Here is a 228,932-nt window from a genome sequence, read left to right on the forward strand (position 1 = left end):
CTGCACCGGCCGAGATCCTGGATAGACTGCCAACTTGTGGCACATTAGCTTGGGGTCTATGCCTGGCATGTCTACGGCTTTCCATGCGAAGAGATCGACATTATCTCGTAAGAATTGTATCAGTAATTCTTTTGAGTCTCCTCTTAGGATCATTCCGATGTTAGTTGTTTTGTCCGGGGTGTCTCCGATCTGAACCTTCTCTATCTCGCCTGCTGGCTGTGGACGGAGTTCTTCTCGTCGCTGAACTCCGCCAAGCTCAATTGTATGAAACTCTTCTCCTCTGCCTCTGAGGTTTAGACTTTTGTTATAACAGCGGCGTACCATCTTTTGATCTGCTTTTATCGCGGCTATCCCCTCTGTAGTTGGGAATTTCATGCATAGATGTGGAGTCGAGACTATTGCGTCGAGTTGATTGAGAGTTGTCCGACCTATTAGAGCATTGTAGGCTGAACTTACGTCGACCACAATGTAGTCTATTTTGAGGGTCCTGGATTGATTCCCTTTCCCGAAGGTTGTGTGTAGCGATACGTATCCCAGTGGTTGTACCGGGGTATCTCCTAGTCCGAACAGACTGTTTGGGTATGCTCTAAGTTCCTTTTCTTCTAAGCCAAGTTTGTCGAAGGCTGTTTTGAATAAGATGTCGGCAGAACACCCTTGGTCTATTAATGTCCAGTGTAGATTGGCGTTTGCCAGTATGATAGTGATGACCATGGGATCGTCGTGTCCCGAGATGATGCCGGATGCGTCCTCTTTAGTGAATGTTATTGCAGGGATGTCGGGTGCTTCCTCCTTTCCCTTGACATGATATACTTCTTTGAGATGTCTTTTGCGAGATGATTTGGAGATCCCACCTCCTTCGAATCTCCCGTGTATCATGTGGACGTGTCTTTCTGGTGTCTGAGGTGATCATTCAGTTCGTCCGGCATCTTCGTCCCTTCGTCTCTTTCTTTGGTCCTCATCTCGGGTGGCCAGAAATCGATCTAATTTTCCTTCTCTCACCAATTTTTCTATGATGTTTTTTAAGTCAAAGCACTCGTTGGTGGAGTGCCCTCGGACTCGATGGTATTCACAGTATTCATTCCGGTTTCCTCTTCCCCTTTTGCCTTTGAGTGGCCACGCTGGGGGATTTTCTCTGTATGACAGACTTCTTTGTATACGTCGACCAGGGATGCCCTGAGAGGAGTGTAATTATGGTGTTTTTTTATTTTCTCCCCTTGTCGATCTTCTTTCCTTTTGGATTCCTTGTCTTTATCTCGGTAAGGGGCCCCAGATTTTGAGGTTTCTCCCAACCGAGCATTTCTTCAATGTTGATGTATTTTTCTGCTCGCTCCTGTACTTCGTTTAGGGAGGTAGGGTACTTCTTTGATATAGATTGGCTAAAAGGTCCCTCTCGTAGGCCATTGATGAGTCCCATGATGGCAGCCTCTGTTGGTAAGCTTTGTATGTCCATGCATATTTTGTTGAATCTTTCCATGTAGTTGCGGAGGCTCTCCCGATCTCCTTGCTTGATCCCTAGTAAACTGGGGGCGTGCTTGGCCTTATCTTTCTGGATGGAGAATCTGGATAGGAATTTTTTGGCCAGGTCGTTAAAGTTTGAGATGGACTTTGGAGGTAGGTTGTCGAACCATCTGATCGCTGTCTTCGTGAGAGTTGTTGGAAAGGCTTTACAGCGAATGGCATCTGAGGCGTCGGTGAGGTACATTCTGCTTCTGAAATTGCTGAGATGGTGGTTGGGATCTGTGGTGCCATCATACAAAGTCATATCCGGGAGTTTGAAGTCTTTTGGAATTTTGGTTTTCATAATTTCCCTGGTGAATGGGTCTTGCTCTTTGCGTGAGTATTTGTCTGGGGTGGTCCGAGGAGCTTTTGATTTGATATCGGCTTCTAATTGCTGTAGTTTTTCTTCCAATTCTTGACGTCGCCGTACCTCTCTTTGTAGATCCTTTCCGATCTCTCGTTGTTGTTGGGTTTCTTTTTCAAGTTGCTTTAAGCGATCTTGAAGCACTTCTATTGCTCCTGGATTTGGTGAGTTTTTGTCCCCGTTGGATTTCGGGGTATCTTTCAGTGTAGTGTCTGCGTTTTTGTGCGGCGTTCTATCTTCTAGATCTGAACCGTGGTCATTGTCATGGTCGTCCGCCATGGTTATGGGATGACTTCCAGGTTCTCCGGCAACGGCGCCAATGTTCCGAGGGATACCTGAAACTGGAGGTCGATCTCGGACGAGATCTTCTGTACTGGTCGGAGATGACGTGTCCGGCTGGCTGGTGGCGGCCGGAGCTGTTGTGTCCGACTTGTTGGACTGGCTGTACTGCTGATGCTTGGTCACCAGAGGGTGGGGGGTACCTGCAAGAGACTCCGATGCTTAAGTTAGCATGGGTATTAAGCAGGTTTTATGTAGAATCAGAGTATGAGTTATACCTGGGTGCTCCAGTGTATTTATAGTGGTTGTAGAGTGACCTTTCTAGATAAGATAAGTTGGTTATCTTATCTTATCTTATCTTCTGGTGAGGTCAGCTTATCTTCAATGGAACCGCCTTTATCTCTATATGCTTGGATTGCCTTTGGATTTGGGTCGTGTTCCTCTATTTGGGCCCTTTATTGGGCTCTCCTGTTGATTTGGCCGACCTTTTTGAGAAGAGGTTGGGTAGCCTGACCTGAAGAGGTCGGTCGCTTTGTCACCAATCATCCCAGGTCGGGTAGTTCGACCCAGGGTATGAACACGTACATTGTCCTATTTTTCAATAAAAGCCTCGTTTTTAACCATTTTACCTTTCCGGCAAGCTTGTAAACTTCCGTAATGCTTATCTAGGTTTTCTTAACTTGTTTTTAGGCTTTAAACACAGAGAGTGCTATAAGTGAGTTCAATTAGATATTTTCTGGTAAAAATTTTAGAAAACGGATCCTTAGGTTTCTGGAGTATTGAGGATGGATTAGTTGAGTGAGATGGCGGAGTACTGTAATGACGATTGAAAGAATGAATTTGTGTATTTCGGATTAATGATGTTGAGATGAGTCTAGGACTCGGAGTGGACTGAGTACTGAAAATGATTTCTGAAAAACCACTGATACACTATTTTATACTGAGATTGTTGAGACGCTATGCGTCTGGCAAGGACGTAGTTAATCCCGCTTGTCGAGGCCGCGGCGGCGGCGTTAGGACGGTGGTTAATCCCGCTTACGTTGAGATTGAGGTATGTGGCAGAGGATGCCGCTCGCATCCTTTCGGATCACAAGAGTATGCCCAACACTATATCCGTGGGTAGTGTGCCCGGCACTATATCTGTGGAGGGATCCCACTTTTATTCATGACCGAAAGGCGACATTCCCATGGGAATGTGTCGGATTGGCAGTTGAACCGATAATGTGATATCACAGCCAAATAGGTCAGGTATTCATCATGTGCATATTCTATATGTTTGCTTGCTTTTCCGACTTGCATTGTTTGCCTAATTGTATGACATGCTTAATTGCTTCTTGAATTACTTGATATACATGATTATACTTGTGTCTTACTTGCATTGCTATTACTTGTGTTTTTTATTGGGATTGAGGAGGTTCGGAAGGCGGTAGCGATGGGATCGCATGGAGTTTAGGCTGCAAAGGCTGTGGGACAGCGGATTAAATGTTAGAGTAGAAAATCCCTAAGTTAGATTCCCTTATTTCATTATGGTTTTAAAGTGATGGTTTTAAATTTAGTTATACTTTAAGTTGAATCTCATGATTGATATGAAGCTCTAGGATTGCCTCTGGCGTCCCGGAGTCTTATATCTTACATTATTGGGTACTATTACCATATTGAGAACCCTCGGTTCTCATATCATATTCTGTTGTTATTTTTCAGATGCAGGTCATAACCCACCTCGGTGAGTTACGTGATGGTGACAGAACGGAGGATCCTTATCATATTTTGGAGTCTTTTAGATATTTTGTTTAGTACTCTCACTTTTGTATTTATATTTGCCTTATAGGCTTACTTTGGGAGAGGTATATTGTATATGCTGGTTTTACTTTCAAAACTCTGTATGTCTATATATAACTAGTTGGCCTAAATTCCGCGGGCTGAGATTTGTTCCTTATGACTATTATACTCATATATCTATTTATGCTTTCTTATCTTGTATCTATATCTTGTGCCTTAAGTTTGTAGCTTCGTGTGAACATTTCGCGCTTTTATAACTCTGTTTTTGAGCTTATTCCTTCATCGGGCTTCTAGAATTACTATTTCTTTCTATATATTATTGTACAAGCCTTAAAATTGTCGTAACTTTTTATTAACATTTGCTTTATGACATGAGGTAAGGCTTAGGGTAATTAGGGTGTTACACATAAACTGTTCAAACAGAGCAAGTAGATGGAGCCACCGAGCATGCTTCACTGAACGTAGGAAAGAACTCAGTACATACAACTAGTGAAAGTCCTTTTGAGAATGTCAAACAAGAGGTAAATAATTGCCAATCTGGTAATTTACTCTCTATTTTTAATGAGGCCACTAACAATAACAGTATAACACTGGAACATGAAGAATCAGAGTCCAATACCTTTATTCTTCCTCCAAGAAGAAATAGAGAAATGCCTCCTAATCGGTACTCACCAGAACATGTTCCCCGTAACTCAAGATACCCGATAAGGGTGGTTAGAGAAGGAATAGCAAATGTTGCAATGGCTTTTTCCACCACACTCTTAACAGAAGACATTCCAAGAACTGTCCGAGAAGCCAATGAGAAAGCTGAATGGCAAAAAGCCATGCATACAGAAATGGAAGCTCTAGAGAAGAACGGAACTTGGGAGAAGTGTATCCTACCGATAGAAAAAAAAGCTAGTAGAGTGCAAATGAATTTTTACCATTAAACACAAGGCAGATGGCACCATCGAACGGTACAAGGCGAGGTTGGTGGCCAAAGGTTATACTGAGACCTATGGTATTGACTACACTGAAACTTTTTTACCGGTTGCAAAGATTAACACTATCAGGGTGTTGTTTTCAATAGCAGTAAATGAAGATTGGCCACTCCATCAATTTGACATCAAGAACGCTTTCTTGCATGGAGAGTTGAAAGAAGAAGTGTACATGGATGCTTCTCCAGGTTTCTTAACGGAATTTAGAAAATATGAAGTTTTTCGGTTAAAGAAGGCTCGTTATGGGCTTAAATAATCTCTACATGCCTGGTTTGGAGGATTCATAGTGGCCATGAAAATGTATGGGTACAAGCAAAGCAATTCTAATCATACAATTTTTTTGAAAAAACGGAGAGATTTAATCACTTGCCTAATAATCTATGTGGATAATATGATCACAATGGGAAGTGATGCTGAAGAAATTGCAAAATTGAGAAGGAACCTATTTACAGACTTTGAAATAAAGTATTTGGAAAGACTAAAATATTTCTTAGAAATAAAGGTTCTACGATCCAGCAAATGAATCTTTATCTCCTAAAGAAAGTACATTTTGGACCTTCTGGCAAAAACAGGAATGGTCGATTGCAAACCAATAGATACGCCCATGCAAGTTAATCACAAGTTGAAGATAGTAGAAGGTGCCACCCTAGCAGATAAGGAAAGGTACCATCGACTTGGGAAACTAATTAACTTATCACATACTCGGCCTGACATAGCTTATGCTGTGGGAATAGTAAGTCCGTTTATGCATAAGCCATAAGAAGAACATATGGAAGCCGCTATGAGGATAGTTCGATATTTGAAGGGAGCTCTAGGAAGTGGAATCATATTCAAAAGGAATGGCCATTTGAAGGTTGAGGCATACACTGATGCAGATTGGGCAGACAACCCAAACTATAGAAGATCAACAGCTGGTTACTTTACACTTGTTGGAAGGAACCTGGTAACTTGGAAAAGCAAGAAGTAAAAAATTGTAGCAATTTCAAGTGCAGAAGCAAAATTTTGAGGGATTGTTAAAGGCATAACTGAAGTATTGTGGATAAGAAAATTGATGACTGAGATTGGATTTCCACCACAATTGCCAAGTCAGTTAAAATGTGACAACAACGCCGCAATTGACATTTCAGAGAATCCCGTACAACATGATAGAATAAAACATGTTGAAGTGGATCGATACTTTATCAAAGAAAAAATTGAGAATGGTACTATTGAGCTTCCATTTGTGAGATCAAAAGATCAATTGGCTGAAATTCTTAGTAAAGCAGTTTTAAGACAAGTGCTTGCTAAAGTTCTAACTAAGTTGAATATTGGTGATCCCACTACTCATCTTGAAGGGAATATTAGAATATCATAATTAAGAAGCAAAGTTAGAAAAATATTAAAGAAAATAAAAAATTAATATAATTTATTAGGATATTATTCTATAATTAGTGTACTTATTGGCGTTCTCTTAATCTATATATTAGTAAAAATTTTATAATAAAAAAAGGGATGAATATGATATTTTTTTTTAAATTATTCTTCTTTTTTTCTTCTTAATCGCTTTGTACTAAGGTAACATACATGACTTAGGTCTAAGATATAAAAAGATGTACATGAATGGTTTAGGTTTGGGGGGTTAATTAAATTAGTTAAAGAAATCAAATAATAATGTTTTTGAAATTGTTGATTATGATGGATGAACGACCACCAGACCCAGCTATAATTAAAGCAACCCCTTATTAATACTATATAGGTGCTATTAGTAGAATACATATATATATACCACATCCTTATCTTTAAGAACCATTCTGATTTTAATTTTAGGTTAGCTTATTAGTTGCTCTAATTTCAATATACTGTAGTGGGACACAGCTAGCTATAGCTCCTTTCCTATCTTTCTGCTGCTTCCTAAAGTTTGTTTTTTCTGGTTTACCTAATATTTCTTTTTAGAGTATATTTTAAATTTATGATTAGTAGAAGTTTTTAATTTTTAATTTAAAAGTACCTAATATATTTAATAATGTATATGTTAAAGAGTTTAATGTAATAGTAGTTAGTATACCAAGATTATGAACTAACATGAGTTATAAATATTAAATTGGAGATCAAATTGGATAAAACAAATTTAAATACCAAAAATAAAGTGGCTGTGTCTCCTTTTTTCTTTTTACACACACTCACTCCCTTTTTTTTTTTTGGGGTGATACACACTCTCTCTCTTGGATCGTTCCAAATTATAGTTTCTTTTTTGCCATGAGTGAAACACTTTTCCGACACTGATTCAATTAATAACGGGCTAAATTTCATTTAAGAAATATGAGCCCATCCTAAAAAGGACCTGAGCCCAGAATAAATGTGTGTTAGGACTTAGGACTACTCTGAAATGGTTCCTCGTGGCCCAAAAAAAAACAGAACGTTCTAAATATCTCAAAAAATAAAGAATAATATAATAATATAAAGTGAGAAGTGTTCAATTTCAACTAGTATACTGATTAGGACTATAATATAGTTTTGAATAATAAACAAAAGGACCGGTGGTATTCCGTGCAGGACTTTGCCATTATGTGAGCACAAACTCAAGTATCTTACAACTTCTCATCACAAAAAAAAAAGTGAAATGAGGTCATATTACCTAAATGATATTGTCATATTTATTCAAGAGTTCAGCTTAGCCACATTCACAAACAAGAGTTATTACTTATTTGATTTCTCCTCTGCCAATGCATGTTAAAGTTATAAAATTATCTTTAAAAAATTTAAATTAAACCAATTTGAGTTAGCCGTCAAACAAGTGTTAAGAATTAAAACCTAATTTTATATATGTAATAATTTAATAATTAACAATAAATTTTTAAATAAAAATTATTTTTATAATAAATTAATTCTTGATTTGTTTAATAAAAAAAATACCTAAGCAACCAAAAATAAAATTTAATTAGTATATTAAAATAAATAATTTAATAAATTTTTATTAATTATTTTATATTCTCACACTTAGCATTATTTTGTATGTATTTTTTTTTAAGTGTGAGAGGCAAATTAAAAAATATTATTTATATATTAAAATTAATTATTAATATATTTATGTATAAATATATATATTTAAATTTATTTTTTATATATATTTATATTTTAATATGTATTTTATACTAATTTTAGTAATTAATTTTAACCTAGATTTAGGTTCAGTTTGGGTAAATAGTTTAATTAAACTCCTTTTAAAAAAATAGTTTAAATAATAAACAACTATATTAAAAGTAGCTTATAAATAAGTTATTTTGTCTTTGAATTTTTAATTCTAAAAATATTTATTTTATAAAAATATGATAAAAAATAGTAATATTATAAAGAAATTATTTTTTTAACTTTTTTAAAAATTCTTAAATAACTTTTAAAAAAATTGTAATTTAATTTTAAAAATCTAGACATTAATACTATTATTTTTCATAAGTCAAAAACTCAAAAAAAAAAAAAAGTTATTTTTGAAGTTTCCAAACTAGCCCTTTAACATCTTGAGAGGCCATATAAAATAAGAAAGTGATGAGAGAAATGATGAAGATTGGTTATGGGTTGGAGAGGGTTACTTGGTTTTGAATATGGCATAGTTCAGGCGCCATTAGGCCCTGATATCTCTGGCCCTGAGCTTGTTGCTGCTGTTGCCAATGCCGGCGGTCTTGGTCTTCTCCGGGCCCCCGACTGGGAATGCCCTGATTATGTGAGGGGCCTCATAAACAAGACCAGGTCCTTAACCGATAAACCCTTCGGGATCGGTGTAGTCCTTGCTTTTCCTCATCAACAGAATCTGAAGGTCATTTTGGACGAGAAAGTTGCAATCTTGCAGGTCTACTGGGGAGATTGTACCCCTGATTTAGTTGCCATGGCTCATTCAGCTGGTGTCAAGATTGTTCCGCAAGTTGGGGATTTGAGAGGTGCGAAACAGGCAATCAATGCTGGTGTTGATGGAATCATTGTTCAAGGACGCGAAGCCGGTGGTCATGTCATTGGTCAGGTATTCATTATCCATGCTGCCTTCACTTTTCTTATGTACTATTCCAAATTCAGTTACTCACTTGATGAATTTCGTTTAGGATGGTCTGATATCGTTAGTGCCAACGGTGGTTGATCTTGTTGGTAATCGGAACATTCCGGTTATTGCAGCCGGTGGAATCGTCGATGCTCGAGGTTATGTTGCTGCTCTGGCTCTTGGTGCTCAGGGTGTATGTCTAGGGACAAGGTATCAACATGTTTTTATTTTTCATGTGATGAATTTCATAGCCAAGAACCGTGAGATAATTTGATATATTTAGCTAAATAAAAATGCTATTCTTACACCACCAATGTATTTGTGTATAAATATAGTGGCTGACTTTGGTAGCTGATTTTGGTGTACACGTAGCATAGTGGCTAACTAAATTGGTATCTAACAGTTTCTATCTATCAACTTTTAAGTGAAGACATCTGCACGCGAGTTTTTACCCTGGTCAAAGTGTTCTCTATTAACATAATCTACCAATTTTGCAGGTTTGTGGCAACTGAGGAAAGCTATGCTCATCCAACATACAAGAGGAAGTTGATTGAAATGGATGAAACCGAGTACACAGATGTATTTGGGAGGGCAAGGTGGCCCGGCGCGCCGCAGCGTGTTCTCAAGACACCCTTCTACAAGGATTGGAGATCACTTCCATCCCATGAGAATGAAACCAACCAGCCACTCATTGGCCATTCAACAATCCATGGCATGGTAAAGTTTCAAATCTTCATTGTGTCTGTCTTTGATCTTTGTATGCTATTGCAGACCACTTGAAACTTTTGTGTTTTCTATCCAACAGGATAGAGAGATTCGCCGTTTCGCAGGTACTGTCCCAAACATGACAACCACAGGAGATATTGAGAGCATGGCTATGTATGCCGGCCAAGGCGTCGGTCTCATCAAGGAAATTCTACCTGCTGGTGAAGTTGTGAAGAGGCTAGTTGAAGGTGCTCAGATTCTGATTAAGCAGCACTTCAATTAGCTTGCTCAGTTAAGGGTTGGCTTAAACATTGGATACCCTACCATAATACCTTGTTACCTCTATTAAATTTGTTCTCAATTTAGCCAATCTTGCAAACAAAGAATGAAATTTGTATATAGACAAATAAGTACAGGGTGGAGATATCAATAGAGAGAAAGGTTCAGGGGTATTACTTTGTGTTACATCATATGGTCATGTATTTTAAAGGGTTTAAATTTGGTTTTCATTATGCTTCATCTTAGTGACATTTAACATTTTCATATTACTAAAAGATAGATTGAACAAAAAGTCAAAAGAACTATATTCACAGTTACTTAGTAGTTATTATGCATTAGCATCACAGGGAGAAAGGAAAAACTAGTATCAATAAGTTTAACAACACTTCTTTAATCATTATTTTATGAATTGAAGACTTCTTACTCAAAATGCAGAAGCATATATTATTTTTTAATGGAATAAATTGTCTTTACTCTCTGGAACTTATGCATTCAACTTGTAGTTATTAGTAACATAAACTAATCATCAATTCCTAAACTAGCCGGCAAACAATTAATCTTAATCATTAAAAAATCACACAGCTTGATGAGGACTTCACATTCCACTACATGGAGCACAAACAGATGCCACCATTTCTTTACTACACAAGGCTGCATATTCAACAGGAGAAAGATAAAATTGAATGATCACAATACTGCATTTCATTATTAAGAAAGAAAAAATATGGCAGTAATTTAATCTAGTTTTCTTTCAGTAAGACCTCCTTAATCACTTTGTCCAAGTTCATGTATGAAGAACCACCGGGTCTAGTCACCTCCTCTGCCTTCTTCTTGAGCTCCGTGACCTTTTGTCTCATCTTCTTTCCCTTCTCTCCCACCATCAATTCATTGACAAGATTCTCCAGATCCTTTCTCTTCACATCGTTATTAATTTCAATCCCAATGCCCCATTCATTACATATATTTCTACAGTTTGTTGGTTGGTCTGCGAAAAACGGCCAACACAACATTGGCACTCCGGCACACACGCTTTCAGTGGTCGAGTTCCATCCACAGTGAGTCAAGAATCCACCAACTGAAGGGTGGTTCAGCACCTGCTCTTGGTTGCACCAACTAGCTATTAGGCCTCTACCTCGAGTCTCATCAACAAACTCCGGGGACAGAACCACCGAGCCACCAATAACAAGGTCAGGCCTAATGATCCATAAGAACGGCTTCTTGCTGTTGGCCAAACCCCACGCAAACTCTGATAGTTTCTCGGGCGAAATAACTGTTATGCTGCCGAAATTCACATAAATAACAGATCTCGGCTCCTTGGAGTCGAGCCATTCAAGACACACAGTATCTTCTTTCCAAAGATTAGAACCCAAAATTTCCAGTTGTTGATCCTCTGGATTGTGATAGGAAAATGAAGGGAAAGGGCCAATGGTGTAAACAGCAGGTAACATAGAGGAGAGAGCATTGACTACCTCACCCTCGAGTTCATCAAAAGTATTCAAAACAACACCATTAGCATTGTGAGCTTTATCTGTCAATTCCATGAGAAATTGCAACATGGGATCATTTGGATCTGTTGTCCTTATAAAGTCAGGCAGGTCCTTGAGTCTAAAATTTTTCATTCCTGGAATCCAATCAACTTTTGTCTCCAAATATCCATTTGTCAGACAACTCTCATCTGCATATATATCACATAGATAAATTACATGACTTTAGGAGTATGTTCAGTGTCACATACTCACATTTTATGAACTATTATGAATATTGGACATGAAGGATAGTAGTGAAGGTACTTACCTTTGAGTGGTATGAGACCTTTATGAATGAGAGTGCGAAAGTGCATAGCAGACAAGAATGAAGAAGCAGCAGATGGAAAAAGGAGAAGGATAGGGAGTCCAAGATCTTGAGCAGCTTGTATAGTAAAAGGCATGGTTCCATCAGAAACAAGACAAGTAACTGGAGGGACAGCACCAGCTGAGGCCAACTCTATAAGTTTAGCAAGAAGGCTTCGAAACGGGGCGAGGAATTTGTTCCTGACTGAGTCCAAAAGAGCATGAAGATCTTGATTATGATTATTGCCATTATCATCAGGATGGGGAAGACCATCAGGGATGGTTTCAAAACAAAAGTGCGGAATGGAATGAATAAGGTGGTTGTTGTTGTTGGGAGACATAGCCATTGATTTGAGGAAGCGTTTGTAGTTGTATTCAGTGTGGACAAAGGTTATATGAAAGCCTCTTAGGTGAAGAAGCTTTGCTAGTTTGAACACTGCATTGATATGGCCTTGAAGTGGATAAGGTGTTAGCACTGCATGCGGTTTTCTATTACTTTCAATGATGGAATTCATTTTCCTAATTAAAGACTAAGAAACTTTTCTTGTAAGGTTGATGATAATGATGATGATGAAGAGCTATGCCTGCATGCTTATTTATTTTCAGATTCCTGTCAATAAGCCTGCATATTTATTCATATATATATATCAATATCATTGTTGTTGATGATGTCATTCAAAAGATGCATAGCAAATTAAAGAGAAAATTGAAACATCATGGGATATACGACACCAAGAAAAAATAAGATAGCATTTTCAACTAAATAACCTTCTAGATTAGAGTTATATGCCAAAATGGTTTCTGAGATTGGACACTTGCATCGAAAAAGTCTAAAATCTTAATTGTACTATAAAAGTTTCTGAAATTACGTTATTAGGAAATTATCAGGCATGCCATGTATTTTTTTGGAACTTTAATGTTCCTTGTACGATCAAGTTGTTAATAAAATTTTTGTCTTGTAGTCCCTTATTAAATGACGAATACAACCCTTTAGTAAGAAAGAAAAAGATAAGATTGGCTAACTTTAGAAATGGCGCTCAGTAATTGTTGACATGAAAGGACATACCAAACAAGCAAGCGAGCTTGATGAAAAGCCGTTTGATAGGTGTTTATATATATATATATATACATTGGATAATTAAAGAAAAATACTGTACAAAAAATTTTAGTAGTTAACATTATTTTTATCTTATTTTAAAATTAATTTTAGCTAATTCTTTTATAATAAAAATGTTAGCAACTATCATGCTTCATAAGATATTAATGGATCATTTTTTTTAGTGAATGGATTAGGTGTAAAAATATTTTTTTAGGATGAAAACTTTTTAAAATGAAAAAATTGATAAAGTGACCAACTAAAGAATTAATCACTCTTAAATTAAAATAGTAAGATATATTTTATAGAAATTATAAATTTAATAGTGATTAATTTTTTACTTTATTAATTTTATAACTTAAAAAAAATATTTTTTTTATTATATATCATATTGTTTAAGAAATCTCATAAAAAAATAATTCTTATTCGTTGAAATACTTTTATTCGCTAGTACATGCTAAAGAGGTAAAAAGTAAAAACATATACAGACTTTGAATATTAATTTTTAATACTTCAAGTCAACTATTAATTTATAATTTGATAAATATATCAATTAATTTATTTTAAAAGATGAACAAATTAAAATGATTGGTAAAAAAATAAAAAAAAATCATATTTACAATAATGTCAGTAACATTTGCAAGAAAACTCCCTAATCTTTTTTCTTTTATGTATTTCTCTTAATGTAGATAATATATTTACTAATTTATAATTATTAATATTATTAATACTTAATATAAGTGCAAAACACATTAATATATATTATAAAAATATTATATGTATATAAAAAATTAGTTATTATATATTTATGTATAAATATATATATTATTTTATATATTTTTAATATATGTTTTGAATAGAGTTAATTTAGTGACTAATTTTAAATATGTATATAGTATAATTGTATAGTTTATTCATGATTATTAATACAGGTTTAAAAATTACATGGAAACAATAATTTATAAGGAGGTATATATTGTTGTCAATAATTTATATATATAAAATAAATTTTTCTTAAAATTATCTAATTATAATTTTTTGAAAATAGTTACATTTTGGTTTTAAACTAATTCTATATAAATTGTGGGAGACTCTATTGATTTCAAAAAATACACATAAAATACAAGAGATTAGCATAATTTACTAGTAAAAAAATTTTAACCTAAAGAAAATAGTAAAATTTACATACAATAGAAACAACACATAAATCTTGAAGCATAGAGGTAAATATAGAAAAAATAATTTCTATAACACATAAATCTTATTAGGAAGACATAGTGGTTTACATGCAATTCCTATTTCCTAAAATACATAAACTTTCTGAGGGTATAATAATTTGCATGTAATTTAATAATGTAAAAAATTCAATAAGTATAATTCACTTCTCTACTTTTTTAATTAACATGAAATTGCTAATAAGCAGGTAAGCACTAACTCAAGTACTCAACACAAATAATTAATTAAGTCCAAAATTAATTACTAAAAAATTAATTATTAAAAATACTAAATAAAGATTACTTTGTTAAAAATTAATTATTAATTTAATTATTCTAATAAAATATTATTAATTCTAGTGTGTTAAAAGAAAAATAATTAAAAATTCTAACTCATCTTTTTAGTTATCTTCCTATTTTTTAAATAAAATAAGTTTTGAATTGTTTATCTTTTGTATTCTTTAAAAAACACATATATTTGAATTTATTATTTTTTTAAGTATTATGAGAATAATTAGAACTTTCAATTATAAAAACATTATGTCATTTGAACTATTGTCTGAAAATATTTTATTATATAATTTATATACACCATCATTTTCAATAATAACAAAAATATATATTTTTATGGTTGTATCTAAAATGTTTCGATAAAAAATTTAAATATTAATATTTTTGTAGATATAATCCATTGAGATTATTAGATAATAAATCTAAAGGTTCATATTAAAATGAATATTATAAAATAAACTTATAAAAAAATACTTTAAAATATAAAGATATAACAAATTACTAAATTATTAAATATGTATGTATATATTATGAATAGATTGTATAATAATTAAGTAATATATAAAAATAAGTTGAGTAAATATTAATTGTTCGGTAAATCGGGTACCGGACGGTTCGGGTTAGGATCCTGAGGTCAACGCTTCGGATGGTGGAGAAGCTCGTCTGGTTGTGGTTTTCTGGTTCCGGGTGGGCGAGGTCCCGAGCACTTCTGATGGAGAAGGGGGGTGTCACCTGCAAAGACACTCCGACGCCCTTGTCAGAATATGTGCAGGCGGAGAGGGAATGATGTGTCAATGTGACGTACCTTGGGGGGAGAGCCAGTCTCCCCTTATATACATGTCAGTTGTGGGCCCTTCCAATGGGCAGGCCCATATTCTCAAAGGTGTTGTCCCACGGCTGTGTGCAAGCCGTACGGGACGCGTGTCCGGGTCGGGCGGAGGGTGCACCATTGGGCCGGCGGGAACTCGGGTCGGGTTGACCCGTGTGAGTTTTGGGCCAGGCCGTAACAGTGCCCCCGACGCGTCAGCGATGGTCGTGGGGGCCATGGGTGGCGCGTGACGTTTACCTTCGTGCGTTGTCATTGGGTCGGCGGATCGTGGGAGGGACGCGTCTCTTGTGCGCGTGTCTCTTGATCTGCTGTGGTATCTGTTTGCCGTTTCGTTCTCCGCGCTGGGTATTTAATGCTCATAATGATTCGAAAAAACCCGTGTGCAAAGACTATCTTACCCCTGCTTCCTTTCGCGCTTTTTTGGGGGTGGTTTTTAAACAGTTTTCTCCCTATCCACCTCCCACTCTTATCATTTCTAACTTCTTCTCTCCCTAACATCCAAAGCTTCCTGCGTGAACTCCTTCCTGCTTCAACTTCCAGCCCAGATTTCCTTCATCGCTCCAGGTAATCTTCTGGTTTCTTTCTTCTGGTATCTGGGTTATGCTCTGTTATTGTGTGATTTGTTGTTTGCATCTACTGCATGGCTGGTTTTATTTTTGTCAAGAGGTTTTTCCAGTGTTGGGATAGGTGGGTTAGGAAAGGGGTACCATTCCAGGATAGGCTTTTTTGGGTGGTTTGTGAGGTAGGCGTAGTTTTTAGCCGTATCTGGTCATGATTGAGTTGAAAAGGCGTGGTTCTGAGTTTTTTCGGGCTCCCGACCTCATAGACTAACGGAGTGGTACCCCGCTGTAGGTATGCCTCGCGTTGTCTCCCGGTCTTCCGGATCCGCTGCGGCTTACGACCCGTATGCTTGGGTGACAGACGATATAAGGAGTTCTCCCAACCAGATGGACTTGGAGGAATTGACGGAGTTCCGGCAAGCCGGTTACCTGTGTGGGGGTACTGACGAGAAGGCCAACTACGAGGCCATTGTCCCGCTTCCTCGTGAGCGTATTTATGAGCTCAATTTTCATTCTCCTCGCGTCCCCGATTGGATTTGGTTTTACAAGTCCATGTTCACACAAGTCGGTGTTCGGATACCGTTCTCCGATTTTCAAATGGCGCTGCTGAACCGGATATCCGTCTGTCCGTCTCAGCTTCATCCGAACAGCTGGGCTTCGATCCGCTGCTTCGAGATGGTCTGCGAGTACTTGGAGCTACCGGCGTCGGTGGACGTTTTTCTCTTTTATTTCAACCTTACCAACCCCTCCAAATAGGGGAAAGCAAGAAAAGGGTTTCTTTCTTTCCGTGCTGCCCAGGGTAGGAAGATTTTTAGCCTTTTTGAGGATTCTTACCATGGTTTCAAAGATAAGTATTTCAAGGTTCGTCCCGTCAAGGGTCGCCATCCCTTCTGGTTGTCGTTAGAGGGGGAGCGCCTTATCCAGACTTACTGGAGCTTTGGCGCGGGGTCGAATCCTTTTGTGAAAGTGTCGTACAAGAGGTTGTCGGCTGTAGATAAACAGATAGTGGACGTTCTTCTAGCTATCTTTGAAAAGAATCCCGTGAACCCCCACCTTCTCATGGGTGAACGGGAGGCCGGCCGGAGCTATATTCGTGAGTTCCTTTTCTTGTTTGCATATGTTTCTTGCTTTTTATGTTTGTCGGTTTGACGGCTAACGTTCTTGTTGTTTATCGCAGTGGAAATGTCTGCTACCGTGACTGGTCTTGAGAACCTGATGAAGACCTTTTTTGATGCTAGTGATGATGAGAATGCCGGAGAGAAGGACGCCGGCAAGTCGGAGGGCCAATCAGGGGAAAAGACGGGCCAAGCTTCCCCTGCTCATGATACCGAAGCGTCGGGAAAGCAGGGCTCGGGGGGTCAGGCTTCCCCTTTTCATGAGGAGGGACCTGCTGACGGGCAGGCGACTCACACCCCTCAACCGGATAGTGACGTGGAGCTTATCCACACTCCTAAGAAGCGAAAGATGTCTTCTAGCCCGGAAGGGGTCCTTACCGTAATGGAGAGGAATTTTGATGCTTCTAAGTTCATTGATTCCCAACTGATACCGGGGACAGAAGAGCATTTTCATGCAACCGAGCTGTCTGGGCAGGCGAGGTGGATGTATCGCACCTTGCTTCGTGGGGCCGTGATAGCTCGGAAGGCCGAGTTTGAGTTATCCGGTATGGAGGCGCTTCGGAGGAAGCTTGAGTCTTCTGTTAAGGCGAACAATGATTTTAAGGCTCAAGTTGAACTCCTCCAGGGTCAACTGTCCGAAATGGGGGGGAAGCTTACTGCTGCTGAAGAGAAGTCCTCGTTTGTTGCGGAGAGGTTGAAGGCGTCCGACGAGACCGTGGCCCGGCTTCTTGAGCGTGAGATGACATTGGAGGGTCAACTGAACGCCGCTCAGGGTCGGGTTGTCGCGTTGGAGAGGGAACGGGAGCAGGCTATCTCGGAGGCGAAGGCCGCTAAGGCAGAGGCCGTTGAGCTTAAAAAGAAGCTTAAGGTGGCCAAGGAACAAGGGAAGAATGCCATCTTGATGACCGAGGACGCCCTGAAAGCTCAGCTGAAGATTGCTGCTCCTGATTTCGAGACGTCGTCAATTGGTGTTTTCAAAACTATCCAGGACGGAAAAATTGTTGATATGCCGAGGAAATGAAGTTTCGTAACTTAGGATATTTTGTAGCGCATTTGCTGAGCGCCCTGTTGACATTTTGTCGTTTTATTTGTCTTGAACAATTTACTTGTCCGTTCCGTATGTTGACGCTTTATGAGTTATCGTCGTTTGATTGTTATGATTCTTGCTAGTCTCATTATTTTGTCGTGTTGCCGTTACCGTGTTACCGTTTACTCTGGCCGGGCTTATTTCTTGTGCCCGTCTTGCCGTTTTCGCATTTGGCAGTAATTCGGACCGTTTCGGTCGCGTAGTCGTCGAGTTGGTTAAGGCGTATGAGCCGTCTGGCTCCCGGGGTGATCAGTCCCGGGGTGCCGTTTTAAGTTTTGGTCGTGAGAAACAGACGTGGAGTAAAAAAGTTTTAACAATTAAGAAATTTGAACAAGTGAAAACTATTCGTCAGTTGGGCAAGTATTTGACAAAGTAAGCAAACAAGATGAATTAACTATGTGGACAGGGCAAATATTAACTATTTGGCTAGACTCCCTGGTCGGTGAGCCGGTGGATCAGGAGTAGAACCTCTTTAGGTTACCTGCGTTCCATGTTCTGGGTACTTCCTTGCCGTCAAGTTTTTCGAGTTTGTAAGCGCCCTTACCGAGTACCTCCCTAACCCTGTAGGGACCTTCCCAGTTTGCCGCCAGCTTGCCTTCCCCTGGGGTCGAGACGCCGATATCGTTGCGTCGCAGGACGAGGTCCCTTTCTTCGAAGTCTCGTTTGAGGACTCTTGCGTTGTAACGCAGGGCTATTCTTTGCTTCAGCGCCGTTTCTGTTAGGTGAGCGATCTCCCTTGTTTCTTCGATCAGGTCTTTCTCGACCCCTTCGCTCATGCCCGCGAGTTAGGGATGGCAAAATTCCCCGAGACGCGGGGATCCCTGCGGGGACTGCCCCGAATGGGGATCCGATTGTGGGGAATTTTCCCCGTGGGGATGGGGATGGGGGACAAAATTCCCCCGAAGCAGGCGCGGGGACCCGAGCGGGGATCCCCGCCCCGTCCCCGCTATTCCCCGAAATTTATGAATTCCTTGAATTATCCTTAATAGTTTATTTCTCATATATGTTTTTTAGACTTTTCTCACACACACATATATATAGAAACCCAAAACTCCTAATCTTTATTTGCATAACTCTTCTTCAATTCAGAGATTCCTAAGGCAGTCCATACTTCATCCAACCTCTCTGCAGCCACCCCCTCGTCACCCTTCTCACCGCATCGTCACACCTCACCGTGCCATCACCCTTACCGCGTCGTAATTTCTTTTTGCGGCGTTCCTTTTCGTAACTCTGCCATCGTGTCCATTCTCCTCTCTGTTGCCACGTCTCCCACCTCGTCTACTACTTTGTCCTTTGGCTCGTCGTTGCGTCCCCATTGCGTTATTTCGAAAGAAGTCACCATTGTGTCATTTAGACTTTTTGTATAAAATCTTGCAATTTTTGTATAAGATAGATACTTGCAGCTCTATTCATATGAAAATTAATAATTAGTTAGAACTATTATGTACATGGGGAATGGGGTCCCCGCGGGGAATGGGGCCCCGTGGGGAATGGGGATGGGGAGCAATATTCCCCCACGGCAGGGAATGGGGCGGGGATGGGGAGCAAATCTGAGGGCGGGGATGGGGAGCAGGGAGGCATCCCCCGCCCCCGCCCTGCCCCATTGACATCCCTACCGCGAGTAGTAGTCGGGGGCTTGGTTCGCCGATTTCAACTGGTATTACCGCGTCGACCCCGTACGTTAGGCGAAAGGGGGTTTCCCCCGTGGCGCTTTGCTCGGTTGTCCTGTACGACCATAAGACGGAGGGGAGTTCGTCGGCCCAGTTTCCCTTCTTACTGTCTAGGCGCTTCTTTAGACCAAGAAGAATGACTTTGTTTGCGGCTTCTACCTGCCCGTTTGTTTGAGGGTGTTCTATTGAGGAGAACTTTTGTTTTATTCCCAAGCCGGAGAGGAATTCCATGAACTTCTTGTCGGTAAACTGGGTCCCATTGTCCGAGATAACGACCTCCGGGATGCCGAAACGGGTTATCACCTGCTTCCACATGAACTTCCGGCAGTTGGAGGACGATATCGTGGCTAGCGGTTCAGCCTCTACCCATTTTGTATAGTAGTCAATGGCTACAATGAGATATTTGACTTGTCCTGGGCCGACCGGGAAGGGTCCCAAGAGGTCGACTCCCCATTGTGCAAAAGGTCGTGTAGTCGTTAGCGAGCTTAGCTCGGAGGCTGGTGCTTTGTGGAAGTTGGCGTTTTGTTGACACTTCGTGCATTTTCTGACAAATTCCTTCGAGTCCTTCATCATTGTTGGCCAGTAATATCCTGCTCGGATGAGCTTCCTTGCTAGGGCTTTGCCCCCGATGTGGTGTCCGCAACACCCTTCGTGGACTTCTCTGAGCACGTAGTCCGTTTGGTCAGGGTGTAAGCACTTCAATAGGGGCTGGCTGAGTCCCTTTTTGAATAGTTGTCCTTGTATGATTGCGTATCTGGCCGCCTCCCTTCTTAAAGCTTTGGCTGCCTTCTCATCCTCGGGCAACTTGCCGAGTTCCAAGAAGTTGGTAATGGGGTCTAGCCATGAGGGGCTCGACTCCGTCAGGTGGAGGGCGACCGTTGGTTCCTTCACCATGCCCTGGATGAGCGACCGGTTACCCGATCCTGGCTTTGTGCTCGCAAGCTTCGACAAAAGGTCTGCTCGTGTGTTCTTTTCTCTCGGAACGTGCTGGATAATGACCTCCTGGAACTGGCTTGTCATTTGCTTAACCTTTTCCAAGTACTTTTGGAGGAGGGGGTCCCGGGCTTGGTAGCTTCCGTTTATCTGCGATGTGACGACTTGGGAGTCGCTGCATACTTCGACCCTTGTCGCCCCGACTTCCCGAGCCAGCATTAGTCCGCCTAGGAGAGCCTCATATTCTGCTTGGTTGTTCGACACTGGGAACTCGAACTTGGTCGATTGCTCATAGATGACCCCTGCTGGGCTTTCCAAGATAACCCCTGCTCCTCCGGACGTTTGGTTGGAGGCTCCGTCCACATGAAGCCTCCACCGTGTGCCCGTTTCCTCGGGAGGATCGCCCGTTACCTCCACCAAGAAGTCTGCCATTGCCTGGGCCTTGATTGCGTGTCGAGGCTCATACTGTAGGTCATATTGTGAGAGCTCGATGGCCCAGGTCATCATCCTACCAGCTAAATCAGGTTTTTGCAGTATTTGCCGAATCGCCTGATCTGTCCTCACAACTATACGGTGACTCTGGAAGTATTGTCTTAACCTTCGGGAGGATACTAGGAGCGCCAGCGCCAGTCTTTCCAGTTTACTGTACCTCAGCTCTGGTCCCTGGAGTGCCCTGCTCACGAAGTAGACAGGCTGTTGCGTCCTTGCTTCTTCTGTAACGAGGACCGCGGCAAGCGCTTCCTCGGTTACTGATAGATAGAGGTAGAGCGGTTCTCCGGCTTTGGGTTTCCCGAGGACTGGTGGTGCCGCCAAGATTTGCTTGAAGTGGTTGAACGCTTCTTCGCACGCTGGTGTCCATTCGAACGCCATTCCCTTTCTCATTAAGTTGAAGAAAGGTATGGCCCTTGCCGCCGATGCGCCGAGGAAACGGGACAAAGCTGTTAATCTCCCAGCAAGTCTCTGGACGTCTTTGATGCAACTCGGACTCTTCATTTGAAGGACCGCTTGGCATTTTTCGGGATTGGCTTCCACTCCTCTTTGAGTGATCATGAAGCCTAGGAATTTTCCGGCCTCCATGGCGAACGCGCATTTGAGTGGATTAAGCCTCATGCCGTGTTGTCGTAGGGACGAGAAAACGTCGTTAAGGTCACTCAGGAGATCGTCAGGTCGGGCGGTCTTTGCGAGTATGTCATCTACATAGACTTCCACTGTTTTGCCCAGGAGTTCACTGAATATCTTATTCATCAACCTTTGGTATGTGGCTCCTGCGTTTTTTAGGCCAAATGGCATTACCTTGTAATAATAGATGCCCCCTGGCGTTATGAACGCCGTTTTTTCCTCGTCGGGTCGGTGCATCGGTATCTGGTTGTACCCTGAGTAGGCATCCATGAAGCTCAGGTATCTGTATCCTGCCGCCGCGTCGACAAGCGCATCAATATTAGGTAGGGGGTAGCAGTCCTTGGGACAAGCCTTGTTGAGGTCAGAGTAGTCTACGCACATTCTCCACCTCCCGTTGTGTTTTTTAACCAGAACCACATTCGACAACCAAGTCAAGTAATCCAATTCCCGGATGAATCCCGCTTCTAAGAGGCTGGCCGTTTGCTTGGCTACCTTGTCTGCCCTTTCCTGCGACATTTTCCTCCTTCTCTGGGCCACCGGTTTGGCTCCTGCCTTTACGGCCAGGTGATGCGACATGAGCTGGGGGTCTATCCCTGGCATGTCGGCAGGCGTCCAGGCGAATAGGTCGGCGTTAGCCCTGATCATTTCCATCAAAGACTCCTTTATTTCGTGTGGGAGGTTTCTGTTTATGAATGTGAACTTATCGTGCTCCTCGCCGACTCTGAACTTTTCCAAATCTCCTTCTGGCTCTGGTCTGGGTTTGTCGTCTACCCTGGCGTCCAGGTCGGCCAGGAAAACCCCTGACGCCTCCTTGGATTTTTTCCTGAGAGAAAGGCTGGCATGGTCGCAAGCGACCGCCGTTTCCAAGTCGCCCCGGAGGGATCCCACGGATCCGTCATCGGTGATGAACTTCATCACCAGTAGTTTCGTGCTGATGGCTGCCCCCAGGTCGTTAATGGTCTTTCTCCCCAAGATGATGTTATAGGCCGTCGAATCTCGTAATATTACAAAGTCTGCCATGATTGTCCTTCGTCTTTGCCCTTGTCCCACAGAGGTCGGGAGTGTGATGATTCCGTCTGGCTTGATGAAGTGGTCTCCTAACCCTACCACACCGTGCTGGTGGGTTGTTAGGTCGGAATCTCTTAATCCCAGGGCATCGAAAACGTTTCGGAACATGATGTTTGAGTCTGCCCCCGTGTCTATCAGGATTCGTTTGATGAGGCCAGTTCCGATCCTAGCCGTGATGACCATGGGCGGACTTTCCGGCACTTCGTCAAACCATTGGTCCTCCGGGCCGAAAGAGATAGGTGGGAGACCCTTAAGACCTCTAACAGGTGGGGTGGAGACCGCTAAGACCTTGGCATCTTTCTTCTGCGCCGATTTCGACCTCGGGGCGGTATTCCTGGCCGTCACCACGTTTATCACCGTGAGACCGTGGTCGTCACCCTCCGGCTCCTGTCGTCGTCTTGTTGGTCGGGATCTGTCCTCGTTGTCGTTGTCCCGGTTGCGTCTCCTTGGTTCCCTTATGAGGTGGGAGAAGTCAGCGAGTTTGCCGTCCCTGATAGCTTGCTCGAGGGCATCCTTTAGGTCAAAGCAGTCTTGGGTCTTGTGCCCGTAACCCTTGTGGTACTCGCAGTAGAGGTTCTTGTTTCCTCCCGTCCTGTCCTTAAGCGGTCGGGGCCTCGACAGTATCCCCTTTTCTGCTATCTGTTGGTAAACTTCAGTGATCGATGCCGTGAGGGGGGTGTAGTTGGTGAACTTCCCGACTCGGGGGAACGGTTTGGATGGTTTACTCGGACCGCCGTCCTTGGCGTGTTCCTTTGGTCTTTCTCTGGTTTCGAAGTGACGGGGTTGGTTGTAGGCGGGCTGCCGTTTATTGGCAGCCACGACCCGGCTGACTTCCTCGTCATTAATGTATTCTTTGGCCACGCACTGGATCTCTTGCATCGTCCAGACGGGCTTCGTGGTGAGGTGTTTCCTGAAATCCTCATTCGACAGCCCGTTCGTTAAGCACAAACTTGCCACTGAGTCCGTCAGACCGTCAATTTCCAAGCACTCGTCGTTAAAACGGTCCAGGTACTTCCTGGTCGGCTCTCCGGGTCTCTGCGTCACCCCCAGCAAATTGATTGGGTGTTTGGCTTTGATAATCTTGGTTGTGAACTGAGCCAAGAAGGCGCGGCTGATGTCGGTAAATTGGGTCACCGAGCCTTGCGGGAGGTTGTTAAACCACCGTATTGCCGGGCCCGCTAAGGTGACCGGGAAAGCGCGACATCTGACCTCGTCTCCCACCCCTTCTAGGTTCATCCTGGCCTCGAAGGCCGTCAAGTGTTCCAGGGGGTCTTGTGTTCCGTCATACTTCATGTCTATCGGCTTGTCGAAATGTTTTGGTAATCGGACCTCGAGTACAGAGCGGTGGAAAAGGGTCGCTCCTATTATGACGGGTCCTCGGGCAGTTCTTCTCGACTCATTGTTCTCGCGGTGGGCTTCCTCGTTGCCTCTGTTCGACGCGCGCCGTCTTTCGTGTCGGGCGTAGATAATGGGGTCGCGACTTCTTCTTCTGGGGCGTATCCGTTCCCCAGTGCTCTCCGACTCCCATTGGGGGCTCGGCGTGCGCCTCGAGCGGCTTCTCGAACGGGAACGGGTGGGGCTCCGCTCTGGGGAGCGTCGGTCGCGCTCTCTTTCTGCTAGCCTGCGCTCTAAGTCCTGCATTCTGTGGCGTAGTTCTTGCATTATCCTGGCGTGGTTGTCACCCGTCCCCTCGAAGGGGCGTCTCTCGTGAGTCTGCGTCGCATCCCTCGGGGGGGACCGTTGCTGCTGCCGGGATTCCGTCGCGACGGCGCCTCCCCCGAGTATGGGAGGCGCTACCTCGGAACCAGTCCCGGTCTGGACCAGCACGAAATCCATGAACGTTCCCCACAGACGGCGCCAATGTTCGGTAAATCGGGTACCGGACGGTTCGGGTTAGGATCCTGAGGTCAACGCTTCGGATGGTGGAGAAGCTCGTCTGGTTGTGGTTTCCTGGTTCCGGGTGGGCGAGGTCCCGAGCACTTCTGATGGAGAAGGGGGGTGCCACCTGCAAAGACACTCCGACGCCCTTGTCAGAATATGTGCAGGCGGAGAGGGAATGATGTGTCAATGTGACGTACCTTGGGGGGAGAGCCAGTCTCCCCTTATATACATGTCAGTTGTGGGCCCTTCCAGTGGGCAGGCCCATATTCTCAAAGGTGTTGTCCCACGGCTGTGTGCAAGCCGTACGGGACGCGTGTCCGGGTCGGGCGGAGGGTGCACCATTGGGCCGGCGGGAACTCGGGTCGGGTTGACCCGTGTGAGTTTTGGGCCAGGCCGTAACATTAATAAAGTTTAAATATTAAAGCATGTATATATATAACATTTTTTTGAATAATTATTAAATAATATTACTAAAATAATAATTATTTTATCGTAAAATTAATGCTTGTTCAAAAGGAACTTATTCATGGCATATGCTAGTCTATCACAATCGTTAGCTCTTCCCAATATAAGCTGGTTGAAGCTGCACATTGTTATAGGACTAGACTGTAATTTTATCTTTCACTTTATGGGTGAAAGAAAGAATTAGTTGCAGCTTCACCATGCTCTCTAGACAAAATATTTCACATACAAAATTTTCACTTTCATCTTATCCTTCTATATAATTTTATTATAAATCTTAATGGTCGAAACGATGGGAACAAAAATATTCTAATAAAGTACGGTGGTATACGTGAACAGCTTCCTATCCTTTTTCCATACTTGTGTTAACATAATTCTAACATGATCCATTAAACGTGGTTTGGATGAAAATTTAAGACCAACCAAAATTAAATAAGACAGCTACAGCTAGTCAAACTTCCAAGTTCGAAGTCAAATCTTCACTCTTCAGCCTCGCTCAGCTAACAAAACAAAAGCGGATCTCATCGCCGCCGTGCCGTAAAATGGCCACCGCCACTGCAGCTACCTCGCAGCTGCCGGCGCCGCCACCGCAGCAGCAATTTCTCAACTTAGAATCCCTGGCTCGGATAGACACTACAACTCTCTCACAGTCGGAGCTCCATGCCCTGTCTCTCTCCTCCCTCTCCGCCTTCGATCTCCACTCCACTCGTCGCCACCTCGTTACTCCCAAAATCGATCCGTCTCTCTTCAACGAGAGCGCCGGATCTCGCCGCCAGACATACTCCCGTCCTCGCCGCCCCGAGTCCTCTCCCACCGGCCGCCGACGCCGTGTTGCCGGCCTCCTCCCCGCCGCTAAGCTACCTTCTCTCCCTTCCGATGACCTTGGAAATGCCGAGAACCGTGTAATAATCGATTATCTGAAACAGTTTATCAGGGAAGATCCCAAATTCGACCAAGTCGTGTTCGCTCCGCCTTCATCCGCTTCCGCGCTGGTCGCCTACCACGGAGGTGGTGCTGGCGAAGGGAGAGGAGAGCTCGCTATGGTGAAATTCGGAGAGAGGAAAAGGAAGAGAGGGCGGAAGCCGAAGGTGAAGGTGAACTTGGAGGAATCCTACAGCGGGATGGAGATTGTGAACAAGAACGGAGTGGTGATCAATCTGATGGATCTAGCGAAGGCGGAGGATCCTTTTGCGGAGGAGCTGAGGAGGCGGACTGACGGACTGCAGGGAGAGGAGGAGCTGTTAGGGTTTCTGAGGGATTTAGAGGGACAGTGGGGAAGCAGGAGGAGGAAGAGGAGGATTGTGGACGCTGCCAATTTCGGTGACGCATTGCCGCTTGGTTGGAAGCTTATTCTCGGGTTGAAGAGAAAGGATGGTCGCGCATGGATCTATTGTCGCAGATACATAAGGTTCAATACAATGAAGTTAATCCTTTTCATACATGTTAATTTTCATTTGCAATTTGAATTTTCTGTTATAAGCTTGCGAAATTCTTGACATAGTTAAGAGTTAAGACACACCTAACTTTGTTCTTTGCTATAAAATTGAAAATTAGTTATGTCCTTTGGTATGCATAATTTGCGATTTGTTGATGCTAAGAAATTTTCTATGTTCAGTACTGTTAAATTTCTAGGGCTTATGTTTACTATTTTTTTCTTCTGTGATGTTCTCCAGCCCTAGTGGACAGCAATTTATGTCTTGTAGAGAAGTTGCTTCCTATTTGCAGTCTCTTATTGGCCATAGTGATGCACCGTTGCAAATCGGTCATAGGAGTGAGAATTTGCCGCAGGAACAAAGAGCAATCACTGAACACGTAAGTAATCCATGCTGCAGCTGTTGATCTATTATGATTTTATGACGTGTGATTTATCCATTATAATGCAGTCTGCAGGTGTTGCCCATGAGGATCAACGTGAATGGCAGATTGTTGTAGCTAACTCAGATGTACCTAGTTTTTCTGTTTCTAATGAACGTGGGATGGAATTGGCCTTGTTGGGTTTGGAAAATCTTGCAGACGTGGAAATACATGACCTATTTGAATGTCACAAATGCAATGTGACCTTTGACGAGAAGGATTCATACTTGCAGCACTTATTGTCATTTCACCAGAGAACAACAAGACGATATCGGCTTGGATCTTCTCTTGGAGATGGAGTTATAATTAAAGATGGAAAGTTTGAGTGCCAGTTCTGTCACAAGGTGTTTTCAGAAAGGCGTCGCTACAGTTCTCATGTGGGGATCCATGTTAGGAGTAATGTGAGGCAGGCTGAAGATTCGTCAGGTCTGGAAAATGTTCAACGGACAGACAAGTCTCCTGTGAGGGAGGACATGCTGCTTTCAAGAATCTCCAGGATGGATGCCCTTATTGAAATTGCTCAGAGCTCTATCATGGAGGATTGTGACATGGAGCCTGCTTCGAAAGTTGCTGCTTGTAGCTTGGATCAAGATATAAACTTTGAGTCAGAACAGCAAATGGAAGATAGCTTAAATGGAACAAATGTTGTTCAAGTTTTAAATCAGCAGGATAGTCCAGAGTTACACATGGATGTGGAAGAAGAGGAAACTGATGATGATAGCCAAGTTATTGATGCAAAGATGGTTACTTGTCTAGATCACACGGGTTTGTTATGTGTAAATGAGAAAAATGGTAATCCATCTGTTGAAGTGTTTGATAAGTCTGGGATTGATATGGGAGGAGCTTCTCAAGACCCTTTGCTTATTTTATCTTGCAAGGACAAAATATCAGATTCTGGGGAGAATGAAAATTTTTGTTGCTCTAATATCAAAGAAAAGTTTAAGTTTAATGAAGATAACAATAATAAGAATGAATTGGAAATTGGTTCAGATGGTTGCAAGGATGTTCCTGTTAGGACCAATGTTCAAGAGATGCTAATGCCAGCTTCTGAAGAAAATGTGATCGACTCTAGGGTTTCTAAATCTCCTATATCCCAAATGCAATCTTTGTATTGCTCTCCTGCTTTCAGCTCTGATAAGGTATAAGGCATAACCTGTGGGATGCCTTTTCTGTAGGGGATCTTATATGTTGAAAAACTAAGGAGTACCCTATTAGATCAAGGTCACCCTAGAAAGTGATTGATTTGAGGTCTTTCATATGACATGCATGCATGGCATGTGGGATATTATTGTTAGCTCCAGCTGTTTTTCTCTATTGAGGTTTATTTTGTATTGAACCATTGTATTTCATATACAGCTTTTGAGTATAGCTTTTCTGGATCCATAACCATTGGTTTTTTTGGCCAAACATGGTACATAGTCCTCTGGAGATTTAGCATGCAGGCCTTTTGTAGTGGACAAGGAATAATACACTTCCTTTGTTTTTTCCTGGTTGATTAACAAGTCCATTGTTTGTGATTCTATTGGATCATTTGGATGTCCCAGGAATAGAAATTCTTTACTGATTGGGCAGATATGCTTGCATGATGTCTTCTTGCCCTTTACTAGCTAGCATATGTTTCCAGCTCCTTGTGTGTCTTGGAGTAGCTACCATGTGCACCCCTGCTATGACATGTCTCACCCTAGTCAGTAGTGCTGATGTGTAACCTTGAAAATTATTGTTTCCATTGCTTCTTGACAGGTAGGAAAACAATCTTGTACTGAAGATCATGAGTATAAAAATGTGGAGCGGTTCCAGGAATTGGATGAAATCAGTACTACTGAGCATGATGCTACAAGTATTCAAGATTCCTTTTCACTGCCTGATGTGCAAACTGATATGGTAAACAAAACAGTGATGGAAACAACATATCCCTCCTCAGTTCAGGTTGAATCACAAGAAGTTATGCAGCTTACAACTGTGTGTGTTTGGTGTGGAATAGAGTTCAACCATGATGCCCTTAATTCTGAAATACAACCTGATTCTGTTGGATTCATGTGTCCAGCTTGTAAGGCGAAAATCTCTGGTCAAATTAATGTGTTGGACAGTTGATCACCAAATGGTAACCATATTAGACTGGTAATTACTGATTCACAGTTGCGGTAATGGCTGCAGTTGTAGGGAAGTGTATTTAATTTCCTGTTAACTTCAAACTAGTAGCCTCTTAGTTTGGAAGCTATGATCCATGAGAGATCAGTAGAAGATGACCCAGAAGAAACTTTTCAACATTTGGTGCCGATGGTATCGTTAATTGTGGCAATGATCAATTTATCCCTGTTTGTAATCACACATGGTCCTGTATATATCTCTATATATATACTCGGGAACTGATGATACTCTGTCGTAAACTTGTAATATTTTCTGCTGCAGTCTATGTTATGTTTAGTACAGTACTAAGGCCTGTGAATTTGAACTTCCTAACATAGCTAATCACTAGGTGTATCCGATAATTACACCCGGTGAAACATCACTGAGGTAATGAAACCAACCATAATTGTATAATACCGTAGGAGGAAAAACTAATGTAGAATTTACGTCTTTTGGGCAGCTATTAAAAAAGAAGACTATGGAATCCGTTTCTTGATTATTTATTGCGAGAATAATAAACAGAAGCATAGTCATAGACACGTGGGATGCATTATTAGTAGCACGTTTTCTGGGTTGAAACTGAAGCTACTCGATTCTTCGTTGATCAAATACAAGGTATAGGGAAAGGAACGAACTAACAATGTGTGTTTGTGAAATGAACCACGGTTTTCCTTCAACTATGAATGAAGAGACAAAACTACTCTTCAAAGCATGTACGGTCCACTACAATGTGAGAGAGCTTGTAGTCAATTTGTTAGAACTTCATGAAAAGACTATGATAATCGTTACGTCCCAGAAAAGTTCTCTAAGTCCATGTACAGGGTTGGTAATGATGTATCTCTCTCTACACAAAGAATTCCTTGTTCTAATATGAATGCTATTTGAAATTAAACTGGTGAATTGGGCTGTAGCAATGTTTCCCTTCTTAGTCATCATTATAAAATGAAAACTTAATAAGTGTGCATGGATTATTCTGCTCAAACAGCACAATTTGAAAGTAGGCTTCTTTTCCTGTGGTGCAAATCCATTGAACCCTCCCAATGGATTTTTCATTTTGGGCCATCCATTGTCACAAAGACTTTGATCAAACAGGAAAAGATATATCCTATGTATTTACTTATCATTGTGCAAAGGAAAGTCCACGCAAGCAATTAGACTTGATTCTCTCTTCAAATTATATTCATATTGATGTGTTGATACATTCGCATTCCACTGGAGAAAAAAATGGCAAGCAGAATCTGATTCTAGATATGTCTCATCCCAACCGAAAGGAATAGAATATTACAATACAATATATACAACAACAAACTGAATTTAATTTAATAATGTTTTCCTTCTCAAGTTCTTAACATTGTTCAAAGCTCAAAATCATCATCATGTTGGCATGTAGAAGAGAAAGATGCATGCAATGTGGAAGGCCTGTGTTGGTGCCAGTGCAAGCCTATTATGTTTCCGTTCTGTGTTATGGCTGCCAAGACTATTCACAACCACAACCTAACTACCCTTTACCAAATAGAACTTCTCCCTACATCGATTTGGCTCCTGGCTTTCCGAGGCCTTGCCCGCCCCGGCCACCGCCACCTCCTGCTTCTCCATATGGTAAGAAGAGGGCTGTGTTGTTTGGTATTAGCTATGGTAAGCGAGTTAACAAGATCAAAGGTGCTGTGAATGATGCTCACTGCATGAAGTACTTTCTCATTGACAAGTTGGGTTTCCCTACCGATTCCATTCGCTTGCTCACAGGTACCTAATTATATATGAGGAGTGTTAGGGGCAGCAGAATTTGTGATGTGTAGCCATTAATTAGCCATCATCAATATTTTTAATGGAATGAGATGACATCTAATGATGTAGAATTACTTATTTTTTTTATGGTTAAGCGCTACCCAAATTTCAATAAAACTGCTGCCTCCTAGACTTTCTCAATTTTATATATATATATTATAGACTAGATAAATGCACCTTAGACATGTCAAATGTTTCATATCTTAAAAAGCTGTTATTCTTGTTAGTTTGTTATAATTTACATGTTTCATTGTTATGTCCTATGGTTTGATGATTATAGTTCAAATTAGGCAATGAAATAAGGCCTATATTTCACTTGCTGAAATCAAATAGAAAGGGGTGGGTCCCACTTTAACCAACTCACATTTTGGCCACTTGGGCACAATTTCTGTAGGGACTTGAGAATTCCTCAATTAACAATTGAGCCTAATTTTAAAGTTGAAGCTTGAGTAAGTTTAACTTAAGTAGTTATTAAGGAATGATCTCGTTTATTTGGTGGCTTCTATGTTTATAATACTAAGAAATGTTGTGCATGTGGAGATGATCCGGAGGAGAGAAACCCACTAAGGATCCCAACAAAGCACAACATGAGAATGGCGATGAGGTGGTTGGTAGAAGGTTGCCGGCCAGGGGATTCATTGCTGTTCTACTACTCCGGTCACGGATCCAGAGAAGTGGACCATGACATGGATGAGCTTGATGGCTACGACGAAGCAATCTGCCCTGTTGATTATGAGCATGAGGGCAAGATAATTGATGATGAGATCAACGCAACCATCGTCCGCCCTCTGCCACGTGGCGCCAAGCTCCACGCCCTTGTTGATACATGCTTTAGCGGCACTGTTCTTGATTTACCCTTCATGTGCAGAATGAACCGGTTAGTTAGTTAGTTACACTTTTACATCAGCAAAAAAAAAAAAAGTTGATTAATTTGTATTATTTAAACAGAAAAGGTTATTATGGATGGGAAGATCACAGAACCCGGAGAGGTGCATTCAAAGGCACAAATGGAGGAGTAGCTGTTTGCATTTCAGCTTGTGATGATGATGGAAGTGCGGCAGATACATCGGTTAGTCATGAAACCACTTTTTTTTCAAAAACTGTAATTTTTTTTTTATGAGTCTGATACCAAATTATAAAACGAATTCTTTCCAAAATTAAGCTGATAAGAAAAGGAACATGAATGACTATATTTCTAACAAAACAAAAAGCCTGAGGATTATGTTTTGGTTGATTAGGCATTTAGCGGCATGGAAAGTGCAGGAGCTTTGACTTACAATTTCATTCAAGCCATGCAAGGTGAAGCTAAAATGACTTATGGGCGCTTGCTGAATGCCATGAGGTCCACAATCCGCAATGCTAAGGAAGGACATTTTGGTCATCAAGCTGAAGAGTATGGCTATGGCAGAATGGACTCTCGCCTGCACTATGCTCATGTAATTTTCCTCTTAGCTTGTTCATAAGTATAACAACATGAAACTTGATCCTAATTTTGAAATGCCTTATGCATGCATGCAGGAGCCACAATTATCGTCATCTCACATGTTTGAAATCTATTCAAAGCCCATTTTACTGTGACAAAAGAAACAGGGCAACTACTATATTATTACCATAACCGAAATAACCGTTGCCTCACTGTGTTAGCTAACCAATAAGCTAGCAAGTTTTTTATGATGAAGTTTCTAATGCAGTTGTAATTTAAGCAAAACCCTTATATATATAGTACGGTCTGTGGTGGCTAAGTGTTGTCCGTAGCTATGGTGGCTAAAATGTTTCATGTAGGAACGACATGTGTGACCTTTGAATCTATGGAAATAGTGTTTGACTATGCTAATGACATGTAACTCGACTAATGAAGAGCCGTAAATCATTTGGTACACAAAATTAGATTAAGTAAAGTGCAAAAATTTCATAATGCAATTGGGTGGAAAATTTGGTAACGGCCTTTGAAAAAAATTGAAAGATCTCCAAACCATGTGTTGAAAGCTTAGTTCTGTGTTGAGGGAATGAAGAACTAGGGTTCGAGCTGTGACGGGTGTCTACTATTAGAAGGGTGGGTTCTGCAAGCCGCCGCAAGCAGTGAATCGTTGGAATTCAGCGAGGAAAAGAGCGTTTGTCGTGGCCGGTGGGGCTCTACACGGAGCGTGTGCGTGCAGCGCGTCAGTGAGGGCAAGAAGTGAATCGTTGGGATTCGGTGAGGAGAATTGGAGATACTATAAGTAAAACGTTGAGTATAGTTGAATTTAGCGTCGATCGTTAATGGTGAGTTTGTCGTCGAATTTACCGTAAGATTTGGCTATAAACTCGTAACTGTCAAATATTATTGTTGAAATTGATGTTCTGACAATAATATTTGACGGAAAAAAAATTATGGTACTCCCACTACTGTCAAATTTACTGGCGGATAAATCCAATGATAATATTATTTAGTAAAACATTGCATTTTGGACATGCGGAATCGACGGTGACCGTGCTCTAGATGATAGCGCGAACTTTTGTCTCTCCCATTTTGAATTTTCCCTTCTCTTTTTTCATCACCACCCTCTCTCTCATTATTGTCTCCACCTTCGCTGCTGGTTCTCTGCCGCCTCCCGTTGCCTCCGCCGCCGCTCCACTGTTCTCAGCGAGCCAAAACTTCTGCTGCCGGCTGCGCTCAACGTGGATTTGGGGAAGCAGAACCTCCACTGCAATCCAAGCCTCCACCACCGCAACGTTCGTCACTCTCCCCACCGAGGCGCACTCCAGTGAGCCATTTCACCGCCGCAACTTCCACCGTTGCTCCACTCTTCTTACTCTGAGGTTGGTTTTGAGATTTTGTTAATTTCCAATTTAATCTTCTCTATTTTAAATTTATTATGGTTTAATTAGATTTTAATTTTTCGTTAGTAATTTGGTTTAGTTAAACTACTTTTTGTTGTTAGGTTGATTTAGAGTAAAATTAGAAATTTTTTTATTAAGATTTCTCTTGGTTCATAGATAATTAAGCATGCTATTGTGATTTTTGGATTTGTAATTTGAATTTGTTTAGAGTTTATAATTTAGTTTGATTAATTTAGATTAGATTCAATACATTACGTTTTGAATTGTTGAAGTGTTTGGAATTCATTAATTTTATTATTTCCTGCGTTAATGACTATTTTGTTGAGAAATTGTTGCTGAGATTGTTTGCTAATTGTTTTTAGTTTAATTTAATTTAGGTTTGGTTAGAATTTCAATTTCAATTTTCAATCAGTTTCAAAGTTAGTTTAGGATTAGTTTTCTAATCTTAATGGATTTAGGTTGATTAAGTTAAATTAGATTCAATACATTAGGTCTTGAATTGTTGAAGTGTTTGGAATTATCTAATTGTGTTAATTGCTGCGTTGATGACTGTTTTGCTAAAAAATTGTTGTTGAGATTGTTTGATAATTGTTTAATTTTAGTTCTATTTAGTTTAAGTTTGATTAAAATTTCACTTTCAATTTTGAATCAGTTCAGTGTTAGTTTTCTAATCTTAATAGATTTGGGTTGATTAAGTTAGGTTAAATTAAATACATTAGGTCTTGAATTGTTGAAGTGTTTGAAATTGTCTAACTGTGTTAATTGTGCGTTGATGATTGTTATTTGCAGACATGTCGACAGGCAGAGATGCTGCGGATCAAGTTGCTGGTCGTGGTCATAGACGTAGTTGGGTGTTTTACTCAAATTTTTGTTCCATTGTTAACAACAAATAAATCAACAATTTTCGAGTTTTGTTTCACAATCTTAATTCAAGGAGCGGAAACGACTCCTTTTATGGGTGTCTCAAAGTCTCAATTGTAGTTTCGAAAGTAAGATTAAAGATAAAAAGGAAAACATACAAGGTGTCGGAGGCAAAGTAAAATGCAGAAATTAAAAGAAATAGGAAATTAAAAAGAAGATAAAGGAAGAAACATGAACGTAACAGAGAAAAAGACGTAAAAGTAAAGAAATTTTATTAATAAAAACTGGAAAAAAGCAAAGTACAAGTGTTTGAGTTTAGAGGAATTACTTAAGATTCCCAATTTTACTCTGTGATGCCAAGGGGCTGAGAGCGTTTTGGGTCTCTAAGTGTTTTCCAAGAAGAACTGAACTCATTATAACGTGTTCCTAAAGCTCTATTTATAGACTAGCCTAATCTCAATGGGCAGTTACTCTTTGTACACCACTTGCAGGAAATTTGAATTTCTTGTAGCTGTTCCCGCACTTCTTGCTTGCTGTTAATTTCAAAATTTAAATAAATAACCAACTATCAAATGATCTAACTTAATTTAAAATAGATATAAATATTATATATAGGAATATTACCAAACAACTAATTATTTCTTTTTATAATTTTCCTATAAAAATTATATTTTGTCTAACATTGGGGTAGAGAGAAGATTTCTTCGGGTACCCCCGGAACTTCTGGATCCTCTCCCTCTACTCCGACCACGCCGGTGACGCCACAGGTTACGGGTTTAGCGGAGCAGGCATTCATCATGGTCCTTAACCCCAACTACGTGCCTCTGTCCATCGCCGCCTCCGATCGCTCAGCAGCTTGCATCCATGGTGACGCCAACTCGAGCAACAAATGTCGCGGCCTCGGAGTCCAGTCACAGAAGTGAGGTGGCAGATGTTTCCCCTCTATCACCTGCCCATACAGTACCAGGGAGGAAGCAAAAAAAAAAAAAAAAAACGTTAAGTTAATATTCCAGCGGAGATGAAGACCATCAGACATCGATTCTGAGGATTCAAGACACAATACAAGAGAGAGATGGAGTCATCTGGTTGCAACACGACTTGGGAAACCTTTTTGATGAGCAGCCCTACTAATGTACGATAAAGACTATGAAGCGCTGGAAGAAGACTTCAGGTCTCTCTGGTATGACTCTTGGCTGCCTATAGGTTCTATAGTGAAAAGTTATGTATGGTGAGCAGATCATGGGGGAGTCTTTTGTTCCCCAAAATAAATGTAAAAGTTGCGCCCAAATGAGTGAGTTCAAGGTAGTCATAACCCTTCCTTTATAACCTGAAGTCAGTCCGGCGAAGCTAGCTAATAAGGAAGAAGCCCTCTTCTAAGTCCCTGCCTGTAAGCCTTCTTTCTTCCTTACTCTAACAAGTAAGCAAGTCAACTACCTTCTGTCTTCTTTTCACCACACGGTTGCGCATTTGGCCAGATAACGACATAGGATAAGTAACACGTTCAATGCTCATGTATTTTTTATTTATAGTTATCGCTGAAAGTGCCTGAGTTGTTTCTAGTTTAGTTAATTTAAGTGTTAATTGTTATTTATTGTTTTTTAGTTTTCATGATTATGATTTCTGTTATTGCTGAAAGTTCCTGAAACCTGATTTCTGTTTTGTAGATTTAGGTTGATTTGGATTGCTGATTATTATTTTCTAGTTTTCATAATTATGATTCCTCATTCCTGTTTTCTAGATTTAATGATTAGGGTTGATTCTTATTTGTGGGTTGTTGTTAGATTTTTGTCGAACTCGAACGCGTGTACTCAGGAGATGTCATCAAGTTGATCTACGACCAGTCCTGGCCCAGCTACACGAAGATCCCCGCTGAGACCAGGCAACGCTGGTTTGAGAAATGAGCGGTAATTAGTTTCATTGTTTCTATTTTAAACCTTTTTAGGTAGTTTATATCATCTATCTTGTTTACTTAAATTTAAAATTTCTTTGTTGTAGCTGCACTTCATTTGGTGTACTTGATTTTTATTTAATTTGCACATTGTATTATTTATGAATTATCAACTAATCGTGTGAAAAAATTTAAATTTAAAATTAAAATTAACTATTTATTTCAAATTCAAAAAAAAATTGACATTACTGTCGGAATTATCGTAGAAATAATCCAACGATAACATGGTGCAAAACAACATGTTTTGGCGCCAACATTATCGTCGAAAAAATTCGCTAGGAACCAATTGATTTTTTGAGCTGGTAGTCGGTTGCCGACGATAATTACCATCGGACAGAATAAATCTAATAGTAAATTCAACAGTACTCAACATTTTTTTTGTAATGAGAAGAACAATTACGATGGGACTCTGCGCAGAACGCGTGTCAATAAGAGGTGCAACGACTGACCATTGTCGTAGATAGAGATGTGTGATCGCCATAGGAACAGCGGCCGGCCAACCATCATCACTTATCTTTTGGTGTCACTTTCCAATTTTGCTCTCACATAACAATGGATGACTTACCACAAGTTGTACATATTTAGCGTTAATTAAGTATTGTATGATTCATAACTTCATTTGTCAGGTGTCATACATTTACTGGTGGGTTAACAATTGACCACCCTTAACCATTAAAATTCATGCTACCATCCTCTATATATATATATATATATATATATATATATATATATATATATCCGTTTAAAAATTATGTAGATGTGTATATAATCAAATAGGAGACGAATAGCTGAATGATTATATATATATATAGATCATGGTGACATTGAAAAAAAAATTATTTAATATTTTTAAAGTATGAAATAAAAGCAGATACTTTCAAAATATAAAAACCAAAAGATAACTAGTGACTAATGTAACTTTTTATTTTGTTATTATGACTATTGTATATTAACATTTTATTATTTTAGATTAATGTTTTATCCCTCTTTAATGATTCTTGTAACTTCCTATTTGTTGAGGAAATCACTTGTTAAATTATCCATGAATGTGGATCAATAATATCTCATTCTAAACAGAGGAACCAAGCTACGAGAGTCTCGTACTCCAAACTTGGGGGAACTAAGTACCAAGCATTGATACTCAAATATCATTAACTATTAATCTATTATAGATTTCACTAACAATCTGGGTAAACCAAAAGATGATATGTTAAACTTGTATATATTACTTAAGTTGATGCTAAGCCAAAATTCCAATGATCGCCTTCATTGAGAACATGATAGAATCAACATAAATAAACAACCAAGAGCTTCCAGTCATTTGGTTACCACTTCATGTTAGACTGTGAAATTAGGCTCCTTTTTTCCTGTGGAGCAAATACATTGAATCCCAAAATCGAATTTTCATTTTGGACCGTCCATTGTCACAGAGACTTTGGTCAAAAAGGAATATATATATCCTACGCATTTACTTATCGTTGTGCAAAGGAAAGTCCACACAAGCAATTAGACTTGATTCTTGAAATTATATCCATAGATTTCATTTTATGGATTTATTAATATGTTGGTGTGTTGATATATTCGTAGTCCACTAGAGATTAAAAAAAAATTGAAAGTAGAATCTGATTCTAGATATGTCTCATCCCATAAAAGGAATACAATGCAATACATATAGCACCACACTGCATTTAATTTAACAATGTCACATCCAATTTGAGGTCATATTGTATGTCTTCTTTCTTGTCAAGTTCTTAACATTGTGCAAATCTCAAAATCATTATCATCTCGATGGCAAGTAGAAGAGCAAGATGCATGCAGTGTGGAAGGCCTGTGGTGGTGCCAATGCAAGCCTATAATGTTTACATTCTGTGTTCTGGCTGCCAAGGCTATCCACAAGTCCAACCCAACTACCCTTTACTCAACAGCACTCCTTCCTTCATCAATTTTGCTCCTGGATTTTCGAGGCCTTACCCGCTGCCGCCTTCTCCTGCTTCTGCATATGGTAACAAGAGAGCTGTGTTGTTTGGTATTAGCTATGCTAAGCAAAATAACAGGATCAAAGGCGCTGTGAATGATGCTCACTGCATGAAGTACTTTCTCATTGACAAGTTGGGTTTCCCTACTGATTCCATTCGCATGCTCACAGGTACCTACTACAATAATAGCATGCCACTGTTGTAAACTAGATAAATGCACTTTAGACATGTCAAATGTTTCATATCTTAAAAGGCTGCTGCTGATCTTGTTAATTTGTTATGATTTTTACATGTTTTATGTTATGTCCTCTGGTTTGATGATTATAGTTCAAACTAGGCAATATAAATAAGGCCTAAATCCAATAAGCATGATATATGGTTGGATGTGAAATCGGCTTATTAACAATTGAGCCTAGCTTTTTAGGGATCAAGCTTAATTTACTAAACACTTACAAGAAGGGTGATTTGAACTTAGTAAGCTTATTTATTGTTAGAGATATAATTATTCATGTGCTGTTGTGCAGATGATCCAGAAGAGAGAAACCCTCTAAGAATTCCAACAATGCACAACATGAGAATGGCGATGAGGTGGTTGGTGGAAGGCTGCCGGGCAGGGGACTCATTGGTGTTCTACTACTCCGGACACGGATCGAGGGTAGTGGACCGTAACATGGATGAGGTTGATGGGTATGATGAAGCAATCTGCCCTGTTGATTATGAGCATGAGGGCAAGATAATTGATGATGAGATCAATGCAACAATCGTCCGCCCTCTGCCACGTGGCGCCAAGCTCCACGCCCTTGTTGATACATGCTTTAGCGGCACTGTTCTTGATTTACCCTTCATGTGCAGGATGAACCGGTTAGTTAGTAAGTTACACTTTTACATCAGCATAAAAAAAAAAAAAAAAAAAAAAAAACAGAAAGTTGAGATTAATTTGTATTATTTAAACAGAAAAGGTTATTATGGATGGGAAGATCACAGAAGCCGGAGAGGTGCATACAAAGGCACAAATGGAGGAGTAGCTGTTTGCATTTCGGCTTGTGATGATGATGGAAGTGCGGCAGATACATCGGTTAGTATGTAATAAACAAGATAAATAGTCACATGCAGTTGTTTTTGTCTTTACATAAAGTTGATAGTTTAGAGATTGTTAGATAACAATTTAGTCAAACATATTAAACTATCTAATGATTCTCGACTAGTAACTTTATGCGAAGATATCTGCATGTGAGTTTTAACAGTTGTTCACTTTTTAATTACCGTTAAAAACTAAAAGAGAAGTTGATTAGGCATTTAGCGGCATGGAAAGTAGTGGAGCGTTGACTTACAGTTTCATTCAAGCCATGCAAGATGAAGCTAAACTCACTTATGGCCGCTTGCTGAATGCTATGCGCTCCACCATCCGTGACGCTAAGGAAGGACAGTTTGGTCCTAACTACCAAGATTATGCCGCCATGGAATCTCGCCTGCAATATGCTCATGTAATATAATCAACTCTCATCTACCTATTTATTTATGCCTTTCTCTTGTAGTTAACAACTTGAATCTTGATCCTATGCAGGAGCCACAGATATCGTCATCTGAAAAGTTTGATATTTATTCGAAGCCTATTTTAATGTGAAGGTGGCTGCTTTGTTACTTGTTACTTGTTACTTATGCCTTCAAACAGAAACAGGGCAACTATACTATAACCGTAATAACCGTTGCCTCACTCCACGTGTATACTCATTAATAAGGATATTGTACTCTTCAACTATGTGGCTTCTCTAATCCTCAATAACTTGCTAATCCAATTCCTTGGGAGCATAGGAACAAAGTATCAACATTTATATTAGAGTAAACGTTAAATAGCTTCTGATTCTTTATACAAATAAGTGTTCGATTAATTAAAAATATAAAATATTTTTTATTTTTTAAAACACGAGATATTTAAGTTTTTTTTGGAGAATCGATTTATTCTTATATATTTTGGACAAAAAGACTTAAATATCTTATATTTTAAAAAATTAAGGATATTTTTATATTTTTAATGATAAGAGACTTATATTTTTTCGAATTAAAATGTTAGGAATCTTTTTTTTTTAATTAATGAGGCTTATGTATTTTTTTTTCCTTTTTACGGATAAATTAGTATTTTTATCTGTAACAACATTACGAAAATATAGATCTTTTAAATTATGTCAGTTTTGTCATGACATTATAGATTATGGCACAAAAAATTTATAAAATCAAATTATTTTTACAAAAATTTATCGTAAAGGACAAAAGTTTCCATCGGTTAAGAAGACCAGAGTCTTCGTATAGATAAAAAAAAATCAAATAATGAGATTTTAAGTTATTATTTTTATGTAAAAGAGTTTGATTTTTTATTAATAATTAATTTTAAGATTCATTATCTAAAATTTAAAAGAATTTAATATGTATATTTTTACATTTGATTAAGTGTTAAGTCTGTTGTATAAATAGAAATAATTAATTTTTATATTTGCTATTTAAAAATAATATTTTTTCTCTGTATGTATATAAAAATATAATTAGATATTAGCATAAAAAAATTTATATTGATAGTTATAAAATTAACTTAAAAATTATTTTTTTAAAAATAATTAAATCTTGATTCTAACTTTTAATCACAATATTAGTATTCTTTTTAAATTATATGTAATAAATATTTAAAAGAAGAGAAGTGAAAATATAGATTAAAAAGCTAAGTAGTAAAAATTTAAAACTAAATAAAATATACATATAATAATAATATTTTTAATTTGAATTATATTATCTTATTAATTTTATTTTTTGTAGAACAGAAATATAGAGAAAATAGAGAATAAGAGAAAAGCAAGAGAAAGATAAATAAGAAGAATAAGAGAGGAAGTTTGTTAATTTTGGAAAGAAGAATTTTATTTTAATTGTAATAAAAAATATCTAATGACACATTTTGGTTTATCAAATTATTAATATAAAATATAAATTATAAATTATATATAGAGTAGAAAGAGTAGAGAGAAATAGGAAAAAAGAAAGAGGTAGATAAAAGACTGTAAAAAGAGAGTTTATTAATTGTGGAGGAAAATATTTTTTTTAATTTTAATAAAAAAGTGTCATATAACACATTTTGTTTATTAAATTAGTTAGTAATATATAAGATATAATATAGTTATATTTTAATTTCAATTTTAATATTTTAATTTAATTTAAATGTAATTAAAAAACGTCATAATATATATTTTGATGGTCAAATTTATAATTACTCATTGATAATGATATTTACGAACGATAGAGTGGGTGAAGGAATAAGAGAGATAGAAAAAGGAAAAGGAAAGAAGGGAGAATCTTGCCAATGAATTATAGCTCAAATGACATAATCTCTCCATACTCATTTAAGAGGTTGCGGGTTCGAGTATCCTATCTTTGGTAAAAAAAAAAGGGAGAACTTTTTAATTTTGAGAAAAAAAATTAATTTCAAATGTAATAAAAAATAACATGTGAGACATTTTAATTGTAAAATTAATAATTTATAATAGATTAATTTAAGTGAAACTTACATAATCATACTTTTATTTGAAACTTAACGCTAAGTAGTTGAGAATTGACACAAGAGTAATAAGACAAGTAGTTAAAAAAATTTACTACGGATTTATAGGGTCTTAAGAAAAAATAGTATTAAGTTGTTAAAAAAAATTTATAATTAAAATATAAATCCTAAGAAAAAAAGATGCCATATAAATTCCTAAAAATTTGAAATATTGTATTTTTTAGACCAATGGAAAGTTGTAATATTATACATAATTAATTCTATTATTACAATTTTAAAAACTTATTTGATAATATTATTTTTTCGTTCAAAATATATGTAAAATTGTAAAAGCAAAATAATTTGGTTATGAGTTTAAATTTAGTGTTTGAGTTTAAAATGGGTGCAGTGTGTATTTACAGATTGGTGGGTATCAGAATGCACTTTCAACATGCGGGGGACGTGTTGCATGCAGACTGCAACACATGGGGAGCGTGCTGAGTCAGCACATGGGTGGACGTGAATACCACTTGATGAAGTCTGGTTGCACGAGACTGCAACACATGAGGGGGCGTGCTGAGTTAGCATATGGGTGGGCGTGAAGTCTGGTTGCATGAGTCTGCAACACATGGGGGCGTGCTGAGTCAGCACGGGGGGAGGGCGTGTTATACGTGTCGAAGGCTGGTTGGTTGGTGATGCAACACGGGGGTGGGTGTGCTGAGTGCTTCATCTATATAAGGCAAAGTCAGGTACCATTTTCATTGCGAGGAAGAGTGTTCTTTGAGTGTGTTGCTAGTGTAATGGAGGGTACCGCAAACGTGATAGTGTATCGCAATGGCGAGATTATACGAAATACTCATGAAGGAGTGAGGTTTGTGTGTCAGAATCCATTTTCGTTTGTGGTTCCATGCACCATGATGTTCATCGAGCTTCAAAACGGTCTCTGTCAAAGCATGGAGAACAGTATATTGATGAGAGTGAGCAGTATATTGTACCGGAATCCGATTATAATTTTTGGTGGTCTAATACAGTTTGATATCATGCCGATCATTGATGAAGAGAGTATGCAGAATATATTCCAAATTCACCGGCAGACTCAAATGCGACAGCCACAGATTGAGCTGTATGTTGAGTTTGAAGACGTAGAGACAGATGAGATTCAAAATGATTTAGATATAGAGGATGATAGAGCTACAGTGTACGAAGGAATGAACAGTGACATCGAAGAGGACTTCGAAGTAGGGATGTCAACGGGGCAGGGCGGCGGCGGGGGATGCCTCCCTGCTCCCCATCCCCGCCCTCAGATTTGCTCTCCATCCCTGTCTCCATTCCCTGCTGTGGGGGAATATTGCTCTCCATCCCCATTCCCCACAGGGCTCCATTCTCCGCGGGGACCCCATTCCCTATCTACATAATAGTTCTAACTAATTATTAATTTTCATATGAATAGAGTTGCAAGTATCTATCTTATACAAAAACTGCAAGATTTTATACAAAAAGTCTAAATGACACGATGGTGACTTCTTTCGAAATGACACAATGGGGGGACGCAACGACGAGACTACAAGAAAAAGTAATAGTTGTAACAAAAAAAATTGTTACAAAAAATCGAAATTTTGAAACAAAAAGATTTTGTAACAAAAAAAGGGGGCCGTTGCAGTATGTCCCGTTACAAAAAGTTTTTGTAACAAAAAATGAAACTGTTACAATTCAAAGTGATATTTCGTAACAAATTTTTCTAATACAAAAAAACCAGAAGTCGTTACAAAAGTGGTAACAAATTTTGATATTCAAGCTATTTTTGGTGACAATCTATTTTTTCCTATCATAAAATTTTGTTACAAAACGTAACTTGATTTTGTAACATTTTTTTCTTTAGTTACAAAAGTAAAATAATTATTTTGTAATAATTTTTTTAATACAAATTGCATGCATAATTTACTAAATTATTTTTTTAATTAACTAATATATTAACTATTTTACTAAGCAAGTCTACATTTATATAATATGTAAAAACATACATAATTCAAACATGCCTTATTTATCTAACATTGTTTTAAAACAAAATAACATTAGTGAGTATATTGATTAGTTCTACAAGTTATATGTCTTGCACAAGTTCAACCAAAAGTTAAAAGTTCTAACGTAGATTAGTGTCTCTATGAATCAAAATATTCTTAAGCCCTCAAGGTAGCATATGGTCACCATTTCAGCACTCTTATAAATAAGAAAAACCGAAACAAAAAGTTAGGTGCATAGTCAAAAGTTCCTTAAGTTCAAAAAGTTTCCAAATTTTTAAAACAAGCAAGTTTGTATTTACTTCTCAACAATTCAAAATGCCAAAATAAGTGATACACATGTATGTATAGAGCACATAACTAAGTAAATATCAATCACAAGTAAATGGAATAAATTAAAACAATTTGGTGTTGACTAAGTTAAAAACATAAAGAAACATGTAAGCCAAAGAACATTCAAACACCAAATTCCAATGAAGCATAAAAGCCATAAGGTTGAGACAAGACTTGAAAAATTCATGCCCTATATAACTTAAGGTAAGTTAGGCATGAATAAAATAAATCAAATTAGCCACATTAGTAGAAAGAAATCTTCAACCTTGTGAGAGCATGCAAAAGAGGCTCTTTTTTAAAAAGAATTTTAAGTTCGTGGTCAATTTGAAAATTCACTTAAACTATTCAATGCATAGGAGTAATTTAGTATGAAAAAAATGTTAAAGGCATGACCACAACTTGCAAAGAAATCAGAAATTATGTAGCAAACAAGGGTCTATTTTGACACAGAAATTCGTCAAATAGAACTTGTTTGCTCAAACAACACAATGCAGTTTAATTGATCAACCAAATAGGACAACAACCAAATAGTAAATAACAAAACTCGAAACTTCTAGCTTCCAACAACCAAAACAGTGAAGCACTTAGCCGGATAATCAATCAATTGAGCTTAGCAACAGTTGAAAACTAAAAACAATTAAATATCAACTCAATCAATTAATTGAATCAAAGATGAATATTGAAAATAGATTAAAATAAATTTTGGCAGCATTTCAGCAGTAAATTTACCTATTTCCCAATTTCAATCAATCAATTCAAATTTCATATGAATTCTTTGACAGTTAAAAATACAAAAAATCATAATGAATTCATAAGAAGCAAGTAAATAAGCAAATTCCAGCAAGAAAACATGAGGAAACAATTAAAACCAATCCAACCAGCAAGAAGCAGAGCAGCACTCAGCAGAACAGCAATCAATGGCCCATCATACAGTACCCAAAACATTAAAATGAACAAAGGTAATGGATTCAGGCAACATTCTATTCATTGAAGTCAATAACCATTACACTTGCAAGCAGCAGGGGCACAGCAGTTTATCCATTAATTCAACAAAAAATCAATCAAGCCAAACTAAACGATTTCAGCAACAGATTTATCAATAAAACCAATCTCGATTCAGCAACCATCATCTATTCCAACACAAACAACAATAACTCAGCAACATTTCCTTTCTCATTGAATTTAAGAATCATTTAACAAGCAAACAATGAGGGGAGAAAATCAACAACAACCAACAGCAAGTATAGAGCAGTAATAACAAATTAATGTGAGAAATTATTCAACAACAAATGCACACATAATGCAATCACTATAAACACAAGTAACTATTCGAAAGGTATTTATGTCATTTCCAACAACATATTACATCAATTGAAACTATAATAACATTAAATGAATTCAAGGACTGAAGCCATAAACAATTAACTTTAGAATCAGAAGTTCAGATCTTAACACCATAATTAAATTATTTACCCTAAAAACAGGCACTATTGAGAAGGATTTGCAGCTGCGTTTGACACAATCACATCTATATTTCCACACTTATGTAATGTTCAACAGCATATTCAACAGCATTCAAACAAATTTTAATAAAGGATAATGCATTCGATAAAAATGAATAAAAAAGGGTGACCTGTGCGGTTTTTTGAATCAAATCCTTTCTCTGTTGATCGTTGGAGACATGGCAAATAAGGGCCAAAACTTCAGTTCCTTTAGCCCTAAGTTTCTCTGCAGCCTCTTCAACATTTTGCTGTATAAACAAGAAAATTGAGTAATGAATATAATTAATTGGAGACAAAGAGGAAGAGAAAGGGAAAAGGACCTGCTTTCGAGAAGAGATGACGACGGAAGCACCTTTCAAGCCCAGCCTTTCAGCTATGGCGAAGCCGGTTCCAGACGGCAGAGGCGATATGGAGCACTGGGGGGTTCAGCCAGCAGCGGCGGTGGCTCCTCGTCTTCCCCTCTGTTCGCATTCCCTCACCCTCAGACCATATCGGCGGCGACTGGGTTCATCAACGACGGCGTCAACGAAGGGAATCGGCGATGACGAAGACGGCCCGGACCGCGGCAGTGACGCGACGCTTCTCCTCACGACGGCTTCCTCCTCGCGCGATTCTGACAGCAGCTCGTGGACGGACCGAACGGCGGCGGCACAGGGATGGCGGCAACAGCGCGGCCTTCTCCTCCTTCTCCTTCCTTGGCTTGAACCTCTCTCTTCTCTGCGCGACACGACGGCGCGGCGGCAGTGACGCCCGCCGGCGCCGTCCTCACTCTCCCTTCCCCTTCTTCCTGTGAATCCCTCTCCTCTCTACCCTTTCTGTTTCTTGAGTTCGGTGCTATTGTGTGTGAATGTTTCAAGCTTGATGAGTTTGTTGAGGGCGTTTAAGTTTGGGAGATGAGTGAGGGTGGATTAGGGTTTGGAGTAAAAATAGGTCAGGGGTAGTTTTGTAATTTCAAATAAAAGTGGGGATAATATAGTAATTAAGAATAAACTTTACTCCAACAATAATAATGTATAAAAATACTATTTGTTCATCAATTTAACAAATTACTTTCAATAAAATATTCAAATCCAAAAATTAAAAATAAATAATTAATTTTTCTATTTTCCAAAGCAGCAATATTAATATTTTAAATATTAATTATTTAGTCCAAATCATATAAAATTCTTATTATTTCATAATTATCAAATTTATAATTTAAATATAGAAAATAATCCAATAATTGTAAAATTGGATAATAATTCTAATTTATTTTAAATTCAATTAATCAAAACTTGCTCTAATTATCTTTAAGAAAATAATTTCTGAAATTAAGACTATAAATAACTATATGATTTGAGACTTGATCATAATAAGATTTTTCAAAAGTTCCGGGTCTTACAGATATGGTGGTGGTGATGGCGGCGGCGATGGAGGCAGCGACGGCTACGAGTTTTAGGGTTGAAGCTAGTCTCTTGCATATTCCCACGAGATCTTTTCTCTCACACTGCAACAGCTGAGAGCTTTAGAATTTGTTTGGAGGGGGTTGACAATTTTAATTATGTGTAATAGTGAGGGAATTTTTAAAATTATGCAGGTAAGTTTTATAATTTGCCATAAATAAAATATTTTGTGTAAGTTTTTAAAAATTTTTACTAAAAAATCTCCACTAATTATTAAAAATTTGTAGTGTAAAAATCTAATTATTAATAAAAATTATATATTAATTATTTAGAAGAATATAAAATAATATTTATAATTTTTAAAAATTAATGAATACATACATTATATAAAAAATTTTAATTTTTTAAAATAAAATAGAATTATTTTGAAAAAAATATATACACAATTTTTTTTACTCTTAAAGTGTTTAACATTTTGAAAAAAAATGTTATAAAATATGCTTATATTTTGTGATAAATAATTAACTTATTACAAACAATATTAAATTTTGTGACAAATTAACTTTTTGTTACAAAACAACTGGAGTTTTTGAAACAAAAGTTATTTTGTTACAAAACAATTGGAGTTTTTGAAACAAAAAAAATTGTTACAAAATATTTTGAATTTTTACAACTTATTTTTTTTGTTACAAAATATTACAATATTTTGTAACAAAACACTATATCGTTACAAAAACTAACATAATTTATAACAAAATAAAACAGGCTGTTACAAAATATTATCATGTTTTGTAACAACTTGTAATGTTGTTACAAAATATTATTCTTTTGTAACAATAAAAAATTATTATTACAAAATATTATTTTTTTGTAACAATTTTAAATTTGATACAAATTTTTTGTTACAAATTTCCATTTTCTTGTAGCGAGCCAAAGGACAAAGCAGTGGACGAGGTGGGAAACGCGGCAACAGCAGTGGACGAGGTGGGAGATGTGGCAATAGAGAGGAGAATGGATACGACGACAGAGTTACGAAAAGGAACGCCTCAAATAGAAATTACGACACGGTAAGGGTGGTGGCACGGTGAGGTGTGACGATGCGGTGAGAAGGGTGGCAAGGGGGTGGTTACAGAGGGGTTGGATGGAGTATGGACAACGTTAGGGATCTCTGAATTGAAGAAGGGTTATGCAAATAAAGATTAGGAGTTTTCAGTTTCTATATACATGTGTGTGTGAGAAATGACTAAAAAACATATATGAGAAATAAACTATTAAGGATAATTCAGGAAATTCATAAATTTCGGGGAATAGCAGGGACGGGGCGAGGATCCCCGCTCGGGTCCCCGCGCCTGCTTCGGGGGAATTTTGTCCCTCATCCCCATCCCCGCGGGGAAAATTCCCCACAATCGGATCTCCATTCGGGGTAGTCCCCACAAGGATCCCCACGTCTCGGAGAGTTTTGCCATCCCTACTTCGAAGCCACTTATGAAGCTGGCGATGAAAACAAGGATGGTGATGTGGGAGTCGAAGCAACAGCGGAAAATGTAGTGGTTCTAGGGATGGCAAAACTCCTCGAGACGTGAGAATCCCTGCGGGGACTGCCCCGAATGGAGATCCGATTGTGGGGAATTTTTTCCGCGGGGATGGGGATGGGGGACAAAATTCCCCCGAAGCAGGCGCGGGGACCCGAGCGGGGATCCTCGCCCCGTCCCCGCTATTCCTCGAAATTTATGAATTTCCTGAATTATCCTTAATAGTTTATTTCTCATATATATTTTTTAGTCATTTCTCACACACACATATATATATAGAAACTCAAAACTCCTAATCTTTATTTGCATAACCCTTTTTCAATTCAGAGATCCCTAACGTTGTCCATACTCCATCCAACCCCTCTGTAACCACCCCCTCGCCACCCTTCTCACCGCATCGTCACACCTCACCGTGCCATCACCCTTACCGTGTCGTAATTTCTATTTGCGGCGTTCCTTTTCGTAACTCTGCCGTCGTATCCATTCTCCTCTCTATTGCCGCGTCTCCCACCTCGTCCACTGCCGTTGCCGCGTTTCCACCTCGTCCACTGCTTTGTCCTTTGGCTCGCTACAAGAAAATGGAACATTTATAACAAAAAATTTGTATCAAATTTAAAATTGTTACAAAAAAATAATATTTTGTAATAATAATTTTTTATTGTTACAAATTATGTTAGTTTTTGTGACGATATAGTATTTTGTTACAAAATATTGTAATATTTTGTAACAAAAAAAAATAAGTTGTAAAAATTCAAAATATTTTGTAACATTTTTTTTTTGTTTCAAAAACTCCAATTGTTTTGTAACAAAATCACTTTTTGTTTCAAAAACTCCAGTTGTTTTGTAACAAAAAATTTATTTGTCACAAAATTCAATATTATTTGTAACAAGTTAATTATTTGTCACAAAATATAAGCATATTTTATAACATTTTTTTTCAAAATGTTAAACACTTTAAGAGTAAAAAAATTGTGTATATATTTTTTTCAAAATAATTCTAATTTATTTCAAAAATGAAAATTTTTATATAATGTATGTATTTATTAATTTTTAAAAATTATAAATATTATTTTATATTCTTCTAAATAATTAATATATAATTTTTATTAATAATTAGATTTTTACACTACAAATTTTTTAATAATTAGTGGAGATTTTCTAGTGGAAATATTTAAAAACTTACACAAAATATTTTATTTGTGGCAAATTATAAAACTTCCCTGCATAATTTTAAAAATACCCCACTATTACACATAATTAAAATTCTCAACCCCCTCCAAACAAATCTTAAAGCTCTCAGCTGTTGCAGTGTGAGAGAAAAGATCTCGTGAAAATGTGCAAGAGGCTAGCTTCAACCCTAAAGCTCGCAGCCGTCGCTGCCTCCATCTCCGCCCCCATCACCACCACCATATCTGTAAGACCCAGAACTTTTGAAAAATCTTATTATGATCAAGTCTCAAATCATATAGTTATTTATAGTCTTAATTTCAGAAATTATATTATTAAAGATAATTAGAGCAAGTTTTGATTAATTGAATTTAAAATAAATTAGAATTATTATCCAATTTTATAATTATTGGATTATTTTCTATATTTAAATTATAAAGTTGATAATTATAAAATAATAAGAATTTTATATGATTTGGACTAAATAATTAATATTTAAAATATTAATATTACTGCTTTGGAAAATAGAAAAATTAATTATTTATTTCTAATTTTTGGATTTGAATATTTTATTGAAAGTAATTTGTTAAATTGATGAACAAATAGTATTTTTATACATTATTATTGTTGGAGTAAAATTTATTCTTAATTACTATATTATCCCCACTTTTATTTGAAATTACAAAACTACCCCTAGACCTATTTTTACTCAAAACCCTAATCTACCCTCACTCATCTCCCAAACCTAAACGCCTTCAGCAAACTCATCAAGCTTGAAACATTCACACACAACAGCACCGAACTCAAGAAACAGAAAGGGTAGAGAGGAGAGGGATTCACAGGAAGAAGGGGAGGGGAGAGTGAGGACGGCGCCGACGGACGTCACTGCCGCCGCGCCGTCGTGTCGCGCAGAGAAGAGAGAGGTTCAAGTCGAGGAAGGAGAAGGAGGAGAAGGCCGTACTGTTGCTGCCGCCGTTCGGTCTGTCCACGAGCTGCTGTCAGAACCGCGCGAGGAGGAAGCCGTCGTGAGGAGAAGCGTCGCGTCGCTGCCGTTGTCCAGGCCATCTTCGTTGTCGCCGATTCCCTTCGTTGCCGCCATCATTGATGAGCCCAGTCACCGCCGATCTGGTCTGAGGGTGAGGGAATGAGAACAGAAGGGAAGACGGGGAGCCACCGCTGCTGCTGGTTGAACCCCCCAGTGCTCCATATCGCCTCTGCCCTCTGGAACCGGCTTCGCCATAGCTGAAAGGCTGGGCTTGGAAGGTGCTTCCATCGTCATATCTTCTCGCAAGCAGGTCCTTTTCCCTTTCTCTTCCTCTTTGCCTCCAATTAATTATATTCGTTACTCAATTTCCTTGTTTCTTCAGCAAAATGTTGAAGAGGCTGCAGAGAAACTTAGGGCTAAAGGAATTGAAGTTTTGGCCCTTGTTTGCCATGTCTCCAACGATCAACAGAGAAAGAATTTGATTCAAAAAATCGCACAGGGCACCCTTTTCTATTCATTTTTATCGAGTGCATTATCCTTTATTAAAATTTGTTTAAATGCTGTTGAATATGCTGTTGAACATTACATAAGTGTGGAAATATAGATGTGATTGTGTCAAACACAGCTGCAAATCCTTCTCAATAGTGCCTGTTTTTGGGGTAAATAATTTGATTATGGTGTTAAGATCTGAACTTCTGATTCTAAAGTTAATTGTTTATGGCTTCAGTCGTTGAATTCATTTAATGTTATCATAGTTTCAATTGGTGTAATATGTTGTTGGAAATGACATAAATACCTTTCGAATAGTTACTTGTGTTTATAGTGATTGCATTGTGTGTGCATTTGTTGTTGAATAATTTCTCACATTAAGTTGTTATTGCTGCTCTATACTTGCTGTTGGTTGTTGTTGATTTTCCCCCCTCATTGTTTGCTTGTTAAATGATTCTTAAATTCAATGAGAAAGAAAATGCTGCTGAGTTATTGTTGTTTGTGTTGGAATAGATGATGGTTGCTAAACCGAGATTGGTTTTATTGATAAATCTATTGCTGAAATCGTTTAGTTTGGTTTGATTGATTTTTTGTTGAATTAATGGATAAACTGCTGTGTCCCTACTGCTTGCAAGTGTAATGGTTATTGACTTCAATGAATAAAATGTTGCCTGAATCCATTACCTTTGTTCATTTTACTGTTTTGGGTGCTGTATGATGGGCCATTGGTTGCTGTTCTGCTGAGTGCTGCTCTGCTTCTTGCTGGTTGGATTGATTTTAATTGTTTCCTCATGTTTTCTTGCTGGAATTTGCTTATTTACTTGCTTCTTATGAATTCATTATGATTTTTTGTGTTTTTAACTGTCAAAGAATTCATATGAAATTTGAATTGATTGATTGAAATTGTGAAATAGGTAAATTTACTGCTGAAATGCCGCCAGAATTTATCTTAATCTATTTTCAATATTCATCTTTGATTCAATTAATTGATTGAGTTGATATTTAATTGCTTTTAGTTTTCAACTGTTGCTAAGCTCAATTGATTGATTATCCGGCTAAGTGCTTCACTGTTTTGGTTGTTGGAAGCTAGAAGTTTCGAGTTTTGTTATTTACTATTTGGTTGTTGTCCTATTTGATTGATCAATTAAACTGCATTGTGTTGTTTGAGCAAACAAGTTCTATTTGACGAATTTCTGTGTCAAAATAGACCCTTGTTTGCTACATAATTTCTGATTTCTTTGCAAGTTGTGGTCATGCCTTTAACATTCTTTGCCATTTTTTTCATACTAAATTACTCCTATGCATTGAATAGTTTAAGTGAATTTTCAAATTGACCACGAACTTAAAATTCTTTTAAAAAAAGAGTCTCTTTTGCATGCTCTCACAAGGTTGAAGATTTCTTTCTACCAATGTGGCTAATTTGATTTATTTTATTCATGCCTAACTTACCTTAAGTTATATAGGGCATGAATTTTTCAAGTCTTGTCTCAACCTTGTGACTTTTATGCTTCATTGGAATTTGGTGTTTGAATGTTCTTTGACTTACATGTTTCTTTATGTTTCTAACTTAGTCAATACCAAATTGTTTTAATTTATGCCACTTACTTGTAATTGATATTTACTTAATTATGTGCTCTACACATACATGTGTATCACTTGTTGTGGCATTTTGAATTGTTGAGAAGTAAATACAAACTTGCTTGTTTTGAAAATTTAGAAACTTTTTGAACTTAAGGAACTTTTGACTATGCACCTAACTTTTTGTTTCGGTTTTTCTTATTTACAAGAGTGCTGAAATGGTGACCACATGCTACCTTGAGGGCTCAAGAATATTTTGATTCATAGAGACACTAATCTATGTTAGAACTTTTAACTTTTGGTTGAACTTGTGCAAGACATCTAACTTGTAGAACTAATCAATGTACTCACTAATGTTATTTTGTTTTAAAACAATGTTAGATAAATAAGGCATGTTTGAATTATGTATGTTTTACATATTATATAAATGTAGACTTGTTTAGTAAAATAGTTAATATATTAGTTAATTAAAAAAATGAGTAAAGTATCTTTTTTGTTCCCAACGTTTGGGGTAAATCCTATTTGTGTCCCTAACGTTTAAATCGTCCTATTTGTATCCCTAACATTTGTAAAAGTGATTCAATGTTATCCTGCCATCAATTACACATCATGAGTGCTTTAGTTTGAGTTTTAAAAATCTCTTCTTGAAGTTAGAATACAAATGTCTGGGATAAAATCGATGATCTACTCCGAAAACTAGCTCATCAAATGTTGAAACTAATTCCTACAATATTTACATAATTCACTTTTTTAGGGACATAATTGAATCTAAACACAAATAGTGGATATAATATTAAAATCAAACACATCCAAGTGAGACCTGATTGAGAATGAATACATCCAAGTGAGAATAATTGAAAAATATAATCTGATTTGTTAGTATAATTCATAGTAGGATAACATTGAATCACTTTTATAAACGTAAAGGATACAAATAGGACGAGTTAAACGTTAGGGACACAAATAGGACTTACCCCAAACGTTGGGGACAAAATCGATACTTTACTCTAAAAAAATTGTTACAAAATAATTATTTTACTTTTGTAACTAAAAAAAAAATGTTACAAAATCAAGTTACATTTTGTAACAAAATTTTATGATAGGAAAAAATAGATTGTCACCAAAAATAGCTTGAATATCAAAATTTGTTACCACTTTTGTAACGACTTCTGGTTTTTTGTATCAGAAAAATTTGTTACAAAATATCACTTTGAATTGTAACAGTTCTGTTTTTTATTACAAAAACTTTTTGTAACGGGACATACTGCAACGGCCCCCTTTTTTTGTTACAAAATCTTTTTGTTTCAAAATTTCAATTTTTGTAACAATTTTTTTGTTACAAATATTGCTTTTTTTGTAGTCTCGTTGTTGCATTCCCCATTGCGTCATTTCGAAAGAAGTCACCATCGTGTCATTTAGACTTTTTGTATAAAATCTTGCAGTTTTTGTATAAGATAGATACTTGCAACTCTATTCATATGGAAATTAATAATTAGTTAGAACTATTATGTAGATGGAGAATGTGGTCCCCGCGGGGAATAGTGTGGAGAATGGTGATGGAGAGCAATATTCCCCACGGCGGGAAATGGGGACGGGGATGAGGAGCAAATCTGAGGGCGGGGATGGGGACCAGGGAGGCATCCCTCGCCCCCGTCCTGTCCCGTTGACATCCCTAAGTGGTTCACCCCGCAGTCAGCCAATCGATGAACGTCCCACCTTTTATGTGTAATTTGGATCTTGACGCCATGAATGCACCGAAATTTCCGGAATATCCAAACATAGGTACGTGATGAGTGAATAATATATTTTTGTAAATTTATATTTCGGATGGATTAAAATGAATGATGATTTCTGCTTTTTATAGGTGTTGCTGATCCTGAGGATGGAGAGTTCATGATAGGAATGGAGTATAGTTCTAGAAAGTCTGTCGTCGCAGTAATCAGAAGTTACACTATCTCTAGAAGAGTCGACTACAATCAGAAGTTATGAGAGTGCCGGCTGGATTGATCCTGCTGGCTGTGCTGAGAGTGCCGGCTGGACTGACACTACTGGCTGTGCTGAGAGTGCCGACTAGACTGACCCTACTAAGAGTGTCGACTGTGCTGACTGTGCCCGCTATGCTGGCTATGCCGACTGTGATGACTGGCCTCGCCATGGTCGCTGGACTTACTATAGTGGTTGTACTGGCTGTGGTGACTGTCATGGCTACCATGACTGTGGTCTGGTGGCTGTGGTATACAATAAAGAAACGGCTCAAACACTGCATACTAAGGTGGTCCCTAAGGTGCTGGCTATGGTGCTGGTGGCTGTGGACTGGTGGCTGGTATGGATGCTGAGGAACGTGCTCTGACAATCTCAGCAGATGTCCGTACGAACCCACGTACCAATCTCGGTACTCCACCAACGGTCTAAAGTCCAAAGTCGGAAGGGGGTGCAGATCCCGCAACCGAGTGTTACGGCGGTTGCCCCATTCCTCTATCCATCCCCATGTAAAGCTGTCCAGTCATAAAGCTGCACTCAGTAAAGAGTGATGCAATGCTCTCTCAGTGGAATTTCTCTTACTACTACCGGGGGAGGGGTTGTGCATACCCAAACTGACGCATCATTCGGTTCCCAGGGTGCCATTCGACACACTCGAACAACAATAATGGAGCAATGATGTCACACACCTCAAGGTGTTCATGTAACTCGTCGGGTATGATCAATTCTTCGTACGGCCGCCATATAAACTGCCAGATAATATTAGAATATTAAAACTCTAATATTAATGTTTGGATACGATAATTATACGAACCATAAATATTTACTTCGTCCATGTTGTCTATCTCCTGCCTAAATACCTCTACGGTCTTCGATAACTAAGCTTTGCTCCGATATGAATGACTCCACCTGAAACATGGTTCATCAAAAAAATTAAAAAACATCTCCCGTCAATCAAATATGCATTCTCAATATAATGCAGGACTAAAATAGAAACTCTTACCTCATGTCAACTGGTATCTCAGCCGGTGGAAGGGACTGTCTGGGTACGGGCGCAATACACGGCAGTCGCTCCCATGCCCAAACAAAAAACAAATTGAGAGGGTCATCAATCTCCTTAGTATCATACCGTTATGCACAACATAGTGCTCTGTAAAGATGCGCGAGACATGTTGACCCCAACTATAAGTATGGATTCGCTCGAAATTGCGTAGCAATGGTAGATACTTCATGTGGGCATATGCGGTCGACTTATCCGTGAGTAGGATCGAACCCAACAACGAAAATTCTGGCATCTGACATATCTCTTAATAGACTCCTCGGTGTCCAATGGCTCTGCGTCTTTAATAGTCTGAACACAACCCAACTTTATATAAGATTTCGAAGAACTACTGACAGCCGGTTCGCGACCGAATATTACAATGCTCTGGCTCTGTAGGAAGTCGCTACTACTATCTGTCTATCTGCTCACAGGCTCTCCATCAATGGGTAAGCCAAATATATGAGCGACATCTTCCAATATCACAGTAACCTCACCGACCGGCAATACAAACGAATGAGTTTATGGCCTCCACCTTTCCACCAAAACAGCTAATAAGAGGTAAAATCCTCTTATCAATCCAATCCTAGAAACGTGGTAGAATCGTAAGTAATTTTCGACCATCGGATTCCACGTCAGCAACGGATCCAGTTTACAAACCATCAAATTCCTGTTTGGCTGGTTCAACAAAAACATATTTATTCACTAAATATTAGTTTAAATAAATAAAAATTATTAAAAATAAATAATTATAATTATAATTTACATCAATATAAAATATTATTATTTCTATTCATCCATAAAAAATATTTACTTATTTAAATATTATACATAAATATAATTAGTACACATAATATTTATTTTCAAAAATACATAAATATCAATAATAATATTTATATTAAAAAATAAACGAATATAAATGTTATTTATATTCGAAAAAAATTAAATAATATTTATATTTATATAAAACAAAATATATAATTATAATAGACAACTAAAAATATTATTTGTAAATATTATTAAAAAAATAATACTAATATAATAATATTATATTTTTATATAATACTAACAATAACAAAAAGTTAAAAAAATTAATTTAAATACATAAAATAATAAAATTTATGAACTTACATAAACTGGATGGTCCAAATAAGGTGTCGTATAATTACGTATCATTTTTAATCACTACAAATTAGTAATTTTTTTCTTCAAACAACCCTAACTCTAACACTCTTTTTCGGCCTCTCAACTTTTTCTCTTCTCACGGTAAAATTGTGAAGCATTCAACAACACCACCAAAAAACTTAACTCTAACACTCTTCTTCAACCTCTCAACTTCTCCTCTCAGGGTAAAATTGTGAAGCATTCATGCATGACAAATGTTGTCCAGAAACTCAATTTATAGAGTTTCTTTGAACGTTGCTATTACCGGAGTGAGGGGATATCCCCTGCATGCAAACCACCTGCAACATGCCCCCTTGTTGTTCCAGAATCTTCGAAAAGGAGCGAAGATCTTGCTGACTAAGATTCAGAGGCAACACGACACGCAGGCCCTGCTGCACTGTCAAGATTCGCAGGTTGTCAAGACTATGCCACCCGTCACTCCAAGTTACCTCACCACGCCCCCATGCATGTTTCCATCCACACCTCTGGGTCCTGTCACCACGTTCCCACAGCGTGTTAAAACTGAATCCCGTTACCCAGCCAAACACCTACATTCTTAATATTTAGCTAATACACCAATGTAACTTCTATAAAAAAAAAATAATTTCTGCCATGACAACATTCCTAACATTTTTCAGTCAAAAATAGCCAGATTTATTGACAAAATGTGTGAAACGCTTATAACTATCAGAGAAGTCATAATAACAAGGAACCGACTTTAACAAATCTCATAACATAACGTTATACCATAAACCTATGAAGTTACACAAGTGTAGATAATAATCGCATCAGAAGATACACAACTAATTAACTAGAAATCTAGTATCAGGTGATGAACTTGTCAAAGATTTCATATTCTAACACCATGGACACTATTTACTGCAAGTTGTTCAATAAGTACCTGTCTCTAGACATATAGGTAGCGTTTATTTTGAGGTATTGAGACAGAGACTGAAAGACTGAGACTCAGTATCATGTTTGTTGGTTTAGAGACTGGTACTAAAATTTCTGTTTCTGTCTCTAAAATTTCGGTATTTCAGTACCTCCAAAAAGTAGGGACACAAGGGACTAAAATTTTTAGAGATGAAGACTGAAACTTTGATAACATTTTATACCTAAAATATTCTCATTTCAATTAATTAATTCCAATTTTACCCTTTGTACAAATTAAATTAGAGCTTCATTCTTGTTTCAATTTTTGTCTCCTACTTTGCACCAAACAGAATACTGAGATTTATTTCAATCTCTATCTCTTAGGCTGCGTTTGTTTTTAAGAACAGGAGAGGACAAGACATGAGAACAGGACAGCACAAGACACTGATGGACAGAGACACAAAATTGTGTTCTTGTATTCTGTTTGGTGATAAACTAGAACAAATTATGAAAATTCAATTTATTCTCATTTTTTTTTCATTCAAAAAATTTGAGATGAAAAATATAACAATAAAAAATATAATTATGAAAAAATTAACAATAATAATGAAAGAAAAAATAAAAAATAAGTTGTGTCCCTTGTTAGTATCTCCGTGTCCTTCCTGTCAGAATGGACACAAAATACACTAATTCAGTGTCTCTGGACACATTGTCTCTGTCCATGTCTCCTCTGCCAAACACGATTTTGTGTCTCAATGTCCCTGTCTCAGTGTCCTGTCTCTATAAACAAGCGCAGCCTTAGTCTTTGTCTCTCAGTCTCAGTCTTTCCGTCTCTGTCTCTCTACCAAACGCTACCATAGGGCTTATTTGTATAAACTTCTAAAAAAGATCTTTTTTTTAGTTTTCTTTTTTTAAAAGATCTTATAGAAAAGTAAAAGTAATTTTATATTTGGATATTCATACAAAAAGATCTTTTTATCTATCAAGTATGTTTGGATATAACAATATAAAAGTACTTTTTTGTTTATTTATTACATGAAAAACGTTTTTTTTTTAAGAAAAAAATCTTTTAAAAAAATATAAATTACAACTTTTCAAAAAAGATGTTTTTTTTTTTATTTTTCTAGTGCTTTTACTTTTATTACTAAAAATTTGTCAAACACACTAAAAAAAATCTTTTTTCATTAAAAAAAATATTTTTTTATCAAAATAATAGCGCTCAAACAAGCACATATAATCATGGAATTTAGATCTTTTAAAATGATGAAATTAGTAAAATAATAAAATAAAAAATTAATCACTATTAATTTTATAATTTTTATAATATATATATCTTTATTATTTTAATTTAAAAATAATTAAGTATTTTACTATTTTATAAAATTTTTCATTTTAAAAAGTATTGATCCATAATCAGGCTACCTCAGTACCTCTTAATACAAAGGCACGTTAAAAGTTAAAAAGATGTATTTTTAAAGGAGAAAGTCTAAAAGATCAGTATTTTTGTTGAAATTTGGTCAGTACTTAACCATAAAAAAAAATAATTAATTTTATATCATTAGATCTTATCTCACACCATTAAAAATATTGATAATGACTAATTAATAGCTAAATATCACAAATTCAGTTGGCCCCTAGTACTTCTTTTTTAAAGCGTCTGATTAATTGGTACTGAAGAACATTGTAGCATATATATTACGCATTATTGAACCTTATCATATAAATATTCCTATGGCACGTGATTGGCGTGATTATATATATAGTTTTTTTTTTTTCTTTTATAAGAAATTTTCAGCTTTAGTTTTGAAGATATATATATAATTTAAAATTTTTATTGTATATTTTATATTTTGATATAAATTTAATATCGATAATTGATTTTGCTGTACGAATTTTTCCTAGTCATATACGTAATTAACACGCTGGAATCAGATGGATCCCCATCAGGGGCAATTGAGGCACGACCGCACGAAACCATTGGCCATTTACTACCAAACCACGCCTAACCTCTCTCTTTCCCCAACTTCCCTTTACAACCAAGTAATAAATAATTTTTGGTGACTGAAATAAATTAAACAAAGAAAAACAAAAGAAACAAAACAAGGAACTGCTTAAATAGAGGGACAGTCCCGTTTAAGACTATTCTTAAACTCCTTCCAAGGTGAAAGAAGCTCCACATGCGAAAGTTGTAACTTCATCGCCATCTTTGCCATAGTATCTGCCACCATGTTTGCATCTCTCATAATCAAACGAAAGTCAACACGCCAATTCCAATGCATGATATCTCTTATTTTGAGCACCAGTGGATCAATAAACCCAAAACCATCTTGAGTAACAAGATTAAATGCTTCCACACAATCCGTCTCACAAATAACATCTCGTTGACCCACATCCCAAGCTAAGAGATATCCTCTCCAAATAGCAAACAATTCTCCTTGAAGAATACTATTACTCTCAATCATTCCCAAACACCCCCTTTGCCAGCTCCCATTACAATCTCTAATAACACAAGCAAAACCAACACTATCACCCGAACCAAAATAACTAGCATCACAATTAATCTTAAAAGTACCAATGGATGGGGGATTCCAAAAACCATTTAGAGTAGAGGGAAGGGACATACGTTGTAATTCAAAAATATTTCTAAGCTCCTTTTCTGAAGTTAATGCCAAACAAATGACTTTTTCCGGAGGCCAAGTTTCATGGGGATTAAAGATGTCGTTATTCCTTGCTCGCCATATCCACCAAAGTCCCGAAAAGAACTTGAACGGGTGCTCTCTGCTATGATACAAGAACCAGTTCTTCAAATCTAAAGGATGACAAGGAATATCCAACCTTTGCCAGACAAGCTGAGCTTTTGGACAATCCCGAATACAATGTATAACCGATTCCTGGCTAGAAAGACATCTTGGACACCTATCCGATGACGACATCCCTCTTCTAAAGCGAAAACTTGCAGTAGGAAGAGCCTCCTTAAGACACAACCAAGCCAAAAACTTATGCTTTTCCGGAACAAGCTGACGCCAAAGCCAAAGCCAATTCTCCCTCTCCTCCCAACCAAACAGCTGCTTACACAACCACAAGTAACCATTGCGTGAGTCATAGACTTTGGCAGCAGACCCACTCCAATACCAACCCACTTCCGGACCTGCTTGTTCATCTGGATTGTAAGAGAGAATATTATCTTTCAGATTTTGAGATAAAGGAGAATAAAGAGTATCCAAATGCCACCTACCAACCGACCAAATATCCTGTATCCGGAGATTCGAATCAGAAATGTGGACATAATCAATCTCATTAGATAACCGTCCTTCTCTCCTCCAGCTAAAAAACCAAAAATTCTGGTTCAAATCTCCAATACACCAAGCAAACCCATCCTTCAACACTTTCCAAGCCTTGCAAAGACACCTCCAAATGGGAGAGTCCTTGTTCTTATGATAACTAAAACAGTCATATAGAGATGATCGGTATTTGGCATCCAATAATTGGACCCATAGCTTGTTTGGCTGCTGGAAAAAAGTCCAAACTAGCTTCCCAAGAAGAGCAATATTTACACAATAAGGATCTCTAATCCCCAAACCTCCATATTTTTTTGGAGTAACCAGTACCTTCCAACTAACAAGATTCAATCCTCTTCCATCAACTTGTCCTTTCCAAAGAAAATTCCTCATCATAGACTCCAATTTACTAATGATTCCTTTCGGAAAAATAAAGACCTGCATCTGGTACGTGGGAATAGCAGCGGCAACAGAATTAACCAAGCAGAGTCTACCAGCCCGATTGAGTAAACTCCCTTTCCAGCTTGCTAGCCTACTCCGAATCTTATCCAGGACACCATTGAAAGCTGAACGAGTCACTCTAGAATGGCTAAGGGTAACTCCAAGATACTTGCCCAAATCCTGGACAAATCTGATAGAGGATACCCCAGTGAAAACCTCTTTCCTTGTTGCAGAGACATTCTTGGAGCAAAGCGCTTTAGACTTCTCCACATTAATCTTCATCCCAGATGCTTTGCAAAAAGTCTCTAAAACCAACATCACATTTTGCACTTGTCTCTTTGTAGCTTTACAGAATAGAAGCAAGTCATCCGCAAACATTAAATGGGATATTCTTGGTCCCCCTCTAGAAATAGCAACCGGCTCCCACAAGCCCAAATCAACCTGATGACTAATAAAGCATGCCAGTCGCTCCATACACAACACAAAAAGATAGGGTGACATAGGGTCTCCTTGTCTAAGACCTCGGCTAGGAGTAAAGCCATTCAGACGACTCCCATTCCAAAGAATAGATAAGGAAGAAGCAGTGACACAATTCATAATCAAATTAAGTGTAGGAATAGGAAAACCAAAGCTCTTAAGGGTATGAGCTAAAAACCTCCAGTCAACTCTGTCATAAGCTTTCTCCAGATCAATCTTAAAGGCCAGTGTGCCTTTCTTTGATTTAGTCTTCTTCATAAAGTGGAGGACTTCTTGAGCAATAATGATGTTGTCAGGATTTCCTCGTCCCGGAATAAATCCTCCTTGAAGCGGGCCAACAATCTCCGCAAGATGAGGACGAAGCCTATTAACAAGGACCTTCGTGATGATCTTGTAAACTACATTGCAGAGACTAATCGGCCTGAAATCTTTCATAGATACCGGTGATTCAACCTTTGGAATGAGAACCAGTAAAGTCTCCAACATTCTCGGATCAAGCGTAACACCGGAGAATGCCTGCTTAACCATCTTCCAAACATCAAGACCAATGATCTCCCAATATTCTTTGAAGAAGAAAGCTTGAAACCCATCTGGACCTGGAGCTTTAAAAGAGTTCATGTGAAAAACAGCTGTTTTGACTTCCTCCATAGTAACTGGTGCCGTAAGATTATTGCAAGCTTCCTCATTCAGAGAAGGAAGAGGCACATCACCAAGGCAACCCAAATCAACATCATCCAAATGACAGAATAAGCTTTTATAGAAAGACTCTGCTTCTTGACTCAGAACTTCTGGATCAGTTTCCCACACTCCATCCTTGAGAAAAAGGCCATGAATCTTATTATGCTTCCTTCGCGCAAGAGTTTGAATATGAAAGAATCTTGTATTCCTATCCCCGAACCTTACCCACTGCTCTCTGGACTTTTGGAACCATAGGAGCTCTTCTTGCACTAGAGTATTATTATAATCATCAAGCAACTGTTGCTCTTTCTGACGCAAATAAATACTATCCACCACTTCCAAACGCTTTTGTAAATAATTAATCTGCTGCTCTAATTCACATTTCTTAACAAAAATGTTACCAAATACCTTCGAGTTAAACTCTAGTGAATTCTTCTGTACTTCTGAAAGCTTGCCATGAATTCCTCTATTACCAGACCACCATGACTGGTTCACAATATCTTTATACCTAGGATGAGTAGCCCAAGCAGCAACAAATCGGAAAGGTCGATTCCCTTTAGGCTGAGGACGACCTTTACAACGCACCAGAATAGGGCAATGATCAGACTGAAGCCTATTTAAAACTTCTGCATAAGCCTCTGGAAAGATAGATAACCAACTACTATTTATACAGACTCGATCAAGTTTTTTTGCCACGTCAACATAATTTTTCACCCTCCTGTACCAAGAAAACTGCCTCCCGATAGTCTTCAGATCAAACAAACCACTATCCCCTAATGAAGTAGCAAACATGTCTGCTCTTTGATGAGAAAATTGACAGCCCTTAGATTCATGAGAAAATTTGACTTCATTAAAATCACCAAGAACAATCCAAGGTCCTTGAAAAACCATGGATTGTGCAACAAGATAATCCCAAAGGAGAACCCTTTTATTAAATTGAGGACTGCCATAAATACCACTACACCTCCAAATTAAATTATCAAAGTGAACCTCAACAGTAACACCCTGATCAAAAGCATCAATGAACTTACAACAGACACCCTTCATAGAGGATAGAAACCAAATACCTCCCTTATGCCCCTGTGCCTCTACTATACCAACAGAGTGATACCCCAACCTTTCCCAAAATAATTTTAAATGCTGAAAAGGGGAGTGAGTTTCAACCACAATAAAGAAAACAGGTCTAAATTTCCTAACAAGTTCCTTACAATGCACCCGGGCTAACTTATTAGAAGCACCCCTAATATTCCAAACAATCATATTTAAACTATCCATAAATAATAGGGACAGAATAAATAAGAACATAAACTCTAAACAGAATCACCAACCTCAATAGGTGGTTTGTCCTGCGGTACTGGCACACTCTGATCCTCAATAATTGCCACCTTTGGACCCCCTGACACTGCGCTTGCCATGCTTCCATCTACTAAGGTTTCCTCCGTTGTGCCACCATTTTTATCAACTGGCGAGTTCTGCAAGGAGGAAGGCCGAGGACGCTTCCGTAGAGAAATTCCACGACGTGCAGGAGTTCTGCGCGATGGAGATGGCGCAATTTCATGTTTTTCTTGCTTCCCCATCCTAATGCCAGTTGATTTGCCTCCATCACCATGCAAATTGGGCCTTGGAACCCTTCTCGAACCAAACTTGTGCTGCTTTCCATCTTGGTCCTTCAAACCTGATGACTGGCCCATTGTAAATTTTTTCTTACGCAGCACTTGTTGCCAGCCCTCTCCATCATCCATGCATGCCTCATTAACAAGACCATCAGGCACGTGAGGAGCCAATGATTCCGTAACCACATCCTTCCCTTTAACAACTCCTAATTTCTCACCCAAATCACGAGCTTCTGATTCAGCCTCTTTTTGAATCTCATGATTGTTGTGTGGCACTAGTGTTGGGGCTTCATTATTTTTTCCATCACCAAAGGAATTTATGTTTCCTTCCAAGGACTCCTTCTCCATGCACAACGATTTATCATGCCCATACCGTGCACAAGTAGCACAAATCAACTGTAAACTCTCGTACTCCACTTCATAAGTCACACCCTCCACTATAATATGTTTGATTACAGGCAACTCAAGATTAATTTGAACACAAGCTCGGGCATATTTTCCTCTTTCTGCGAGCTTAGTAGCCAAATCTACTTTCACCGGAATCCCAATTGCAGAAGCAATTCGCAGCATTGCTTGTTCCTGGTAGCACCAAATTGGAAGTCCCGAGACTCGAATCCATACCAGCGTTGATCCAAAGGATTTTTCGCATGGCCTAAAATCCACATCCCATGGCTTTACTGCAACATAGTGACCGTCTATCAACCACGGGCCACCAAGAATGACTTTCTCACGATCCCCAGCAATATCAAATTTAACCAAAAAATATCCAAATCCCACATCCAACAAATCAAACCCTCCTTTGATGCGCCATACTATTCGGAGCTTATGCATGAGAGCTGTGTAGCCATAATACTTATCCAACACCTTGATCACGATGGCTTCCTTATAAGGTTTAGCTAGACAGCTCTTTGCCTCCTTGGTAAAACTGACACTTGGTGGACGAGAATCACCCTGCTTACCTGTCACCGTCGCGATACCATCCCCAGATAAAGACCCTACTAATGCAAAGGCCTTAGACTTTTCTGCACCAATGACTTTATCTCTAAAAGAGACCTTGGATGGCTTTCCTAACCCCTCTCGAGAAGAACCCTCCTTAACACCGGATACACACCCACCCACGCTCTCCCCCTTATCTCTTCCGATGGCATGGCCATCTTCCTCACCGTGTTTCACCCTCAACCGCTCGCTCCCGCTTTCTCCTTCTCTCATTCTCTTTGAGTATCCTCAAACTTTTTGGTTCTTACCAAGTAATAAATAATAAAACAATATAGATCCTCCTATGCAAATATGAAATTATCTTCATCAGGATATATAGTATGTAGCGTTTTTATAAATATATTAGGTGTTTGTTACGGTACGATGATAAATTTATACGTACCGATACAATAAAAATAAAAACAAATAACAAAACATCATGTAGATTACATCAGCATTTATTTTTAAAAAAAAAAATATATATCATATCCATATTTTTACTAAAATATCCTTATAATTTAGAAAAAATAAAAAATATTTTTTTATTTAATTTTACAAAAAGATCCAAATACCCCTTTTTTTTATGTTAGAACAAAATTTATCTCCTAAAATTAATCAAATCTTAAAATTGAGCTAATTTATATTTATAAATTTTAAACAATTTAAAAAATAAAACAACATCTGCTATCAATTTCGTGGATACTATTCCATAAACCATAATTTCTACACATCTGAAAAACAAAAATTCAAAAGAACTGTTCTTCATTTTGTTTGGGTTTTCTTACATCTTTCTCAAAGAACGTCTCTCTCTCTCTCTCTCACACTAGCCCACTACAGTCTCTCTCAGTCTCACTCGAGCCTCATCTCAGTCACACTCGCCGGCGTCTCCATGTGTCGCGGCCTTCCCTGAGCTCCTCGTTGCTGGCGACAGGAGCAACTCGTCGGATCGTCGTCGCTCGTTGTCTTCTGGTTTCGGACCTCGCCGTCGCCGTGGACCGTAGTCCGTTGGTGAGTCCCTGCATCGTCGCTTCCCCTATTCTGTCTTTTCCAGATTTCCCTTCTCCTTGTATTTTGAGATGATGTTGAATTGCTAATCAATTAATTTACTTTGTTTCTGATCTAAATGTTGCTGTAAATCATGAATGATGTAGGATTTTCTGAATTTGGTGCTAACAACATGAGCTAACTTTTGGGTTGATGAAAATCATCACTGAGTTAAATTTGGAGCTAAATTTTTTGTTAATGAAAATTATCAATGAGTTGAATTTGTTGCTTTAATAATAAATTTGATTCTTAGTATTGATTGATTTGATTCTTACATAGGCAGTATTGGTCAAACTCCAAATTTGTCTGGGAAAGATATAGATGTTGACTTTGAGATCACTCCATGGACTAGATTTACTTGTTCGGTTATGTTTTGCTGTATGTTTCTATTCTATTTTATCTTTTCATGTGCAATTGTGCATGCATTAGTTAATCTTTTTGCTGACTAGTATTCTAAGATTAGCTTTTAACAAATTAAAGTAGATAGCGCTAATGAGCCCTTATTTAATTGAGTGCTCTTAGAATACTTGCCAGTAAAATTATTGTAATAATTCTCTTAAAATTGTTCATTTTATAATAATTGAATCAAAGAAGTTGTACCAACTTGATCTTGAAGAAGAAACGAATTATCTTTTGGGAAAGAGGAAGAAGAAGAAATTCTGACATCATCCAACTCTGCAACCAAAATAGATCATATGCGCTTGGAAAATTTCAATGATTTCTTATATATGTGCAATGACACAATTTTATTAATTTGTTTGTTATAGCCTTTAGTCTCATTGACCACAACAGAAATAGAAGGCCATCTGCATGTCCACACACATAGGATCTCAAGCAATAACGTCAAAAAATATTCAAAATCAGTCTCCAAAAATTACTACAGCTGCAAATATGATCCAAAAGCAATAACGTGAAATTAGTGATCCAAGTAAATATTAGAATCATCGATCAACAAAGGGCTTATTCAAATCAACTACAAAGTTCTGTGCCATCATCTTGGTATTGAACATGGACCAAGGATTTGGGTTGAAATTCAGACGAGGGTTGAAATTTGGGGGGATTTGGTTTTGAAACTAAGAAAAACTAGAAATTTGGGGGGATTTGGTTTTGAAACTAAGAGAAACTAAGGCACTTCGGAAAAAAAATTAAGAAAAACACAGAGAATTGAAAAAGAGAGTGAAAGCAGACTTTCTCTTCTTCCTCCAAACCTCAAACCTTCTTCTTTCCACCAGTGGTGCGCCTCTTGTGCAAAGAATTCCTAAAAATACCTGAAACACAACAAACAAACGCATTAGATACGGTATTACAATTGGATTCTGTGAAAGCATCAGAAAATTTGGCAGGTGCCGTGGAGGCTCTACTGGGAAAGGGCTTCTTCTTCTTCTTCCTCTTTCCCAAAAGATAATTCGTTTCTTCTTCAAGATCAAGTTGGTACAACTTCTTTGATTCAATTATTATAAAATGAACAATTTTAAGAGAATTATTACAATAATTTTACTGGCCTAAGAGCACTCAATTAAATAAGGGCTCATTAGCGCTATCTACCTTAATTTGTTAAAAGCTAATCTTAGAATACTAGTCAGCAAAAAGATTAACTAATGCACGCACAATTGCACATGAAAAGATAAAACAGAATAGAAACATACAGCAAAACATAACCGAACAAGTAAATCTAGTCCATGGAGTGATCTCAAAGTCAACATCTATATCTTTCCCAGACAAATTTGGAGTTTGACCAATACTGCCTATGTAAGAATAAAATCAATCAATACTAAGAATCAAATTTATTATTAAAGCAACAAATTCAACTCATTGATAATTTTCATTAACAAAAAATTTAGCTCCAAATTTAACTCAGTGATGATTTTCATCAACCCAAAAGTTAGCTCATGTTATTAGCACCAAATTCAGAAAATCCTACATCATTCATGATTTACAGCAACATTTAGATCAGAAACAAAGTAAATTAATTGATTAGCAATTCAACATCATCTCAAAATACAAGGAGAAGGGAAATCTGGAAAAGACAGAATAGGGGAAGCGACGATGTAGGGACTCACCAACGGACTACGGTCCACGGCGACGGCGAGGTCCGAAACCAGAAGACGACGAGCGACGACGATCCGACGAGTTGCTCCTGTCGCCAGCAACGAGGAGCCCAGGGAAGGCCGCGACACATGGAGACGCCGGCGAGTGTGACTGAGATGAGGCTCGAGTGAGACTGAGAGACTGTAGTGGGCTAGTGTGTGAGAGAGAGAGAGAGACGTTCTTTGAGAAAGATGTAAGAAAACCCAGGCAAGATGAAGAACAGTTCTTTTGAATTTTTGTTTTTCAGATGTGTAGAAATTATGGTTTATGGAATAGTATCCACGAAATTGATAGCAGATGTTGTTTTATTTTTTAAATTGTTTAAAATTTATAAATATAAATTAGCTCAATTTTAAGATTTGATTAATTTTAGGAGATAAATTTTGTTCTAACATAAAAAAAAGGGGTATTTGGGTCTTTTTGTAAAATTAAATAAAAAAACATTTTTTATTTTTTCTAAATTATAAGGATATTTTAATAAAAATATGGATATGATATATATTTTTTTAAAAAAAATAAATGCTGATGTAGATAATATAATCCACATGGCATTTTGTTATTTGTCTTTATTTTTATTGTATCGGTACGTATAAATTTAGGAAAAGTATATGGAACCAAAATGTAACCGGCCAAAAAGTAAACAAAATCGTTTAATTAAAATCACTTTTTGAATAATATGTTTGAAAATCGCCCCTGAGATCACGGAACACAAACTAAAACCCGATTTTTTATGGAACCCAAACACATTTTGGCTGATATACTTTTGGTTCCGTAGTTGTTCTCATAAATTTATCATCATACCGTAGCAAACACCAATATATTATTCTTTGATTGATACCTATCTATCTTGATGCACCGGCAATGTAGACTTGATTAGATTCTCTCTTGAAACTTTATCCAAACATGGTAGTGAATAGTGATAAGTATATGTATATAGCCGGGGGCCGGGGTTGATGATGAGTAAGTTCCAGGTCCACTAGAAATAAAAGAAAGTGATATAGAATCCGATTCTAGACATGTTCCAAAAGCATAATATAATATATGACTAAAAGAGATTGAACTTGTTTTCCAGTTTCTTCTTAAGTAGTTGCATTGAGGTTTATGTAGTCAACATTATAATGGAAAGTACTAAACGACTGGCGATAGGGAAATGCATTGGGTGTGGGAAGCAAGTTCCTATGTTAGTTCCATTAGGAGCTCTTAATTCTGCCACACTGTGTTGTGATTGCAAAAGCGCTAATAATAACAATCCAAACCGACCACAGTATTGGGTGAATAACGCACCAGCCATTATATATGTAAATCATCACCCTAACCATGCAGCAGTACCAATATCTCATCAAAACTCACTTATTAGGCCACCGCCACCTCCTTTTTCTCCCTATGGCAACAAGAGGGCTCTCTTAATTGGAATCAGTTATGCCAAACGCTCTAACAGGATTAACGGTTCTTTGAACGATGTCAACTCCATCAAGTACTTCCTCATTCACAATTTGGATTTCCCTATTCATTCCATTCGCATGCTCACCGGTATCTTTATCTCCTAATAGATTAAGGTGCAGTAAACTTCAGGTAAAGTTGATAGTTGAGAATTTTTAGATGATTTAACAGATTTGACTAAATTGTCATCTAACGACTCTTAGCTATCAATTTCAAACGAAATTAACTGCATATTGAGTTTCTAACTCTTTATTATATTTGATGGTGATTATATGTTAATACGGTATGCATAACTTGGTGCGTGCATGGATACATATGCAGATGACAGAGAAGAGAAGGATCCGATGCGAATCCCAACAAAACGGAACATCGTACAGGCGATGAAGTGGTTGGTGGAAGGTTCCCAGGCAGGGGATTCACTGGTCTTCTATTTCTCTGGCCACGGAGCCAGGGAAGTGGACCGTAGCGGCGATGAGATCGACGGCTATGATGAAGCCATATGCCCTCTCGATTACGACAGAGAGGGAAACATAATCGACGACCAGATCAACGCCACAATTGTTAGGCCTTTGCCTCATGGTGCCAAACTCCATGCCATCGTTGATGCAAGCTTTAGCGGCACCGTTCTTGATCTCCCATTTATTTGCACAACCAACCGGTCAGTTAAGTTAGTTAGGTAGGTATTTGTTTCTATTATTATTTCGCTAACGATTTGAATTTAAACAGAAAAGGAAATTATGTATGGACGAATAAGAAAAGGCGGAGAGGTGGTTACAGAGGCACAAAGGGAGGACTAGCAGTTTGCATCTCAGCTTGTGGTGACGACGGAAAAGCTGCCGAAACGTCGGCGTTTAGCGGCATGGAAAGCAGCGGTGTCTTCACCTACAGTTTCATCAGAGCCATGCAAGAGGAGCCTCCTCACTTGACTTATGCTGCCTTGCTCAACGCCATGCGCTCTACAATCCGTGAAGCTAGTAAGGGGCAATTTGGTCTTATTGGTCGACACAATGGCATCGACACTCCCCTGCAATATGCTCATGTAAGTATTGTAACTCTACTACTCTTTATGCTGATAATAACATATGTGTAGTGTAATTTGAATCACGAAGCTGCTTCTAATTGCAAGATGCTTTGTTGTTGCAGGAGCCACAATTGTCGTCATCTGACAAATTTGACGTTTATTATAAGCCGGTTTTAATGTAGCAGTAATATAAGACTCATAAAAGGGTCGTTAGATAGCATACAAGCACATACTATTCCATTGTGGCAGCAACACATGTAGACAAACCCCTTTATTTTTAACAATGAACTCTCTTCGTATACATGCTTATCCCTCTCTGATTTATGTACTTACTAACGTTATCAAAGACGATAGGATATGCATCTCAAGCTTAGCTAATGTTTGATCAGATTCTGTTCCTTTATTAGCATAATAATTGCGTGATGTAATAAATCTGTAGTTTGAAATTTATGGACGTTTTAATCCCTCAAAAAATAATAATAGAGTTCTTTTTACATCAAAAATGAAAAAAAAAAATGATAACGATAAGAGAATTGTATGCTTCCTTTTTACATTAGAGGTGTGTGCAACAATAAATAGAATAAAATAGAAGACCTGGTGATTGAACCTCAGAAACCTACAGGCTAGTAATGTACATTAATAGTAGATAGTGTAGCCCAAAAAATTCAATCTCCAGTTGCAAATTTTCAATTAAGGAGCAACTGCTTGCGAGATGCATTGCACCAACGAGCAAAGCAATTTTGGAGGTTTGGCCAATCAGAAGATGGAGAATGTGTGAAATAGTGCAGCCAAAGAGAGAGAATCTGCTCTTGCTGATCTGCTTCTAATCTCTCTATGATGTACTCCAACACGCTCTCCAACTCTGTCCTCTCACTAACACTTAGAACTGGGGCATCAGTTCCATTGCTGGCTCTACACAACAGTGGCAGCCATGACTGTAGCAACCTGAACTTCACTTGCATGTATACCTTCACTTTGCCTTCATCTATTTCGTCTTGCCCCATGTCTTTGGCTTCCTTGAACAAGAATGCTGCAACCATGCAAATTCAACCCCCAAATCAATTATATGTATACGTTCATAAAATTATTAACATCATCTTCTTATCTACATTTTTGTGAGAGCATAAAAACCACATATGGACATTCCCCTCGAGGAAAAAAGCCAACTAGATGCCATTTGTGGCCACTATGGTTGAAATTCCAATGACATATAGTTACAAGAAAACTTATCAAAACGGAGACTTTATGCACTAATGTTGAGTCATCTTAGTTAAGTGAATCATTTCTATATTGTCTTGCTTAACTTACTATTATGCTTACAAAACAATTTTTAAGGTATTATAGGTTTTTCTCCTTGAATAATACTAGATTGTCATATAATATATTAACAATGCGACTAGTTGTGAGGCAAAAACGAAATTACGTACGCCAATATGCAGATTAATTTTTGAAGATGAGAACAATACACGTGGCATTGCTAGAATAACAAGTTGGAATTGGATATGTTGCCCTGTTCAGAAGAAAACTAGATACGTCTCCTAAAGGCTATTATGCATTCACACACGATTCACGCCCATTGTCTTGCTACTTCTCTGTTCCATGCTTTTTTGGACTCCAATATTGTTCCTAACCTATTTTGATATGCCAAAAATTCAGGTGAAGTCGACTTCCCGTGAAGTGTGAAGTTGATATATGAGAGTCATCTGAGAGCCGTCGGATAAAAATTTAGTCAAATCAGTAATCATTTAACGGGTCAAATTCACGTGAAGTCGACTTGAGTTTCCATCTATATACTATATTTTCTGAAACCGAGTCATAATTATTTGAGTAACACTCAGAATAGTCCTAAAAAATGTTTAATTAAATACTTTAATCAAATTCTACTATTAGAGTATAAATTGTAGTGATTAACATTTATTAAAGACTAAAATATGCTATTATTACAAATTTTTCTTAAAAACTTATATTGAGATATTCCTCTAAATATTCTTTTTCCACGTAAGAAAAATAATTGAATGTATTTTATTTTCGTTCTTAATTAATTTATTTAGTGGTTGATATTTGATGGTGAGAAGAAAAATCTAATTAGGAAAAGCGAAAGAAATAGAAGAAAATACCTGTCAGTTTGACCAGAGAACACTGCAAACGCGAGTCCGCCGTCAGCGCCAGCCAACCCAAATTACGCGCCGCCGCCCACCGCCACACAGCTTCCTCAGGGAATCCATACGCCGCCAGCTTCTGACCCATCCACAAAACCTCCGCCGCCAGCTTCTCCACGGGAATCCCAACCAAATTCCCCGTCTCTCCGCTTCCCGCTGCGGCTCCTGCTCCCGCAACCCTCATGCCCACCGTCTTCACCGCCTTGAGAACCTTCCTCATGCGGTGAAAATCCCCGTCGTCGTAACCGTCCCCTAGCTCGGCCACCGCCGCCTCCAACTGCCTGAGCGCCCTCTCAAACGCTGCCGAAAGCACGACGCGGTTAACCTCACGCAGCGAGGGGGCTCCGTCGGAGTGGTTATCGTCGATGATCCTATCCGCAAGGGAGCGAACAACCTCGTACTTTCTGGAACTGACGGGAATATCATTGACGCTGATGAGAAGCTGAGAGAGAGCGCGGCCGATTGGAGTGTCGTTTCCCGGGGCGCGTGAATCGCACGCAAGCTGGTTGCTGTGGACGGGGTCGTAGGCGAGGAGCTTCTTGTTATCGGGGTTGGTAAGGCCGTTGAGTGAAACGACGTCGTATTTGCGTTGTTGATGTGGAGGGTAGAGTAAGTTGATGAAGAATGAAGGGACGAAACGAATGAAGAAAAGGTAGAAGCCTACGATGATAAAACGCAGCGTTTCGAGGAGCTTGTATTTTTGGGCGTAGTGTATGAGAGACTTGTCGGCGTTGTTTACGAATGAGACAATTAGGTTACGAATTAGGAGGGGTGGAAGTGGAAACGTTTCTTCTGAGGAATCCATCTTCTTATTGTTGTTGCTGCTTCCCATCTTCATTTGGAATTTGGAATTGCAACCAACAGGCACAAGGCCTATGCTATCATTCTCTTCATTTTAACCTATTTTGTGATCCCTGCTTTTAATGTTGCGAAACCGTGTGGTTTGAGCTTCATCCTTTTTTTAACACGTATTATATATTATTATTCATTGTTCACATAATGGAAATATCTCTTTTAATACCTTATAGGAAATTTTTTATTTCTATAAATGTAATCAAATAATCTGTCGTGATTATTACAGGTTAAGTTTGGACATGGATGGAGCGATCATATGGACCGTGCAATATGCTTTTACTTTTATTTATTTATTTATTTATTTTGAAAAAAAAAGACAAATAGGACCATATTTTTTAATTTGAAGACAAATTTATTTTTTAGGATTGAAAAATATAAAATTATTCCTCACCTTAGAAAATACATGATATTTAGATCTTTTCGTGCAATTGTCTAATCAAAACATAACTGAGTAAGTTGATGTGTCATCTATGTATTCGTTAGGGTACTTACGTAATCTGTTGTAAAAAGGTTCGAGAACAAATAAGTTCTTAGACTTCAAAACAATATCGTTTTATGATGAGTTCTCCTCGTTTGGCTTCTTCATTTTTCCTTTTATCTAGAGCATTTTCTTTACCATTGAGATTTTGTTCCTAGATAAACTAAGAAGTTAAAGACACAAGACAGGGACCGACAGTGTCGCCCCCATTTCGAGAAGTCCTAGATTGGAATCTCCATCCACCGCCACCAACAAGACAGGGAGGTCGTTGTCGTCTCGTCAACGGTGCTGTTAGTCGAAAAGCCACGGGAGGGAATGTTGTTGAAAAAGAAGAAGAGAGTAGTGGAGGCCGTCAACGGAAAAGTAAAAAACAGTGGCGGCTCACCAGAGAACAAGGTGAACGTGTGTTCCGACGATGTCAACAACGGTAGTGCACAAGAAATTTCTTGCTAGCGGTGGCGGCAAAGGGTGGTTGCGTGGCCAATGATCACATCGGCAGAAAACGAAGCATATATGGAAGAAGCAGGTTTAGGTGGTTCTACTTTATTTATTCATTTATGTGTTAGTTGCCGACTAAGAATCGCGGCAAGGGGAAGGACCCAACTTGAGTCTTGTTGAATGAATGAATGAATCTTCTTCCTTCATCACATTCCCATTCAATTATGTACCTTCTGCTTCCTCGTCTCCACCGCTGCTGCCACCCACATTCATTTTCAGATCCTCTTTTTTAACATGTTCTATCTCTCCTCCTTAGGTCCAGCTTCTCTCGTAGCTTATTCATTCTCATATATCTTTCTCTTTTAATTTTCACTTACCTAGTGTGGGATAATCTATTAGAAGAGATTTTGCAATTATCAATTTGATGACAAAATCTTTAAAGTTTATTCTTGCTCTCAATTGGTTAAGATTGGATGAAAGTGTTCAACAGTTTGTAGTTTTATGTTGTCTCAAGTTGACCTTGCAAGGAAAGCTGCTTATTTGAGTCATAAATGGAAGGATGTCTCTTTTTCTAAGCCTGTCTATCCACTTGTGCATCCTGCAGTCTTGGTGGAAACCTATGAAAATGAAAAAAGTATGTCATATTATGTTCATGAACTTCAAAGGCATGAGAGGATTAAAAATGCTCTTGCTCATATTGGGACTTACAGTCACATGAACGTGCTTTGTTGTATCTGGTGATTTTGGTGGTGGGGTAGGTTCTATTTGATTTAATTTGGTTCTTGAATCTTTTTTATTTTTGAAAATTTACTTTTTTTTTTAATGGGAATTGAGATATGAAAAAAAGATCCCATTGATTCAAGTTGTTCGTCAATAAAGAATTTGAGATATGGAAGTTTATCATTTTTTTTCATTTATGAATAAAACTTCAGCGACAAGGAGGCTTCATAAATGCTTTAGATAAGGAAAAAATGAAAAGATCAAGCAAGGAGGACTCATCACAAAATGACATTGTTTTGAAGTCTTGGGACTTATCCGTCCTCAAACTTTTTTACAACAGACTACGTAAGCACCATAACAGACATATGGATGACACATCAGTTCATTCCGTTACGTTTTGGTTAAGCAATTGCACGAAAGCATCTAAATGTCACGCATTTTCTAAGGTAAAGGATGATTTTGTATTTTTCAATCTTGAGAGACGAATTTATCTTCGAATTAAAAAGCCAGGAACCTATTTGTCATTTTTTCTATTTTTAAATAAAAAGGGATTAATTTTTTTCACTAATATTTTATTATTTTCTATACAATCTAATCATATTTGTTTTTTTTTTTATTTTAAGATTAGGAGAAATGAATATAAAATATGGTTATTTTTATCAAATAAATATTATTTATTTGTTTATATGTATATCTATTGATTTATATATTATTTTAATTAAATAAATAATTATTAAAATAACTAAATTTATAATAAATTAATAATTAAATTTATTTATAGTAATATAATTTTTTTTACAATAACAATATATTAGATTAAATTAAAAAGCTTTATTTAAAAGTTAATTTATATATATATATATATATATATATATGTTATTTTTTAAAGTTCAAATAAAAAACTATTTATTAAAAAAAGGGATAAATGTCATTTACTAATGTCATATTTATCATTCCATTATCATCTGCTTCGTTGCTAATTTACCTAGACGGATTATCCAATTTGCTAGGACGGGCTAATGGGCTATCAATAACATGTAAGGAACTTTGGACTGATTGGGTAATTTTTTACAAAAAATAGTTTTTAAATAATTTTTTTTATAAAATTTTTAGAAAAATAAAAAAATTATATTTAAATATTTTTTATAAAATTATTTATTTATTTATAATGTTAAAATATTTTAAATAAAAAGATTTTTTAAATATAAATTATAGCTTATAAAATTTTTTTAAATTTTTTTATTTTTACTACAATATTTTTGCCAAACACACTAAAGATTGATTTGGTAAAGTTTTTAATTTTTAAATATATTTTATAAAAATTAATTTTTAAAAATAATTTTTTAAATGTTGTAACATCTATATTTGATAAATTAAATTAAAAATAATTTTAATAAACACAAATAACAATAATGCTTGGTTTGGTAATAGTTTTTAAATATTAAAAATTTAAAAATATTATAATAAATATTAATGTAAGAATTAATTTTAAATATTAATTAATGTATAAAATTATATTAAATTTTTTTATTTTAATAATTATAAATTATTTTTAAAAAATTCCACTTTAGATAATTTTAAAAGTATTTTTATTTTTTAAAAATTATCAGTACAAACACATAGTTTTTACTTATTTATCAATTATAAAATAAAAAATTTGTGCTTATAAAAAATATAAATACCTCTTTAAAAAATTTTACCAAATTAAATGACATCTAAATAAGTCCTTTATCAGATGGATTACATTCAAGTTTACCGGTTACTATTCTCTTGATGCTTGCGGATAATGTTTTCAGAGACTTCTGAGTAAGATTGTCATCCTCTTTTTTTTGGTGACTGAACATAACACAAAGAAAAAACACCTAAGAGAAAGAGTAACACTCCTCTCTAATAATAATGTCTAAATTATTAGGGGGTTGTAACCACTCTAGGTACACCTGCTTGTTTAAAGCAGCAGTCTTAGCCATTAAATCAGCCGCTCTGTTTGCTGTACGCTGGATGAGCACTAAAGTAGCTGTCCAATTGCGCTGAAGCATCTCTTTGATTTTGCCAAGCAGATCAGAGTCATTCGTAATCATGCTGGTTGTGCCTCGCGAAACAAGAAGAAATGCATCAAGATTATCAGTTTCACATATGACCTCTTTACACTCGCAATCCCAAGCCATAACAAGCCCTCTCCAAATAGCATGAAGTTCACAAGAGAGAACACTAGAAAGAGGTATACTGGCAGAACAACCTTTCATCCAAATTCCCATGCTGTCTCTAATAATACATCCAAAGCCCGCTAATTGCCCATTTTCAAAAACGCTTGCATCGCAGTTCACTTTACAGACATTCATTGGAGGTGGTTCCCAGTTATATTGCAAAGAGGAAGGAATAATATGTTTTTGGTTGGTAACAACCTTAGAGAAATCGCGAGCAGCATGTTGAACTAAGTGAACAATTTTCTCCTTACTCCATGGATCATCTTGATGGAAGATGTCATTGTTCCTATCCCTCCAAATCCACCAAAAGGCCGCTGCAAAGAGAAACTCATTTTTGTTGAGGTTAGAACGAATCCAAGATACAAAATCCAAACTAGAGTCCTCAGCAGTCATTCCCAAATTTAAGCTAATCCAAATCTGACGAGCTTTTTGGCAAGTCCTAAAGCAGTGGTTAATATCCTCTAGAGCAAGATAACATCGCTGACAAAAATCAGAAGTAGCAAGACCTCTTTGAAACCGGTAACTAGCTGTGGGAACTCCGTTGTTGAGACAAAGCCAGAGCAGACACTTTATCTTCTCCGGTATTCTCAAGCGCCAAAGCCAAAGCCAATTTTCATTATCGTTCCAGCCAAATTTCTTCTTCAATAGCCATTCATACCCGCTTTTAGTCGAGTAGGTGAGAGTATTTGAGTTTGTCCAAAACCAACCTGTTTTATCTCCTGCCTGCTTGATAGGATCAAAGAGCATCAAATCAAGTTTAACTTCTTCCGGAATCATTGTGCAAAGAATATCCCACCGCCAATGTCCATGGTACCAGACATCTTCTAGCTTCAAGTGAGAATCAGAGATGTGCACAAAAGGAACCAAAGGAGCTAGTGTTCCACATGGTCGCCAAGCATGATACCAAAAGGATTGGGACATCCTGCCTGTACACCAATCAAAACCATCACGAAGCTTTTCTATTGTCTTATAAATCGCTCGCCAAGTGCTTGAAACATTATTAGAAAAACTGGATGAAAAGCAAGACCTCCCAGATAAATATTTTGCCAACATAATTCTTACCCAAAGCTTATCATTATTATGCAGTAATTGCCAAACAAGCTTTCCTAATAAAGCAAAATTTACACACTGGGTATCTCTAATTCCCAAGCCTCCATATTTTCTTGGAGTGACAACTTTGCTCCACTTGACATAATTTAAGCATCGCTCCCCCACCTTTCCCTTCCACAAGAATTGTCTAAGCACAGAATCAATCTTTTGACAAATCGAAGTAGGAAAAAGAGTCACTTGCATCTGATAAATAGGAAGAGAAGAAGCAACAGATTTAATTAAGCAAAGCCTGCCTGCTCTGTTAAGGAGCCGACCTTTCCAACTAGCCAGCCTATTCTTGATCTTCTCTAAAGAGTCCGAAAAAATAGACCTAGTAGCTCGAGGATGGTTAAGGTTCACCCCCAAGTATTTGCCTAAGTCACTAGTAAAAGGAATATGAGAAACACCAGACAACATTTCCTTCCTTCTATTAGAGATATTTCTAGAACAAATAGCTTTAGATTTTTCAATGTTAACCTTCATACCTGAAGCTTTGCAGAACAACTCCAAGGTGTGCACAACATTCTGAACTTGATTTTTCTTCGCTTTACAAAAAAGGAGGAGGTCATCTGCAAACATCAAGTGAGAAACTCTAGGTCCTCCTCTAGAAACAGCCACACCATCCCAAATACCCTCGTCAACTTGTTTGGAAATGAAGCACGCCAATCTCTCCATGCACAAAACAAATAAATAAGGAGAAATTGGATCTCCTTGCCTGAGCCCTCTGCGAGGTTGGAAGCTGTCTAATCTATTCCCATTCCAAAGGATGGAAAGATTTGAAGCCTGAACACAATTCATTACAAGCCGAATAATTAGAGAAGGAAAGCCAAAAGATTCAAGAGTGTGCTCAAGAAAATTCCAATCAACTCTATCATAAGCCTTTTCTAAATCAATCTTAAAAGCCATAGCTCCTTTTCTAGACTTTGTCCGCTTAAGAAAGTGAAGAACTTCTTGGGCCACAATAATATTATCAGGCGCTCCTCTACCATGTATAAACCCTCCCTGAGTTGGGCTAACAATCTCATCCAAAAAAGGTCGTAATCTATTAACCAGCACTTTAGTCACTAGCTTATAAATTACATTACAAAGGCTTATTGGCCGAAAATCCTTCAATCTAGTTGGAGGGTCGCATTTAGGGATAAGAACAATCAAAGTTTCCAACAAAGAATGGCTTAAAGTCTCCCCTAAGAATGCTTTCTGAACAGTACGCCACACCTCATGACCCACCACATCCCAATATTCCTTGAAGAAAAAAACTTGAAAACCATCCGGCCCAGGAGCTTTGAACGAGCTCATATTATCCAGAGCTTCTTTAACCTCCAACATTGTTACTGGTTTAGACAAATTATCACAAGCATCCTGGCTAAGAGATGGCATAGGAATTTCTCCCATGCAATTAACCTCAACAGGCTCAGTAGAGCAAAAAATATTTTTGAAAAAATGAACGACCTCTCTTTGCAAAACTTCCGGATCATTAGACCAGGACCCATCACTGACCAGCAACCCATGAACCTTGTTAGATTTTCTTCTAATGATGGTTTGCATATGGAAAAAGCTAGTATTTCTATCACCATACCGAACCCATTGATCTCTTGACTTCTGGTACCAAAGCAATTCTTCCTGGGCCAAAACTAGATTATACTCAGCTCTCAATTCTTCCTCTTTGTGCTTCAAAATCGGATCATCGTCAGCCTCCATTTTTTGTTGAATACAATTCAAATAAGCCTCCAATTCCCTCTTTTTAATAAAAATATTGCCGAAGATCGTAGAGTTGAATTCCAACGAAGCTTCTTGAACCCCCAACAACTTCCTATGGATGCCAAAGTCTGTACTATTCCAAGATTTCTGAACAATGGCCTTGTAATCAGGATGCGTTGCCCATGCCGCTTGGAATCTAAAAGGCCGGTTTCCTTTCTTGATAGGAACTCCTTGACATCGGATAAGTAGGGGACAATGATCAGAGTGGGAACGGCTGAGAACTTCAACAAAAGCTTCTGGAAAAAGAAGACGCCATTCTGCAGTACAGCAAGCTCTATCTAATCTCTTTGCAATTTCTCTGTTTCCTTGAATTTTACGGAACCAAGTAAACCGTCTTCCAGAGGTTGTCAGATCAAAAAGACCACAAGAATCTAGAGTACTTGCAAAGACACTACTGCGAGTCGAATAGTAATTACCCCCCTTCACCTCATGAACACTCAAAATATCATTAAAATCCCCAACCACCACCCATGGGTCCTGAATGCACAAACCAATATCAAGCAGATGACTCCATAATTCTACTCTATTAGTGGCTTGAGGGCTGCCATAAACCGCACTGCAAATCCATCTTCGCCCACCACCATCAATTTCCAAAGTTACACATTGATTCATAGCCCAAAGAATTTTACAAGAAAATTTTAAATTAGCAGAGAGGAACCAAATTCCTCCCTTATGTCCAACAGCATCTACAATCCCTACAGGATAATAGCCTAATCTCCCCCAAAATTCTTTCATAGTTTCAAACCCAATATGAGTTTCCACCAAAATAAAAAAAGTTGGTTGAAATTTTCGTACTAACTCCTTACAGTGCACCCGAGACATCTTATTTGACGCTCCCCTTACATTCCAACTAATAATATTTAAATGGTCACAATCCATAAAAATAAATTAAATAATTGGAATTTATAATCATTCTACCTCACGTTGATGGACCCCTGTCTCCAATTGTCTTCTGGTGGACTTGCGTCGCAGAACCATCATTCTTCTGTTGAGGTTGGTTCTCCAAGTTTGTTGTTGCACTAGCTTTATCAAGCTCTTTTTGTACTCGAGAATCCGTTGACAATGCTTCAATAGGTGAGTTTTGAAGCGAAATAGGACGCTGCCTTTTGTGCCCTGCTTTAAAAAAAGGAGTACTCTGATCCTTGAAAGCCACCTGAGTTGTTCCCAAAGAGCCAAGCGTGGATGGAGGATCTTTCTTTTCCTTAGGCTCCACCTTTGCATTTGATAAAGACTTCACCTTTGCATTTGATGAGGATCCAGCATGCATTTTATTAGACCCAAAAGAAAATTTCTTACTCACCAAATTGGAGCATATTGCTACATTGGCTTTTTTTGGCACTACATTGGGGCCTTTACCCACTTTTTCCTTGCCTTTTCTACTAACTGTAACCCATTCATCCTCTTTTGCTTGAGTATCCCTATCCATGCGTGATTCTTGTAAATTATCATGCACAAGACCCACTGCTCCAAGCTTCTCCATAATTGGAATTGATTTGGCATTAATTCCAAATTCAAAAGTTGAATTTTGATTTTTTACTGGGATTTGACTACCTTCTGCCGTTTTCTCATTGTTATCCACCGAAAACAGTGACGGCAAATTTTTCTCCTTCACCATGGTGTCCTTCCCAATGTCATTGTTGTTCTCTTTCGCACATTCTCTTGTTACATGCCCAAAGCAGCTACATTTTTCACAAATTAAATTCAAGTGCTCATATTCTATGTCATACATATGACCATCAACTTGAATCTTTTTTATGACTGGAAGTCCCAAGTTAATTTGCACACATGCTCTTGCATACTTTCCCCTTTCTGCAGATTTGGTGGCTAAATCGATGCGGATCGGTTTACCAACAGCTGACGCAATCATTTTCATGGCTTTCTCTTGATAATAGTTAATGTTTAAACCTGTGATTCTTATCCAAACCATGGTAGATCCAAAAGTGTTTTCACAAGGTCTGAATGAAGAACTCCAAGGTTTAACCGCAACATAACTACCAGTAATCATCCACGGTCCTCCAAGGAGAACTTTTTCTCTATCCTCCAAGAGATCAAATTTAACTAAGAAATAGCCAAAACCGACATCTAGTACCTCATATCCTCCTTTGGTTCTCCAGACTCCTTTAAGCCTGTGCGTGATCGCCGTATAGCTAAAGTTTTTTCCAAGAACTTTGATTACGATGGCATCTTTGTAGGGCTCTGCCAATATCTCCTTTGCTTCTTCAGTGAACGTCACAGTTGGTATCTCCGAATCGCCTTGCTTACCAACTACTGTAGCCATCTTATCCCCATCAAGAGAATCAGCAACCTCCAAAGCTCTCCTTGTTGAGGCACCCACAACTTTATCTCTGAACGATATCCGCTGACCTTGAATCTTGTTATTGTCTCCTTTAATTCCCTCCTTTTCACCTGATGCATGCCCACCTCCACTCTCCCCCTTATTGCTCTCGCCGGCATGGCCGGCTGCCTCGCTATGTGCCACCCTCGAAGACTCTCCCCCGCTCTCTCCACTCTCCATTTCAAAATTCAAAATTTAAAAATTAGATGTTGGCTCATTGTCATCCTCTTTTGCATGAGAATGTTATTTTTCTGAATTTGTTTTGAGAATTCCATTGCTGTATTGCCATAGTCCTTGGATAGGTTTCTCTTGTGATTCATTTATTAATTATATTAATGTACTAGCTTTGAAGGAAAAAAAAATATTTTTTATTATTGATTACTTTTTTAATCACTACTTGTTTAATATATCTTTGTATTGAATATTTGATAATATATAGAAATTGAATCTGAAAAGAAAGGACATGTTGTTAACTACACATACAATAACACTCCTCTCAATCTGTCTCTTGTCTCTCAATATGAGAAAGTTTGTAAGACTCATTTTTTGTTATTTCATATCCATCTCCGATGATAATGATGAAGAATCCAATATAATAGTCTCTTTAGCCACACTTTCTTTAACTACTTTAGGCATGTCCACGTCGTATTTAAAATAGATGTACAGCTTATCAATTTTCTTGTATCTCAACTTATCTTTCTTTATCTGATTAATCTTCATATCTCTTTTAATTACACGAAGTTCATATTTTATATTAAGTGCTCCCATATCAAGTTAGAACATTTGCTTATACTTTCGGTAACTCAATTCTTTAAAGAAAAAAACTTCTTTACTTTACTATCCAAATAGCAGAGAACTCTCTTAAAGTCTTTGACAAATCTTCCTCCATAATAAAACACAAGAATGACCATATATTCAGGCATTTGCAATTATATTTATTCAAATTTTAATAACATATCCTAACAATAAAAATGTTTAAACAAACAGTTAACGATGACTGCATTATTTAACGAGTTAAATCTCAAAGTGGTTCCTGAACTTGCACTTGAGTCTCAAAGTAATCCCAAATGACTTCTAGATAGGTGTGGGTGTGGTAGCCAACCCATCCTCAAATGGTCAGGAACAGAGGCGAATCTAGGGAGAACATTTTATGGTTGTCCTAACTACAATGTAAGTGATTTGTGTTAATGTATACAGCTCTTGTCATTGATCATTCAATTTGTAATATTTCTTCTTCATGGGCGTGAAATGTGGTTGCAAAGTGTTGACAAGAGATGGTGTGGTCTCTTTATGTGGGCTGACAAAGTTTCGGAAGAAGAAGAAGTAAATGACAGAGATAATCTGGGATTTGAAATAGAGGAGTGAAGAATGAAATTTGCTTGGAAGATTGGAAGGTGTTGGAGTCTGAAGTTAGAGCTCTAAAACTGGAATTTTGTGTGTTGTTGATTATTGTTATGTTAGTAAATGTGATTGCTATTTGTGTAGTATAAAAGTAGTGAAGGGCATTTGGTTACTGTGTAACAAAAAAGTGTAAACATGATGGTTGTGATTGTTGTACCCTATAAACAAATGAATAGAAATGATAACACAATGTTCAATTCTATTTTGTCATTGTTGTGCTAATTGTAATTTAGAAATGAAGAAATATGAAGTTAAGGAACAACAATAAGATTTTAAACATTCGAGGATAATATGCAGCTTATGTTAATTATTTCTAAATTTGTCTGTGTCAAACTAGACACTATAAAAAAATAACATAGAGTATTTAACTCAAACCAAAAGACATACACCCTGAAACATGGAACTCGAAAATTACAATGTTCAATATTTAAAACCAAAATGTCTCAACAGAAAACATCTAAATGTTCATTTCTTGGATTTTCTTGGTGGATTGAAGCTCAGGGTTGGAACAAATTGCAGGACGTTACGCAACCTTAAAGTTGTAGCTGCAGATGCACCAACCATTGGATCGATACGAGCAGTTGTTGGTGGTGGAGTATTTGAAATTGGAACAGTGAGTAGTAGAGGAGCATTTGAAACATTTGTCCAATGGCTGCCAAGATTTGTCCACCAAATCTTGTTTTCAGAAATGCTCCATCAAGTCCTATTAGAGGTCTATAGCCCGTAATAAATCCCTTCTTGCATCCATCCAGACAAATATACATCTTGTCAAAAGTGGACTCTTCTTCAGAGTTGGGATGAGGAATTGTTGAGATGCGCACAGTTGATCCAGGGTTGCACTTCAGCAGAGTCTTACCACAGTCTCTGACAATCCCGTATTGTGCAGCAGCATCACCATACACAATGTGCCTTGCATCTCCAAGAGCTCTTGTCAAAGAAGACTTGTTCAAGTCCAAGTCACATTTGATTTTGAAGTATGTTAAAGCTTCAGAGTGCTTCAGATTTGGAAAATTTTTAAGCTTTTTTACCAACTTGCTTGCCAACCACTCTCTGTTAGCTAATCTATTCTTTGTCTCCCTTGGGCAGGTATGATCATCATTAAATATTTTAACTTGCCAGCAAACACCCTCATTATCCTTAGAGGCATAAATAACCCAAGGACATTCCTCACCTTTACATAAAGCCCAGCACCTTAAGTTATCATTTTTCTTGAACCAAACTCTTCTACCTTCCTGTATGCAGTACTCCCTCACAACCTCCTTAAAATCCAGCTTTGTGTTGAATTTCATCCCTATCTCTAGGTAGAGTTCTTCAAATCTTGTACCTTCTCAGAAAACAGGGAATGCTTCATCATCATCAACTTCACCGAGTTCATCCTCTGAGTTAGGAGGTGTCTTCATTTCTTCCGAATGCTAAGAGTCTCTCCCATCTGAATAATCTTGATATTCATCATGAGCATCATAAACACCAACATTAAGACTAGGGTCTGCCATGGGTCTAAAAAATAACTCATCATATTCACCCGAATCATCCTCAGGCACCAAACCATCATTAGGTTGGAGTATCTCCTTCCTCAATTTACTAAGTTTAACATTCTTCACATGTTTCTTGTTAACCTCTTTCCTTTTAGCTATTAGTTTTGATAAACCACTATTTTATGGTTTTATCTTATGCTCATTTGAGTGGTTTCATCAAGTCTTTACCCACTTATTCATATGATTTTCATGATTTTACAATCCCTTCATAGTTTTGTTCTATGGTTGAAAACTTGCTTCCTACAGATCTTTAATTTGTGTATTTTAATTCTCCTTTATACCATTCGATGCCGTGATCCGTGTGTTAAGTGTTCCAGGCTTCATAGGGTAGGAATGACTTAGAAAATGGAGGGGAAGCTTGCAAAAATGGAAGGAACACAAGAAACTAAGGAGATAATCAGCGAGCATCAACGCGTGTGCATGGCTCACGCGAGCGCGCGATATGAAGAAATTTGCAGCGACGCGTGCGCGTGCCTGACGCGAACGCGTGGATTGGAGTTCTGCAAGACGACACGTGCGCGTGACTGACGCGTATGCGTAACAAGGAAATTCGCCAAATGACGCGCACGCGTGACTGACGCATACGCGTGACATGCGTGATCTGCAGAAATAACAGAAAACGCTGGGGGCAATTCGGACTGAGTTTTGACCCAGTTTTTGGCACAGAAACACAGACTAGAGCCAGAAAACGTGCAGAGACTCAACACACATTCTCATTAGCATAGTTTTTAGTTTTTAGATCTGAATCTAGAGAGAATTTACTCCTCCTCTAGGTTTTCTTTACATTCATAGTTCTATAGTTTTATGCTTTTGCTTTTGGATATTGAAGAGTCATCACCTCCGTTGAAGATACTATTCTAGTTTGTTTTCTTATTCCCTATTTATTTATTCCATATTCTTAATTCTTGTTTAGAGTTACAATTGGATTATCTTGGATTTATTAATGCAAATGATTACTTTTATTTTTAATTAATTTTCAATCTCTATTTTATTTAAATTATTATGTCTCTTTTCTATTCCAAACTCCCAATAACGAAGATGGTATCCATGTTGATGGAGTAGACTCCCAACTTGGCATGGGAGTTGATTAGGAGGAGACACTTGAGTTGGAATGCTCAAGTGGTTAGTTACATTGGAAGTTGTTGGCTAATTTTATATTTACTAACGCTAGACCTTCCTAAGGGAGATGACTAGGATTTGTGAATAAGAGTTAGCTTAATTACTTGACTTTCTTTTATTTAGTAAGGGTTAACTAAGTGAAAATAACAACCTCTTTATACTGCACTTGAGAGAATTCCAACAAGGATAGAACTTCCAATTAATCATTCCCCCAGTCAAGGCTTTTTATTTTGAATAATATAAATCTCTTTTAATTCTCATTACTTTAATTTACAATTATATGCTTGTGCTCATTGCCCAAACTCAAAATCTCTTGGAAAACTCCTGATTAATAAATTAGCACCCTTTTTAGTAGCTCGTTGGGAGACGACCTGGGACTCATAACCCTAGAATTTTTATTCTAATTTTATGACAACCTTTTTAAATTGATGAGGCAGATTTTTGCTGGTTGAGAGTTATACTCGCAACGTATCTCCTATATTGAATTATTAATTGGCCGACTTACGCCCCACTCGTCAATTTTTGGCGTTGTTGCCGGGGAGTTGCAATAGCGTGCTAAATTATTAATTAGTGTACATATTTTTATTTTATTTGCATATTTTATTTTTATTTTGTTACCATGAGCTATATGTTTCTCTCATTGAATGACGCGTTCACTGCCTAATCCGAGCTTAGCCGCATTTGATCCTGAAATTGAAAGAACTATTTCACGTATTAGGCGAGCTCGGCGTCGGTTAGCCTTTGAGGGTGGTGAAGTGATTGTAGTCTCATCTGAGGGTGAATCTGAACTGCCATCTGAGAGCAAAACAAGCTCCTTTACTACTGATTCAGTTGATTCACGTGCAGATAGAATGACAGCACCTAGGAAGATTACTCTCCAGGAAGCTAGAGCCCCAGATTTTACACTGCAACCGTATCAAGTGCGTCATCCAAATCTGGCTGAAGATTTTGAACTGAAGACTGCACTAATCAACTTGATGCCCAAGTTTCATGGTTTACCTGCTCAGGAGCCTATCAAGCACCTTAGGGATTTCCAGATAGCCTGTTCTACTGTTAGGCGTCATGGTGCAAATGAAACTTCTATTCTGTTAACCGCCTTCCCGTTTTCTCTTGAGGAAAAGGCGAGGGAGTGGTACTAGTCGCAACCTGAAACAACTGTTACCAACTAGGATACGCTCAGGAGAGAATTCTTGGAAAAATACTTTCCAGCTGAAGTCACAGATAGATTGAGGAAAGAGATCTCCTGCATTGTTCAAGGTAAATCAGAGACTCTCTATGAGTACTGGGAGCGCTTTAAGAACCTTCTGGACGCATGCCCCCATCACATGATTGACAGGCTAGTGTTGATCAGCTACTTCACTCAAGGCATGAAGCCTCGGGATAAAACTACACTCGATGGTGCTAGTAATGGATCTCTGAAAAAGTACAAGACCGCAGATGAAGCATGACAACTGATCAGCGACTTAGCTGAGTTCACTCGGAATCACAGGCACAGGAGCAGCCACTCAAAGACTGTTACAGAGGTTTCCTCTAGCAGTGAGACTACTGCCGTCACATAAGCTATATGTGAAATGACCAACCTACTGAAGCAGATACAATTGAATTAGTAACAAGCTCAGCCTCCCCCACCACAACAAAGCCAACAATTGGTCCCCCAAAGAGTATACGGTATCTGTGCTGATTATAGTCATTATACTGATGAGTGTCCGCAGCTCCAACAAGAAGACAACACTGTGGCAGCTACTCATAACTTCTATGACCGCCCGAATCAAGGATACAATCAACAAGGCGGCAACTACAACCAAGGTGGGAACTACAACCAAGGGTGGCAGGACAACTCCAACCAGGGATGGAGAGATAATTCCAACCATGGCTGGAGGGACAACTATAACAGAGGAGGCAGAGACAACAATGGAAATCAGAGGTGGAATAACAACAACAGACAACAAAATCAGAACCAGCCTTACAGAGCTCCTCACCTAAGACAGTCACAAGGATCCCAGCACAACCAACAACAGGCCCCTCAGATCACTTATCCTCCTTCCTCATCAAATGACGAGATGCTTCGTTCTCTTGCACAAGGACAACAAGACATGCAGACTACACTGAACTCTACTTTAAATGGTTTGAACGCCACTTTACAAGCTCTCGTCTCCCGGATAGATTCATTACCTACTCCCACCAACCAACCTTCATGCTCCAATGGAATTCCTTCTCAACCCTTACCTAACCCCAAGGGTAGCATCAATGCCATCACTTTGAGGTCCGGAACCACACTGCAAGAGAGAAATCAGGAGGAGCCAAACCCACAAGAACACACCCCATTTGAGGATATGGTAGAAGTGGAAGATGCTGAAGAGGAAGAGGAAGTACAAGACATGGTTGAAGAAGAAGCAGCTCAGCCAAGGAATGGAGCACCAAAGGAAGCAGAAGATGCAAGTGGCGCCATTCCTATTCCATTTCCACACCTTGCAAGGAAGTCCAGAAAGCAGATGGAACTAGATCCCAAAATGGTAGAAATTTTCAAAAAGGTTAAGGTAATTGTTCCCCTTTTTTATGTTATTTAGCAGGTACCTAAATATGCAAAGTTTCTGAAATATTTATACATACATAAAAATAAAATTAATGAATTAGAAACTATTCCTTTAGGTGGTTCTATATCTGCTTTAATGGGAGGTATACCTGAAAAATGTAGTGATCCAGGTCCATGCATGGTTAACTGTACCATTGGAGGTGTGATATTTTCTGACTGCATGTGTGATTTAGGAGCGTGTGTTAGTATAATGCCATTGTCTATATGATGCTTTGAGGCTCCCTCCCTTAAAAAGGTCGGCAGCTCGTTTTGTGTTAGCAGATAAAAGCATTATTACAGTAGTTGGAATTGCTGAAGATGTATTAGTGAGCATTAAGGGGCTCACATTTTCCATTGACTTCTATATCCTGGAAATGCCCCCTAATGACTCAGGAAGACCATCATCAATCCTGCTTGGAAGACCATTCCTGAAGACTTCAAAGTTCAAGCTGGATGCATTCTCAGGAACTTACTCCTTTGAGATAGATGGCAGAGCAGTGAGTTTCAGTTTAAATAAAGCTATGAAGCACCCTCCGAAAGATCACTCTATCTTCTAGTGCGACAATATTGATGAAACTGTAGCTGAAGTTCACCAAGAAGAAGTAGAAGAGAAGCACATGGAGCAAGGTCCAAGTGTGGGGACACCCTCTGAACACAATGAGGACACTTTGCCATTACCACTAGCCCCGGATGATCCAGAACCTAGCCATGAGCAGAAATTGGAATTGAAACCCCTTCCTCCACACCTCAAGTATGCTTACCTTGAGGATAATCAGAAGTTTTCAGTTATCATTGCAAGGGAACTCACTTCCCAACAGAAGGAGCAACTGCTTAGTGTGCTGAGAAAACATAAGAAAGCAATTGGGTGGAGCTTGGCGGATATAGTAGGCATCAGCCCTCAAGTTTGTGAGCACAGAATATTCTTAAAAGAGGAATCAAAGCCTGCCCGTCAACTCCAAAGAAGATTGAATCCCACTATCTTAGAAGTTGTTAAGAAAGAAGTGACCAGGCTGCTTGAAGCAGATATCATTTACCCCATCCCAGACAGTGAATGGATCAGTCCAATACAAGTGGTGCCCAAGAAGTCTGGAGTCACAACAGTAAAGAATGAGCATGGAGAGCTCTTGATAACTAGAGTGCAGAATTCATGGAGAGTTTGCATTGAATACAGGCGTCTCAACCAAGCTACTCGCAAGGATCATTACCCCTTGCCATTTATTGATCAGATGCTTGATTGAGCCTATCAGGTAAATCCCATTACTGCTTTTTAGATGGTTATACAGGCTATTTTCAAATTCATATAACTCCTGAAGATCAGGAGAAGACTACTTTTACATGTCCTTTTGGAACGTATGCATAAAAAAGGATGCCTTTTGGCTTATGTAATGCACCTGCTACTTTCCAAAGATGCATGATGAGTATCTTTTCAGATCTTATTGAGAACTGTATGGAAGTATTTATGGATGATTTTGGCGTTTATGGTGATTCATTTAACCTTTGCTTGGATAGTTTAGCTAGATTATTAGACAGGTGTGTTAGTTCAAACCTTGTATTGAATTTTGAAAAATGTCACTTTATGGTAAAACAAGGGATTATTCTAGGACATGTTGTGTATAATACTGGTATTTCTGTAGATCCAGCAAAGGTAGATGTCATTTCTAGTTTACTTTACCCCTCCTCTGTGAGGGAAGTCCGTTCATTCCTTGGCCATGTAGGTTTCTACAGGAGATTCATTAAGGACTTCAGTAAGGTAGCATTACATTTATCCATACTGCTGTAGAAAGATATTGAGTTCGAGTTCAGTGAGGATTGCATGCAAGCATTTGATAAGCTGAAGATCGCCCTGACTCAAGCTTTGATTGTGAGAGGACCAGGCTGGAGCCAGCCTTTTGAGATTATGTGTGATGCCTCCAACCATGCAGTAGGAGCGGCGCTGGCTCAGAGCGAAGGTTAGGATCCTTTCGTAATTGCTTATGCGTCTAAGACCTTAGACGCTGCTCAGTCTAATTACACTACTACTGAAAAAGAGCTTCTTGCTATTGTTTTTGCTCTGGATAAATTCTGAGCCTATTTACTTGGTACTAAGGTAGTAGTGTACTCGGACCATGCAGCTCTAAAATATTTATTAGGTAAAAAAGAGTCCAAACTAAGGTTGATACGTTGGATACTGTTGCTGCAAGAATTTGATTTAGAAATTAAGGATAGGAGTGGTAACCAGAATTTAGTGGCAGACCACTTGAGTCGCCTTGAGCACATTAAGGATGACTCCACTCCTATCAATGATGCTTTTTCATTTGATAGCTTGCATGCAGTATCTGAAGTAGTTCCTTGGTATGCACCTGTAGCTAATTATCTAGTTAGCCATACTTTCCCTCCCAATTTTACTAAGCATCAAAGAGACAAGCTGAAAAGCGAGTCCAAATATTATATATGGGATGACCCATATTTATGGAGGTGTGGTGCTGACCAGGTAATTAGAAGGTGTGTGCCCCAATCAGAATTTCAGTCCATTTTAGAGGCCTGCCACTCTTCTGAGAGTGGAGGACATTTTGGCCCTCAAAGAACAGTTAGAAAAATCTTAGACTGTGGATTTTGGTGGCCTACTCTTTTTAAAGATGCTGCTGCTTTTTGTAAATCTTGTTCCCCATGCCAAATGTTTGGTAATATATCTAAAAGAGATGAGATGCCTCAACAGATTATGCTATTCTATGAAATTTTGATGTTTGGGGTATTGTCTTCATGGGACTATTTCCAAATGGGTGAAAACAATTCCTACCCGTACTAATGATGCTAATACTGTTGTTTTCTTTGTTAGAAACCATATTATCTGTCACTTTGGATCACCACGAGCAATCGTGAGTGATAAAGGCACTCACTTTTGTAACAGGAGATTAGCAGGATTATTGAAGAAGCATGGGATTGTTCACAAAGTAGTAACAGCATATCATCCCCAAACCAATGGGCAAGCATAAGTATCTAATAGAGAAATAAAGCGTATTCTGGAGCATAGTAAAGCCTCATAGGAAGGACTGGAGTGCCAGGCTATGATGAGCGGCTAATTTATACCATTTTGGCATTGTTTTTAGGTAGTTTTTAGTATGATTTAATTATTTTTTATATTTTTATTAGTTTTTATTCAAAAATCACATTTCTAGACTTTACTATAAGTTTGTGTATTTTTCTGTGATTTTATGTATTTTTTGGCTGAAATTGAGGGACCTGAGCAAAAATCTGATTCAGAGGCTAAAAAAGGACTGCAGATGTTGTTAGATTCTGACCCTCCTGCACTCGAAGTGGATTTTCTGGAGCTATATAAGCCCAATTGGCGCGCTCTCAATTGCGTTGGAAAGTAGACATCTTGGAATTTCCAGCAATATATAATAGTCCATCCTTTGCCCGAGATTTGATGGCCCAAACTGGCGTGCAAAGCCAGCTTAAAACTTTATGGCGTAAAACGCCAGAACTGGCACCAGAATTGAAGTTAAACGCTCAAACTGGCACCCAAGCTGGCGTTTAACTCCAAGAACAGCCTATGCACGTAAAAGCTTCAATGCTCAACCCAAGCACACACCAAGTGGGCCCCGAAAGTGGATTTCTGCACTATCTGCACTTAGTTACTCATTTTCTGTAAACCTAAGTTACTAGTTTAGTATAAATAGCACTTTTTACTATTGTATTCGGATCATATATCATACTTTGGATGCCATTGTTGGTCTCACGGCTACGCCTAGACCTTTTTCACTTATGTATTTTCTACGGTGGAGTTTCTACACCTCATAGATTAAGGTATGGAGCTCTGCTGTTCTTCATGAATTAATGCAATTACTACTGTTTTCTATTCAATCACGTTTGATTCTATTCTAAGATACTCTCTCGTACTTCAATATGGAGAATGATATGATCCGTGACACTCATCATTATTCTCAATTCTATGAACGCGTGCCTGACAACCACTTCCGTTCTATCTGAGCTCAACGTAGTCATTGGGCGACAGCTTGAGTGCGTATCTCTTGGATATCTAATACACGGACCGAGTTCGTGAGATTAGTATCTTCGTGGTATAGGCTAGAATTATTGGCAGCATTCCTGAGATCCGGAAAGTCTAAACCTTATCTGTGGTATTCTGAGTAGGATCTGGAAAGGGATGACTGTGACGAGCTTCAAATCTGCGAATGTTGGGCGCAGTGACAGTATGCAAAAGGACAAGGGTCCTATTGTAAGACCCAGAATTTTTAAATAAATCTTATTATGAGTTAGTTTCAATTTATTTGTTCATTAGAAATTTTATTTTCAGAAATTATTTTATCAAAGCTAATTAAATCAGGTTTTGATAATTAAATAATATTTTAAAAAATAATCTTAAAGGTTTAAATTATATTTAATTAACACTCTATACCCCTAATTTTATTAAAATTTCCTAAACTATCCTAATCCTAATCCTCTACCCCACCACCTTCCTTTCCCCAAACCTAACCTAACCTAAACCCATTGCTTCACCCACTGCTTCAGAAAAAACAAAGAGAAAAGAATAGATAAAAACAAAAAGAAAGAAAAGGAGAAGGAGATCTGAGAGGGAGAGGGGTGCCGGTGGAAGGGAGAAACTATCTGTGCCACCACCGTCCCGCCGTTAGCACATCGCCGGAGCAGAGGAGCGCGAGTGAGGAAGGCGCCGTGAGGGGTATCGTGCCGTCACAGCTGTCCATGCCGTCTTCATCATCGCCGAGGGAAGTCAGCGCCGCCAGCATCACCGTCACCAATCCTCTTCATCGCCACCGTTGTGCTCGTAGGCGTGGAAGAAACACGCCGCCGCCAGATTCATCGGATCTCCGCCGCCGTCAGCGGTATCGTCGTCGCCGCGTTCTGTTCCACCGTCACCTTCACGGAGGTCCAAGTCACCGGAGCTCCACGCTGCCTCTGCCGCCCGAAACCCCACTACCGCCATCGCACGAACCAGAGGAGGAGAAGAGCCATCATGTTGCGTGCAAAAGGGAGATCGAAGCTGTTGCATGTGGAGGAGAGGAACGGTGTCGCGGTTGGGGCTGGGATCTTCTGCCACCGCTGGGTCACCCACTGCCATCGCTGTTCTGAAGTTGTCAGGCCACCACGAGGATCCGATGCAAGGAGAGGGAAACAGAAACGCAGATGGAAGAGAGAAAAGGGAGTCACCGCTGCTGCTGAACCGACATAGCCACTTTTGAGCTGCCGCAGCCATTGTCGGAGTTCTTAGCTGCCGCCATTGCCGTTGGTAAATAGTATTCTTGCTTTCGATTCCCATCCTTTCAATTTCTAGGGATATGGTTATCACTGCGATGTTATTGTAGCTGCCACTGAGGTTTTCCACCATCACCGGAGCCGCTGTGGGGAGAGTTTGGAGTTGCTGCCATTGCTTCGTCTCCATGTTTCTCTTTTGTTAAGTAAGCATATCTTTTTCAAAACCTTCACCACTAGTGTATGTCTACTCTGTTATGAATTTGATAAAGATTTTAAGATGTTGGTAAAGTAGGTTCCAGTTTCGGTTGTTGTGTGTCACGCTTATAGTTGTGGTTGCTGCTACGGATAGTGGATAAAGCTGAGATTACGGCTACTGCTGTTGCTGGTCGAGGAAAAGGGGTTTTTGACGCATTTTGGTTTTGCGAGTTTCGACTTTGAGGTAGGGGTTTTCTTAAAATCTATTTTATATTACGGAGTTGTGATAAATAGATATTGATGCAAAGAGATTTACTTCTGTGATTATATTTGTCTTATGGATGTGATGGTTTGTTGGACTGAATTATTGGGTGCTTGATTGCGTGAGTGGTGTGTGGTTGTGGATAAAAACTGGTTTGAAATGTCATTTACTTGATTATTAAGAAAGGTGGATTTTCTTGGTTTTAGAGTTTACTTAGTAATATAAATGAAACGATTTTGGAAATAATTTGAGATATGAAAATAAATTGATTCTGGGAGCGGTTTGATTGTGAGTTGGTTTGATTTTATGAATGATTTAATATTTGAGCTGATTCGATTTTAAAAAGAGTTTTATTGTTAGAATTGGTTGATTTGAAAATAATTTGACATTGGAACTGGTTCAATTCTGGAAAATATTTGAGATTTGGAAATGGTTGAGAAAAGATTTGAGAAATATTTGGATGGGATCCGAAAAGGGTGGCAGTGTCCGAGTTTTAGAGGAGATGCTGCCGAAATTTTATAAAAATGAAAGTTTTATTTAAAGTAATTAATTAAAAAGATTTGTTTTTAAGCATTATACGTTTTAAGATTGATTTTTCTATCAAAGAAAGAATTTTGTTTTGGAATTGAGATTGTTAACGAACAGAATGAAAAAGAGGATGATGAAGATTTTCTTTGAAATATGGCTTTGAAATGAACTTGGAAATGAGATTTGGATTGATGAATGATTATGATGTTGAGAATGTTGAGATGTGAACTTTGAATTATTCACATGGCTTATGAATTTGAAATATCTGAGATACGAGGTTCCCTGGATTAAGTACCGTAGCTTGCCATCACGTGTACCAGGTTGAAAACTCGATACTCTGTTGGCCCTACGACATAAGTGTGTGACCGGGCACTATATAAATTCCCGGGAATGTTACCCACATTGAGTAATATTGATTATTTGAGAAAAAGCTATGCATAGACTCTTGGGGATGCACGTCGGTGGACAGTCTAAGTACAATTCAGACTTGTCGGGTTGGCTGGATAACCGACAGATGAGCCTCATCAGCCATAGGACAGGCATGCATCATATGCATTTGTATGCTTTGCTTGAGTTTGAACTTGTTTTGGTTTGCCTAAATGCTCAACTGTTCGTAACTGCTACTTGAACTATTTGCTGTAACTGCTGCCTACTTGTGCTTTCCTTGTCTGCCTTGCCTGTGTTTGTCCTGGCGTGCTACATTTGAGATTGAACTTTGGTGCTGAATTAATGATTGTGTTGTTTGATTGCGTGGTTGGTTTCTTATTGAGATTTTCTTATAAGAAAGGAAAGGTTTTGGATTTCTGAAAGATTAAACATTGTTTCTTTGAAAAGGTTTGAACGATTATCTATTGGTTTTTAAAAGATTCATAAGGCAATGATAATCACTGAGCTTGAAAACAGTTTTCTTATTAAATATCTTCTTAAACAACTTTGAAACTCCGTGGTAAGACCATGTGGTTAGGTTCTCACCCTCCTACAGCTTTACCTTTTCAGGAACCGGATGAAGAAGCATTAAGAAGAATTATACTGCGTTTGGTTTATATGTTGTTGTATTAATTAGATTATTTTCTTCCCTCGTCTTTGTTATTACAAGTTTGTAAGAGGGATAGGAATTGTATGTTTTATATATATAATATATTGAGTTATTATGTAAGGAGTCTTGTATATGAATCTATGCCTACTTGTATTTTTCTTAAGATAAAGTATTTATTTCTGGTTTTCAAAGAAATCAGCGATACAGTGACGAGTCACAGGCTCCTATTTTAGTATTTAGTATGTGTAGTAGTCGTAATACTTCTTGCTATCAGAGTAGCGCAGCCGGAAGCGTGACTTCTGATAGTGAGGGTGTTACACCTATTCCGACGCTAGTGGGAACCGACAGATGATTAGTCGTGTAGAGATCGTACCTGGTATTTTTCATTCGAGAGGATCATACAGCTTGCCATGGAAGGGAGCACGCATGATTGGAAGAAGGCAATAGAAAAGCAGAGGTTCAGAAGCAACAAAGCATCTCCAGACGCTTATCTAAAATTTCCACCAATGAATTACATATGTAACTTTATTTTATTTTATGTTTATTTATCTTTTAATTATCAATACTCATAACCATTTGAATCTGCCTGACTGAGATTTACAAGGATGACCATAGCTTGCTTCAAGCCGACAATCTCCGTGGGATCGACCCTTACTCACGTAAGGTATTACTTGGACGACCCAGTGCACTTGCTGGTTAGTTGTGCGGAGTTGTGAAAAGTGTGAATCACGATTTTCCACACCAAGATTTTGGCGCCGTTGCCGGGGATTGTTCGAGTTTGGACAACTAACGGTTCATCTTGTTGCTTAGATTAGGTAACCTTTATTTTCTTTTCAAAAAGTTTTTTTTTTAAATCATTCAAAAAAATTTTTCTTTTTCATTTTCAAAATTTATTTTCGAAAAATATACAAAAAAATTAATAAAATCATAAAACCAAAAAAAAAATTTGTGTCTCTTGTTTGAGTCTTGTGTCAAATTTTAAGTTTGGTGTCAATTGCATATTTTTAATTTTTCTTGAATTTTCGAAAATTCATCATGTGTTCTTCTTTGATCTTCAAGTTGTTCTTGATATTTTTCTTGTTTGATCTTTAATTTTTCTTGTTTGATATTTTTTGTTGTTTTTCATATGCATTTTCAAATTATTAGTGTCTAAACATTAAAAATTTCTAAGTTTGGTGTCTTGCATGTCTTTCTTTTCTTAAAAATTTTCAAAAACATACTTTTGATGTTCATCTTGATCTTCAAAGTGTTCTTGGTGTTCATCTTGACATTCAAAGTGTTCTTGCATGCATTATTTATTTTGATCTTAAATTCTTATGCCTTGTGTCTTTTTGTTGTTTTTCTCTTTCTTCAAAAAATTCAAAAATAAAAAATAATATCTTTTTCTTATTTTACTCATAAATTTTGAAAGTTTTGGTTGATTTAGTCAAAAGTTTTAAATTTTAATTGTTTCTTGTTAGTCAAGTCAAAATTTCAATTTAAAAATTCTATCTTTTCAAATCTTTTTCAAAATCAAATCTTTTTCATTTCTCTTTCATGTTTTTCGAAAATTCTCCAAAATTAATTTTCAAAATTTTTTTCTTATTTTTATTTCATATTTTCGAAATTATTGCTAACATTTAATGTTTTGAGTAAAAAATTTTCAAGTTGTTATTTGACTATTAAGAAAGGATCAATCTTTAAATTCTAGAATCATATCTTTTAGTTTCTTGTTAGTCAAGTACTTAACTTTAATTTCAAAAATCAAATCTTTTTAATTTTCTTTTCAAAATTTAATTTCAAAATCTTTTTCTAACTTCTTATCTTTTCAAATCTTTTTCAATTAACCACTTGATTTGTTTGTTTTAATTTTAAAAAGTTTACTATTTTTTATCTTTTTCAAAACCACCTAACTACCTTTCTCTCTCTCTAATTTTCGAAAAATCTCTCACCACTTTTTCAAAATTCTTTTTAATTAATTAATTGTTTTAAATTCTAATTTTATTTTATTTCTTTTAATACTTTCGATTTCTCACTAATAATTAAAATAAAAACAAAAATATTTTTCTTTTCTTTTTAATTAATAATCGAATACTCTCTCTCTCATCTCTTTCTATTTATTTTATTTATTTACTAACACTTCTCTTCTTCTTATAATTCGAATCCTCCCCCTCTCTCTGTGTTCGAATTCTTCTCATTCTATCTCTATCTCATTCTTCTATTCTTCTACTTACATAAAGAAATCTCTATACTGTGACACAGAGGATTCCTCTTCTTTTCTATTCTCTTCTTTTTCATATGAGCAGGAACAAGGATAAGAACATTCTTGTTGAAGCTGATCCTGAACCTGAAAGGACTCTGAAGAGGAAGTTAAGAGAAGCTAAAGCACAACACTCTGGAGAAGACCTGACAGAAATTTTCGAAAAAGAAGAAGACATGGCAGCCGAAAATAAAAACAATGGTGGAGATGCAAGGAAGGTGCTTGGTGACTTTACTGCACCAACTTCCGACTTCTATGGAAGAAGCATCTCAATTCCTGCAATTGGAGCAAACAACTTTGAGCTTAAGCCTCAATTAGTTTCTCTAATGCAGCAGAATTGCAAGTTTCATGGACTTCCATTGGAAGATCCTCATCAATTCTTAGCTGAATTCTTGTAAATTTATGACACTGTTAAGACCAATGGGGTTAATCATGAGGTCTACAGACTTATGATTTTCTCTTTTGCTGTAAGAGACAGAGCTAGGACATGGTTGGACTCACAACCTAAAGAAAGCCTGAACTCTTGGGTAAAGTTGGTCAATGCTTTCTTTGCCAAATTCTTTCTACCTCAAAAGTTGAGCAAGCTTAGAGTGGAAGTCCAAACCTTCAGACAGAAGGAAGGTGAATCCTTCTATGAAGTTTGGAAAAGATACAAGCAATTGATCAGAAGGTGTCCTTCTAACATGCTTTCAGAATGGAGCATCCTATGTATATTCTATGATGGTCTGTCTGAATTGTCCAAGATGTCATTGGACCACTCTGCTGGTGGATCTCTTCATCTGAAGAAAACGTCTGCAGAAGCCCAGGAACTCATTGAAATGGTTGCAAATAACCAGTTTATGTACACTTCTGAAAGAAATCCTGTGAATAATGGGATGGCTCAGAAGAAAGGAGTTCTTGATATTGATACTCTGAATGCCATATTGGCTCAGAACAAAATACTGACTCAGCAAGTCAATATAATTTCTTAGAGTCTGACTGAAATGCAAGCTACATCAGGCAGTACTAAAGAAGCCTCCCCTGAAGGAGAAGCTTATGACCCTGAGAATCCTGCAATGAAAGAGGTGAATTACATGGGAGAATCCTATGGAAACACCTATAATCCTTCATGGAGGAATCATCCTAATCTCTCATGGAAGGATCAGCAGAAGCCTAATCAAGGCTTCAATAATAATAATGGTGGGAGAAATAGGTTTGGCAATAGCAAGCCCTTTCCATCATCTTCTGAGCAACAGACAGAGAATTTTAAGCAGAGCCTCTCTGACTTAGCAACCATAGTCTCTGATCTATCTAAGATCACTCTCAGTTTCATGACTGAAACAAGGTCCTCCATTAGAAATTTGGAGGTACAAGTGGGTCAGTTGAGTAGAAGAGTTACTGAAATCTCTCCTAGTACTCTCCCAAGCAATACAAAAGAGAATCCAAAGAGAGAGTGCAAGGCCATCAATAAGTCCAACATGGCCGAACCTGTAGAGGAGGAAGGGCAGTGATTTCCAGTGAGGAAGACCTCAATGGACGTCCACTGGCCACTAAGGAGTTTCCTAATGAGGAACCAAAGGAATCTGAGGCTCATACAGAGACCATAGAGATTCAACTGAACTTACTATTTCCATTCAAGAGCTCTGATGAGTATTCTTTCTCTGAAGAGGATGAAGATATTGTTCAAGAGCAAGTTGCTCAGTATCTAGGAGCAATCATGAAGCTGAATGCCAAGTTATTTGGTAATGAGACTTGGGAGGATGAACCTCCATTGCTCATCAATGAACTAAATGTCTGGTTCAACTGAAATTACCTCAGAAGAAACCAGATCCCAGAAAGTTCTTAATCCCTTGTACCATAGGCACCATGACCTTTAAGAAGGCTCTGTGTGACCTGGGGTCAGGTATAAACATCATGCCACTCTCTGTAATGGAGAAACTAGAGATCTTTGAGGTACAAGCTGCTAAATTCTCACTAGAATTGGCAGATAAATCAAGGAAACAGGCTTATGGACTTGTAGAGGATGTCTTAGTTGAAGATGAATCCATTATCGTTGGAAGACCCTTCCTAGCCACAGCAATAGTTGTGATTGATGTGGACAGAGGAGAGTTGGTCCTTCAATTGAATGAGGACTACCTTGTGTTTAAGGCTCAAGGATCTTCTTCTGTAACCATGGAGAGGAAGCATGAAAAGCTTCTCTCAATACAGAGTCAAATAGATCCCCCACACTCAACTTCTAAGTTTGGTATTGGGAGGCCCACCATTAAGCTCTGAGTCTTTGTGAAGCTCTCTAAGAGCTCACTGTCAAGCTATTGACATTAAAGAAGCGCTTATTGGGAGGCAACCTAATGTTATTTAATTATATTTATTTGTTTTCCATTGTTATTTTATGTTTTCTTTAGGTTGATGATCATGTGAAGTCATAAAAATAACTACAGAATTAAATCGGAATCAAAAACAGCATAAAAAATAACATACCCTGGAGGACAGGCTTACTGGCGTTTAAACGCCTAAACGCCAGTAAGGATAGCAGAATGGGCGTTTAACGCTCAGCCTGGCAGCATTCTGGGTGTTTAATGCCAGAAAAGGATGTCTGGTGTCTGGCTGGCGTTAAATGCCAGAAAGGGGCAATAGACTGGCGTTTAACGCAAGGAAAGGTAGCAGAGCTGGCGTTAAACGCCAGAATTGGCACATAGAGGGCATTTACACTCCAGAATGGTGCAGGGAGCAGAATTCCTTGACACTTCAGGATCTGTGGACCCCACAGGATCCCCACCTACCCCACCTCTTCTTCTCTCCTCTTCACACCTTTCCATATCACTCTTTCCCAAATACCCTTGACCAATCCCATCAATAACTCTTTCCCAAATACCCTTCACCTATCAAATCTTACCCTCTTCTCCATAATCTCTTCACCACTCACATCCATCCATCATAAAACCCCACCTACCTCACCATTCAAATTCAAACAATTTCCCTTCCAAACCCACCCCTTCATAACTGAATTCCCTCTCTCCCTTACCCTATAAATACCTCTCCTTACCACCTTCCATTTCATACGTCTTACACACCTCAACCCCCTTGGCCGAACCTACTCCTCCCCTCCATCTCCTCTATTTCTTCTCCTTCTCCTTATTTCTTCCTTCTTTTTGCTCGAGGACGAGCAAACATTCTAAGTTTGGTGTGGAAAAAGCTCTACTTTTTGTTTTTTTCATAACCATTAATGGCACCTAAGGCCGGAGAAACCTCTAGAAAGAGAAAAGGGAAGGCAATTGCTTCCAACTCCGAGTCATGGGAGATGGAGAAATTCATCTCAAAAGCCCATCACTAGAAAGAGGATGGAGCAAACAAGAGAGCCCACTCATGGATCTCAACAAGAGTATGAGGAAATTCCTCATCAAAAAATCCTTGAGATGCCTCAAGAGATGCACTTTCCTCCACACAATTAATGGGAGAAAATCAACACCTCCTTAGGAGAATTGAGTTCCAACATGGGGCAACTAAGGATGGAGCACCAAGAGCATTCCATCATCCTCCATGAAATTAGAGAGGACCAAAAGGCCATGAGAGAGGAGAAACAAAGGCAAGGAAGAGATATAAAGGAGCTCAAGCACTCCATAAGATCTTCAAGAGGAAGAACTAGCTGCCATCACTAAGGTGGACCCGTTCTTTAATTTCCTTGTTCTTATTTTTCTGTTTTTCGATTTCTATACTTTATGTTTTATCTATGTTTGTGTATTTATTACATGATCATTAGTGTTTAGTGTCTATGTCTTAAAGCTATGAATGTCCTATGAATCCTTCACCTTTCTTAAATGAAAAATGTTTTTAATTGCAAAAGAAAAAGAAGTACATGGGTTTCGAATTCTATCTTGAAATTAGTTTAATTATTTTGATGTGGTGGCAATACTTTTTGTTTTCTGAATGAATGCTTAAACAGTGCATATTTTTGATATTGTTGTTTATGAATGTTAAAATTGTTGGCTTTTGAAAGAATAATGAAAAAGGAGAAATGTTATTGATAATCTGAAAAATCATAAAATTGATTCTTGAAGCAAGAAAAAGCAGTGAACACAAAGCTTGCAAAAAAAATGGCAAAAAAAATAATAAAGAAAAAAAAAGAAAGAAAAAGAAAAAGCAAGCAGAAAAAGCCAATAGCCCATTTAAACCAAAAGGCAAGGGTAAAAAGGATATAAGGCTTTGAGCATTAATGGATAGGAGGGCCCAAAGGAATAAAATTCTGGCCTAAGCGGCTAAACCAAGCTGTCCCTAACCATGTGCTTGTGGCGTGAAGGTGTCAAGTGAAAAGCTTGAGATTGAGCGGTTAAAGTCGTGGTCCAAAGCAAAAAGAGTGTGCTTAAGAGCTCTGGGCACCTCTAACTGGGGAGCAAAGCTGAGTCACAATCTGAAAAAGTTCACTCAGTTATGTGTCTGTGGCATTTATGTATCCGGTGGTAATACTGGAAAACAAAATGCTTAGGGTCATGGCCAAGACTCATAAAGTAGATGTGTTCAAGAATCAACATACTGAAATAGGAGAATCAATAACACTATCTGAATTCTGAGTTCCTATAGATGCCAATCATTCTGAACTTCAAAGGATAAAGTGAGATGCCAAAACTGTTCAGAAGCAAAAAGCTACTAGCCTCGCTCATCTAATTAAAACTAATCTTCATTGATAATTTTGGAATTTATTGTATTTTCTCTTCTTTTTATCCTATTTTGTTTTTAATTGCTTGGGGACAAGGAACAATTTAAGTTTGGTGTTGTGATGAGCGGATAATTTATACCCTTTTTGGCATTATTTTTAGGTAGTTTTTAGTATGATTTAATTACTTTTTATTATATTTTTATTAGTTTTATTCAAAAATCATATTTCTGGACTTTACTATGAGTTTGTGTATTTTTCTATGATTTCAGGTATTTTCTGGATGAAATTGAGGGACCTGAGCAAAAATCTGATTCAGAGGCTGAAAAATAACTGCAGATGCTGTTGGATTCTAACCCTCCTGCACTCGAAGTGAATTTTCTAGAGCTACAGAAGACCAATTGGCGCGCTCTCAATTGCCTTGGAAAGTAGACATCTTGGGCTTTCCAGCAATATATAATAGTTCATACTTTGCTCGAGATTTGATGGCCCAAACTGGCATATAAAGCCAGCCTAAAACTTTCTGGCGTAAAACGCCAGAACTGGCACCAAAATTGGAGTTAAACGCCCAAACTGGCACCCAAGCTGGCGTTTAACTCCAAGAACAGCCTATGCACGTAAAAGCTTCAATGCTCAGCCCAAGCACACACCAAGTGGGCCCCGAAAGTCCGAGCACTCACGAGTCCTCCTTCACTGCAGACATGGTTGTTCTACTCTGGTGTATCCTTACTGACCAGCCTCTCAATTTACCAAGACACCTTTGGCATGCTATGGGACACGTACAGATTACGGGCAATCTACCTTTTTCCGCCTTGATTTCAGATCTAGTCTCAGCAGCCAGAGTCTCCTACAGAGCTGGGGACACCAAGGCCATGATCCCACGGGATGATCAGTACGTCCCTAACGGGAAGTATATCAGACCTCCAGCAGCCACTATTAGCCGGCCTGCAGAACCGGCTGGAGATATTCCTTCTCCTTCCACATCACAAGCACCTTCAACAAACCAACTGCTCCATTAGATACTTGAGAAGTTGGACCGGCTTGACCGGCAAGGAAAGCGAAGAGAGCGTCGTAACAAGCGTCGATTTACATACCTTAAGGAGCTGCTTGTTGGTAACCACCCACCTGAAGAAAACCCAGACACCCCGGACTCCACTTCATTTACCAGCACAGGGAGCCATGACGGTCCCGATTGTGGAGATGCTACTACCAGCCCCCCTTTGTTCCTGACTGATGGCACCGAGGACGGTGCCAAGCTTTAAGTGTGGGGAGGCCGGTCAGTACCTGACTTCCGGAGGTAATTTCTCTTTCTTAACACCAATAAATTATTTTTTTTTTGTTTAGGATAGGATTAATTGCATAGTAATAGGTGTTTGCATGCATGTTCTATTTGGTTGAAAAATAATAAGTTTCTTTTTAAGACCCTATCTTTGAAAATTTTCACTAATTTAAATAAAAAGTTGTGTTAAAACTTGTTTGAAGATTGTAAATTGGAACATAGTTTAAAGCTAGAACACACAACCTGTGAGATTTGAGCTTAATTACATGGTTACATTATTTAACCATAATATTTTATTCTTGCGTATTTTTCTTCTCTATGATTGTAATATATATTTTGTTCCATTCTATATGTCCAATGTTTAATGTGTTTATATGCATGCATATGATTGAGGCCATTATTTGATTATTAGCTCACTTATCCCAAATAGCCTACCCTTCCATTCACCTTTGTTAGCCACTTTGAGCCTTTTAATCACATTTGTTCTATATTTTACCACATCACTAGCCTTAAGCGAAAAAATAATTAAATACCCCAATTGAATCTTTGGTTAGCTTAAGATAGAAATTGTGTGTCAATCAAGTATGGAAAAACTGTGGGAACATGGGTTAATAAGGGAATCTGTTATGTTTTTACTTTGAACAAATATTGAAAATTTGGATACCTACTCATGTGAAACTAGAAAAATTAAAAATCCATGTGCATTGATAAGTTGTGTTTATTTCCAAAAAAAATCCAAAAACATTCAATGATTAAATAAATAAATAAGGGGACAAAATTATCCCAAGGTAAAGTTAATAAAAAATCAATGCATATGTGATGAAAATTAAAAAAAAAATTGATGCATGAGTATGTTAAATATGCAAAAGTGAGAATTTTGGATAGCTAGACATGATTTTAAATGTGTAAAGAGTGTATGTATAGGTAAGAGCTTAAGTTAATCAAAGATTCAATTTATAGCTCACTTAGCCATATATATATATATATATATATATATATATATATATATATATATATATATATATATATATATATATATACCCTCACCTTTACCTTAGCCCCATTACAACCTTGAAAAGACCTCATGATGTTTGCATTAGTACATTAAATACTTGTTGATTGGTTAGGTGAAGAACAAAGTTTAGAAAGCATGACTAGGGAAGAGTAGAGTGATTACCCTATACACTTGAGTGATTAGAGTGCACATACTATCAGTGAGGGTTCAATGCTTGATTCTATGTTCCCTGCTTTCATGAGCTGTCTTCTTACAAGTTTACTTGTTTTTATTGTATGATTTTAATTAGTGGAATTTTAGTTATTTTTTTTGTCTTGAAGAACTTATTTACTTTTAACCAAGTAGACAGAACCATATTAGCATATAGTTGCATTCATATACATAGGTTGCATTGCATTGCATGAGTCTTACTTTTCCTTACTCATTTATTTTATCTCCTTAAGCTAAGCATGAGGACATGCTAATGTTTAAGTGTGGGGAGGTTGATAAACCACTATTTTATGGTTTATCTTGTGCTCATTTGAGTGGTTTTATCAAGTCTTTACCCACTTATTCATATAATTTGCATGATTTTACAATCCCTTCCTAGTTTTGTTCTATGGTTGAAAACTTGCTTCCTAGAGATCTTTAATTTGTGTATTTTAATTCTCCTTTATACAATTCGATGCCGTGATCCGTGTGTTAAGTGTTTCAGGCTTCATAGGGCAGGAATGACTTAGAAAATGGAAAGGAAGCTTGCAAAAATGGAATGAACACAAGAAACTAAGGAGATAACCAGCGAGCATCGACGTGCGCGCATGGATCACGCGAGCGCGCGATATGAAGAAATTTGCAGCGACGCGTGCGCGTGCCTGACGCGAACGCGTGGATTGGAGTTCTGCAAGATGACGCGTGCGCGTGACTGACGCATACGCGTGACAAGGAAATTCGCCAAATGACGCGCACGCGTGACTAACGCGTACGCGTGACATGCGCGATCTGCAGAAATAACAGAAAATGCTGGAGGCGATTTCGAGCCGAGTTTTGACCCAGTTTTCGGCCCAGAAACACAGACTAGATCCAGGGAACGTGCAGAGACTCAACACATATTCTCATTAGCATAGTTTTTAGTTTTTAGATCTGAATCTAGAGAGAATTTACTCCTCCTCTAGGTTTTCTTTACATTCATAGTTCTATAGTTTTATGCTTTTGCTTTTGGATATTGAAGAGTCATCACCTCCGTTGAAGATACTATTCTAGTTTGTTTTCTTATTCCCTATTTATTTATTCCATATTCTTAATTCTTATTTAGAGTTACAATTGGATTATCTTGGATTTATTAATGCAAATGATTACTTTTATTTTTAATTAATTTTCAATCCCTATTTTATTTAAATTATTATGTCTCTTTTCTATTCCAAACTCCCAATAACGAAGATGGTATCCATGTTGATGGAGTAGACTCCCAACTTGGCATGTGGGTTGATTAGGAGGAGACACTTGAGTTGGAATGCTCAAGTGGTTAGTTAAATTGGAAGTTGTTGGCTAATTCTGTATTTACTAACGCTAGACCTTCCTAAGGGAGAGGACTAGGATTTGCAAATAAGAGTTAGCTTAATTACTTGACTTTCCTTTATTTAGTAAGGGTTAACTAAGTGAAAATAACAACCTCTTTATACTACACTTGAAAGAATTCCAACAAGGATAGAACTTCCAATTAATCATTCCCCCAGTCAAGGCTTTTTATTTTGAATAATATAAATCTCTTTTAATTCTCATTGCTTTAATTTACAATTATATGCTTGTGCTCATTGTCCAAACTCAAAATCTCTTGGAAAACTCCTGATTAATAAATTAGCACCCTTTTTAGCAGCTCGTTGGGAGACGACCTGGGACTCATACCCCCAGTATTTTTATTCTAATTTTGTGACAACCTTTTTAAATTGATGAGGCGAATTTTTGCTGGTTGAGAGCTATACTCGCAACGTATATCCTATATTGAATTCTTAATTGGCCGACTTACGCCCCAGTCGTCAGTATTGTATTGGTAACCTCCTCATCACTGGAACTCTCTTCAGCCCCGGGCTTATAAGCACTATCCTCTGTACTTTCATAACTGTCCGAAGATTCAGATTCTGATAACACAACCGTCTCAACCTGCTTTCCTTTCTCTTTAGTTGTATGTCTTGTCACATGACCTTTAGCTAATGCCTAGTTATATATCTCCTATTCAATGTTGTTCTTGCAACACCTTTCTTTTTGTTTTTTTTTCAATGCAACACCTTTTTTCTCTGTCCCATTCTTTGATGGCAATTTGGGTTGAAAAATTTTACTAGGCTTTAACTTAGGCACTGGTGTTGGAGTACATTTGGGAATTTGGGTTCGATTGGTGGTTGGAGGTGGTACTTGAATATGGTTCATATCTTGGTTGGGTGGAGCAGGGGTAGTAGCCATAGAAATTGGGTTTGAAATGGTAGATGTTGGCTGCTGGGTGGGTTTTAAAATTTCAGTAGTCTTAGGTTGGTTGATACATGGGTTTGGAACTGGGTGAGGAGGAATGGCCCTGGAGGTTGGTCCTGTTCTCAGTAAAACTGATTCAGTAGGTACTTCAACCACCACCTCCATGTCCTTTTTGGATGGTGGTTCTTCCAAATATGTTGAACAGATACCCCATGCTCATAGTACACGTGCACCTCTTCGTAGTTTCTTTCAGCATGAAAGCACATCTCCAGGAGCTCACCATCAGAATTTAGTTTCCTTAGACCAGTCTCTAAGGGTCTGTTTGGAACCAGCCACCAACAGTGTTCCACCTTATCATACCCAAGCTATTTGTAGTAATTCCTGATGAAAAACACATCTAGCCGATCTAGGTCAAGTTTCGGAATCTCTGAAATATGTTCCCTGGTATGAGACGACACTGTTTTCACTCGTCACAAAGGATCCTCCATGGTGACACACAATAGTAATGAGAGCCATCTGCAGGTAACACATGATCATCAAAATTGCCATCAACTAGGAAGGCACAATAACCCCAATCCCTAACCCACCATGAAAACACATAAACTACATACATACTACTATTTTCAGCACATTACAACCATAGCTACCATCATCACAGACGAAAACAAACAATATAAATGAAACAACAACATGCGAAGAAAATCCTAACAAAAATTTTCCAAAAAAAAAACACATTACAAAAGGGGAGAACGAATGAATATATATAGACTTAACAATGTCGAAAAAAGCCATGATCAAGAAAAACAGAGGAGTAGACAGTAGCTATTTTGTTTATCATTTCTATTTTGGTTATCTCTAACAACCAAGATGCTTTTCCTGAGATCACTACGTATGCGATACAGATGAGATAATTAGAGTGTGCTTGCTTTCCTTGAGAGAGAACGCAAGAGAAAATCCCTCTCAAAGTGGCGCCATTGAAGAAAATAAGGAGAAGAAGAAGAGATTGTGTTGGATTGAGAGAGAAATAGTCACTACATGTTAAATCCCCTCTAAGCACACCAAACGACGGTGTTTCTATGCAATTTGGGCGCCAAATAAAAAACGGCATCGTTTTGAATGTCCAGCCTGGCGTCCAGTGTGGCCTCTGTCGATCCAAGTCATCTTTCTGTCACCAGAAAATGCTTCAGGGACGACCGTGAGTCACCTTTGCTAAATTCAGGGAAATGATTGGGGCCAATGCAAATTTAGGGACTACTTTGAGACTCGAGTGCAAGTTCAGGGACCACTTTAAGATTTAACTCTTATTTAACTTTTACGAAAATGCACAAAATTTATTCCTATTTAAACTTTTCTATAAACAGGACCACAGAGGGTTGCAGACAACAATGGTGTGTTGTCAGAATCAGAACCAGAACGTTAGACCACACAAAGCACAAGGGACAAACACTTTCTAAAAAGTCACTAACCTGAACTGTGTGAAGCGTCCTCAGAAGATTCCGTCCAGCTCCGTCAACAACACCACCAACCCGCCGTCAACTATGACATTGTCAGCACCCTTGTAAGCAGCAACGTCAGTGCTTCTCTCCACCAATCCAGCATCCACAGTGGTCTCGAGAAGTGAGGAACCTTTTCTACTAGGGTTTTCTTGTAAATGTGAAGGCTTGTGATAAGATTTTATGGAAACACGTTTGAGAAGCAACTAAAGCGTTACTTTCCGTGCAAACGACGTCATTTTTAGAGTGAAGGAGTTGGACAACTTAACCCCTGTCCATTTTAACTTGTCTTAACCCCTGTAAGCTCATGTGACAGGTTATGCTTTAAACGTGATAACTCAGTATTTTTCGTCAAACCTCGTCAGAAAATAACACATAAGAACTGCATTGTGTGACGGAATTAAAAAATAGGAACTAAAATGGATCGTTTTTATTTTGAGGGGTTGCATTATTATTTTTAAAAATGGACAGAAGAAGTCGTAGCAGTTCACTCTTAATGTACTAGTTTTAAAGGAAAAAGAATCATTTTTATTATTAATTACTTTTTTAATCACTACTTGTTTAATATATCTTTCTATTGAATATTTGATAATATATAGAAATTGAATATGAAAAGAAAGGACATCTTGTTAACTTATTTTGTCTCTTCTCTCCCTTATTTTGTTTTATTTCTACATATGATTGATACTGAACGTCTCTGGTACAAGACAATTTACTTTTATCTAATCACAATTAACAAGTGACAAAGTGACAGTGACATGGCCAAATGCAATGTCGTGCATGTTAGGAAATATGCCATAATGCTATATTGAATTTGACCCGGTAATTCGGATTGATCCCAATTTTGCATTAATTCTGTATCAACTTTGAAAATTATAAGCCACAAAGTAGAGCGGAATTGACCAGCACCAGAAGAAAAATGAATTGACTTATTAATACAAAATTTTAAAACTTTTCTTCCATAAATACATAAGCTGCTGATATTCAGAAAATTTTCTTACATAAATGCCAAATTATTTTCAATAAATAAGAATGACAAAAAAAAAAAAAACAGTCAGAACTTATTTTATTTAACATTCATTCATTAATTTTTGTAAGAAAAAGTATAGATAGACAAATTAATGAATATTAATTAAGATAAATTTTGACTATTTTTTATTAATTTTTTTTATTACCAAATATTTTTGATAAATTTTATTTATTTATGTGTGCAAATTCTAATTCAATAAATCAATAATACTAAAAAAAATCTAAAACTTGCTTTATTTAATATTTATTAGCAAATTCGGACTGTTTTTGGTTAATTCTTTTTTGTTACTAAATATTTTTGTTCTAATAACTATGAGTACAAAAATTATATTAATTCATGTGTGTAAACTCCAATAAATATAAATATAAACTTATGTGTTTTATGTATACAAATTTATGTAAATGTGGGTACAAGTTATTGCTGTTGACTCAAAATAATAATATTTGTGGCTATGTAGTATTGCGGATTGAAATTTCAATAACTTGTTTGTGAATATGATCAGTTGTCTCCATGCGAGGTAACATAGTAGAAAATGATGCTGTGTTTCACTAATTAATCACCAAAAGCAAACACTACAAATTTACAAAAAATGATTACAGAACATTAGCTAACACTATTACTAGCAATCATATTGGTATTAATTACATCTCTCTTTCTTAGACTTTATTTTTATCCAAACATAATACGAATATAGATCCTCTAAAATGAGAATGAGAATAATTGTAAGGATCCTATTCCAGTCTAACCAAGCAATCTTGATGATCATGATTCCCTTGCTAAAAAAGAAGAAAGTTGCATGACTTACTGAGATCAAGAATGTCCTTCTGGATTTGTCCATCTAAAACTAAAACTAAGTGAGGGGGAGGACGAACATGCCTTGGGACCAACGAGGAAAGATTTCAAGTGCCTGGCAAACTCTTTAGACTTCTCTAGGTTCACTGCATGCCCTGCATTCTTGATCACCACAATATGAGCACTTTCCCCTATATGCCTGCTCCAAATCAAAGACAAGTCCATTGTTGTTTAAGATGATGCTTCGAACTTGTATGTGCTGGGTTGAGAAATCTATCTCACCTTTGTAATCTGTGTCCTAACTCAAGAGGGAATATCTGATCTTGCTCCCCCCATATGATTAGCGTGTTCTGCTCCATCCAATACCAGAGAATCATGTAAATGTTCAAAAAATTCAAAGAATAGGTGAATTGGATAAATACCTGTTGGATCTTGGGAAGATTAGAAAGTTTTCGACCTTTGAGTATTGCCTCAAGTAATTCTCTCTTCTCATCAATGCAACGTGTACACATCACCTGCTTAGCTTGTTTCCAAATAAAGCATCAATTAAATAAATCATATGTCTCTATCTTTGATTTGATTATGCAAAGAAATTAAAGAGGGATACCTGAATGAAATCTGCAAGGAACCAAGTAGGGACGCCCCTAGCAGGCCTAACAAAAGATAGCCGCATCAACTCCCTGAGCTTCTCGGGAGTCTGAGGCATCAAAATGCTTGCAGCTTCATCCAAATCAGAAACCTTAAACAACCCATTTTTCATGTCAATCTCCTCCAAGCAAACACCCGTGCAACAAAGCGCCAACTTCTCCACTTTCTCAGGGAACTGTGCAGCCAAACTATACGCCACAAAGCCACCATAGCTGATCCCAACCAAGCTCATCCTGTGGACACCATGAAACTCCATCAGCTTCCTCAAGCACACGGCCTGAAAGGACTCCGTCCTCTCAGGTCGTGACGTGAAGGAATCGCCGAAGAAGAGAAGGTCAGGCACGTAAACGTTGAAGTGTGCCACGAAGTTCCGAAGGTGGTCGCCGTATTGCCACATTGCGTTCGCGCCAAAACCGTGGATCAGGACCAGGCTGGGTTTGCTTGTGTCATGGATCTTCGGCACCCAGCAATGCATGACGGTTCCGTCGCCCAAGTCTGATACCACGGCGCGGAGGCCCGCCACGGAGAACGACTGGCGGTACAACCAGTCTCTGGAAGCGGTGAAGCTGAAGCATTTTGAAAGCCTGGGAAACATGGGATGATTACCAATCACAATCGGAAATAAGATTGAAACTTTTTATGACCAATGTGAATGTTTACGGAGGATTTGAAATGGGTACAGTGTTGAAGGAGAGAAGCTGGATGATGATGATGATGATGATGTTTGAGTAATTGTGGCGGTTTTGTGGTTGTCAATGGTGACAAGGTTCATTGGAATTACAATCAAAGTTGAGAATGAGATTGAAGACGGTTGTGCGGAGAAAGCGAGACAATAGTCAACAGAATGTAGAGAATTGGTAATGCCAAAAACTGAGGGTGGCAAATTTACGAGCACTGTTACATGTTACATGCAGCTCCTAAAACATAGCTTATTTCATTTTCTCTGGTTTTTCTGTTTTTGTCTTCCTTCCTTTTCGGCAATCTATTCTAATTCAAGTTCAATAATACTTCAGCTTTTCTAATTAAATAAGATTAATACATGAACCACTTTATACAAAAAATTAGGTTATCTAATTTTTAATACTAGAGTAGATGATGTATTCGTTGTCTAAAATTAGTTCAGTTTAGCAGAGTGGGATATAATTCTCAACCCAATTCATCAGCGTATAATGATTAACATATTATGATACAGAAATATTTGATAACAAAAAATATTAATAAAAAATTATTAATTTTTTGTTTTATTTAATATATTTTGTAATAAATAAATATTAAATAAAATAAATTTTGACTATTTTTTTATTTTTTTTAATATTCTTATTACTGTAAATTAAAAACAAGTTATTGTACCCAAAAAAAAAAAAAAAAGAAAATGGTTCTAGTAGGTTCTGGCAAACTGAGGTCGGTTTGCCTAAGTGTCAGTTTTAGAAGGCAACAATAATAGGGTTTTGATGCTCTGGCAGGACTCTGAATCTGCTTCGTGTAGTGACACTCTAATCATGGAAAACATGTTGTATAGAGTCGTATATTCTTTCTTCTTCAACTTTAATTGAGACTTGGGAATTCATATTTTGTGCACTTCGTTTCAGAATTGTATTTCTTCACGTAATGTCTTATTTTACAAACTTTTATATTTAAAGGCTAAATAATAGATAATTTTTAAAGAATATCTAATTACACTGATTTTAAAAATTCCATGTCTGGACATATGACTTTAATAAATAATATTTAATAAATTTTAAATTTTTCATTTTTATTTTTAAACGTAAGTTAAATAATTTAGATATCATAATAAAAATATTATAAATTTATCTTAGATGTTTGTAAGTGCTAAGCAACTTTTTTTTTTTTAAACAGCCTTGCTGCTTTGGTTTTTTTTTTTTTTCCCGTCTTTGATAGTCTTTCCGAGTAACAAGGAATTGAACATTATCAGACTTGTTCTCCCAGCTACTAGTTAAATCTAATATATATTTTTCTTTTCTTTTTTTTTTTAGAATGAGAGTGAGATACAAGTTAAATTAAAAAGTTTGACAACTACTTTTATATATACAGACAAAATATTATATAACGTATTAAACATTCATAATCATTGCATATCGTGAAACACAAACTCAGCAATATATTGCATCTCAAAAATTCTAAAATATAAAGTTTAAATTTTTGTTTTTCTTTTTTTATATAAAAGATATAATATGACCCTTGAATCCCAAAACCATCAATAAGATAGTGTTTATTTTTAGAAATTAAAATTAAAACTGAAAATTTAAAACTCAGTATTGTATTTAATGGCTAGAGAATGGAACTAAAATTTCAATTCTAGGATATAAAATTTCAATCCCTACAATATCTCTAGAAAATAAAGATACAAGGTAGCGTTTGAAAGAAAGACAGAGACTGAAAAACTAAGACTGAGAGACTAAGACTGAGAGACAAAGACTGAGTGGTGTAAAGTGCGAGACAGAAACTGAAACTTTAATTTAATTTGCACAAGAGGAATGCTAGGGGCCAGCAATTTTGGTGTTTTGTAACTATCAATTGGCCATCAATAGTGTTTTTAATGGTGTGAGATTACATCTAATGGTGGAAAATCACTCACTTTTGTTTTGATGGTTAAGTGCTGGCCAAAAAACACAAAAGTTGCTGGCCCCCTAGACTTTTCCTAAGGATAAAGTTGGAATTAATTAATTGAAATGGAGGTATTTTAGGTATAAAATATTATTCAAGTTTCAGTGGCTATTCCAAAAAATTTCAGTCCCTTGTGTCTCTACTTTTTGGAGGTATTGAAATACTGAAATTTTAGTACCAGTCTCTAGACTAACAAACATAATACTATAAGGAAAAGTATATAGAACCAATTCCAAATCAGCCAAAAATGGAACAAACATTATTGTATACTGAATTCCAGTTTCTCGGTCTCCGTCCCAGTACCTCAACAAATGCTACCCAAGAGACTAGAATTTATGAAAACGGTGACTGAAACTTTAATATTTTTTTAATAATTAAGGATATTTTAATAAATATTTTCATTTTATATCCATATTTATCTTGAACCAAATAAGATACTAAGACATAATTCAATTTATATCAAATATAATATAAAGACTTAATTTAGTCTCTTAGTCTTTGTCTCCCCGTCTCTCTTTCAAGCGTAGCTAAGCTCCTGCTTGGCTAGACTAAGAATAGCATAAGATTCAAATCCAAATTCTGTTCTAATCAAGCCTTGTGGATTTTATTAAGTAATAATGATAGTGATGATATTTACAAAAGAAATGTTGCATGAGATTCTGACCGCAAAAATTTAAGAAAGAACTAAACGTTCTCCAAAAGGTCATAAATTTCAAAATTACCATTAGTATCTGGTGGTGGCAAAGGAGAGTAAGCGACACTAACTTGCTCTTGAAGAGTTTTATACATGTCACAGACAGTATCAAGTAGAAATTTATCAGTTCCATGTGATGACATGAATGACACGGAGACACAACAATCATTATGATGTCCTAATGGAATTGCAACCTGTAAATAATGCAAAACCAAATATAAAATTAACCCAAGTCTCAGAAGAATGCATATGAACTGAGGAAAAATATGTGAGAGAAATTTACCTGACAACAACCAGAGATGCTAGCAATGCTGGATAATGCAAAAGCTCTTTCATGGAACTCGGAAGAAATCTCTTTCTCTGTATTAAGCTTTAATGGGTTGTCTGCAACAGTGGGAATAACTAGTATTCCATCATCCTATATGACAAAAATAAAACACTGAGGAGGTAAGGGAATAGCATAGAGGTATTCATCATCTTCAAAATATAATCAAATTCCATGTCGATCTTTTAACAGTTTAGGAACCTACTATAGATATTACACTACCTTTAGAAGACACTGAAAAGCAGCTCGCATCTCTGTCCTTACTCTGTACAAGGCTTTTATATTATCATTTGTAGTTTTGATGGCCGCAGTAACACGATCAGATGCATAACACCCTAACCTGGGTTTTGCATGTTTAATCCATTCTTCATGATTGGTTTTGAATTCATATCTGGAAATAAGGTGCAAGTCCAGGATTATAAAATAATATATTAGGCCATCAACAAAAATATATAATGCAATATGCTTTTTAACAAAAAGGATAAAATCATAAAGTGTAACATAATCTAATCTAAGTCAAATGATAAAAATGAAGGACATACCCTTGTAATGATAACATTACTGTAGAGAGAGCTTTCAAAATTGATGTTCCATCTTGTTGATGAGCTAATTGCTCACAGAAACCCTTTAGATTGGGAACTTTAGAAGCAATATACTGGCAAATATTCATATGTCTTGGAGACGGATCTGCAAAACAGAAGGGAAAAATTTCTTTGTGATCCAATGCTTCATCATGCACCATATGCTTGAACTTTCTCTTCTTTGAACAACAAAAATTTTCTTTCCTTTTTTAAACCACGAATCAACCGAAAGAGATTTTATTAAATATGAACACACACAGATCAGTCCTCAAATGTCCAGATACTTACAACCAGTCAAAGTCTCAATAGCTTTGCCGATAACAGATACTGTCTTCAGATTATGAACTTTAGATAACTGAAAAAGATCATCAGCAAACGAAATCTGCCTTATCCTTTTGGTCTCTACTGAATTGGATTGAAGTAAAACACGTCCAACAAGAGATAGGACAGATGGATCTCGAGCAAACCATCCTGAAATGTAATTAGACAATAAAGAAATAAACAATCAGAAAAACTGCAATTGTTGATCAGGATCTTGAACATATGTATGTAAGATATCAAACAATTAACCATAGTTTTGTAATATCATACTCAGTTGTGTATTGACATGCACATAGTTCTGACTCCAAGAAATAAAACCTTATAATCTATGATAAAATCAGATACATTCAAAAGTATAACAACCAAAGACTTAATCATGCAACATACCAATAGTATCTAGACTTTGTGCATTTGGAAGAACTCCAATGGTTGTTACAGCTCCATGAGATGGTCGAAACCCAAGAATGCCACAAAATGCTGCTGGAATTCTGACACATCCTGTAGTATCAGTACCTACAGAAACAAATACAGCAGCTGTGTGTAAAGTTTACTAATTATGCTCATTCAGAATGTCAATTTTAGAAACCCTAAAATGTTATCCGTTACAAGTTACAACCCTATTGTCTTGTAGAAAATGGATACTTAAACAATAAGTCAAATGAAATACAGTTAAACACAAGAATAATGAATCGTATTTAACACAGGAAATAAATCTCATTACATATTTCATTTGAATATACATTATAATGTTTGAACTAATCTCTAAATAATTAACTTATTGCATCATTTTCATTCTCACATACTTGCATAATCCTAGAGTATATTTAATGCTTGCCCCCAAAAATTTATTTCTATCCAAACTTCAACTATATGTTAGATTTGTTAAATGTATGATTATTTCCCGCGTTAAAAATGTGCAACACAAACCTATTATGGTGGAAACTCAGATGCAGTTCTAAGAGTCATTGAATGATTTGACAGGTTTGACTAAATTATCATCTAACTTTAGCTATCAACATGAAGTTAATAGCACCGGAGTTTCTACTTTATGCAAAATAGCAACGACAAAAACACACTCACCAATAGCAAAGTCAACTAGGCCGGCAGCAACGGCCACGGCAGAGCCACTGGAAGAACCTCCGGGAATGCAAGACGGCGTGCGAGGATTGATGGGGGTTCCATAATGGTGGTTCTGACCGGAAATCCTGCAAAAGAAAGTGATAATTGAATAAGTTGTCCTGAAAAGTGAATGAGAAATCGAGAGGAGAAGCGCAAACCCGAAAGAGAATTCGTCCATAAGAGTGTTGCCAACACAAGTGGCACCGTTGCTGAGCAGAGCGGTGACAACAAGGGCGGTAATCTCAGCTTGAGGGTGCGTCTTCTTCCAATCAGGGTTCCCAAACCCCGTCACGTTCCCCTTCACATGAAATCTGAAGAATCATTCAATTCAACGAAGCAGATAGGAAACGCGAATGGAAGCAAGGAATATACAAAAGAAAATTACGAACATGTCCTTCACTGCAAAGGTTAGGCCACATAGCATTTGGTTGCGCGCGCCAGGGAAAGGAAGAAGCTCAAAACGCTGCATAAAGGCACCGTACAACTCCTTATCGGGGGAGATGGGAATCCTCCGCCTCCGCCGTCTACGGCGAGTCTCGGTGACAAGAAGGACGGCGGTGGTGAGGCCAAGGCCGAGGAGAAGCCAGAGTTTGGGGTTGGAAGCATTGCGCTTTAGAAGATTGAGGGCTTTGGACATGATGCAGAAAACAGAGAGAATAGAAGGTGGTGGTTGGCGGTTGAGGAAGCGCGGAAGGTGGTAGAAGACATGACATCAGCATAGCGCAGTCAACGGTTCAGATTTTGAGTCACAACTCACAACTTTTCATTTCTTACAGTTAAAAAAAATCTGAAGTTCAGGTCATAAAGATAGTAAAAGAACATAGAACTGTAGAAGTATAGAAGTATAGATTTTGGATAATTGAAGATTTTTTTTTATGTAAAAAAGTTAAAATATGTTATATTAAGCAATAATCATACTATATGTATATTAAATAAAAATTAAAGTATAAAATAATATTATAGATAAATTACACGATCATTATATATATATATATATATATATATATATATATATATATATATATATATATATATAACATTTTTTGTTAAGTAATTTCATCAAATGATCTGATAATTTTCTACTATTATTTTGATACGAAGATATTTTCATGAAAATAGTCCATATATACTATAGGTAATTTGAAACCAATTTTAGCTTAGTTTGATACTTAGAGGCAAGCCTAATAGAAGAAGCTCCACTTCTGGTATACTCAAACCTCATTTACAATTAGTAATAGTGGCAGAGTTAACTAATGAAATTGAGGGGAGAAAAAAAAGCTTAAAATAATCAACCGAAGATAGGATTATAGGATATATCCACCCAAAAGTTAAATTGAAACAAATTTTACTTATAAAGTCAGGAATTTGAATACTAAGAAACTCTCTTAAAAAAGAATTGTACTAGTTACCACTCTGAATCACAGGAACTTAGAGTGCCTAACTTTTGATCATTAGAAAAACTAACCATATACCCATCTCAAATGTCACACTACTCCATGTCACAAAGCAAAATACAGAGAAAAATGATGGTATTAATCTACACTGAAGAAATCAAGAAATGCTAAAATAGAACCACCTAATGTCAAGAACATCAATTTTACAGATAATTCTGGGGATGGGGGAACCTATGGTTGCAGAAATTTCCAGAAGAAGAAGGAGCATGGACTTTGCATCCCTATATTGGTGAGTCATCAAAGATTGAATGTAATGGATGGAGGAGAACCCTGAATCACTTGAAACGAACTACAATGCATGAAATGTCATCTTTACTGTCTCTGTTCAATGCCTCCGCAGCTAGCTGTTTCGCTGCCTTTTGAGGATCTTTGATCTTTTTCGCAATATCCACTGCTTCTTGGTTTGCCATTACCTGCAAGAACAAATGAGAAATTCGAGTTCAAAATTAAATGTTTTAAGGAAAATACTCGCCATAAAGAAGAGATTGATGGATAACCTTCCAAAGACCATCACTAGCCAGAATCAAAAGCTCAGTATCTTGTTCAATGTCACAATGTTGTACATCAGGATCAGATCGCAAGTGCGATTTGAGGTTTCTGTCTCCGAATGCCCGAGAAACTGCAAGCTGCCCGTTCACTCTTGCAACATCTCCTGATATATAACATCCACATGCAAAGAAATGATTACAGAATACACAATTTATTTTTGGTAAACTTTAGATTTCTGAGGATATTGGCCACATATGCATGTAAGGCATTCTGATTCCAACACATTTTGGATTAACATGGGGATGACAGAAAATACTCTTTACTACTCTTTAAATCTGAACAGAATGGATGGTCTTTCAATTTTTTGTATTTGGTTGAACCTATCCTTCACTTTTCTAATAAATGTGCAGATTGTATTTGTAAGTCATGCATGTATCGAAAATCAGTCAAGCAGAGGTGGTAATTTGATTTTCAAGATTTATGGATCACAAAGAGACACAATTGGTTTCAATAGATACATCCATGAATCTTTGATCAACAGAGGAAGGTTAACTCTCATTTTTGCATAGTTCAGCCTGATCTTAGCAAATTACTTTTACTTCTTATAAACAAATTATGATGTTGATCCTCTTTGAAAATGCAAATGAGGCTCATGATGCATATATAATCTTCTCAAGCATAACACATTCTTGAGGTTTCAATTTAGCATGTAAAAATGTAGGCAATATCAAATAGGCAAGGCTCATTAAGGTTTGCTTAAGAACCTGGCATGTTTGAGACAAATCCGCCTTTGTTCTCGATTATGCCCCTTTCGGTATTGGGCTCATGATCTACCGTCATCTGTATGGCCTGCCCTCCCCGTGACAGAACTGCTCGTGAATCTCCAACATTCGCTATCCACAATTGCTGATTATTTATGAGAATTGCAGTCACTGCAGTTGATCCGCCCCGTCCCAGATCAGGATTGTGAGAAAGAATGGCCTGATCCGTTGTCTCGTAGGCCTTAATGATGGAACTGCTTGGATCATTCCAGAAGTCTGCCTGTAACAATCAATCATAGCTTAAAGAAATAGTCTTCACGAAATATGCAACATATACCAGAAAAGAAGGGAGAACTTTTCTCTGAACATCCCAATGTTCAGTTCTAGAAATTGGTTGAACAACTTACTTCCTTCAAGATATTAGAAAGCAGATGCTTTTGTAGATATGCTGGAACAGTGTCTCCCAAGTGTCCGTCATAGATAGCGAAAAGTCCTAGCTCTTGCCCTCTCGACTGGACAAATTTCGCCACGTGATAGTCCTCCATTGGGTGATTCGCTTTCCCTTTAACTAGACTGAAGCCATACTTGACTGCATACTGAGAGCTCCTACCCTTGCCGGAGCTACATGAAGAACGACCTCCAACCACCTAAACATAAAGAGGTTTGAAAGATAATCACAAAATTAGAACAAGAAAAAAGGCACAAAACCAAAAATGATCAAATGTTTCACAGTTTAACACAGCATAAAAAAAAGTTGTTAGTACTCCACTTTTAAGTCCTACATTGTTCAAGTATGCAGCTAACATGTCAAGTCCTATAAAATCCACCCTCCAAAAATATTGTCCTTTATGCGAGAGCAATCCGTTAAGCCGGACACAACCTAAGATATGGCGAAGATAGTCGATATAGTCGGTACTAGGACAGCTCTTGGCTCCTTTCCCTCCTTGAGAAACTCAAAATCAATCTAGTTACAAAGACTCAGAACCTGATATAGTGATATCCTAATAAACTGCCTGCAATGAAACATCACTGGCATTCTCCAAAATATTGAGTGCATTTCAATAGGCTTTTAAAAATTTTAGTACTTTATAGACAAAACACAAAGGCAGCTTTCGATCTACTTCTCAAAGAAGCAAAAAACAGATTATCAAACGCTCCACCTAACTATAATTATAAAATTTGGGACAGTTCTAAGGCCTCATTCACTGCACCACCAGAACTTAATCCCCACCTAACTATACCATAGCTCTTCAAAGGAAAACACAGACAAAAATATGAAGACACATTTGGAGAACAGAGATAAAAATATGCAAAATGTCTCTGTTGTTATGCAAAATTTGCCGAATTTTCTCTCTACAAAAAAAAAAGGATATAGAAAGAAAGAAGGAAGACACACAATTTTTTCGTCTTCTCTATTCCTTCTATACCCTTTACCAAACACAGCCTAAGGAATTGAATATGCATGATCATTTCAAAGAGAAGAGAATATATTTATAAAAAAAATAACAACAATAAGGAAAGCAGGAATTCTCACCTGAGAGACAGAATTGAAGCAACAGAGATTATCCATGTAATTCAGCTGCCTCACCTCACCTTCGGTTAGTTTTCAACATCTACCTCTTCTACTAATCTTTAAAACAGAAAAATTCCATGAAAACTTGACGTCAGGGAAAATAAATTAATAAATTAAACAAATTTTATAAAATCCCCAAGCGCAGTTAATTATCACCAGAAATTGCCGATCACCCAAGCAAGCAATTCTAAAAACCCAAAAATAAACCTCCTAGAGACCAAAATATTAAAAAAATAAAAAAATAAAAATGGAAAAACTTTTGAACACCCCAGATGAAGAAGTGGGAGAGAAATTCACTAACCAATCCAAAGAACTGAGCTTTGGCACTAGGGAATGAGATGGAGGATCTATATAGGAAGTGGGTGGTCACGGATTATGCCGTCCACTTAAGGAGAAGAAGAGAAAGAGACAGAGCAATAACACAGAACAGAACAGAACACAAAGAAGCTTATACCAAAAGAGCCCCTCTTAATAGAGAGAGCGCTTATTATTAATGGGAGAGAATAGAATTGAATAGAATAAGGTGATGGGGTGTGTTGTATATTGTAACCGTTCTGGTTTTAGGGAGAAAGTCTAATGTGCAATGACTGCAAAAGAATAAAAAGAAAAAGAAAAAAGAAAACTCTTGTTATAAAAGGAAGAGCTTGCCCTTATTGACTTTGCAGTTTTTTTGTTTTTATTGCTGCTGACACAATTTGGCTTTCATTATTACAGCTGTTTTTGAGGTTTCATAGTTCGCATAAACACTCAAAATCTCTGCCATTTTCTTTGGGTCACTCACCCTTCTCAGGGTGGGGGGGCTGCCTTGGGAGACCTCAAAAAGTCAGCAAATTTTTCTAACTATAATTCTCTTCACTTCCTCCAAGAGCTCTTGTCCCAAAAGGATAGGGGAAAATAATTCATTTACAATACCCTCTAATTGTTTTTAAAAACCTTGCTTATTCAAAGTAACTAATAAAAAATTCTCCTTTCTGTACGTTACTGTATGGTTTTTTCTTTCAAAAAATTTAGGTGTTCACTAATAATTAGTCGCTAAATTATAAATAATATATTTTTAATATATATTTTACACAAAATAATTAATTTAATTATTATTTTTTAAGATACACGTAACATAATTATTATTTTACAGCAGTATTTGAATAATAAAGATAAAGGGAACAAAGGACTTTGAAAAAATTTTAATTCCAATCTTAAAAAAATGTTGGGATTTCTTTGTTAACTATATTAAGTCTTTAGACTGCTTTTGAAACTATTTATATATTTTGTCAAAAAAAAGTTTATTTAGTATTATAATTAAATTTAATTTTAACATAATATAAAATAATTTTATATATTTAATTGTATATTATTACATTAATAAAAATGATTATTTTTTACAATTATTATATAATGAATGCAATTTACTAATAGTATAAAATAATAAAAATATTATGTCTACATAAAAAATTAATCGTCAAATCAGTCACAATTTATTTACGTAGACACTTAATATAATTGATAAAATAATTTATACTTTTATTTAATATATATATATATATATATATATATATATAAGAGTTTAGTTATTTTAAAACTCTAATTTAAAATTACTGGTTAAAAAAGGAAATACGTATCTCTCTATTAGATTATGTATTTTATTGGGTTTGTAGGAGTGATAATTAATTAATTATTAATTAAGAAAGGAAAAAAGGATCAAAATTAAATAAGTCAACCCTGCAGGTTAGAATTTTCAGACAGGACATTAACTCTCTTGTCATTTCTGGGGATAGAATCATGCAATCTGCAATTGACGACAAAAGAGTGTCATGGATTAATCTTTTATGTATTATTTTTTTTCAAACAAGAATTAAATGCCATATAGGAGAGTTAAGAATACAGAAAGTTTGCAACTTTGAGGGGAAGGAATCTTGTGGGGCTTAATCTATAGGTGCAGTTAAATTGTTAGCGGTACTATGCTGACAATTTTATCAGAAAGTCAGATACTAGTACCCTGTTCCTCTCTCACTCTAAAATATTTTGTTGTTTTTTGTTCTGAATTTCTACCACAGGTCCACCCCATAAACACAAAGTGCACGTTGCAGTAAAAAGCTGAGTGGTCAAATTACAATATCAAACCTATTTGATAGTCATCACCACTGTGGCCCAGCACCACTAACCCTAGGTCCCCCCACAACCACAAACCCTAAACCCAATTTTATGCAAATTTATTCACCTTAAACTTCCTTCCTAGTTTTAGCGAAATAATATTTTTGCTCCACTTCGGAAAATTTTGACCAAGTTTTTATATTAGTTCTCAAAAATATAATATAACCCTTCTTCTTTATCCAAGTTTAGAATCAATTATGTAATATTCGACTAAACTTTTATATTAGTTATCGAAGATGTAATATAACCATTTTTCTTTATCCGGGTTTAAAACCAATTATATAATATAGACAGAGTTATTCACCTTAAAATTAAAACCAAAATTATTTATCCTTAATGCTCTCATTTTATTGGTTTTATTTTCTTCTGTGCTTGTAAGAGATGTTGAAAAAGATCCAGTAAAAGACGTAACCTTTTATATTTATCTATTCACAAAGATTACTTGTATTCTACTTAATATTGTAGTGGTTAAATTGATTATTATTAAGATTTTATCACCTATTCGTATGTAAATGAATATATGAATTTGTAGGAAACATGATATAAAAATCCAAAGCTCAGACACAAAAGGTATTCAACCAATGAATATAAAATTCCATCTTTACAATATATGTGCATCAATCTAAATAAAAAAGGCACCGACCAGCACGTTGCACCGAATATTAGTTTTAGAAAGATATTGGACATCTCAATACGCCCATACACTTTTTTTCCCTGAAACCATGCAGTATTATATATACATTTGAAGATTGATAGACCAATGTTAATAAAAAAGAAACGTAATGAACACAACTAAGTTCAACAGAGAGCAGCCAAAGCACAAAAATATGGTGCATGTGTGCAACAATATAATGCAAACACGGATGGGTCAACTCCCCATGCATGATGCATGTATCTATCTATATATGTATCTGTACAGTGATCGGTGGAAGGAGCTATCAGAAAGCAAAGTCAAATCCATTGATAATTACAGAAGAGAGAAAGATGAAGATAATGAAGAAATTCTAATTCCATTGTTTATGTTGGCAATTTGGAATCATCATCACAGCCGACATGCCACGCGTAAATACAGTCAACTACGTGTGCAAGGTGGGGTTCTGCCACGTGTCCTCTGTGAAGAAGAGAAACCATATAACACAACATAATATAATATAAAAATAAATCATAATTAGCATTTAGCACACGGTTATAATTCCTCTCAACACAGTACACTTTGTGTACAAATTCCATTTTATACATCGGCAAGCTAACACCACTTTATGTTATAAACCTGAACTAATTTATAATAGGAAACATTCTGATCCTGTCATATAAATAAAACCATAAAAGAAAAACAAACCATGTCTTATTAGATTACAACCAAAATGCATGCTAGCTATGATTATCTATTTATATTCAGCATTGAAATCAAGTCATTTCTGATCAGGAATATATACACCAAGACGATGTTAGGACAACCCCAATGCCAAATAAAGCCAACTGGCCATGTATTTACAGTGGGGATGAAAGGAGGAGCAGCAGCCACCACGGCAGAGAATCAATCAATCAATCAAATGCTATGGGAATAAAATTGTCATCATCTAAGAGCATATCAATATCAATCAAATTCTCCACACCATCAACTGTCTCTTCAGAATTTACTAAATCCATATTACATGCCTGCAAGATATGACATGAGCACATTATTGATCATTCATTCATTATGCCAATAGCCTCCCGAAATTAGTAATAGAATAAATTATTTTCCTGTACTCATCACTCTACTCACCATAAAATTGACTCAATTTGATCAAGAGTTCTATTGTGATAAGGTGATGAGTACATAGACTAAAAACAAGGTGACTACTCACATGAACTCTTTTCTATGTAAAAATGATAATTAAAAACTGTTAGATGACAATTTAATCAAACTTTCTCAACTATCATCTTTACAGGATGACAATTTCATGAGAATAGTCACCTAAAAACAAAGTCGCACAAATATTTCTTTATCAATAAATTTAGACGTCGCATGTACATGACAGCAGAACATTATACGTACCTTGGTTTGACGGAAGTCGTCAACAACATTTAGCAGGCGCCGGTATTGAGCACGTGCCTCTGGATATTGAACCATGGACTTGACCCTTGAAAGGGCCTTTTGGAACTTCTCCTCACTTTGTTTTCTTCCTTCCTTGAGGAAATCATAATCATCTTCTTTCGGCGGATCACTCTGTTGAATGGGGGCCTTATTAAGGGCATCGGGTTTGAATCCGCGCAAGCCACTGCCCTTGCGTCTCCACCGTAATATCACTTTCTCAAGGATTCCCACAGACCAGATTATGCTTTTTAGACTCTTCCTAACCTGGTGACCTCTTACATGGGCCTTCACACAAAAGAATAATTCAAATCTCACTATTAGTACTACCAGGCGCTGCAAGGATGAATTTCCCAAGTAGCAGAATGATTCAATGATCTAACAATTACCCAATCACTCCTTTTTTAATTAAAAAAATAAAGGAGAAGGTAACAAATGGCGCAGACATCAATGTTTCAACTAACCTCAATGAAGGTCTGTGTAATTTACCCTAATAAATGAAAAACTAAAGTAAAGAGAGCGGATGAATGAACCTGGATTTTAACAATTCTTTGACGAATGATCAAGAATTCTTTTCTCTTCTTCCAACCACGAAACTTCTTCTGTATCTGTGTTGCAGCAGCATTGGCTAAACGATCTCCTTGTCCAGATTTGCTTGCCTTAGATGCTAGAAGGGAAAGAGCTCGCGGGTCTGACAAGCCAAACTCATCATCTGCTAGTTGATTCAACTGCTTCCTCTGAAAAGACTGCATTCTGAATACCTGATGTATACGATCTGCAGCTTGTGTAGCATTACGAACAGCAGTAAGGGAATCCTTAAGGCAGGGATCATCTGGCATATCATCCCCATATAACACAGGGGTAGCAGTTCGTTCTGAAACTGTCTGCACTACTTTTGTTACTGAAATCTCTTGCCTGCCACCTTTATATTGATCATCCATTGTGAGGGATTCAAGATGACTAGTTAATAAAGATTCACCAAGGAAACCGGAGATTCCTTTGTGCCCATTGGTAGAGGCTAGCTCTGAAGCTGTTCTTCCGGTTGGAAATGCTGGAGATGGATCTGTCAATGCTCCAGAATTTGCACCCATGGTGACAAGGACAACCACCGTCCGCTCTCTGAAAAAAGGACACAGGATAACATTGGGAACCAATAGAGTTATGAAGAATAACAGCATTTGGGTGAAAATAATATATAATGCTTAAAGCTGAACACATTATGGAGAGGCTTATATTATCTCCCTTACACACACCAAAAGCTATGGTTATAGAGGCAACTCCAAGTGAGTTGATTTAACATGCATAAGGAAAAACGTTTCATAGTCTTAACCAAAATAATTCAAATATTTACAAGAATTTAGGTCATGTAAAATGCTGCAACTTAAACCTTTGCAGGACATAATTTTTTAAACAAATCCTAATTTGAACAGGTCAGAAGCATTTTTTTCCCCTAAAAAAAGGATCAGAGTACAATCGAAAGCAGGAAGCCTCAATCAGATCAGTAGAAAAAACTTATTCTCAATCAACTCAGCACAACAAAGAGAAATAAAATATCTCAAGGACCATTACCTGCCACAGGATGCAGCCCAATGTAGGGCTGTCCATCCATTCACATCACGGAAATTGATACCACCTCCAGCAGTTAAAATTGGTTGTATAGCCCAATCATACCCAAGAGCAGCTGCTAAATGTAAAACACCCTGTCCATCCTTATCTAACACATTAGGACCTTTATCACTTTCAGTTACTTTGTGCAGAAGCCATGAGTACAGCTTCTCTTTAATCTGCCTGTGAAACAGATGCGCCTTCACCTTCTGTGAGGATGTATCAGATTCTAGATGTTGCTCTTCCTTACTCGAGAATTCCTCTTCCTCTCTTAAGAAAATAAGCTTTAAAATTACATCTCTTTTCTCCATATCATTCTCAAAGGTTTGTTTAGATGGGCACACTGGTTTTGAGGACAGAAACTCTTCCAATCGCAAATGCAGCAGCCTTTCAGTTGAATCATTATAAAAATCTGCAAATTCTACATTTCCAGAAAAGCCTTCTCTATAGTCGAATTCACGCACTTCACTGCAAGCTAATCTATTCGAACATGTTACATAGAAAGGAACCCGTCCAACCTTATGAGGTGGAGCCTGGCAACACAGAATTCCATTAGTTAAAACCTCAGCAGGGACCTCCACTTCCCCAAACATACAGGACCAGTTAGAGGTTGACACCTCCGGTTGATACTTCAAAAAAGCTCCAACAATTACCACCTGCATGGTTTAAAATAGGATATAAAATGTCTGTCAAATGAAATCTGGTTCTTTCTCATTTCATGTTACAAACAACGGTCATACAAGACATACTAAAGGGGAAAGGGGTCTGTTAGAATGCACACTGAAATACTAGGAAATGGTTGCTGATAATTTTTTTTTTAAAAAATGCATAGGAATCTGTCACCAATGTTGTTATTTTCTCTTTATTTTATTGTCATATGTTGATTTATTTCTTTATTATTCAAAGTGCTATCCATGAGACGAGTACCTCAGTTTCCACTTCAGCATAAGCCCATTTGGGGGAAAATTCATTTATGCTAAACAGCTGATCCTGAGAAAGGGACGGGCTCAATGAGGAATCATCTATCACATGCCCAGATTCATCTGTACCCCATGAAATACCAGCTGAAGACTGCATATTCAAATCATCCACCTCTCCAAGGGTTTTAGTAATCCACCTAGAGAAGCTATCAACCTTTTTCAGGCTCTCGTCTCCATCCAATAATGTGCGCTTTGCTGTGAAAGCATGGTGGAGACTTTCTTCACCAAGAACTTTATTCAGAGAATTGGATTGAAGTGCATACTGAGATTGTCCATCTGCATGCCGTTCTGGATAGTGTTGTTGCACATGCTGCTCTTTCGGCTCACCATGAAAGTTAAACAGGTGAGGATCAATTTCAGAACTTGCATTAAGAGTTTCATTCCCAACTAAACCAGATATATAATCAGATCCAAATTCCAAACTCAATGATTGGGTTAAGTTTGGCAAGCGTCCTGAACTTTCTTCAAAAGGAATCTGGATCGAGTAAAATAACAAAAGGTAAGTAGTTACATATCTTTGCCAAATCTCATAAATTGGTTTGAAACTTTAATATAATAGACACTTGAACTCAACTGACCACATGTTAATAAAACAAGGTTACTTTAATATAATACCCATCCTAGCAGAAGGTTGTATACAGTTACATCTTGAGAAGGGTCGACTTTAGAGGGAGAAGAAAGAGAGGACATGGTGTATTTTAGCCTTTTATCAGCTTCAAACACAATTCAATACCATTTAGTGCAGCACATGTAACTCCACATCAAACAGTTAAAAACACAACGCATTTCATCATATTCATTACTAAGTTGAATTAAAATTAACGCAGACTGCAGTTCAAGTACCAATGCCACCAGACTGAGTCTCTCACTCATAGATCATGAGTTTCTCATATGAAAAAATAAGTCTTAGATACTACTGGCTAATATAGCAAGCAGTAACAAAAAGTACCTGCCAATTTGATTGGATAGATTGCGAGCTCCCTGCCTCCTCAGTGAGGCTACTTTTGCTCCCTAAGAGGTCACCAAAGTCATTACGTTCTTGTTCTACAGTGTTTCCTATCAAACTCGATGGTATGGAAGAAAATGGTACAAACGAAGGATCACTCTGCAATTCTGCATTGCATTGCTTCAACACAGTGTCCCAGGATGCCATGCTATGTGCTTTCTGACCATCAATATAAGTAGTATCACTTCCTCCAAATCTTTCCGCCGGAACAACTGGGATATAATCTCCAGAAATTGAAGACTGTCCTCGATCACCTGAAAATATATAGAAATTAACATAAAGTCAAAATCTCAGAAAAGCTTGAGTTGAGAGTTCCTAACAGGGGGGAAAAAAGGAAAAAGGGTAACAACTAAAATAAAAGAGGTACAAGGGATGTATAACAAAATGTTCGAACCAGTATCAACTTTGTCTGTCGGGTGACCATTCCGCATATGTTGTGACTCATTTAGTGTGTGTAATCTGGAGCTTGCTTGGTGAATCTCCTCTGGGGGGAAAAACATCATCAAACCATTTAACAGAGACTATATGGGCTAAAGTACATAATCTTATGCAAACATATGGATTTAATAGTAAACCATAATATTTAATTTTGAAGACTTAGCACAGTAATTTAGCCATAGTTACCAGAATCAGCATCTTCACGTAAAGATGCCAAACTGCTAGCTGGACTCATGGAATCTGTACTCAGTGAAGGCAAGTTGCTATAATTTGTTGGTAAGCCAGATGATGGAGAAGGGGTCCTTTGGGAGTCAGACGAAACATCATAACTATCTATATTTCCTCCAGTATTTGTCTTGTTACCCTGAGAAATAAGGAACCCAAAAAACACATCGATATAATTTGCCAAACGTGCAAATAAATAAATAACCAGAACTACAAAGCAAGGACCCTTCTATACCGAACAGCTTAAAATGCTTTGTATATGTTTCAAGAATAATATGACAGCTATAATTTCAGAGTAAAGAAAAATTCAATCTCGATTTACTTAATTTAACAACACTAGAAACAGCACTAGCTACTCATAATAATATTAAGGGGAAAAAAAATTCAGTCAAAATGTCCTCATTCATAGTTTATGAGAGCTCAGCTATTTGTACGAATTGCAGCTATACCCTTCTTTCTCCCTTCAAGCATTTAATTATATAATTATATTATGTAACATAAAAATTAAAAATGTTATCTAGATAAGTTTTCAGCCAAGTCAAAGACCCAGCATTCCAGCAATAGGTCATCAACATACAGTGCAAAAGCTGAAAATAAAATAGAAATAAGGTTGATAATACACGCAATAACTGACACATAAAAAGGAAAAGTAACAGCAGAAAATGGAGGGGGGAGGGAGGGGAGTGAGGAAGTACCTTAACTTCCAAATAATGTACAAATACTATGTGCGTCATATCCCTGAGTAAATAAATAAATAAATAAATAAACTAAAAAATAAAAAATTAACAAAGAAAATTTATGATATTAAATTAAATATATAAGAAACATAAATTAGCTCAGTATATGTATATTGAAAACTTAAAAATAAGCTAAGATGCAGTGAAATAGTTAATATACAAAAACAGAAAAATATCACGAACTTCTGACAATAGGAAAAACTATGCATGCAACAAAGCTGCCCAATTAGTATATTCTAAGCTAGCAACTCCTTGAAGCAACGATAAGTAGAGAAAGTAAGTGCACCCACCAAATTAGGGGCAACAACTACAACTGCTTTGAAATATCTAATGCAGTACTTAAAAGCATGCAATGCAAATAATAATAATAAATAAATAAATGTGAAATATGACAGCAATTTTCATACTCACGGTTCAAGCATCCAATAGCTTCGTCTCTGAAAATTTTCATTTTCTTCACCATGGGCATAGTAGCAATGCAACACGTCAACACTTCCCACCTAAATTTGATTGAAAAATGCCACAACCCCGGCATCATATAATTATTTGAGGCTATAAAGACTTGATTATACACAAACTCCAAACTCAAGCAACTTTAAAGCTTACCTTCAATTTTTCATGAGCTTCTTTCACGGTTTTTCCATCTTTTTTCTTTCTCCAATTATGCCCATCCTTTCTGAAGTATCTCAAAACCTTTCGATCAAATAGAAATAGTGAACCACCTGCAATAATTAAATGCAAATCATGAAGTAACGTCTTCAGGATCATTTAGCAAAAACTATGAACCAAGAGATGAACTGAAATCATAAACCCTAAACGAAGCAAAATTTTATGCTAAACAACAAAACACTATTAATAGTTCCAAATACCATGTGAACTAACAAAGTTATGCAACATGCATACATATGCTCTTTTGCTACCATACTTGAGGGGAAAATTATTTACCAAATTTCCTGAAGTGCCATAATCATTGAACTGAAATTTACAGGATCTATTAGAACATTAGAACATGAATACCTTAACTTCAGATATATTTTTTGGATAGAAGACTTTAACTTCAGATAGTGAGCAACTAAAAATGTCTTTACAGTAGGAACTAATTCAACTACATGAATAACATGAGGACTATAAGCGATGTCCAACCACAACAATGCACCTACTATACAAGGTCATTAGTAACTCCTGCTAAGTGTTAATAACATTGTAAATGCCGAATTTGCTAACAACTTTGTAAATGCCCAGTTGCAATAAACAATCCATGTTAGATAAATAAGTCTTCTGCAATTCATTCAACCCCATATGCGTATCAGAACTACTAAATTTCATTAGGAGCCATGAGCCAATTAATTTATTAGTAAGCATGCAACAATCTTACTTGGTGGCCTGTTATGAGGTTCTGACGTGATTTGAAACATCCGATAGTTACGAAGAATTTCACAAATTTCTGCAGGTCTCAACCAGCGATGCTGGGCTTCAAATTGTAGTTGCTGAAAGTCTATACATTGATATCATGGCAGTCAGTCAAATATGTGATTTTTGTATGTCTCATAAGTCATAAAAAAATACACAAATACAATTATTCAAGCAATCTTAATGAATTGGAATCATTAGAAATTTAGCAATACTGGTTTGGTTTTATTTGGGTCTGGGGCAATATAGGATAATCAATTTATTATTATTTTCAGGATAATGGTAGCTTTATTCAACAAAGGAACATATATATTCTATTCTGGGAAACCATTGAACCAACACCTATCAAACTCCATATCGTTCATAGCTATGTAGAGTTGCCTAAACGCAATCAATGAAGCTTCACCTAAAAAGCCCAATTGAACTAAAAGAGTCACAAAAATCTCAATATGATAACAATCCAAAATGTTTATTTCTAAAAATGTTTTAAACCCCGAACCAATTTCAGCTCAGCTTTCTCAAATCCACGACCTAACCTTAGGTCCAAATAGCGAAAACCATTTTCAGTGACTGACACTCAGCTACAACAAGACGAACCAATTCAACAAAGGTGAACAGGAATACCGGAACTACGAATTGAAATTTGGCAAAGCTTCAATCAATCAATCCAAAAAAAATATTACAGGATCCAAGCAATTCCACGAACAATTAGAAACATTGAAAAATTAACCAAAAAAAGGAAATAGCAATCAGAAACTAACCCAATCGAGGACCCAATCCGAAGGAAGGACGCTCCGCCATGGCGAAGACTGAATCAGAGATCAACGCGAACGAGGAGCGAGTGTTGTTCTTCTTCTTTTCTTTTCTTTTCTTTTTTTTTTTTCTTTTACTTTTTTTTTTCTCTAGTCTCAGACAAAGTGACGTGACAAAGTGAAAAACTTGAGGCTCAAATTTTGGGAATTTATATAAGTTGATGGGGGCAAAATGAGAAATCGGAAATTGCAAAAAGGGGCCGGGCCCGGGGCTGGGGTAGGTATATGGATATCCGGATTCACGGGCCGTCTCTTTCTTCGAATCCACGTGAATCTCTCTCCTCTTTCTCTCTCTTCATTTTCTTTTTAATTAATTTTCCTCTTAATTATTTGCTTATTTCTTAAGTAAGTATTTCATTGTTATTTTTGGTAATTATTTTTTTAATATCCAATTTCCACCAATCATATTATGAAAAAATTTTCAAGTCTATTGCTACACTGTTCAGTTATTTTTAACCATTAATTTTAATTATAAAAAAATATATAATATATATAACTAAGATCAATGGCTAAAATTCAATGAAACACATGTGTATTAGAGCCCGTTTAGGAAGTAGCAGAAGCAATTTTTTTTTTATTTTTAGATTATGAGAAGTCAAAATCTACGTGTTTGGCACCATTTAAAAAAAAGCTTTTAGCTTCCCGAAAAGTTAATTTACAGCTTTTTTCAAAGAAGTAAAAATATATACATTCTCGATAAGTCATTCATTCTATCACTTCCTTAAAAAAAATTAATTTCAAAAGAAAAAAATCTACTTTTCTTCTTGACTCTGTGAAAAATATTGACCCTTCATCACCACCATTTTCACACAAGGTCTGCTAGAAGCACTGGCCTTCCACCATTATTTCACCATCATTCTCACGCAATGTTTCAAACCTCCTATTTTTTACGTAATGATTCATCTGATGGAAGTATTGATCCTCCACCACCATTTTCAGACAATATTGCATCTGAACAACTTACTGCATATATTTCTTCTAAATATTTTTTTATCATTTTATCATTCTATTTTTTATTATTAAATTTGTATTTAACTCTGGTATGAAATTTTAGTTTTAATTTTATTTTTTTCACATGTGATTTTATAGCTTGCTATTATTTTCATAGTTAATTATAGCAAGTTCTTGACCTCAATAAAGGAGAAGGGAGTTCTAATAGGAGTAAAAAAAATAAAACACAGCAACAAAATATACATTGACACACATTTTATATTTATTTTTTATTTTCACCTACCATATCATACATAATATCAGTGATTAGGTTATGTAAAATCAATATTCAATATTGAAAAGTATTTGTTATCATAGTTATTTTAATATTCATTCTCTTTTGTAAAAAAAAAATATTTTTGAGTTATTTATCCAAACGCTACAACTTTAAAATAAGTACTTTTATAACTAAAAATCCAAACACAAAATAACTTATTTATAAGCTACTATTAATAAAAGTCCTTATGCTTTAAGCTCTTTTTTTAAAAGAACTTATTTAAGTTATTTACCCAAACTGTACCTTAGTATACTTAAAAGTTTTCCTATATTATGTATAGACCAATCTCAGCTATTAGTACAATATATTATATACATTATAATATAAAATAATAAAATATCATTTTTGTCACAAATGTTTAGGGTAAGTCCTATTTGTATTCCTAACGTTTAAATCGTCCTATTTGTATTTCCAACGTTTGTAAAAGTGATTCAATGTTATCCTGCACATCATGAGCTTTAGTTGGAGTTCTAAAAATATCTTCTTAAAGTTATAGTACAAATGTTTGTGTTAGAATCAATGATCAACTCCGAATAATAACTCATTAAAAGTTGAAATTAATCCCTGCAACATTTACATAATTTACCTTTTTAGGAACATAATTAAACCTAAATACAAATTTTGGGTACAATATTAAAATCGAACATATCCAAGTGAGACTTAATTGAAAATGAATACATCTAAATGAAAATAATTAAAAAATATAATCTGATCTATTAGTATAATTGACAGCAAGATAACATTGAATCATTTTTATAAATGTTAGGGATACAAATAGGACGATTTAAACGTTACGGACACAAATAGGACTTACCCCAAACATTGGGGACAAAAATAATACTTTACTCTAATATAAAATATATATTAAAAATTTAAATTATAATTTGGTGATTAATTTTGTATGTACACATAATATTTTTGAATTTTGATATATATATATATACACGATACCACTTGTAAAGGTTGGGCTTGTAATTGTAAAGAAGGATCTTGTTGTAAAGGTTGACAATCACCTTGTATCATTTCGGCGTTTAGGGCTTGTATCCGTGATTGTATATCATAAAAACGTATCATACTTTGTACATGAAGATAATGCATCTTTCTAACATGATGAATACGTTTATTCTTAATGCTTTTCTTAATGGTTTTTATTGATTTTATGGTTTTATTCTATTGTAGCAACTTTTTTGTTCTGATTATTTTCTTATTTATCTTCTTTATTTCTTCTGTTAGTTCTGAAGATTCAGTTATTAATTCTCTTACTTTCATTCTTATTGCCATTACTCTTATTTTCATTTTTCTTCTAACAAGCTTTAAAGAAATTAGTCTTTTTAAAATTCTTTCATGTTATAAAAATAGAAATAATAACTAAAAGAATAAAGAAATCATAGAAAAAGAAAGCATAAGATAGTAAGCTTACAGGGATGAACTTGTACTTATTATTGCTTGCAAAGTTGATACAAGCTTGATGATGATTACAAATATTTGGAGAATATATGAAGTAAGAAGATATAAGAGTAGAGAGGTTTCTTGAGCTTTCAAGTATTTGATGATACTGAATGAATGAGGCCTTTGGTATTTATAGACCCAAAATGATTACTATTTGGGTACTATTTGTCGACAGTACTGTTTGCTTTTACTGTTTGCCGACATTTACTGTTTACTTTTTACTTTTTTACTTTTACAATTTTTTTATATTTTTTTACTGAGATCATTTTTCTTTATGATTGAACTTTTACATTGATTTCATATATAGTTCTTACTACATTTCAAATGGATCTTGAGAGTCTTGATAATAATGAGCTGGACTGGACTGTACCTCTTTGTCTTCTCCAAGAGGTACTGTTTGTATTGCTTGTAGAGAGCTTTGGATATCTTCCTCTGAGGTTGTCGCTGCTAGGGCTGCCATAATTTGTTGCTTCTGCGCTAAGAATTGGGTCTCTTTTTTATAAGTTATTTGTTCATTGGTGGTACTTGAGGCTGTTATTGCTGGACGCTTTTGTGATGTTGTTAACCATTGATCAATAGCTCTTTTTTTAGCAGATTTATATCATATTTGTTCCACTACTTTATTTTTATTATTCTTACCAAATATTGTATGCTTGAACATTCTTCATATGTTGCTGAATCATATTCCCAAGTCATAATCCAGCTTATTCCCATAGCTGCTATAAATGAAATGAATTTATACTCTTGTAGAAATGATGACTTGCTTTTAAAATATTCATACGCCATGCTGGCTTCTTTTGGGAAGAAGGTTTTTATTGGTCCAAAATTCTGGAACCATGATTGGAACCATTTGAAAAATTGTAATGATATTCCCTTTCTGAACCATATGAACCAAGAATGGGGACTTGGTGATAGGAATTATGGTTCCGTGCTTCTTGGTAATCATAATAGGTATAGCTCTGAGGTTCAAATTTCAAAGAGAAGCTTTTAGACTGATATGGGGGTAATTCCCACTCTTGTAGAGATAATATTTTCATGATTTTTATTTTTAAATAAGCGGGCTGTTTGGTATTGGAATCTCTATAATATGTCAATTCAATAGATCCGATGTCTACTAATATGAATTCATAGAATTTTTGGGTTTTCTGTGGGTTAATAGGAATGTAATGGAAAGTATTTGGGAAAATAGTCTTGTATAGGATTTTTCTATCTTTTTTGAACCACTCTTTTTTAATGGTTAATATTTTAATAGGATTGGATTTTTTATAATAAGGAAACTGTTCTTTCAAGAGTTGAGTGTTATAGAGATCTAATGGTTGCAATAATTTGAATTTATTATTAGTAGTAATTAAAGAGCTCTTAGAAGGTGATGGTGATAATGATGCTTTTACAACCTGTGACATAGTCATAGGTCTTAATGATAATGGTTTTGCTGATACAGGAGTAACAGGTAATTTTGTTTCTTTTATTTGGTCAAAAGGTTGACCATAATCTTCACTGGAAGCTGGTTTTTGATCCATTCTTTTCCTGCAAAAATTCTCTGGTAAGAAAGTCAGGAAGTGAATTTAGTTCTCCTTTTATATGTTCAATAATAAAATCGAAACATGATAGAATAGCTTGCGACTTGCAAATATTTGTTTTGAAACCAGATTTTTTACATCATTTTTTAAAACACTTGGGGCTGCTTTACAATCAGTTCTTATTAAAAATGTTTTATTAAATAAATCTTCTTGAAATTTGGAAACACATAATACTATGACAAGTATTTTTTTTTACTGTTGGATAATTCTTTTGAGCCTGGTTCCAAATCCCTGAATGATATTTTACTATTTGTTCTTTTGAACTATTAGGAGGTATTTGTTTAAGAATTCCTCCATATCCTAATTCTGATGCATCTGTTTCTACAATTAATTTAGTTGATGGATCTAGTATACTTATATAAGGTATTTCTTTTATTGCATTCTTTATCTCTTATTATTATAGCAGTCATTTCTTTTGTCCACGGAGGTGAATTTTTTCGTAATCTCTTATAAAGAGGTTCGCATGTGACTCTGATTTCAGGTAAGAATTTTGCTACATAATTTAAACATCCCAAAAATTTTTGTAGTTTTTTGTCAGTTATTTCATTTGAAAATTTATCTGCAAATTCAATGGCTCTTTTAATAGGTACTATAGTTCCTTGATAAATCTCATACCCTAAAAACCTTACTTTAGTTATAAAAATTTTCATTTTCTTTTCTGATAAAACTAATCCTTACTCTTTTATAATATTCATAAATTTTTCTAGATGATATATATGTTGTTTTATTCCTTTTGAGTATACTAATACGTCATCAGGATATACTATAGTAAATTTTATATGTGGGTAAAATATATTATTCATTATTTCTTGGAATTCGCTTGGAGTATTTTTTAATCCTTGGGGCATTACATTCCATTCATAATGTCCAAAAGGTACTATAAAAGATGTTTTATATCTATCTTCCTATTTTACTGCAATCTGATAACATCCTGATTTTAAATCAAATTTTGAAAAGATATTTGCTTTATTTAATCTTTTAATTAAATCACTTTTATTTGGTAGGAGATACCTAATCCATTTAATACCTTGTTTAGAGGCTTATAATTAATAACTAACCTTGGAGCACTTCTTTCTATTTCAGATGTTTTCATCACATAAAAGCCTGTACAGCTCCAAGGTGATTTCGAAGGTCTTATTATTAGTCCCTTATCCATATATTTTTGTATTTCTTTTTTACAATATTCTAGATACTCTTTATTCATATGTATTGATTTTGTCTTTGTTGGTATATTTTTTTCATTAAATCCATCTTCATATGGTAAAGATATCTCATGTAATTTCCTATGCTGAAAAGCTTTGGGTTTAGGCTACATAAATTCCTTTTTAATTTTTTTTTCAATTTCTTTTATTTTGTTTTGTATTTCAGGAGTTTGTAATTGTTCTTCTATTCTTTTGTATATAACTTCTTGATTTAAATAATTAATTTGTCTTGTTTTTCTTTCTATAATATTAATTTGGATTGGTAAGTGTTGTAACATTTTTTCTTGGTTTAAATAGTTAATTGGTTTTATTTTTTCTTCCATAACATTAACTTGTGTAGATAAGTGTTGTAATATATTGAGCTCATGTTGCTTTGGTTTAGTGAGAAATTCAAAATAAACAGGATGATTGGGGATTCGTGTGCAAGTTATTCCATCGATATCGACATTAAAAGGATATAATAATAAAGTAAAAGGATTTCTTAATATGACTTGATGAGATATGTTTCTTGCCAAAAAGAATATAGTGGCAAAACATACTCGATTTTTATAAATTTTTGCTTTAGATAATTTATAGTCTATAGTTATTCTATCATTTTCTGCCATTAGAACTCTTTCTGTAGTTTTTTCATAATATTTTGTAGGTATTAATCCTTCTTGTATACAATTGACATCAGCTCTCGAATCTACCATAGCTATGAAATCAAATTTTTCTTCTCCTACTATTAAGGTTATCGTAGTGAACCACTTTTGGCTTACTAATAAAGTTGGTATATTTATGTAATTTTCTGTACCCAGGTTAATATAATTCTCGGGAATTATTATGTTGCTAATGTCTTCTATTTTGTTAGTACTATTTTGTAACGTTTATTCTTGGATTTTTATTATATTTTCTTCTTCTATTTTTAGTAATCTATAGTCCATATTGATATTCTATTGTTTTAATTCTGAAACTTCTCTTTTTAACTTTTTTATCTCTTCTTTAAGAGAATTAAGAGAGACTTCTTCTTGTGGATTTTTAAAACGGTTATAGATTTTTTTTTATTTCTATTGGTCTTATTTCTTGTTTACTTTCTTCTTCTTTTTTAACTAACTCAGCTAATTGTTTTATGAACTCATCTCTTAATAGAGTATCCTCTAACTTATCTATTATTTTTACTAGTGTAGAAGTTTATTCTCTAGTCAAAACATTTACAGTTTTTTCACAATTTCTACAGTTACATAATCCTATTCCTAAACAATTATTCTGTTCTTCTTTTTCACTATTTTCTTCTGAACCTTTTTCTTCTGACATGAGGTCTAATTGTTGTATAAAATAATCTTCAGTCTCAGAAGAGTCTTCATAAATTGACTCTTCTTCTGATTCTGAGTTGATTAATATGGCTGTCAGAGCGTGTTTAATCTCTTTATTTTCTATTTTATTTATCTTTTGTTCTGTTGTACATTTATTAGCGTAATGTCCTTGTTTTTTACATTTCCAACATGTTACTTGTTTTTTCTTATTAGAAGATTTAGGTTTTCCTTTAGGATTTTTATAGGCTTTTCTATAATGTTTCTGTTCATAATAAAGAGGTTTGTCTATATTATGTTTAGGTTTTTTATAGAATTTTTTCTTTTTAATTTTATACTGTCCACTGGGTGCTTTTTCTGGAGTTATTCCATATTGATAATAGAACGTGCCAAGTTTTCTATTTTCCGTGATACTTTCTTATTTTATTTTCTGTTGTATCTTGGTATCTGTACATACTTTTATACCTATTTGTACTATTATATTATGCAATTGTCCAAAGGTTAATGAGTTATAGGGAATCTGGGTCCCAAACTATGTTTGTAGTTTTTGTAATACTTTTTCAGAGAATAACTTAGGTAAAGCTGCTACGAATCTTTCTTTCCAGAAAGGTGCATGTGCATCATCTCTTATCATAACTTTTGACATAAAGACATCTTTATACCATCTATAATCAGACATGGTTGGACATCTTAAATTCATTAATTTGGTTCCTATTCTATCTTTAAAAGTACTTGGATCTCCTACAAAGTTCTTAGTAATGGTATATATTAATGTGGATGTAGTACCTGGTGACTGATCTTCTTGTTAATACTATTAATAATTAATTCTTTTTCTTGGATACTGAAAAATTTATTCCACCAATCTTTTAATTGTCCTGTAAATCCTCGAGTTATCATAATTGCTGCTTCTTTATAGGAGGCTTTTCTCATTTTATAGGCAGTTGCAACCATAGTCATATTACACATTTGATCTAAGATGGTTTGTTCACTTAATCCATCTATGTTCCATTCTACTAAGTCTGATCCTGTGAAGCTATTTTGCACTAATTGTGTTCTTTCTTCTAGGTCTACATCTACTGGTGAGGGTCTAGAATAATAATTTTTTATTTTAGGATAATCTCTTTTATGAGATATTTTATTTATTTCTAATTCTTCTTCTTTTTGTAATGTATTAATTATCATTTTTCCTAGACTAATACTTCTAAATTTTTCTTTCAGTTCTTAAACTTCTGCTTCTACTTTAGATTTTAAACTGATATTATCTAAATTTTGTAGCTTATATATAGGTTTTTTTATGGGTTTTTCTACCTTAATGATTTTTTTCATATTTTCTATTCTTTCTAATTGATTTTTCATTATATCTAACATGGTATTAATAAAGTTTAATTGTTGATGTAATTTCTTAATATCTCTTTTTTCTATATTTTCTTCTACATTGCTATCTTTATAGGGTGTTGTTTCAACTTTTAGATCTTTTTCAACTGGTATTTTGATAGTTTCTTTAGGAGGATATTCAGATTCTATTATTGATCCTGAACTTGTTTTCTATACAACAGTTGGTTTTGTTAAAGGACATAATTTTTTATTATTTTTAGAGTAATAATTAAAGTACCAATCAAAGAAGTATAAACTAATTCTATTTTCTTTCATAAAATCATAGAATAGTTCTTTTAGTTTAATAACTTCATTTTTTGAATGGTTGGTAAAATACCAATCTCTTAATGGTTTATTATAATCAGCATTCTTATCCATTCTTTATCAATCTCAAATGGTTCTTCCTTAATAATTACTGATAAAACTTGTGATTCCATTTGGTCGAATTCTGAAGGTGATTTATATACAGCGGTAACTATATGAGGTCTTGTATTATTAATCCCTATAATATTATCCATATTTCCTATTGACGAATTATCTATAGAGTTCCTATGGCTAATAGTTTCGACACTATCAGGAATTCTTAATGATTGGGATCTATTCATCCTAATTCTAATATCTGGTCCTTCTCTTATTAGTTCTCTTATTCTAGTGTTTTGTATTTGTGGTTCTTCAATACCATCAGGTATTACTCATTCTTCAGGCATTCTATTTTTTAATTCTTCATGTCTCAACCTTCTAGGGGTTTGTATATTAGATCTTTTTAGATTTGCATGCATAATTATCGTTTCTTCTTTTGAGGATTATTTTAATGCTTTAAAGTCATGATTAACCTTAGTAATTTATAATATATTCTATAGATTATTTCGAATGGATCCTATTTCTCATTTATAATTGTCTCATCAGATCTTACTTGCAATTTTAAGGCTTGCCATGTATATTCATTTTTTAAATTCATAGCATAATTTGGGTAACAATTGAAAAAAACTGGTCCATCGTGACAGTTGCTTTCTAATATTCCTATTAATGAATCACTAAAATTTTAGAATCTGGTATCTCTTAAGGTTAATAATATAGGTAGATTAATTCCTATTCTAAAATTAGGTTTTATGGCTACTTGTATTAATTCTATATGGATAAAGTTGTATCCTTTGCTATTATGTTCTTTCAACTTATCTTCTTCTAAGATGGTAATAATCTTATTACTACTTGTTCTTGATTTACAATATTCTAACATATGAATTTCATAATTTCTTCCTTCCCAAAAGTTTCTCTTTTTATATACTTTATTTTTTATCAATTATAGGTATATTCCAATTATGAAAACTTTCTTCTAACTTAGCTATTTCTAATTCATTTTTAGTTCCAGAGGTGGATGCTTTATCATTATCTGTTTTTATTACTAAAGAATTATTTTTTCCTAGATTTAAACTACTCATCATTCTCAACAAACTAGCCATTTTAGGGTTAGAACTTTGTGAGTTACGGGACCACCCTCGTTAACCAACGGATTCACTGCCTTAGTTAGGACTTACAACCGGGACTACAATCTGGACTGACCAACGTATTAATAGTTCTCACTGCTACTTCAAAGTTTTAACTATAAAACTTTTAGTTTATGGAAAAGATTTGTAATAAAAATTCGGTAAAAAATAAATACTTTATATATATATATATATATATATATATATATATATATATATATATATATATATATAGTAGAAAAACTCTTAGAGACCATCAAATTTTAGTATTTTTTACTATTATTTGGTCAATACAAATACTAAATTATTTTTAACAAATAAATTTTATTTATTCATGTGTGTAAATACTAAAAAAATATAAGTATAAATTATATTGATTCATGTGTGCAAACTCTGATAAATATAAGTGCAATTATATACTTCTTCTATGCAAAATCCTTATAAACATGAGTGTATATTATTGCTGGTCAAGAAAAATAATATTTATTAGTCATATAATATTATTCAATAAAGTATTTAATTAGTATGTTATGTGTATATCAATAATCAACTACTAAATTAATTATTAACATAAAATATATTAAAAATAACTTAAATAATACATATATTTATACATAATATATAGTAGTTAATTTTTTATGTCAACATAACATTTTTGTTATTAAATTATATCGGTATAACTTAAGTAAATGTGATACTACTAAATAATTTATATTAAAATAATTTATTATAATATATATTATTAGATTAAAAACTTATAAATTACAGACCATATCAATAGTATAATTTTTATTGTAATGCCATGTTTGTATAAAATTTATTAATATTAAATTATTACAAAACTATTTTTATTTGTGTTCTATATGAGAAGTTTTTGGTGCGGGTTGTGAGATGGATCGAGGACTTGCAAGTTGAGGCGGTTGCTGGATTATCTGATTGGAGCAATGGGGGTGATACCTGCAAAGACATTCCGACGTTCAAGTCAGAATGGATTTAAGAGGTATAAGGTGTGTAGAATGAATGACATATCTGAGGGAGCCTTGGACTCCTTTTTTATATAGCTAGGAGAAGTTATCTTATCTTATTTTATCTTATCTTATTTGGTTAAGATAAGAGAGATATTTTATTTTGAATGTTGGTTAGAGGATCTAGAGGGGCGGTTCGGGCCTCTTAGAGGAAGGTAGCGGGCCGATACTGGGTGACCGAGTTTGGGGCCATTCCGAATATGGGATCCGAGAGTCGGGTCCGTAACAGTTGCCTCCATAGCGGAAGAGCAAGCAAAGTCGGTCTTCGTCGCTGAAGGTCATCTATCTGTCGTCTATCGCTTTATTAAGATTTTTGGGTTGGTAGGAAGATGCTTGGTCCCTGGTGGTCGGTTTAAGAACCAAGTTTGTGAGCAAGCGATCTCGGCATCGTGTCAGAGAGGCTCCTGATCTCACAACCCACGCAGGTTTCCTGATTACGCTGGGTTGGGTCTGTTTTTGGGTATCTTGTCATGTGCCCGTTGTTCTTTTCGAAGGGCAATTTGTGTGTTTCAATGCATCATAATGGCATTAAATGTGAGGAGACGTTTCGGTCTTTTCATATTGACCTTTGTTTTCGAAAACGTTTCAGTAACTACTTCATTTTTTTTCATTTCCCTCTCTTTGAGTTCATTTCTTTTCATCCTCCTTTGTTGTCAACAAACCGCTTCGCCTTCTGTTCTTGGTGTCTTCGATTTTCTCTGCCATTTGCGTGTTGGTTTTGCGTTTTGCTTTCGACTCGCATTTAGTTGTATCAGGGTGGTGCTCCTCACTTATGCTTTCACTGTTTATTTATTTTTTTTGCTTGGCTTTCATGTTTTGGGATTGTGTTTTGCTCTTTTTGCTTTGTTCTTTAGTGTTGAGTTTCAGATAGAAGTAGTGGGTTTATTTTGGAGGGGATGAGCACCACTGTTTTGTAGGCGTAGTTTGTGGTAGATAGTAGTAATTTTTCATTTTCTCCACCATTTTTTTCCGCGTGGTTTTGGTAGGCTGACGGTGGTGCCCCCTCCTATTTTAGGTATGTCTCGGCAGAGAGCTGAGGGTGTGGGTGCTCCGATGGTTCCGGCTGGGGGCGTTCCCTCTCTATATTATTGGGTCACTTCCGATGTTTGGGGAACATCATCTCGGATGACGGAGGCAGATCTCCAGCAGCTCCACGACCAGGGGGCTGTTTGTGGGGGCGGTGATGCCGAGCATTGGTACGAGCTCGCTCTCTCCGGGGTCGACGAGAGGGTTTGTTATCTAAACCTTGATTCGCCGACCGTCCCGGATTGGATGTGGGTGTATGAGTCGATGTTTACTCGGCTTGTCGTGCAGATTCCATTTTCGCCTTTTGTTCAAGCGCTATTGAGCCAGTATTTTGTGGCACCCTTTCAACTGCATCCGAATAGCTGGACAACCATTCGCTCCTTCGAGCTCGTGTGTGAGTATCTAGAGCTTCCGGTTTTGGTTAATGTCTTCCTTTTCCTCTTCCTGGGCACCCTGCCGACCAAATAGGGAAAGCATAAGAATGAGTATATGTCATTTAGGGCTCAGCCTAACCAGCGTATTTTCGGTTTATATGAAGATTCTTTTCACGAGTTCAAAAGGGAGTATTCTCGGGGCATCATCCCTTTTGGTTAACTTTGGAGGGGGAGCATCGGTTTCCGACGTATTGGAATTTTGGAGCCGGACCGTCGTATCTGATGCGGGTTACCCACAAGGGGTTGTCCCCGGAGGATAAAGATATTGCTACATCCTTTGGCATATCTTTGGGCAGCGTCCTCAGAATCCTCGGGATGTCATGGGAGATCCGACGGCGCGTTGGTCTTTTATCGATGTGTTTTTGTCTTTCTTTTATCTTTTCACGTCTTCCCAATTTTTGGACTTATGTATCTTTTTCTTATTTGTTCTTTTAGTTGAAATGGCTGGTGGTTTGAGTACTTTAGCAAGGTTGAAGGCCGCCATGGGTCGGGAGGAGGCTTCAGATGCTTCTCTTTCCACTCCTTCATCCCGACCTACCGAAGATTGAGGACCATCTCTCAAGAGCCGACCTTGGCTAGAGGTGGGGGTCTAGGTTCTTCTGGTCCAGAGGTGGGGGTTGCGGGTGGTGATGAAGAGGTGCTCATGGTTTCGGCTGCCGACGCATCTCAAAAGCGGAAGAGGCCAGAGGAGGTCAGCAGCGAGAACTTGGAGGAGGAGGGTATGGTACCCTCCGTGATGGACCGAAGTTTCAACGCTCTGGCGTTCATTGATCAGCATCTCATGTTTGGCACCGAGGAGTTTTTTCTTGACTGCGACGTCGCTTTTCAGGCTAAGTCGATGTATCGGGCCATTCTCCGTTCTGTCTTGATAGTTCGGAAGGCCGAGCCTGTGATGGCTCAGGTGGGTCTTCTGGACAAAAAGTTTTGTCATTCCCAATCTAAGATAGGCAAGATGAAGGATTAGCTGGAGGCGGCAGAGACGGCTAAGTTGAAGGCTGTAAAGGAAGCCGAGGATGTCGGGGCCGAGCTACTCCGTCTATCCGAGGTTGAGACATCTCTTTTGTCCCACCTGGGGGGAAGCAAAGACGGGCTTCGGATGCCGAGTCTCATGATGCTGTTCTTCTTGCCGAGGTGGGTACCCTGAAAGCTGAGGTGGATGCTTTGAAAGCTGAGGCGGTGGGGTTGAGCTATTGGCAAACGTGAAGAATGCGATATCTGCTACCGAGGAGACGATGAAGGCTCAGACTTTAGTCCTTGTGCCGGATGTGGATGTGTCCATGATGGGGCGTTTAAGACTTTCCGAGATGGCCAGATCGTTGATATAGAGTAGACTACTTGTAATTTTTATTTTAGGCTGCTTCCGGTTTAGCCGTGATCTTTACTTCATCAGACTTTGTTTCTAGTTTTGTGGCCTTTTCGGCCGTGTTTGTAACTTAGGTATTTGGACCTTTTATTACTTTTAAGTCATTTTGATGACTCTATTTTATGATTTGGCCGTCTAGGCTGTTTATGTTTCAAGCCGTTGTTTTTTACTTGTTGACGCGTGGGTCGTCTGGACCGTTTGTTTCAAGTCGTTTCATGACTTGGGGTCTTACTCGCGGATCGTTTGTCGTGGACCCTTGTTGGGTCAGTTTAGTTGTATTTTTCGTGGATATCCGTGTTTGTTAGGTCGGCGGTGATCGGTCCCCAGTGGTAGTCGCGTGATGTGTGCCATTTGAGAAGACAGTAATGAAAGAAAAGGTAAAGATTAAATAAAAAAGTGGAATGTTTATTAAGATATTGGGCCTCGTTAAAACCCTCTGAGGTGGGCGGAAAAGAGTACCCGAAAATGATTATAAATAAGGTAAGAAAAATATAAACGAATAAGGAGTTTTATCTTAAGATGCGAGATCCTCCGTGCTAGCCGTTGCCTAGGTGTAGTATCGTAGTAGGTTAGCGGCATTCCAGCTTCTCGGTACTTCATCTCCCTTGAGTCATTCGAGTTTGTAGGCTCCCTTCCCGATGACCGCTTTTATTCGGTATGGACCTTGAGCGAGCTTCCCTTCCCCGGGAGTAGGGGGACCGATGTTGTTTCGTCGCAAGATGAGGTCGTCTGGTCCGAAGTCCCATTGGATTAGGTTGCGGTTGTACCTTAGGCTGATTCTTTGTTTTAAGGCCAGTTCCCGTAGGTGGGCTATGCTTCTGACGTTGTCCGTGAGGTCTCGTTTTGCTTCCTCGTCGTTACCTCCGACGGTTCTTTTCAGCCTGGGGTCACTAACTTCTACCAGAATGACAGTTTCTAGGCCGTAAGTTAGCCGGAACGGGGTTTCCCTTATTGAGGTTTGAGGGATGGTTTAGTATGACCAGAGAACCGAGCCAAGTTCGTCAGCCCAGAGTCCTTTGGCTTCATCAAGCCATTTCTTAAGGCCCTTCACTACTATTTTGTTGGCCGATTCAACTTGCCCATTTGTTTGTGGGTGCTCTACCGAGCTAAACCGATGAGATATGTGGAGTCCTTCTAGGAACTCTCTGAATCGCATGTCCGTGAACTGGGTCCCGTTATCCGAGATTACGATCTCGGAAATCCCGAATCCAGTTATGACATGTCTCCAGAAGAATTTTTGACATTGGGCCGCCATGATAGAGACCAAGGGTTCGGCTTCGATCCACTTGGTGTAGTAGTCGATGGCCATGATGAGATATCGGAGTTGTCCGGGAGCCATGGAAAAAGGGCCGACGAGGTCGATACCCCATTTCCCGAAGGGTCACTATGCTGTTATGGTGCTGAGCTGGTGTGGCAGGGCTTGATGCAAGTTGGAATGTATCTGGCATTTGCCACAATTCTTGACTAATTGTAGAGAATCTCTGATGATGGAAGGCCAAAAGTATCCCACTCGGATGAATTTCTGGGGCAGAGTTTTGCCTCTTATGTGGTGGCCACAACATTCTTCGTGGATTTCGCGTTGTACGTAGTCCGTGTCACCGGGTTCTACGCATTTGAGGAGCGGTTGAGAGAGTCCGTGCTTATAGAGTTGTCTCGCTATTGTGGTGTAATTTGCGGCTTCCCGTTTCAACCGCTTTGCTTCTCTTGGGTCCTCGGGTAACGTTTCGTTTAGAAGTCACCAAAGGATTGGGAATGTCCATGAGCTTTGGCTCGAGATCGGGAGGCCAACGGTGGTCGCGGCTGAGATGTATGGTGTTTTGATGGTTTCCTGGATCAATGACCAGTTCCCTTGGCTTGGTTTGGTGCTGGCCAGTTTCGAGAGTAAGTCCGCTCTCGCGTTTTGTTCCCTAGAAATGTGTTGGATGGTTACTTGCTCGAATTCGTTCGTCAATTCTTTTACCTTGGCTGGGTATTATTGTAGCAGGGGATCCCGTGTTTGGTAATCCCCGTTGATTTGGGAGCTAACTAGCTGGGAGTCACTACAAATTTCTAGTGTCATTTCCCCGACTTTCTTGGCTAACATTAGCCCGGCCAGGAGGGCTTCATATTCGGCTTGATTGTTTGATATCAGAAATTTGTATCGAATAGATTGTTCGACGACGATTCCGTTTTCATTCTCTAGTATCACTACGGCCCCTCCCGAGTTGGTGTTAGACGAGCCGTCCACGTGTAGCATCCATACTTCTGTGAGTTTGCTTCCCGTGGTCATTTCCGCGATAAAATTCGCCATGGCCTGTGCTTTGACGGCGTTTCGAGATTCAAAATCTATCTAGAATTGGGATAGTTCGACGGACCATGCAAGCATCCTTCCAGCTAGGTCTGGCTTTTGCAGCACTTGTCTGACCGCTTGGTCTATTCCGACCGTAATAGGGTGAGCCTGGAAGTATTGTTGAAGACATCATGAGGTCGTAAGTAGTGCGAAGGCAAAATTTTCGAGTCGAGAGTAGCATACCTCCGCGTTTTGGAGGACTTTTCTTAGGAAATAAATGGGTTTCTGTGTCCCGTGTTCATCTTTTCGAACTAGTGTTGCGGCTAGCGTTTTTTGTATTATGGGCAGGTAAAGGTACAGAGTTTTCCCTGCTTTAAGTTTGGCGAGGATGGGGGGTTCCGCTAGTACCTTTTTAAAGTACTGAAAAGCCTCTTCGCACTCTGTCTCCCACTTGAAGGTGATCCCCTTTTTCATGAGTTTGAAGAAGGGGGATGGCCCTTTGGGCCGATGCTCCGAGGAATCGGGAAAGAGCAGCCAGTCGGCCAATCAATTTTTGGATGTCTTTGAGGTTTCCTAGGCTGTTCATTTTGAGGATGGCTCTACATTTTTTGGGATTTGCTTCACCCCGCGCTGGGTGATCATAAATCCTAGGAATTTTCCGGCTTCCATTTCGAATGCACACTTTGTAGGATTGAGGCGCATTCGATATTTCCTTAGGGTATTCATTACTAGCTCAAGATTGTTGATGAGTTGCTCGCCCGACTGAGTTTTGGCTAGCATATCGTCGATATAGACTTCTAGTTTAGTCCCGGATAGGTCCTGGAATATTTTGTTGACGAGTCTCTGGTAGGTGCCTCCCACATTTTTTAGCCCAAATGGCATGACCGTGTAACAGTATGTGCCGTCGGGAGTTACGAAGGCCGTTTTCTCTTCGTCGGTGTGGTGCATGGGTATTTGGTTATACCCCGAATAGGCATCCATGAAACTAAGGTATTCGTGCCCTGACGTGGTGTCGACGAGTCTGTCAATGTTTGGAAGGGGAAAGGCGTCTTTGGGACAAGCTTTGTTCAAGTCCGTATAATTGACGCACATTCGCCACTTTTCGTTTGCTTTCTTGACTAACACGATGTTGGCTAACCAGGTCGTGTAGGGTAGTTCTCATATGAACCCCGCTTCGAGCAGGAATTTTACTTGTTTCTTGACATCGGTTGCTCGGTCGGGGGACATCTTCCTTTTTCTTTGGGTCACGGGCTTGGCCTTCGGGTCTATGGCTAAGCGGTGGCACATCAGGTCATGGTCTATGCTCGGCATGTCAGCCGGGGTGAACGCGAATAAGTCCATGTTCAATTTCAGGAATCTATTAGGTCTTCCTTTAGGACGTAGGCTAAGTTCCTGTTGATGAACGTGTACTCTTCCTTGGTTTACCCTATCTATAGTTTTTCCATGTCTCCTTCCGGTTCTGGTCGGGGTTGGCAGTCCTAACGGGCGTCGAGGTCGGCAAGGAAGAAGCCCGCCATATCTCGGGACCTTTTGCGGAGGGCTAAGCTTTTATTGTCGCATTCTACTGTGATTTTCCGGTCTCCGTGGTTTGTTCCGATAGTGTCGTCGTCGGCTTGGAACTTCATGAGTAGGAATTTGGTGAAGATGACGGCGGAGAGGTCATTGATGGTTTTTCTCCTGAGGATGATGTTGTAGGCGGTGGAGTCCTTGAGGACTACGAACTCAGAAATGATGGTCTTTCTTTGGCTTCCGATTTTGATGGTGAGTGGGAGCACTATGGAACCGTCCAATTTAAGGAAGTTATCCCCGAGCCCGGTTACCCCGTTGCGGTGGGTTTGCATATCTTCGTTCCAGAGTTCGAGTTTGTCGAAGGCTCCTCTGAAGAGGATATTGGAGTTCGCTCCGGTATCGACTAGTATCCTCTTTACGAGTCCTGTCCCCACTTTTGTGGAGATGACGAACGGCGTGTCTTCCGTCGAGGTGCTGTGTTGGCAATCCTCGGGGGAGAACGTGATCGTCTCTGTGACTGGGGGGTTGGAGCTTGGTTTCCAACAACCAAGATTTTGAGGTCCTTTTTTAGTGCTGATTTTTATTTCTCTGGAGCGTCCTTTCCATTGATGACGTTTACGATTATAGTGGGATCCGTTTTTGGATTCTCCTGAGGTGTTTGTCGTTGCGTCCTAGGATTGCGTCTTATGTGTTCTGGTGATCTGTCCTTTTCCACTTGTCTTGGTTCCCTAATGAATTTGGCGAACTCGAGGAGTTTGCCATCTCGGATGGCTTGTTCAAGGGTGTCCTTTAAGTCGAAACAATCTTGGGTTTTATGGTCGTATCCTCGGTGGTAGTCGTAGTATAGGTTCCTGTTGCCACCCGTCCGCTCTTTCAGTTGTCAAGCCTTCGGAAGGATGCCCTGCTCAGCTATTTGGTGGTAGATTTCGGTAATAGGGGCTGGCAGGTGGTGTAGTTAGAGAATTTTCCGATCCTGGGTGGTCCGTTAGTGGTTGCTGGCTTGGGGTGTTCTTTCTGAGTTTCTCTCGGCGGAGCATTGTGACTAGGTGTCGTGTTGCCGTGCTACCGTTTGTTGGCGACTACGACTTGGCTTATCTCTTCGTCGTTTATGTACTCCCTTGCGATGCTTTGGATCTCGTGCATGGTCCAGATCGGCTTGGTGGTGAGGTATTTTCGGAAGTCTTCGTTCATGAGACCATTAGTCAGACAGAGGCTTGCGACCGAGTCCGTGAGCCTATCGATCATTAGGCACTCATCATTGAACCTATCAAGGTATTTTCTTGTGGATTCGTCTTGTTTTTGGGTGACTCCAAGTAGGCTGATGGGATGTTTGGAGATTCCGGTGGTGACTGTGCCATGAACTTTCTTGAAATATCGTGGAAGCTGGTTATGGAGTCGTTTAGGAGGGCGTTGAACCATTTGATCGCAGGCCCTGCCAAAGTTAGTGGGAAGGCTCTGCATCGGCAGCTCCTTCTAGGTTCATCCTGGCCTCAAAGGCCGTTAGGTGTTCTTGGGGGTCCTTAGTTCCATCGTATTTCATGTCTGTGGGCTTGTCAAAACCCTTCAGAAGTTTGGATCTTAGGATTCTATTAGTGAATGGGGTGGCTCCCATTATCACGTGCTCGCTTCGAGCCTGTTTGGCTTCCTTCGGCTCTCGGGATATGCTGCAGTTAGGGGTGGCAAATGGGCCTAAATCCACCGGGTCGACCCGCGTAACCAGCCAAAAAAAGTGGGTTGGGCTGAAAAATTGGGACCGTCAAATAGCAAAAGTCCGCTTAACCCGCACCGCTTAAACCGCGGGCTTTGGCGGGGCGGGGCGGGCTTCCCCGCCAGGATTAGTATTTTTTAGCAAGGGAGTATTTTTACAATTTTTTTTACCAAAACCCAACTTCTCCCAACCCAATTTACAAGAGAATGAAGATGAAAATTGAGTGTTTTGGATTATGTTTATTTTGTTTTAGAGACAATATTTATAATTATGTTTTGGATTATGTTTATTTTGCTTTGGGAACAATATTTATAATTATATTTTGGATGAAAACTTGGTTTATAATTATGTTTATTAGATATTTATAATTACAAAGACTTTAATGTTTGTGAATATAAAAATTATAATTTGTTTATACTTTTAGAAATTATAATAGTTAAAAGTCAAAAACAGAAGAGATTTTTTATGCCTTATATATATTATTTAATAGTTAAAAGTAAAAAAAAAAAGAGGATATTTGGCAGGCTTGGCCCGCCGGCCCGCCGTTAGGCGGAGCGGGCTGGGATTTTGGGACTGCCTCACTAGGCGGGACGGGGCGGGCCAGCCCGCCTAAGGACGGGCTTCTGGCGGGGCGGGGCGGGCTTCCCCGCTTGCCACCCCTAGCTGCAGTCGTGTCATTTGCTATGTTGCCGTTTGGGCGACCTGTTTCAGGTTTCACGGTGAGATCAGGTTCTGGAGATCGCACGGCTTCCGTGTTCCGCGTGATACCGCTCCTTGGTCGTGACCCTGTCCTCAAGACTTTGTACCCTGAGGCATAGCTCTTGGATGATTTGGGTTGCCTTTTCGCCCAAGCCGTCGGGTGCTCGAGTTTTGTAGGGTGGATGGTTGTCTTCCCTTGGTTGCTGCTGGGGTGGGGTCGTTTGACGAATGGCGCTTGTTACTTTTCGGTGAGTGGAAGGGGTGGTCTCTTGACGTTCGGGAGTTGGATTTTGTGTGCGTGAGTTGTGAGAGCTTGGGGGTTGCTCCTTGGGGTTATCTGCCATGTCGTCACGACGTTGCAGTCTCCACAGACGGCGGCAATGTACGAGAAGTTTTTGGTACAGGTTGTGAGATGGATTGGGGACTTGCGAGTCGAGGCGGTTGCCGGATTATCTGACTGGAGCAATGGGGGGTGCCGGGGTGGTACCTGAAAAAACACTCCGACGCTCAAGTAAGAATGGATCTGAGAGATATAAGGTGTGTGGAATGAATGACATACCTGTGGGAGGTTTGGGGTCTTTTTTTATATAGGTAGGAAAAGTTATCTTATCTTATCTTATTTGGTTAGGATAAGGGAGGTATTTTTGAATGTTGGTTAGAGGATCTAGAAGACCAATTCGGGACTCCTAGAGAAGGGAAGCAAGCCAATACCGGATGACCAGGTTTGGGATCGACCATTCCAAATATGGGACCCGAGAGTAGGATCCATAACATGTTCAATTTTATACCTTAAAATACATTTATAAAAGTGAAAAAAAGGGTAACTAACCATTTTTCATCTTATAATTATAGCTCAACATTTGTATGGGCAGTTAATCACTAGTTTGTTAGCTGATTATTAGTTACAAAAATTAATTCTCTAACGAATTGAAAAAAAGATTGATAATTTTAAATTTGTATAAAAAAAGATTAATCTAAGAACTAATTTATTTATATTTCATATTCAATGATGACATGCAAAATGGCAAGTAATAAAAAACGTTCCAACACTTAGACAAACTATATTGTCATTATTGTGATATCTGGTAAATCACGAAATAAATAAATAAAAATTCATAAACCATTTTGAACCACGAATAAAAATTTAGAATATCTTGAGTCTTTTTTTTACTGGGAATAGAAGAACTATCAATTCAAAGGAGCCAAGATATCCATCAAGGCTAGGTTCATTACATGAGTAGGTGCATCTTTCATCCACACTCTGTTTGGATTGGTAGCATATTGTGCTAGTTCATGAGCTACTCTATTTTTTTCTCTCTTCACATGATTAAAAGAAATTTATCTAAACTTACCTATTAAAAATAGACTATTAGCAATGAAGGAACCAAAACAAGAGTCATTTACCTTTTTTGTTTGAGAGCTTTCACCACCTGCATAATATCACTCTCCAAAATGATGTTTGTAAAGCAACTTTCTATAGCCATCTTCATTCTTCGGTAAGCAGCATATGCTTCTACCTCATGGGCCTCAAGAGGGAAGGGAATAGCCCAACAAGCTGTTGCAATGACTTGGCCCAAGTTATCTCTAATAACAACCTCTACACCTCCCTTATTAATATTACTAACGGCTGCATCTACATTAACTTTCAACATTGAGTTTGGTGGCTCTTCCCACTTCTGCATAAAGGAAATTGGTGGGTTATGACTCTTCCTCAACTCTTCCCTAGTAGCTTGGGTGTTCCAGAATTCTTTGAAGGAGGTCAAAGCTTTTTTTATTTCTTCCTCAATTGTTAGCACTTTCTTTTCAAAAATCATCGAATTCCTTACTTGCCAAAGTTGATTTAGTAAGGTACAAAAAAGACCATGTTCTTTCATCTGAAGCTTACCCAGAATCTCTGTGATCCATCCTTTCACATTAATTTTTCTATTCATTTCAGACCTTAAATTGAATGGTGGTGCAAACCAGAAACGCCTTGCAAAATCGCAGTATTTGAAGAGGTGTTCTTTCGTCTCCTCTCCTACCCAGCATCTCTCACAAATTGGTGGGCATTCAATTCCTCTGCGCCTTAGGTTTTTCATAGTTGGGAGGGATTTATGCATCAGTCTCCACAGAAAATTCATTGTTTTTGGGGGCTTTAATCTTTCAAATCTGTTTCTAGGTACCTTTCTCTCTCTGTTCTTCTTGCCAATTTGTTGATTGATTCCTGTTTTGTGCTTTAATTTCGTGGTATGCTAGCTTTACTCTAAACAGCCCATCTTTTGCCTTTTTTCAAATGAACTTGTCTGTTTGATCTGATCTGGGAATTGAGATCTCTAGTATTTGTTTTGCTTTGAAAGGTAGGAAGACTTGGTTTATCAGCTTTGTATTCCATTCTTTTTCCTCTTCCTTCATAAGCTCCTTTACTTTAGTATTCATTTCTAGAGATGGTGGGTTGGGAGACCATAATTTTGAACCGTTCTATTTGGGTAGCCAGGGATATTTTTAAACTTTAATCTCTTTACCATTACCTACCTTCCAGAAACCACTCATTTCTAGCACACCTTTTGCTTGCCATATACTTCTCCACGTGAAACTGGGAGTGAACCCCAAATCTGTATTCAAAAAAGTTTTTCGATTGTAGTATTTTTTCTGGATGGTTCTTGCGGCTAGAGATTCTGAGTTCTGAATGAGTCTCCACCCCTGTTTAGCTAGGAGAGCTGAATTAAAAGCCTCAATGTCTCGAAAGCCTAATCCACCACTCTGTTTTGTATTACAGAATTTTTCCCACTTTACCCAATGTATCTTTCTCTCTCCACTCTTCTAGCCCCAGTAAAACTTACTAATCATAGATGCAATGTGTTGACATAGGCTAGTTGGTAACCTAAAGTACCCCATGATGTAAGTTGGAATTGATTGAACCACCGCTTTTATGAGCACTTCCTTCCCAGCCTTTGATAGGAACTTTTTCTTCCACCCTTTGAGCTTTTTCCACACCCTCTCTTGGACGTACTTGAAGACTTGTTTTTTGGATTTTCCGACGAAAGTCGGAAGCCCCAGATACTTTGAGTGCCTTTCTACAGCCTTTACTCCTAACCGTTCTTGGATTAGCCTTTGTCTGATAGTAGGTACATTTCGGCTAAAAGACCGCTCTGATTTCTCCGTATTAATACGTTATCTCGAAGCTTGTTGGAATCTGATCAACACTTTCTTTGTTGCTTGGATGTCCTAGTCCGTTGCTCTAGTGAAGAGTATACTATTATCTACAAAGAAGAGATGGTTTATCTCTGGCCCGGTTCTAGAGATCTTGATCCCGTGAATCATTTTGCTCTCTTACGCCTTCATGAGATTGCCCGATAGCACTTCGACACAAATAATGAAGAGATATGGGATAGGGGGTCTCCTTGTCTCAATCCTCTCGAGGGTTTGAAAGGTTTTGATGGGACTCCATTCAGCAGCACTGAGAAGGAGGTTGTACTGACACCATTCCAGATTGTTTGCACCCATCTATTTGAAAAATCCATTGAGATTAACACTTCTCTTAGGAAAATCCACTCAACTCTATTGTACGCTTTTTCCATATCGAGCTTTAGACCTACATAACATTTCCTCCCCCTGTCTTTTTCTTCATGTAGTGAAAGATTTCAAAGGCAATCAGACCATTATCCGTGATTAGTCTATCCGAGACAAAAGCGCTTTGATTTTCACCAATAATCTGTGGGAGGATGATCTTTAATCTATTAGCCATGGTTTTTGTTACCAATTTGAAGATGACATTGCATAAAGAGATGGGGCAGTACTCTTTAGTGTGTTTAGGCCTTGCCACTTTGGGGATCATGCAGATATGGGTTTGGTTTATTTGCTTTAGGTCAGCTCCTTCATTGAGAATCTTTAGAACAGCATCAGTGACATCCTTGCCAACCCTTTTCCACATTCTTTGGTAGAAGATGGCTGGTAAACCATCGGGTCCCGGCGCTTGATAGACTTCTTTGCTTGTGAAATCAGCATTGAGAATCTCAAATCTTTCATCATTTATCCTATCTCTCACCACGTCAACTGATTCTTTCACATCTATAACTTCTTCCGATGTAAACAATTTCTCAAAAAAAACTTTTCATTACCCTTTCAATTTCCTCTTCGTCCTCGTATTTGATTCCCGTATCATTTGTGATTGAGTCTACCGGATTCCTCCTTTTTTTCTGGGATACTTTTTAGTGGAAGAATTTAATATTTTTGTCTCTATGGTTCAGCCATGTGGTTCTTGATCTCTGGCTCCACGAGATTTCTTCCCTTTCCACTTTATGAGAATAGCGAATGAATACCCTAGGCCCTAATATTATTATCGTTACATGACTCCATAGTTTTTCTTTTCTTATTTCAATCCCTTCACGATAATTTACATAAATATTATTTATATATCCAAATAATTATTTTACGATCTTTTTTAGAATAATTATAGGACGAGTTCAACTCATTTTCTCTTTCTCAATCCTGTTTTCTTTCCAGTTTAAAATGTTTCAAGTGTAAAAATTAAATTGTGAACAAAAGATTATTAAATGCAAAAACTTTTAATTTTATTGAGCAATTTAGTTTAGTCAACATGTAGGAATATAAGTAATTGATATTTGAGCAATATGATATGATGACAAGGACATCTTAAAGAATCAACGTAGTCAAAGCTATATAAATACTCCTAAAAAATTACTATATAATTTTAGAGTATATACCTATTTTGGTTCTCAAAGAATTTTAAACTGGACACTTTAGTCCTCAACTAAAATTAATTACTCGATTGGTCTCTAACAATTAACTCCGTCAGTCACTTAGGTCCTTTACTCCGTTAATTTTAACGGAGGACAAAATAGTCCCTGGCAACTCTAACAGGGGACAAAATGGTCTCTGATCTCCTCTGTTCGGAAACAACACTGTTCTCTCCCAATTTCCATCATATCTCGCATAACACTAACAGTCTAACACTGTAACTTCAAACTATACAATGCACACTCTATAAATTTAATGTTCACAAGAAAAAAAATCCTCCACGGGTTGAGTTGCTGATGTAGTTTGTAATTTTAGAAAGATTAAATACTAGAGATAGATTATGTAAGTTTAAGATTGTACCAGAAGCGGAATTCTTTTGTGTCTTATGTAAAGATAGATTGGAGATGGTACATCACTTGTTTTTTCATGTGATCATATGTGGAAGTTGTGGGGATCAATCTTGGTGGATTGGAGTATAATTTGGGTTTGGCCAGGAACCACCAAAGAATGCTTTGAGGTGTGGATGGATAGAAAGATAAGAAAAGATATGAAGGAAGTGTGGATGGTATTATTTTTTTCTGTAATATGGTGCACATAGAGATGTAGAAATAACATTGTTTTTAATAATGGAGTGTTGGTATTAGAGAAGTTAAACGAGAAAGTTGTAGAATGCACAAATCGATGGTATCAAGATCGACAATATAGGAGTAATTGATGTACTTATGAGTGCAAATATCAAGTCTAAGGTGAATAAGAAGACATATGAAGTTGATATTTGATGCATGATTTACTGATCTATGAAAAAGGACAATAATTCTACAGAGTAAAAGCTGGAAGGAGAATGATCATGATTTGATGTTGTATAACTGATCGGTTTCATCTTGAAGTGTCTTTGGAGGAGCTAAAATCATTATATTCTTTTGCTCCCTGTTTGCTGTTTTATGCTAGTTTTTATGTTTTCTTTGTAGTTATTGCTCTGTTTTTGTTACTATTTTTGGAATTACGCCCACTTTGTTTGGAATTGGGTGGAGATGTAATTATCTAAAAAAAAAAAATTCTCAACTTGTTCTCAACCAATTTATACTCAGGAAACTAATGCCTGTCTCTCAACTAGTGGTCGCCTTCGATGGATCCCATGAATCCAGACAGCAAGTCATTTGTTAAGACTCCGAAAGAGAAGGAATGAAGCACTCGGTGTCTATTTCAAATGAGAATTTACATATGATGTCGAAGTAGAATCTTCTCATGATGTCCTAATGTCCAACAATCTATATTGCTTGCCGGAGAGTGGAGAAAGGCGTGCCTTTGGAATAGTTGTGGAACTTGGTCTTGAGGATGTCGTGGACATTGTCGGTGTTGGAGGTGATGTTATCAAAGACGTGGAAGTGGATGCTTTTGGTGGATGAAGTGCAGAGGAGGTGGATGTACCAGTCACAAAGATTTAGGAAGTGTGTGGTCCATGACATGTTGAGGTAGGTGCGACACGTGTGACAATTACACCATGGCTTAATCTTGGAGCTAAAGAGGAGGAAGGAAAAGATGGAAAAGAAGATTGTGAAGGTGAAGAAGGAGAGTATGAATGTTAGGGTTATGCGAGATATGATGAAAATTGGGAAAGAACAGTGTCGTTTTCGAATAAAGGGGTCAGGGATCATTTTGTCCCATGTTAGAGTTGTCAGGGATCATTTTGTCCCATGTTAGAGTTTTCAGGGACTATTTTGTCTTCCATTACAGTTGACGGAGCCAAGGACCTAAGTGACTGACAGAATTAATTGTTAGGGACCAATCGAGTAATTAATTTTAGTTGGAGACTAAAATGTTTGATTTGAAATTCTTTGAGGACCAAAATGGGTATATACTCATAATTTTATTATTTTTTTATATATAGAAATAAAAAAATATATCATATTTATGTTTTTTATAATAAATTATCTAAAATTTTAAAAATTAATTAACATAAAAATATATTATAAACTAGATGAGTAATCCATTCGTGTTCGTTCAACCTGAATCTATTAGAGATAGTGTTGGCAAAAGGGGTGTTTAGGAATGATTGAGAGTAATAGTATTCTTCAAGGAGAATTATTTGCTATTTGGAGAGGATATTTCTTAGTTTGGGATGTGGGTCAACGAGATGTTATTTGTGAGACGGATTGTGTGGAAGCATTTAATCTTGTTACTCAAGATGGTTTTGGGTTTATTGATCCATTGGTGCTCAAAATAAAGGATATCATGCATTGGAATTGGCGTGTTGACCTTCGTTTGATTATGAGAGATGCAAACATGGTGGCAGATACTATGACAAAGATGGCGATGAAGTTACAACTTTCACACGTGGAGTTTCTTTTACCTTGGGAGGAGTTTAAGAGTAATCTTAAACGGGACTGTCCCTCTATTTAAACAGTTCCTTGTTTTGTTTGTTTTGTTTTTTTTTTGTTTAATTTATTTCAGTCAAAAAAAAAATGAATCTATTAATTTATTTTTAAACAAAGAATTTAATTTATTGGCTCAATTCGCGCATTTTAACGAGTGATCCAAATTGATTTGTAAGTAATGATTCATTTTAACAATTCTAATTATTTGTATCAAACTTTTATTCTGATGAATTCTATCCAACTCTCTCTAAAATAACATGTAAGTTGCCTTTTATGATGTGTCAAATTTTAATTGATCATCATCTTAACATTAGTTGGATTATTTTGTAATTTATTATTTGAGATGGGTAATGATATAATTTCTTAAAATATCAAAACTCCACTTCCATTAATTGAAACACCTTTCTACTCCTCTATTTTTTCTTCATCGCGTAGCTTCCGTCCTTCCAAGCATCACCGTCGCCATCGTGACAAGAAGCGCCAACGTCGTCGTCATCATCTTAAATTCTCGTCGTCCGTAACTTTGCCGTCCTTCTCAATATAGCCAGTGCTGACTTTGTTGCTATTTCCTATCCTCTCACTCGATCTCTCTTTCTGCAGTGGATCACTCCTTATCAACATAATTTATGGTTAGTTTGGTTATTAAATTATTTTATTTAAAAAATATATCTTTATTTAATTATATGATGGAACATATACTCGTATGTAAAATATAATATAATAAAATAAATCTTTTTTTTTTTGAAAGAAAGAAAGAGCTCAACACTCAAGGTGGAGTATAGAAAGACAACAATAAACATAAAAACAAATAACTCCTATGTCATCTCCAGCATAGCCATCGACCACATGAGTTATTTACTATACCACTCTGTAGCACATAAAAACGATTGATCCACACACTCTACAACTTCTGTTGTCTTGCTCTGAAATATGACCTCATTCCGTCGTAGCCAAATAATCCATATTACTAAGAAGAACCCAACTAGCCAAAACTTGCGCTGCTCGTTTCTCATCGGCAAAGATCTCCAACTCTCAAAGTGGTCTTTCAAGGTGCCGGGAGCAGTCCACTCCTGTCCAAATGCCGATATCCATGCACACCACACCTGCCAAGAGAACTCACACGTAACAAATAAGTGTTGTATAGTTTCAACACCTTTCTTACACAACACGCAGACGTTATCATTCTGTTGTAGGATTCCCAGTCTACTTAGACGATCCTTTGCAAGACGTGTAGCAGCTGGTCCAATGTATCAGTCTCCCATTGGCGGAGTTCCCTCCTCCATTGGAAGTGCCAAATCCACTCTATCCCATCCCAAAGCCCACAATCCCCAATTACTGATCCTTTTTGGTTTGAAATCAAGAAGAGTCTCAGAAAGGAGTCTTTCAACTTTTCCACTTGGAGCCATGTATCCTTCCAGAACCTGGTTGATCTACCATCTCCTATTTCCATAGCAAGGCCATCAATCATCTTCTACTTGACATGTTGCTCCTTTATTTGTATTTGACATATGTCTCTCCACGGGCCCCCTTTCCTTGGTAACTCCTGAGTTGACAATAAGTGATTCGGGTTCAATCTATTACAGAAGCACACAATCTTCTTCCATAAAGGACAGTCCTCCTTTGAGAATCGCCACCACCATTTAAATAGTAAGGCAGTATTGTGAACCACCGCATCACCCACCCCCAAGCCTCTAAGCTTCTTTGGTGCCTGGACCATCTCCCACTTCACGAGAGCCATACCAAGTCGTCCATCATCCTTCCCCCAAAAGAACTTCCTTTGCAAGGAAATGATTCTTCGTGCAACTGCATTTGGCATCTTATACAAGCGCAGGTAATAGATAGGTAGGCTGTTGATCATCGACTTAATGAGCACCAGCTTTCCAGCCTTACTAAGAACCTTCGCTTTCCACAAGCTTAGTTTTTCCTCCACCTTATCTAGAACCGGCTTCCAAGTTTTTACTAACCGTGGGTTTGCTCCTAGGCTGATGCCAAGATACCTCACCGGCAGTGCTGCCTTCTGACACCCTAGTAGTTGACACATTCGGCTAACCCACTCCTGACTGCAGTTCACTGGTATCAAGTTGGACTTCTCAAAATTAATGCTCAGTCCAGACATCAATTCAAAGCACCTCAGAAGTCTCTTATAGTTTCTCACTGTCTCCTCTTCCGGCGGACAGAATAATATAGTGTCATCAGCAAATTATAAGTGTGACAACTCTATATTATCCCTCCCGACTAAGAGTGGAGATATCCGACCGTTTCTTACTGCCTCCGCGATCCTCCGGTTAAGCACATCCACCACCAGAACAAATAGAAACGGCGATAACGGATCCCCTTGCCATAGGCCCCTCTCCATTTTGAATGGTTTTGATGGTGACCTATTGAGCAGGATAGAGATGGATGCCGACCTAACACACTCTCTAACCCATGATGTCCATGTTCTACCAAAGCCCATCTTTTCTAAAACAGTATCAACAAAGTACCATTTAACTCTATCATAGGCTTTATGGAAATCCAGTTTGATAATCACTGATGCCTTCTTTTTCTGTTTCAACCATTGCACCATTTCACATGCAATTAAAACTCCATCATGTATCTTCATTTCCTTCACAAAGGCACTCTGTGATTCCCCAACTAAGCCTGGCATTACACTCCTCATTCTTCGTGTCAACAACTTAGAGATAACTTTATATACACATCCAACCATGCTGATAGGTCTGAGGTCTTTAATTTCCTTAGCCCCAACAAATTTCGGCGCCAGTGCTACCCACGTGATATTAGAGTCTGCTGATAATCTTGCCGTCTCAAAAAAAGCCATCACAGCTGTAGTGAATTCCGTTCCTATCTCGCTCCAACACTTTTTTATAAAATTCATATTGTACCCATCACTCCCTGGAGCCTTAGAAGATTCACAATCCCACACTGCCTCTTTCACCTCTTCTACTGATGGTAACACCTCTAAAGCCTCCGCTTCCTCCCTCTCTAATCTGTTAACTAATCCATCTTTAAAGCTCACACTTGGAGAACCTTCCTGGTGGTACAGTCTTTTATAGAAGTCTCGAACTGTAACTTTGATTCTTGCTTGATTCCTGACTATTCTTCCATTAATCACCAAAGACTCAATCCGGTTATTCCTTCTTCTTGCCGAAGCAATATTGTGGAAATAGCTTGTGTTCCTGTCCATCTCATTAGCATGCCGAGACCTAGACATTTGCTTCTAGTGAATCTCCTGTCTCACATACCACTTTTCACAGCACTTCACTAGTGCCCTTCTCCTTGCCTCCATTGTACCATTATAGTGCCCACTACTAACCATATCATCCACCTTCTGTATTTCTTCCTCAAACCTCTTTATTCGCTCGCTTATAATTCCAAAATGCTGTTTATGCCATCTGTGGAGTGGAGCTATCAGTGCTTTCATCTTCTCTAAGAATTGTATGTTACCTAATTCCCTACATTCTTCCTTTACCATTCTCAAGAACCCTCTATGTGTGAACCACAAATCCAAGATTTGGAACAATCTTGGGCCATCAAATTTCCTGCTACCTTCCATGATCAAAGGGCAGTGATCTGATAAACCTCTTGGGTCTCCCCTCAGACGCGTCTCTGGATATTCATCCAGCCACCCTAAATTAACTAGACTCCTGTCAATACGACTGTGTGACTGTCCTCTAAACCATGTATACTTACGATCGTTTAGCGCCAAGTCGATCAACTCCATGTCATTTATCTATTTTCTGAAATCTTTTGCAGACGCTGATAGACTAGTCGCTCCTTTTCTTTCTTCCAAATGCAAAATTTCATTAAAATCCCCAAGAAACAAAAAGGCACCTGACATAGTCTTGCAATATAACTCAGTTCTTCCCACATCGAAATCTTGTCTCCTCTCACATGCAGTCCATACACTAAGCAAATGGCACAATGAAAATTGTCTTTCACCACAACTCCTTCTACACACATCCATCTATCTCCTTTATAGCAATTATACAAATTAAAAACCGTTTCATCCCATATTAATAATAACCCTCCAGATGCCCCAACCGAACTTACAAACTCCCAACCGGCTCGATCACTTCCCCAGATACGAGCAACATCAAACTTAGTCACCATCTCCTTCTTTGTTTCTATCAAACCCAACATTTTCAATCTAAACTTACTATTAAAATTCTTTAGCATACTAAATTTTGCAACACCTCCCAACCCCCTTATATTCCATGAACTTAAAATCATTGAACAAAATTATTGCACACCTGTTTTCGATTTTTTGGCCTACTTCTTCGAACTTTCGCTTTCTGCTTCGCCTGTCGTCGCTTCAGAGCAATTGCTTCATTTTGCTCCTGCAAAATAGCCATAATGTCCTCCTCATCACTGCACTGAGCACCTGATTCTACCGCTAGTTTCCAAGCCTCTTTGTTCTCTGACTCTATCACTAGTTTCCAAGCCTCTTTGTTCTCTGCCATTTCCTCTTCCCAACTCGGTCGTTGTTCCTCTCTATGGAATTTACTACCACCATCCATGCCAGCCTCCATCTCTGATCCTAAATCTGTACCTTGCCCCTTTTCTTCCTCTTGCCCATTCCCTTTCCCTTGAAGCCAATCATCCATCAGGTTTTCCCCTCCTCCAATCTCTATCCTGTCTTGCTTTGGAGCTGACTTTCTTCCATTGCTGTATAGCATCTTCTTACTATACCAGCATTAGTGCCATTCCCCACAACTGCTCCAACGCTCATCGTTCTCTCCTCTCCCAAGTTACAGGATTCATTTTGTGTTTGTGTTTGTGCTGGTTATGTAGGTTTGTCAATTACCTCTCTCCACTTCCATCGACCTCCACAATCTTCGGTGGCCTCCATTGCGATGCTTCTCGCTCCTACAAGCCCCTCCGACGCCGCCTTCCCTGTAGCCTTCTCCAGATCGCGCTGCACTCCCCGGCCCTCATCCATGTTGGTTTGATGACCGCGGCTCTCATACCCAGACTCCGTGTGCGTCACTTCCACGGTCAGGGGCTGCGTCCCTTGCCGGATCAGCAAGGCCTCCGATTTGCTCGCCATCCACGTTCGTCCGCCCGTCTCCGCATCCCAGCATCAGCCCAACCACTGCTTGGAAGCGCCGTTTGCGGAGCAACCTGGAACAGAGGGAGCGTCGCCTTCCGGGTCGCGTTGAGAACCGGGTCAGGCCTTACCCGGTTTGAGGGATGAGCTGCAGCACCTTTCCAGTGGGTCCTCTCATTCAGCCAAGCCTCATTTCCCGGAATCTGCCTATTGGGCCTATTAGATGCCAGCCCAATAGCCTTTCTTGTGTTCTCATATTTTTTATTACCATAACCGTCCTCATAATTATTTGATACTGTATCCTCCGAGTCAATATCCTTATTAATGTCAAATGATCTCTAAAAATTCTCTCTCACCTTTAATGCCTTGTATCCTTCGAGTCAATATCCTTATTAATGTCAAATGATCTCTGAAAATCCTCTCTCACCTTTAATGCCTCATAATTATTGTTACTGTTATCATATTGGAATTTGAAATCCGTATAACTCCATTCATTCAAATTAACATGTGGAATTACCGTCCTGCCCTTATCTTGTTCGTCATTCTTGCGTTCGTCTGCCAGCACTGCCGCCATGTCCCAACCAACCACCCTCTGTTCATCACTATAATTCAATAGACCCCCCAGTTCCTGCATCCTGCATCTCTTCTCCATTTATCATGTCCCTGTCTTCTGTCTTGTTCTGCCACTTTCGGAAACATAAATCTATTTAGAATACTTAAAAATATAATTAAAATTAAGAACATACAAATATAATAATAAAATTTATATTTTAAACAAGTAAACATATCTTTTATCATACATAAATTATTTAACAAAATGAATAAATGGTTAAAATTAATAACACAAGTTTAAAATAATAAAATCCAACTTTCTTACAAGTATTTTTTATAGTATTTTATTCTTTTAAATTTTAATTTATTAGTACTTTATTATTTACTTAATAATTAAACAAATTATTTTCATAAAAAATTATTTTTTGGATTATCTTAAAAATGAGATCAATATAACAGTTAAAAAAATAACGTAAAAATGATATTTTAAATAAAAAATAGTTAATATTAAAATTTTTAAATGCAAAAATAAATTATATAAATATTTAAGAGATAAATATGAAATACATATTTAAAATAAATAAAATAGACAAAAATAATTATCTATTTTCAAGAGCATTTCTATTTATATGTTTTATTTATTTTAGGCATGTTTTTCATATTTATCTCTTAAATATTTATACAATTTATTTTTGTATTTAAAAATTTTAATATTAAATATTTTTTATTTAAAATATTATTTTTACGTTATTTTTTAAACTGCTATATTGGTCTCTTTTTTAAGATAATACAAAAAATAATTTCTCATAAAAATAATTTGTTTAATCATTAATTAAATAATAAAGTACTAATAAATTAAAAATTAAAAGAATAAAATATTATAAAGAATACGGTAAGAAAGTTGGATTTTATCATTTTAAATTTTTGTTATTAATTTTAACAATTTATTCAATTTTTTTAAATAATTTATGTATGATAAAGCATATGTTTACTTGTTTAGAGTACAAATTTTACTATTATATTTATATGTTCATGGTTTTAATTATATTTTAATTATTCTAAATAGATTTACTTTATTATATTTATTTTATATATGAATATATGTTCTGTTATGTAATTAAATAAAAGATATATTTTTTTAATAAAAAATTTAATAACCAAACTAACCATTAATTATGTTAGTAAGGAGTGATCTACAACAGAAAGAGGGATCGAGTGAGAAGACAGGAAGGACGGGAATTTAACGAAGTTGTTAAGGAATGATGCACTGAAAAAAGAGAGATTGCGTGAGAGGCCAGTAGATGACGACGACATCAGCGTTTCTTGTCACGACGGCGACGTCGATGCTTGGAAGGATCGAAACTGCACGATGAAGGAAAAATTGAGGAGTGAAAAGGTGCTTCAATTAACGGGAGTAGGATTTTGATATTTTAAGAAATGATACAATTATCCATTTTAAATAATAAATTACAAAATAATTCAACTATAATTAAAATAATGACCAATTAAAATTTGACACATCATAAAAAATAAGTTATATGTTATTTTAGAGGAGATCGTAGCATTCACCAAATTTTATGGGTTTTTTTTTTGTGACTTGCTTATTTTTTGGTGACTTTATGGGTTTAATTTTGTAAAACTTTCACTAACTATAATTTTAAAAACTAATTAATAATGAACATCATATTATCTGGTCCTCTAGAAGCACTCAATAGTTTACTCTCAAAAATGGTGGCTAACGCTGACCTTTAATTGGTGGGAATCGTATAGAGATAGCCATTATTGCACCAGCTATACAAAATGAATGCTTGATATAGAAATTCATTTATTGTAAATTGTTAACTAGTATATATTAATATTAAACATTAAAATAAAGATTTAGCTAATATGTATTCGAAAAGTTTTAATTTTTTTAATAAATATAAAATAAATACATTAAAAATTTTAATTTGTTGTATTTTTAATAAAAAAGTTTTAATTTGTAATCTTAATTAGAGATTCAAATCTAAATCGATTAAAATTAAACTGTTTATCTGATCAAATCTAAATCGAAAACATATTAAAACCGCATCAATTTAAATTTGATTGGATTATATGTTGGACAAATTGTAGGATCAGATGTCGAATTTACTTTTTAAAATTGATCCAATAATCCAATTCAAATAGTATAATGTGATATAATATTATTTTTTATTATTATATTTAAAATTTTGAGTAATTCACAAAAATAAATAATTTGAGATTAAAAATTACGTAAATATCCTAAATTAATTATTGTTACACTACTGTCTTTACTTTTGAACATCTTTATGTAAATCGAATCAACTTGATTCGATTTATTACTACACAGTATATACATAATAAATTGGAATAACAAATTATTTCTGAAAAAAAGAAATTCAAATTTTGTGTTTTATTTCAAATTTCAAGAAATTTATATTTTTATAAACTTATAAAATAAATAATTTTTAAAAAATCATTAAAAATTATCTTTTGACTCATTAACATCTAAAAGATTGTTACCGAGACTTTTGATATATAAAAGTTAATATAAAATATAGTCTTCTAAAATAGTATAAAAATTAAAATTAAAATTTTTTTAGAGTCAAAAATAATAAATAATTATACAATATAAAATAACAAAAGTATAAGAAAATTGAATATTTAATGTTACTATATTTAATATTTAATAATATAAGAAAAATTCTTTTAATAAGAAGTGAAATTGAGTGAGAAATGAATATTGAAATTAAACTTTGACGAGTGTATATTATATTATTATATATATGATATCTTTACTTTTTAATATTTTTTGTCGTTAAAAAAGAAAAATCACTCTTTTTATAAAAACACTCCACAATATCGTTACATTAACCATAAATAAAAGTTTTTTTTTTTTTTTATCAAATATAGGAGACTCTAATCCACAACTTCTTAATTAAATATGAGGAGATTATGTCATTTGAGCTATAACTTATTGGCTAAATAAAAGTTTATTAACTTATATAAAATATCTGATAAAAATAAAATACAAAAAATAAAATTATGAAAAAGAATAATATGAATTCACGCTGACTCAACATGACGTGTCATGTCTTAACCACATCCATAATCCCCCACTCCTATAAATTCAAGTCCATGCACCTAAACCATTCACCACCAACACTGCTAATAATCACTGCTCATTAAAATTATTCTTCTCTCCATTCACTCCCAATATACACCCAATAAACACTATTATGCCTCGCACAAGCTCTCGATAATATATTTTATATAGGTATACTTCATTGTTTCTAGTTCTTGTGATTTGTCTTTATATATATATATATATATCATACACTTCTGATTTGGATTGTGGCATTTTAATTACCATCTTGTTCTAATAAGTTTACGTGTCGTTAAATTTATTTGTTGCAGCTGTTCATGGACACCGATGAATGATAATAGAACAAATCGAAGATATACGCTTTGATTTGTTTCACACCAGTTTTGATCTGCTGAGAATGATAGACGCCAAGAAGATTTTTGAATATAATCGACTGTGATTTCTTTGATTAAATATGGCTGCCGAACTTTTAATCCTTGATTACATAACTTTCTCTTATATTTAAAGATAAATTAAGGAAGTAAGCACTTATAATTTCGCTATAATAAGTTGCTTAGCGAAAAAAGAAACAGCCATTTACTAGGGGAAACTCTTTTTATCTATATGGAGAATGAACATAGGTTTTGATTTCATTCTATCTTTCTTCGAATTTTTATGTAAGTTTTAATATATTTTTTTTACTTTATGTAATCTATCAAGAACGAAAGTTATGAATTGTAAACATTACGTCTATAAGATAAGATCGATGTCTTGAAAATTCAATAAAATTGACCACATTGTACATTTGTATATACAAGCTAATATGTATCCAAATATAATGATCAAATGTGTGGGCATGTGTAAATATTTTGGAAAGCTCTGCAAATTATATTTATGATTTGATTATTTAGTCTTTCAATTTTCAATTGTATATAAATTAATCTAAGTTAATCTCTCTAATAATCTTCTCATAAAATATACTTTTGCTATATTCTCGAAAGGTAATGTGATATTCATATTAGATAAACAGAAAACACTTTATTCTATTAGCAATTGTAGTATAGAATTGGTGTAATAATACTAATTAGTATTATTGGTCAATGAAATTATTCTTATTAAATACGAGGAAAAAAAGGGTCAAACGTAATCTGATGGTTTTATTATTTTTCCATTCTTAAAATATTCTTTTTATAAATCCAAATTAAAGTAATAGTTAGCCAGAATCTAAAATATATATTTTTTTTCATGTGCTTCTTTGTCACTCCGCCGTCACCCATCCCTTTCATCTCCTCGCTCATGCAACTTAACTTCCTTTTCATTGAATCGTTCACGCAACCTGTGTTCTTCATGTTTTTGTTTGAACAGGTAATGATTAGTTGGAATCCTAGGAGTTTTGCTTTCTTCTCCTTACTTTCTCGTCCTCTGCCCTACCAAACTCTGTGTACGAGTCTTTCTTGGAAGTTTGCTTCGTCGCCGTTCATCCAGATTAGCGTTTTTCCAGTGGAGGCTCAAATCCAGGATCTCCGATCAATCAATCAGGTGCATCCAAACCTATTTTGCTCTTCATCGTTTTTCTTTTCCTTCATTGTGTACATCCTTGTGATCAATCTTGGTTATTGTTCCAAGGTTAACCCAGATTTAATTGTCTAGGGTTTGTGAAATTTCTAATTGTGTAAATTGCGATCATTTTTTGTATCTGTTCCATGGTTAAGCGAGATTCTATTATCTAGGGTTTGTGAAATTTTTGATTGTTCAATTGTGATCATGTTTGGTATCTGTTTCATGGTTAGGGGAGATTTTATTGTCTAGGGTTTGTGAAATTTCTAATTTTTGCAGATTGTGATCGTTTTTGGTATCTGTTCCACGGTTATCCCAGATCTTATTGTGTATGGTTTGTGACATTTGTAATTTGAAAATTGTCTATGTGATTTGGTTTGTTTGTGGGTTCATGTTATTCGTTAGATTCTTTCCAAGTTGCTGTTAATTTTGAGTATGGTCTATGAATCTGTTTCATCTTCTTGATTTCGTTATTTAGAATTTGATGTGATTGTCATTTCTCCTTTTGCTATCTCTTGAATTGTTTGTTGCATGTGATTTGTCTATTTCATCAATTTTTTGAATTTTATAATCATTATAAAGATTGTCTTCTTACTTACCTTTTCTTATATTTATGGATGATGGGTTTATTTTTGTGAATGATTGTCTAGGTATGGGATTTCTACCTAATCTACTTTCTCCATGATGATGTGATTGACAGGGTTCTTTCAGGAAATACAGAGTATAGACCCAGCTTCTCCTATTCAACTTTTGGATTCCTAATTTCATTCTCTCCTATTCAACTTTTGCATTCCGATTTCCATTTTGATTTAGTAATCTCTTTGGATTGTTTGGGCTAAATCTAGCAATTTCTAATTTTATTCTGCATTCAAAATCAAAATTTATAGACCCAGCTTCTCCTATTCAACTTTTGGATTCCCAATTTGATGTTACTAGGAAATTCTCTTCTAGGTAGTCTATTTGATGAGTGGTGATGTGATTGATAGGAATTGATTGATAGCTTCTTGGTGATTTATTTGCATTTTGATGAAAGCTTTTGTTAGTCAACTCACTTACATTTGAATTCTTTATTGGTTATGCAAAGAGTGCTCTATATTTCGCCTGTTGCATAGAAGTAGAGGTGATTGTCATGAATTTTTGTGCTTCTTTGATAAAGGAATATGCTTTTGCCATCCCATTCAAGTTTTGCACTCCCAATTCCATTCTCTCCTGTTCAAGTCTTGCATTCCCATTTCAATTCTGATTCAATAATCCCATTGATGGATCTTTCCTTTTTTTTTTTAAGCTATGTTCATCAAATCCATTAAGTTTACCTAAAATGAATTGCTGGTTGCCTATGGGTTGTGAGAATCATTATCAAGGAATTGGTTTTGTAGCTAATGTATTCTATCGGTGGTTATGTGATTGACAGATTTTTATTGATGTTTTTGTATACTTTTTTTTTCCATTCATTTGCTGTTTCCAATGTATGCCTACCTAAGACATTTACCAACTCTCATTACCATGAGTATAATGATTGTTTGGGGTAGTTGATGACTGCCTTCCCTATGGTGTAATGACATGTAGGTGCACTGTAGCAGGTATGGTTTGATATCTCATTTTTGGTCCCTATTTCTTGATTTCTTAAAAGTTTCACTTGTTTTTGCTATTTTTGTGTTGGTTTAGGTTTTGCCCCTCTCATTAGTTGTCTCTATGGCATTGAATGGAGATGGATATGGACTCATATTTTATTTTTCCTCTATTTCCATATTCAATTTGAATTAAAAAAGGTGAGCCTCTTTCATACAAGTAGAGCTAATTGTGATGCATTTGTGTGCTTCATTTAATTATATCCAAAGTAGACCCATTAAATTCTATATATCAACTGATGAATCTATTTTTAATCTTTTACTTTGTATATATTCAACAAATCCATTTAGTTTTTATACTGTTTTCTGTATTGAGAATCATGTTCTGTTATTTATGTTTGATTTCAAATTTTATGAAACACTCTCATAATTATATTGAGAGTAGACCCATTGAATGCAATATTAAAATTTCATGAATCTATTTTTATTTTTTTTATTTTCTGTATACTCAACAAATCCATCAAGTTTAGATCAAATGAATTGGTGGTTGCATGTGGGTTGTGTGAATCATGATGAAGGAATAGGTTTTGTACCTAATCTGTTCTATTAGTAGTGATGTGATTGACAGAAATTGATGTATAGCTTGCTGGTTGTTTATTTATAAGTTTTGATTTTAGGTCAATTTCATTCCATTTTTTTATTCTTTATATAAAAGTACTTTTTGTCTACCTAGGAATTCCCTCCTCTAAAAACATATACGTTCACTATGTTATCTTCCGTTGAAGATCTCTTCTGCACCGATAATGATGTTCTGCCATATATTCTTCATTGAAAATGTGGGTATCCCTATCAAGGTATGGGGTTTCTATCTATTTAGTCAGTGGTGATGTGATTGATAGGAAGGAAGTTGCTTTCTCACAATCAGATGGCATCACTTCATTATTTGTGTTACTAGGGAATTCTCTTCTAGGTAGTCTATTTGATGAGTGGTGATGTGATTGATAGGAATTGATTGATAGCTTCTTGGCGATTTATTTACATTTTGATGAAACCTTTTCTTAGTCAACTCACTTGCATTTGAATTCTTTATTGGTTATGCAAAGAGTGCTCTATATTTCGCCTGTTGCATAGAAGTAGAGCTGATTGTCATGAATTTTTGTGCTTCTTTGATAAAGGAAAATGCTTTTGCCACTCCCATTCAAGTTTTTCCCTCCCGATTCCATTCTCTCCTGTTCAAGTCTTGCATTCCCATTTCAATTCTGATTCAATAATCTTATTGATGAATCTTTCTTTTTTTTTTTAAGCTATGTCCATCAAATCCATTAAGTTTACCTAAAATGAATTGCTGGTTGCATGTGGGTTGTGAGAATCATTATCAAAGAATTGGTTTTGTAGCTAATGTATTCTATCGGTGGTTATGTGATTGACAGAAATTGATGTATAGCCTGCTGGTCATTTTTTTTTTTTAAGTTCAACTGAATTGCATTACATTTTTTTATCTTTTGTGTAAAAATTATTTTATATATCAGCTATTGGATGGACATACAGCTCTTTGGCCTGAACTTAAGAGGTTCATTGAGAAAAGAATGGCCTTGTGCGAGTAAAATGGCTTCATGGTATTGTTTATCTAACTAGCACATCTCTTTATCGAAAGAAAAATCTATCCAGCAGCTGCTCTTCCCATGAAAATGTCTTCTGCACATATAATAAGGTTGTGCTATATATTCTTCATTGGAAATTTGGCAATCATTATCAAGGTATGAAGTTTCAATCTCACCCATTTCCTGAATGTTGATGTGATTGACAGATTTTTATTGATGTTTCTGTATACTTTTTTTTCCCATTCATTTGCTGTTTCCAATGTATCCCTACCTAAGACATTTACTAACTCTCATTGTCATGAGTACAATGATTGTTTGGGGTAGTTGATGACTGCCTTCCCTATGGTGTAATGACATGTAGGTGACTGTAGTAGGTATGGTGTGATATCTCATTTCTTGGTCCCTATTTCTTGATTTCTTGAAAGTTTCACTTGTTTTTGCTGTTTTTGTGTTGGTTCAGATTTTGCCCCTCTCATTAGTTATTTCTATGGCATTGAATGGAGATGCATATGGACTCATGTTTTGTTTTTCCTCCTTTTCCATATTCAATTTGAATTCAAAAAGGTGAGTCTAAAGCCATTGATTTTTTCTATAAAAGGATGGTTGGTGATCCACATTCAATGCACAAACATTCTACTGTGTTCTATTTCCTCCTAAGCTCTGTCTACATCAGAATTTTTCTGTTTACATTTGATCTATTTCATTAACTCTATTTACCTCCTTTGTTTCTTTTTTTTTTTCTGCAATGCCTCCTCCATTTGATATGATTTCTAAGATGCATCCTCCTAGAGAGGCTTGGAGGCTGAAAGTTAGGGTTCTAAGGCTTTGGGTTGTACCCTCTTTTGGAAATCATGATGTTCCTAACTTAATGGAGATGATTTTGATCTCCTTTATGAGCATGTTAGCCCCTATTAGCTTCTCTTTTAAATATGGTGTTACTTGTTATTTTTTAAGTTTTTAATTTTAAATGATGTGTTTCACTAATCTGATTTTGTTCTTTTGTTGGATTTTCAGTGTGAAAAAATTCAAGCTACAGTTAAGAAACCACTCCTTAATAGGTTTAGGGATCATATAGTTGAAGGTAAAGTTTATAGAATGGCATACTTTACTGTTGTGTCAAATCATGGTAGTTATAGAGCAACTTCTCATGAATTCAAATTGGTTTTTCTTCACCGAACCACTGTTGTAGCTGTTGATGAAGATGTTATCCCTAAGACTTGTTTCAACATGTTTTCTTTTTCTGAACTGCTGAACATGACCCAAGATTATGATTTTTTAGTTGGTGTGTCTATCTTCTTGGTTTGCTGTTATTCAAGTTTTTTTAACAAATGCTTTCAATATTTAATAGGTTGTGTTTATTTAGAATAGATGTCATTGGCCTTTTAACTTCAGTGAGGAAAGAGAAAGAATATGCAAAAGAGGAAAAAATTGTGAAAATGATTGTGCTTGAATTAACTTCAAAAGAGTATGTTGATTGAGTCATTTCTCCTAGTTTCTCTTTATGTTTTAATCATCTTTTTTCCTTGTTTTCTGTTTGATCCTTTGTCATGTTTTGAGTTTCAGTCTTACAGTGCGATGTGCATTGTTTGGGGACTATGTTAATCAAGTAAATCATTTCCTTGCTTCTGGCTATGTGGAGCAGCCTGTTGTGGTGATTCAACTTGCTAAAGTCAAGTTCTTTAGGGGTAAATTGTTTGTTTTCTGTACATCTCATTGCTACTCTAGGTGTTGTCTCCAATAAACTTTGCTAGACTATTTCTGTGTTGCTGTGTAGGTCAAGTAGGCCTTCAAAATGTGATATATGCCACTCAAATATTATTTAATCTTGATTTTCCTGAAGTTGTTGAATTCAGGCAGAGGTTAGGATGTTTTATTTTGTTGATTTTTATTGTATTCTTTATTTACAACCAATCTGGAATAACAAGTACAAGTATTTGCATAATTTTTTTTTAGTATGATTGAGCAAGGTGTCAATGGTACCCAACCACTGTTTATTGCAAATGAAGGTAAAATTGTCTCCTTGGAAGATGATTTCATGCATTTAACTAGAAAATGTACTATTGAAGAGCTTCAAGATAACAATGAGGTTGTCTTCTTTTGAGTTAGTTGTGTTTATGTTTATTTTATACACAAATGAACTGAAAAGAAAAATCAAAGAACAATTTCCAGATCTGTTTTTTCATTCATATTGTTAACAAATTTTGAAATGCCGATTGTATAGGAGGGTTCTTTTATCATTTTTGGTACAATCCAAGGTATTGTTGAGGATGGAGGTTGGTGGTATTCTGCTTGTGTGTGTGGAAAGGGTATCTATCCTCAAAATGGTGCATATTACTGTGATTTTTGTTTGAAGTACATAATTAATGTGACTCCAAGGTCAGAAATTTTGTTCAAAATGTCTTTTCATTTTGTCTTGTGGATTGTTTATAAAAATAATATTTCTTGGTATTATTTATTCCGAATCATTGTGTTCCTTTTTTTTTTCTCCGCAGATTTAAAATTAAAATAACAGTTGAAGATCATAGTGGGGAGGGTATTTTCCTTTTCTTTGATCGTGAGGCATCTTATTTGCTTAAGAAATCATGTGCTGACTTATTTACCGAGGTTCAAAGAGATGCAAGTGTATATTCTTAGTTTTCTTTTGTGTATTGTTCACTTTATGGGATGTGATATGTGTTATTTAAACTCTGTATTTCTTATGTATTATTTTCAAAATAGCTTGTATGTGGAGATACTTATCCTCCCCTATTCCAAGGGCTCATTGGAAAGAAGTTACTGCTGAATATGTGATGATCCCACCATTATTGCCATGTTTAAACTTTTCAATTATGATGCTGATGATGAGTCTACTCCAAAAAAGGTTAGATATACATATAATTATTTTTACATTGTGTAAATTCGTGTTTTGTTCCTTTTTTTTATTGTGCTGTGGTGAATTTTTCTTATGGTCTTATGTATTTTTAAACTCTTGTGGCATATGAATAGGAGCCTGATTTACACAAATCTGTTCCCTGTGGAGAAGGGGATATTGGTATTAAGAAGGAGTCATCAAAGACTTTTATCAAAAGTGAGAAAGTTGCTGGTGAGTCTTCTGGAATTTTATCTAAATCCCCAGTTCTTATAAATTTTCTGGCTGGAAAACAGCCTGCTGTTTCCGGAGAGACTGAGTTTGCTTCCTTAATTAATGGTGAACATGGAAAAGATGAAAAAACACCCAGCAATGATACTGTTAGTGATGATCTTTCTGCTGAACTGGATATATTGCTTAGCTCACCAGAAAAAGAAACTCAGGTGCTGTTATATAATATTTTTTTCCTCCTTCCTATGTGTGTTGTTTCTAAATGGATTTTGCATTTCTTGAGTGACTTTCATAGCTTTTGTTAATTTCTTTGTGATAGGAGGTGTTGTCCCACATTATTGATGCACCTTCCCAATATGGAGAGAAGCTTATTCATGAAAATCATGTTGTCACCTCCAAGGGCAAGAGGAATCTGAATCCCCAATTTGAAGAGGCGGCTGCTGATGCAGATGGGCATGGGTTCAAGATTGCCAAGGTTAATGGAGTTTGATTTAAGGTGTGGAATTGAGCTGCTGTGTCTAGGTGTAGGTAGTTTATATAGTATATCTCCAAGTGTTTAAGAAGGCTTGTGATTCCAAATACATCGAAATGTAATCATGCTGGCTGGATGGTATTTTGATTTGACCTTTTTGGATTGTGTCCATCAAATAGGATTGTCAGATATAGGGGTTTTCTTTTTGTGTTGGCTCGGGTCATCTGCCAACTAGGTCTATTCTCAACTCCTTCTTTTGTAATAGTGACTTTGCTAGGGATTGGACACATTTTCAATGTTGTACCCTCTTTAGGTTACATACTAAGATATGTATTCATATGTTGGGATCCTCCTTATCATAGGAGAGATAGCCATATGTAATTGTGTATATCACTATCAGTATTTTAATGAAATGCGGTAGTTCTTATTTTTATTTCTTTATTGTTGTACAACTTTATCTTTTCATGTCAATTAGTTATTGGTGTTGATTATAATACTTTATTTTTTTTATGTTCTACGTTATTAAAGGTGTGCATGGTTATATAAGTTCTTTGTTGGTGTGTTTCACAAGTTCTCTTCCCAGCCACCTCCCTTTTTTTTACCTCTTGCTTATAGGAACTTAACAATGTGGATATCTTTTGGGCAATGAATTAGGGATAGTTCTTGCGATGTATGTTTCAACCTCTTGTTTTCTTTAGTACGAGTAACAAAGATGTCTCATAATTCTGTTCGTGCTAGAGAATATAGGCGAAATTCTTTGAAAAGAAAACGAACACAAAGTCACCATCGAAATGCAAGAGGTCAGTACTGAATTGACCTTCGTGATATTTTTAGTGTTTTATGTTCTATTTTTCAGTGATTTCATATCTATGGAAGTCTTTTGTAATTTATTTTCGTTTTTTAATGTTTTAGAGGTCTTCGATTCCTCGATGCCTGCTCTCTCTTTGAATAATTATATGGGTAATTTTTATTGCTCTACCAATATTTTTTTAGTTAATCTTTGTGTTTCTAAAAATTTGTCTGTTTATTTTATATGTTTTTAATGTTTCTGTTTATTTTTATTTTTTAGAAAATTTAGTTGAGGTGTCCCAGAATGTTAATCAAAGTTCAAATCTTATCTTGTCAGGTATAATAATATCTTTAAGTATTTTATCCCTGTCCAATTTTATTTTTGTTAAATTATATTTTAAGTTCTTTGGATTTATATCTAATAATAGATTGGTTTGTTGATTTATTATTGTTTTTTTACACTGTTATAAAATTCTTTATGGAATCATTTAGATCAGTATATAGGTGTAATTTATATTGTTGTTTCAAACATACACAAGTACTAGAGGTTAATAAATTGTTTAATTAGTGTTTATTCTTGTCTTGGACAATATGAAAAGTTTTTTCGTTATGTGATTGGATTCACGTAATTAGTTAATTAATTAACTTTTCTGGATAAATAATAGACGAGGGGTATTTCTTGAAACTTTCTTAATTTGATGTCATAATCAATAGTTGTATATTAAAGAAAAGTTTAATTATTCTGTTGGTTTCTCTAATTTTTTGAAATCTTCTATTAGTTCCATATAAATATTTTTTCTTTTAGTTCTGTCTGTGAATTTTTTTTTTTTAAGTTTTTTCAATTATTCCTCTCTTGATAGTGATTCGGTCAATTGTATAATGAGATGTTTACAACAAAGAATATGGTGCATGGATTCAATTAAAAGAAAAAGGAAGCCTTTGCAGCCAATTAAGAAAAAAAATTGTGCAATGACTCAGTTAAAGTAAAAAAAAAATATACGCACTTGGTTAAAAATTTTACAGGATTCTATGGACCAATAGAGTCATTAAAGTCTAAAAAAATATAAAATGATTCTAATAGTGATTTAGCTTATTTAATTGCAACCTAGACAATTAGTATGAGTGATTAAAATAATGAAATAAAGTCTATTCTAACGTTAAAAAAAAAATCAAACTGTTCTTGAATGTGCATTAAGCTTTATTTATATTTAGTTATTTAATAAATCAATGTTAATTCATATTGGTTTTCGTAGTTTATTACATTTTTAATGTTCAATTTGCACGCTGATTATTAAATAATTAATTGATTTCTTATTTCATCATTATTTTTTTTATGTTTGGTTGTCAAATATATATTTGCATAAATTTGTGTTATTTTAAATTAAAATGGATGATATAGACCAATCAGAAAAATATGATCCTTCGATAAATTCATTCAGTCAAGTTAGTTCTGTTATTGATCATCCTCTGTTCTTGCAAAGTGAGATACAAGGTACACTCTCTTTCTTAAATCATCTATTATTCAAGAATAGTAAAATAGAAATCTTATTTACTTAGTTCTAAAAGATTCTATTGTACTTCTGTGATGAGATATTATTCAGGCAGTGTAAAATAGAAGTAGTGTTTTGTGATATATTTTTTTGACAAAATTTAAACAAGTCAAGTATATAATATATATTATATCTGTAAGCTAATGGTTTATTCATTTTATGTCGAATCTATTTCATGCCATCTAATTGAGATAAAAAAAATTTTATTGTTATGCATTTTTTTTCCGCTTTATCTTTACCAGGTTGTCTTGATGTTGGTGATCCTAACTATAAATGTTCAATCTGTGGGGCGTGTTTCTGGTTATCAGAACGTGTTGAAAGAGACTCTACAGTTAATCGTCCTGTTTTTACTGTTTGTTGCTCAAAAGGGAAAATTCAGTTACCTTATCTCTGAAAGCCCCCAGATCTGCTATATAATTTGATTAACGGACATGATAGCAAGTGTTTGTATTTCCAAAAAAAATATTTGATCTTATAACAGTATGTTTGCCTTCACGTCTCTTGGTGGTAAGGTTCTGGATTCAGTGAATGATGGGAGTGGTCCACCGCAGTTTATAATAACTGGTCAAAATTATCATCAGATTAGAAGTTTGCTCCCGGATTCTGGTCAGAAGCCTAAATTTGCGCAATTATATATATACGACACTCAGCATGAGATAATGCATAGGCAGGGAATCTTTCGGTATGTGTGTTTGAAGTTTTGTTGTTAAGTTTTTTTATTTTATTTCCCTGATGTTTTAATGTTATTTGCATTGAAAAACAGCTTTATATCTGTCATTGCATAGTTATATTCTGTTTTATTCCCGTTATAATGTGTTATTAATCATTTCTAACTAATAATGATGTATCAAAACATATGATAATTGTACTCTGTGTGGTTTTTAAATATATTTTTGTGGTTAATGTATATTTGTTTTAGGCAAATATCTGAGATAGATAAAGAATTGATAACTGAGTTGTTGCAAATGATCGATACTCATAATGTGATAGCACAGTCATTTTGAAGAGTCAGAGAATTCTATCAGTGTCATCCATCCTAGATCTTCTCTTTGAAGTTGTATTCGCATAGGAAGGTTGATCGAAGAATTTACAATACTCCCTCTTGTGATGAAGTTGCTGCTCTGGTTGTTGGAGATTTTGATTCGTCGGATCATGGTCGTGACATTATTGTTCGATCTACTGTTGGTCAGTTGCAACGTATCTATGTAACTCATGCTCTGTATTAGCCTTTACAGTATCCGTTGTTGTTTCCATATGGCGAGGATGGTTACCAGTTGAATATTCCTTATCGAGGTCAACAGGAGGGATATGTCCCTGGAAGAAGAACAAGGGTTTCTCTCAGGGAATTCATATGTTTTCGTCTGCAAATTAGGGAGCAAGAAGATGGAATTATTCACAAGTGTAGGCAATTATTTCAACAATTTGTTGTTGACTGTTTCACCATGATTGAGTCCCAGAGGTTGTATGAGATTAGAATGAAGCAAAGTACAATTAAAGGAGAAGTGCTTCAAGGAATGGAAGAGGCTATGCGTCGTGGTGATGATGAAGCTTCTTCAATTTGGACACGAGTCATCTTGCCTTCTTCTTTCACTGGTGGTAGACGTTATATGTTTAATTGTTGTCAGGATGCGATGGCAATCTGTAAACATTTTGGCTATCCAGATTTATTCCTTACTATTACGTGTAATCCAAATTAGCCTGAATTTCAGCGATTCACAGAGCGAGAGCAAATTTCCATCGCTGATCGTCTTGATATCTCTTGCCGTGTCTTTCATGCTAAGTTAAAATGCCTTCTAAGTGATCTCAAGGAAGGTGTATTTTTTGGTCCACTTAGTGCAGGTATGTTATTTCTCGCTTGGCATTTCAATTTTTGTCTGTTGTCCTCGGACATGTAGTTGTCTGGCTTTTTAATGATGTTTTTGTATTTTTTAGGTATGTATACTATTGAGTTCCAAAAAAGAGGTCTACTACATACACACATGTTACTATGGCTTAACGGGGAAAGCAACTTACAAAGTTTTAAAATTGTTGATGAATTCATCTGTGCGAGCTACCCAATCCCCTCAAATTTTTAGCTCTTTATAATGTCGTCACCAAGTACATGATCCATGGTCCCTGCAGTCGACTTAGACCGAGTTCTCCTTGCATGAAAGATGGTAAGTGCTCAAAATTTTATCCGAAAAGATTCTTTGACCAAACGAGCTTTGATGAAGATGGTTATCCGATATATAAACGTCATAATATGGGTGTGACAGTGAAGATCAACGACATTGATATTGACAACAGATTTGTTGTGTCTTATAATCCACTGCTGTTAATGAAATATCAAGCTCACATAAATCTTGAGTTCTATAACAAGTCAAACGTCATCAAGTATCTTTTTAAGTATATCAATAAGGGTCCGGATCGGGTGATTGCAACTGTTGGAGAAACATATTATGTTGGTGAATCTTCTCACGTGGTTGATGAGATCAAGCAGTATTACAATTGTCGTTATTTGTCACCGTCTGAATCCATGTGGAGAATTTTTGCTTATGATATTCATCATAGATGGCCGTCAGTACAGAGGTTGACTTTTCACTTGCCGAACCAGCAACATGTTGTATTCGATGATGCTGATATCACTACTCATGTTTATTTGCACAACAAAGATTTGCTGACGATGTTTAGGGGTTGGATGATGGCCAACAGGCGGTTCCCGGATGGGCGGTCTTTAACATATGTTGAATATCCAGGCAAATTTGTCTATTGTTCAAACAGTAGGGAGTGGAAGCCGAGACAGAGGGGATTCTCAATTGGAAGATTGAGTTTTGTTCATCCCTCATCTGGTGAATTTTTCTATATGCGGATGCTTTTGAACGTGCAGAGAGGTTGTACCAGTTTTCGAAGTATAAGAACCGTGAATGGTGTTACTTATGATACATTTTAGGAGGCATGCTCTGCCATAGAATTCTTGATAGATGATAAGGAGTATGTTTCTGCTATTAAGGAAGTCGCCGAGGTAGCGTCCGCTGCACAGCTAAAGGGGCTTTTTGTGATGTTGTTGCTATCTGGTTCCATGCGAAGGCCTCTGTCAGTTTGGGAACAAACTTGGGCTTATTTGTCTGATGATATTCTTTATCGCAGAAGGCATGAGCTGCAATATCCCAGTAAGAATTTTGTTCATGATGAATTTATTATATGACAAGTAGGCGCACACGGACACAGACAGTGCAGAAATGATATTATCGTGCTAATATTTATTAATTATCGTTAAACGTAGATCTAACGATGAGTCAATATGAGTTGCAAATATTTTGTTTGTTGGAGATTGAGAAACTATTGTAGAGTAATGGAAAATCATTGAGAAATTATGCTGGCATGCCAGTTCCTAATAACTCTTTAGTCTCTCAATTTAGCAACTTGATGCTGTTGCGTGAGTTGCAGTATGATACTGTTTATTTGACTCGTGAGCATGATGCAAATGTCTTAAAGTTAAATGAAGAACAGAGGGTGGTCTACGATAAAATTATTGATTGTGTTTCGAATAAGAGGCACGGATTCTTTTTTGTGTACGGGTTTGGTGGCACTGGAAAAACTTTTTTATACAGGGTTTTGTCGAATAGATTGCGATCTGAGAAAAAGATTGTTATAAACGTTGCTTCTAGTGGTATTGCTTCTCTGTTGTTACCTGGTGGTAAGACGGCGCATTCTATGTTCTATATTCCTGTTGATCTGACTGAAGATACTGTTTTTCGGATTAAGAAGGATAGTGCAAAAGCTGAGGTAGTCCGATTGGCCGATTTGATTATTTGGGATGAGGCACCGATGACTAACAAATTAGCATTTGAAGCGCTCGATAGGACGTTACGTGATATAATGGTTTCGGTCTCTGATAGGAATAAAGATTTACCTTTTGGTGGGAAGGTGGTCATTCTCGGTGGTGATTTCAGGCAGGTCTTGCCAGTTATTCCGAAAGGTTCTCGTGCTAAGATTGTCATGGCTTCGATAAATTCTTCTGTCCTCTGGAAATATTGCGAAGTTTTGCGTCTAACGAAAAATATGAGGTTAACAATGGGATTGGAACAATCAACTCCTCAGGAGTTAAGGTCATTTTTAAATTGGATACTTCAAATCGGTGAAGGTCGATGTGGAACAGTGGTCAATGATAAACTTTTTGTTGATATTCCTTCTAATCTAATCATTCCTGTCTTGGAAAATCCAGTGGAAGATATTGTAAATACAATCTATCCGAATTTTGTTCAGAATTTTCGTGATCCACATTTTTTCCAGGATAGGGCAATTCTGGCTCCGACTGTCGACAATGTTGAAGAGATAAACAATTATATAGTTGACTTGTTGCCCGGTGAGGAGAAAAATTATCTCAGTGCTGATTCGATATGTGGTAGTGATGTCTATTCTGATGTTGATGTTGATTGGATAAATGTTGAATTCTTGAATCATATTAGGTGTTCTGGTCTACCTAATCATTCGTTGAAGTTGAAAATAGGCGTGCCTATTATTTTGTTGAGGAATATTGATCCAGCTGGGGGTTTGTGTAATGGGACCCGACTTGTTGTGCGAGATCTAGGGAGAAATGTGATTGGTGCGGATATTGTTTCTAGTAGCAATGTTGGGGATAAGGTTTTTATCACCAGAATGAATATGATTCCCAGTGATACGGTTATACCGTTTAAATTCCAACGTCGTCAGTTCCCGGTTTCTCTGTCGTTTGCGATGACAATAAACAAAAGCCAGGGTCAGACATTATCAACAGTCGATTTATTCTTGCGTCGTCCTGTGTTTTGTCACGGTCAACTTTATGTAGCTCTTTCCTGAGTTAGGAATAGAAATGGTCTTAAGATTTTACTTTGTGATGATGGATTAGTTGATCCTATTAGGACTGAAAACGTTGTATTTACGGAAGTTTTTGATAAGATATAATGTAGTTTTTTCTTATACCTTCCAATCTTATCTGTATAATTTATAGTTTTGTTTTGGTCTATGTTTTCTTTAGAGAGGGACAGTTTCTTTGGGGTATGTCTAAAATTGTCTCAACCATTTTGTGTGCATTAGATGCACCATTTTTTATGAACCGTTAGATTCTATTAAATGAAAATCAAAGGATGTTATGAAAGAAGAGTATTCATACGATTTATAAATATATAATATATTAGTATATATTAGCATACGCGTGGTTTCATCTCCGATGTGGAGAGCTATCCGCGTTTCAGGCCTGTAGACATCCAAGCTGGATGTTCTTCTCCAGCGTGGCTTCTCCTCAGGAAGGGTGCATGTGCTCCTCTCTGCTTTCGCCGTCAGCTGTCTTTTGTCACGATTCCTTCACGCAAGCTCCCTTTTTCGTGGATTTAGTTGATCAGGTAATCATCAAATCGAACCCTAGCCCCTTTGTTTTCATCTCCTGACCTGCTTTCCTCTGCCCTACCAAACATTGTCTACGGCCTCTGTTTCTTGGGACTTTGGTTCCCTGTCATTCATTGCAGGTTAGGGATTTTTCCATAGAGTCTCAAATTGAAGATCTGCAATCAATCAATCAGGTACACTCTTCTGGTCCCTTTACTTCCAAACATGTTTTCCTGTTCATCGTTTTTCTTTGTCTTCATTGTGTATATCCTTGTGATCAAATTTCGTATCTCTTACACTGTTAATCCAGATTTTACTGTCTAGAGTTTGTGAATCTGCTAATTTGCGAATTGTCTATCTGGCTTCGTATGTTTCTAGGTTCATGTTCTTTTTTACATTCTTTGGAAGTTGCTGTTAATTTGAATATGGTCTATCAATTGGATTCATCTTCTTCATTTCATTGTTTGCAATTTGGTGTTAATTTGATTATCATTTCTCCTTTTGTCAGCTGTTGAATTTTTTTTTGTATGTGGTTTGTCTATTTTATCAATTTTTTTGGTTTTTATAATGATTAGAAAGATGAAATTTCTACTTATGTTTTCTTATATTTATGGATCATGATTTGGTTTTGTGAATCATTGTCTAGGTATGGAGTTTCTACCTAATCTATTTCCTTAGCGGTGATGTGATTGGCAGAGTTTTTCCAACAAAGTGAGTTTATAAATCCACCCTCTCTTATTCGAGTTTTGCATTCCCATTTTTGTTCTTATTCAATAATCCATTTGAATTGTTTGTTATATTGTTTAATTTTATTTTTGTATTTTTTAATAAAAATTATTTTATATTTCATCTCTTGCATTTCATAGACATAAAGTTATGTGTGCTGAATTTAATAGCTTCATTGAGAAAGGAATGTGTGTTGTGACACCAAATTGGCATCACGGTCCTGTGTTATCTTTCTTTGAAAATGTCTTCTGCACATATAATGATGTTCTGCCATATATAATGTATCTTTTTGAATAACATAATGTAAGAAATTAAATTATTTTATATTATTTAAAAATAATTAAATTATTTTATTTTATTAAAAAATATTTATCAATAGTTAACTTTGTAAAAAATATGTTATTGTATAATGTAATTTTTTATTTAAATATTTGTAAACATACATTTTATTCAAAATAGTATATATAATATTAATTTAACAAAATTAATTATTATACAATATTTGAAAAAACGTATAATATTTTCTTGTGTAATTAAAGGTAATTGCTCGAAGGAGTAACATTTAAAACCAAACAAATTTTGTTTGGTTAGCCGTGTTTTATATTCATGGAAAGAGAATTTTTTTTTAATCATGAAATACATAAAAAGAATCTTATTTAGGGTAATTTAATAAGAATATCACTTGTCACTCTCTCAGTGTTCATATAATATTATAATTGGCAAATTTTGTCATAATATAAATAAATAAAAAACAAATATTTATCTTTTTATAGAAAGGAAAGTTAGATGATACTAATGCAAATTTGCTTTTAATCTGTCATAAAAAAATTTGATTTTAATCTGGATTAGACTCTATCCATACAATTTTATTTTATTTTCTGTTCTTTCTAAAAAATTTGTTTAAGTAATATATATTATTAGTAGTAACCTTTTTATAATGTCATAGATCAATTTTTTTTGGCACCTGTTTGCATAATTTGTAAGAAATAAGGAAATAGAAGTTAGAATATACCTTTTTACTTTTATTTTTAATAGTTGAACACGTAAAAATTTATTCAAAAATAATTTAATGATTACCCATTAAAAAAAATCATCAATCATAATTATTTTAAAATGATCATCCAGATTTTATGTATTAATTTTTCTTGGTGTCTTCCGTCTTCTATTTTTTATTATTATTTTAGTTTTAATATTTAGGCCAAATTCTAATTTGATGTCTAATATTTTAAATATTTTATTTTAGTTCAAAATAAATTTGGACGAGTTTAATATTATTTCACTATTAAATTTGATACAAATTCTTTGTATTAAAAAAGCATAATAACCAAAAGTTTTTTGTAATGCTTTTTTTCCTGTACAAGATATCTCAAACAACTAACAATCAATCATCAGTACTCCAAAATCAACTAAATTGTGAGTACTCTGGACAACTTGATTGTTCATGGAATATGATGTGGTTTCATATTCGGTGTGGAGAGCTCTCCGCATTTCAGGTCCGCATACATCCAAGGTGGCTTCTACTCAGGAGGGGCGCAGGTGCTCCTCTTTGCAATGCTAGGAGAAAGAAGGGCTAAGCGTAGGGTTTAGGGTTCGGATAAATCATCATCTCTGACACCAAATCCGTGAAAAAATGGAGCTTGCGTGACCAAATTGCGAGAAGAGACAGCTGAGCGACGGAATCAGAAGGAAGCACATGCGCCATTGAAGTGGGCTTGCCACGTTGGAGGAAAGCCTCCACTTGGAATTGGAGCCTGCCTGGAATGTAGGGAGGTCAAAATTGATGGTTTATATTTTCATATTTTCATATTTTGCTTTAATTTCTTTTTTTCGTTTAAAAAGCCATTTTTTAAATACAGTTATTTTATCTAATATCAAAAAGTTACTTGACTATGTCTTTTTCAAAATATTAAATTTTATTAAAAAACTTATTTATTTTTTAAATCTGATATTATTTTTTTCAAAAAAAAAAAACAAAAATATATCATTAATATATTAATGAAAATAAAATATGACCATTTTATTAATAAAAAATAATTATTTATCCTTTTATAGAAAGAAAAGTCAGATGATACCAATGCAAATTTGATTTTAATCTATCAAAAAAAATTTGATTTTATTCTGGATTAAACTCTATCGATACAATTTTATTTTATTTTTATTATTTTTAAAATATATATTTAAGTAATATATATTATTAGTACTAACTTTTTTATAATGTCATATATTAATTCTCCTTGGCACCTGTTTACATAATTTGTAAGAAATAAGAAAATACAAGTTAGAATATTCCTTTTTCATTTAATTTTTAATAGTTGAACACGTAAAAATTTATTCAAAAATAATTTAATAATTACCCATTAAGAAAAAATATCATCAATCATAATTATTTTAAAATGATCATCCAGGTTGTATGTATCAATTTTTCTTGGTACCTTCCGTATTCTATTATTTTTATTATTTTGGTTTTAATATTTAGGCGAATTTGATGTCTAATATTTTAAATATTTTATTTTAGTCCAAAATAATTTTGGACGAGTTTAATATTATTTCATTCTTAAATTTGATATAAATTCTTTGTATTAGAAAAGTATAATAACCAAAAATTTTTTGTAATGTTTTTTTTCTCTATACAAGATATCTCAAACAACTAACCATTAATCATTAGTACTCCAAAATCAACTAAATTTTGAGTACTTTGGGCAACCTGATAGTTCTTGGAATATGATGTGGTTTTATATTCGGTGTAGAGAGCTCTCTGCGTTTCAGGAAGGGTGTACGTTCTCCTCGAGCGTGGCTTCTCCTCAGGAAGGGTGTAGCTGCTCCTCTCTGCTTTCGCCGTCAGCTGTGTTTTCTTGCGATTCGTTCACGCAAGCTCCCTTTTTCATATATTTTGTTTTTATGTATTTCATATTTAATTGTTTCAAAATAAAAGATTCTATTACTATTTAAAGTTTTTGTATTATAGTATTGTTATTTAAAGTACTTAATTATGCATTAAAATATTATGTATTTATTAGAGTCTATCAATATTCTTCTTTTATATTAACCTTTGATTTCTATGTAATATAATCTAATGGTATATACAAATATGGTATACTCTATAAGTACATAATTGTTGTTCTCATTTAAGATATACCCTCTTCTTTAATGAATAGAATTGATGGTTCATATTTTACTTTGATTTCTTTTTTTTTTGTTTAAAAAAGTCAATTTTTAAATACAGTTATTTTATTGAGTATCAAAAAGTTAATTGACTATATCTTTTTGAAAATATTAAATTTTATTAAAAAACTTGATTATTTACTTTTTTAAATCTGATATTGTTTTTTCCAAATAAAATATATTGTTACTATTTTATATTTTATTTTTGTGAATTAATCCAGATTTCAATTGATTTTGTTTTTTTTTTTGTTAGTTAAAATGTATCTCTTTTAACAGATGAACCAGATTTTTATTTTTAAAAAAAATCAATTTAAATTATTTTTTTAATACATTAAATTTGCATAAAATTAAAAAATTAAATATATAAAATTATTGACATTTTTTTACTACGAGTCTAAAAACACTTGGTTGCAGGATTTTGTTTTTATTAATATAATCATCTCAATTAAACCATAAACTTAATTAAAGTGAGGTTATTCTAATTTTTTTCACCAAATTCATCACTTTCAGTTGATTAGGGATCCTAAAAGACGTTACTACCTCACCCCATCTCCTCTATCCCTAACCCAATCTCCATCCATCGCACCATGTCCGTACCCCCATCCTCGACTGAGGTTTCGGCTTCTCTCCTCGGTTCTGGCCACATGCAGAGAAGTTATGGGTATCTCTGTGATTCCATTCGATCCCACCATGAGGGTGTTGTTCTCTTTGTTGCGTCTGTTCCTTCTCTCCAGGGTTCCTCTGTCTCTCTCTGTCGAGCATACCTCATTCTCCATCTCGATTTCTCGGTTTTGGATAGCAGACATTGCCACCGCTGTTCAAGAGGTATATATGGGCTATGGTTCCATTCTCCTCCTTTTCAATCTCTTTCTCGATTCCTTCTCCAGTTTTAATTTCTTTTTGTGTTAATTGTTACTGTTTTCTGGATCTATCGTTTAATTTTGAGTTGTTTGGTTTCTGATTTAATCATGGTGATTGTTACTTGTTTTTGTAAATCAATGATTCTCTCCTATGTTTGTGCTCTTGGTGTTTCTGTGAAATAATTTTCTTCTTGGGGGGTTTGCTCATTATAAATTATATAATTTTCTTTCTGCTATTGGACTCAAGTTAACTGTAGTGTTAGGTATAGTTGACTGATGAAATTCTGTTTTTGCTTTATTGTGAATTGTCAAATCAACTATATGTGGTAGGTATTTGGTAATTTGCAACAGGCCTCTTCCCATATTATTTTTTCTCTTTTTCCATGAGTATTTGGTTACTTGTGATATCTTCCTAAATGATGTGTGTAGCCATATCAATCTATATATGCCTATTAGTGTATCTTTGTCCCATATGTCAAGCTTACATTGTAAGCTTTAGTGTTTCTTAACTTTGGGAGTTTATAACTCATGTGTTTATCTTCTCATCTTAGTTCAGAATTTTTCTCTGTATATTTTCTCCTTTTGATGTTCTTATCCTACATATGTTGGGAATGAATAACCGTGTTGATCTAGTGGAGAAAATCACTCCGTGGAGAGAATCATGGAAAGTGCATGTTAAAGTTATGAAGTTGTGGTACCACAAGAATCCTGCTTTGGATCCTTCTCAAAATCTGTTGCATATGGTCTTAATGGATGAGAAGGTCAGTTTTATTTTATATTAGCATTTCCTTAGGTTGTTGCAAGTTTTCATTTTTTTTAATATGCAGAAGGGAAGGTTGGAAACTGATATGTTTTTGTTGTTTTATTTTTTTAATCAAGTGTTTTTATGCTGTTTGGATACCTAAATAAGTTAATAAATTCAAAATATGAAGCATTTTTTTCAACTGCAGTTACACAAGATCCAGGCAACCATTAGAGATCAGCTTATATCAAATTTTGTGGTGTCTCTAAATAAAGGGGATGTGTACTTTATGACCCATTTTACAGTTGTATTGAACACTGGTTTGAACAGAGTAATGAAACATCGGTTCAGACTTTTGTTCTAATACAAGACCTCTGTTGTTTCTATGGTATCTCCAAGGATACCTCATTCGGGTTTGTGTTTTGCATCAATAGATGAAATTGATCAAATGACAAAGGACGATAATTTTCTCATTGGTTCGTACAAGTTTCTTGCTCTTCCCTTTTAGAATCATAGTATTATGTTTTAAAAAGTATGGTTTCTGATTCAAATTTGTATATGTTTCAATCTAATTATTAGACTTTGTTGGGATCATTACTGGTGTTCGAAAAGAAAGAGATGTAGCATCATATGGAAAGCTGATCAAAGCAATGGTGCTAGAAGTCTTTACTGATGGGTAATATCTCTCTGACTTTCTCCCATATCAGTAGTTATCTTCTATTAATTCTATTTTTTTTCTTCCAATCTTTATGTTTATAACAATAAATATATAGTTAGATCCTTTTGATCTTTTGAAACTTATCTGTTCAGTAAAAGGGTACAATGCAATGTGTTTGGAAATGCTTGTGATCTGTTAGAATATGATAACTTACAAAAATATCCACGATCTCCGCTGATTGTCCTCGAGTCTTTTAAAATCAAAGCAATTGAAGGTTAGTTTCAGGCATATTCAGCGAATTTTTACTCTAATATTTACTTTTCTGTTTTTTGACCTTTTAATTTAAATATGGTTTGAGGCTAATAGAATAGGATTCTTGCATGCAGGTGGGGTAATCCTACAGAATGTGATAAATGTCTCTAGGTTATTCATTAATCTCGACATTCCTGAGTCTGTTGAGTTCCTAAGCAGGTCAGTTGTGATAAAAATATTGAAAACCTACAACCTGCTATGCTTATTTTGTTGGTATTCATGTATATGTTTTGTGTTATGAAGATTAGTTATTGTATCTTGTGTGTAGATTTAGTGTAGCCAGTTATGGATTCTCAAAACTTGTGACCAATGACCTTGGATACTTAGTTTCTAAAGTTGATGGTGATTATTTCAATCCCAAAGAGAGCAGTAATATTCAAGATCTTCATTCAGATAATGGGGTACTATTTTAGATTGGCAAACTCTCCATTTAATACTTAAACTTGAATTTCTTAAACATGTGTCTTGGATTTTGTAATCTGATTTGTTAATCATTATTGTATAGTATATCATTGTTTTAAAAATTTTACAGGATTCTCATTACTTTGTTATTAGGATAATTAAGGAAGTTATGGATGAACCAGATTGGTGGTACTACTCATGTGTGTGTGGTCATGCCGTTGTTGAGCATGTTGATCTCTACCTTTGTGATAGTTGTGCTTCATGTGTTGAACATGTTATGGTCAAGTGAGCTTCATATGTAACTTTATTATGGAATAGATTAATTAATAATCTTTTGGATTTTTTGTTAGTTCTTTGTTATGCGCCACTGTATGTGTTGTTAAGCAGATTTTTTGGTTTTAGTTATCATTCTTGGTTGTTAATTGTGTTAGATATGGGATTCAGGTAAAGATTCAGCATGGTGGGTGTGTTGTTTTGTTTGTTCTGCTTGATAATGCGGTAACAAAACTATTTGAAAAAACCTGTTCTGAAGCATTTCTCAGGATAGAAGAAGAATTTCCTGTTGATCCTAGTGTGCTTGCAGTATGAACTCTTTCATAGCGAACCTCATTTAATCTTTATTATTTATTTCTTGTGTTCAAGTTTATTGATTCTTTTATATTAAACTCCCAAGGTCTGTCGGTCATATTCTTCACAAATGTTTGATGATGTTGTTGGAGAGGAGAAAGTTTTCAAGGTTGAAATTCATTCTACAGTTGATCCAAATTACTCCGGGTGCTTTTTAAAATTGTAAATGTCTTTCGTCATAATCCGGAACCAGCTACAACCGATGATTATATCAATGTATGATTCCTCACCCTATGTTACAACATGTTCATGCAATTTTTTTTTCTCAATCAATGCATTCGATACTTATTCTAATCAAATTATCCCAGGCAATGCTTCACGGTCCCATTTTTCCACCAATCTATGACACCTACTTGCAGTATGCAACTGGCGAAGATTACAAGACTCAAGTAGTGTGTGATAATTCTATTCAATCAAAAACTATTGAAGATATTATTACTGATCTTATTTCACCCAATCGCTGCTATTCTGATGCTGAGAACGTATATTTTTTTTCCTCATTTGCAATAAAATCTCTTAGATCATTCGTTTTTGTTATTCTTATTATATCATACCCTGAAAAGTTAGTAAATGATAGTTTTGTAAATTATTTGAAATTTGAAATGCTGTAATCATTTTTTCTTTGCTGGCAGGGTGGTTTCGTTTTTATTCTGGGAACTATATCATCTGTTTTGAAGAATCATAAGTGGTGGTTCTCAACTTGTTTATGTGTTTCTTTTGTGTCAACTAATAAAAATATTTTATCATGTGATCTATGTCAGCTTCAATGCATTGATGCTGTCCCAAGGTGTTTTATTCTTTAATTTTATTCTGTTTTGGTAACTAATTATTATTTCAATGTTAACTCAAATTTTTCTTGTTTTCTCATGGTTTGCAAGGTTCTACTTGAAGGTTGTAGTGTCTCATTCAAATGGGAACAATATATTTGTTCTTAAAGATCGTGAAGTCGTCCAAATAATAAAGACAAGATGCTCGAGCTTTTTGGATAATCACCCAGAGTTGAATCAGGTTGTCATCCAATTGTGGTTTTAATTAGTATATAGATAGATATAGATATAGTTTGTTTGTTTCTTTTGAAATTCCTAGAGAAAACATAAATTATTATTATGCTATTTGTTAAGTATTTTTTTTTTGTTTTTAGGGATCTTATTGCAAAGTTGTTCCATTGAAACTCATTTCAGTCTTTTGCACAAAAAAGTTGTATTCATGGTTGATGCTATGCCTATGGGTTATGAGATGAATCGATCTGTGTATATTGTTCAACAAATCTGGATGATACCTCTGTTATTAATGTTTTTGAGGCTGCTGCTGAGATGAATGAGCATAAGGTCTGTTGTATATTTTTTATAATTTGTTCAATTATTAGTGTTTAAAAAATATCAATAATTGAGAGGATTTCAATTTTCTCCATATTCATGTTCTGGTTGATTCTATGCATGAAGTTGAAGATGCTTTCAGCCAATGTGAAAGCGATCATGAGGCTGTGGAGGATCTGCATGCTTTTTAGTTTAATGTGTTCACATACTACTTTAAATTGTTGTTTGATTTGTGATACTTAGTGTCTTTTGAATTCTAATATGGATATAATTGTGATATTTATGTATTTAATGAAATTTCTTTTTAATTACAACAAAAGAAAATATTCATTTATTTGATCAATTTCAAATGAACTGGTTCAATAATTAATTAATTATTACTCTGTTGATAAAAACAACAAAAAATGATAATCGGCCAAAAAGATATAGATGCTGGTTAATAAAATGGTTTACATTTACATTTTTAAATGTATTGAAGCTAAGGTTAAATTTAATTGTTATTAAAAAATATATATCTTGTCTTCATTTAAAATTTTATAACATTTGAAATTGAAATATAAATATGAAAGCCGTTGCTGGTTGGCTAACTCCAAATACAAAATCGATTCTGTAGAAGAACTCCGGTCTTTATGAAAGCGCCATAATTCTTAGATGACAACGCAGTCAAAACACAAAATATATCGTAGTTACAACAAGTCCATTATCTTTTATTTCAAATTATCCTCAACGTGTACGTAATAACATGAAAAATTAAAATACAATTATATTTAAAGAATTATTTGTATTATTTTTTTGTTAATTTATTAAAAAAAATTAAACTTTAAACTTATTGGTGTACTCTTTTCATACTCACCTAAAAGATCTTATATAATATTTATTGAATCGTGGCGTAAAATTTTTTTCATAGTATTTGAATAAAAAAAAAGAAAATCTTATTTTAAGAAAAAACTCATAATATATCTTTAAAACAAAATAATAAATTTTAAATATTCTTTTATAATAATATATAAATCTAATTAATATACATATATATACAATTTTAGTTAGCTTGCTTAGCGAGGTGAACGTCGTATCATTATCATAGGGTGGTGGTGGCGGTGGCGGTGGCGTGGTGGTGATGGTAGGGTGTTGTACCGTCAGCCGTCTCATCAATCACTAAAGCTATAATACAAAATAATATATATTTAAATATTCTTTTATATAACACAAAATCTTCTATTATTGTATTTACATTTAATATTATAATTTTGTTTTAGACAAAACAAAATTTATTTAAATTTTCATATTATATACGTAATATATATTTAATATTAATTTTTTTTAAGATTCTAATATATCTTTTTTTCAGAATTTAGTACATAGATTTTCAACTTTTTTTTTCATGTATTATTTATTTTAGTTTTAAAGACCAGTAATTTCTTTTGTTGTACAGATATGTTGCTTTTAATATTTATATACTATTTTATTTTTGTTTTGGACTTCAAGCTAATATCTGAAACTTATAAAAGAATCTAAAACTTATAAAAAAATGGTTAACCTGATTAACAGGTTAGGTTTTTAAATCCAGACCATTCAAATAAAATATAATAAATAAAGAGTTCAGATTTAACGAATTAACAAAATGTGCAGCACTCCATATTTAACAAGAAGTGTTTAAGGATGAGCTTTCATTGTTGTTGGTTTTATTTTCTTTTAAGTTTTAATTACAATAGTATTGGATTAATCTTATCCATTATAATAATCTTGGAATGTTTAGTATTGGTTTATTTTGGTTTCATTACTTTGTTCGGTGCTCAATAGGTTGAAACATCAGAAGTCATCTTCCTCATAACTTTCTCCTTCTTTACCGAGACCTCAGCCCTATCTTTCTCTTTTCTCCTTTTGCTAGCTGTTGCCACTCTCGCGTTCCTGCCTCGATCTTCTCTGTGGTTGTTGTGACCCCGATTCGTCCATCATCATCGTCAACCCAGTTTTCTTTATCCCCATGCAGTTCGTGTTTCTGGATCGTTTCTTGGATTATCCGAGTTTTCTCTCTGTCGGAAAATTGTGCATCAAGGTTACCCACTTCGATCGACATTTTCGGTCTCAAACATCCCCTCAGAACAATATTTCTATCATCATCGTGTTTTCTATGATTTGTTTGCTTTTGTTTCAAATAGAATTCTAATTTACTAATTTTTATACTGTAATCTGTTGGTAGATGAAGATGTATAAGAGATCAATTGAGAATGCAGCTGGTTTTGGATCTGAAATTGCAACCGAGTTCTACTGAAAATCGAGATGGGGTCGAAAAATTTGCAAGAAAGTTAAGTTAAATAATTTTTCTTCTGAGCTATTTGTGTAGAAACTATGTTCAATTGTGATCGATTTTTTCATTTTTCTCACCAGCTGTTTTGGGTCATTTGGTTTCTTTGTGAGTGTGTTCAGGTAGTGAAGGAGACAAAGGATTCAAGTGGGAAACATGCAAGGGACTATACCGTTTACACAGGGGCTCTTGGGACAGTATACTTGTTTTCCTTTGTAGATTTTTTTTCTGTTTGGTCTCAGGAAAATGGTGTCCTTAAAATCTATGCTGATAAGAATCAAACTAGAATGTCAACATTTCTTGAATTGAAATATCTCCAAAGCCTGTTGTTATTGGGAGCTCTACTATATTTAAAAGAGAACAATTTGAAAAAGGGATACCGTTTTTTATGTTCATTTCTATTTCAGGTTAAAAACAAAATTACAGACAACAAAAAAAGTGATTTGTTGATTTTGAATTAGTGTGGGTTGGTTTCAAATTTATCTTTTTTTTGGTGTAGTTTTTACTTTATTTTTCAGCTCTCTTGGAGTTTCAGCTGAGCTCTTGGGCATGATTGATAAAAGTTTGTAGCTTTTATTTTATTTTTATTTGGGTGAATCTTGATCATGTGTTCTATCTCGCCACTCATATTGTTGGGGAACAGTATAATTATATAGTCAAAGATAGCATGAATCAATAGGTATGGTTTGTTTATAGATAGATAGATAGATAGATGTATATAGATTCATAGATAGGTTGATATGACATAGCTATATATAGAGGTATGAGTATATGTAATTTAATTAGGTATGGACACATTGAATGTCATATGTCAATCAATCAATCAATCTATGCAAGGACTTCAACAGAAACGTATTCTACAAGCTTTGCGTTACAGGGTTGCTCATTTCTTTGCTATAAGTAGTGATGAGGTGATGGAGTATTGTACTGATCTCTCAAAAGCTATCACTTGTTCCTTACTTGCTTTTCTTCTTTTGCATTCCCTTCCATTGAGATAAGACTCAGATCCGACACAGTTTTCTCTTGCCAACATTTTGCTTTCTGTTTTTTTCATCTACATTCTTTCATCTCTACTATTTATCAGATGAGTCTTGCTATTGATGCTCTTGGGAAAATCTCTCCATGGAAGGAAGCTTGGAGTATTGAGGCTAAGATCTTGACCATTTGGGAAGATGCTACGATTGTTAATGAAAATATGCAGAAACTCTTACACATGGTCTTGATGGATAAGCAGGTGAATATGTGTGTGTGTGTATGTGTGTGTCTGTGTGTGTCTGTGTGTGTGTGTGTATGTTCTATCAAAAACTCACTTTTTAGTTAACTAAATTATATTTTTTAAAATTGTATATGTGATAATTTTTAGCATGTAATGTCTCATGGTTAATATTTATAAAGGCTGAGATGTTTTTTTTTTTTCTTTTTTTTTTCAGCACCACAAGATCCAAGCAACTGTTGAGGATGATTTGATCACAACTTTTATTGATCAGTTAAAAGAAGGAGATGTATTCATTATTTCTGACTTTAAAGTGATACCTAATCATGGATTGGTCAGGGTTACAAGACATCGATTTCGCATCCTTTTTCAAGTGTAGTACCTCTGTTGTTGTAGCTGCAAGTACAGTCATACCTAACCCTGGTTTAAGTCTAACTTCTAGGGACCAGATTCTTCAGAAGTGCATTGATTATGAGTACTTAATAGGTAAGTTTCACTTTTTCAAATATGAACCATTATAAAGGTGTTTTAAATTGAAATTAATAAGAATTCAATGAAATGTCTCATGGTATTCTATCTGAGGGTTTAATCTTGTCTTCTATAATTTTACTAAACAGATTTTGTCGGGGTCCTTTGCGGATTGAAAAAGAGAAGGGATGTTGAGTGTAATGGAAAGATATTGAAAGTTCTGACCCTTGAAGTTTTTGCTGATGGGTATCAATTATGTTTCTGTTTCTCATCCTTTTTTTAAATTACCTAATTTCTGTTTTTCTTATTTTTTTACTGCTCTTGAATTATTCTATTGTTGTCCATCCTTTCTTATAATCATTACCCAGGAAGAAAATATCCTGCAATTTTGTTGGTGATTGTCCTGCTCTTATAGACATGAATACTTTGAAAAGGTACCAGAGACCACTTGTTGTAATTCTGCAATCTTTCAAGATCAAAGTCAATGGAGGTGAAGAGTTGTCCGTGTTGCACATGTCTCAGTTTGATTTGTTTAAATATTTTTTTATACGAATGAATAGTTTCTTTATGAATTAATTTCTTCTTATTGTCTTCTCTGATTTGTAGATAAAGTCAGTCTCCAAAATGTGATCAATATTTCTCGAGTTTTGATCAACCCTGATATGCAGGAAACTGTGAATTTTCTGAATCAGTTAGTTTTATTCAATCCTCCTTAACTTTTGCCTCTCTAAACTCGAAATTTGTGCCTCCCTCTCTATCACTCACTCTCTCTCTATCTCTCTATGTCTCTCTCTCTCTCTCTCTCTCTCTCTCTCTCTCTCTCTCTCTCTCTCTCTCTCTCTTTGTGTCCCTCTATAACTGTCTTCCTGAAATTATTTTATCCTAATATTAATTTTTTTTACATAGATACGGTATTGCAAGCCACCATTTCAGTAGACTCCGTAGTAATGAGGTTGGGGATTTAGTATGTGTAATTGATGATGAATCTTTTTATTGGAAGCTAATACGGACTATTGATAATCTTAAGGGAAACAATGAGGTGCACACTATTAGTTTTTTAACATATTTTAGTGCTATGTAAGAAGTACTCATGTTAATTGATTTTTGAATATTGTAGACATGCTTTACCCATTCAATTCATTAATTTTTTTTAATAGGATGGACAATTCTTTATGGTTGGAAAAATTAAGGAGATTGTTGAAGATCCAGAGTGGTGGGTTTTTTTTGTGTTTGCGGTCATCTTATTGTAGGTGATGATAATGTGATCCATTGTCAGCTGTGCAGCAGAGAGGTTTAGCATTTTATGATAAGGTAAATCCAGGTTATGATTTACAAATTTTCTTTCGTGTGTTCTGATTCAATAATATAAGTAGCCTTCATGTATCAGCCTCTTCTTGGACTCAGAAATAGGTGAATCTCATATTTACTTTCTTTGTTATAGTTACAGGATTAAGATACTTGTTGAAGACGGGACTTCTTATGAAATGTTTATCTTGTTAGACAGCGCAGCCACTAAGCTATTAGGGAGAACCTGTTCTGATGTCTTTTTGTTGTTAGAAGATGAAATGGATGTATAGTTTATCCACTTAGATTTTATTGCTGTATACTCTATGAATAAGTATTTCTTATACTTCAATTTTGTCCGCTAATTAGTGATCACTTTTCAATATCTATGACAGAGAATTGAGCACCGATATTGTCCACAGTTTTTTCATAAACTCCTTGGAAAAGAAATTGTTTTCAAAGTTCAAGCAAAGAGGATTAGCACTCAGGGTTATTGTGGTACCTTTAAAATCATCAATGTCATTAGTGATGCACTTTTTTCAACAAACTTCAGGCTTATCAGTGCATCAAGGTTAGTACTCTTTCTTTATGTTAGATATGAATGAATTGGAGGAATCATTTTTATATATATTTTGTTGATCCCCATTTTCTAATTATTTGGCTGTTGTTTTCAATGGTATCCTTTACATGCCAACATGATTTTGCCTCATGCTTTACAAAGTTGGTTGCGTTTAATAATTCATGTTTTCCTTCCAAATTTTAAGGATGTTTGTTCTGATTCGGCCTTTAGCCAATATTTGAAGACTTCTCTTGGTATGGACAGCTTAGAAGTTATAACAACCAAGTCATATCTGGTGTTCCAATACAACTGCATAGCATTAACGAGATGCTTGCTGATATTCTTTGTGCTAAAATATATTCTTCTGCATCAAGAAATGTTAGTATTTATGTTTTTGTTTTCAACCATCTGAACTGTGTTTCAACATGTGTAGTATGATAAAAATATGTATCATAATATACTAATTATTGTTTGTCTACAGGATCAGATTTTTTTTTTTTTTATCGGTGAGATTATTGATGTGCTGAAACATCAGAAGTGGTGGTACTACTGCTGTTTGTGTAATGCACTTGTTTCTCATATTGGGAATGTATTTTATTGTTATCTGTGTAGAGTTGAGTGTGTTGATGCCATAAGAAGGTATCTATCTTATCTCTCGGAGTTGTTGGTACCAGTTTTGTTTTTGCTTTATTGCATCTTCTGCACATGTTTCTCAGTGTATATTTTTCTTTTGTTTACATTATTTATGTATCGGATCAAAATTATTGTTTCCCATTCAAATGGCAGCAATATTTTCATACTTGAGGATGATGAGGTGATGAAAATACTCAAAAAGAGTTGTTTAGACTTTTTGATAGACGAAAGAAATTCCTCCCAAGTAATCATTTTGGTTTTAATTTAATTTAATTGTCCTTCTTTTCGGTTTAGTATTTATGGTTTAGGTATATGAATTTTGCTAATGTACCTTTTCTTTTTTTTTTCTTAGTCAACCGATGATTACACTGTTCCGAATAGGATGATTTCTCAGTTGATGAACAAGAAAATTGTCTTCATAGTGGATCCTAGACCTGTTGAATATGAATTGAATACATATCTTTACGTTATTCATGCAGTATGTGATGATGTTGATATTGTGAAGTTTTTGGAGGACTCCAGCCATGATAATCAACAGCAGGTGATAAGATAGTTAAGTGAATCTGATGTTGAGTTAGTCAAATTTGTTTCTAATCAGGTCAACCTGAATTGGCTATATTGTTCTGTGTTTTCCATGTGTCATGTGTTAAGGGTTACTGATGTTATTCCTCTGTTGTTCAATTTAGAAATTTGATCTGGATCCCTTTGTTCCTCATTTTCCTTTCGAATTTAAGAATCCAGTTCAGTTTCATTCCAATGCAAGCATTCAATGTTCATCGAGCTCAAGTCCTCTAGTGGGTCATGCTTCACCCATTTCTGTTCTCAACTGAAATTGTTGGGTATTTCTTGACCTAATGCACTTTGATTCTTTATCTCTTGCTAAATATGTGAACAGTCACACATATATTCCTACATATGTATCGCTTAAATTTTTTTACTTTATTTGTTTAATATTTGTTTTATTACTCTTAAAGTTTCATCATACCTGATTTCTTTCTCATCTCATTTTTTTTTGTGGCTTCTGCATTCGTTGTTCTTATATTTTGCTGTGTAATCTGTAGACTGTTAACCATGATTTTCATGCAAGAATTTTGTCTTCACAAGGTTCCAATTTATTTGGGAGTCATCAACCTCTCACTATTAGGGAAGAGCTTCGGAGTGCCTTTAGACAATGTGAAAATACTGTGGAGGTTGTTGAAAGGATGGATGAGTGTAGTGGCTAATCATTTGTTACATTACAATATATATATAGATATCTATAATATAATTCCAAGTCTGTAAAGAATTGTCAGAAGTTTGCTTAGTTGTAACACCCTAACTACCAAAGCTTACGCTTCCGGCTGCGCAACTCTGATAGCTCGGATATTACGACGACTTTTATACTATTTAATACTAAAATATGAGTCTGTTTAAAACTTAAACCGTGAAACCGCTCCCAAAAATACTTTCGTTCGATGACGTACATTAACAGAATATCATACAACTTACAAAAGCTTATAAAGAGTACATCCATATATATATATATACACATATATATATATAAATAATATTACAAACATAATCCAATACAATTCCTATCCCTCTTACAGATTATATCAAGATAAAGGCGAGGGTGCAGTAAACCATAACTAAAACAATACAGAGCATCACAACAACAACTAAATAAACTCTTCGTGACTTCTGCGCCCATATCCTGAAAGGGGAAAAATGTAGGGGGGTGAGAACAACATCCTCGAAAGGGTTCTCAGTAGAGGGTTTTTGGGAATTACTGTAATAGGATACGTGAAGATAATCGCACCAGTGATTCATAACCGTCTCATGCCTCTTTTCAAAAACAACGGTTTACAATGAAAGTAAAGTCGGAAATCTTTTCGGAAAGAAGAACCGTTCAATTCTCAAAAACTCAAAAGCCTTTCAAAACGGTTTATCTATGCGGAACCAAAATAGCCTTTCATAATTTTATTCCAAACCAGAAACACAAAACCGAAATCAACCATCAGTTAATCTCTTTCCAACCACGGCCCTAGGCCCAAACAATCCAACCAACAACCAATCACCACAATCCAACAGAGTCCCAGATGCAAACACAGATAGAAAGTTCAAGCACAAACAAACAGTTATTACAAGTAGAACAGTTAGCAATTAATCACATAGGCAAACCAAGTATAATATGCACACCCAACCAATGTCATACAAATGCATATGATGCATGCCTGTCCCTAGTGGCTGATGATATCATCTGTCGGTTATAGAGCCAACCCGACAAGTCCTGGTAGCTAACCATTGGACTGTCCCTCTGTCGCGCATCCCCAACTCGAGTTATACTCATCATAAACTTGATCATAATCATGATCCATATCCATCACCCTCACTGGTGAATATTTACGGGGGCGAGCTCATCCGGGCTTTCACAGTACCCGGCCACACTTACGACATAGGGTCAACAGAGTATCAAGTCTCAACCTGGAGCACGTGGTGGCTAGCCACTGCTACTACCCAGGGAAACTCGTATCTCAGATAGTGGAAGTGCAAAAATCACAATTATCAATATCTCAGCATATATGCATTCATTCTCAGCCATGGATCAACATCCATCTCAGCCATCCGGCTCACGGTTCAATCCAGAACCAGCCAATATTCATATCATACACAGCCATTCCGGCTCACGGTTCAATCCAGAACCAATTAACATGTATAAACATACACAGCCATTTCGGGCTCTCAACAAAACAGCACTTCCACATTCAAAATCATCAATTTCATGAAATCGGCATTTAAGCCATAAATCATTTTCTCAATTCATTTCACTTTGAAATCAAGTTTCAACTCTTTTCAGCCTTGGCTTTAATGATCTCATTTCTCAAATCATCTCAGTCTCATAAGCCACTTTTACTCAAGGTAAATTCCCCTTTTAAAATAATGCCACTCTCGGCATTCTCTTTCCAAAACTTCCATCATCATGGCAAGTTAAAAGCCTCTTTGAGATATTCAAAAATCACCCATCCAACAATGGGACTTTATAACAAAAGTTTCTCGGCAGAGTCCCAAGTCTTTAGGGGAGAATAACATAACTCATTTCGCCAAATTCATTTAAAATCATTAAAACATTGGCTTTCTGATTTGAGTAATAAAATAGGATCTAAGCCAAACCGAGTCACGTAATCATTTACTTCTTTCAAAGCCGTTTCCTTTTCCTAGGTAAAACCAGCTTCAACCCCCATGATAAATTCTAAAGCATTTCGACTGTTCAAAATTGTTTTAGTCTTGCAAAGGTTCAGAATTCGAGGAGCACTTAAAACCTTTCTCAAACATTTCAAAATGAAACTTGTCAATAGACATTCAGGTTCTTTCAAAGCCATTGAAACTTCTTTAATTGAAACCCCCAAGTCAAATTCAAAGGCATAAACCCTCTTCACGTTCAAACAGCTTTAAAACACAAGTTTCACCTAAATAACTTTCTCTTGAAAGAGATACAATGCCTTTCTTAAGAAGCAAAACTAAATTACAATTTCTCCTTTTTCTAACTCATTTCAAAAGCATGAATCATCCTTTTCTTGATAATTCAAATAAAATAGTAGAAGTCTTTAACTCATCATTCTCCAAACAACATTTCAATAAAGACTCGGATTTTATAGAAATTTCGGCAGCGTCTCCCCTAAAACTTGGACTTTGCCACCCGGTTCGGGTCCCAACTAAACCGTTCCACAATCCTTTTCAACAGCCCAAAATCCAAAATCAGTTCAAGGCAAGCCAAATCCAACAACCATCTCAATTCCATATTCCAAGAAAACCGTTTCAAAAACCAAATCATTATCAGCCGAATAAACTCATTTCTAAAGTTTCAAAGAAACGGTTCAGCAATAGTCATTTATTCAAACCAGATCATTAAAGCAAGCCAGGCTGAATTCAAGAGTGTATTCTATTTTTTTCACATTCTCAAGAAAATCCATTCAACTCAAATCAATTTCCAACGGATTCAACTCGATCTCAAAGCTTTAAAAGAATCAATTTCAAAAGCATTTCGTTTCACAAAGCCACACAACAGTCGAGTTAAACCAACACCCATAATTATACAAAACAACCAAACAATACATAGGACTGATACAATCACCAAATACACATCCTCACATCAGTACCCATATGTAATAATTCCAATATACAAAATATAGTTTTCGGAAAGCGCCCCTACCTCAAAACGCAAATCCATAATCCAAACGCTTCACAGAGTCCTCTCCGCCTCAACCGAAATCAACAACCAAAATCTCGGCTCCGCTTGTTTTTCGCACAATCTCAACGACCCTAATCGCAACATACAACAACCAGGACTTTACCCCACGTTACCAAAATTCATATTCATTAATTGAACACAGCAAAATACTAACGCGAGGCTTTCGAAATAGAAATACTCACTAAATTAACAAAACGAAGCAGCCACAACTCCAAATCGGCCCGGCAGCGGCTCCGCCAATAACTTCCGAGCGACGGCGGCAGCCTGAATTTCTAATAATAGCAGCTGTACAACCACGTAGTGTCAATACTCTTTCCGAAATCCAAAAAGGACAGAAATCGCAAATTAAAACCCGTACCGGCAACTTTTCCGACGATGGCAGGAGTAGCCAAAAGCTCCGGCGGTGATCCCGGAAGTCACAGAACCACTCTCGGTGGCCGAAATTACAAAGATGCAGCTCCCTCCTCTGGCAGCGACACTGGCGGCGGTGGTTGGTGCAGCAGCTCGACGGCAAACCCCCACTGGCCCCTCTACCTCGCAGTTCTGCCTCCTCTCTCCAAACCTCCAAGAGAAGTACCAGCCCCAAACAAAGCTCAACGGTGGTAGTGGAGTGGCTGACCTCAATACCGACGACGCTGGCGGCGAGCAGATCGGCGACTGGACAAGCAGGACTAGCGACGGCACGGCTGGAGGTTACGGCGACGCTGGCGACATGGAAGGGTCCCGACGCGGTGGTTGGACCTCCGCTCGGCCTCAGATCCTGCTTCCCCCTCCTCCACGCGTCTGACTTCTTCTCTCTCCTCCATTGTTGACGGTGACTGGTCGGCGAGGACGAGCTCCTCTAACGCACGCACGACAACTGCCCCCTCTCAAACCCTCTCCTGCGCGAACAGTGGCGACGCATGGAGCTTCGACGATGGCAAATTGGTGGCGACATGGTGGTGCGACGATGAGGGAGCTTGGCGACGGTGACCCTGGCAGCATGGACTGCTGCGGCGGCGCGGCGCGGTGAGGCGGGATGACGGCGATGAGCTCCCTCCTCCCCTCCTTGCCGCAGCTAAATCTCCCTTCCCTTCCTTGATTCTGTTCCTTTCGTCCATGGAAGAAGGGAAATCATGGGTGTTGCTCCGTGGGTGAAAGGGAAGATAGATGGGGTTTCGGCTGCTGGAATGGAGGCCTCAGGGTTTCGTTCATTTTTTGAAAACTAGGGTTGAGGGCATTTTTGTAATTTCACCCAAAATTGGTATAATGTAGTAATTAGAAATAAATTCTAATCCAACAATAATAGTGTATAAAAATACTATTTGCTCATCAATTTCACACTTTATTTTCAATAAAACGTTCAAATCCAAAAATTAGAAATAATATACTTAATTTCTTCATTTTCCAAAATAGCAGTATTAATATTTAAAATATTACTTATCTAATCCGAATCATATAAATTCCTTATTATTTCATAACTGCCAACTTTATAATTTAAATATAGGAAATAGTCCAATAATTATAAAATTAGATAATAACCATAACTTATCTCAAATCCAATAAATCAAAACTTGCCTTAATTATCTTTAATAAAATAATCTCTGAAATTAAGGTTATAAATAACTGTAGGATTTGAGACTTGATCATAATAAGACTTTTCAAATATTTTGGGTCTTACATTCTACCCACCTTATAAAAATTTTCGCCCTCGAAAATTGATACAAAATGAAAGAAATTCCATATCAGTTCACCTTTGAACACATTTAAGGAAGAAGCAAAAATATCTCAAAATATAATCATATATACGATTTTCAAATACTTTGATTGTCATAAGCATAAGGATGTAAAGGTAGGAGTGTGATTGCAAAGCAAACGTTACAAGATAGGCTCAATGCAAAAGATAACATGAGTCAATCATGTGATAGTAGGGCAAGGCATCAAAGGCTAGAAAACAGGATGGAGTTAAAACGACGTGCTTAACATCCGCACACTAATCTCACACCAACCTCAAAGCTTTAACTTTCCAACTCCATCAAGCACTTTACAAACCCCAAATTTGATCACAAGCCTGACAACCACAAACCCGTTCGCAAGGAACAAAATGCTCACAACTCATAACGTTGCACACCTACCGCTTCAACTTCCGCATACACATATAACGTCTTAAAGAACTAACGCATCGCGTTACTACGTCTACTAGTTGCACGTGATATCAAAATAATTCTCGAGTCTACTCAGAAGAATACGAGATCTTAGAAAGGAGAGACAAATGTCAAAGACAATACTCATAGATTTGAAAGAATATATCCAATTCCAGAAAAACAAGGATGTTCAAGCAATGAAGTTTGCTAGACACAATTCAATTGACAATTTCAAAGATAACCCTTAGATCAAAGAAGTTCAATAGGATCAATAAGAAGAAAATCAGTGCATCAGTTTGAAACAAACTCAAGCTGAGTCGAGGAAGCATGAGGTTTACAGAAGAGAATATTTCAAACCCAAGACAAAGCTCACAGAACTCAAGAGCACGATTAAAATACTTCCGAATACTTTGTTCATAAAAGAATCAAAAACTTGCGGAAAAATCATTTCGCAGTCTGGAAGAAAGTCAAGTAATAAACATTCTTCAAGAGAGTAACAAAAGCATAAACGTGACTTTGCTATAATACAACTTCATGTTGAAACAGATCATGTAGAATTTTAAAAACAAGGTGCACACAAGTTTGGTTAAAAGCTAAATTATTTCCTCAAAACATTTTAGAAAGATAATTAGGTGCACAACTTAACCAAAAGCAATCATAAAACTCGGAAAAGAAATCAAATGCTTGTTCAAAAATTCCCAAAATTCATATTCAAACAAGCGTGTATAAAATCATGGCAAAGACGAAGGAGAAAATTAAACTCTCTTTAGAAAGGAAATTCCGAGGTAAAATTTGCTTACAATCTGGTAAGGAAATAGGCGGTGCGTTACAAACAAACCAATTTCCACTAAACAAGGGAGCTTTTCCAAAACCTCATTTAAAAATGGCGCATGCCAACTTTAAATTAATTTCGTCAAAATTGGGCAATGGTTTCAATCTCAATCAAGCAACAGAAAATAAATTCCGTTTAATATTTCTTCAAAGAGAATTCAAAATTCTTTTAAAAGGTTCAAAACAAGACTCCAAAAGTGTTCTTGAAATCACCATCTCAGAAGAACATTCAAGAAGTTTAAGATGCACTAAAAAGGAGTCAAGCCTTGCAAGAAAGGATCTTAAACCAAGGTAGCCCAAACAAGATTCACTAGGCATGAGTCATCAAACAAGCTTTCAATTGATCCAAAAGAATACAAAAGTCATAGGAAAAGACAACTCAATCATTTATAATTTCTCAATGATAAATCTTTGACTAAAAACTCTTGTAGAAATAATGGGAGAATAAATAATGCACTAAATTGAAACAAATCAAACTGACTCACATAAGGATGAGATCCACAAGAGAGGACAAACCAAGATCAATGGTAATGTTTTCAAGATGTAAAAGATTAGTTAAAGACAGAGTCACGTATGACATTCATAGAGGTGAAAAGCTTAAGAGAGAACTTAGTCCGTTCATAAGAAGAAAGCTATGAGCCCAACATTTTCAAAAGAACAACAATGGCATAAACCATGTAGTATGCTAAACCAAACTCAATTCAAAATAAGTTAAGTAAAGCTTATCAAACGAGACTCAACCGGAATAAAAGCGAAAAATCCTTTCTTTCCAGTATTTCGGAAAATATCCAAATACACAATCAAATAAAGATGTCCATTGGAACTATAGTAAAATTACTAGAAGGCAATTTACTTTTAAAGTAAATGCAGTTTCGCAAACCAGTAAAAACACGGGCGAGGTACTAGAAATAAGTAGTTGTTAAACTGTATAAGAAATCTTCAAAGTTTCATATATAGATAAGTATATATCTATTCAACAGCAATTTTTATAAAAATCTCAAAATTGACTGTAATCACTGTCAAATAAGAGAAAAACTGAATCAATAATTTCTCTAAGAAGGTACTCGAAATCAGGAGTTAAATTGCACGGTACATTAGGACCAGTTCAAAGCCATATCAAAGAATACAGGAATCAGGAAGAACTCGAACAGAGGAAGATAGATGCAACAAGGATTTTCAAACAAGCATATGCACTTAAGATCAATCAAGAATGCATATGAATAGAGGAGTAGAATTAAAAAATCAAACTACTTTTCAAAAGGATTAGCAAACAAGAACTTCAAATTAGGACACAAAGGAACAGGTCGACTCGAACAAAATTCAAGACACACAACTGAATAGCCTCGAGAAAAAGTTTCCAACGTCCCCAAAACCCGCGATTCGCTTTACTCAAAACTCGTATAACATCTATGATAACCCATCAGTGCCTTCATATACATAATTCACTAGTATTAAGCCGGCCAAACTTAATACCAAGAATTATGCAATGCAAGACTAACAGCGTTAATCAATGACTGTCATGTGCATAAAGCTCTAATTCTCATCTTTCGAAAAGACCTAATACATGACAAACACTCAGAGCATGCAGCTGAAGTATAGTCAGTCCATTCCTCAGGCTCTACAGGAAGAACTGCTCTAATACCATAATGTAACACCCTAACTACCAAAGCTTACGCTTCCGACTGCGCAACTCTGATAACTCGGATATTACGACGACTTTTATACTATTTAATACTAAAATATGAGCCTGTTTAAAACTTAAACCGTGAAACCGCTCCCAAAAATACTTTCGTTCGATGACGTACATTCACAGAATATCATACAACTTACAAAAGCTTATAAAGAGTACATCCATATATATATATACACATATATATATATATAAATAATATTACAAACATAATCCAATACAATTCCTATCCCTCTTACAGATTATATCAAGATAAAGGCGAGGGTGCAGTAAACCATAACTAAAACAATACAGAGCATCACAACAACAACTAAATAAACTCTTCGTGACTTCTGCGCCCATATCCTGAAAGGGGAAAAATGTAGGGGGGTGAGAACATCATCCTCGAAAGGGTTCTCAGTAGAGGGTTTTTGGGAATTACTGTAATAGGATACGTGAAGATAATCGCACCAGTGATTCATAACCGTCTCATGCCTCTTTTCAAAAACAACGGTTTACAATGAAAGTAAAGTCGGAAATCTTTTCGGAAAGAAGAACCGTTCAATTCTCAAAAACTCAAAAGCCTTTCAAAACGGTTTATCTATGCGGAACCAAAATAGCCTTTCATAATTTTATTCCAAACCAGAAACACAAAACCGAAATCAACCATCAGTTAATCTCTTTCCAACCACGGCCCTAGGCCCAAACAATCCAACCAACAACCAATCACCACAATCCAACAGAGTCCCAGATGCAAACACAGATAGAAAGTTCAAGCACAAACAAACAGTTATTACAAGTAGAACAGTTAGCAATTAATCACATAGGCAAACCAAGTATAATATGCACACCCAACCAATGTCACACAAATGCATATGATGCATGCCTGTCCCTAGTGGCTGATGATATCATCTGTCGGTTATAGAGCCAACCCGACAAGTCCTGGTAGCTAACCATTGGACTGTCCCTCTGTCGCGCATCCCCAACTCGAGTTATACTCATCATAAACTTGATCATAATCATGATCCATATCCATCACCCTCACTGGTGAATATTTACGGGGGCGAGCTCATCCGGGCTTTCACAGTGCCCGGCCACACTTACGACATAGGGTCAACAGAGTATCAAGTCTCAACCTGGAGCACGTGGTGGCTAGCCACTGCTACTACCCAGGGAAACTCGTATCTCAGATAGTGGAAGTGCAAAAATCACAATTATCAATATCTCAGCATATATGCATTCGTTCTCAGCCATGGATCAACATCCATCTCAGCCATCCGGCTCACGGTTCAATCCAGAACCAGCCAATATTCATATCATACACAGCCATTCCGGCTCACGGTTCAATCCAGAACCAATCAACATGTATAAACATACACAGCCATTTCGGCTCTCAACAAAACAGCACTTCCACATTTAAAATCATCAAATTCATGAAATCGGCATTTAAGCCATAAATCATTTTCTCAATTCATTTCACTTTGAAATCAAGTTTCAACTCTTTTCAGCCTTGGCTTTAATGATCTCATTTCTCAAATCATCTCAGGCTCATAAGCCACTTTTACTCAAGGTAAATTCCCCTTTTAAAATAATGCCACTCTCGGCATTCTCTTTCCAAAACTTCCATCATCATGGCAAGTTAAAAGCCTCTTTGAGATATTCAAAAATCACCCATCCAACAATGGGACTTTATAACAAAAGTTTCTCGGCAGAGTCCCAAGTCTTTAGGGGAGAATAACATAACTCATTTTGCCAAATTCATTTAAAATCATTAAAACATTGGCTTTCTGATTTGAGTAATAAAATAGGATCTAAGCCAAACCAAGTCACGTAATCATTTACTTCTTTCAAAGCCGTTTCCTTTTCCTAGGTAAAACCAGCTTCAACCCCCATGATAAATTCTAAAGCATTTCGACTGTTCAAAATTGTTTTAGTCTTGCAAAGGTTCAGAATTCGAGGAGCACTTAAAACCTTTCTCAAACATTTCAAAATGAAACTTGTCAATAGACATTCAGGTTCTTTCAAAGCCATTGAAACTTCTTTAATTAAAACCCCCAAGTTAAATTCAAAGGCATAAACCCTCTTCACGTTCAAACAGCTTTAAAACACAAGTTTCACCTAAATAACTTTCTCTTGAAAGAGATACAATGCCTTTCTTAAGAAGCAAAACTAAATTACAATTTCTCCTTTTTCTAACTCATTTCAAAAGCATGAATCATCCTTTTCTTGATAATTCAAATAAAATAGTAGAAGTCTTTAACTCATCATTCTCCAAACAACATTTCAATAAAGACTCGGATTTTATAGAAATTTCGGCAGCGTCTCCCCTAAAACTTGGACTTTGCCACCCGGTTCGGGTCCCAACTAAACCGTTCCACAATCCTTTTCAACAGCCCAAAATCCAAAATCAGTTCAAGGCAAGCCAAATCCAACAACCATCTCAATTCCATATTCCAAGAAAACCGTTTCAAAAACCAAATCATTATCAGCCGAATAAACTCATTTCTAAAGTTTCAAAGAAACGGTTCAGCAATAGTCATTTATTCAAACCAGATCATTAAAGCAAGCCAAGCTGAATTCAAGAGTGTATTCTATTTTTTTCACATTCTCAAGAAAATCCATTCAACTCAAATCAATTTCCAACGGATTCAACTCGATCTCAAAGCTTTAAAAGAATCAATTTCAAAATCATTTCGTTTCACAAAGCCACACAACAGTCGAGTTAAACCAACACCCATAATTATACAAAACAACCAAACAATACATAGGACTGATACAATCACCAAATACACATCCTCACATCAGTACCCATATGTAATAATTCCAATATACAAAATATAGTTTTCGGAAAGCGCCCCTACCTCAAAACGCAAATCCATAATCCAAACGCTTCACAGAGTCCTCTCCGCCTCAACCGAAATCAACAACCAAAATCTCGGCTCCGCTTGTTTTTCGCACAATCTCAACGACCCTAATCGCAACATACAACAACCAGGACTTTACCCCACGTTACCAAAATTCATATTCATTAATTGAACACAGCAAAATACTAACGCGAGGCTTTCGAAATAGAAATACTCACTAAATTAACAAAACGAAGCAGCCACAACTCCAAATCGGCCCGGCAGCGGCTCCGCCAATAACTTCCGAGCGACGGCGGCAGCCTGAATTTCTAATAATAGCAGCTGTACAACCACGTAGTGTCAATACTCTTTCCGAAATCCAAAAAGGACAGAAACCGCAAATTAAAACCCGTACCGGCAACTTTTCCGACGATGGCAGGAGTAGCCAAAAGCTCCGGCGGTGATCCCGGAAGTCACAGAACCACTCTCGGTGGCCGAAATTACAAAGATGCAGCTCCCTCCTCCGGAAGCGACACTGGCGGCGGTGGTTGGTGCAGCAGCTCGACGGCAAACCCCCACTGGCCCCTCTACCTCGCAGTTCTGCCTCCTCTCTCCAAACCTCCAAGAGAAGTACCAGCCCCAAACAAAGCTCAACGGTGGTAGTGGAGTGGCTGACCTCAATACCGACGACGCTGGCGGCAAGCAGATCGGCGACTGGACAAGCAGGACTAGCGACGGCACGGCTGGAGGTTACGGCGACGCTGGCGACATGGAAGGGTCCCGACGCGGTGGTTGGACCTCCGCTCGGCCTCAGATCCTGCTTCCCCCTCCTCCACGCGTCTGACTTCTTCTCTCTCCTCCATTGTTGACGGTGACTGGTCGGCGAGGACGAGCTCCTCTAACGCACGCACGACAACTGCCCCTTCTCAAACCCTCTCCTGCGCGAACAGTGGCGACGCATGGAGCTTCGACGATGGCAAATTGGTGGCGACATGGTGGTGTGACGGTGAGGGAGCTTGGCGACGCGGTGAGGCGGGATGACGGCGATGAGCTCCCTCCTCCCCTCCTTGCCGCAGCTAAATCTCCCTTTCCTTCCTTGATTCTGTTCCTTTCGTCCATGGAAGAAGGGAAATCATGGGTGTTGCTCCGTGGGTGAAAGGGAAGATAGATGGGGTTTCGGCTGCTAGAATGGAGGCCTCAGGGTTTCGTTCATTTTTTGAAAACTAGGGTTGAGGGCATTTTTGTAATTTCACCCAAAATTGGTATAATGTAGTAATTAGAAATAAATTCTAATCCAACAATAATAGTGTATAAAAATACTATTTGCTCATCAATTTCACACTTTATTTTCAATAAAACGTTCAAATCCAAAAATTAGAAATAATATACTTAATTTCTTCATTTTCCAAAATAGCAGTATTAATATTTAAAATATTACTTATCTAATCCGAATCATATAAATTCCTTATTATTTCATAACTGCCAACTTTATAATTTAAATATAGGAAATAGTCCAATAATTATAAAATTAGATAATAACCATAACTTATCTCAAATCCAATAAATCAAAACTTGCCTTAATTATCTTTAATAAAATAATTTCTGAAATTAAGGTTATAAATAACTGTAGGATTTGAGACTTGATCATAATAAGACTTTTCAAATATTTTGGGTCTTACATTAGTTGTGTTAAGTAGTTGAAAGATTGGTAAAATTTGTTGTCAACAGATCTATTTTGGTATGTAATATCAACTTATTTTCGGAGTTGTGATGTTTATGAAACTTATTGTTCTCTTTCATATATTTAAATTTCTATGTGTGAGTATGTTTCTCTGTGTTGTTGAATAAAGCATGGTTATTATCTATAGACATGTGCATTGTTTGGTATATATATATTTATATTTGTTTTCTTACAAGTTATTAGAATGTATTCAATAATTTAAATAATGATCCCCAAAATCATTTAAAAAATGTATTTTTTTCAAGCATGTTATAATTTTATATTTAAATATCTCATATAAAAGGATATTTCTAAGTAAAATAAGTTAAAGGTACTTTTTTATTTATTTATCATGTGAAAATATATATTTAAAAAAATTAAAAATATAAATCTTACCTTCTTAAAAAAATTATAATAAATTTTTTTAGTAATTTTATTTTTATTATTAGAAATTTACCAAATGCACTAAAAAGTAAATAAAAATATCTTTTTCATCAATTTTTTTATCGATTTAATCATGCTTAAACAAATACTTAGTTGCTCTTATTAGTTTATCGATGTATTTAACATACTTCATTTTCTATCTTAATACTTTAAGAGTCTAGAGATAGACATGTTTTGGTAAAAAAAGTTAAAAATTTCTAGCATACCGGATGCATTAGATCAATAGATGTGGACCGCACGATGGAGTTGGAACGATTATGATTGGGGAACAGGCATGTTCCATTGGAAACACATTATCTCTTCCTCACTACTTTCCTTTTCGTGAAGCCGATTCTGATTCGGAGCCCTCTCACTCCCTCTGGAATTCCAGCGAAGATGGAGTCCGATCGGAAGAGGAAGAAGTCTCCGGTGGTGCCGGCAGAGTAGAAGGAGAAGCATAAGCCGCATTTGAACAAGACGAAGAAGATGTCGTACTGTAGCAATAGCCACGGTGGTGATGGAGGTGAGGTTAGGGCATCGCACATACTGGTGAAGCACCAAGGTTCCTCACCATTTTCCTTTTCGTGAAGCCGATTCTGATTCCGAGCCCTCTCACTTACACATCTCTTCTCACTCTCTGGAATTCCGGCGAAGATAGAGCCCGATCGGAAGAGGAAGAAGTCTCCAGTGGTGCCGGCAGAGCAGAAGGAGAAGCATAAGCAGCATTTGAGCAAGACGAAGAAGATGTCGTACTGCAGCAACAGCCACGGTGGTAATGGAGGTGAGGTTAGGGCATCACACATACTGGTGAAGCACCAAGGTTCAAGGCGCAAGGCGTCGTGGAAGGATCCAGAAGGCCAGGTCATCAGAAACACCACCAGAGACAGCATCATCTCTCAGCTAAAGGCCTTCCGTGACAACATCGTTTCTGTCAAATCCAAGTTTGAGGACATCGCCTCTCGCTCCTCGAATTGCAGCTCTACCAATCGCGCTGGTGAACTCGGTCAGTCTCTCTCTTCGTATAATTCTGAATTTAACCACAAAATATCTATTTACTTAGTAGAGGAAGTGAAAAGTGTTTTTAACATTTCCTATTATGTTTAGATCTTGCTTGAGCAATTAGGTATCATTATGAATTGTCGTTGTTCACTCTGCAATTTGTTATTTGTTATCAACTTATCACGATAAATAGGTCACTCCCAATTTGTTTTGCAGAATACTTCAAATACTGATAGAGGATGGGAACCATCTTGATAAATTTGGTTGTTAAAAGGGTGTTTTCATTTACACTGGTATGTGATCAATTGATATTTGTGTTGGAACTATTCCAAAATTCCAAAGGGCATTGTGTTTGAATTTGGATGGCTTCATTTGTTGGTTTGTTACCTTTTGCATTGATGCTTTTGTTTTTCTTCTGATTGTGAGTTAATTGTGTTTTTGAGAATCAATTTTATGCTTATTAATTATTGAGATGAAATACTGGTTTATGAATTCAGGGAGTTAAGTAGAGGATATGGCAACTAAAGCTGGTGGATATAACAGAGTAGTAGAAGAGAATAGGAAATTATTTAACATGGTTCAAGATCTGAAAGGTTGAACTTTTAATTGCTTATTTAATTAATGGCCACTTTCTCTTTATATATTATTGACCAAAGTTAATTTTGTCAAACTTTTCAAATCCAAATCATAGGTAGTATTCGAGTTTACTGCAGAATCAAACCCTCATTCCAAGCTGAATACAAGAATATTATTGATTTCATTGGGGAGGATGGTTCTCTATTCATTTTAGATCCATCCAAAACATTGAAAGGTGGAAGGAAATAACAAGCAATATTTTAGATCCGTGATGGATGGATATAATGTTTGTATTTTCGCATATGGTCAAACTGGATCTGGGAAGACATACACCATAGTAAGATAAAAGAAGTATGATACACATTGCATTGGTTCTTCCATATATTAAATAACGCGAACACAGACCAATGAAATAACAAGCAATGTCTGCTTACTATATATGCAAACTTAAACCAATTATATATCCATCTAATATTTTTTGTTTCTTCCTTCTTTTGGCAGAGTGGTCCATCAGGTGGAACCTCTAAGGATATGGGGATCAATTATCTCGCTCTTAACGATTTGTTTCGAATGTCTAATGACAGGAAAGACATTATGACATATGACATTTATGTTTAAATGGTTGAGATTTACAATGAACAAGTTAGAAACCTACTTGCTGAGGACAAAACAGATAATAAATTAGAGATTAGGAGCTTCAATGATGATGGATTGAGTCTTCCTGATGCTACATTGCGTCCGGTGACATCTACAACTGATGTTTTGGCCCTCGTGAAACTCGGTGAGGTCCACCGTGCTGTCAGTTCCACTGCACTGAACAATAGGAGTAGTCGTTCCCACAGGTAATTTTTAAAATTTATTCAGACCCTATAACTTGAATTTAAATGTTTAATGCAGACACTAATAATAAAGGTTGTTTAATTCAGTGTACTCACCATGCATGTTCACAGAAAAGATGTGATCACAGCACTAACTCAAAAGAATTCTCAGATTCCATATAGAAATAGCAAACTCACACTTCTTTTGCAGGACTCTTTAGGTACACACTATTGAATTTTATCTTGAATTCTATTGTACAAGATTCTGTCTTGAATTCTTTTACCTTATAGAGTATCTGTCTCTCTCTCACGTTTCCTTTAGTAATAAAAGTTATCTTATGTTTGGTATAGTAGGATAAAAATCCACTTATGTTGATATATTTTGAGGAGGTTGGTAAAGTGATCAAGTAAAACTTTAATCATCCTTAAAATAATATAGTAGGGCTCACAAATAATAAAACTTACAAGTTTAAAGGTGATTAGAAATTTACTTTTCCAGTTTTCCAAACCTCCACATTTTAGATGATCTTTTTCCCCTTTCGTGACTAGAACTGTTTGACTTTTTTGGTGAACTGTTTCACTTATAAATTCTAATTTAGGATACAAAAAGATTGGAGCAACTTTACTCTGACCCATTACTGAGGTTAGTTTATGATTGCATTCTTATGGATGCTGAAATGGGTATTGATTGTCGTTTCTGATCGTAAAGGAAGCATTGCTATTTTATGTTCAGATAATTTTAAAGGTTAGCCTTCTTTTAAACCAGGTTCTCCTTAATGATTTTCTATCATATTCTTTGATGGAGTTTATTTTTTTTAATTACTAATTTTTATACCATTATTATAACTATATATTTTCTTTAGACTAAATTATAATTTTAGTTCTCATAACATTCAATTTATTTATAAAATTATTTTTGAAAAAATGGATATTTTAAGTTTTCAAATATCATCTTAATTTGATAGAAGTTTAAAATTTCATTTTGTACTTGAAGATAATTGATATATTTAATATTCAATTTTCTTTTTTTTTTTTTGGTTTGTGGGTTAATTAGAACCTTTATTCTACAGTACATATAAACAATTATTATCTACATAAAGTTTACTTTTCTTTTTTTATGTTATAAAAGTTATTCATTCTGCCGAAATAAGAAAAAAGGAAAGATTAGTTTAAAAAATTGTTAGGAAGATTTTATTATTAAAAAGAATTTTTAATGATAAAATTATTAACAATAATTAACTTTTTTTTTAAGAAGTATCATATTTAAGAGGAAGGACCATATTTTTTTATAAAAAAATAAATACATTCTTAATTATTTCTTTACTTATTTTTGTTAATTTGTATGTTAATCTCTTTTATATTGTCTAAAATTTTCGTTGATTAATTATTTCTTTAATTTTTTATTTTTCTGTGAGTTTCCATAATTTTTTCTCTAATTATCAATAGAAAATAAAAATGAAAAAAATTATGAAAATTAGTTAAATTTTGGGGCAGATAAAATTTATTGATATCAAAAACTTTGAAATGAATAAAAAAATTATATTATGATATATTTTTCTCAATATTTAGTTATTTTTAGTTATCATAAATATTAAAAAAATTTGTGATTAATAATTGTGAAATTAATTGTATTGTCTAATAATTAATTTCTAATAACGGTTCTTTTAGTGTCATTTATTTTAAAAAAATTATTCACATTATTTTAATTATAATCTTATATCTTCTTTTAGTTTTTTCCCCTCTTTAATATTACCAAGGAAACATTAAAAAACCAAAGGTCACTCCCTCTTCTCCCACCCCCCTCCCCCACCCCCACACACGCAATAAAAAAAAGGGTCACAAACAAGACACACACACGCAATAAAAAAAAAGGAGGTCAGAAAGAAGACCTAACGCAGTGACCATGCATCCTCTTTCTGGGGTCTCAACTCACTCAACCGAGAAACACACCGTCCAACTTTTTGTAGGGTTAAACCCCAAATCATCCTACAAGATACAAACTTGTCGTCATCTCCAGTGGTCCCGGCGTCTCCATTTCGTTCAACAGGTAAATTTTCTAACAATCGAATAACAAGTTAAGGTTTTGCCCTAACTGTTGCAGTCCCAACATAATCTTCTCTTCACTCTTTTTTCTTTTGCTTTTCTTTTCATTTTTCGTAGCTTTTCTTTCGGTCATTTCATCAACTAAAGTTTTGTCTTCTGAAAATATTCAGTTAATATCTTTATGTGAATGGGCTCAGTTCAAGTATCCTTTCTGATTATTTTTTGCCTAATACTAAAATTTTTGTTGCTCTCGCATGTTGCTGAGTCTTAATTTGAACCAATATAAGAGATTGTCATATATTTGGACATGCATGTATCATTCAAGAAAATGTTCCTCTCTGATTTAAAAAGAAAGAAAGAAATATTTGATTTCCAAAACAAGGGATCTCTGATACTTGGATATGTCCAACATCTGATTCTTATTAACTTCTTTTTTTTATGCTTTTTGTTACCAGGTTGTGACACGTGGGTAGCTGCTACTTTTGTTAATCATCTTGATTAGGAACCTACATTTAAGGTAACATACTAAAATGTAAGTTATTAACATGAGAGAAGTTCAAAGGATAATAACAGAAAGTTATTTTTTTATTAATTTCTTTTTAGCAAGTTAATTAATTCAGTTTCACTGAGGTTGTATTGGCCGTGTGAAATTCAGTAATTTTGGTATTACTATACTATATCCAATAAGAAAAAATATTAAGTAGATAATTTAAAATATTTTTAAGAGTTAAAAAAATTATATTTATAATTTTTTAATATTTATTTGGTCTTTTCTATTTTATTATTGATCTAATTTTTGTATTTTTTTTTCATATCGTTTGTAATGTATATTCTAATTAACAAATTCATAATTCATGATTGTTTGTTTAAATTATTATTAGTAGTAGTGGTTAGCTTTCTGAAACTTCTGAACAGTATAATTAACATTAGCAGAAATTCAATTTATTAGAATAAATAACGATATTTTTGTTCATCTATTTCTTCTTTTGTTTATCAATGGTTGTTGTTCCTTCTTTATGTTTGTTCTTTATATTTCTGGATTCAATTTTATCATCTGTTTTTCTTGAATTTGTTGAAATCTCCTATTAGGGTTTGCTTTATTATAATGCTCTCTTTTGCAGTAAGAGACAAGATCTTTTGTTTGTTCTTGAATCTTTATACCAAGTCTCTGTTTCTGATAAAGCTGAATGGCAATGGATGCCAATAGAGAAGATCCAAACAGGTATGGTGCTGAGCATTAGAGAAGATATTTTCTTTGCTGCATTTTCAATTCCATTGAAGTCTCATCTACTTTTCCATTCAATATATTTTAGATTAACTTGTGAAAATTTTAATGTCAATTAAATATCGATGTTATGCCATCTATAGTTTTTTTTAAATTCCTTCTCAGATATTTTTCATGTTGTAATTTAATTTTATTGGCTTTTCATTTATATGTAGGCCAGATTTCAGAAGTTGTCATAATCTGTAAAATATGTTGTATAGTAGTTTTCCAAAGTGATTTCTTGGGTATTTTTCATAAATATGCTTTTAATTTGTTACTTTTTTATTTTTTTGTATACTTAGTTAGTTGGTTTCTTGGTTAAAAGTCTCAATCTTAGATTCTAATCATACCATTATGTGCTAATAAGAGATTTTTAGCAACATATAAATATTGGCCCCACGGAAAAGAATGGATTTTTAGATTTCGCCTTTTCGATGACCAGGTAACCAAATATATTATGGAATATTATATCATGCATGTTAACTGATTAAAGAGGTGGGTTAAATCCTTAATTTCGAATTTAGATTTGTTTTTAATTTATATTCAATTAGTGGTCTTTTCTACTTTCCTCCTCTTGATAGTTTCTTTTGTGTGTTAGATAAGTTTGATTAGCTAACTGTGAGTTTCTAATCTTTCTAATCTGAAATGGGTGTAGACTACAACAACTCTAAAAAGATTAATTTTGATAAATTATCAATGTCCATTCAAAATAAATAATATAATGTTTACTAATCATACATATAATGATAGTGACTTTAAAAATTCAGCATTTGTTAATACGTGGAAACATGATTTGATGTTTATGTAGATGTCTTGGTTTCAGAATGCATCAAGATAAGAGCAATTTCTTTTTTCATTGTTTCTTTCAAAACTTCAGTATTCTTTCCTGGACATTCAAAAAGAACTAATATGTGTTTCTTGCTTAGTTACCTATTTTTCTGATGCTCATTATAATGCTAGTTCATTTACATGATTATTGTTCTCTTGTATTGCTCAGTTGGTAATAATGGTAGATTTAAATGTTTATATACCTCTCTTTGCTAAATGATTATGTAATATTATGTGATGCATTTTTACCATGTTTTGTTAGACATGAATTAACTTTAGGAAGAAATTTGAATATAGGGTGAGAGAGCTCTTCCCCCAACTTTTGTTTCAACTCATGGTGAAGAATTAGGGACAATGTTCTATATCATTGATGAGCTAGATAATTGTTTACTGCTGCAGCTGAGAAAAAACAATGATCAATTGTTGATAACTGACACCTCATTTGAACAGATTAGATCTTTCTATTTTATCAATAGAGGGGCATCTGTTCAATTTAGGTATGTTGGTTTCGGATTTTTTTATCTCATTGTGGAATCACGACAACCAGCCCATCCAAATTTACCTTGATCCTGACTCATATGTGTCTGAGGTGATGGACCCAGAGATACTGGATAACGTATCAATAGTATTCCACATAAAGTATACCAGGATTGATGAGGACTCATCACCTGATGTGATGGTTCTATCTGGGTCTGAACCATCTGATGATCAGTTTTCATCAGACGGTGATGAAAACAACGATCAAGATGGGACACTGGTAGGGGATAATCCGCATAATCCGATAGATTTGTCTAGTGGAAGCACTTTATCAATGGAGGTCAACGAACAAAGCAACGAGACAAACGAATTGTCTGATCATAGGTAATGCTAAATGTAACTTTTTTACCTTGTGTTTTGGATTTTAATATCATGGGATAGCTTGCTATTTTTTAGTGTGGTGACTAACATTTAAATTATCCTGAATTAGATACACTCTAGAGGTTTATTATGAAAAGATCATCACAGCTTCGGATCTGGGTCAATCTAGACTGGTAAGTTGATCTCAAAAGAGTCATTTCTTTTTTTTTTTTTTCTTGCAAGCTTATTGAATATTCTTCCTAAATCTGTTATTCATTGTGTATGAAAATACTATGTTTATGTTAACTATGAATTATTCATTACAGTATCTGGCTTCGAAATTTGCTGCATATCTTAAACTATCTGGAGATGGTTCGATTTGGACGATCACTGGTCCAGATTTGAATGTAGAGAATAATGTGTTCTTTTTTCACTTACTAAAAAGTGGAGGAAGAGGTGGAGAATGGAAGTTTGGGGTCGGGTGGAGTGAATGTTGTCGAGTATACAATTTAAAGGAGGGGGACAGCATTACCTTGAAACTCAACTCGATACCTAACCGCCAGATAGAGTTGTCGATTCAACGATGTTAGGCCTCCTATGTATAACTCTAATTGATAGATATTTTGAACTATATGTTAAATTGTTTTGGATATATTTTGTTTTTTGATTAATGAACAAATTTATATATGTTGTAAATATTTTGTTCTGCTATCAATAGGTATCTTCACAATCTATGTTTTTAAGATTATGCAAAATAGAAAACTACATCTCTATTGGACTTTTTTTTTCTGTTTTTAGTGTCTAATAATTTTTATTATATTTTATTATCTTACAAAGCATGTTATAATGTTCATTGACATATTGAGTAATTGTTCTATTCTATTGTTTTATTTTAATGTAGTGATAATTTTGTTATTATTCAAATTTAGTACAACATATCTATCTTTATAGAATATATTTTAGTTATATTCTTATTATTTTTTTTAAAGGGTTTTAGATTACATGAAACCCGTGCATTGCACGGGTTATCACGCTAGTTTGACTAAATTGTAGTCTATAAAGTATAAACATTTTGATGAGTTACTGTATTTATGTGTTGGACACATTTTAAATATAATACTTATTGACACTCGTCTGATTCGTATGTCTGTTGTATCCAACCGTATCTTAATAAAAAATAAAAAAACTTACTCTTAAATATACTTAAATACACCTAAATACTCAGTATTATTCTTAACATATATTTTTGAAATAAATTTAGAAATAGTATATAATTATATATTATTATTTATTAAAACAAAAAATATTTTAAATACTTTATATAATTAAAATAAAATTTTAAAAATAATAAAAAATTAATTTATATTTTAATATCAATAAAATATCAAAATATCATTATAATTTATTAAAAAATACTTTATATTTTATATATATATGTATCTTCGTGTCTTATAAAATTTTAAAATTCGTATATTAGTATATTTCGTATGGTGTGGTATTTTATATTCGTATCCGTAAATTATAAATTGAAGTGTATATACTATATAGTTTACTGTCAATGGGTTCATCTTCACATATATGCCCCAAAAGTTAAAGTTATAATAAATTTAATAACTTTAAAATGGGTGTATATATGCGCGCGTACATGTGTGCGTATGTGTGGTATTTTTCACTTGTTTTATTTGACTTATTTGGTATATTATATATTTTTCCATAAAACAATTTATCTTTTTTAATCACTTGTTCTAATTACCCGATATATTGTTTTCCAGTTTTCCTACATACCTATACCGATGAATGAGGGTAACATTTTAAGGCTGTTAATAATTAATTGTTTAAGGGCTGGGCTTGTCTTTGTTGTTGGGTCCTTGATGATGGCTTCCATTTGATCACCATTTGTGACGTGCTTTGCTTCACAATTAAGTGTGATATATGGATGTCATGATGATTTTCCAGGTTACTCTTATTTATTTGATTAAATATGATAATAATTAATAGAAAAAATTACACTCTCCTCTCTCGCGATATGCTAAAATGACACTCTTTTTTTCTATTTTATAAATGTACATTCTCCTCTCTTCTAACTTTTAAAAAACCTCATTTTTAATTCATTTTAAACCTTTTGTGTTAACTAATGTTAACTTTATCCATTTTTTAAGAAAAAATAAATTATTTTTTAAAAAATACCCATTAGTAAATATTTTATTTTTTATCATTAAATTTTGCTTACCAAAATATCTTTTAATAAATTATTTTTTTATTGATTAAATTATATTTTTTTAAAAATTTAATAATTATATAATTTTTTTTAAAATACTCTTCAATAATTTTTTTTTAAAATACTCTTCAATAAAATAAATAAGAAAAGAGTATCATTTTAACATTTCGTAAAAGAAGGGAGTGGAATTTTCTCTAATTAATATATAGGAATCCTTAATCTTACACCCTGGTAGCTTTATCTTGTGATTAAAGACAATAAATTTATACAGAGACTATTCCTATTATTTCTCATGCAATACCTATTATTGGTTTGGTAAAGTTTTTTGAAGAGGTGCTTGTACTTTTTAAAAGCTCAAGTTCCTCATGTTGTATTTGGTAAATAAAAAAGATTATGTGCTTATGTTTGCAACTTTTAAAAGATCAAGTATTTTTAAAAGTACTTAAAATAGAGCTTTTCAAAGTTGACTTGTGCTTTTTAAAATTTAAAAGTTTAATATAACCTCATATGTTAACTAATTTTCAAATTTAATACTTGCATTTATATTTATTATAATTTTTTTAAATTTTAAAAGCTATTTTACCAAATGCAATTGTTGTTACTTGTGATTATTAAAAGTAATTTTTTATTTTTATTTTTTTTGGTGATTAAAAGTAATTTTTAATTTGATTTACCAAATATAAATATTACAACTTTTAAAAAGTCATCTTTTAAAAATTAGTTTTTATAAACTACTTTTGAAGAGTAAAAACTTTACCAAACTAAGTTTTGGAGAGTGGAGTGCTTTAGTGGAAATCCACACGCAATGGCCAATGGGCACCCTCTGTTTAGTCATATAGTGCTTCAACAGTTTCTCCTAATAATAAGATTTAAGAGAAATTATTATTAGAGGAAGAAATCGACTACCTTACGGAAGTAGTTAAGAACTTATTATTTTTGGGTTGACCACACTATTTTTTAGCCCGTTAGACTAAGTAGGGTTGACTAACTAATAAATTATTATATGCATAAGATAAATTTAAATTTTAATATTTATTTAAATAAATAAGTGAATTAAATATTTAACCGGTTAATCTAATAAAAATTGTATAAATTATAATTTAAAAAGAATTTTAACTATAAGAGATGTGACAATATTTTAATAATTTTAATTGTTAATCTCAATTATAAAAAATATAATATATATATTAACTAAAATTACATATTATAAATACATTTATTTAACTTTTTTATAATTTATAAGACGGATATTGCTACATTGGATCAACAATCCAGGCCCAATGGCCCATCACTCCCTATATCTCACAACCGCAAAGATCGCAAAGCCTATAACTGAAGGACCCCCACAAAATCACGTGCAACTTCTTACTCAGCAGTAGTCAGTAGGGTTCTACTATAAGTAGTAACTTTAACCCTCTTTTTCTTTCCGCCGTCACCTTCTCTTTGCAGCAAAACTTTCACCAACTTTCGCTTCACATGCTTTCAGATTCCTTTGCTAAGCACGTCTCTCACCTCTTTTATCCATTCTCAACCGTTTTCACCTCTCTCTTTTTCTCTCTATATATCCCAATCAAGCTCAGATCTACTTCACAACTCTTTGATCTTGTTTTGGATCTACTTATTAATTAATTTTCCTGCAGTTGGATCGATGAATTCTGGATCAGTTATTTAATGCTCGTGAATGCTCGTGATGTGTCGCGTTCGTGCCTCGTCAGAGCTGTGCTTTGCTTCGTCGACGAAGCTTGTGGCTCTGAATACTGTGATTCCTTTGATTAGATACAATAGAAGGATTCTGTATAACGGTTGACATGAGTTTATCTCGTTTTTAAAGATATCTTTGCATTTCATATGAGATTTAAAGTTTTTATTGGTAATATAAATCTCACATGAAATTTAAATTTATATTTTAAAGTTAAGATAAAGTCATGTCACCGTTAATACAGAATCCTTCAATTATATTTAGTCAGGGGAGCTCTTTTAATTTTGCTGAAATTGTTACTTTGCATCATTGTTGATTTTCATTGTTAATTTTCATTTTAATGTGGAATACTAGTAAATGTCATGAATATGATGTTAAGAAAACTTTCAGTGTTCTTTCTCCTGTTTTATTCATGTGAATTATTCCGTTGACTCTGCTTATGTATTTAGTTATTTTCTTCTTTTAATTTTTTTAACTGAAAAATCTTTTCTTATTGACATCCAAACCTTCAAACTAACCCTGGCTCGAAGAGTAATTATAAGTTGAACAAACAAAGTAATCATTATAAGAAATTATCCCCTCTTGAAACTTCTCCTCAAATCAATTCCTCACAAATTCCTCGCAAACAAACAGAACCCCAACAAAATTGAAACAAAGAAACCCCAAATTCATGATAAAGCAAAACCCCATCAGAAACAATATAAAACCATTCAGCTAACCAATTTTCACTTTTGCACCTGGTTTGAGGTCCTGCGAAAGAAGAAGGAGAAGATGATGATGTTCACGTTGATGATGGGCACGTCCGTTGACAGGAGTTGGGATTTTTTTTTTTTTTTCTTGGGAGAGCTTTATATTTTAAATAATATTATATTATATTATTGTAGTTTTATTTTTTATTGTAAATTTGTAATTGATGATATTACTTTTATCGTAGTTAATATTGATGTGGTTATTAATGGAACTTTTTTATTTATTAAATATATTTAAAAGTAATTATAAGTTGAACACACACATAAATAATATAATTAAGCTATGTATATGTAGTAAGTAGGGAAATGAAAAAAATAAGATAAGAGGGTGTGTACAAGATAATTAAGGAAGAAGGAGACAAATGATGAAGATCAGAGATGTATTATTGAACTAAGGGAGTGTTTGTTTTGGCTTTGGAGAGGTGAAAGTTATATGGTGGCATTCTTCAAGCCTCTCTCAATTTGATTTTGTCAATTTGATTTTTTTTTTTTAATTACTTGTAAGGCACAATGAATGAATTAATAAATTTGTGATTTCAGTGATTTTGGATCTCTCGCATAATCAAATAAGTGGATCAATTAATATAAATGTATTATCTCATAATCATTTTTGTAGTGCTGTTCCAAGAAGTATGATTGATTTATATTCTCTAAGTGACTTGAATTTATCATACAACAACCTCTTAGGGTTGATAACCAATTTCAAACCTTTAACGAAAAGCTCTAAAATCCGGTGATCAAGCTCCTCGGCTTATTGGAGCTGGAGCTAGAGCTGCTCCTCGTGCCTAAATTCATTCTATAATTTTAGGCCTTGTTGGGTCAATTTTCTTTGAATGTGTTTTCATATTTGTTGTGAATTAAATTATTAGGGTTTATCTTCTTGTATCTATTTGCTCATGGATATAAGTAGGGCAATTAAATGACAAATCCATGACAATAAATCAAACACACAATTTCAGCTGTATACCTTCTGTATCTAAATGCTTTCTTTGTGAACAAATGAGAGAGATTATCATTCTACAATAAAGGCTTGATTGTATGAGTGTCAAGTAATTTTGATACACCATTGATCCATCTCTACACGTCAATTTAAATTGGGGAGTGGAATTGTATGTCTAAATACATGTAAAAAAATAGACATATCTCAACATTTTTTTTTGTCTAATCTCAAGATATATATATATATAATTATTTGATAATTAATATGTGAAAAAATATATTCAAATAAAAACAATGATAGAATGAATTACCATCAAATATTTTGTTAAGTTAGCATAAGATGTAAAACATTGTTCAACAGTAACATTTTTTATAAATATAGTCTACATTATTTAGTATATTATATGGATACATGAGATAAAAGGAAAAACACAAAAATATATCTCAAAGCAAAAGGGACGAAATAATTGATAGAAAACCAAAAGTATAAATATTAGTCACAATTGTACATTATTTGTACTTTTAATTAAAGATTAAAAGGAAATTTAAATTGATTGCAAGACTTTTTCTACACAATCATGCTTTTATTCAAGATAAGACAATTATAAATTTATAATTGAATCTCAATATCTCAAGACCAGTAAGATAATAAATTAACAATTCTTCTAAACTATCACCATTTTTAAGTAATCACTAACAAGTAACAACTACTAAATTGTTTAAAGTTCTAACTCAAAAAAGAATCATCGTCGACTAACTACAACCAAGTTTCTAAATTTTCAGTTAATTTCTTGAGCTACAAAAATAATGACAGGTAAATTTAGTAGGGTCAACTACATATATTAAACGTAAAAAATCCCTATCATCAATATTAACAGATACCACATTCCCACTTAAAAGCAGCCACAAAAATAATGCACAAAGTTTGCACAAAATAATCCCGGGAGTAAATAAAAAAATGTGCTTACATATAGAATGAGGGTATATACAAATAATATAACTAGAAAAATATGAATTTTACCTGCTTAATTTGATGACTTCATCTGCCTTCTCTTTGGAAGCATCTTTGTCATTTTCTTTGTCTCTTAAGGCAGCAGTCATATCACTCTTATACTCCTCATAAAAATCCTTTTCTGTATTTATATAAATATATAAATACCTGACTTAAATGCAAGTACTCACCTATTGCAGAATCTTCTTTATGTTGCCATCTGAGAACCTCATCATATATCATTCCTAACACAGAGGTTGAAGCGAATGATTTCTCCTTCTGGGAACAATTCTGCAGACAACTCTTTTGGGACTTCAATCTGTTGATAGAGTACATGTTTCAGAGTTCAGACTGGAAAACACAGATGGTATTCATTCTGGAAAGCATTATTTGTAAATATTTACATCAATAAAACCAAATTCAAAGTGATGTCATCTATTTGACCATACAGCACCAGAAACATGATTTTTCAATCCTGAAACGAACATTTAAATAGTAGAAAACCGAAAACCACGGATGATAGAATAAAGGATATGAAATCATTGCATCTATTGGCAATGGCTGGCAACAAA

General features: G+C 35.9%; 14 protein-coding genes and 1 non-coding gene across 25 annotated transcripts; 7 read left to right on the top strand and 8 right to left on the bottom strand.

Annotated features, from left to right (window-relative positions):
• Positions 1–8,408: 8,408 nt before the first annotated feature.
• Positions 8,409–10,119, top strand: LOC107623268 (Aldolase-type TIM barrel family protein). Its single transcript, XM_016325465.3, has 4 exons — positions 8,409–8,887; positions 8,967–9,112; positions 9,400–9,619; positions 9,708–10,119. Exons 1-4 carry the CDS (start codon positions 8,444–8,446, stop codon positions 9,888–9,890), a joined length of 993 nt encoding a protein of 330 aa, XP_016180951.1. The 5' UTR covers positions 8,409–8,443; the 3' UTR covers positions 9,891–10,119.
• Positions 10,120–10,474: 355 nt separating this feature from the next.
• On the bottom strand, positions 10,475–12,318 carry LOC107623267 (7-deoxyloganetin glucosyltransferase). The gene is made up of 2 exons (XM_016325464.3): positions 11,681–12,318; positions 10,475–11,561 (listed from the first exon to the last, which is right to left on the bottom strand). Exons 1-2 carry the CDS (start codon positions 12,228–12,230, stop codon positions 10,627–10,629), a joined length of 1,485 nt encoding a protein of 494 aa, XP_016180950.1. The 5' UTR covers positions 12,231–12,318; the 3' UTR covers positions 10,475–10,626.
• Positions 12,319–25,393: 13,075 nt separating this feature from the next.
• LOC107622551 (uncharacterized) lies at positions 25,394–29,323 on the top strand. The gene is made up of 4 exons (XM_021113551.2): positions 25,394–26,448; positions 26,714–26,852; positions 26,924–28,033; positions 28,635–29,323. The coding sequence occupies exons 1-4, from the start codon at positions 25,583–25,585 to the stop codon at positions 28,983–28,985; spliced, it is 2,466 nt and encodes an 821-aa protein (XP_020969210.2). The 5' UTR covers positions 25,394–25,582; the 3' UTR covers positions 28,986–29,323.
• Positions 29,324–30,330: 1,007 nt separating this feature from the next.
• On the top strand, positions 30,331–32,640 carry LOC107622552 (metacaspase-1-like). The gene is made up of 5 exons (XM_016324495.3): positions 30,331–30,764; positions 31,347–31,683; positions 31,755–31,875; positions 32,045–32,242; positions 32,325–32,640. Exons 1-5 carry the CDS (start codon positions 30,398–30,400, stop codon positions 32,382–32,384), a joined length of 1,083 nt encoding a protein of 360 aa, XP_016179981.1. The 5' UTR covers positions 30,331–30,397; the 3' UTR covers positions 32,385–32,640.
• Positions 32,641–38,111: 5,471 nt separating this feature from the next.
• Positions 38,112–40,170, top strand: LOC148579127 (metacaspase-1-like). Its single transcript, XM_088505577.1, has 5 exons — positions 38,112–38,581; positions 38,936–39,272; positions 39,366–39,486; positions 39,704–39,895; positions 39,976–40,170. Exons 1-5 carry the CDS (start codon positions 38,224–38,226, stop codon positions 40,033–40,035), a joined length of 1,068 nt encoding a protein of 355 aa, XP_088361703.1. The 5' UTR covers positions 38,112–38,223; the 3' UTR covers positions 40,036–40,170.
• A 3,803-nt stretch (positions 40,171–43,973) lies between these two features.
• Positions 43,974–113,503, bottom strand: LOC107621731 (alpha/beta-Hydrolases superfamily protein). 3 transcript variants are annotated; one of them, XR_015905349.1, is made up of 5 exons: positions 112,442–113,503; positions 112,257–112,349; positions 112,117–112,184; positions 111,729–112,033; positions 43,974–44,145 (listed from the first exon to the last, which is right to left on the bottom strand). XR_015905349.1 is itself a non-coding variant. In XM_016323744.3 (4 exons), the coding sequence occupies exons 1-4, from the start codon at positions 113,075–113,077 to the stop codon at positions 111,853–111,855; spliced, it is 978 nt and encodes a 325-aa protein (XP_016179230.1). In that variant the 5' UTR covers positions 113,078–113,503; the 3' UTR covers positions 111,568–111,852. The 3 variants fall into 3 exon arrangements, 2 of the variants coding, with proteins under 2 accessions (XP_016179230.1, XP_088361718.1); XM_016323744.3 differs by lacking the exon at positions 43,974–44,145 and having other exon boundaries at positions 111,568–112,033; XM_088505592.1 differs by lacking the exon at positions 43,974–44,145 and having other exon boundaries at positions 111,636–112,033; positions 112,117–112,349.
• LOC148579128 (uncharacterized) lies at positions 60,082–65,666 on the bottom strand. The gene is made up of 5 exons (XM_088504530.1): positions 64,173–65,666; positions 62,345–63,849; positions 61,210–62,137; positions 61,044–61,130; positions 60,082–60,942 (listed from the first exon to the last, which is right to left on the bottom strand). Exons 1-5 carry the CDS (start codon positions 65,664–65,666, stop codon positions 60,082–60,084), a joined length of 4,875 nt encoding a protein of 1,624 aa, XP_088360656.1.
• On the top strand, positions 69,615–71,324 carry LOC107623201 (metacaspase-3-like). Its single transcript, XM_016325374.3, has 4 exons — positions 69,615–70,094; positions 70,326–70,662; positions 70,731–71,043; positions 71,148–71,324. Exons 1-4 carry the CDS (start codon positions 69,683–69,685, stop codon positions 71,205–71,207), a joined length of 1,122 nt encoding a protein of 373 aa, XP_016180860.1. The 5' UTR covers positions 69,615–69,682; the 3' UTR covers positions 71,208–71,324.
• LOC107623200 (1,8-cineole synthase) lies at positions 71,449–74,174 on the bottom strand. Its single transcript, XM_016325372.3, has 2 exons — positions 73,143–74,174; positions 71,449–72,055 (listed from the first exon to the last, which is right to left on the bottom strand). The coding sequence occupies exons 1-2, from the start codon at positions 74,020–74,022 to the stop codon at positions 71,712–71,714; spliced, it is 1,224 nt and encodes a 407-aa protein (XP_016180858.1). The 5' UTR covers positions 74,023–74,174; the 3' UTR covers positions 71,449–71,711.
• On the bottom strand, positions 88,340–88,443 carry LOC148579129 (small nucleolar RNA R71). Its single transcript, XR_015896931.1, has one exon. It is a non-coding gene; the product is annotated as a small nucleolar RNA R71 (small nucleolar RNA).
• Positions 113,504–115,687: 2,184 nt separating the features above from the next.
• LOC107624197 (outer envelope protein 64, mitochondrial) lies at positions 115,688–118,947 on the bottom strand. 4 transcript variants are annotated; one of them, XM_016326679.3, is made up of 9 exons: positions 118,537–118,947; positions 118,306–118,458; positions 118,109–118,233; positions 117,416–117,541; positions 116,996–117,178; positions 116,669–116,813; positions 116,349–116,517; positions 116,085–116,219; positions 115,688–115,995 (listed from the first exon to the last, which is right to left on the bottom strand). In XM_016326679.3, the coding sequence occupies exons 1-9, from the start codon at positions 118,782–118,784 to the stop codon at positions 115,792–115,794; spliced, it is 1,488 nt and encodes a 495-aa protein (XP_016182165.1). In that variant the 5' UTR covers positions 118,785–118,947; the 3' UTR covers positions 115,688–115,791. The 4 variants fall into 4 exon arrangements, with proteins under 4 accessions (XP_016182165.1, XP_020968744.1, XP_088361729.1 ...); XM_021113085.2 differs by having other exon boundaries at positions 117,416–117,562; positions 118,537–118,927; XM_088505603.1 differs by having other exon boundaries at positions 118,109–118,458; positions 118,537–118,927.
• Positions 118,948–119,475: 528 nt separating this feature from the next.
• LOC107623643 (putative protein phosphatase 2C 10) lies at positions 119,476–123,027 on the bottom strand. Its single transcript, XM_016325983.3, has 6 exons — positions 122,726–123,027; positions 122,386–122,481; positions 121,259–121,498; positions 120,855–121,131; positions 120,099–120,253; positions 119,476–120,014 (listed from the first exon to the last, which is right to left on the bottom strand). Exons 2-6 carry the CDS (start codon positions 122,419–122,421, stop codon positions 119,877–119,879), a joined length of 846 nt encoding a protein of 281 aa, XP_016181469.1. The 5' UTR covers positions 122,422–122,481; positions 122,726–123,027; the 3' UTR covers positions 119,476–119,876.
• Positions 123,028–125,784: 2,757 nt separating this feature from the next.
• Positions 125,785–133,985, bottom strand: LOC107622566 (calmodulin-binding transcription activator 2). The gene is made up of 13 exons (XM_016324510.3): positions 133,812–133,985; positions 133,016–133,135; positions 132,247–132,362; positions 132,052–132,140; positions 131,599–131,641; positions 130,865–131,042; positions 130,635–130,724; positions 130,184–130,494; positions 129,182–129,709; positions 128,219–128,910; positions 127,183–127,768; positions 126,614–126,937; positions 125,785–126,231 (listed from the first exon to the last, which is right to left on the bottom strand). The coding sequence occupies exons 1-13, from the start codon at positions 133,849–133,851 to the stop codon at positions 126,118–126,120; spliced, it is 3,231 nt and encodes a 1,076-aa protein (XP_016179996.3). The 5' UTR covers positions 133,852–133,985; the 3' UTR covers positions 125,785–126,117.
• A 36,583-nt stretch (positions 133,986–170,568) lies between these two features.
• On the top strand, positions 170,569–178,025 carry LOC110268034 (uncharacterized). 6 transcript variants are annotated; one of them, XR_015905090.1, is made up of 11 exons: positions 170,569–172,662; positions 173,991–174,626; positions 174,838–174,962; positions 175,077–175,143; positions 175,626–175,747; positions 175,837–175,921; positions 176,016–176,148; positions 176,284–176,438; positions 176,555–176,666; positions 176,781–176,922; positions 177,048–177,142. XR_015905090.1 is itself a non-coding variant. In XM_021113921.2 (4 exons), the coding sequence occupies exons 1-4, from the start codon at positions 176,872–176,874 to the stop codon at positions 177,629–177,631; spliced, it is 408 nt and encodes a 135-aa protein (XP_020969580.2). In that variant the 5' UTR covers positions 176,728–176,871; the 3' UTR covers positions 177,632–178,025. The 6 variants fall into 6 exon arrangements, 1 of the variants encoding a protein (XP_020969580.2); XR_015905096.1 differs by having other exon boundaries at positions 170,569–170,875; positions 171,594–172,662; positions 175,837–176,148; XR_015905104.1 differs by having other exon boundaries at positions 172,444–172,473; positions 172,559–172,662; positions 175,837–176,148.
• Positions 178,026–179,788: 1,763 nt separating this feature from the next.
• LOC148579130 (uncharacterized) lies at positions 179,789–183,279 on the top strand. The gene is made up of 10 exons (XM_088488745.1): positions 179,789–179,894; positions 180,195–180,330; positions 180,434–180,634; positions 180,872–180,946; positions 181,022–181,133; positions 181,188–181,586; positions 181,662–181,791; positions 182,208–182,764; positions 182,882–183,101; positions 183,215–183,279. The coding sequence occupies exons 1-10, from the start codon at positions 179,789–179,791 to the stop codon at positions 183,277–183,279; spliced, it is 2,001 nt and encodes a 666-aa protein (XP_088344871.1).
• Positions 183,280–228,932: the final 45,653 nt, after the last annotated feature.

Source organism: Arachis ipaensis, chromosome B10 (assembly GCF_059453495.1).
Source record: "Arachis ipaensis isolate K30076 ecotype BB chromosome B10, ASM5945349v1, whole genome shotgun sequence".
NCBI lineage: Eukaryota > Viridiplantae > Streptophyta > Magnoliopsida > Fabales > Fabaceae > Arachis > Arachis ipaensis.

Bases quoted from the DNA above. Each gene is read 5' to 3' on its own strand.
- LOC107624197 (XM_088505601.1), bottom strand. From the start codon at position 118,784: ATGTCCAAAGCCCTCAATCTTCTAAAGCGCAATGCTTCCAACCCCAAA. The intron at 117,563-118,108 runs GTGAGTGTGTTT...CTTTACACACAG, and splicing joins CCTAGTTGACTTTGCTATTG to CTGCTGTATTTGTTTCTGTA. The intron at 117,179-117,415 runs GTATGTTGCATG...ATTACATTTCAG, and splicing joins ACAAAGTCTAGATACTATTG to GATGGTTTGCTCGAGATCCA.
- LOC148579130 (XM_088488745.1), top strand. From the start codon at position 179,789: ATGGATGATATAGACCAATCAGAAAAATATGATCCTTCGATAAATTCA. The intron at 182,765-182,881 runs GTTCATCCCTCA...GATACATTTTAG, and splicing joins CAATTGGAAGATTGAGTTTT to GAGGCATGCTCTGCCATAGA. The intron at 183,102-183,214 runs GTAAGAATTTTG...CGTTAAACGTAG, and splicing joins GCATGAGCTGCAATATCCCA to ATCTAACGATGAGTCAATAT.
- LOC107622551 (XM_021113551.2), top strand. From the start codon at position 25,583: ATGGCCACCGCCACTGCAGCTACCTCGCAGCTGCCGGCGCCGCCACCG. The intron at 26,449-26,713 runs GTTCAATACAAT...GATGTTCTCCAG, and splicing joins TATTGTCGCAGATACATAAG to CCCTAGTGGACAGCAATTTA. The intron at 26,853-26,923 runs GTAAGTAATCCA...ATTATAATGCAG, and splicing joins AAAGAGCAATCACTGAACAC to TCTGCAGGTGTTGCCCATGA.
- LOC107621731 (XM_088505592.1), bottom strand. From the start codon at position 113,077: ATGTTTCCCAGGCTTTCAAAATGCTTCAGCTTCACCGCTTCCAGAGAC. The intron at 112,350-112,441 runs GTATCCCTCTTT...CAAGCTAAGCAG, and splicing joins TCCTTGCAGATTTCATTCAG to GTGATGTGTACACGTTGCAT. The intron at 112,034-112,116 runs GTGAGATAGATT...GATTTGGAGCAG, and splicing joins TTAGGACACAGATTACAAAG to GCATATAGGGGAAAGTGCTC.
- LOC107622552 (XM_016324495.3), top strand. From the start codon at position 30,398: ATGTTGGCATGTAGAAGAGAAAGATGCATGCAATGTGGAAGGCCTGTG. The intron at 31,876-32,044 runs GTTAGTCATGAA...TTGGTTGATTAG, and splicing joins GAAGTGCGGCAGATACATCG to GCATTTAGCGGCATGGAAAG. The intron at 32,243-32,324 runs GTAATTTTCCTC...GCATGCATGCAG, and splicing joins CTCGCCTGCACTATGCTCAT to GAGCCACAATTATCGTCATC.
- LOC148579128 (XM_088504530.1), bottom strand. From the start codon at position 65,666: ATGAGAGAAGGAGAAAGCGGGAGCGAGCGGTTGAGGGTGAAACACGGT. The intron at 63,850-64,172 runs GTTGGTGATTCT...GCTTTTGATCAG, and splicing joins AGGACAAACCACCTATTGAG to GGTGTTACTGTTGAGGTTCA. The intron at 62,138-62,344 runs GTTTTTAGCTCA...ATGCTTTATTAG, and splicing joins TATGACAGAGTTGACTGGAG to TCATCAGGTTGATTTGGGCT.
- LOC107622566 (XM_016324510.3), bottom strand. From the start codon at position 133,851: ATGGCGGAGCGTCCTTCCTTCGGATTGGGTCCTCGATTGG. The intron at 129,710-130,183 runs GTACTTTTTGTT...TACTCGATCCAG, and splicing joins CTATCCAATCAAATTGGCAG to ATTCCTTTTGAAGAAAGTTC. The intron at 126,938-127,182 runs GTTCATTCATCC...TTTTGTGTGAAG, and splicing joins AAAGAATTGTTAAAATCCAG to GCCCATGTAAGAGGTCACCA.
- LOC148579127 (XM_088505577.1), top strand. From the start codon at position 38,224: ATGGCAAGTAGAAGAGCAAGATGCATGCAGTGTGGAAGGCCTGTGGTG. The intron at 38,582-38,935 runs GTACCTACTACA...GCTGTTGTGCAG, and splicing joins TTCCATTCGCATGCTCACAG to ATGATCCAGAAGAGAGAAAC. The intron at 39,487-39,703 runs GTTAGTATGTAA...GAAGTTGATTAG, and splicing joins GAAGTGCGGCAGATACATCG to GCATTTAGCGGCATGGAAAG.
- LOC107623200 (XM_016325372.3), bottom strand. From the start codon at position 74,022: ATGAAGATGGGAAGCAGCAACAACAATAAGAAGATGGATTCCTCAGAA. The intron at 72,056-73,142 runs GTATTTTCTTCT...GCATGGTTGCAG, and splicing joins TTCTCTGGTCAAACTGACAG to CATTCTTGTTCAAGGAAGCC.
- LOC110268034 (XM_021113921.2), top strand. From the start codon at position 176,872: ATGTTTAAACTTTTCAATTATGATGCTGATGATGAGTCTACTCCAAAA. The intron at 176,923-177,047 runs GTTAGATATACA...GCATATGAATAG, and splicing joins ATGAGTCTACTCCAAAAAAG to GAGCCTGATTTACACAAATC. The intron at 177,145-177,264 runs GTGAGTCTTCTG...AACATGGAAAAG, and splicing joins CAAAAGTGAGAAAGTTGCTG to ATGAAAAAACACCCAGCAAT.
- LOC107623643 (XM_016325983.3), bottom strand. From the start codon at position 122,421: ATGGATAATCTCTGTTGCTTCAATTCTGTCTCTCAG. The intron at 121,499-122,385 runs GTGAGAATTCCT...CTTTATGTTTAG, and splicing joins GCTTCAATTCTGTCTCTCAG to GTGGTTGGAGGTCGTTCTTC. The intron at 120,254-120,854 runs GTTCTTAAGCAA...GTTATATATCAG, and splicing joins ATTTGTCTCAAACATGCCAG to GAGATGTTGCAAGAGTGAAC.
- LOC107623201 (XM_016325374.3), top strand. From the start codon at position 69,683: ATGGAAAGTACTAAACGACTGGCGATAGGGAAATGCATTGGGTGTGGG. The intron at 70,663-70,730 runs GTCAGTTAAGTT...GAATTTAAACAG, and splicing joins TTTATTTGCACAACCAACCG to AAAAGGAAATTATGTATGGA. The intron at 71,044-71,147 runs GTAAGTATTGTA...TTGTTGTTGCAG, and splicing joins CTCCCCTGCAATATGCTCAT to GAGCCACAATTGTCGTCATC.
- LOC107623268 (XM_016325465.3), top strand. From the start codon at position 8,444: ATGGGTTGGAGAGGGTTACTTGGTTTTGAATATGGCATAGTTCAGGCG. The intron at 8,888-8,966 runs GTATTCATTATC...AATTTCGTTTAG, and splicing joins GTGGTCATGTCATTGGTCAG to GATGGTCTGATATCGTTAGT. The intron at 9,113-9,399 runs GTATCAACATGT...CCAATTTTGCAG, and splicing joins GGTGTATGTCTAGGGACAAG to GTTTGTGGCAACTGAGGAAA.
- LOC107623267 (XM_016325464.3), bottom strand. From the start codon at position 12,230: ATGAATTCCATCATTGAAAGTAATAGAAAACCGCATGCAGTGCTAACA. The intron at 11,562-11,680 runs GTAAGTACCTTC...ATATATATGCAG, and splicing joins AGGTCTCATACCACTCAAAG to ATGAGAGTTGTCTGACAAAT.